General features: G+C 39.0%; 4 protein-coding genes across 5 annotated transcripts; 1 reads left to right on the top strand and 3 right to left on the bottom strand.

Annotated features, from left to right (window-relative positions):
• Positions 1-6,475: 6,475 nt before the first annotated feature.
• Positions 6,476-167,869, bottom strand: ADAMTSL3 (ADAMTS like 3). Its single transcript, XM_079317719.1, has 27 exons — positions 167,740-167,869; positions 166,543-166,634; positions 138,738-138,857; positions 94,674-94,801; positions 92,281-92,326; positions 84,558-84,794; positions 71,292-71,418; positions 63,601-63,675; positions 58,261-58,418; positions 57,180-57,291; positions 54,376-54,514; positions 52,784-52,834; positions 48,567-48,771; positions 47,688-47,835; positions 46,970-47,054; positions 40,350-40,636; positions 33,511-33,640; positions 32,275-32,467; positions 31,548-31,727; positions 30,625-30,778; positions 25,363-26,443; positions 23,241-23,368; positions 22,750-22,878; positions 11,939-12,121; positions 9,825-9,944; positions 8,860-9,053; positions 6,476-6,580 (listed from the first exon to the last, which is right to left on the bottom strand). Exons 2-27 carry the CDS (start codon positions 166,621-166,623, stop codon positions 6,494-6,496), a joined length of 4,578 nt encoding a protein of 1,525 aa, XP_079173845.1. The 5' UTR covers positions 166,624-166,634; positions 167,740-167,869; the 3' UTR covers positions 6,476-6,493.
• Positions 167,870-175,919: 8,050 nt separating this feature from the next.
• On the top strand, positions 175,920-190,287 carry LOC306807795 (lamin-B3-like). 2 transcript variants are annotated; one of them, XM_079317722.1, is made up of 12 exons: positions 175,920-176,441; positions 180,360-180,516; positions 181,228-181,353; positions 182,239-182,409; positions 183,318-183,443; positions 183,564-183,784; positions 184,454-184,679; positions 185,498-185,605; positions 186,452-186,568; positions 186,669-186,773; positions 186,906-186,976; positions 188,703-190,287. In XM_079317722.1, exons 1-11 carry the CDS (start codon positions 176,089-176,091, stop codon positions 186,945-186,947), a joined length of 1,752 nt encoding a protein of 583 aa, XP_079173848.1. In that variant the 5' UTR covers positions 175,920-176,088; the 3' UTR covers positions 186,948-186,976; positions 188,703-190,287. The 2 variants fall into 2 exon arrangements, with proteins under 2 accessions (XP_079173848.1, XP_079173849.1); XM_079317723.1 differs by lacking the exon at positions 186,906-186,976.
• Positions 190,288-190,963: 676 nt separating this feature from the next.
• On the bottom strand, positions 190,964-233,760 carry SH3GL3 (SH3 domain containing GRB2 like 3, endophilin A3). Its single transcript, XM_079317725.1, has 9 exons — positions 233,582-233,760; positions 205,400-205,468; positions 204,687-204,759; positions 204,056-204,199; positions 203,221-203,354; positions 201,710-201,868; positions 198,820-198,923; positions 197,477-197,604; positions 190,964-191,897 (listed from the first exon to the last, which is right to left on the bottom strand). Exons 1-9 carry the CDS (start codon positions 233,624-233,626, stop codon positions 191,692-191,694), a joined length of 1,062 nt encoding a protein of 353 aa, XP_079173851.1. The 5' UTR covers positions 233,627-233,760; the 3' UTR covers positions 190,964-191,691.
• A 36-nt stretch (positions 233,761-233,796) lies between these two features.
• On the bottom strand, positions 233,797-265,395 carry LOC306807977 (uncharacterized protein; the record flags this gene model as incomplete). The annotated part of the gene is made up of 9 exons (XM_079318054.1): positions 265,328-265,395; positions 258,460-258,532; positions 258,272-258,334; positions 257,406-257,476; positions 246,502-246,581; positions 238,298-238,334; positions 237,120-237,206; positions 234,921-234,982; positions 233,797-234,009 (listed from the first exon to the last, which is right to left on the bottom strand). Exons 1-9 carry the CDS (start codon positions 265,365-265,367, stop codon positions 233,797-233,799), a joined length of 726 nt encoding a protein of 241 aa, XP_079174180.1. The 5' UTR covers positions 265,368-265,395.
• Between the last annotated feature and the right edge of the window lie 22,963 nt (positions 265,396-288,358).

Here is a 288,358-nt window from a genome sequence, read left to right on the forward strand (position 1 = left end):
ACAATAAATATCTACAAAAGTATCTTACAAATGTTTAATTTAAAAAACTGCTTAAACAATCAAGACCCATTGCTGATGAAAAAGATAATGATCAGGAATATCCTCTCCTTGCAGTCAGCCTTGGACACAATAGTCCACCCTAAACTTTTTCTATACAGTAGTGCTACCCTAATTCCCAGTGATGCAAACCCTCTGTGCAGGATGCTGTGTCTGAACTGCCCCCACAGCACTCCCAGCTCTCTGCCCCTCACACAGGTCAGAGTGGAACACAAGAGCCAAGGCAAAGTGAGCATTCAATTTGAGCAGTAGTTTGAATCTACAAAAGAAAAAAAACATCTATTTTCTGCCTCCTGTGGGGTCCTCTCTGCCTAAAGCCCTAGTCAGACAATCTGCAATATGGAAGATAATTTACCCAGGAATATCATGGTAATAATTTATCAGCTTGCAAATAACTCAAATGGTTAATGGTCATGATAGAAAAATCATATTGATGGAAAAAATTCTCAAAATAGATTTCTTTCACAATTAATAATTCTTCCTTGGACATTTTTCCCCATTAATGGCACAAATTAGAATGGTTATTCAAGACAAGAAATCTGACAGCTATTTTTTGGCCAGTCATTGGCTCCTCATTTGACTTGATGTGCAAGAGAACAGTGTTCACAAGTGCTTGTTCACAGCTCTGACAAGGAAGCTTCTGTCTCATTAATATCAGTACAAAAGTATGATCATGCCAGAACTTTGATTGCACTTCAGAGACTGGAATTAGAATAGAAACAATAAAAAAATGACACCGTGTTGATTCAAAAGAGATCTATTGCAGCTTTGAAAACTGTACGAGGATCTGCAGTTTCTTCCTGCATACACAGAAATACAAGCAGGAAAAATTCAATGTACTCCTGTGTATCCATCTGAGAGCTAGTATCCATAAAGCACATCCTGTGAGATCAACCCTTAAGCTCAAGCTGTTTATGAAAATGAAGCTGCTGCCAAAAATTTACAGCTACAAGCCACAGCTTCTATAAATTTAAAAACAGTGCTAAATATGATGAAAAAAACCCAAATGAAAATCCTGGGAGTCAATAGTTGCTGCATTTCCCAATTTTTTAAAATAATTTTTGTGACTGTTCCTCATAAGTTAAGGAGAGTAACCACTATTTGCTGCTTTTAGTTAATTTTTTTTTCACTGATAAAATTATAAATTGTGGCCCGCAAAATTTTACAGATGATATGCCATGATATTATCTTGCTAATCCAGACATGTTTAAAAGTTCCATTGCAAAAAATGAAAAATGAAAGCTCCCAGAAACAATACCTTATCCAGCACATCAATCCACAATACTGTGTTTTCATTAGCCCCTTGTTGCCATTTAAGTGTTACAACTAATGTCTCATTTACAAGAATATACTTCAAGCAGGTTAATTTAATGAACCTCTCTTCTCATCTCTTCACTGCAGCATCATGAACTTGTCATAAAGGATTTATATTTCTTGACATGATTGACAACATCTTTGTTTGTAGGTGTCTATCAAGCATAACTTTAGTTGCTTTACAAATGTACAGTAGTGAGTTGTATCCTTGCATTTGCCTTCTGAAAAATATATTTAAACATTACAAGGCTTGATAATGAGCAAAAGAGAAATAGAAGAACTTGCCATGGTAAACAACTGATGGATTCCTGCTAGCTTTGTAATTATTTAGTGTACATTTCTGGCAGCAGTGGATTGAAAGCTAAACAAGGGCACAAGTAAGAGGTGTGATCTCACTGCATTCATTTACTCATTGTCTGTTTCAGAACACTACCCCACTTGGAGGCATTAACAGCTCGCTCAGAGACTTTTGAGTCACAACTGGCACAGTCATGTAGGGAAGTCTGCAAAAAACTTCCTAAATATCCTGTTTCTAAAAGTGCTTCTGAGGCTTTAATATCAAACTGGCCTACTTAGAGAAAAGAAACCCCAGGATTACGAAGTGCTCCTTGGAGAGGATAGTTTTACCTTTGATGTACAATCAAATGCTTGTAGAACCAATAGTGTACAACTGCGAGTCACTTTCTAATATAACTGCTACAAACTATTACTATGCTCATATTTAAATAAACATTTACATACTGCCACAGGATGTGACATTGCAGTGTTGCCAGGTCGCTGGTCTCTTCCTCCCTGTGCAGAACTGCTCAGCCACGGCTCTGTTGCTCTGCCTGTGCACACAGGACACTCTTCTGGACTGGAACCCACTGCCACAGCTCACACTGCAGGGCCTCCAGGGGCCAGTCCACCACTGCACATCACACACCTCTGAATCACAGTTCCTTCTGCCAGGAGGGCTGTGCAGGGAAATAAATGGCAGTCAAATGTTTGCTTTTGTGCTAAGCCTTATTGACACAACAGAACCCATCAGCCCCCACAGCCCTGCTCATGGCACAGCCAAGATTGTCTCTGTTTGTGTTTTGAATATCTCCAAAGACGGAGATGCCACAACTTTCTGGGTGAACTGTTCCATTTTTTCCTACATTTAAGTTGAATTCCCTGTATTTAATTTTGTGCTCACTCATCACCCCTTTTCACTCATGAGTTTCTTTAAACCAGTTTCTTAACTCTGGAATAGAAAAGTATTTTATCTTTAAGGAAACTTAACTGACCCTGAAACACTGCTGGATGCTGTGTGGTCTTCAGGCATAACCTCTCCTGGGTTCCTGAATTCATCCAGTGCCCACAAAGGGATGACTGTCTCTACCTCCTTTACTTTGTTTAACACAAAAGAATTTGCCCACTTGTACTGCAGTGAAATTCTGTACTTCTATTTGACCATCTAAAGAACCTAACTTGTAACTTGTTTACACTGTTTACCTCTTTTTTTCATCACAAGAAGAGTTTGTTACTGAAGATCCGTTCTGAAGCTGACAAATAAACTGCCTGTTCTGTGAACCTGCAGGGCGACCTGCACAGCGACCAGAACACTGAAAATTGACACAAAGGGTCAGAGGAGAGAAAAAGAAACAGCCAAGTTACTAAAAACAGAATTACCCTCCATGGGAGTTACCCAGCTGCACAGCCCAAGCCAGGATTTTTTGCACCTTGCCTTATTCAGCCCTGTCACACCTCAGTTTGGATATGGCCTGTCATCTTTTTGGTTCTGTCTGTGCAATTTTGCCAAGACACTGACTTTCCTGCCTGTTCCTAAAGCTAAATCCATTGTCTTCTCTTCTAATGCCACATCCCTACTGCTACAGAATTCTATCTGTAGCTCTGCCCACTACAAACTTGCCTTGCTAAAACCTGTACTGGGAATGCAGCAATAGCAATTCTAATTAATTACTTTGCACATTGAACAGTAAATACAAATCATATCAAGATCAACACAAGTTCTGCATGAAGGAAGAAACAGAAAATATAGAAAAACAGACTTCTGTGCATTCTGTGAATAGAACAACTTCAATGTGTTGTTGAAGCACATTCATTTATCTGTTTTGGGGACTTCACAAGTACAGCTATGCAAACTGTGTACTAATATGACTGCAATAAACTGGCTTGGAAAATCTTAATAGCTTAGCATATAAAATACAGTGAAACTAATACTCTGGTTTCAGGTCACATCTTCAACAAAAAAAAGTTGCTCAGAGAGCATGAAATGAAAAGACAAGATTTCTAATTGACTGGTCTGGAAAGTAATTACAGCCACAGAGCTCCTGCCTGGTGCAAGAGGAGAGATGTGCAGCCACAAGAGGACAGACGCTCGGGCAGCGGCAGGATGGCACTGTCCATGTTTGTGATGTAAGGAGATGCAGCCTGAGGCTGTTACTCACCTGTGCTTCGGGCTGTGCACAGGAGTGTCCTGTGCAGGGTTTCCTTGCCACAGGCCGGTCCCTGTGTGTGCAGGCTGCTGGCAGCAGGGCCAGGGCGCTGCCGTCGGCTCTGGCTTGGTGACACCACAGCAGCCGGCGGCGGAACCCGGAGCCACAGGGGACAGAGCACCCAGACCACGGCCCAGCTGCCCACCTGCAGGGACACACACACACATTACAGCAGCCCTGCTGGGACAGCCAGCAACTGCCAGCACAGCAAACGCAGAAGAACCCGTCCTGGCAAATTTTTGATGGGAGAATAGTTAGAATCAGTTTCTTCTCCACTTGAGCAAGGTCTAAACGTGGTGAACATGGCAGCACAGAGGTGACACTGCTTGTTACCAGAATCTGTGACTAGGTGAGCCCTACAGACCCTGCTGGATGTGACACTCCAGGAGGAAGGAGACTGTACTTTTCCATTACTTATAAAATGAATAATACTAATTTAGTTGGTACTAAAGTGACAGCTGCCATAACTCATCCAAATTTATTACATTAGGATCTCACCAGATAACAGCTCAAGCAGAACATGTTATATATTGATTAAAAGTTGCAAATATTTAATCTGTCTTGACAGCTAGGAACAATACTGGGGAGACAGCAGGTGGTAATACAATCAAGTTGACTTGCTCTTTGCATAAATCTAGGCTAAAAATATAAAATTAACTTTATGCGATATGTGAGAACAGGAAAAAATTTCTATTTTCTTCTGCAATTATTTGATTTTCTTACACTCAAACAGCTTATATCCATTCAAGGAAGATTAATCTTTTACAGTCTGTACCCTTGTCTTTTTCTCCCTTTTAAAGCTGAAGTACTTTTGCAAACATTTGGTGCAGTGCATGCACAGCAAAGCCCAAGTTAAGTAGATACTCAAGGCCCTATATTTGCTTGGCTGTACCTCTTCACTGTGACAGAGAGCAGGGACTAAACACAAGCAAAATCCTTTGAATAATTAAGGGCCCATGGCCACTGACCATGCATCTAAAGCCTTTATAATATGGATGCTTTCTAAAGAGGTGACTTGAGATGAGAAGATTGTGCAGAAATCTGTGAGTGGGAAAATGGGAAGTCTGGATATTTTGCACTTCCCTCCCAGGTCACTAATCCCAGGGAAGGAGAGAGGTTAGAGACACCAAAAAACAGACACAGCTGTTTTCCAGGCATTTGGGATGCTCTTCCTGTGTAGAAAGCAAGGAATATTTCATAAAAGAAAACCAGTTTATATGTTAGCATACACATATGGCTCAAGGCAGAGTTAATTACGTTAGTATACACACATTTGCCTTCCATTGGTGATTACATAAAGCCAAATTAAAAGCAGAACAAATCTAAGCATATAAAAAGACAATTCAGTTCCCATTCTCTTTAGCCCTATGAAATAACCAATTTATCTATGTTGTGGACACTCCAGGGCCAGTGATAATCAGATTATTTAGTCATGCCCTGCAATCCACTGAAAGACATGACCTTGCTCAGAGGAGCCCCAGGACCTCCTGCACCCTCCTGTCATCTGATCCAAATGCTGGAGCTTAAGAGGAAAATCTGAAACTCAAGGTGTGTTTCAAACTATTAATTTGATTTCAGTATTTTTCTACTGGCAGAATGTTTGCTTTCTCTGGCCTGGCTGGAGTTCAGTATCACAATTTAGGATGATCTGGTTTTGGCTGCTAATAATGAAACATAAACAATTTCTCCTGATATACATCTGTTGCCAGGTTTTCTGCATTTAGAACAGAATTTAGAACATAATGGCAAGAGGCACTTTCACAATGTCAGCTAAGGTCTTAACACTTCCCTGCCAACATTTTCCAGTGAGGGACAGCTCCAAAGTGTGTGTATCCCTCACAGTCTTCCTGATAGTGATGGCCAATTCTTTAAAGCAACAAAAAGCTCTTGTGAGGGTCCTGTGAGGTTTTCTGTTGAAAACCTGGGGACACACCCTGCTGAGCTGGAATGCTCAGTGCAGCTCAGATAGTCTAGAGGCATGGTTTTAGCCTTTGGAATCAGATGTTGAGATACACTTGTCTGTGATGTAAATATTTTCAGCCCCGTGTTGACCCAGTGAGAAAACTGGCAGGGAAGGACAGTGAAGGAGCACTGTGGTGAGGGGAGAGATTGGAGAGAAAGGAGGCATTCCACAGAAAACATCTTACTCAGAGCTCTGCTGGCACAAAGGACAGCAGGTGAACACAGAGTTACTCTGGCCACTCTAAACACAACAGGTTTTCCCTCTGGGGAGGCACAGATTCCACAGAACTGCACATCCCAGAGTCCCAGAGAGATCTCCAGCTTAGCTTTGGAGGTGTGGTGTGGTGTGCTAGCAGCAGGACTTGCTGCAGCAGCATGAGACACAGGTGTTATTTACTCAGCTGAGTCAGGTGTTCCCTACTTGCTTGTGATCCATTTCCTCATCTCTCATGCTTTATGGCTCATGATGAATCAAACCCCACATTTCACACTCAGAGCATGAACACAGAAACGATTTCAGGAGGTGGTGAGTGTATTTTAATACAAAGAGCACATGGAAGTAGAGCAGAAGGGGGTTTACCTGGGAGGGCAGTCCTCTCTGTTGCAGGGCTGGTAAACAATCACTGGCTTTTGCAGCTCTCTGCATTGTGACTCATTCACTTTCTGTTTCTCTGAGTTCATGCACTGCAGGCTCCTGGAGCGGGTTCCTGAATGCCCACAGGTGGCAGAGCAAGGACTCCACTCAGCATATTCCCAGGTGTAATCTAAGAAATACAATTGGAAGCAGTGTGAGAGAGGTCCTGTACATTGGAACTGTGTCACATTTTGATTGATTTGGCTCTGTAGGCTGGATAGACACCACATCCTCTGTCAAAAAGCAAATATTTCAGCACTGTGAAAAGGGACCATGAGCCAAAGGAGAATTTAGCTCTACTCAGCTTCCCCTCAAGTTCAGCCCTTACCTATGGAGCCCTCTAGAAGGCAAATGAGATCAGCACATGAAGGGCAGAACCTGGCTCACAGTAGGAATTGATGAGCTTCCTTTAAAACTTTCATAACAGTTTTATACAATGAGCATTAAAAAGAGGAAATTGTAAATCAGGCTCTCTAGGTTTCCTGCTGTTCCACAGCTAGTTTGTCCTGAACAAAACTCATCTTACTCCAGACACCTCACATAATTTCAGGATTTAAGAAAATCCTGTCCTAAACTATGGAGAAGTATTTAATGTAAAAATAATTTGCCACTGAGGCATCTGGCAAGATGAAAAAGGAATTTGTTTTAAAGAGCGTTTTATATTAAAAACCGATCACCTCTAACAAGTACTACCTTTATATTTAGTCAAAATTCCACACTTACCCCTTCTTCCACAATTTTTTTTGACACTTGGTAAAAGATGAAGTACTATGCAATGTTGACAGATTTTTATGTGATCACAGAAGGAGTCAGGTTTTTCTATAATAACCAAGAATAATTGATAGCTACCAGCTGTGTCCACAGACTCACTCTTGCAGCACATAATGAATTCTTTAACTTATTGTTTTTCAATGTTTCCTTATTACTTCTGGATTTCTTAAAATAATACAAAAGGGCCTTTTTCAAAGTAGAAATAGTTAAATTTACTGACTGCAGCTATGATGGAGAGACTGTATTGTTTGTTTAACTAGGATGACACTGCTCAGAAGTGCCCTCAAAATGCCTACTGTGCAAAAACCACCAAGGGAGGTTTTACAGCCTCACAAATGCATGGGTATGGCAGTGATGAAACATTTACTGAAGTGTCAATCACAGTTAAAGCTCAGAACCAGAAAATTGAATCACCCCAAAACATTGCCCAACCTGACTTTAGAGGGGATTGGGCAACCAAAAGCCCAGTCCAGCTGAAGGCTGCAGGTGGACAGTTCAATAATTGGCAGAAATTCTAACTCTAATGGGATCTAGATTAGGACCTAGGGCTTGAACTAGTTTTTGAAAAATTCTATTAGGGTATTTTCTGATTTACATTTGATTTTTAAAAGTAAATGTTTTGATCATAGATTCATCTTATTGAGATTCCTTTGCAAATGTAACTTCCTCCATAATCTCAGGCACTCCAGAATCCTTTTCACTAATGAACAGTCACCAAGAACACTCTCATACAGAGCACAGAGGATCTGATCCTACTGCTTGAGTTCCTTGCAGATCAGTGATAAGCCAAATCAAACTGGTAGATGAAGAGATAAAACATACAGAAAAGCTTGCAGTGTCAACAGATGCTTGGTTTAAATCTGAGTTCCCAATTGTAATTGGGTTTTAAAAAAGAGAACGCAATTATTTTCTAAACACTTAAAATGTTTTAAATGTGACAAAATGTTTGCAGATACAGCTGACTGTCCTGCTGGTACAAGTGGAGGGTTCTTTTAAAATTCACCAATTTTGAAACTCAGTTGCACGTTTTATAACCTACTGATAGAAATGTGTGAGTGCATTGTGCTGGGGAACCCTACAAGACATTCTTGAGAATTTCACATGGAAATCTATGAGTGCAGTGTGCTCTAGCCCAGTGATGTGATTTATGGGGTCTGCAGTAATTAGTATGCACCACCATATTAATTGCAATGATGCTGAATACGAACAAATGCATTAAAAATATTTTATTATTATGAATATATTTTTAAAGATGACCTCAAAGTCAATTTTATTCCAGTTTGGTGGGCTATCATGGAGAAGTTTTTTGAAGGGGAAGTTGATAAAACCTGTCTGATTTAAAATTATTTGAGCAGAAAGACACATTCTCACAGCTTCTCAGATACACTGGGCATCAATAAGAACCCCCACATGGTATATGGATACACATTAATTACCATATCCAACTCTGAGTATGGGCATTGTCTGTTGAGTTAATTAAGACCATTCCCATATATGAAGCTAAACATCTATTTCTGAATTACTCTCAACACAGAAAAGAAGGTTAGTTATCAGGAAAGCCTTTACAGAGCGAAAGATATTTTAAAATTCAAGAATTTGTCATATAATTTTCAACAAACCTTCCTTCTTGACATTTACCCAAACTGACATTGGTTTTGCTCTAGCTGAGGTCCGGCACTGGAACTGTCCAGCAAAGTGACCAGAGCTGGTGTTCACCTCCAGGACACGACCCCCAAGCAGGGCTCGGTACTCCAGGGTCTGAGCCTCCTCCACTGGATTGTCCCCAAAGAGCCACTGGACTGTATTTCTGTGGCTGGGCAGCACTGGGCAGCCTAAAATAAACAGCATTTTAGCAGGTTTTCCTCAAGACATTGAAATGGTTGTGAACAAGTCTGTACAAGTGTGTGACTCTACATAAAGGACATCACCATTCTAAATAAAAACAATATGCATAAATCCACTGAAGTGCAAGGTATGGCCCAAAATCCTGCCTGCCCCTTGAAGGGTATGAGCTCTGTAAGCTGATGTGTACTTCACACTTCATCGCTTCCCTTTCAGTAAGTTGTTATAAATTTAACTTCTATAGGAACAAAGTGGAAGGGGGGAACAATGATTTAAATGGAATGAAAATTTCATCCCAGACTCTACAAATCTAGAGACAAAATAGGTCTCTAATTAAAGATCATCTATCTGTTTGGGAAGGGAGTCATAAATGCAATAAATGAAATTGCTGCATTTTCACTCCACAGGCAGGGATGGAAACAAAGACATTCATTTGGACAGGGAAAAGCACAAACATAGAGCCCAGCTGAATCCCTTCCATTTTTTCAAGCGAAGCTCAAAGAGCAATTATATGGCTTTAGTGTCAGAGTAGTTCACCTCACAATGTCATAAGGAAAGCTATTTTTTGAAAAGCTGAATAAAAAATATGATCTTAATCTAAGGCCTCCTCACTGGTAATTGAGAGCTGAGCTACAATTAAGAAATTCAGGTGGTCACAAACCTGGACTCTTGGGAATTGCAGTCACTTTTTTCACAGGCCCCCCTCTATTTTAATAAAATAAATAAACAATATTAATGAAAAAGCAGAAAAGATGACACACCTATTCTTAGTGGATCACCAGGTACCACACTGACATTTGTACCAATCCCAGATGCCATCAGGACACGCTTTCTTCTGCTTCCCTTCAATAATTGACTGCTATTCTCTGTAAGCCTTTGTTCTGTAACACAGTGCATAAGACCTCTGAGCAAGAATTAAATCATGATGTCAAAATATCCAGCATGCTACTTATGAAGAAGAAAGATAACAGCAGTTTGGAATTCTTTAGGATCAACTTTATTTATGCAGTTAAATTATCTAAGAAATAAACTACATGTGTACAGGGAAAAAAATTATTTATGTTTATGGAAGTTTCTGAATTAATCAATAAATCAATAAATTTATTGAATTTATTAGAAAAATAAGCCTGCATCAGTATAAAAAAAAGACTTAGAGAATGTATTTCCTGTTTTTCTTAACACCATTATTTAGTATTTTATTGCATCTAGAAATTGTAAGAAAAATAATTCTCTCAGTGGAATCTGGCCAATTCCTCTGTTCCATTAGATGGCTTTATGACAAAGTGTTATCATAGAAAAAAAGAAGAACATCTTTTAAAATCTCATTATGCATAGAGAGAACATAATGAATGCAAAGTCAAATGCCCATCACTATAGCAACTCCTCCTTTCTATCATATGCCAGCAGAATAACTGCCAAAAACGTGGGCAATCTGTCAGTAACACACAGCTCTTACCACTTAGTCAACATTTCTGTTTTAATGAATGTACATAACATCTATGACTCTCCTTCCAGAAGGGTTTAAATCTTTTGCTATGTTCTAACTTCTCTGGGTCATTTTACATTGGCTCAACATTTTTCCTCAGTGTGCAAATTCTGTACAAACCCTCCTGCCTGTCTGTAAACACCAGGACAAAAAAAGTCTCCAAAAAAACACAGTGAGGCCATTTCCACAGGCAAAGGACTGGTTGGCTTGTCAGCCCTTAGGGAGTTTTATTGGAAAGGCTGCACAGACTTTGTGCAGACTTTGGGCTGGACTGCCCCTGATGAGGCAGCAAGTCCTGCAGCCAAGCCAAAAATCTGATGGGATGCTTCAGACAACACTGAGCCATGCAGTCTGCAGGTTCTGACAGCAGAAGTCCTCCCATTTCACTGCAGTCTTGCACAGCCAACAACTTGCAGAATTTGGCCCTCTCCTATCCACTCCAGATTTATTTAAACAAATGTCACATGACCAGGAATAGAAACGAAATTTACACTCTTGTGAATAATCTTCCAGTCATGTCATCATAATAATATTCCTCTCTGGAACATCCAAAGTCTTGATGTATCCAGGAAAACTGAAACCAGGAGGGCAGCTTCAGCCTGCACTCATCCTCACCCAGAGGCTCCTGTTATGTCCTCAGAACATCCCCTTGGCCAACAGACCCAACCATCACAACCTGTCCTGGGTGTGAGCCCAAGAAAGGGATCTATCTCTGCAGCAGCACTGGGGGGCTGTGCTGCACTTTGCACAGCACAGGGGTGGGACAGCTCATCTCCAGAGCAAATGATCCATTGACTGCAGTGATGTGCAGGGCATGGTTGCATTATACAGAATTACAGTACTCATCTACTTACAATAGAGGTATTTACATTGAGATTTTTCTTTACATTTTCTATTCTGAGAGCTCATAATCAGTTTTTTTTTTTATTTTCCCCTCCCCTACATTTCATTGACCTCTATATTTAAAAAACAAAACAAAGCACCAAACTCCAAACCCCAAAACCAGCCTTTGCTTTCACTTTCTTGTGTTTCCCTGAAGATTTTCTGAATACTCAAGCCTGCCCCTGTGTCTCTAGTGAGAAGCACTGGGCCCACTGTAACATGACAGTGGATTTAATTCCTAATGTGTCAGGTGCTTTAAGGGTTGATTATTTGTTGCCTGGAAGCAAGAAGATGAAACAATCTTGAAGTCACAAGTCAAAGCATCTGTACCTGGATCCACATTACAGGAAATACAAAAAAGTGACAGATCCAAAGGAGTCTGATGCAATCAAAAATTTCAAATTTACAGTGCAGTGTTAAATATGCCCCCGATTATTTTATGGTTAAGCCTTGGTTATAAATTGGCTGACTTTTGTTATCAGTAAGGAATTCTCATTGAGCACTCACCAGTTATGTGGAGAACAGATGCAGCCTCAGCTTTTCCGAGAGCATTAGTTGCTCTGCAAGTGTATGTTCCTGCATCTCCATAGGAAACATTCCTCAGAAATAAAGAGCCATTCAAAACCAAGAAAGAATTGATTTGTAAAACATCTTTCTTCTTCAGCCATGTCACATTTGGTTTGGGAATGCCTGTAAATGAAAATGAATACATTTATTGTGAGAGATAAGCCATAGGGTTTGTATTGTTAACGCTACCATAGTGTGCAAGAATCCTGAGTTCCTTTGTCATTTCACAGAGTGTGAAAACCTCATAACAACATTTCAGCAAAACAAGCAGTTTTCACACTCACAAGAAAACCTCTCAGTTGTGAGCCCTATTAATAATTCAGCATCCCACTAAGAGTAAAGATCAAAGATTAAGTACTGCAAGCCCAGCTCAAAGACAGTTTTACAGACTGCTGCCAGCCCTACAATAGCAATGTGCTCACTTATCACTGAAAGATGTGACACCACTAAACCCAGCCAGGACCAGCTGATGGAAAGATCTGCACAGAACTTTTTCATTCAACCTGTCTCCCACAAGAAAGGAAGGTCAGAAGGGAGGAAGGAAGATTAAATTTGATATCAAAAATTATGAAAAAAGAAATGGGGCAACAATATTTCTCTTGAAGAAAAGAAAAAAATTAGCAAATACATGTGGCTAATTTATGATAAAAGACTTGTGACAACTCCTCCAAGTAGCAGATGTGATCTGTACAGAGGGTGAAGGGAAAGGAGCAGAAAGAGCTATTAATAATGAAAAGAGGGGTTCTCTTGTTAAGCAATCTCAGTTACTGTGGTACAGAAGCCAAAGGTCTTCATTCCTGCTATAGTGCTTGAACTCTGAGAGCCTCAGCTCTTGCAGATAACTTGTCATTTTCAATTTTTATCAATAAATTACTTTGAATGCTTATTTTTAGTGAAATTATTTTTCCACTGGCAAACTACTTCAACTGTTTTATTTTCCTCAAACACTTGCCTTCAAAAAGAGATTTTGCAAGTTGGCAAATCAGACACCTCATTGATGTGCTCTTGTTGAGCTGCTGCAGCAGAAATGCTCTTTCCAAGTTCCAAAATCCTGGGCAAGTCACTGGGTAAGTTGGTGTATGTGGCACACACAAAGGTGTAGGGATGGGAGAAGTTACAGATGAAAAAATCTTTCACCTGAACCTTTTTTTTCACTAAATAAATTGGTCAGTGCTCACTGAAGGCTCCTCAGCAGGTTGTGCTGCAGGAGCTGACCCCAATGTGGGACATTTGGAAGCTGCAGCCATGCTGAATGCTAATTCAGCCTCCTCTGCTCACAGATCATTGTGCAGTATTACTTTACACATGATGTCTTCATGATGTGGAATGGCCTTTAGGAACAACTTTAACATTTCAATCACTGGCTTAGCACTTCCAATGCACACCTCAAGTTTTTCCTTTGCTGTAATAGGAACCAGACATATTTTTTGGAACCTGCTATTTCACAGAAGGAAAAAGCTCCCCCCACCATTTTGTCTAGAAAGGCATGAGGAGAAACTCTCTGCATAATCACAGATTTTATTCTAGACAATTTAGCAGCTGTTCCCTGCTTTTAAACTCATATAGAATTGTGTTTTACTGAATAAAGCTGCATAAAACAAGATCTGCAGACTGCACAGCAGCCCAAAAACCAGGTTGTTGAAGTTTCTAGAAGAAGCTTTATGCCACTTTGAAAAAAAACAGCTGGAATTAGGATGAGGTCTTGGTTTAAGGGTCTTTTTTCCATTTTACCCAGATTTCTGGCTAAAGTGTGTAATTCTCAGACATTTTTCCTATACAGTGTACTTTCCACAGCCTTTCAGGCAGATATACTTACTCTGCAGATGGGCTGAGAGGTGGTGTGAGGGTCTGAGCTGTTTCACTCTAAGGGCCTGAGGTTTGCAGCCAGACTACCCTCACTGGCACCAAAACCCAGCAGGCCAACCAGAGCCAAAAAGAAGCCAGAAGCAGCACAGCTGAGATGGGACTGAAGTGAAAAGGTTTAAAGTCAAATTCCACAAAACACAAAAATGCTCAGAATGGTTCAAATTTAAACTTTTAACCTGAGCCTCTATCAAACATCAGCCTAATATCACCTCATGATAGTCCTCCCTCTGCTCTCATGACAGCTTTTAGAAATGGAGCTCATTCTCGGGATTTAACTAAAGTCAAATATTTTTTCTTTCAAAGGGTTTATATCCTAGTGCTATCCCAGAAAAACTGCTATGTCTCTATTCTTCTATGTGTGCCTCATTCAGAGACACACAGAGCCTTTTAAAATGTGAACTGGAGTTCAGTTTGCAGAAGACATCTGCAGAATAGCTTTGCCACTCGTTTTAAGTTCAAAACTGGGTATCTGTCACACACCTTAAACTCAAGTTATAGCAAATGATTCCTCTTTCTTTCTCCAAAGAGCTGTATTTGTTCCTCTTTAGGGAAAACAAGTGAGTAATACCACACACACAAGTAAATCAGACCATTACTCAAGTGAATAATGTGAGCAGACAAACATAAATTGTAGGTCTGAGGAGAAGTGCAGACAGAGCCCTGCACCCCAGGCCAGCAGCCAGTCCAGCTGTCATGCCCCAGGAATCCACCCAAGCCACCTTAGGGGTGCTGGCAGTCAGAGATAAAGAGCTTGTGAGGAGGATCCATGGAAAACAAAAAAAAACCAGTTAAATAGATGACATCCAAACCACCACAATGCTTTACACCGCACTGCACACTGCTGTGCTCCAGCAGCTGCTGCCACATGGACACCCTCAGGGTGCACCCAGAAAGGGGAGCTCTTTGAGCTCAAAACAGCATAATCACATAATCACAGCACCCTGCACTGTATTTTACCCTAAACTATCAAGGAGTAAGATTTTTATCTAGGAGTTAATTATTGTTATATGAACTGTGTGCTGAGCCCCTCTGAGCTGGCCTCTTCACAACCATTTTAAGGACCCTTCAAGATTTTGCATCCCATGGTTCCATTTATTTCCTAGCCTGTGTTTTAACCAATGGAAACCAATTCACTGTCTGAGAGAGACTGGGAAATATTGGACTATGTGCTTAAGGACAACTGGTATTTGTAATTAAGCTCCTTCACTGACCTCTTCACTGGCTTTTGGTTAGGTTGCCTTTAACAGTATTTAGGCAAATGCTCAGACTGAGTCCTGAGCTAAGGAAAAAAAAAAAAAAAGATTGCTTTAGAGAAGAATTCAGGGACCTATTACAGACTGGAAGAGAGGAGGACTCTGAACCCTCTGCAGCCAGGACACAGCTCTGTGCCAAAAATCAGGGGTCTCTAACCCTGCCTTTTAGGGAAACCCAAATCTGGAGGGCAAAAATGTGCTATAAAGCTTTCAGAGTTGGGCATCCAAAGAGACACAGTAGAGAAACCACTCAGAAAAAAGGCTGATATCTCCTAATAGACACCCTAGAAATAGATTAAAGAAATAAAGCTGGAGAAAAAGACATCCCTATGCAGTTCCTTCTCATTCTTGGGCAAAGCAGCACATGCAATCAAGCTCTTCTGGACAGCTTCACTTTATCTGTATGTTCATATGGCCAGTGAAAAACCCTTTTCTGCTGTGCATCTCATGAGAGACAGAGTTCCTGTTTATATTTTCATTTCTGGAATTCCTATCAGGAGAAACTCTTACTGTTAGAGGACACTTATAGTTTTAGGGTGTGCAGTTAGTTTTTTGCTTAGAAGTACCTTGCTTAAGACTCCATCTCCTGATCCATCACAACCCCAGCATGCACATTTCCCTTGTGCAGAGATTCAGTGCTGCTTCTTTAGAAATTAGTCTCCTTATTTACTGTTTCTGAGATAAGATTTCCCCTCCCTACTGGTTTGCAGCACTGCATAGAGCTGAGTCTCTTCTAGGAGCTCCTGGGAGAGAGCAGGCAAAGCACACAATTCCCACATTCCTCTTGTGACAAGGCTCTTCCAGTTGCACTGTGAATGAAAAGCACCAATTTTCCTACACAGAAACTGCCAGACAGAGTTCAAGCATACTATCAAAATCAAGAAAATGTTCAATTTTTTTTTCTAGGCAAATAGTTAAGGTCTAAAACCTCTGTTTTACCCTTTAGAACTCATATAAATAAAAACCCCAGAGTTTCAAGCAGTTTTCTCATCCAAGTAGAAATGAACCCAAGCAAAAATAAACCAAAACCAAGTTGTTGCTTTATTTTTTCTTCTCTTCCCTTGAAGAAGCTGAAATTACTCTTAAGATTTGGGGCATATTTGTAGGACTTCATGGAGGATTTTGTCCTGTGCACAAGGTTGAATTTTACTGCAGATGCTTGACTCTCACTTACTTAAGGGTTGATTTACACAGGGACTTTAAATGAACAAAAATACTTCTCACACTGTCTTCAGGAGCCTTTTTTCATTACAGAATTGTAGCAAGAACACTTACAAGCTGAATAATTCCTGGTTAGATCCCCAGTATGAAAAGAGGAGGGAGAAGAGGGAAGAGATGGTCTGTAGCTGAGGATGAGATCAAAGATTCAAACCCCCCCAGGCTCAGAATCCCCCAGTGCAGTAAAGATCCCAGTGATTCAAATGAGAGATCTATCACTGGATCCAGAGAGTAGCAGAATCAGACAATTCTATCCTACAGCTCCAAGTCAGGAAATCACTTAGGCATGAGACTAAATCCATCCCTATCAGGGAATACAATTAAACACATACTTAAAATTCAGAATGGCTGTAATTGTCCTTCATGAACAAAGATGCATTCCTGAACTCAGACCTTCTTAGTCTTAGAAAAACCTTGAAAATGCAAATCTTACTCTTGCAACGGATCTAAATCCTCTTAAAAAGTTCTTCTATAGACCTAAGTGGCTATAAAACTTTAAAATTAGTTTAATCTATTTTTCTGACCTCAAACACAGGTTATTTTCCACTAGCACTGGAGCAGCTCTACAATACTCAATGTTCCATGAAAAAAGTCATTTTCCACCATGAGTGGCCCTGGGACAGCAAATGTTATGGAAAAAAACTCTAGCTCCGGATGGGACTGCAAAACACGTGTTTAAAAAAAGAGAAAAAAAGGAATCTGCACTATAGGGTGCCCTTAAAATATTCAGTGTTCAAAAACAAATTTCCTCCAACTTTGAAAGCCCTGTGAAATATTACACACCATAAAAACCTTGGCCTACTAACTACTTGCTCTCAAACACTGGATATGTCTTCAGAAATTTTCCCCCCAGCTACGTAGAATCTCATAAAGTATTCTGAATTTCCCATTCAAGAGCAAGGCAGAACTGTGCTGGCACAAGGCACATTTTGCTGCACTTCACTAGAGCTTTACCTTATTTCAGAGGCTAAATTTGCATGTCAGCTTTCAGAGGAAACAATTCTGGGTCAGCTATGTACACGCAATGAATGTGTGATTATTATTTACCCTGCACCCACTGACACCTCCAGTGCATTGAGCATAACCTACAAAGCACTGGTACACCTTGGTATTTTCTCCAGCAGAATTCTCAAACTGCCTTTATATTCATCTGAATTATGCTTGGGCAATCAACTCCTAGTGACCCCTAAAAAGCCTAAACCTGCTGCTACTGCAATTAGCTGTGTGAATTACCTGTGTGAATCTTGCCAGCTTCACCAGTGTAAACCAGCATGAGACATTCTGGCACTCTGTGTGACCTGCCCTCTGACACTGCTCCTGCTCTGAATCTTTCCTGCTTACTACCAGCCATGCAGCAGCCCCTCTTCCTAGGTGGTAGCAGCATCTGGCAGGATTTAGGAATTCTTACCAACATCTGGTGACCTCCTTAGACAGGTTCCCAAAGCATAGATCCCTTCCCACCCCACTCTCGCTCCGGCTCTGTCGGGTTCTGTTTAGCTCTCTGGCTGTCAAAGAGAACTTAATCTTTTTTCCAGCTGTAGAAGTTTAAGGCTAATATTTTTCAAAATCAGGCATTTAAAATAAGGCAACTATATTTAGCAACTAATGACTGCTAGAGTGAATTCTGCATTCAACCCCCAACAAAGACTGGGTTGGTGTGCATTTGGGCATTTCCACAATCCAGCATTGTCAGCAGAGACTGCTTCACCCAGCTGGTGCAATTATACTTTCACTTTACTGAAAAATAGTGCTGCATCACCAGGGACCCCACTGTACCATCAGACATTTATCATCATAAAGTACATACATACACATGGACTTCCTCAAAATAGAATTTTATCAGAAATCAAAGCACTATACAAGAATTGCTACCCTTAGACCTGTAGTCCATTTAACTCTGCACTTTCTGTCCTACAATGGGCACCTGGGGATCTGTAGGCAGAGTACAAATCTCATGGTATTTATTGAATAGCCCTTCCTCAGCATACCTTCCTACCTTCCAGGACCAGAAGTAGCCTTTAGATCATGCCTGTTTCCTCTACTGCTCTTCTCTCTACCTCTTCCAGCTCTACTATATCATTTTTGAGATGAGATCAGCATGTTGCAAACAGGATTCACCACAGCTTTAAAGAATGGCCAATTTATATTTCCTATTATTTCATCCATTCCTCTGCTATTAGTTTTGATTTGGACAGGACCCAGCAAATGTGCTGATGTTCTGTGGAGTTGAGAACCATCACTGTATAGACCTTTCTCTGACTGTCAGTCCTTCAGGGACAGCATTTGTCTGCCTTTAAGGTTCTTTGGTCTATATGTATATTTATTATGCAAATATCAACTTGGAACATCCTTTCAGCTCAGCTAGCTTTTACATGTTACTTGGATCATCATCCTGCTGTAACTCTTCAAAGGGAGGTCTAGACACATTAGTCTTTATAAATCTTCATTTTCACAGTTTCAGTCAAATAACTAATCACATTCCTTTCAAGAACTTTTATAAAAATGTTGAGCATCACAAATCTCAGAAGAGCCTTTGGGGCACCCTACTCTCTCTTCACTGTAAATTTAACCACTTGTTCCTCTCAGTCATTTAATCAGGTGCTAACCACTGAGGCAAACTCTTCCTTTACATAATTAAGAATTTGTTAAATTTTGCGTAGGCAATTTCTCAACAGCTTTTTTGCAAACTGAACTAGGAAGTATTTGAAAGTTTACCTTACTCTAACATAATCCATTTTAACCCTTCCTGAATTAGGAATTTAAAGGAAATTTCTTTTCAAATTAGCAAAACTGAGAGAGAGAAAAAAAAAAAATCAGCCCTGTAAAAATGTCAATTTATGGATTTCTCCCCCATCTTGCCCAGGGCTCTATCTGCCTCAAAAATTAGTGGAAGGCTCAGGAATATGTTTTTATAGAGACCTAGTAGGTCTCAATGTCCCAAAAGACACCCAACATGTGTTTGGATGAAGGTTTCTTTGGACTATGCAGCCAATCTTGCCCTGACCCTCAGCAATACTGCCCTTCAGTTCTGGCAAAGTGTATCAGCTACAGACCCCAGGCACACCCTTCAGTTCACTTATTTCCAAAGGGATTCAGTTTTCAGGTTCCAAGAGTGTTAAAAGACACAAAGCAAAGCACAATTAAGCTTTTGAACATCTTTCAGTTCTTTCTGCTTAAACCTGACCCAAACAAGAACTCTAATGAAGGTGCACTTACTGCAAAGAGCATAAGAGCATAAGATTTCCCTTCTATTATACTGATTATAAATACTGTCATTCCTTCATCATAAAATACATCTGTACACACTCCTTTAAACTTCTGAAATCTGCTATTTACATCTTTTAGAACATACAAAAAAAAAAAAAGAAATGAAGAGGCAAAATACTATGTATTAAACGTCTATATTTCTTCACTGATGTCTTCTAAAGGGGTTAAGCATAGAAGACAAAGAACAGCATCACAGTTACATTTGGAATAGTGTGGGTAAATGAAGCAACAGATGGAAAAATCAAAATCTTGATTTTTCTGGATCTGTTTCAAGTTCCAACACTGACAGCAAGTACTTGGTCCACCTTTGTGAAAATCCTGTGCAAAAAGATATAACAGGCTTTGTGTATTTCTCACAATATTTTATCAGTATGTTATTATTAGAGAGCCAAAATGTATTCATAGGAATGCAGAATTTGGATGAAGGTGCAGATTCTACTTTTCAAGGCCTTTTTGCCAAGATATTTCAGAGCTGCAGAGAGAAGTGTAAACAGCCTCAGCTTAGTGTGTGTCACTTCCCTGCTCCCACCAGCAAGTGGCAGACAACGCCCATTTTATTCACATTTCCACTTTTCCCCCTACTCTGCTTCAACTTAGAACTTTCAAAGTTTTTACAATAAATGGAGTCTGACAGCTTTAGTTTATTTTAGCAATAATCACAAGGCGGTTTTTTTCTGCAAATACAATAAATGTTATCCAAGAGCAATTTGGAGCAATCAGTATTGATATTTATACCATGTGTGTTGATTGAACAGCTCTTGGCTGTAAGAATGGAATATGAATCCATCCAGAATGTATGAATATCTTCTAACGTATGCTCGTGTGGGAACTGTAAAAGGGAGTTCATTATAATTAGTGGAAAATAGTCTTGTTATAAACCAAAAAGAGAAAAGAAAGAGATACCATCAGTTTGTACAGTTCAGCTAATTTTTCTTATTCTGTTCTTTGATGCCCTTCTGTTTACTAGGATACTCTGGTCTTCAACAAGTCAAAAGGCTTTTTTCAATCTCAATATGATTTTTGGAGTGAGAGAAAGGCTTTCAAAAGGATAAAAGAACCAAATTAGCAACAATGAAAAAGCAAAAACGTGTACCCAAAAGGCCAGCACTGCACAAAACGTTAAACTTCACATCTTCAATAGGTCAGTTTCTTTGCAGAAGAAACTATGGATTGAACAACTTCTAAAAACATCTTTTAGGTTATTTGTTTTACAGAAAAATACTCTGAGTTCACTGCAGCCAAGAAATTTAAAAGTAATTTAAGAATTCTACTGCTGACATGGCACTAATACTCTTCACACACACGGACACTTTATTCTTTAGGTGGTTCTTTTTGTGGAGAACTGTTCTGGGGGCTAGCAGGAGCCCCAAAGACCAGATGTGACACCAGTGAGAAATCTGCATGAGTAATGTCTGTGTAGAAGAATCCTGAATAAGCTCCTGGCAGACCACAGTGAACACAAAGACCCATCCAGAGATGTTTCACTCAGTGAAATCACAGGGCAAACACATCCTCTGCAGAGCAGCCAGGAGCAAGGGCAGTGAGGAAGAGGTGCTGCAGGTCATGCCAAGGTCTCCCTGACTCTACAAGAAGGGTCCTCTTATCATTACATTTTCAGGTCTGATCATTCACATCATCTTTTATCAACATTCACAATGAAGTTCTCATCCTCCTAAACTGCAAATGGACATATTTTTGGGTCCCACCTAGCAGACAAATGTATCAGCATAGGGTGCTATTAAATTCAATCTTCTGAAGTCAGTGGTTTATTACTTTCCATTAAAGAAAGGAGAACAGGAAAACTCTGCTTACATCATTGCAAAAGTTTTTCTGCTTCTAGACTTAGTGACATTTTAAGACATGCAAGCTCTATTTTATTCACAAACAGTAATACTTACTTCCTTGGCAATGACAGGAAATAAAGCAATTAGATAAATCATTTTCTAAGTCAACACTGGTGTCTCAGCATAACTAGAGTTTGGCTCACCAATATATACAATTCTAAAGCATTTGGAAATCTACAGTCCCATGTGAAAATATTAATTTATATTTAAATTGCTAACTGCTTACCCATCCTAACCATATTAATATTAACAGTGTGACATGAACTCTCTGCTGAATTTGAGATGTAGGTCAGTTATACATGGAGTTGCCAAACTATAGCTGGAAAATATTACTTCATCAAAGAATTAGCCTTGGTACAATGGTGAATAGCAGAGCCACATGTCCTAATACATGTCAGCCTGGCGCCACTATTGTATGCAGAGCTATTTGCATATATATATTTCTATCACTACCCTGGTTCAGTATCAACACCCTCTGATATGCATTTCCCAGCACATAAATGTGAGCAGCAAACTCTGAGGCTGCTCTGAGGTTGTTCTTTGCACTCACTTGCAACGTTCGTGGTTATTTGCACTTTCACACATCATCTTCACAAAAGGCTGAGCTCAGCTTTTAAATGTCTGACAGAATATTGCTGCTGTGACTGAAATCTTACATTTTAAACTTCACAGATAGCAATGGTAAGATTAAAAAGAAAATAGCTACCTTTCCAGCAAAGGGTTATAAAACAAAAATGAAGCAGTGAACTGCTTAATGTATGTTAATTTTGATTAAAATTATTCCTCCTCCACAGATGTTGAGCTAGAAAATATCTGTATTCTCTCATAGCTAGGAACTTTTCTTTGTTTCCTCCCTGCAGCTGCAGACTGATGGAACTAAAAGGTGAGTTCACTTCACCATCAGGTTTAAAGTTCTATTAGGCTGTGGCTGCATATTTCATTTTCAGTTTTAACAATAGTCTAGACAGATGTGCATCTCCAACAGGGTTAAGGAAATTCTTTGATGAGCAAGTCAGCTGGCCATGCTCACTATTGCAGCAAGATAGCCCCACACTCTGGTGGGCTTTAAGCCCTAGATCACTTCTTGGAAAGGAAGCTCATTTAAAGGAAACCCTGAACATACAGATGTACATGGCAATTGAAGTGACAGGCAGAAAATAAATAGGAGCGGTGTGGGAGATATGCCTAATAAAACAAGACTAATGATCAATGATTTTCTGCCTTCACTGGTAATTTATTTCAAGATATAAGGTAAATTTCTGACTCTTACATTACAAGCACCATCAGTGCAGTTCTTACTTACCTTTCACAGGACATTCAATCAAAACATTTGCTCCAGATCTTGTCATGATTGTACCTCCAACAACTGCTGAGAAACTGCTGGCTTCCAGATTTGTCATATTTAACACAGAGGACAAGATGACAGGCACCTCTTTGAAATGAAAGGGATAGTAAGTTTTAAAAGCTTTATTTAACTTCTAAACATAGATCTTGTGTTTAAATTCATCATGTTTGGAACAGAATTCAGTCCGCAAAGCAGCAGCCAGAAAAGACAGGTGGGACAGACACAGGCAGACTGAATTCACACCTGTTGTGGTTTTAGAGCAGCAAGACCATCTTACTGGTGCCTATTAAATCAAGCAGAGTTTCATGGGTTGCCAATAAAATAAACTATTTCACATTGCAGTGGGCATGGGTGTTTATATACATATATATATTTGTCCACACATATGTGTATGCATATGTGTGTGTGTGTGTGTATAAGAGCCTGATTTTGTGGAATGCCACTCCTACCTGCATGCAACAGCAGTGATGTTTCCATATCAAAACCAGAGTCATTAACAACCAGGCATCCATAGGTACCAAGCTCCTTTTGAGTGGGATTCCGGATCTGCACTTTTCCAGCGGTGTCCAGGATCACCCTGCACAACAACCAAGGAAATACAAGGGTTACTACCTGGGACAAACCCAGCTGAATCCCCTTGAAGTTACAGATCCAGCAGCAAAGCTCCTTTTTAGGAGTCTGCAGTCCCAGCTCTGCCTCCTCTCTGGTGGCAGAAGGGAGCACTCAGGGATACACAGGGAGAATTGCTCAGATCTCCTACAGGGCTGTGTCCTACTTGCAGCCCTTTGAAGGACAGTGCATTTGCTACCACAAACCAGGATCCCCTGGGAACCAAAGTGTGAATAAATCAGAATACCACAATTAAAAGTATTAGGCTTGGCAAGAAATTGATCTCTCCAGAGCAAGCTTGGTTTTCAGCAGGATTGGGGAATTCACAAATCTATGGCCTGATCTGACTTTCAAATTACTCTGAGGTTGGGGTTGTTGGAGCTAAAATCTTCCACCAAAACCTCACAGGTGTCTTGAATACCTTGCCTGCCCTCTGAGGGGCAAAGTATTAGAGAGTCAGCATCACAGGCTGGGAAAGAGGAAGAAAATAACTTTTCTCCTCTGTTACCTTTATCAGCACTAAGTTACATGACTTGCCATTACACTCAGCACATCCCAAAAACTTACAGCTGGTGTTTTCCCACACTGAGTACAGTTACATAATCGTTTAAGTAAAAAATAATATTAAAAGTAATTGTGTCCCAGCAAAAAAAGCCACCTCATGCATGGCTCAAGCACATTGTTCTTTACAAACCTGACAGATAAAGACCATTTGCCTCCTCACATTCTTTCAGATGCAATGCTATTAACATCACTGTTGGGTCTACACACATATATGCAGATTTGTGTATAGGAAACATTACTGGGAAAAAATTAGGAAATAAACCTGCTTTGCTAATACATGCCTGTAGTGCAAGAATACCAGTCTGGGCTAAAATTAGGAAGAAAACATACTCCTGAATAAACAAAACACCATCATGTCCACAAAAATCAAAGTATCACTTGCTACAAATTAATGGAAAATTATGCGCATTTCACAAAATAAACATAACTGGTGGGAGCTACATGGTTCCAAAAACATTTGCACTTTTTAAAATGGCTTAGTTTGGGTGTCTTTGCTTTAATTGATAGCCCTGCAGAAGTATATTTTTCTTGGCAGTGCATTTAATCAGTTAAATATGTTGAGAAATATCCAAAAGCGCCTTTATCATTTCAGAACCGGTTTTTTCATTACTCAAGAGCTAGCTATAATTCCAAGAGGCTCACACACAAAGTTAATGTTAATATTACCAGTGAGCTTCTAATTTATCAGCACTGAAGTAGTGTTTGCTCAGTCTTGAGCAAATATCTGATTGTAACAGCTTGCTATACTCATTTGTCAGCTCTCAAATGTGATGGTAATACAGGTTCTCTATTATTCTGAATTTCACTGTCCTCAACAGAAATATTTTGAAGTATTGAAAAGCTTCCATAAAAGCTCGTATTTTTCTTTTTCAATTGAAGTTATGCAGCTGCAGTAATACCTAAATAGTGTGTTGAAAAATGGTGAGGGTACTAGTGATATTTTCCCTTTATAAAATGAGTAAGGGCTAAGACTTCTTTTCATCTATACCATGGCAGATGTTTTTAATGTGTTCCCAATGTATTTAGTATCTGAATGAATCCAATAGTGTCTCTAATTTGAGGGTAAATCTGCTCTTTTTCTGACACAGCTGAAATGATTAAAGCAGATGAAAAAATAAAGCCAGGACATCCAAAACACTTCACCTTATAAAAACAGTGAATCCTCCCATGCAGTATCCTGGAAATGGCCAAACACTTGGATGTCAGTAAAGCCAAACAACGTGACAGACACTTGAAAGAATAAAAATAAATTACTCAACTAAAAAGATGGAAGGCCCAGTGGCCATGCTTATCTCATTTTTACAACTGCATGTTCTAGTATTGCACAGCAGGGTGGATTTTTCCGTCGATAGCGACATAATAAGTCATTCAAAAGTAAAAGAGAAGCTATTCACTTACTTCGCAGAGGCTTTTAATGTCTCGCCATCCTTTGTCCAAGTATATTTCACTTCACTAATACCAGCTGTTTCACACAGTAGATTGACAGCACGAGTATTCTTGGTCAGAAAAACTGTATTTCCAATTCGTACAGTTACTGTTTTGTTGAAGGAAACTTGAGGAATTTCCTTTTGCCTCATAATAACTGGAACCTTCTGGTCAAACATCAACTTATCAACCGTTTTTGTGCTGAAGCGTTCAGATTCGTTTGGCGACTTGCCTGTGAGTTTCGAGGCAACTTTCTCATCCTGGGCCCCCTTCCATTTTTCAGCAGTTGGTCGTGGAGGCCTGGACAATTCAGCAATCAGCTGGTAGATGAGCTGGGACGCCAAGTCATCGCTGAGCTCGCCAGTGTCAATGAGCTGGCTCATGTTCCCGAGGAGCTCCTCGAAGCGCGCCGTGTCCATGCTGAGGGCGCCCTGCAGAGCCGCAGCCTCCAGCCGCCTGCTCCTGAACTCCCGGGAGCTGAACTCTGCTGCTGAATTGCTCCCAAGGCTCCCAAGGTTCCGCAGGAACGGCTGGTCGTTTACTTGCCTGTCGCCCAGGTACAGCTCGTTCTTCTTGCTCCACATCTGCCACATTGTGCTCATCTTGTGCCACTTGGCGCCAAGGCTGTTGGCCTCGTTGTGCTCGGGGCCGCCGCTCTGGCCGTGCTGCTCTGGGAGGGCCGGGGGCTCGATGAGCCTGTTGTCGGTGCCGATGAGCTTGAGCACAAAGGTCTCGTGCGCGGAGCCCGCGATGCAGCGGTACGCCCCGATATCCGCGGCTTCCAGGCAGTGGATCTTCAGCGAGCCTGACTTGGTGATGCCCAGCCTTTTGGAGTTTTGTAAGCGCTGCCCATCTTTCTCCCAGCGGATAAGGGACTTCTGGAACCTTCGCACGGGGCACTTGATTACCACGGATGTTTTTGGGAGTAGGTAGGCTCGGCTTCCGATGGTAAAATTAATGCGTTTCTCTGGCCTTGTCTGAATATAAACTCGGTGAATGCTGACAATCTGAGGTCCGTGGGCAGGGAACTTTGCTGGAAGCTTGGGCTTGATGTCTGTAAGAAAACAATGTGTTGAAAAGCATCTAGTCGTTGGCAGTCATGCTTAGAAAATTTGCCTTTCACAGAATGCTTGAAAGAGCTTTTCATGACTTTGTTCAAGTCAGGCTGCAACGCACAGAGCTTTTATCCTAGTCACAAAAATGCAGAAATATGAACAACATGAAACCATAACATTCCCTTGCTTCGGCCAAGAATTCTATTGCTTCTTCCCCAAATCTCACAACAATAAAAGGATACAGGCAACGTATACCTATGTGAAGGATGCAGATAGTGCACACATATATGAAAGGATATATACACGTATTATATATTACTTCATATACACGTTCCTATTACGGTTATATTTCCTACTGTAGCCTCAGAAAGGCTAGGCATGATGGAAATGAAAAAACTGAATTAAAAAAATGTGAACACATTATCACTTTCCCCACATTTAAGCACTGTTAAGTGCAGAATGACCTAAATAAAACAAAATCTATCCAAAATGTAAGGCTCCCCTCGACTCTTATTTAAAATGTTGGCCGGCTGTGCTGGTTGCCTGAGTCAAGCCAAACTGATAGCAGCGCAGGAGGTGAAAGAAACAGTCAGTGAAGACACAGTACATGCAACAGGCAAAGCCACCCTGTAATTATAGGCTGAGGGTAATTCATTAGGGTTGAAAGATGAGTTGCTGACAGCCTTGTGCCAAGAAAGTGGGAGGGAAGGGAGAAATAAGGCAGAATTTTGAGAGGCTGAATATAACAATCAGATGAATTGACAAAAGCAGGGAGTAACAGCATAAAGCTTTGTGCAGGCTGGGTATACAGACACTGGGTATCATGGCTCCTCCCGCACACAACTGCAGGCACCTGGATGTGGAAGGTTTCCAGGGAGCTGGCTGGATGAACACCAGGGGCAGGCTCTCCCAGCAGGGCTGGGGAGGCACAGGGGCTGCAGTGTGTTGGATGCTCTGTGCTCTCACTGCTGGCAGCGCCGTGCCCGCTTTGATCAGAGCTCACCTGGCTGAGAGCAGCGTGGAGCAAAGCGCTGCAGCGGCGAGGGCAGCACCCCCAGCCCTCCAGCAGGGCAGATCAGCAGGGGAAGAGCCAGGAAACGATGATGTTGGGGCTAGAAAACAGGCCAGCTGCGTTCGGTGACCCAGCATCTTGGGATGTGACACAGAGAAAACTCAGAGCCCGCAGAAGGAGCTGATGAGTCAGGAAATGGACACACAGATCACAACACTTCTCAGCTCTTCTGACTGAAATCAGCCCTGCTTTTCCACTTGGGAGGTACTTAAAGGAAAGGACAACTGCACTGATGGCACACAAATGATACCCAAAAAGCTCTGTATACATGTGCTACAAGTATGTTGTGAAGAAATAGGTGAAAAGCTAAATGCTTCAAGCATTCAATAAGTGTGTACACTATAGGAACTACACCCTGGAGTGCGTTCTTATGCTTATAAAACAAAATGGTTATTTTCAATGTTTTGGGTAATGAGTTCAGACCTGTGGGGATATCACGGTTTCATAATTACACAGCTTTTAAATTGGGATTTGTTATCCAGATACAAGGTTCCCTCAGCCATTTCACATGGTACAACAATTCAATTGTTTTAGGCACTCAGTTTACTAAAATTATTAAAGTAGCGTCCTGTTTTTAATCAGTTATCGAGCCCCAAATATTCATTTTCAGGGAAGGGTTCCAGTATTAAATCTTCCATTTCCAAAATCCAGCTTACAGACACAGTAAGTATAACTTTAAACACACAAATTAAAATACTTTAGGCTGTGGTCTGTTTACACTAGCTATTCCAACTTAGAATTAAACCCAGTGCATACTTATAAATATGTTAACAAGTCTCATCCATTTCATTTCTTTAAAAAAGACCACTAACTCTCATTAGCAGCTCAACACTAAAGGGTGTGTGCATTTTTACTGGTGACTGGTGAGCAGGGCTGAGAGTGAAACAAAGTTCAGAGGTGTGGATGGCAGGCTATATAAATACATAAGGTCATATGAATGTATGAGGCCATGTAAATATGCATTCTCTAGATCCTTACTGTCATTCAATCTTGCAGCTGCTGAGGTAATGGACTGTTTGGGAGAGTAAAGGAAAATCTCTGGGAATATGTGCTGGAGCCATTGGACCTCATTATCACCTGATACAAATCCATCTGCATCTGTGACCTGTAATGGTCCTGAACAGCTTCAGCTGGGTTTCAGATCCTGGTGACCTCAGGGCTAGACTGGTGTTATTTCCTATTTCTCAGAGCCCGGAGTCAGGAATGTTTCTACTTAATAAGCACTACTAAGTCAGAAAACAGCTACGATTACCAGTCTCAGGGCAAAAGACTAAAATGACTCAGCATTGTCATGAGACAGTAAAAATTATACTCATCTGAGCCACAGAAGCATCACTTTGAGGAGGGAGATTTAGAAACTGCTCTCCCCAACAGCACTCACACCACGCTGCTCCTCACCCACCCACATCACTCTGTGCCTACAGCCACGCTCTGTTCCTGCCTTCTGCTCAGTGCCCCTTCAAGGCAGCCTCAGCCCAGGGCTGCAGGAGGAGGAGATGCCTCCTGCATGTTCCTGGGAATCCAAAGCCTGCTGCTGTCCCAGCCCTGGCTCCTTCTGCAAGACTAGACAGGAGCTGCAGGTATGGACCAGCCTCACACCTTCCCCATCCTCCTGCTGCAGGGTGAAGAACCACCAGGCAGATCTGAGCTGCAAAGGCTGCCCTGCTCCAGGGGGTGTGGAAATGGAGGGAGAGCACAGTGATTCTCTTTAGGACTTTGGTCTGCACCCATTCTGGCTGATGTTGTCCCCTCTCAGCCCCGTGTGCTGCTCTCTAGGCACTGTGCTGGAAGCTGACATGGTAACATTAATATCAGTCTGAGCTAAGCAATTCACAAACCAGCCCCACTGCCATTCAACTATCCACAATTAATTAAATTCAGATAGATATGCAACTCAAAATATTTTATTAAACCTTATGCCAAGGACATTCCTGAAAGTCCACAGGGCTTTATTTAAGTGGAGTTTTGAACCTCAGGATTTTGGCATGTTAATCTGAAATGCAGGCCAGGAAAAGAAGTTTCATATTATGTATGAATCAGTAATTATTCTATTTCTTATTTTGTTTTGTGAATAATTTTCAAAGCAAAGCTTCAAAATGTATAAAGTAGCTATTTCTTCACAACACCTTGAGTTGGGTCAAAACATGTCTATATCTGACCTGTGATCACAGCCAGGCCATTGATGAAGGCTTTTTGTTTTCCCCCAGCTCAAAACTAAAAGCTCTTTCTTTTTTTTCCCCCCTGTCTTCTCAGCACCCTGCTCCCCAAACCTGCAAACCAATAATCTCCTTTATGAAGGAAGGGGAGCACAGGTTCAGACATAAGGAACTTGCGTTTAGATCTGCCTATCCTTAATAATGTAATTGAACATATTCTGTATCAGAGAGGTTTTTCCATTGCTGTTAAACTCATAATTAGTGCAACTTCCATCAGTATCATAACCCAATTGTGCCCAAAATGTACAATTTCTGTAGACAAACCTTCTGAAAAGATTCTTATATAGACAGTAATAAAACATTAGATTTTTTTAAGAATGTCTGTACTGTCACCACTCCTGTGCAGCTAATGAGGCCAGGATTCTAATTTTTTCAAGGAAAGATAGAAATTATACTAAAATTATTACTGGCACAGAGTTTCAGGTTTTGAATTCCACCACGTTAAGCAAAATGTCCAGTGTAATACAAAGGTACAGTGAAAAGACAAGGCAGCAGAACTGGATTCTTATCTTTTCTAATGTCCTATGTAATTTATGTTAAATTTATGAATTTTTCTTCCCCCCCCCACCCCCACTTGGAATAGTGTAAATAATAAAGGACAAATCAGATCAAATTGTGCATAAGAGTGAGGGTGAGAGGTATATAACATATATATATTAACATAACATATATTCAAAAACTACTTCTTGAGATCATAACCTTTGTTTCTGAGTGGCAGAAATAAAAATGAAAACAATCCTGTTATTACTGGTATAGTAATTATGACACTCAGTTTGTGCCAAGTTATGTTGTGATAGTATAGGGAGATGAGTGAATTAATGTGCATACAGATTTCTCTTTATAAATAGATCATTCCAAATCAGCAAGGAACCAGATAAATTCACATACTTACTGTTGCAGGCATTCATCTGACAAGACCTTACAAGCAGTGCAGGAGACAGAGCACTGCACATTGATCCATTTAAAGTGACATATTGGCCCTTTGCTGTTAGGCTTTGGCAGGCAATTTTCCTTCTCTGGATCCCAACACCACAGCTTACTGAGCACTGTGAAAGGAAGGATGCAGTCAAGATAAACTTGGTGCTCCACACCACATATGCGAAATTTAAGCTAGTTTGTTTTGTGGCAGGTTTTTTTCAATTTTTTTTTTTTTTAATTCTGAGAGTGTACACACACACTACTTCATAGGAATCCTTGTGTTATCTAGTTGTTAGACTCTAATATCAGTAATTAAACTCTCTCCACTTTTCCAGGCAATAAGAATATAACACAGAGTTTTTCCAGCAAGAAAGTCACGAATTAAAATATTATGAGATTATTTATGCCCAGCCATGGGCAATACAGAGCACTGAGATCTTGTACCTGACAGAAACAATTCAGCAGAAACAATTCTAAACAATCTCTGGCAAGTCTCTCAGCCCTCTCTCTTAGATTGTATTGCATGAAACCGTAATTGCAGCTTCTAAATTCAATTTTTTAAATCATTTTGAATGGGGAGTGGTAGCAAGCTTGCATTAAACAGGAAAAGAGGAGGATGTATTCCAGAATAATGCAAATATTTGCTTTTAGGAAGCTGTACCATGAAACTATGGATAGCCAGACATGTCTGGCAGAAAGCATGGCATGTCCTTTGGTGATGAAGCACTGCCCAGGAGGGCTGGCTGCAGGCAGGGATGCACAGTTAAGTTCAGCACAAGCCTTGAGACAGCTTCAGCTGCCCTGGCAGCTCCAGACAGCTCATCTACCCAGGCAGAAATCTTTAGAGCTTCTGTTGCAGTGGAGGGTTTTGGTTCACCATTATTGAGGTTGGCTCACCTTGGACCATTCTCCAAAGACCAGCTGAGGAGGACAATCAACTTTTGCACATGCTTTACTAGTTGGAAATTTGGGTTCCTGGCAGGTGTCATCAGGGTGTTTCAGGAAACTTCCATCAGTCAGCAGCTGCTTGCAGGACACTGTGCGGGTCTGAATCCCTCCTCCACAGGTACGTGAACACTGAGGAGGAGAAGAATTAAATACATTTACACCTGCATGGGCAGCTGTGCTCTTGAAAAATGACATCTACTTTCAGTGAAAAATCAAGCAGCAGGAAAATTCATCTGTTAAATTATTTAGTATATTAGAGATGAGGAGAACTGGAGTTCAAGTGTCAAACATACCACCTGAACTCATGGAAGTAGTGGAAATCTTAGAAAAAAACATGCATCTTATGTATAAATTTATGTCCCTCACCAGTTAATTGAAAATAAAAAAAAAAGGAGGTTATTGTGTTTAGAGAGCATAGGGAGAGAAATGATTATGGAATAAAAGATATCCAACCTTCTGAAATGCTAACAAGGACTTCCACCTCATCCTGTGGAGGTGGACTCCCACTGGCACAGGATTCTAAAGCAGTGATTTTGGGTTAGTTTGCTCTATTGATGGAAGATGGGACACAAACAGAAGGTCCTGACCTTCCATGCTGGAGAGTTTCAAGTCCCTGGCCATTGGAACCCATTCAAACTCTTCCAACCCATTAAACTCTTCTGGGACTCAGCCATACCTGCTGCCATTCCTCAGCGTGCCAAGCAGGGGGACAATCAATCTGGTTACAGGCCTGTAGAGAATGAGGCTTTGGGTCCTGGCAGAGGAGGGCAGCAGCAGCAGAGTCCCCGGGCTGCTGGCAGGACACGGCCCTGCTCTGGATCCCCACCCCGCAGGTCGCCGAGCAGCGGCTCCAGGGGCCGCTCCGCCACCTGTCCCAAAAACAGCCAAGAGCTCACCTCAGCAACCCACCCTGACTGGGCAAGGAACAGCCTTATCCAGACAGAGCCCAGCAAAGAGCACAGCTACTGATCAATGGCTGAAACACCCCTCTGGTTCGGCTGGAGCACAAAATAGAAATTGGATTTATTGCAGGTAATAAGCAAATGCAGAATTTATTAACAATAAAGTAAAAAAGGGTCATTTTCAGACAAATTTAACTCCAGTATTTACCTTTAGAGTGCTCTTCTTTAAAACACCCAGTTGGCAACCTGCTGATGTTTACATTGATATATGTAAATATGTAAATAGACCTTTCTTATATTTACAAAACTTCCTTTAAATGTGTATATATTTTCTCTATAACATCCTGTTCCTGTTAAGTGCTTCCCTACATTTAGCAAGAGCAGGTTTCTGCAAACACATAGAAACAATTTGCAAAGGATCTGGGATGTCAGAGATCAGAAATGGGTAAATAAGTCAGCACACATCAAAATTTCACATACGGCCCTTTCAAGTGATCAAATGACCTAGAGGTTTTCTTGAATTTAGACTGGGTTTGTTCTTTCCCCAAAATCTCCAAATAAACATAAGAACTAGGTGGGGCTACTAAAGAAGCATTAAATTAAGGTGCCTTTGAATAATAATTTCATATTTTTTTCATTCAGTAAAGATAAAAAGTAAATATCCTCATCTTTTTTTTTGTGTGTGTGTATGTGTGAAATATCCTTAAAATTTTCCTTCTACCACTAGGAGAGTTAAAGCTCTTTTTCCAGCTCTGGCATATATTCAACATGGAAGAGATTTATTTCAGAAAACGTCCCCTATTTCAGCAGTGAGATACGAAGAGTGGAAAAGGAGTGAACAAGACCAAAAAAACACCCTAATCCCAAAACCTTGTTGAAAACAGAAGTAGTGAAATTCCACCCCGAAAGCATGACCACAGCCCTGCAATGTGAACCCTTTTTGAGCAAGTCAGTGTTTATTTAAGCTCCATTAACCCTTCCTTTGCCAGCACTCCATGACTGCAGGGTACCTCGGGGGGCAGAGCCCCGTGCCGCAGGTCCGGCTCATCGGGGGTGGCCTCGTGGAGATGTCACACAGGGAGTCATTGACACCTTGTTTGGTGTCCACGTGCAGACACATGGCAATGGCTTCCTGGGTGCCTGCAATCGAAAGGAGAGCACCCATGAAACAGGGAAGATGGAACAGGAAAAAAGCACTCAATTAGACGGCAGGATTAAATGTAACATCTCAAGCAAAAAGGAATGCAGAGACAGTTTACATATTTAATACTCAGAAAATATTTGTGATTTATATCCTAATTTTACTTCTGTGATATTTACATTTATTTGATATTCTACCACCCCAAAAAGCAATAAAAAACGAGGTTTTTCTGTCAAGCTACCAGAGGTTGCATCTACTGGTTCTGCAATGATCCTAAACCAACTACTACCTCCATTTCCAAAATTGAGGTAAAAGTGATTCCTTCTCACTTACCTTGCCTTTATAAAGAGCTAAATATCTGCAAAAATTGTTATAAAAACTCAGAGAACTTGCAAAGCTACAGTCAGGAGAAACGTTCTATGTTTAGTCAGCCATTCTCAGTGGCCAAGAGATGCAATGGTTTTGCTGAAGGCAGCAAATCTGACCCAGCTTAGAGCTTTGCTCACTCGTTACCATTCTTGGCACCTTCTGATCTGCAGCTCATGCTACCTGGATCTCATTACTAAAGCATGGAAGATTACTAATGCTCAAATTTCTATGAGCAAAATGAAACGTAATATAAGTTTCCTTTAGAACAAGACAGCTTAGTGAATACACATTCTGTGAACTACTTCTATTTTAAACTTATGCAATTATCCAATTTTATATATCATATTTTTTATTATGAAAGCCTAGCTCAATTTCAAAGCTCACTCACATGCCCATAAAATACAAGATGGTTGTGATGTGCCTGGGGGACTCTGGGTATCTGGGATGTTCTATAAAAGCAATGCTAATGATCCAAATCCTATAGAACAAAAGAGCTGAAATCATAAAGTGTCTTTATTGCTTCCGGGTAAAAATGGCTTTTGAAGAGTTATAGTTTCATAGAATTTAAATTCCTTTCCCTCTTATCATCCACTGATCTTCAGTGATTCTGTAAGGACACTGCTGACCACCAGCCATTCTGATCCCAGTGGGCTGGAATACCTGACAACAAAGTTCCACCCCCAGGCCAGTATTTCTCTCTGTACACAAGCACTGCCATTTTTATTCCTAAACCAAAGATGTTCCCTCCACCTAGAAATAATTTTGATTCAGCCCAGTCTATCAGCCAGCCCAGGCCTCAGTCCCACTTGGGCCTGTCCTACTGCTTCAGACACCTCAGCAGGGGTAAACCAGTAGTGATTTTCACAATAACACAGCTTCTGATTTCTTTCAGGCTCTCTGGTACACCTCGAGATCCCCTCTGGGACTCATTTGCAGTTCAGAATGACCTTGTTATATAAATGTTTTGACTACATCTACAAAGTGATGAATTTTTATAGAACAAAAGATCTGACCTTAAATATGATTGACAACCTATTCAGTACTCTTGTATGAAAGTATTGATGATTCAGTTAATGTAGGGTATTGTGGGAAAACTATTTTACTACTCAGGCTAAGAATAAACATTTAACAACAAATGCAGATATGAAAATGCCTGTAAAAAATGCCAAAGATGACAAAACAATAAACATATTTTTTTGTTATTGAAGTAGGGGAATCAAGAGCTTTTTCCCCAGTTAATCCTCAAGTATTTGTTCAACAGGAGCAGCTTCCCTTTCCTCTTTACCTAGGAAAAGGAGATTTGACTGTCTGCAGGAGAGAAGGAAGCATTTAGAGTTGGGTTCTGACAGAAACAGATTTCCCTTACTTGATTACAAGTAATCAAGTCCATGCCAAGCATCCATTATAATCCACATTTTAGGTCATAATCTACCCTATGCTGCCGAGCTTTAGCCTCACTGATCTCCCTGTGTTGCTGTGAGAAAATTGTGCTCCAAGGTGATGCTTCTGCTCTGGAACAGTTTGCAAGATGTAGAATCATCTTAATATCTCAAACAAAGGAGGAGAATGAAATTAAATTCCCCTCAGACCATCTAAATTGGCAATAATGTCACAGGAACTTTTTATCTTTGTGTTATATAAACTGAATTGGCCAGCCAAATGAACAAAAGGCATGTCGTACCAGGTGATGGGGTTTGACTACAAATTGCCACCTGGAGTTCATTAAGTCATTCCTGCCTTGCAGCAGGACCTGCAGAGCTTTAATCACATTAAGAGAAGAAAATGTTGATATGTGGTGTGTTTTTCATTTGACTGAAGTACAGAGCACAAACTGCATTAGCAATTCTTCCCCACGGGGGCCTCAATGAAAGAAAACTTGCACCCTGTTTTGATGCTGTAAGTACAAAATGGACACTAAAGAGTTGTTAAAAACCTACCACGAAGTTCCTTCCTGTTCCTTCATTCTCAGTTCAAGAACTTGATTCAATAAATAACTGCACTTAATTGATGTTATATTTGCTTGAACTTAACTGTCAAAATGTCTTTACAATTAAGCAGATTTCTCACCCCAAACTACAATTTTCCATTAGCTGGGAACTTCAATCACTGATAAACTTATTCTATGTCGATTGGAAACTGGAAAAATCTATTATTCAAACAAGCAAAGTTTTATATCCACGACTTTCTTGGCTTATAATATAAACATAGTAGATAATTTAACTAAAACATTATGTATGCAGCAGGGAGCATTAAGTATTTTTACAGTAATCTGATGCACTATTGTAGTAATTACCCTACTATTCAGTGAAATAGAATATTTTCTATTTTAACCCAGCATTCAAACCACATACATTTACATTCTTTTACAATCTTTTCTGTGCAATGAAATACACAGTGCTTGAAGCTGTGTTAAAAGATCAAAATGCTTGAATTAAGCCCAGAATTTCTGTTCCTGCATTTTTAAAGTACAAAGAAAATGGGGGTGGAAAGCTGCTGTGCAAACACTAAGAAGGTGGCCCTATCCTCTATAGCTGGAAGAGGAAGGACATTTATTTACATCAGATAATCTCAGTTTGGTGGCTTCTTAAAAATATTAACTATAAGCTGAAAATAACTCAGAAGAAATGCCAAATTCTACATATCCTTGAGCCTCTCTGTGCATCTATTTTATACTTCTTTAAGAGAGTAAACAACATCTGCAGCTGATGAAACAAATTATACAAGTGGCCAGTTATCAAGGTGATTCCAACACAAGCTGAGAGAAAATTCTCTCAGCTTTATATGTGAGTCTCTGAACAGTCATTGTTTTTCTTAGAGTCCTTAAATTTGGCTAAAATCCATTAATATTCTAGCAATCTCAGGTTTCTCATAAATAAAATGGTAAACTTTTAGCCCCTATGGTCCAGACAAAAGGCTGAAAACACAACTTGACTGCACTCTGAAGTTACCAAAGCCACAGAGGCTATAGAGGAAATAACAGGAAGTGCATATGTTATTTATTGATTTGTCTCATTATTTTTAGGCCAATGTAATGATTTTAGGTGGCCCAAATAAGCATTTTTGAAGCATATGGAGTAATGAGAATTATAATAATAATAATAGTCAACCACCAAAATCTGCCTCTTGCATCTAAAGGTATATTTAAACAAGAAAATGTTCCGTGATTTTCAAAATGAAAAACATCCCTTTAAAGTAATGTCGAGTTAACAGATTGACAACACTAAAGAAAAACTATAGATTACAACAAAAACATTTCTCTTCAGGCATATTCTTTATTCTCATAATTCCCTACTGATGATATTATGTAAATCAAACTCACATCTGGGACTCTCACATCCTGACCAAAGTTCTTCAGATTTAAAAGAAAACAAAAACAAAAATGAAGAAACCCAAAAAAACATTCAGGGAAAATGAAGGCAAATTTTGAGATCCCCAAGCACACAGCTGGCTTATTTTCAGTTTGGGATTTCTTCAGGCACTGAATAAAAACCCAGATCTTTAGATTTCAGATTGGTTGCAGAGCTTCCTACGGGTATTAGAGGTGATGTCTGCCTATGACTAACAGGCCTCAACAACTTTTATTTACACTCATGGAAAGATTGATGAAGGAAGCATTAATTATGCTAAGAGGCATAAAACAACTTGGCTGCTCTCAAAACCTCAGCTTGTTTGGCTCTTCAGATGCTGTGTGAGAAGCCACAGAGGTTTGGTGCAGAAAGCACACAAGTGACCCCAGACTGGTGTGACTGTCGCTCTAGAACTGGAAAGATGATGTTTGATAACACCTTGCAAATCACTCTCTGTAAGGCTAATACCCCAAAAACCCAATGTTTCCATCTGCATTTCTTCATCTGCTTTGCAGAGGGACCAGAGGAGACTGAATTACAAGTCTAGTCTGTGTGAGGATTAAAAAAAAGGTGCAAGTGACAAGCTCTGAGAGAGAGATTCAGACTTTGCTCAAACAGTGGCTATAAAAGCTTCCAGCCTGCTTAGACCCTGCAGAATTTTCCCTCATTCAAAGAGTTAAGCACCAAGAAATGGGGGTAGGGAGTTCCGTGGATACAGAAATCCACAGGAATTTGTTTTAATAGCCACTGCTAGATGCATACATACTAGAGAAAAAGTACCTAATATAATTTACATTACACTGGGTTATTCCAAACTCAGACAACATTTATTTCTTGTAACGAAAGAGTTCATCTAATTGAAATGAGATTTGAACATAAAACTTAGCAGAAAGGGATCAACTCCTTTGAACTACACAATGGAAAAATAGTAGACAGTGAGATCATTAGCTAGTACATTGCAGTGAGTTGGAAACAGAAGAGATGTCTGGTTCCCTTAAAACTATTTATCGGCAGGTAATTTTTGGTCTGTTTGAAAGCCTTTGCCAAGGCAGCCAGAAGACCAGAGCTGATAGAAAGGAAAAATCACCTAACTAGCACAGCAACATGGGGGCTTCTGAAGCTGCTCATTGATAAAATACCCTGACAACTTCCCACATTTCCCAGGAGCATCATGTAAGGAAAATGTCTAGACACAGTACCAGTGATACCACAGAAGTCTTAAAAACACAAACAGATATTGTCTTTCAAATTACTTCAAGTGAGTCATTTCTACTGCACAGCAAACAATTTGTTAGATTACTATGAACACCTATAGGACAATTCTGGGTCAGGGAACCTCACAAATTCATGAAAGGGTCAGAAGTCAACAACAGAATTCCTACGCGGCTCCCTTAGGAGCAAAATTAAGCTGAACACAAGATTCTGCTCATCAGTCAATTTGAAGTTCCTTCCAATGAAACTGCTGTATTCAGTGCAGGCTCCTTAAATTACCAGCAGCCTGCACACCAAGTGCAAGTTTTTATGGGGATGCTTTTGCAAGGGCAAACTCACCCTTGAAGATGCAGAATGCAAACAGGCACATATGCAAGAACAGAAAACTACTAAAGACTATTTCAGCCAACATATCTGACAATATCCTCAAAATTCAAAAACCTTGGAGTTTTAGAACACTTCTGGCAAAGACATTGGCTAAAAAGCAGTAAAGAGGATTTAAGATAGCAAGAAAATGGTTCCACGTTACAAAAATCAGTTGAGATACCAGAACTACAAATTTAGAATTGATGGTTTACTTCTGCTTTACAGTACAATTTCCTTATTTCTAAAACATTTCTCTTATTAAAATATGAAACAGAGACAACTCAGCCACAATAGCTGTCACTACCATCTCATGGTTATACAAACATACTTGGACTACAATCATCTCTCCTCCCTGGCCAGTGGTGATGCCCACTGCAGGTAGTGCAGGGAATGGGATGTTCCAGCTTTGGAGATCACATTGTTATTCCTGTGGATCAACCCTCTCAGTAAGCAGCACTGTTAAATGATAAAGGAGGCACCATCAGTCACTTACCATGCTGCTGATCCCAGTCTGGGGCATCCCTCCCAGCTTCTGTCCTCCAGCTTTGAGCTGGTGAATAGCACAAAGGAGGCTGCTGTCTGGGAGCTCTATCTTGCTCCCCACTTCCAATTGTTCCTGTTTCCCCTTTTCCTACATTTTTTATTTCTTCTATGGGTACAACTGTCTTCACTTCCCACTGATGTCAGCAGTCCTGTCATATATAGGTGTGTTCACAATTCCACTGCCTCCACTTAACACTTCATAACTCACTTGTGTTCAGTCCCAAAGTACAGTAAGTAGTAGCAACACCAGCAGCCTTGTCTGGTAACATGTACTTACTACGACAGGGAGATTCGATTACATCCAGGAAGGAATGTGCCTAACTACTTGCAGACAGATGTATGGCACAGAGCTCCCATGCAGTGACACAGTGCACCCAAACCAGCTCCTGTTTGATCTGCACGCTGGCCAGGCTGGAAACAACTTTAATTACAGCTCTGTATTCCTACTGCTCTGCAGAAAATGGCAGCATTTTGAAGAAAAGGAATAAAAATGGGCATTTTTACTCTGAAACCATATACTTTGGGTTCCTAGCAAAAGGTAGATCATCTAAACATTTTCACCACTGTTGTATCAAACATGCTGGTACTACAGAAAGCCTGGTAGCTGACACTCCTACAGCAGCAAGACTTCCTGCAACAAGTTGCTGCATCAACTTCCTGCACCTTACTTAACCCAGTAAGTGTTTGCTGAAGGAAAGAAGGTAGTTTGAAATACTCTATCAATAACCAAAAATATGTTAAAGCTCACAGCAGCAGGTTTTCCTACGTATCAATATAGTTACTTTAGGATAACACTAACAGCAGATGCAACAATGCCAAACAATGCCAAATTCTTACAACTCAGGATAAATTAAGAAAAAATAAAAGGTACCTCCAAGACATGTGGCTGAACACGGAGTGAACCCAACATATTCCCAGTCATAAATCACACTGCCCTCTTCAGCATGAGGAAATGCTGGCGTGTAGGGGACAGGATCACTGTCACAGGACACCTGGTGACAGACTCGTTCTGTTGGTGGCTTCACATCCTCACATTCCTCCTCGGGCAGCTCCAGCTCTGTCTGAGTGAAGGCGAGCAGAATCCGGCACCTGACGTCGCGCACCTGGGTGCCACTGCCACACGTGGCACTGCACGGGGACCAGGGCTCAGGAACAAACCTGCAGAGCAGCACAGCACTGTCACTGCTCCTGGCTGACTGTGTCTGTGGGTGCACAGCTAAAACACAGCCAACACATCAATGGGTGTTTATACACACAGCAGACAGTACATGATACTGATGCTTAAATAGAACGCATAATCCAGCATCTTGATTCTCTCACTTGACTCTCTCATGCCAGACCATTTGCCAAAATTCACACAAGATGTAGGAAAAGAGGAGAAAGAATCACGAGGAACAGGGAAAGCTATGTCCTTTTCTGAGGAAAAAGGAAAACACCTAAATCATTTCTCAGTCTCCTCCAGTGGGAAAAAAAGGACAAACTCCAGGAAGATGTATCTATACAATATAAAATAGCTCCCCAGGTACACACGCCTGGGCATATGCCAAAAGTGTATTTGCAGTCTGCTTAAACCTAAGAAGTCCTCACCCTATGTCATACTAATATAATCAGCAACCAGAGGGAAGAGAAGCCCTTTTCAAAAGGAGCCATATCCAGTGCACAGCACTGCAGGCTGCTCTTCAGGTTCAATCTTGCAAGCAGCCTTTCATCTTCAATAAAGACCTCTAACCAGTCCACAGTCCATCATTTTTATTAGAACGCATTTATGCTTCTGATGATCTACAGTAAAATCTTGGTTTACAGGTCATGAATTTGTTATAATATTCTCTGACTTTGAGGGTCATATTAATATCTGATAGTAATTTTCAAAATGGCACTAGAGCCAAGGGGTTGAATTTCTTAATAAAGCCATCCTGGGTGGCTCTGGGGTGTACTTTATAAGAAATCAAATACAGAACTTCCTAGAACTTTTTTCCACCATGAAAAGGTTGCAGTTGCTCCTAATTATGAGTCCAAATGTAGCTGATGATCAAAACACCAGCGGGAGATATAGGAAGGTAATTTGACCAATGTTAAAAATGTATTTGAAAAGAAAGATCCAAATTGGGATTCAAAGATTTGGCCTTATCTTGGATAAAGAATTATCTTTCTCTTACTGCAGGAAATCTGCCCTTACAAACATAAGAACAGTTGTGTAAGACAAAAATCAGTATTTTCACTGTGCATACAGAGTAAGCACAGAAAAAATGTCAACAGTGTGGTTTGATTCTGTGCACAGTTTATCATGCCAATAATATCTTGCCAGTACACACAGAGGAAGAATCAAATGGAAGAAAGAAGAACAGATGGCTGGATAACCTGTAAGGATACTCTAAGTCAGTCCTTGGGATAGTCACCCAGCCTGTGATTGGCACAGATCCCAAGAGACTTTTCCCTGTGGAAAAGACTATTCCCATTTCCAACAGTGGTTAAAAGATTAACTGGTTATTTTTTAAGGAGACGTTAATGAAATAGCTTTCGAGCTCTGCTACAAAGATAAATACATCCAAGCCCATCAAAGTTTTCTTGAACTGTCTCAGAATTTTTGTTAGAGCTCACTGGTCCTCACCAGCCTTCAGGAAAAGACAACTATCCCCAGCTCCTCCTGAACACCCAGAACTCCCAGTGCTCATCCCTTCCCAAGTCTGAGCACCTTCCAAAATGGCCAGATTGCTTTTTATTGGCAGGATACTATCAAAACACTGGATAGCTGTGTCCTACAGTGATCAAATCTGAGCAAATGCCAGGTTAGGAACAACCTAACAGCTCACTGAGCCCGATGGCACAGCTGGTGGGGATCAGTGTCCAGATGCTTCTGACACAAATTCCAATGGCTATTCTGTGGGAAAGGCTGCAAAGGAAGGCTTTCTCTTACCCCAACAGATAGAATCAGCTTAATCCTGGAACATCAGGTCTCACAGTTCTTTTCAAAGTCAGCCATGCAAACTACCTAGGGTGGCAAAATCACCATCATCCAATGAAATGCTTAAGCATGAGCCTAACTTAAGCACATTAGCTGTACTTTGAAGTCAACAGGATGACAATGTGTTCAGAGGGAAGCTTGTGCTTAAGTGCTTTATTGGATCAAGGCCAGTGTGCATAGGCTTAACAGAATGATTACTTTCTTTTCCTTCTGTGTAAAAAAAAAAAAAAAAAAAAAGGTCCATTTATATGTATGTACCTAATTGGAAAAATAAAATTGATGGACATTTATAGTTGAAAATAGTTGGTTGGTCTTCTAACCATACCTAAGTTTATAGTCTGAAAGTAATAACTTCTTTTGGTAAAAGCATGACAGCAGCATACCAGAAATTACTGTTAGTTTTGTGTACTGTTAGTTGAGTGCATTTAAACATTCAAAAATATAATGTATTTCAAAAACATTCTTTTGAAATCCTGTATAAATTAAAGGAAATTTTGAACCATGGCAATAATTTCACTCAGCAATCAACTGATTTATAAAGAAACTCAGAAAATTCTAAGCATTTTATTCCTTGACTTACAGCAAGCATATATTAGAATTGAGGTTTTTGTGTTGAATATTAGTGTTTGGTATTTTTTCAGTGAAGTGCAAGATAAAAAATGAACACACAACATACATTTTATTGTACCTTGGCATTTGCTAAACTAGTCATGTGACTATTTACCTATTGAAATCCTAAACTATAAAACTTCTCCAAGGATGATCATATTCAAGTCATGCTAAGTACCTTCAACAGATTCCAGTGGAGACTGCTAATATGAAAACAGAGCAAGGAATTGGCTGAACACTGAGAAAGCTGATTTTTTATCTAAATTTTGAGTTGAGGCAGATGGTCCTTTTATTACTTTTACTTTATCTGTAAAACCAAAGCCTGTGATAGATCATTAAAGCAAACTCCATCAGTCTCAGATACAGGTACAACTTTTCATAATCAGCTTTTTTACCCAATCATTCTTCCCAATGCTACATTGAACTAAATTGCTCCTATTCATCTGAGCAGGTATCAATAATGAAGACACTACAGATGTAGCAGAGGGCATGTCCATTCTGCAGTGTTATCAGTCTAGCTCTAATGAAAATGTGCATTCACCTGGCACATGCTGCAAAAGCCAAGTGTAGGATGACCTGGGAAATGAAGCAGTGACCTAAAATAATGATGATAAAACTGGGACAGAGCAGTTCAACTCAACCAAATCAAATCTGAACTGAAAACTCAGTGCAGCCCTCTGCAGCTTACTAAAGACTTGGAAAACATGGTGTCTCTTAATTTTTTATTTTCCCTCATGACCTCATAGTTGTTGCTTTCATTTAAGAAAGGAAATGCCTAAATAACAAAATATAAAAGGCTTCTTTAGCCATATTTCCAGTCCAGTCCTAATGGACCAAGGGTCCTGGATAAAAGTTTAAAGAAGAATCTAAAATGCTGGCTGTTTCTGAGCAGAACTTCCATGGTGCTGGCACCCTACCCCTCCCTGCAGCACCACCCTTGCCTGCTCTGAACAGCCACACTGCTGCTTTTATCAGCCTCTAGAGTAAAGTGCTGGACAAAATCACCAGCCCATCTTCAGAGGAGCTGTGAGAAATGGGTAATTCTCTATCACCAAAGGCAAAGTGGGGACATGTCTGTGAAAATGACTCCAATGCAATAAGAAGGAACATTTATAAGAAACACTGCATTTTACATCACTTTTTAGCTCATATTGCTGAAAAAATATATCAGTTTTTGAAAGCATTTCAGTTTTTCCCTAAGCAATGACAGAGAAAGGCAGCTGAGGTGTCTATTTCTTTAACTTACAAGTAATAAAAAGGATGCAAAAACTTGCTGGAGCTTCTCTGTGAATCCCACTGTAACTAAGAAGGCTCGAGGGAAGAACATTTAAAATAATGATTGGTATCAACTGTCATCACATTCCACAACTAAAAACTAAAAAGGTCAGACCTACATTTTTCTTGGCCTCTCTTTAAGGACAGTCATTTTTTATTTTGCTAATAAGAAAAAAAAGAAGCTTTTGAACATTCCCCCTCTATGTAAATTCAGGACACCAGCCGTGGTAGACCACAGAGGCAGAAGTATTTATCTTCCACAAGCTACTTTTGGCATATCCATCACTTGTGGGTTCTAAAACACAGCTGCATTTATTCTCTTATTCATTATCAACTAAAATATCACACAAAAGCATAGAGAGAAAGTTGTCATAAAAGGATGGACTAGAATTTGAGACTTCATATTGTGGTTTAAGTTTGGATGACAACAGAATAACTAGAATTAAAAGTGATGGCATTTTACCAAGCAAATAATAAGTCTCCTGCTAGGCAGAGGTAGGGTATGAGTTATCACTGTGCCATGTCTAAATTACAGAAAACAAAGTTAAACAGACCTGAAACAGAGGGAAATCTTGTTATGATTTATTTTGGGAGAAGGAATGATTTATTGCCATAGTTTCTCTTTAAATCTTAATCCCTGACCCAAAAAATCTGACTCTAGCTGGAAAGGACCAGAGCAGTTTGGGAAAGAGTTTTAAAGTACTGATGGAGAAATTCTCTGGTTGCAAACCATTATTTCCAGCACGACCAACAGATAATCTGCAAAAAGGAATGAAGTCAGGCATCAGTTATTTCTCATTTCTCCTTACCTGCCAGCTTCCTTAGAAGACTAAAGAGCAAGCAGTTGGCAGGAGAAGACAGTAAAATGAAACTAATGTGGAATCTGGCTCCAGTGTTAGAGCTGGGTCCCAGGAGAGCTGGGCAGGCACAGACCCACAGAGCCTCAGCACAGAGGGGTGGCAGGAAGAGTCAGCAAAAGGTGGCTGCAGAAACCTTTCAGACTCAGGGGAAGATGCCTCTGGAAATAGTGAAGGAAAGCCTAAGGACAGGATGAGGCTCATGAATGAAAGATGAAAAGTGTCTAAGTCTCCAGAGTAAGTGGAGAAGGAAAAGGCTCCAGTGGAATATATGGGTCACAGCTAGGAAGGATGAATAACTGCTGCCACTGTCAGGACAAGGCACAAGGCAGCCCTTGACAAAGTTTCTGGCTCAGCTCTGTTACATTCTACATATCCTCTGAACCAGCAATGCTCTGTCCCTGCCAGTCCTCCCTGATTGTTCTGTCAGGCTGATGCTGAAGGATCCTAAAAACCCAGAAACTGCATTAGCTCATAGTTGCCACAGCAGGATTTAGTAATGCTAGAGATAATTTTCTTTATGGCTTCATGCTGAATCCTCTCTAGAAGTGACCTCATATACCTTCATTCTGCTATCCTGACACTTAAAAGGCACATTTGATTGCATCATTCCCCTTTGACAATCACACTTTATTTTTATATCTTTGCTACTACCCTGCCTGAATTCAGGGCCACCGATTTGGAGAGTGAAATAACCACTCACAGTAGGTTGACACTTGACTCGAGAGACTAGAGCAGCAAAAAGTTTAAAGTACAGTCACCATAACTATATAAACACCTGTTTGGCAAGGGGTTTCTTCTGTGAGTCATTGCAGGTGTAAAGATTTTATTACTCTTGGTCACACCTGTTGCTGCATGTGTGCCAAAAATCAGGAATAGCTTGATGGAAGAAGAAAAATAAGCATAAGATACACTCCTCTATCAGAGCAATATAAATCCAAAGTAACTTCATTAAGCTCATCTAAATTATTTCAAACTGACATTACTGCAAAAAAGCACAGAATTCAGCAAAGCACAATCAAATACTTATTGTGCCATATACAAAGTTAATACTTGTTAGAAATGTAAATACTTTAATGTCCATATATTATATATATTGTTCATATAAATATGTGTGTGCATGAAGTGTACACAGGGGGTATAAGGAATTGTGTGGATGCATACAAGGGTCCTAACATTCAAGGGTGAGGAGCAAGTGTAGCTGGATTTAAGTTATGCTTTCATCCCCAGGACTTGCAAGGCTTAACCTCATCAGTTTTTAAGAGGACTCACAAAATCCAGATGTTATTTCACACATATACACACGTCAAATAGCACAACTTACCCCCACAGATGCAGCTAAGCACAGAGATCAGCAGGTTTTTCTCACTTTATGCATTGGTCTCACCCCCCAAGGAAATCCTGGCAGCCCTACAAAGTACCTCTTAAGTTTTAATACCACCACTACATTCTTGAGGTAACAGCTATGACCAGGATAAAACTAAAGTTATTTAATTTATTTCTGCTGAAGAATCTCTACATGCATTAATTAAGGCTTAATTAGGCGAAATCAAGGTCTCTCTGAACTCCTGAATGATATAGGGGCACTGTAATAGTGTAGCTCTGTGTCATCCAGAACAGGAGCTCCAGAAGCAAAGTTATTAAGATGTATAATTAGGAACAGCTCACCACAGGACTCATCTCCCATGGAGGGCCAACTGTCAAAGCAAAGTGCACAGCAACAATCATTCCAGAGATCTGCAGAACACACTAGAAATGTTTCTTCACTGCAAAAGGCAGAGTACTTACGTTGGCTCTTCTGAGACTGTAATGGTCTCTTCCATTTCATGGGCCTGTTTAAACCATGGCAATTTTGCTTCCACAGGACTTTTTTCTGGTAGAGGAAAAAAACTCAAAACATTCAGTAATTTCTCCAAAATCAAAGCAATATGTAGATGTTAGCATCAGCCACCTCAGAACTTCATAGTTTACATTGCTTATTGATCTAATGCTCTTGCAGATACACAAGATAATAAAATTTACTAGAAAACCCCATCATGCTGTTTGAGCTCCATTCTTTATTTTAAACATGCAGAAATCAAGAAGGAAAAGGAAAGTAGGTCGAGTATAACTTAATGAGCTGCTGAGTCACACTGAGAATGTTGACACATTTAATAAAAGTAAACAAGAAGATCCCAGGTGATACATATGGACGTTCATTCCCATTTCAGGTATTATTGAACAACTCCTCCCTGTGTTAAGCTCATTAATTCTGGTTTTCCCAATTTGACCAGACTGTACAGATTTAGTTGGCACGTTCACCTCACGACAGTCTAGCCACATTATCAGCAAAAATATCAGCAGGGCACTTTTCCTAGCGCCGATAATTAAAGCCCTTGTTGCTGCCAAAACTGAAAAAAAACCCCATAAATTCCACCTGGCATTTCTGAAAGCGGCTACCAGGGGCTTTAAATTCCCCGAACAAAAACGCAAAACAACACCAGCGCCCAGACGAACCCGCAGGTACCTTTTGGCTTGTAGCAGGGCACGGGCACGACGCACTCCTCCTTGATGTGCAGCTTGAGCTGCGGGTTGCAGCCGCCGACGTGCTGGCCGCGGTGGTCGATGCACAGCACGACGCGGTAGCGCAGCCCCCGGCCGCAGGTGACGGTGCACTGCGGGGACAGCACAGCCTGGCCCCTGCTCTGACCCGCACCCCACACAGCTCCCACACACACGCAGCGGGGAAAGGGGGATGCTGGAAAAATAAGGCTAAGTTTGGGGAGTGAGAGGGATTTCTCGGGGTTCTGGGAGGTTTATCTGATTGGCAGCAGTCAAAGTGGATGAGCACTGGGGATGCGTGCTCACAGGGGTGATTTCAGTCCAAGGAGCTGCATTTTCTGCACTCGTGTGTCACTGATGTCATCTGGGTGAGCTAAGGAATTACAGGAGTGCTGATCTGTCTGACTGTATCAGATAACTACAGCCAGAAGTTGGCTTATGCTATTGTTACTATAATGAAAGGTAAGAATGCTGGAAAATCACCCTTGCAGACTTGCCAGCCCCTGAGACAGACGTGCTTTTAACTATTACAGCCAGTGAAATACTACATTTTTCAAGAACTGAGACATAAATGACCTGACTGCAAAGTGGCCTGACCTCTATCTCTAACTTCTCTGTGCAAAGCAGGAATTCAACAGACACAAGGAATTCTAGGTGCATTTTTCTCCACACAGACAGACACATTAACGTTTTGATTATCAGGCAAACCAGCTTAGAGCAAACTTTTCCCAATACTATGCATTATCTTCCAGGGCTATACTTTTCTAATAAATACATGGTAACACAGGACCAGAGGCTTTCTTTATAAAACAAGACAGAAGATCCAAATTAATTCTCAACTTACTTGAGACCATTCCATTGCCACCCATTTTGGACAATCAAACAGATTGCAGGTCTGAATGACTTTGGGCTTTGGGGCATACATGCATTTCCATTCCTCCACTTGCAGTATCTCTCCATGAATGGTCTCCTCAACACACACAAAACTTCTCCTCTGAATACCACCTCCACAGGAAACTGAACATGCAGTCCACGGGTTATGTTCCCACCTGGAAAAAAAAAAAACCTCATAAGGTTCTTATTCCACTAACCTTATACCACTAAACAAAAATCTACTTTAGTGTCAATTAAAGCTCACTGGTAGTTGGGCTGCTGGATTCTTACCACATACAAATACATTGACTGACAGACCTACCGTGCATTGTTCAAGGCTTAAATTAATGTGCAAAACCAGAAGTAGAACCTCAAATGTAAGTATATCTCAGAACATAACTGAAACTCTTATTATCATACATAAGTTAGAAACTGTGAATATAATGAATTTGATTACTGGAATGAATTTACTTTCAAATAGACTGAATCATCTAAATTAAGTATTTTTGACAATTAATTTAGATGATCACATAGACATTTACTACTATTCTCAGAGACCAAGAAGCCCCTGTATTTAAGATCCTAGGAAGTCTGAAAGACAAAGACAAACCTGCCTGCCCTGACTGAGGATGTCATTACTTACAGGCTCATCACTGCTCACATGATTCAGACTACTCTTAAAAATCAGTTCCTGCAGGAATTTTTATGGGATTTCTAATACTTTGTGTCAACCCAGCCATTTCATACCAAACTGCCTCCATCCATAAGGACTGTGATGAAATTAAATTGTGGCAGGTACCATTTGGCTGGTCATGACTGCAAGAGTTTTCCACCCTCATTAAAATGCCATTGAACAACCTTGTATTCACACTTTCCAGTTTGCTTCAAGCAAAAGGCAGCTGCTCATCCATCTCAGCTGCTTTGGCTAACTCAGCTGATTGCTCCTGCAGCAGGGCAATGCTAAGAATAAGGATAATTTAGGATTGAGAAAAGCCTGTGAATCAGCAGAGCTCTGGGGTAGTAGCCTCCAACAGAGAGATAATGAACAATCTGCTGGGAAGAAATATCTTCAAAATGGACATCTATTCAGAGTCATAGACCTAACTACAATAAAGATGGATAACACTGCACCATCTGAAGTGAGAATGGCATGGAGGTTTTTAGGCTACAAACTCAGTTTCATTTACCTCTGAGCATGAATACACATTAAAAAAACCCTAACTTCAATAATGTCCTGCTCCTGTCACATTCAGAGATAACAAGCTTCTATCAAAGCATTTGTCTGTAAATTCCAATGATCCCCACATAATATCACTCTTGCTTTCTTTCCATCACCTTCCTGAATCAAAGCCAAGCCCCTGGAAATGACTGAGTCCTGCAGTACATCCTAAGGTTCATCAATGTCTTGCTAGTTAAACCTTATCTCTATTACTGCAGAGGCTCAGAAAGGATCATGAAATAATTATATCTGTTCTGAACAATGGCCTCAGCAAGCACTACAATATCCCACCAAAATCATTTAATCAAGGGTAATCAACTTGGCTATCATAAAGGAAGTCATAATATCAGACTCAATGAAGCAAAGGCCAACAAATCAAAGGTAAATTTAAGCAATCTACTTTTTATGATGCATCAGGTAAATCAAGGACACTTCCTATTTTAAGGAATTCATTAAGCTGCCTACAAAAACATATTAATCATGCTTAAGCTCAACAGAAAAATGAGTATGAAACACAGAACAAGCCATGGGATGTTAACCACAGAGTTTATACTCAAAAGCATTCTGAATAAAGCTGAAATACTGATATTATATCACAATAACAAAACACAGCTGAAGATCAAGACTTATACTCCTCTTTGACTTATATGAACGGCTTGTGTTAACTAATTTTCTTTTAAAAGGTCAGGAACTAAAGAGCAATTAACTATTTAATGAATTAGCAGCTCATGGATTTATATATGTAAGGCTCAGTGTGCTGTATGTAATATAAGGCTTGCAAGTGTTTATAGCATGAAGTTTTATAGTTGTTTTTCTTTATCTCATCAGTCTCAAACACACTCCAGATCCTGTACTCCCACAAGCATTTTCAAGATGGAGTGAGGTCCATGGCTACTGGGGAAAAGGGGGGTCTTGGGCAAGCAGTCAAGGAGATACTTTCCAGAACCCACAGCTGTCAAGGGATCCTCAACAGTCCAACAAGTCTGAAATAAATGGAGGCATTCCAAAAGCTTTAAAAGAAAATTTTCATCCTGGGAAATTTTTCTATTTATTTCAAAAGAATTCTCCATCTGTAAAAATATTTCAGTGGGGCATTTACAACTCGAGCCACAGGAGAACTCTTTCAAGATCTTGTGGTGTGCACCACGACTTTCCCACAACTTCCTCGTGTGGATGGGAAGCAGTGGCCAAGAGCACAGAGAGCAGGGCAGCCTGCACATGGCCCTCAGGTGATGTAGGAGGTGTGATGCAGGGCTGCTGCTCGAGGTGAAGGAGTCTGTGCAGCCTTGCCCCAGCACATATCCACTGCTTTGGTTTTCTGCCTGCTTTGCAAGAGCAGTCCTGGGTGAGCACGCAAGGAACAGGTAAGGAAAGAAAAGAAAGCAGAGCCAGCACAGGGTATTGCATTCCAGCTCCTTGCCAGGCAGCAGCACAGACAAATCCTGCTGCACTGAAGCAACACTTGCATCCACACTGGACCAGAGTCGTCATCTGATGCAGGCAAAAAACTTTCAGCTGATGTTCTTTCAGCAATTCCTGCAAGGAAAGGTGTTTCTATACCTTTGTGGCTTTTCCTTACAAGCCCTCTCAGTGCAACAGAGCCCATTTCCTCTCTCCTTCCTGCTGGCCCCAGCTCTGAGCCCTGCTTGGCTGCCTATTTTACAGTCCCTACTCTGAAGCATCACCCAGGAAGACCATGATACTTTCTGACAGAGCACACCGAGGTGCTGAAATGAGCTGGGCCTCTGTCTGTAGCTCTTAGTGTTTGAAATAAGAGAACCTGCCCACAGCTTTATCACAGACATAATCTATCTCACCACAGTGTCATGCAAACGTGCTGAGCACAGTAAAGCACAGAAAGGGGGATTAAATTTCTCTTCCAAGTGGTCTCCAAGCCCAAGTTGTTCAGAAGATGAAATACTCCTGTAAATACATTAAGCTGAGTTCCAGGAGAGATCCCAAGTACAAAGGCATTGGCAGAAGAAATGGAAAGGGAGAGACACGGAATATAATTAGAGAACTCCCTAGGATAAAACTGTAGAGGAAAAAATCCCCATTTATGCATGAAAGCCAAAGTACAGGACAGCAGATCCACAAGGACAAATTGCTACAGAAATAAACTATGACATTTATATCAGCTGTAATCAGTAGCTCCACTAAGCTGTGCAAGTCTATGATTTCATTCTCATTACTTCATATCTTCACTTCTTTAGAAAAATACACATTATTCATTATATGACATAATAAAACAGAGGTTCCACTCAGATAAATATGCAACTAACTCATCAACTATAATTCTTTACATTAAAAGCAAATGGGACTCAATACTGTTTAATCCTAGAATTCTTCATAAAACATCTAAGCATTCCTGAGAAGTTTTAAATCCTTGTAATTGATCCAGGTGTTAAAAATAAAAAAAGAAAAAAGCAATAAACTGTTCTCTGATGACCTAATTTAAGGAAACAGATATTCCAACATTTGGTATCTTGAAAGTGACATGTCATCTTTGATGTCAATAAATAGACTGCAGATCTAAAGAGGAGAAGGATCAGACCTCTCAAGAGAAGAAGAATTTCCAGAATCCTGTACACAGTGAGATATGTTCTGTAAAATCTCATGCACTGTCAAAAGAAAAACCTTTCAAGACAAGAATTCATACATGCAGTTTTAAGATGATGCTCTTCTCAGCACTACAGCCAGAGAAGGCTGAGGGGGACAACTGTTTATTTTAAAGACTTCACATTGGTATTTTCAAGAAGAGGATATTAACCTCTGGCTGTTAAGTTAATCATCCAGAGCACACTAAAATAAATCACAAGCTTTAGAGATGTTTACAGGACTGTTGTAAACTTACCCTCCTGTATAGAAAAAAAAAATCAAAATATATTCCATTATCTTAGTACTAAAATAGTGTATTTGCAGGGGAAATGTGCTAAAGCTGACACATATGCTATCCTGATTATACATACCTAGGAAGTGGCTGGAAGTGATCATAGGGCATGATTTCTTTAAATCCATCACTGTAAAAAAAATAAATATTGCATCATTATTTCTCATACCCAAGACTGTACATCAAGTACATACTTTTATGTGATCATGCTTGAGGTAAGCAATTCCCAATGTGAAATGCAGGAACATTACTTCATTACACATGAGCCTTATGGCAAACCTTATGACTTGTATAATCTTACCTTTACTGCATGGATAAGGAACTATTCACTATACAACTTCTCTCTTTCATTCCACCATAAAATATTAAATGAGCAAGCCTCCAGCAGAGAAATTTATTATCAGTGACCTTTTATGTCTGTCTTACTTCATTAACAAAAAAATATTCACATACTTCCATGTGTAACAAAGACTGCTGAGGGACATGAGTGTCAGTGAAATAAATGCATCACAGGATTTATCCTAGGTAGGTCCTGAATTCTGCTTAGGAGCCTTCTAGAGCTGTTTATTTGAACTGCATAGCACAGAGCAGGCATGAAGCCTTCCAAAGCTAGGAAATATGGTATTATATCCAGTAGTACTTTCCTTTTCCTGGCTGTATAAACTAAATTTGCAAGGTAAAATATAATTACACCCTTTCTTTCCCCTAATTTTCCCATTCCAGCTTTGGAACATTTGGCACCCATTGCCATCAAGCCTCACTGAGGTCTTTCTGCTTCATGCAGTGATCAACTCTCCAGGAAAAACTCTTGAAAGTCTGCACATCTATAACTGTTAGAGGTCACTATCAACAATTATGTCCAACAGGAATGAAAGGAAATGGACAGTTTAGCTATAGGAAATGAAATCCATTGAGAGTGTTTCCTTTTCTTGCACATAACTCTAGCTCAGCCAGCTGGCATATTAATGTGAGGTTCTGGGACTTGATACTGTGATGTTATTTTAAGATTCTTTAGCACAGCCAGGAAACCTCACCAGACAATCCAAAAGTTAGTTTGAAATACTGTAGTGCAATTCAATACAATTTATGTGTACTATAGCCTTTACAATTTGGCACTAATATCCTGTGGCATTTGTACCACAAGGATATTTACTTTGAATGATTTTTTTTTTAATGCCTAGTTTTAAAAAACCCAAACAAATAGATCCAAGCTTTAATTATTAAGTTGTCAACACTACAGTACCAATAAAGAATCAAACTTTTATGACAGGCAAATAAATAAGCCAAGTTAAACCATGTGCAAAACTTGCACGACGAGAACTTCTGTCTGGCTGTTGAGATGTTCTGAGTGGCAGCATCAATAAATCCAAAAGTAAGCAAACCCTCTGTCCTCCTCACACAGCCTCACAAGATCCTCATACTAGTGCTGTACTACTCAGCAGTAGAAAAGCAGAATTACACCTTGAACAAACTGATATTTACAATATCTCTGTATAAGCAAAATCTTCTTTTCTAAGTGCCACACATCTACTGGCAGAAGTATCAGCCTTTAACAAATGCAATAACCAACCAAGATTAAATAGCCTTAAAGATAAAAAGAATTGAAATTAAATAAATACAATTTCTTCTTCCTTAGTCTGTGTCACACACAAATTTATTTGCCATACAGACCTGGAAGGGCAGGGATCCATGTTGCACTCTTTCAGCTTGGGCTTTGGTTTCTTGTTTTCTGGATGATAATGACAGTAGTGGTCAGGAACAACACGCTTCAGACGAATGTCCACACATTCAGCTGAATTCAGCTGATAACCTAGAGCAGAAGCAAAGTTAAATTTTGTAATGGAAATAAAATAAAATAAAACAGCCTTATCTCCCATGAAATTAATTTTCTGTCTTACTTTTTTTGGTTTTTCCTTTTAAACAAGGAAACACTGAGCAGGAAATGCACCACCAGACCTTTATTTAAGGCAATTCAGCATAGCAAATATATTAACCTGTGTTAATACTAGATGAGCTTCCAGCTCTTCATTCTACTAACATTTTAAGAGTAAAAGTACACATTTTGCTTGTGCTGCAGGAATATTTGTACTGCACCAGCTTACCTTTTACAAGGCAAAACTATGAAGCCATATGGTTCTAGTACATGCTCCACAACTTATAACTGCCCTCCTCCAAGGAGGAGTTACCAGTATGTTGGAGAGCTATATTACACAATCATTCATGCTAAAAGAAATAAATACTTGAGACAGAAAGCCAGAGGAATTGAAGATGAGATCCAAAAACATTGCTAAGGAACTGTAGAAAACCAAGAAATAGGTTCAAGAACATTCCAAGCTGAAGAGCCAACAAAAGAAGACTTGAACTAACTACTCAGTGAAAAAAAAATACGTGTGGAGACTGGTTGAAGAAGGGATCTGAGTTTTACAAACCACTAGCTTATTTTTTGGCTAAGAAAAAAAGACCATTCAAAAAAGCTTACTTGGACTTAAACTGAAGAGAGGAGGAAGATGTTCTGGTATGCACAAAGAAAAAAAGTTTTCGACCACAAGAATTAAAATCAAACCAAGTCACCAAACTAACAGCACAAGTGCCAGTGTCTACTGCAAATGCTAAGTATCATGTATCATGGCTTCAGCTGTGTGTCTCTTGGCTGGTCCTAAGTGTCATCATCCATGAGAGTGATAACCATAAAGAACTAAGCAGTTCCAGTGCTCACAGCATCTATGTTTCAGTTCTTGTAAGTACTGAAAGGACCAAGAAGAAATGTTACTCACAAACAAGAGAAATCATTTTTGAGCGCTCTTGCTCATTCAAGCCTGACTGTGTTCTCTGAGAAATGCCCCTTCCAACACATGGAGATTACAGAATCAAAGACAGAAGCAGCATCCCAGTGAGGAATGGCAATGCAGTAATTCCAAATCTCTGTTGTGAGGAACTTTTTCTTTTACTGCCAGTACCAGATGCCAAACAGACAATCTGGATACTAAATCCACTTTAAGATAACAGGTTAAAGCCAGGCAGCTGGAATACAACTTCCCTGCACACTCAGTAACATTTCTTATGTTCTTAACACTACTACTGTCATGACTGAGCAGCTCAGTTTTCTTGCTTTTCAGTTCCTGTCCTCCCTGAGGACAGCCAAGCCCCTCTGATAAAGGTACCAGTTTTATATTAAAGGCAAGCAGCCACAAAGCAGGGCTTTGAACACCCTGGATGGTTTCAAAGAGATTGACATGTAGCTATAATTTTCAAACCATAACAGAAGTCTGAATAAGGCTGGAATTGAGCCAATACCTTTGAAGGTAAATATGTCCCTTGAGCTATCCAGTGTTTACATGCAGTCCTCAAAAGCAAATGTGATGCTTTATACTTCTCCCCTTGTCAGACAAGTTAAGGGAAAAAATTATAAACGCAGTGTGATGGAATCATCAGAGGATATCCATTGCCACTCACAGCTCCAGCAAGGATCACACTTCATGAGGCCAAGGATCTCATAAGATACAGTAGTTTCCTGTGGGACTGCATATCATCCACATGGATTGTCTGCATTTCAGATTACAGGGAGGTGCAAGTGCCAGAACGGATGGTCCTTCAAAAGATCCCCAGACTCTGCTTGTACTTTAAACATCTCTCACTCTCTTTATTCATGTCCCAAGTAACTATTTGAACCATATTTGCACTCTCCAGAAAATCCCTCTGTCGGTATCACCAGCATCCTGGTCTGTTTTCCAGGTGACCTGGGAAATGCTAGCTGAAGGGAAACTGCTATCTGCAGTGTCAAGCACTCCTCCTACCATGAGCTCACACTTATTTTGCAGAACCAGACAGGACAAGCAGTGGGCTGGGCTGGATGAGCTGCAGCAGAGTGAAGCTACACTTGATTAGCTGCAGTGCTTAAAGCAGCACTAGATGCTGCAGTACCACATCTGCAGCTGTGGCCACCATCAGGACTGAATGTCTAAGATCAGACAGCCAAAGGTACTGATAGCAGATGTTCTTTAAATTCTATTTACTTACTCTGATTTCTGTAAAGCTAAATTTCTCAACTAAATATTCTAGAACTCTCCCTCATGTATACTACTGAGGCCAGAAATAATTTCTCATCTCTTAATTATTCTTATTTTAAAATCTCATCGTGTTTCTTTGCTTACTTTCCCCAAATATCAATTATGAGTTTAAATTTTCCATTTTGAATATTGTATTTTTGCTTCTTAGTCAATGTACTTACTCAAATGAACATCTGTTATGGAAAAACATGACTACCAGTAACAACATGTAAAAATCTCTGTGCTGATACCACAGATACCAACTTAACCAACCTGCTTAGCTGCTACTCTGTCATTTATTTTGCTGAGAAATTACCAGTGTGCAGAGAAACACAAACATCTAATCACTAAAAATGCAGAACAAGTGTTGTAAATCAGCTCTTTTAAATCTTGAGCTGTTACCACTCCTGAAGAATTGACATTACTTACCTCCTCCACACGTCACTGTGCAGGGGAAGAACTCTGTTTGTCTCCACTGATGACTGATGGGTTGATAGAAGAAGAACTGGACCACACTCTCTTTTGATCCAGAGTACCTGGTCTGAAGAAATTTCCATTACAACACTCTGTGCTCAACTGCTCATGCCATTTCAAAACAGAGTTCATATATAATAGCAGTGCAGAGTGAGATGATAACAGACACAAAATGTTTAGAAAGTCTAGACTAGCCATTAAATTTAAGTTCCAAATAGTAAAATATTTGAATGTTGCTTTGTTTTTCAAAATATTAAAGGTATTAATGGGACCATTTGATTATCTATCCTCAAATACCAAAGCCATTTACTGTATTTTTTTGGTTTATCGCTTTGTTAGCAAAAATTTTTAAATTTGCTGCAGAAAGAAGTCTATAAGTGATCCAAGCACACTGATTCATAGCCAGGTAAGTCTAGCTGCACATGATACTGGAGATGCAAAAGGAAAACTACTGAAACTCTCTTTCTACAATGTGACAGGTAAAGCCCGGCAGTTTGATAATACTGAAACATCTGTCACTTCCAATGGACAACTGTGAGTGTCTTTCTTTGGCAGTCAAATATTGAGATGTTTCCACTTACAAATAGCTTGATGTGTGATGGAAGCCACTGGTATGTGTTCTGGACAGAAAAGGAATTTAAAAGAATTAGAAATGGCCAGTGGCTGGATTAGCAATGTCTGAGGGAGATCATAGGGTGCTGCTGGAAGCAGTGCTCAGGTTCAGTAGGTGGCAGTCTGCAATTGGATTAGCTCAATCCACTGCACAGGGTCAGCTGTTATTTTTCCAGCAGTATTTAAAACAAAAATCCTGGCCATTTTTACCATTAAAGATCCTGTGGTACTCCACAGGAAAGACATTAATCGTGTAACATTTTAATTTGTTTGGATTTTCTCAGCATAAAAGATCTCTGGACTGTAATTAGGATTTCTTGCTAGCTAAAAGATTTTGTTGTATTGCTACAAGCTGGTGGACAGCCACCACTGTGTTGCATGTACTTGCAATAAATTTGTAGGTTTGTACATTCACACACCCCACCTTGATAATGAAATCTGCTCCAAGAGGCCCCTGGATCTTTATGATTTCCCTGTCTGTACTCTTCTGAAATTCAACAGTTGTATTTTCAATGACAAATGTTCCAGGAGCATTGAAGCTGTGCTCTCCCTTTTCTCCTTGTAGTGTTTTTGACTCTATAACTAAAAAAGAAAAATACAATTAGTAAACTTAAACGAGTTTTTGTTTTCAAGAAAATCAGAAAGCAATGTTTACAACTTTGCCTTGCAAGTACCAGCTGCATATGTGCAGTTAAACACACACATAGAGAATCTGTGAGAAAATTAACTGCTTCAGATTAAAGGCTGATAGTTAATTGCAAGACAAGTCAACACAAGAATACTGTCTGAGCACACTTTTCTTTCATACCAGAAGCACTTCTGAGACAGTTTTTCCTTCACCAAGTGCTCTGTAACACTTGATACAAGTAATAGCTTGAGCAGGAAAAGCTGAAAGAAATTCAAAACTGATAGAATCAATAGAGAGAAAAATACCTCATACTTCCATTCACCTCAAAAGCCAAGCAATCTGAGCAATCAGTCTCCAGAGAAACCTGAACAGTGCCAAGCCCACCTGACTCTCACCTCAATACCTGCATCACTGCACCAAAATCATTAACTCAGCTTTGAGTATTCCCCATGTGAGGAAAAAGCAGGGCCAGGGGTTGGGCAGCTGCAGCTGGGGGGGATGGCCCCTTCCCAGAACAGGTGGTGATGAAAACCCTTTCTGAATTGTTCTCTATTCCTTGGAAACAGATTAAACTAACAGCCCACAGCCTCCAGAAGACAGATGAAGCATTTTAAGATTAAATCACTTCCAGCAAACTGACTGAACTGTAAGTGGACAAAGCTAAAGGAAGATATTCATAACGAAGGCAGAATTTTGGGCTCTGTGCAATACAGCAGAGAGGCACAGCAAGATGCTCTGGTCTGGTTACAATCTACCAGAGCACTGCATGAGAAAAGCATGAATCTCAGATGAGCTCAGGGCAAGCTAAAAGGAATCTTTTGATGAGCTATAAATACCCCCTTTCTCCCGCTACCTTGCCTTTTTTGGTACTTTAAACAAAGTTACCTTAGCCAGGGTAGAGCATTTAGGTTAAAAGCATCTGGTTTTACCTGCACTGAAAACATACTCTGAATGCTGCAATCCATCATTAACTGTTTTCTTCCCACATATTTTTTTTTAACAAACATGCATTCTGGAGCACCCCAACAAGGAGAATAAAGAAATTATAGAATGAATTAAATTTCTTGAAAACATACCACCATTATCCCAAGCTTCTAAGCATTAGGTTCCACTGTGCTCACAGGTATAACAAAGATCACATACATGGCTGGGAGGAAGTTTCAGGAAGGATTTGTTTCTAGGAAATTACTTTATGTTAATCACAGGGCATGAATCTAGTGGTGAATAAAATGTACTTTGTCAAAGAGAAAACATAAGTCTCTGGGAATCAATGTGCCCCACTGTCCAACACATTTCCATTAGGAACAAATAGATATAAATTAATCCCAGAAATAAACCAAACATTTAGATGATTACTACACATTTCTGTTTGTCACTTTTATGGAAGTGCCCTTTTCTGATTGCATTACAAAATAATTTAAAATATATGGAGTTCAGAATTCTTGGATTAAGCTTCTGCAAGCCTTGGTCCCAAACTTACTGCTTAAATCACACACCTACTGCTTGATCACAAACTCTGCTTTAAAGAAAGTAATAATGCATGGTGCCTGTTGTTGTCTCATTTTTAAAAATAAGTGTAAAATTAAATCTAAAGTCCTTCCAGCTCTAAATGAATTCACTAAATCCTCAGGAGTATAAGACTCCTTTGAAACTAGTATTTAAGATTACAAGGCAAGGCATCCAGCTGGTGAAAAAAGATGATGAAAATGTTTATTTGGTGACCTCAGCTGCATTTCTGAACAGTCTATTTATTAATTTTCTTAATAAAAATATTTTTTGTGTTTTTCAAAGCAGAAACCAGGAATATTGTTCAGCAACTAACAAGCCAGCAGCTCCCTGAGAGCTGACATACATTTGAGTTACACTAGATGTGGATGCAGATCATGTGTTTATTTGCAAGGTCCAGCTATGAGCCATGGCCTGTATCTTGAGGTCACACCACTGAAGCTCAGAACAGCTGCTCAGATTTTTCCTGTGTCACACAGGGACATGAGGAGCTATTCCACAGCACAGTGGATAACCTCTGATGCAATACATTCCTGCTCAGTAGTATCTAGTGCTTGTCATCACAGGTTTCTAAAACAGAGCAACACCAAGCATTTGGTGCATTTAACACATACATAACACAACATAACATAATGATGCTTATTGGGGAGAAATTCCTCCCTTAAAAACTGTTCATTTACTGATTCCAGAGAAGTGACTGAGAATAAAGGTTTGATCAACTGGTTTCATGACAAGGTTAAGAAAATAATTCACCAAATATTATTTGTTCTGCAGAGTCTTGTTATACTAAAAACCTGGGAAGATTGACTTCAGGAGTAAGCCTCCCCATCCTTAATCAATTCCTTGAGACTCCAGATGTGAGGAGTCACACAGACAGGGAATTCTCTAGAGTGCTCACCTGTTTCTGTGCCTAACAGGACAATCACCAGTGCCAAAGACCTATAACTACCCGTGTTTAGTTACTTTTCCCCTAAACAAAAATGGCAAATGCCTTGCCCAGCTGTGCACAGAAGCCCCATGGCTGAAGCTCCCCATTCTCTTGGTGGCAGGAAGGAGCAGGGCAGTGTGGCACAGGAAACCCACTGCAGATGGAAGAGTTCCCAGGGAAACTGCTCCTGCTCCCAGTGCCATAAAGAGCAAGTATGGAGCTGCCCAAAAGCTGCTTCTTTTCTGTGACTCATTTGTAGGTAGCACAATACAAAACTTTCTTCTCAAAATGCAAGCAACAAGCAGCACTGTGCTCCTCTGAGCATCTGCCAAAGGCAGAGCAGGGCACAAAGCCACAGCTAAATGCTGTCACCTGATGCAAATCACCGTGAAAAGAGAAAAAACTGACAAAAAGAAAAACAGTTTGGATCCTTTCAGTAACGTTTAACCTCCCCAAGTTCACGAACTCAGTTATCTAGCATTAGCCACTTGTAAAAATATTAGCTTCTGGTTTTCCTGTTTCTTCTGCTGAAGGATTAATTTCAGGGAACTTTCAGTCTTTCTTTTGATTCTAATGCTCTTAAAACAACTACTAGAAAAGCCATAATACATTCCAAATCAAAAACAAAACCAACACAATGAAACATTTTATTCAGACCCATTTTTGTGCTAATGACTTGGTTATTTCCACCAAATCTTTCACCAAACCCAAGTAGGCAGAAGAACAGTAACCCAAAGTAACACCTTGGCTCTCTGATGAATCTGTTGCCCGTCTTAAAGTGCCCAGAGCACACACAAACTACTTTTTCTAACCAGCTACAAAGAAACGCAGTCCTTTCTCAAACACTAACTGCTGGTTGCAAAACAATGCTCAGAGCATTTCTTTCAAATCTGTTATGTGCTACATCTCCAACCACATTTCCATTTTTGATTAGTCCAGCAGCTGTGCTTTCCTGGAACAAGACCAGATCATAAACCCAGGATGAAGCACCACTGAGCACAAGATAAAGGGAAAAGTGCCAGACACTCCATAGTGCTCTTTAAGTTTTTGCTGTTGCTGCTGACTCTACTTGAAGGACAAATATATACTGGTAACAGGAGGCAGTATAAAATTTTAACAGTAAGGAGTCCCTGCTTCACCTGTTAAACTCAACTCCTTGCAAGACAGGAAAAACATCTCTGACAAATTGAACCCGCAATAATAGGTAAATATTTTTAGAATTCTGGCTTTATTATACCAGCACACCCACACTGAAGTTGATGAAGTTGCAGACAAAGGATCATTTGGTATCTTCTGTAATGACAAACACCCACAAATACATGGGATGTGGGAAGGTGGAGAAGCACCTCTGGAGCATCAGCTCTTGGAGCCCTGGCTATCAAGCCAGAAGTGAGTGTCACCTCTCTCCCCACAGCAGCTCTCAGTTGTTTTTCACCTCTGCAATTTTAATTTTAGGTAAAAAATATCTAAATCCTCGCAGATTTGCAAGCAGATGTGCTGGTGGAAGTGGTTAAAGGCACATTTCACAATTCTCATCCAGCTAGAAGAACTAACAAAGGTGATGCCAAGCCACAGCTTCTCCACAGAGCCACCCTGGGTAGGGAGCCAGGAGCACTCTGTACTCAGTTACTGAGCTGCTGCTGCATTCCTCAGGAGCTTTCCAGAAATCCCCCAAGAGCCACTCACTCTAGTACTTTTTCCTCATACAAAGCTGAAACAACAACTTCCTTCTGCAGAACTACTTAAGAAAGTCCAAGAGTCCTGACCTGAATGGTCAGGATCACTCCTTCACACATCCCCTGCAACAGTTTTAAAGGAATATTATTTATTTCAATATAAGTTCAGCCTTGTACTTTTTTCATATAAGCAGTATATCTAGAAGTTATTGTCACTCTGGAGCTGTTCTGATGAGGGAGTTTTATTTCAGTTTTTTCTTTGAAAGGATGTAACAATATATTTCTGAAAGCAAAACTGATGAGCAAAAATAAAGTGCATTTTTTACTTCTATTTACATATCTCAGAGCTGAAGTTCTTTTTGTTTCTATGATCCAGGCTACATCTATCACTTCTACAAATAGAAAATGGTTCAAAGCTAAATGAATAGTTTATTTCATTGCTTGGTGAGGCAGCACCACTTACAATTGAAGCCATTAATTTTCTAAGCAAACTAGGCCTATGGATAAAGAAATTGCCATAAATACTGCCATATAAGAAAATATTGGAAAACAACTGTATTACAGAATAGCAAACTGTTTCTCATTGGTGGTATGTAATGACTAAAAGAATTACAAGGAAACAGGACTTCTGTAGTTGTTCACCCTACTTCATTTGTACCTTGATCACTTGTTCAGGCTTCAACAGAAATCTGGTGCTGAGCTAGGCAAGTTGTTGATTCCACACAAAATCCTCTGCAAGTATTTTTTTTGCATGTTGTTTAGAAGTGTACTGTATTTGAGATGCCTAATACTGGTTTAAATGGAAGTAATAGAAACCACCACTATGTATTCTATTTCCTTTTACCAAGTAAACCTTTCAGTGTTCTCTAGGACTGTCTCCAGGCTGGATATTAATAATGGGAGGAGGAATCAAGGTATCGAGGTCATGATCTTACCCATATTTTCCAAAGTTTGGATGAGTTCAGATACAAGGTTCTGTTTTTATCTTCTGCCTATGTATAAATAGATAAAACAGCTCAGTCATACCAAGGTGTGCTGGTCCTTTCAGGGTAATTCTCACACTGCGACTCCCATGTGGTACAGCAATCACAGTTTCTTCCCCTAGGAAAATTAAACAACTGTTTTAGAAGTTATCTTTCATCAGGGAGTTTGTACATCACATAATTAGACTGAGAACCGTCAAATGTGTCAAAGAAAATATTTCACAGCTTTCACAATTTTTCTATTAGAAATACTATGTTATTTTATTACATACAGTGTACTGAGTCTGTTTGCTATGTTATGCAACTACTAAGACCTACAAATGGACTTGTAAATCTTGCTTTCTCTTGGAAAATAATTTGTTATTAACAATAACAACTGAAATGTCAGTAGTGTATTAGGGACATATTTACACTATGTTGTCCTAGTTTTATTTTCTAATCACTGAATTGATATAAGGAATCTGCTAAGTAGTCCTTCCCCCTTACAAAAATCTGCAGCTGTTCAGTCTCATTTTGCCCACACCTCATTTCCTGCTGCAGGTCACAACTTTAATAAGTGGCAGGACTTACAGGAAATAAATCATCTACTTAACACTAACCCTTAACCAATTACAGACCAGTTAAGAGCAAATATATAATAGCTATAAGGTACATGTTATAATGGTGTCTGCATCTAACTTACCATATAAGATCATTTCTTCCAGTAAGAGGCTCAATTTAAAGTGAACTATAAACCAAACCAGCCCCCAACAGGACATGTCAATACAAAACAGCTTTTGGCTGCCTGAAAGGCCTCTTCATATATAAATGTGCAACACACTTACTTCAGGGCATTTTACAAAGGCAGAAAGTTATTACTTCTCATTTCAAATGTAGGAAATCTGTGATTTGCCCCAGCAAACTGAGTTACCATTCAAAACAACAGACTAGAGACCCTCACACCAACAAAAGCAGTGCCCTGAGAAAAGGGTATCCACAGGAATTTCCACAAAATGAAGAGAGAAGCACCCAAGGAGCTGTCACCCATTTCCATCATGGCCCAAGTGACACACTGGGCCCAGAATAACCCATAAAATATTTAGAGGAAAAATAGTTGAGTTTAGTTTTAACTAAAAAATAGTTGAAAAATGTTTCTTTCCACTTTAAACCAGACCCCTTTATAGTAGATGCTAAATTATCAGCTTCTGGTTTACATCTCCTTAGCATAAGTATGATTTCCTGCCAAATGTTCAGAATACTTCAAGCAAATAGTGCAATTATTTTTTCTGAAATAAACACCTTCTTATGTTACAGTTTTTATATCGTCAATTTCTAGGAAGGACATTTAAATATAACAATTTATTTTGGATGTAATAAAATATGAGCTTTATTAATTTCATTCTTGTGTATTCCACCAGAGCAAAAAATACTACAGTAAAACAATAACACAACTAAGGAGTCCTGGAAAAAACATTAACTACTGAACCACTTAATATCTTTTTTTTGCATCTTGGTTTTTCATCAGAGGAATTGCTAAAGATAGCCAGGAGGTAGTGGGTGTGTATATCTTTAAAGTAAGGAAATAACTACTGAATTCACATGTGCTCGACAGTATTTGAGAGAAAACAGGTTTGAGGGGCCCATCTGTCCTTGCTTGGTGGGGAGCTGAATCCCATCCTGATAACAACCAACAGCCAGCCACAGCACAAAAGCTCAGATAAAAGTCAGATTGTGACCAGCTCAGGAGGAGCTGCTGCTCTGAATGGAACCAAGGGCTCAGGGACACAGCCCAGGCTGCAGATGTGCACAGATGTGCAGGGCTGCTCCTCTGCAGAACCACCAGGGCCCTGCTGTGCTTCCTGCACCTCCCCAGGCAGCCCCTGCAGATCCCTTCCAGGATGCCTCACATTCCTTCAGCAGTACTACAGACATTCCACCTCACCAAAGTGCTCTCTGATATGGCCCAAAGGTCTCACGGGGGTGGTAAATTTGGTGTTTCTCTGCAGCAGAGACAATATTACCACAAAGTGTTTTATTTGCATTAGAGATGACTAAGCTCAGCACCACAGCAGCAGTCAAACTCTGCAGCCCACAGACCTGTCAAGAAGTCTGACAGCAGATTTTTGTAACCTGACTGAGATAATTATGACCTAGGGCAGTTTTTCCTTGAGATGAAGTAAACTATAGGAAAAAATAAATGTGAGATTTTTGGACTTCTGAACAGAGATGAGGGTTTGGAAGAAATGGGACAGAACTGACCATTAGGGACTCCTCTTCCTCCTCCTCCTCCTAGGAACAGCTTTGAAACAATAGTTATGGTTGTCCAGGTCTGGCTCCAAAGCTATATATTCCAAAGGTCTCCAGTTCTCAGCTGAATGTAATTAATATTCTTACAGAAACATAAAGCTCTGTAAACCCATTTAAAATGGTTATGCTGTACATTTCCCATTAAATCAGTAGGGTCTACACTGCTAAAAGCAGTGAACTCTTATTAAAACATAAGGGGAAATTACTGACCTGAAATCCATACTGAGAATTTTCAATTACCTTTTTTTTTTCTCTTTACAGTATTTCTTTGGAAGTTAATTGCTGACCTTTGTCTAAAGCTGAAAACAAATTAGCCCAAAATCATCTGGAACATGCAGAAACACTAGACTCTAACATGTGAGCCCACATTAAGGCTCACCTGAGCCTTAAAAAACTGGGAAATAGGTGAGATACAGTCTCTCTGTTCAAACAGTGCTTTAGGACAGGGATTCCCAGCAGCAGTGAGTCATCTCCCTCCACTCTCACCCAGACTCTCTCAGCAAATGTGTGCACACTACACACAGCACTTGCTGATTAAGCTCCTGCATTGCTTTTACTTTAGATGGCAAGGTTTGATCCTGTTTCCATGGTGTTAATGTGGATTTAGATTTTGGATCTCAATGAGAGCAAGATCAGACTCCCTGCTATGGTAAGACTGGGAGCTAATCCCCAGGATCAAAATAAAGGAGCCACATTCCTAAACTCAATCCAATTCAGCAGGTTTTATTTATTTTTCCATGTGGGCCATGGTGGACCCATTTACTGTTTTACATATGGGCCAGTTGGGATTTTTCCCCCTCTCCTCTTATAGCAGGCCAGAGGGTTTATTTCAGGTCTATAAAAAGTGTTTCTTTCTCTGTATTTGCTCAGAACTTATTTGCTGATTCCCTGGTTCTGATCGAAGATCTTTGTGCTCTCCAAGTACAAACAATAATCCAGGACACAGGATCTAAAAATCTCAAAACATTTGCAATCTTATCCCTCATCTACCCTGGCATCAGGCATAAATTCACAAGGCACTGCTGCTGGGCTCTGTGCTGACCTGCCTAATGAAAGCAAAGCCAAATACATCAACTGGAGAAAACCTAAAAACATGCAATAAACAGCCCCTCAAAAAAATGGTCCTTAAGGAAATGCAGTGCAAAATAATGAAATAGCCAATGTTCTTACACAGAAATTTCTTCAGGACAAAAAGGACCATGAAAGTATAGAAGGAGGCTTCATACCATCTATAACAGCCCCAAGTAAACCAGCCTAAGTAAAGGGATGTCTAGACTGAAACAGCTGGTGCTGAAGTGCCAGCATCCACACTATAAAATTGCAGGTGCCTTGTTGGGACTAATTCTAGTCTGATCCCATGGACTGGATATCCTGTAGCTGCTGGAGAACATCAGCTGCTTTTCTGGGACACATCTTCTGGTTTAGCTTCATCCAAAAAATTTGAATTTATGCTCTCCAAGACCACTCTATGATGTGAACTTATGAACAATACACTAGGGCCATGATAAAATTTGCTACAAACAACATGCTCCTTATCCATACTGAAACACTAATGCACTGGCATTCTATCCCTCCCCACACACAGTCTTCCTGCCAAACTAGTCCCAATTCCCTTTTCTGGCTCTACATATAGTTAATTTTTCCCCTTCCTCTCCAAGTGTTTTTTACTCCATCTCCCACCCAGATTCCTTATCTAATCTCAGTCTTCTTTTCCTCTTTTCCTGGACTCAGTGTGTCTGTACAGCCAGTCCTACATTCTCCACCCACCTTCTCACATCTGCCTTTCCTTCACTGCATGAACAAACAGTAAATTTTTCTGTTCAGCTCATCTTTCCCTCTCCTCATGTGATCTCATCACTCCCTGCCATAAGTCTGCAGTTCAGGAGATTAGAAGTTCTCCACAAAATCTCTTCTGAATGCCTAAATGTGAGGTAGGAGGCATCACAGAGCTCATCCAATGGCACCTGCTCCATGCTGCAGTAAAGCAGAAACCAAGAGCAGCCTCAAGAAAAAAATTCTTATTTCTGGAAGAGCAACACCTTAATGCATTTTAAGGAGGCTGCACACATGCAATCTGTTTGCAGTCAGGGCTTGTAACAAGATAGAGAGCACTTAAAAGGATAAGTTCTCAGAAATTTCAGCTGTTAACATCCAAGAAGATTCCACAGAAACTGAAGGAAAAGGTTGGGGTTTTTTTGTAAAGGTTGTAGTAAAATATGTGTTGATGTTCACAGACATTGCAAAAGACTTATCCATGACCAGAAGATCATTGCCTGCCAAATTTCAAATCCCTGATCTGTGATCAAGTCCAACAATGGGGGGATGTTAAGACATATTAAAGAAAAGGTTTCAAGAATGTTTTGACAGTGGGAAACAACATGTTTTTCTCCTCTGTGTCCTTGGAAGGTGCTGAGCTGTTTTGCCTGAATTTTCTCCAAAACACATAGCACCTGGCATGAGAAGTTTCTGACACAACTGTCTAATTTTGGCAAATAGCCCTTCATATAAAATGAAGTATCAGGCAACCTTGCTAGTTCCATGGATATTGATCTCAAAGAGGAAAAAAAACACATGAGGCAGGAAGTTGTCACAAAGTTGAGCTGGCTGATGGCACAGAAGAGGGAGCTGTGCCAAAGGCCTCTGTTTAGATAAATGACCAAAGTGAAATCAGGTTTTTGGTTAAGCATGCTTGGGATGATGACATACATCATGTGAGAAGAAGTGACCAATGGTATATTAGACAAGTGCCATAGGAAATAAAGCACATTGCTGCATGGCAAAAGGCAATTCAAACAGTTAGAAAACCATCACCAGTGAAAGATTTCATAAGGAGCTCTTTAGCAAAAAATTAAGAAAGGCAGAACTTGCAAGTATCTTACAGTTTGGGAATCAAGTAAAACCAGGTTGGGACAAGTCCATGCCTTCAACTTCACACCCCCCCTCCATTGAACCAGCATATTTTCTTGCATGTTGGTATCAGAACCAGAACGATTTCCTACCAATTCTTGCCAACAATGGTGCAGAAAGGAGATATGAGGGCCCAATCCTACAATTTTTCCATGTGCACAAAGTGCAGTAGAGTTAATGGGAGTTCCATGCATTTAATACTAGAAATTTCAGGCCCATGATATATCATTTCCCAGTGGGATGGTACATTTTACAACCTATTACACTTTTTGTTTGAATATCATTAGTCAAACCTTTAATCATTTTACCAGAATGTTAGAATCTGGCTTGCTGACAGAACTTTAACTTACTTTGTCTTTCAAAGGCAATTAAGTGTTAGTGGAAAAAAATAAACTTTTGAAATAACTGCTCATTTCATATTTGCAAAACAGTAAGCTCTCTTTCACTGCTGTTTAACTTTCTGATCAAAGACATTAATTTCATGTAAAAACATAAAAAAAAGATAATAAAAAAAACCTAGTCTTTCATGAGAAATCATTTGCTATCAATGCCTAAATTTCTTTGCTTTAAAATAAGGACTATGATAACCAAGCACTTTTATTTTCCCTTATGCCTCTTTTTTATACTCAAATCTTTGGCTCTTGCATTCCTTCCAGTTCTTTAATTTGCTTCACTGAACAGTAAAATTTACATCCTGCTCACAGCCTTAAGCTCCCTCTTAAATATATGTCTGTCATGTGTCGATATTTTCTCAACACTAGTTCTGAAAGCTTCCAAATGAGTCTTTGGAAGATAATGTGCCTCCCTTCACTGATATTTTACCACAAAGAAAGGATGGCTTTATTTCCACATCTCATTCACACACAGGATGATTATATGGAACTCACTAGACAGTGTTGAACAACTTGACCCAAAAAAATATTTTGGCACCATCACAATAACCAAGAAAAATATCAAGTTCTGAATTTAGTAGCATGTGTACTGTTTTGCTTATGCCCATGGTAATTCATTCATATCATCCAGCCTACTGCAGTGCAAAATAAACCCAAAACTTGGCAAAACTGACATTTTTCTTCAGAATAGTCTTTCTTGGTCTTTGATTTTAAAGGACTCTTAAAGAGACACTGAATTATGGCAGAGGAAACAATGAACCTTGGGCATTCTTCATAACCTCCAAGGAGATAAGTGATGTCTGCTGTAGTCAGCTTTTACCTGAGCCAGAATTCCACGAGCAAAATTAATATTTTCAGTCACAAAATGGCACTTTGAAAATCAGAACCCTCCTACCACTTTGTCTTTACTGTACTTCCACCCTAAGCAGCAATTAAATGGGAAACTTTTTATTTCACTTATCATGAACTGTCCAACCCAAGAAGTTTATTTGGGCTGCCTTAGAACTAGCTATGGTGTGCCCAGGAACCATCCTTCTCCAATAAGACTTTAGCATGATTTAATACACAAAGCTCTTTCAAAATCAGGGCACAAGTGAAATACAACAGTATTAAAACATAGACAGCTGTTAAAGGCAGGTGCATCATCCATGAAAAACAAAAGCTGGTTGCATTTGAGCTTTGAGCACTGACTTTAAGAGCACTCACTCTTCTATCTGTGACTTTGCAGGAAGGTAATGAACCCTAAAGGCCCCATCTCCACGTGACAAATGCTTGTGGTTGAGTTCAGAAAAACAAAAAAAATATGTGAGGCAACTATTCATATGATAAACACATGGGACATATGCTGTGAGATTCCAGGGAGCATCATCTGTGAGGGTGGAGAGCACCAGTGTCAGAGGGGAGTCTTTGCATGGAAAACCTTGCCTGCATATCAAAACAGCCAGGCTCTTCAGACTCCAGTAGAGGGTGTAATTCCAATACCCTTCCTCTTTTTATATTTGATATTTTCAATGTTACTGAGACCTACAGAGTTACTCCCAGTAAGATGTTAATTATTTTGAGAAAGAATGGTGAACTTTGAGCCAAACACACAAAGAAGTGATGGAAGTATTAGTCCCTTTGCCTTTGTGCTTTTTGTACCATACAAGTAGTAACTTGTCCCTGAAGTCCAACTGTCTTCCAACACCAAAAAAATAAAAAAAAAAAGAAAAAAGAAAGAAACTACCCCCCCAAAAAAAATCAAAGTTAATTTGAAAACCAGGTACTTCCAAGCACAGGCCACTATTTTCATAAAACCATCTACAAGATGTTTCCATGATTTAAAAACATTGCTGCAGCATCACATATACTCCAACATGAGGACACCCTCTAAAATAAGATGTGCATCTTGATGCTTATTCCTGATAGAATGAAATGAGTAGCTCTATAAAAAATATGCATATCTCAAATTCTTTCCTAGCTATACCTAATGTGTGGTATCCCTCACGGAATTTCAATAGTCTAATCTAGCACAGACTTTAGAGTAAGTAGCTTTGTAAAACTGCAGACAAGTACATGGTTAAAAGGTCACTGCAATATGCATGCCAATAATACACAAGCAGAAAACACAGTCATGGATAAATTACCATAGGATCAATTTGCAACCTACTTTTTTCTGGTGAGACATGTGCCTTAGCTTGTCCCCTCACAAGCCTGCACGTTGAGCCATCTCCTGCACAGACTCCACAGTTGTCTTCCTTGGCATTGCTCCCAAGTTGTCGATCACAGCCTACTGCCTGCCAACATCAACACCACAGTCACAAGGAGGGCAAAGCTGTAGTAGACATGCTCAGGTTTCTGGAATTTTATTTATTATGTTATCCTTTTGATTTTATGAGTTGGCCTCATTCTATCAAAGCGTATCTTGCCATTTAGGATTTTAAAAGCATGCTGTCATTTCCATGATTTTAATGATGAACCACAACAACTGATATATCAAGTTATTCAAGCATAGGAAATACATGAATCCATTTCCCACTACTTATGTGAATGAATACCATTGAGCATTATTCTTTCCAACACAAGGCATAACTATGTTATTTACAATTTGGTTTTCATCACCTGTTTAATTATGTCTGAGAAAGGATAAATGCAATTAAACAATCCAAGTTAAAAATTTAAAGGGCACTCAGCCTTCAGCTTCACAGTCAGGGAGTTCAGGGCAGTGCTAACATTCTGGTGTCTTGGCCATTCAGAATTTAACTGGCACTTATGTAAATTATTTGTCATTTACATCAATGTCAGTAACATACACATTTGCTAACCAGCTTTTAAAAACTTGGACAATTCACTTCTCACCTTTTGATTTTTTCTGGTTCATGAATATAAGAACCATTCTATAAAACTTTCCAATAATTATTAAAAAAATACGCAAACTTAAACACTGCCAAAAATTCAAAATGCAACTTTAGAAAAAAAAACAAAAAAAAAACAACCAAACTGTCAACTGAAAATCCTCAAAATTATAATGAAAACATTTTTCCAGGTTTTTCTTCTTCTGCATATCAGTCAACTCCCCAAGAAAGATGGGGGTGATAATGGAAAGACAAAGAATAGACAAAATTGACTAAAAGCACCTTCGTGATGAATGGAAGATAAATATTCAGCCTCACCTATCTTACTTTTCACCATTTCATAGAAGAATTTTTTAGGGAGTACTAAACGCTGAACAATGTGGTCAAAAGTTGATCTCCAGCTTCAAGTTTTCTTAAGTCAGCCTACATGCCTCTTACACTCACATATCCCTGAGAAGGGCAGCTAATTTGTCATGGGTGTATATATTTAACAAAAATCCAAACTGACAAATGGATAGAAAACTCTCTGGAAAGCCGCAGTTAAAAGCAGTGCTAGAATTCTGAAAGTGGCCAGCACACGCCTCTTCCATGTAAAAATGCTTGGAAGGGGCAGGCTCAGCTGCCAAGATCCACTGCAGGTGTGCTGTGCCAAAAGTGATACAGGATCCCCTTGGAGAGCTGGGGGTGCAGTCCACACCAAAGAGGCAGGGCTGGGTCCTGAGCTGACACACAAATCACACACACCCACTGCCAAACACGGAGAAATGCAATCTCAACCTTTCCCATGTCTGTGGAAAAGAAAGCAAAGCAGCCCCACCTCCCACTGCTGCCCCTTCCCCTTATTTTCCCAGTTCCCTACAGCCTGAATTCCCTGTGGAGGAGTGCATTAATGGGGACAGCTCACACTGCTCCAGCTGAGAGACCTGCAGTGAGGGCATCTCCTTCCTAAGGACCTCAGATTTACCAGAGAAACATTTAGCAGCAGGAAATTATTTTATTCCTGCAATTGAACAGGATCTTAATTCTATGTAGGCCAGCAAGGAATTAATTTTAAAAATAAATAAAGCATTTAACACTAACAGTAAATCATTTCAGTTCTAACAAAAACTTAGTTGTAAAAATAAAGCAAATTTACACATGTGTAAACTCAGACCATCTAACAACAGGTGTTTATTTACCACACAGAAGGCATGTGAAAGCACAGTACTGTAATTTAGGCATGGATTACAGATTAAAGTATTTGTATTTGTATTTCTCTTTAGCATTAGCTCTGGGCTCATTACTGACATCTCGAAAAACGTAAAAAGAAAAAGTTTGTAAATAAATGAGTATAAACATGTCTACCTTCACACTTCATAAGAATTTAACATTGAGAAATGAATGAAAACACCATCTAAGGAACAGAAACTGACTGGGTCACTCTGTGAATCATCTCAGCAGATGAAATTTCATGGGATGTAATAATACAGACTTGACACATTTGCCTCAGCATTGACAACATTCAGTTCCAGCTCCACAAGAGACTTTCTTTTCTGACCTTTGAAAACTCCTGTGCTTTTCCATTCCAGCCCATGGAAAGGGTCTGACTGCAGATCCCCAGCTGACAGAGGGGTTGCATGAATTGATCTCCTAAAGTTTGTGAAGCAGATGTTGCAGTGATGGAGACCACACCAGTGGTTGAGAGAGTCTATATTTCTCTTTGGAAGACTTTTACAGTAGTTATTGCTCTCCACTGATTCTCCTGCCCTTGTTCACATAAAGGTACTGCTAGAACATGGAGGTAAGTTGTATCACTGCAAGTGTAATCTCTTAAATACATCTCTCATACTGTAACCTCCTTTTCCAAATATTAAAAACTGTTTATTCACTCATCAATTAATTTCAAAGGCAAAAATAAGCTGCACATTGTGACACCCTGTGTGTTTTTCTTAGTTTAAGCTCTTGCAGATTTTAGCTACAGATGCTGCAAGTCTTTAGTGGGAGAAGGGCACAGAGCAAGCAGAGCAAGAGCAGCCCATTAGGGCCCAACATGACAATAACAAACATCCAGACTGGGCTCTCACACACAGCCCCTGTGAAAACAAACCCTCATTGGGTGTAACACAAATTACCCAACTGTGCAAACAAAAGGCATTATTGTGTCCTACACGGAATGTAAGAAAAGATAATCAGCACAGCAGCATACTTTAGAGGACTGTTTCATATAGCATTATTGCTTATTTTTTAATAATACACAAATGGCACAGAAATAAAACAGGAGTGCTAGCTGCAAGGGACGTGGATGTGGGAAAAGCTTTACAGCTCCCCTGACAAAGGTGGTGTGCTCAGCTAGATGCAGTCACCCTCTGCAGATTTCCTTCCCAGGTTATGTTTACATCAGCTGTTACAAATATGAATATCAAGCAAGGATATCTGGGAATACAATTTAGACAACAACTCAAATTATAATAACAATTTTGACTTGAAGTGAGCACAGAATCACAGATTTTGTCTAATGTGAAGCACCCAAAAATTCCACCGGTTTTTAAATGAAAAGCTGCAAATTTAGAGTTAATTCAAGAAAGAATCTTAGTGAGGGAACACTGGGATGGGATATATTTCAAACCTCCGAGTTTAGAGCCAGCCTTTTTTATCTGTTTGTAAACCCTTGATCAGGTATTTCAGGTGAGCTGAACAACCAGAATCTCACTGAAGAAGAGGAAGCTCTAAGATATAGCCTTGGAAACTGGGTCTCAAAAACATATGGCATTTTGACACCAAATATTATGAATTTCATGTATTCATATTTTAGACAATGACTACTGGAGGAAAATAAATGTTTGATGAAACATTTTGAAGGCAGGAAATTTGGTTATTTGCAAATAAAGCTGCAACAAGGACAAGAAAATGATAAATGGCAAGTGTTCCTCTGCTCACACACCACCTCAGCCAGCCAAACAGGCTGATGATTTTCACAATTAAGGCATTTTGTGGGATTAATTTACCCCACATTGCTTGCTGTTTACAGAGCAAAGGGATCAGCTATAAATATTACAGGCAGACTGGGAAAACATCTGCAGGCTTTTAGGGCATAGTCAGAAATAATATTAGATGATTTTAACATAGGCTGAATAAATGAAACAAGTGATAACACAAACTGTGTAATGGAAAGATTGGGACCCAGTGAATTTAAGAAATTTGTAATCATAAATATCATTATGCAAAAAAAAAAAAAAAGGATACAGGTATTGTAATGACCAGGTTGTAATTGAGCTCCTCAGACAGCAGGGAGAACATGTAACAAAACAAACAGCAAGTAGAAATTTAATATAAAAAGAGTAATGAGGAAATGAGCACTTTGTGAATTTATAAAATTGTCTGTGATGGGGCATCAATGAATTGGGATATGGCAGGATTATTTTCAGAAACAAGTCTCCAATCTATTACTGGTTTTGGACAGAACCTGAATATGTTACTTGTCTGTTCTTACACATTAAAAAAAAAAAAAAAAAAAAAGAAATATGAAAAAGAATTCTCTAGTTTATACAATTATATATAGTTTTCTTACAAGCAGCTCAGACAGAAAGCATCTGGTTAAGCAGTGAACAAAACCACATATCTGCTTCAACAAACCTTAGCACAGCAGTGCTGTTGTGAAAGACATCCTGAGGGGTGTTAAATACTTTGTGGCATGCTTAGAATAGTTCATGTAGGTTCAGAAATGCTAAGGAAAAGCAAAAGGTCAGGATATATACAGTAATATATATGAAAGAGAAGGATGAAATCACTGCTGATATGTTAAAAGTGACTATGGAACATTACAAATATTTTTGCAAATAAGAATCCAGAAATCTCTCAGAAGCTCATGAAAAGCTCTTTCTTTAGGTCATATTCAATTAGTAGTGTTTCAGACAGGGAACTGGACTTCAACAAAGAAATTAATGTAGCATGTTAATTTTGATTTGTGAAGGTCCAAGAATAATCTGTTAAATTCAAGGAGCTTCCTCTGTTAAAATATTTATAATTAAGCATGATAAGGAAATTAACAGGATTGCAAGGTGACAGAATTTTAACTAAAATTCCAATATGGTAAAAAAGCATCATAGTTAAAAAAAAGGCAAATCCCACCCACACCCACCCTCCCTCCTTTCAGAGACTTCTCTTAATAAATAAAAGTACAAACATGGACTAGAATTGTGAGTGCAGAGTCTGATACAGGATCAAGTTTTAAAATGTCAGCATTTGTTGGTTAGAGCACTGCCTGAGCCCTCCTGAGCTGTGGCATTGCCTCAGCTGGCCACTCACCTCCAGCTGCAGGCACTCCCAAAACAGGCACAGCACCACTCTTTTGTAGAACTCATTCTACAGCAGGCAGTTGTCAGTTATAAAAATATTACATTTCAATTATTCAAAAAGCTTTCTGGAATGCCAATGACTCAAGGTTATGTACTTTAAATAAATAAGTTGAAGATACACCTCCACATTACAAAATAAAAATATTTATTTCAGACGTAAGTAAAACCAGACACCTCTGCAAAACGAGCATCATGTGCTAAGTGTATTACTGTTAAAAGCAAGAAATCATATACAGCAATATAGATAATTATAAATAATATTTCACTTTCAAAGTGAGCTTTCCCTCTTCTAGGGTCCTCTGGAGCCAAAGATCGAGGTACGGCCAGAAAACACAAATATTCTGAGTTCTCCTAACAGAAGCAGCCACAAAAGAATAAATCACTGCTATTTTTATTTGTGACAGATACATAAATTCTATGAAACATTAAAATGAAGCTGCACTAGTGCCATTATTTTTCTATCTACCGTGTCTTAGACTAAGCTCTTTAGCAGACAGGCCATTTAAACATTCAGCAATGTATTTGTTAAATACTAAATCATTTTCTACTTTGACTGATGTATTTATTATTGATACAGACTCATTTATCAGTGATTCCATTAAAATTATTAGGTAAGCTGTTTTGCAGTGTTCTGTGTTTACTTGGGGGACTGGCAGCTCAGTGTCACAGGGAGTAATTCCCTTTATTAATGTGATTTGGTTTAACAAAATGAAAACAGAAGATCAATTCAGCAATATCTCAATATGGCATAATTACCATCCTTCTACAGCTGCTGAGCAATCCCCCCAGCTGTCAGGAAAGCCCAGCTGAAAGGACTCTGGGTACATTTCTATTTGTGTGCTTCCCTTTGCCTGCCTGTTTCAAAGGATGCACAAAATGTGTGCTCCAGGAACAACCTGCAAGTGGAATCCCAACAGAAACATACAGATGGCATTTAGTGAAATTCAGCTGTAGAAAATCATTTATGGGGAAGTGCCCAGTGTGCTTAAAATGTCAAAGAAGTTCTGTATTTCTTCTGAGCAAGGAACTGCACAGCAGAATGCACAAATGGGGATGGTACTTGCACCTCTCACAAGAATGTGATAGAGTTACTGCACAGGAGATCCTTCCCCTCAAGGGCTGAACAGTCTGTAATTATCCAGTACATGTTGTCCAGTGGTTTTTGCTTTAAAATTGGCCAGCAGCAGATCTGTTGGAACTGTACCTCAATGAGGGAATCCTGTGCTGGCTGGAGCACTGATCTGCAAAGGCTTTGTGTTCCAGGTGCAAGAGCCTTTAAAACTTGTCAAGGTTTGTGAAATATAGTGTGAAAGTAAACTACTGCACCAAACACAACCAATGAAGTGATCTGACTGCCTAGCCACAAGGATAGCAGTATTTGGACTGCTATAAACCAAATTATTTATTTCAGGCTTGTAAGAGATGAAAACTAAGATAAAAATGAAATAAGAACATCAACATACTTCCAGAGGTTATCAGCATTGCCCGAAATACAAGATAACCTCCAAATTGCCTCTGACAAAAATGCCTTTTCCATGTTTTGTGACCTAGGAAAGGACATGTTTTATTTCAGCATTTACTAGTTAAGGAAGCAAGCAGTGAAAAACCCTTACATGCTCCAAAAGATAAATCTCTATTGCAGTTTATTAGAATCACTCAATAGGAAAATTAAAATCCTCAGGGTATTGCTCAGAGAAAAGGGATTTCTAGTTCCAAAAACAGAGACACTCACAAAATCCAAAACTCAGAGAAATTAAGGTTGTGTTTCATTGCACAGTTGCATGTGCTATCACAGTACAGAGATCTCACTGCATCAGTGTCAGCTGTTTGCTGCATTTTCTCCTGCTCTACTTGTATTAGCACAGAATCCAGCACAGGCAGATGGCAGGACTGACTGTATCCACACAACAAATAACTAATTTTAAATATGTCTATGGGAATTCATGGTAATAAAAACATGAATTATAAAAACTGCCATGTGAAAATCCTGCTCTCCCTTAGTCAATATTTTCCATGTCTCTTTGCCCTGCTGTAAAACCTTGCTGTCATTCAAAGCCCATCTATTCACAGGCTTTGCAATCTCTGCTCACATCCTTCACTTTGTGATAGCTTCAGCTTGCACTTTATTCCTACACGGATAAAATATGTCCCCAGAGAGAAGATAAAGAAAAAAGCTCCCACTGTCTCTTTCCCATGCTCATCATCCACAAGTAATTGATTCTGACAAGCAGAGGGAGAGATACCAGAACATCCCTCCAATTAAGCAAGTTACTTCTTTTTTTTTTTTTTTTTTTTTTTTTTTTTTTTTTTTTTTTTTTTTTATTTACTTTTAAAAGTAGTATGGAATCCTAGCTTTCAAGCACCACTCTCAAACCCTAGTCTATTCTCACTGAGGATTTATCTTGGTCTCAGTCATGATTTTCTTCTCACATGGTCCTGTCTCACAACTCTTCAGTTATGTCTGAGCTAACAAAGGCCTGATTGTGGCACGGGTTCTCACATCTCTGGAATCAAACCAGCCCAGGACAGTACCCAGACAAGCTGACACAGGCTTCAGCATGGGCTAATTAACAGAATAAAGCCCCTCCAGGGGCCTTGTGAACGTACTCAGGACCAGCAGTGAACTTCCCAGCCCATCTCCACCCAGTTCCTCAGCTGCAATCCTGCCAAGATGAATGGGCAGCAGCCGTGCTGGGAGGACCAAAACCTCTGTCTGAGGATTTTCAGTTCCTCACAGGTAAGAAATCAGGCAGTAAAGGCAAAGAGTGTCAAAATGCAAAGCTGAGGATGGAGGTGTAAAATAAGTCAGAATGATGGGCACAAGGAGACGTCCACGATGTTCAAATTCCCGAGCCATCCATACAGAGGAAAAGAATGTAAAGCAATAAAAAAATCCCCAGAAAATAAAAAAACACAGTGCATAAAATTCACTACATACTAAAGGGCTCCTAAAAAGACTTTCCACATATTTCTGCTGACATTTTATATCTGAAGGCAAGAGGCTAAAGAGTGTTCCACAACTCTGTAAATCCACTTCCATCAAATAAAACAAAGTGTTTCCAAAACCTTTAACTCTTACTACAGGATCTGTCACATGCTAGAGGAGCTGAGAGATTATAGGACCACCCAGCAGGAGCAAGTACCCTTTCCCACATGGTCTCCATTTAAAAAAAACACACATTCACTCAACCAGAGGATAGGACACAAACTCCCAGTGAGCTTCTTGTTTGTGAGAACACTTTCAAAAAAGAAATCAGTATATGAAATCAAACTACTTTGCTCCTTTTCCAGCTGAGTTCAGCCAAATCTGCCTTGCTTGGTAAAGTTAGCACTGGGGGATTTGTAGGTTAGTAAGGCTCTACTTCAAGATGACACCCAAATCATGAGTTTTTCTGCTATCACTGCTCGCATGATTTAGGTCCTTGTTAGGCTGGGAAGTAAAGTCACATTTGCACTCAGCTCACTAAAACAAAACAAAACTTGTCAGAGAGAATCACTTATGACCAAAGAAGTGTAGATAAGAAACTGGAGATCAGAAAAAACCCACTACTCATCTGACAAGAAAGGATAAACTTCCACAGTAAGAAATCCCTATAGAGAGCATTCTCCATAAGAAACAGTAGGAGAGAGAATAAGATAAGACCTGAAAAGAAACACCATTTTCTAGCAGCAGTGAGAATCTGCAAAATACAAACAAGTGATCCCAAAAGACCTTTTCAGTCTCTGAGAGTCTCCCAGTATTGCCTGCAGTCTGAGAGCATCCTGTTATTACTATTCATTTATAAAAACCCACCACTGAGTTGCCAACAATGCCACTGCAAGGGAGCTGCCACACCAGGGTGGGCAGTGGCATTCCAATGGGGGCAAGTGCAGCCCTGGAAGGGCAAGGGCAGCTCATGATCTGCTGGTCTGGGCAGTTCCAAGAGCTTCCACAGATGAGAAACCAGCCCCTGAGGGTGACACTGACAGGTCATGTGGGATGTGGCAGCCCCTGCTTAGCTCAGCCCCAGCCTCCAGTGGGACTTCTGGAGAGCCACCAACATCTCCCAGCTGAGCTGCAGCTGGAGCTCCCCACTCCCAGTTTTATGGCCCCTGTCACACATGTGCAGTCACATGAAGTTTTTCATGTGTAGCTCTGAGAGGCAGAAAGTTTGGTTGGATGTCCCTGAGTAGCTGCCAGTGTTTCTGGGCAGGGTCCAGCCTGCCAGCTCTGCTGCAGTAACATGTAGACAGAGGACAGGCATCTACACAGGGGTTCCTTCATGCTCCAAAATCCACTTTACTCTGTGCATTTGCTGATTAGTGGCACCCAGGAAAGAATGCCAGGTTTAGTATTAACAGCTGGCTTGACACAGAGCTACCTCAAAATCAAATCTTCCTATGAATCACTCAAAGGCTAAAAAGAAGAAAAAGGCAATACATTCATTTCTTTCTAATTTTTAAATATATTAAAAAAACCCCAAAACCAATAGTAAGTATTAATTTTGGGGGAAAATGTGCTTTTTTAACAGCTATTCAAGAATTAACTACTCAGAGGAACATGTGTTAGAAACATGTCTGCAGTAACACAGAAGGAAACCTTCCTAAGTCTCTGCACACCAAATCTCCTGTGCATCTTGGGCAGTCCTTGAACACATCTACAGGCAAAAAAATGTGTCTGCAGGAACCAAAAGAGAAAGCACACAAAACAAGCAGTTTGAAAAAGCAACTCTCAGGATAAAATGAGTCAAGATTCAGAAGAAATTAATAATCTGCTATACTTTTAAAGTTTAAAACACAAACAAAGCTTATAAAAAAAAAGAAGTGCAAGAGTTTTCCAAGAGCTCACAGAAACTGTTTTTAATGAAAACTCTGACAGCTATTTACATCCAGCATGAGAGTGCTGGGTGGTGAGTGATGCCCACTGGCCATATGATGGCATGTGACAGAAGAGAACTCTCGTGGCAAAAGTTGATGGTGCTCCACTTGACATGTGGGATGTGTTCTGATGTCAGCTAAATTTATGCCATATGCTACAAAGCACAGTGTAGTGTCTGCCTTTTTTGGAACACAAACAACTTGCTGACACCAAATGGAAAGTTCACTGCAGGATTTACATCATCCTTGACCTAATTGTGACAGCCTAGGACAGAACTACTCAGGCTGCTCCTTAGGACTCCAGATTTTTTGGGTGATGCGTGTATTTGTAGTCCAAACATATTACTCCATATTAGGAAAATTATCACTGTAACCATTTCAGGTGCTGGCACAAGTAACACCCCATTCTGCATTCTGGTAGGAAAAACGCAGGTCTGCACAAATTAAAAACAAAACCCAAGGAGAGGCAGGGCCCCAATGCAGGCAGAGTAACTGGGTAAATGTTGCCCACATATGTGTCTGACATGCAGATGTTTTTAAATGTCTCCACCCACATCCAGATGGGCACAGCAGGAACACATTATATGAAAAAATGTTTTGGGAGTTATGCAGAGACTAGAAAAAAGATCAGAAGTGTGAAAATCCTGGCAGTGAAGTTTTGACCTGTCCCCATTTAACACAACAGCCCCAGATAAGTGGGTTGGTAACAGAAGCAGGGCAGTAGCAAACTAAAACATGATCAACTGGTTTGACTGAGTTAAGCTTCAAGCAACCCCAAAATATCTTAGTGACTTTCCCAATAAACTTTTCCCTGCTCCACCATCTTTAGATTTCACCTCCTGTAAAGCCTCACATCTCCTGTTCAGAGTGCAGCTTTGTCATCTCTCAACTTTTTTTTGATAGAGCTTATTTAGCTTGATTTGCATGATAAGGGAAGGGCAAAGATCAGAACTGAAGCTGGAGAATAAGAATGCACCATCAGTGTAAATTCATATGCTGCCAAGGTGGGAGCTTGGACAAGAGGCAGAATTAGTGATGTAGCCCCAACTTAGCAGGAACCAGAACAGATGAATGTGAAATCACCTTGGGAAGGAGGGGAAGCTGAGTCAACTCTGAGACAATAAACAAGAAAAACCAACACCAGTCTCCTTTATAGCAAGTCTTTGGTGCTCCCAGGCATGGAAGTTAAGATACCCCATCAGCAGTGTGATGTGCTTTTAGAGGAGTTAGCTGGTAAAACACTGCCAAGTAATTTGCTGGCTGTGCCAATTACATGTCAGAACCCACCAGACAGATCTTAGAGTAACAACTGTGGAGAATCACCACTGTGCTGTCTCTCTCAAGAGCAAACAACCATATTTTTCTGGGAAAGATTAGGCTTCAATTTGTGTCCTTTTCCTGTTCAAGCAGGAGTTGCACAAAGCTCTGTGCTCGTTTCTGAGGAAGATCCCCACCTCCCACAGCCCCTTCCACTCTACCCCCAAAAGAGTTAGCAAAGAGGAAAAGGTTATTTAAATGAATCTTCTTTTAATTTAATTGGATTCTACTTCAAATTTTTTACCTCAATAAAATTATCCAACACTAAATTAGCAAATAGATAACCTAAAAAGAAAAAAAAAATTCAATTTGTGCAAAAATACCTCAGGAATAGCCAGTGACTTCAAGAAAATAAAGTGAAAATAGTTAACTCTTTATGAGTTTCAGAAATAAATATTTAAAATTGAATAAATTACAGCACAGGACACATTCTAAACAGGTTTGTTTCAGGCTTTTTTCCTGAAGATGTTACCTCACACCAAAAACTATTTTTGTGAAATTTGAAAAAATAATGAAAAAGTTAAAAATGGGAGACAGAGAGGAGAAATTGATTCTCATCAACAGTCTAAGAGTTCCAGTTTCTGCTTCTGGAATGATTAATTTCTTATCCACCACTTCATTTATTCTAAAAACGGATTATTTACATTTCCAAGCATTTTATATCCTATATACATGTGAATACTACAAAATGCTGAGAAGAAACATTGAAAGCAGCTTTTTTAAATATACCTCCCAAATGCTCTTCACGAAATTGGATCCACTCTGGGCAAAGAGAATTTTATGCCATGAATGAAAGATGGAAGAAGGAGTTTGAAGTCACTGTGGGAGCCATTGGCACCCCCACAGCACCCTGAGCACAAGCCCCTGAAAAGCCCAGAGCTGCCCCAGATCCAGCCTGACACTCAGGCAGCAAAGAATGCTGTAAAAGCAGCTCCTAGAAAAGGCTGGGCAGTCCTCCTGGATAAAAGTCTTTTTATTAGGATAGGAAGCATCACTAAGAACATGGCACAAGAAATATATTATTTGGCAGGTGCTTCCAAGTTTCTAGAGGTATATCCTATTTCAAATAGGGGGAACAAGCACTGCTGGATCCCACAGTGGAGCTCTATTGACAAATGAAGTCTCCCAGTGAGGAATTCTTGTGTTCCAGAGCAGCAGATGCACCGTGTGTTGACACGACTGGCATCGGAGCTGCAGCACACACAGAAGTCACATAAAACCCACAGCAAGGTCCAGATCATGCTATAATCCATGCACCAGTCTTCTGCCAAATGTGTCAAATTTTCCTCTATAATAGAGCTATTTTTCTCACTGGGCCATATCCTGCATTTTTGAGTCCCACACATTTCAGACATTTAACAGAGCAACAACCACTTGCAGAGAAAGAAAACTAATTGCAATACCATGTCCATTCTCTAGAAACTGCTCTGTTCATGAAACAAGTTTGCAATATTGCTTTGTTGACGAGACATAGGCAAGGCTAGCAAGCCTCAAATATGCTTTTACACTAACTGTATAAAGTCAATAGCATAACTAATAAATAATAAATATACCTAGTAATGTATATTGCCATTTAAAGATTCAGACAATCAGTTCATGCAACCACAACATTTAGTCACTCACCCATAAGAGAAGACTGACTATATACTCACACCTCCCATTATGGGCTGGATCCCATAAAATGTTCAATTTTCTCCTTGACAGAGATTATATGAGACTCAGAAAATGAATAAAATTAAATGGAAGGCTCTGCAATTTCATCACATCCTCACAGATATACTAAATTTTGAAAAGCTATAGCTACAGTAACTAGGTTCATTAATTTTTACATGTGTAAATAGAAGAGTGAATGAATTTTATTGACCTTTTACCTATTTAGATAAAAATCCATGGCTAAGGCAGTCAGGAAGCTCTGTGCCTTCCTGAAATGGCAAATTATCTACAATCCATTTGACAGCACTGGCAGATACATCTACACTGATAAATAGAATAAAAAATAAATCCCAAAGCACCCACTCAAGAGCAAAGTGCCTCCCAGCCAAGGCCCCATTTGGATTCCCCCTGTGAACATACCTGGCAAATTCCACTGATGCACATATCCAAGGATTCAGAATTGCAGCGAGTGCCATCGAGCACCTTGGGGGCAAGCTCCACCACCAAGTTCTTCCCCAGAGCTTGGCATTTCAGGGCACAAGGTGCAGTGGGATCATTGTACACAGGGATCCACTCGTAAAAGTGTCCCTGGTATTTGACATCGTTGTAGGCAGAACATTGCTGTGCTCTAAAGTCACCAACATCAGAAGGGCAGTCCTGGAAACAAACCAAAAGATACTGTTTTTAAACTAGGGAATAATTTACATGTACAGTAAAGTTATCTGATGAATAACACAGAAATTCTTCAGACAGATCAAGAACTGATCTGCTTTGACAAATAAGCCACACTATAAAGTTTTACTGTGCATATTAAAAATGTTGCTTAATCCACTGCTTGGAGTGCAAGTACAGAATATCATCCCTATTCCAGCAATAACAGAACTGTTGAGAGGGTAATTCAATATGAGTGAATAATTAAAAATCCTAATTTTTTTATACCAGATAGCACAGTTAAAGTCTGTATAATAAGAATACAGTAAGAATTAACTTCTAAAGGAATCTATATACTTTAATTGACTACAAGGTGGTGTCTGATATTCAATATTTTTCTTTTCAGTAGCTTTTCCCACTAAAGGATTTATTAGGCCTCTACTCCCATTCATCAGTTCATATGTCAGAGTAATGAAAGAGGTATTAATGCTCCATATAAATAAATAAAAACAAAATTTGTCAAGTAACTGCTCAGTATTGTTTGAAAGGAGCACAAGATTTAGTAGGAAACACTAGAACAAAGCACCTTCACCTCATGGAAGCAGTAAGGCTTATTTTGTTGGAATAAAATAAACTTGAAATTGGTACAATTGACCATGTATTTCCAGTTCTAATGAGACAATTCCCTACCTCCTCCCACACAGTGTCTCAGCATACTCAGCTGAAAGACCAAATAAACTGCTTGAAATAAAACGTTCTAAAATATTTTTTTCTACATAAAGCATTGCACCCAAACAATGATGTTAATATTAAACTATGGTGACAGGAATGGAGATGAATACAGATTGATTTGAAAATAACTTTGGTAAAGTACTGGCAAAGGAGTTACTGTGTCAAACAATTCCTCACTGCAGACTTCATCTGAAAGTATGTCCAGTGTCAAAGCGTCCATAAGCCAGACTGAAAGGATATTCTTCCAAGAATTCCAACTGCACATATAAGCCAGATGTGAGGCTGATTTGTACAAAGTTTTGTTTTCATTGGATGGAAGACTGAAGGATTGTGATGTGTCAGGCAAACTCATGGAACTTATTGCTAAGTATTAGTTAACAATACTGATCCCAAGTACACCTTCAACCTTATCAGTGAACTGAGCCTTTCCTGAACAAAGCTGACAAAATAGTGAGTGCATTATACAGGACTGGAGGGTAAAATATACAGGAGAAAGTTTTGAATTTCAGTCCAATGCCCCCAACAATGTTGCACTCAGTCTGAGGTTATTTTTCACCGTGGCAAACAGCAGCCTAGAACTGTCTCTAAATTGGCTGTAATCTACATAAAATACCTCCTGAAAATCAGCATTCTATCTGCTGACCAGCACATGGAGTTTTTGCAGCAAGCACTGAACAAGTCACTGAACTTTCCCAGCAAAACTTTTCAGCTCTGTCTAATGCTACACCTTACAGTGACTATAAGTCAGAATGATACTAACAGATTTTGTGTTATTTTTAATCTGGGATAATGCTAGTTTAAGCCATATATTTTGAAGCTATATAGTGATGGAATAAGACACAGGGAGAATTTTACCTCTACAAAATCCCTCAAGTGAGAACTTCTACAAACATCAAGTAAATACTGTGAGAAGCCACACATATTTACTGCAGTGTCACTCCCCAGAAATTCACCCAGTTTGCACTGGTGTAAATGAGAGCAGAATTTTGGCTCTGACTTATCTGTCACCTCTCATTTTCCACAATAGGAAGTCTAAAAAGCAGAGAGGACTTCAGAGTTCATATGGATACCATATGGTTCCCTTCCACTGATACAAACAGAAGAGCAAGCAAGGATCAAAAATAGTAAATGGACATTCGATTCAGGTAAAGTTAGAAGCAGTATTTGGGAGCAGTGTTACCCAGCCATGCACAGCCACATTTTCATCTCAAAGAATTAAAGAGCAATCTGCAAAGCAGGCAGGGGGATGTCCTTCAGCTGGGGTCTGACAGGCTGTTGCAGCCCATTATCGCCAGGTGCTGATGCGATGCCAAGACACAAACACCACAAAGTCAGCATGTCAAACCCATGGTTACTGTATGTTTCTCATTGATTCAACACAATGCAGCTCCTTCCTTCCACTTGCCTCCTGGCTGCTTCAGAGCAAATGAATTCTCATCTCCCTATTCTCTTTTGGCATCTTCAAAGAGCCCAAAGTGATTCTGGCAGCTCGACTCACATGCCAGCTCCACCTGCTTTATGTTTGAGCTCTGTTCTAAAGCAGGAGCATAAAAAGAGCATCACAGAGAGGTATCAAAGAGATGAAATTATGATCATTTGCATTATATCAGAGTTTGGATGGCAACCAAGTCCAGATCCCAGTCTTTCAGGGTACAATAAATATTTGTGTAAAGAAAGGAGTTTAAAGAGAAAGACACTAAGAACAGAATGAATGCAATCAAGACAACAAGAGGACTTGTAAACATCAGTTTAATTCCATTAGAGTGGGTTGTAAAAGTGCAAGGGAATTTAAAGGAACAGAAAGGAAAAGGCAGGGCAAAGATGTGAATGGTAGGCAAGGGTGAACCATGCTCAGGAAGTGGGCAAGGTCATAATATCAGACAATGACAGGGGGGACCCAGCCCTTATCCTGTTTATGTGTCTCTGGTTTCAATCTATTTCAGACATCACTTCATTCCACCATTCCCTCTTTCCTCTCAATATTTCACATTTTTTTCTTACTTGTTAAATTTCTTTGCTACTAATTTCAGGATTTCTCCAGTTTCTTAATTTCAGCAACAGCTTTTGTCTCACACTCAATCCACTGAACCTTGGCCAGGCCATTTTCAGGTTCATACACTGCATAAGCAGCTGAAGACATATCTGTAAGGTCTAATACATGAGAATGTTGGCAAAAATAATCACACCCAGACCTTGCAGTGGAATGAAATGCATTTATGACATGACTTATGAACATATTAGACAGATCTGAAAAAGATGCTTTAGACATGACTACCATGACAATTAAAAACACACACACATATATATATATATATATATATATATATATATATATATATATATATATATATATATATTCCCCTTTTTTTTTTTTATTTTTGGTGACAGATGATTAAAAACTACTGCATCCAAGGGCTGGCTTCTTATGAAATGTATCTTTGAGTTTTGGCAATGAGCACCCTCAGCCTTTGAAAACAAAGTTGACCTGGGAAATCTGTATCTTTGTAGGCAATGTTCATGTACAAAATATGAAGGTTGCATCAGACCCCGTGCCTCTTGCCAACAATTACTCCACTGAAAAAAGCACAAAAGAGAAGGCAAGAAAATTCCCAGTAAAAATGATGACACCAAAGAAAGTCTAGTCCTTTGTCTAGTTTTATTCTTTGAATCTCATTTTGTTGAAACCCAGCCAAAACTGATGAAGTCATTGTTTTGTTTTCTTTTTGAAATTAGGTTCAGGTTCTATGTACTTCCTACACAATTTTCAGGCCACTCCTAAGTAGAATCAAGATACCTGAGCTGAAAACCACCCCAGCCAAGGGAGCCTTATGGGGCATCAGCATTATAAGCTAAATAAATGAACATATTAGAGAGAAACCATGTAACTCAATGTGAAATACTATAGTCTAAAGGAGACACAGCACAGCCAAAATTTTCTGAATGGGATAAATTAGCTGGTTAAGTGGATGCTGGACAATTATAGATTAATGTTTTGAACAAGTGTGAGCATTATCTGCATATAATAAAAGTTTACAATGGAATTAAACATGGGGCTATCTTTTACAAAATAGTGTTTTTTCTGACTGTAGAAGAATCACTCTGGCAAAAACATAAGTGACTTTTTGGCACACAAGAATGTGAAATTTATGGGAAAATGGCCCAAATAACTTGTTCAGTGAATAGGACCCTAAAGGATTAACTTAAACACTTCCACATAGTGCACATCATAGCATTAGAATGTAACACCACATACAAAAATTGAAATTTTAGAAAAGGGGGGCAAGAAAGACAGAAAATCTCATTGAACAACATACAATGGATAGTTTATTTCTCTAAAGTCTCTCTACAGAAGGCTGAAAGCACACATGCAGTTTTAGGAAATCAAGCACCTGGCATCTCAGTTATGATAGAAAGATAAGGAGGCTCTACATACACCTTAATCTTTGCAATTATTTTGTTGCTAAGATCTTGAATTGTTTTTTTAATTAAAATATCACTAATATTATTCTGGAGCTATGCTTGAGTTCAATGAACTTACTACTATTCCATTACAAATCCACATGAAACCAATTTGCTGGTAAAATGATTCTTGTTCTTTTCATTAGAATGACACACATATTAAGTTGTGCTTCATTTGTACTCCCCAATATAGATGTTAGTGGTGTAATGTATCATGTAGCAAAATTACATTTGCAGACAGCTTTACACTGTGTATTTATACCAAATGTCTCATGTGGTTACCAGTAATACCTATTAATATGGAAAGAAGCTAGTATAAACTCTTAATTTTCAAACTACAATTTTACTCCTAAAGTGAGAAGCCTTGATTAGAAATACTGCTTTTGGGAAAATTATATAATTTGAAACTAAACTGGCCTAGTAGTCTCAGATTTACATTAGGTGTAAGGTCCTGTTTCAAGGTTAACTCAGATCTAATATGGGGTTTCAATTCAGGGATGCCAATTTCAGAGATCAACTGTATTAACAGTGGAAATCTCATTAAATATATTTTTCTCAGGAGTTCTTCATTATCTGACCCATAATCTAGGAAAAACCATTCCTGAGAGATTCTGACTGTATCTGAACTGAAGTGGAAACCTGATCCTTTTCAGACATGCCCCAAAAGCAGAACTGTAAAGGCAGTTTCCTGTCTGGAAATTAACATTTGAATCATCAGGAATTCAAACAGATTCACATACAAGGCGCCTGCCACTTATCACTTTTAAGTAAGTCCTAAAGTTAAAAAACAGGCTCCAGTGACTTCAGTTCAACTCTCTGGGAGCACAGAGAGGATATGAGAATCATCTTAATTTTCTCTATGATGAAGAATAAAGTGCCTTCATTTCCATCAGATTTCTATAAATGTAAGAATGGACAGTGTCCACAGCTGCCCTTAGATCCACCAAAAGCACAGAGACCTGTGCATGAGAGCAAAAACATGTCCAGGCTGATCTGACCATCCTCCCTTCTGTGCACTGGGCAGTTCCCAGCCTGGTGCAGGAGGAACAAGGTGAGGTGACTTTCACTGAGATGCTCTCTCTGTACTCCTGCAGGAAGCTGCAGTGCCCAAGACCAGTCACCAGAAGTGTGTTGATACAGAAATACAGACAGACATTTAGGTAAGCAGTGGAGCACTCAGGGACAAACAGTTTGTTCATTACTTACATCCTGACTGGCTGTGACTTATCAAGATATCACACAGCTTTTAAACATCAGGGTGTTTTTGAGGGTAGCATTTTTATTTATGCTCAGGCCATCATGCACCAAGCTGCTGGGCCTTCTTCTGAAAGGGCAAGGGGCAGGGCTTGTCTCCAGAACCTGATTTCTGCATGCAAGGGGACTGATTCATTTATCACTTCCACTTGCTTCTGCCAGCAGGAACTTGGGCTGTGAGCTGCTGTGAGGGGAAATCCATCCAACACTGAGGAGTGTAGAGCAACTCAAGGTGTGAGCAAGCCTTGCTCTCAAGGAGGGCAGGAGCCAGCTGGCACAGCTGACACTGTAGATGTGGCAAACTGAAAAGCAGGAATGGCCACTTCTCCTAGGAGATGCACTGATCCAATGTATTTACTGGGCACCACCTTCCATGTTGGGTGTCCTAAGGAGAACATGTCACACTGCCCAGCTGCCTGCTGCTGGCAAAAATCATGGGATTGGTAATGACTGACTATCACCTGAGCTTACACACCTCCGGGTGTAATTCAACCCAAAGGAAATTCAGGCCTCACCTTTTAGGAGTATCATTAATTACCTATCTGCCTGCTGTCTTTTCTGGAATAGGACATAAGACTGTCACATTGTACTGTAAGGTAAGCCAAGTAAGGGGGTGAGTGCAGACCATAAACCGTCCTGCATGACTGTTTGCACACACATGTTGGATCCCAAAAACCTGGGGTTTTTGAGCTTTCTGTGCTTTCTGCCACTGGCCCCCTGGAGAACACTGCTTTTGACCTGAAGCCTTGAAGAAGGCTTTAAAATTTGAGTGATGGAGTTAAAATCATGGGTGTGTAGTTAAATGAAAGCATGTGCTTTCACATGGTAAAGGTTTTAAATCTGAGGTTTTTATAATATAGTAATAGGTGTGGGACAAGATGGAGGATCTTGGGTAGTATCTGTTTCAGTGTTCATCTTCCTTCTCCTTCATGGTTTCAGGTGGTTGTTTCTGGTTGCACAGTAAGTACCACACTGAGGGTCATGGGAATTTAGTTACTGGGTCAAAAGTATAAATAATATAGGTGTTATTTCTCTACTGGACTGCTTAGCTTTAAGAGACCTTGCAGCTAGCTAGATCAGTCTCCATTTTGCTCATGTCTAGCTGGTGGCTAGAAATGCTGCTGAATATCTGTACTTTCGATAAAATTTAATAAACAACCAAGCCCAAACACAAGAAAATCCATTTCATTCATGTATTTTTTTAATCCTGGCTCTAAGTGAAAGCAGAAGAGACTCCAGAAAAAACACTAATTAAGTAGTACAAATGCACCCACCACTATTATACACACATTATGTAGACCAGAGGTACCACAATGCCTGAGCTGCTCACCTTGGACAGCCTAGACTCAGGCTGAAGGGCAGCAGTTGTTTAAACAGCACAAAGCATGACTAAAGTCAGTGGAACAGGAGTAATGAAGTTTGCTGTATGTGAATGGTTTTCATAAAATGTGTCTATAAAAATGAAATGCAATTGCATCACAGTAACAGCAACTGTATGGTCACAACTCCAGCTTCACCCTCACTCATGGAAATCACCTGTGCCAGTGCACCTAAAAGTGCATGTTCTTGCACACAGACACAAAGATCTGGGTTTAGGCAAATAGGGAATAGAAGGAGTAATTATCCCATTTAAGATCTGAAAGGGACCAGGCACCTCTCTGCTCACATGAAGAGTCACCAGATCACTAATGATCACAAATGATCCAGAGCTCAGTTTAATGCTTCATCTACAAGACAGCACCCCCAGGAAAAACACTTGCTAGCTTAAGATGAGAATTGAACTGTTAATCCTCCAAAATGTGTAACTCTCCTAATAAGTGATATAAAATATTCTGAATCACAATTGGCACTATAATTTCAGAAGAAAATGTCCATTTGGGAAGTCTAAATTTGAGACCTCATGGTGTCATGCAGACTGAAATGCTTAAAAATGGTAATAATGATGGAAAGAAAATTATGCACCATAAGGTTTTAAATAAGAAGCAGCATTTCTTAAACTTTAACACATTTTTTGAATGAGTAAAACAGGATTAAAGGCCAGACTCACATTACTACTGCAGGTTTTGTATCGAATATTCCGACCTTCACAGTTCCTAAAAAAAAAGTAAAAATGGTTACACTGTGTAAGAGCAAAACACAACCTTGCCTGTTTTACAGCTAGTTATTCTCTCGAAAATTAGACTTTTATAGCTACTGCCCTACCATAATCTGGACTCAAAATGCAAGGTTTAAATACAAAGGGGATCTGGGAATTCAAGTCTTTACACTGCTGTCTCTTTCAGCAGAGAACGTGTGACTTTCCCTGTAAGCCCAATTTACTGCAAACCTTATGAAAACCACATTTATTTTGTGAAAAAGACATCTCTAAGCCTTATCTATTCTGATTGCAACCAAGTTATTTGTAATAAACAGGATGTGACCTAGAGGAGATGGTCAGAATACCTGATTCATAATCTTAAATTAAACAGAATTCTTGTGGAGTGCATGCAAATGTGCCCAATGCATGTGAATCCTGACATCCTCAGTCTGTTGTTAGTAGCTGAAATAACAGGCATGTAATAGAGTCATGGTTATTTATTGTGGTCTCATAAATCTGGGGAGGTTGGGTTTCACACTTTTTTTAAAGATATACCCTGCCAAACTCCTCAATAACAAACCAGCACTTTTGCACAGTGTAAAAGATATGTTAAAAATGGCAATATAAAGACTTTGAAAACTTAAAACATATTTCAAATGACTGGAGAGGAAATTATAATTAGTGATTTTTCTAAAATCAGAAATAGTGTTTTGGAATAATCCCTTCATACCAAAAAGATGTGCCTTATATTAAAGAATGCATGAACATATATCTGATATCTTACATCTCTTGGATTAAATTTTCTTCTTCTTGCATGAAAATTGACGACAATTTTTTTTTTTTTATAATGTGTGAGAAGAACTGAAAAATAGCATTTGAAAAGGAAAAAAAAAGGATGCCTGAAGCAAGAATTCAGTTCAGGTGAAGGTACAACTGTTAAAGCTCAAGGTATTACAAGTCTCAAATTTCCAATCTTTTGCAAAACTTACTGCATCACAACATGCAAATTAAAAATGTTTATGATATACACAAATGTTAAAACTTTGTTTCACAACTACATTACTACAAAAATCAAACACAGAAAAAACCTTTTAAACTATGCATTTGTCAAGGTATGGAAAACACATGTTTTTCATGGGGGAACACATTAAAAATATTAATAAAACCACAGTGGAATTTATACTGCTACAGTTTATTGAGCTTGTTTCACAGTCTCTAACAATTTGGTAGAGTATCAAGCCTTCTTTCTGGAACTATTACTTTTCTCCAATATGTTTGTGCATTTTTCACTAAAAGAAGCAGGCAGTACTTTAATCAATCATCTTTAGCTCTGCATTTCAGACAATTTGCCCTTGAGCAGCACATCACACTCCAAGCCTTCTTAAAAAAAAAAAAAGTCACTTCCTGGCATTTAACTTAAAAAATCTCAACTAAATAAAAATGTAAACACAATCATGAGTTTAAAAAAATTTAAGATTATTTAATTTTAAGAATAATTCAAGTAAAACAATAATTATGGATGCCAGCACAGATGCCTCAAAGCTGGCTGGGATCTCTTCTTGCCTGACTAGAAGCCTAGTGCATTACTGCTGCTTTAAGCCCTGTACCAAGCCCTACATTAGTCCAGTTTTACTACTGAGGTAAAAGGCTTTCCCTGCAAGTGCTCTTCTCTTCCAGCCACATTAAGACTGATCCATGAAAGCATATGGCTACCAGCACCACTGCACAGAATGAACTGGCAGGGAAGAATCAGAGAACAAGATCTCTGAGATCACTGAGTCCAGCCTGTGACCCAGCACCAGCATGTCCATTTAGACATGGCACTGAGTGCCAGGTTCAGTCTGAAATTCCAGGGACTGCACCACCTTCCTGCAGAGCCCATTCCAGTGTCTAATCACCTTTCTGTGAAGAAATTCCTCCTAACATCTAACCTGAATCTCCCTTGGGGCAATTTGAACTACTGTGGCCTCTTGTCCTGTCCTTTCCTAGCAGAAACCAGCATTTGATACACCCATATGGGCAGCAGGCACTTGAACATTATGTCAAGTCATGTCCAAGTGAAGGCTAATTTGTACACAGGTACTCACCATTTGGTTTGTATTAGAGTGAAAGGGACTCCCCTCTCTATCTGGCCACACTAAACAAATAATTCCTGCTATTCCACAATTGTATTTCATAACATGTTAAAGTTCAGAGTTAAAGCCTAAGTTAATTGTCTATTACAAACATGTATTACAAGCAGTATTTTGTAAGACTTGATCTATCTTACACAGCCCTTGGTCTCAGAGACAGAAGCAACCAGAAGAGGATTGGAAATGTGCCAGAGCTGCAGAAGAACCCCCACACATCAGGATGTGCCTTACCTGCCATTTAAGCATCTCCTCAGGGAGTAGGAGGCTCCCCCTCCACAGGTCCGTGAGCAATCACTCCAGGCCCCCCAGGCATCCCAGGAATCATCCTTATCTTCATCTGAGCGGGCACTTCTGGAGTTCTAAAGGAAAAAAATGGAAGATAGAAAGGAGGGAATTTTTTTTTTAAAATATGTTTTACTGTTTGGCATTAATAGTACCAATTATATTATTTTGCTGCTTATTTACCATGTTTCATATTTACTTGTTTTAATACATAGCAATTATATGGGGAAAAAGCAGAGTCTTTGGAGATCCAGTGTTATGATGTGCTGCCTCCTGCCAGAGAACTGCTATGCCTAAATATGCTGTTGTTCCCAGCTCCTCTATGCCCAACATGCTGTGTAGGAACTCAACAGTCTCATCATGGCATCATGTTCAAACACGTGATGGGTCTGTCACAATGAAGCTAAGATTTTTAGAATTCTATTTACACCCAGCTTAAAATTAAAAATTCAATTTCTCAAACCACCATGGTGAGAGTTTGCACATAAAAATACCACTAGCATAAAGTAATAGCTTTTGGCATCATTATGAAAGTCAGACTGTCAATAAAAGTGAGGCAGTGAGTTATTTTCCTCAGGTGGCAGAGAATATTGACCAACATTTACTCTGCCCCAAAAGAATCACAACTAAGAAAACATGAAAATTTAGTTCAAGTTTTAATAAAACAACTATTTTCAGCCATTTTTTTTATTCTTGTTGACTTCAGTGGTCAACTTGTCAAAAAAAAAAAAAGCCAATTGTTTATTAGAGGATAAGAATCTCTGTTTGAACACTGAATTGCAGAAGTTGATCTAAAAACATCAGTGGCTTCTTAACTTTCTTGCTCTTATAAATTCACAAATTTTACAAGTGCTTACTTAAAAGCAGTCTTAGGCCAATCTACCATTCCAAAAATGATAGAGCCCAGCTCTGCCAAGATCCCTGAGGAATTTTCACACTAATGTTGGGTTTATTTTATATCAAAAGCCAAGTCTGAAATGTCTGACATTGGAAATGGAACCAACTGCCTTCAGCCTTGACAAAAAAAGCTCAGAACTTCCCAACAAGTCACTCAGCACATGAAAATAAATCAAGATGAACAAGAGTCACTCTTTCAAATTTATGGGTGCAAAATTAGTTTGCTCTTTGCAAGCCCAAAGCAAATGTTTGGGTTTTAGCATGTTGAGAAATTACTAAACTTGTGATATTAAAAAAGCAACACATGCCACTGTTTTTTAGAATAGCTAGTTTCTTTTGACAAAGCAGTGACAATGCCTAAAATAATCCTAACTTCATCATTGTATTAAAACCAGCCACATGATATTAACAGACAGAATGCCATCTAAATCCCTAAACAAAGTCCAGTTGTTCACTTCCCAAACTGCTTTGATAACAGTCATTGTTCTGAACTGTATCTAATTAAAAAGCTGTAAATACTATGACGATCAAAGCAGAACTTCATGCCAACAAAGCCTTCTTTAGAGTCATTGACTAATTCAGTGCCCACAGTGTTGATTTAAGCTCCAGCTAGTTCAAGCTCTTTGTCCCATGGGAAAGAGTTAAAAGTAGCTTGCATTGACTTAGTAATTTACTACCAAAATAATATTGATTTACTAGCTGTCTGGTTTCATAAACTCTACACATTACATTTGTCTTCACCATGGTACTAAATTGAAGTAAAATAAAGAAAAGATCACCAACATCATGATTTACACCAACAAAGCCTTGGAAACTCATTTAGGAATTAAATTGAGAGCTAATTGCAATTGGACACAGAAGGATATTACTGTACACCAGGACTGCATTCCCAGCTTGCTTGATTTCAGTGTTTCATGTCTCTATTGTCTTCAGTCATAATTTTAACATGGATCAGCAGTGAAACACTGGACCAGATTAGAACAGTTTTTCTCTAGTGCTTTAATTTTGCAGCAGATGAAGTGCAACACATATTGTGCATATTCATTGTGGAAGTATTTATGTACCAGCACAAAAGTAAACATGTGCATGGACATACACATGTGCACCCATGATGTTACATGATGAAACTGCAAGTACTATAGTGAATCCAGATAAAATAACTTAAACCAGCCATAAACACCACCAAGAGGGTTTGCTGCTCTTTACATGGAACTGGATGGGAAAACACATCACTGGAAGGAGTTGTACCACATGTGAACACAGAGTTAGATGCAAACATTGCACTCAGAGCAATAGCTAAGAACCCATACAAAGTTTCTGCAGAAATCCAGTGTGTATGATAAAGGCAAACTCAAAATATTTTATCCTAATCTAACTAATTTTGAAAGCAAAAAAGTCACAACACTAAACATAGACCTGGGCAATGATTACTTGAATCAAGGGATAAGGGAAAATAAACTCTTGAGTTTTGAAGCACTTGGTGATGCAGACAGAGCTCAAAGACTGAGATGACCATTTGCCAAGGCTCTCTCAAGGTCTGAGGCACAGCAATGTGCAATCTGAGTTCTGTGCTGACAACCCTTAGCTGACAGAGACAGTGCTGTCCACAGAGAATTTTATTGGAGTGTGGCACTGGTGAATTTGAATAGAAGGGAAAGTGTTGGTGCCAGTTTCCTTTCTTCCATCCAGGGCTCTGTTTTTGCTTCTGTCACATATGGGCACATACTGTACCACCATGTTCTGCAAATCATTGGTGTGCACGTGTTCTCAGGCCATACTCACCTTGAAATGTACTGTTCAAGTAACTGAGCATAGCAGAAGTGGGCACTGAGGTAAAATAAATGAGATCCAGATGTTAACAGGGCTGATCACTACTCCAAAACACGGGGATTTTTACTGTCACTTGTAGCACCCAGTAAATAACAACAGCTTCATTGACACACATTACAAAAATCACACAGTGCTGTCAGATGGAGAAAAAAAGATTATTTGGCCAAACTTTTGTTTGGCTGTTATGAAGGATGACATAATTGTCTTGAATTTGGTCATGCAGACTTCAAAGGAGAAGTGGTGCCAGAGAACGAAGGTCAGTTTATGCAGTTTTATTATTGTTCAGACATCTATTACATAAGGCTTGGATATATAAATGTTTAGCATTCAGTGTAACAAAGATTCAGGTTCTCAGCAGAAATGCCCTGATACCTTAAATGTTTGTTTTACAGAGTTTTTAGCGTGCAATTTTTTCTTTAAACACAAACACAAGGCAAGTCCATAGCGTTTGACACGAGTTAGGGCAGCAGTATGTGCAGTGGCAGAAATGCAGAGAGACCTGGCACACAGATTCTTCTGCCAGAGCCCCCAGGTCCCTCTGCCATGCACACATCAACACAAATCCTGCCCTGTGGCAGCCCCTAAGCCCCTTCCCAGGGCAGGGTGCCCAGCTCTGTCAGGTTCCAGAAGAGATTCAGTGCAAACTCTGGGCAGCAGATGCAGCAGTGCCACACAGATCATGCCTGGAGCTGGATGGATCCACGGAAATACTCTAATCAAACAGGTTAAAGTGATGTGGCTCAGAAAATAAGTCTTTGTCATTTCAAATAAGGACTTGGATATGGAGGAATATTTACCAATATATGTGCTATTATGCCAATGTCACTGCAGCTCTCTGGGTGGCTGTGCTTTTTTTTTCTTCACAGATGCTCACCAAAGTGGTTTGTTTTAATACACTAAGGCTTGCCAGATTCTAAAAGAAAATCATGGAAAGGAACTGGCACAGTTATATCATATTGGTATTTAATAATGCATTTTGTACAATTAAATACAGAATTTAGGTTCTTCAGATTAAACTCATTCAAGGGAAGGAACCTGTTGAAGAGTATGAACACCACTTCTGTACCACTGACGGCATAAATTAAGCAATACCCAAAGCTCAGTGCTGGCCCTTTTCCCAGGAGTGAATTTCATCCTTAATGGTGTTTTGAACAGAGATGAAGCATTTCCTTTTCATTGCTTCTTCCCACTCTCACAACCCATAAATAGTATTAGCACTGTCCTGACTTTCAGAGCCTTCCAAAGCACGAGGTTACTTTGCTCTTCACTAATCTTCATGTGCAGCACTGCTCTGTGCCGTTTGCTTCTCCTCATACCTACAACAGCTCCAAATAGAGGTAGGACAAGGAATTATGGCACTGAAGGGAAAATATCCTGCCTGAGTAGCTCTGTGATGCATTTCCCAGATTCTTGTTTCCAGACACTACTCTTGGTGGAAGAGGTATCAAATTGCACTGATTGCTGCATCCATGAGCAGGAAAGAGCAAGTATTTACCTGCAGATGATCACTGGATGTGCTATTCAGCCTCAGAACTGTATCCTCCACTTTTAACTCTGGCTGTTATGTCTAGAGCTACACTAGAAATTTTTTTCACTGCTAAGGTCACATACAAAAATTATTTACACCTCTATTTTGTATTATAAGTGAGGTGTAGAATGCAGATTACAGATCTAGGAAAAACTATTTCACTTGTGGCAGTGACTAAATAGAACAGTCAAAACATATTTCCAGACAAATAAGAATTATTAATAAAAGATCTTGCATTACCTGGTTTTAGCTTTAAAACTCCTCTTGTTTCCTTAAAACAGATTTCAAGACATTTCCTGATATAATGCTGCTATTGGTGAGTGCATTATATGTTACCTAATTGTGCACTGTATATGTCATTGAGTTCAATAAATCTTTTACTTCTATGTACCAAAGTAAATTATGTATTACTCTGCATGTTAAAAAGAACATATCTGGAATTTTAAAATCCTGGAGAAAAAACAATGCATCATTATTTTATACTGATAAAAAACACCTGGAAGTAAATGCAGCTATTTTAAGCAGATGTTTAGAATTAATTAGTTTTTAAATTGTTAACATTATTTCAATTGCATTACCTATTCCTTGCACTTGGCCTCAGCACTGCAAACTCACTGAAAAATGGAACCTGTGCCCCACAATAACAAGAACATTTCAGAAACAAGTGGTAAAGCTCAGGAACAAGGTGAATCACCAGCAAGGAATCAGCCAAAAGGCAAATGATGGACTTTCTGAGCCACATGAAAAAATACATCTGGGGGCTCAGATGGATTTTAGACCTCTAAGTGTTGAATTCTGCAATTTATTTTCATTCTAAATAAGTTTTGAATAAATTCAAATGTTGGAGAATAAAGCATGCACAAGTGTCATACATAGGAAATATTTACAGCATAATTCATTTTCATACTAAACTGCAGGCAAATCTCAGCATGTTTTTCACTATTATACTGCATCCAGATTTTTCCATTGTCAGAGTGTTGCAAAATTTCATATTGACAGCACAGGCCTGCTCTGCAGGAGTTGTCAGGACAGAGTTGGAGGTTTTGGCAGGTGGAGAAGGGATACTCGAGGCTTTTGGCATCCAGGAAGGGATGAAATGTTGCTTGGCTGTTTGGCACCTATGAGCTAGTTGAGGCTTTTGGCACTGAAAAGAGTCTGTAACCCCTCCCTCCCTCTTTGTGAGCAGTACAGAGGGAACATGGAATCTGTGGGCATGGAGAAGGAGCTGTGGATCCCTCCCATACCAGCCCAAGCAGAAAGTACCTGCATTAGCACACCTGACACCTACAGCTCCTTCTGCACCTAACTGCTCAGGACAGCACCTACACGCTCCTGCCAGAAGGAATCAGCACTGAAGTACTTAAAGTATAAGTAAGTTGCTATTTCTCAATTTCTGAGTTAATTACATCGCTCAGATGGGTTCACAACAACTCCACACAAATTCTATTTTACTCACTGCTGACAGGTTTGATGACCTACACCAGAGTCCCAGGTACATTTTAATTCCATTGCTGACTTTGACAAGAGAAGCACCTTCTTCTGGCCTCTATGAACAACAACAAACTGTTATATTTTCTGGGATGATATTCCATAAATTCCTATTTTGACAGAAAAATGTCTAGGAAGGGAGAAACTCTTTTTAAAGTTTTTTTTGTTTTTTTTTTAAAGTTTTTTTTTTTTTAAACCCTGATAAGCACATCCTGCAAATCTAGACTGGTGCAGCACATCACTGGCAACACACCTGAAAAGCTAGACTTAGTTGTCCAGTTTTACCTTCATGTTTGCCCAACCAAGCCATATAAGCCCTGTATCTGCTTATCTGCAGTGGTGAATATGGTCCCACATTCACCAGCATATATGTCTATTAGAACATACAGAACATAGAAAATAAAAACTAATAGATACTCTCCTGAGAACAGGGAGGAAAGGCTGTTCACTAACTTTGCTGATTGCCAGGGAGGCAGACCAAGTCTCTAATCAGCTTTCAGGTCTAACCATCCAGGACAGCTGCCAAGGATGAAAAATATTAAAAACTTGTCCCTGAGTTTCCAGTATTCAGTTGCCTTCCAAGATTTAAAAGTACATGTGACTACGTAGATGGAAACATAGAAAATCTGAACTCTCAATACATATCCATTCCTCTGAATCTGCCCCATCTGAAATGGAAACTACACTGAGAAGTGTTTAGCATCACTCCAATTCCCTCCATTTCTAAATGGTCTGGAGAATTAGAACTTGAAGATTTGCACATGTAGCTGGCAAACAGCTCAAAAGCCACAGACCCTGGAAAACACACAGAGGTTCTGAAAGGAAACATAACCAATAAACCAATATTAATTGTAGCAAACTCTGCCCACTTTCTCAGTAGTCACCCTGAGGCAAACATTTGGCAGGGCTTGGAAGAGAGATAAAGGCAGAATTTTAAAATGGGCAAAAAAGAAGGAATGGGGGTGCTTTGAAAAGTTTATTAGAAACATATTATTTTTTTAATCATTGATTATAATAATATTCCGAATGAAGAACTTTAAAGTTATCCTAGTATGTAATAACATAATTTACAAATTATCAATTAGAAAACCTTCTGCACAATATGGCATTTAAGCACACAGCCTTTGCATGTAGTTGTGTAAAGAAAACTTGGCACAGACATAAGGAGGGCATTTTCACAATACAAATACAGGAAGTCTTTAAACTTTTTCTTTACATCTTTGTAAGGTTATGCATTATGTCCATTTTATGGATGAGAATCTGACCTCAGGAAGAAGGATGAAGGGCTTTGTGAGAGTAGCAGAGCTGAGAATTTTATCTCAGTGCCTCAAGGCAAATTTTCATATGCTTTTTAGAGCTCTTCCACCTCCTGTTTTGCATCTCTAACATTGACCTTTAAATATGGGTATCTACAGTAGGTACAAGGTGTGATGAGGAAGACAACATTCAAGATATTTTGCTATGTTAATTATCTCTGGGTCTACTCATATATTTGCATTAACACTAGTCCATATATTTCCTGGAGTTCATAAAATAGTAATAATGCATGAAAGCTTTACTGAATGCATATTCAAAATTTGCACCTGGATACAGTGGATTTTTCCACCTTCACACAGCACACCACATGTTCCCCATCCAGCACAAACAGTGTGGCAGGTCAGCCAGAGTCCAACATGCACAATGCCTCAGGTGCATAATAGAAATAGAGATTCCAATTTCTGGGAAATATATCTGGCATTATTTTTTTCAATTAACTTATTAAATGTATTTGCAAACATCCAAATGAAGGTTCTTTTAAATGCTTTACCATGCAATTTTTACAACTGGTCTCATTTCAGTGCATGCAGTGGAAAAACAAGAGTAACATGGATGAAAGGATGGGCAATATGTCTGTGAAAGGAGAGGACCATCAGCTTTCAAAGATCACACAGGAGAACATTGGTGCCACTGTCAAATATGCAAAATTTTCCCTGTTTAGGCCTATTTTTCAGGGTTTTTTTTTCCATATTCTGATGTCATATGAAATTACAATCCTACTTCTGTGATTACTTATTTTTCAATGCTTTTAAATGTTTTCCATGTAAAAAACCAGTACAAACAAAAAGAAATCCATTTCTCTTGAGGGTCAGGTAACTATCATAGGTTCATCTCCTTTTGATAAAATTCCTGTGCTGGTTTAGGACTCCTCATGTCCTTCTTGATGTGTTCATTTGATGTGACCCACTTGACAGTATTTGAGGAAGTCATTCCAGGCTAAGAGAGCTATGACAGGAATGTTAGCACCTTCTGAACCTCTAGATTAAAACCAACAAGGCAGCAAACTTCCAGTTTACTGTGGGAGAAAAGTGCCAGGGGAGACATGGGGGGATTGTTTCCCAGCCTACAGGTGAGCTGTGAGAACCACAACCACCATGGAAATCTCTCCTGCTGATTTGTGGTGGTCCAGGTGGCATTTGCCCAAATTTCCACTGCAAACTCCAAAGTATGAGAAAAGCTGTTCTGCTGCCATGAATGCTCCCAGTCTCAGTGCATTCCCACCATACAACAGACTGACAAAATGGCACCACTTGCTCACACAACCTCATTAATTAGTGTATTGTGCTGAACTTGTTGAAGGGTTGATTTTCCAAGACTCTTGTATACAAAATTTACAGACAGGTAATGGAAAAGTAAATCAAGAGGGACAGTGAGCATTTAAAATCACTTATGGTGCATACTATTTCCCTAACAGTTTACAACATCATGAGCAAGCTTTATTCCATCACAGTGACACATGAGGTATGTGATTTAAAGCAATACCCTAAAAACCATCACTTACAAATACACAAGTCATTGACCCATATGTGCACTGTGCCTTCATACACATGCTTTTGAAAGAAAAGTCATGTTTTCACTATTTGGTTACAAAATTATTTTCCTTTTTTTTTTTAAGAAAATGTTTACAGAATTTACAATGAAAAACCCACTGAAACCAATCCTTTTTCTTAGAAAAAAATACTGCACCTCTAACTTTTATAAGAGCCCCAACATATATATTTTAAAAATTTGTTTAAAATAATTTTCCTGACTTGAGACACTGCCTGCCAAGTTCCTGCTAGAAGCAAAATTTTATGGCTAACTGCCAAGCCTATGAATAAAGGGAGTTTATAGGGGAAATACTGACAGAAGAATAAACTGTAGCAAGAGCAGCCAGTATAGGAAAGTCTTTCTTGTGCATTTTGTCTATCCATAATCTGCAATATTCATAACCCTGGATATTAGGATATTGCACTCCTGCCTACCTCAATTTCATATCAGGATTATCCATAGTGCCAGACCAATGATTTGATTATAGGTATTTATACCCTATCACTGAGATGAGGCATCCAAACTCCTCATTTGTGAACAAGTGATTCTACTCATGTCTCCTGCCTCACCCTGCTATTTAATACTACATGTAGCACTTTTAATGGTAATATTTCTATAAACTTAATGCAAAACAGATCACAGACCATAAGCAGATACAGCCTGGCAACAGAACAAATGTCAAAAGGAAAAATATTAAATCCATATTGTTAGATGACAGCAATTATATTAATCCTAATTTCTATTTCTATAAATGGATACAAATTCATAAATTTTGAAAGGATTTTATGTAATTATTTTAATGTATTTGTTAGCCCTGATTTTTAAGGCAGATATCACTTTTTGAAGAGGCATTTTAAATTAATACATTGAAGGAGAAAATTTACTAATCCTATAACTGAAAAGCAGTCTGATTGATATTCAGCCCAAAGTAACTCTCAATTCTTAACTTGTCAGCCTGATCATGGTGCCTCTCTACTGTGGCATAAATCAAATTTAACCTGGTAAGTTTTCTTCTCAGAGAAAGCAGTTCTTGCTCCTTTAACAATGAGCTGATTTTTGGCTGATATTAAGCAATGGTATAACTGATCCAAAATCAAAATATAATTTCAGTGTTTCTTTTCATTACTCATCTTAACTTAGAGACAAATTTAGTATTTAAGTTTGCCCAGCTCCACTGGCTCCAGCTGATTTCCTGCCCTTGAAGAAGAGTTTCATTCATTGTTTGGAAGGGGTTGCTTTACCCAAGGGCATCCTGACCTGCAGATGTTGGGAACCCTCTTTGGTGGGTCAAATGGGTCCTTAAGCTGCTTCTGCTCCACCAGAGGTGGAACTTTTGTTTGATCTCTGGTTATTCACAGCCAAAGCTTGTACCAGTTCTGACATCTCAAGCTTCCTCCAGCTATGCTCCCTCACAAGCAGCAAAACACACAAACTTGTAAGAAGAGTTTGGTGGTTTTTTGTTGTTGTTTTTTTTTCCTTTTCTTTTTTTTTTAGGTAATTAAAAGGAAAATCCAGAAAACCAACCAACCAATCAAAAAAAATTCCAAACATTAAAATCTCCTGCCTATATCTCATCTTGCAGAGTATTTCAATGTGCAGAAGTTCTGAGGGCAGCTTTTGGATATAACTTATGTACAGGTTTAAAAAAGACTACTGCTGAGGAAAAAAAGGTCAGTGAGCAGAGAACAGTTTCCCAGAAATGTGTTTTATGTGGGATTAAAAATGTAATATTCTCTTGTCATTCCTTTCCACTTTAAGTCAAATAAAATATAATCCACTGAAACTCATTTGATATCTGGTGAATAGTTTTCCTTTTATTGATTTTCTAGCTTCCAGCTTGGGGAGAAAAAAACTTGTCTAGGGAACAGTTACAATGGCAGCACAGGTCTAGATCCAATTCCCAAAGAAGCAAGAGAAACAGAAAAAGCCACTGACTTCAAATAAAGGAAGATGAGGGCTTAATTACACATGTGGGGTAAAGACATATATTTCCCCATTTGGAAAAATGTTAGCACAACTTGCTTTTTCTTCTGTGTCCAAGTTCCTGACTTTTAATTCTCCAAAGACACAATTATCCAATGAATAGCAGTCACGGGAGAAAAAGACAATTCCATCTATCTTGAGTTTGACTCTGATTTTGTTCCAGATCTCTACTACTGTGTATGTTTCACCACAGTATCTTTAGCACTCGGCACAGGGCAGCAGGCCTGGATATGGAATATTAGCATGACTCTTTCCATATCTGCTCAGTGCCAGTGTTTCCTATTATCAGTCCAATACTTTATGGTTATTGTATTAGCTTCCCAGCAGTACCTTCTCAAGTTCTGTAGCCTGAAACCTCCATTAACAGATGCTAAATACAATAGTTGTTTTTCCCTTTTAGATCTTGTGAAAGCCCATAAAAATGAGTGGTCAGTTTGTCCAATTTTCTGAAGAAATTTTCCAAGATTTGAATGGGCAACATATAAAACCACTAAAAATACTCTTGGCAGCTCATTCATTTGGATTATGTTCCTTCTGCCAAGCCAACTAATGAATAGCTTATTCCAAGATAGGACTTCCGCATGAATTTTTTGTAGTAAAGGTAAGAATATCTATTTATAAAATTCCCTGGTTGCTTGTATTTGAAGGGTTTGAAGAAGGGAGGAGTTTGGTGGGATTTTGTGGGTTCTGGGTTTTATTATTAGCATTTGGACTTAAGGAAAATTTGTGGAAATTAACAATTTTGTTTTTAATTCTGTTATATGCTCTGGTAAATGAAAGACAAAACTATCACTGTCAGGCACTTAGTGAATCAAGGTTGATATAAAAGCCATTGTATTTGACGGAAAATGTGTCACTCACTTTGTTGGGTTTTGTATAAGACCTAAAAGAACCCCTGAATTCCATGTCAGATACAGCCAAACTATAGACATGGATGTGATTTCTTATACATATGGGCAGATAAAGATCAAAGAAGAGGGGAAAAAATCTCCTGCATACTTTTCCCAACTTCATTTCTTTTACCAGTCTCCCCTGGCTATAAAGTATTTGTTTAGGGTCTAGAATTATGCTTCTTCAAATGCCCTCAAAAAAGATCCACTTAAGAATACATTTTTACACATACATCTTAAATAGTGGGGTTTTTTCAACATCTTTAGCATAGCAAAGTTCCTTTTTTTTGGCATGAAAGAGAAAGATATCTTTTATGTCTTTTCCCATATTCCATACACAAATTTATTTTGAAAGTCTGAAACAACTTCCTGCTTGGTTGCACACATTTTTTTCCACTGAAATATATAAAGCTAAATTAATTAAGTGAAGCTTTCCAGTGAGCTAGGAGATCAATGAGCTGTGCAGTCCACAACACACAGTTAACAGATTTTATACGAGTTTATCCACTGTCAAATTTCAAACACTTCTGAATGTTCCACATTTTATGGCATTACTTATTTCTGTTCTTAAAATAGATCCTCAAAAGAGGCCTTTTTTCCTTAAGAAAAGATCTTACTCACCATTTATCAGTCAACTCAAGACCACAGCATAATTAGTTTATCATATTTATCTCGCTGAGCACAAAGGCAGATCAGCACTCATATTTTTTTCCTCACTGATGCACCCACATCTATACATTCCATAGTTTTTCCATGCACATCATTCAACTCTATTAACAATTATCTGAGTACTCAGATTGAGAACTTATGAGATTTCAACTCAGAGGCTGAACAATAAAGAACAAGCTTCTCAGCCTTTGTAGAGATGACACTTAGCTAATTGTAAAAGAATAAATTTGGCTTGTGTTCTCATTCTCCTTTCCCCTTTGTATGTTCAAAGCCACAGCAGCAGCTAGATAAGAATAACAAACAATAAGGGAAGTCTACTGTAACAATAAGGAAATGCTGGATTTGGAACGCTTTGAGATCCTGGTCAACAAATAGATTTAAAAACAAGCAAGACAAATATGCACCAGGATATTTCACCTTGGAATTGATCCTGCCTGGAAGCCCAGTATAGACCACAGTGTCTTCCAGAGCCATTCCCCCTTTGATCTGTACCAGATACTGCAGTGGGGGACAGGGGCTGAGGTAGAGCTGCTCTGAAGAAGCAGTCAGGATTCAGAACATAAAAATAACAAAAGGCCCCCACTTTTCTAATCCCTAGGTCTTGCAACATCTCATATCTGGCTCAGAGACAAGGTCCATCACTCAGCTATCTGTTCTTTCCAAGATGTGTGTCCTGGTTTAGGCCTGCCAGAGGGAGGCTTCTTCCAAAGCACGTTATCTCACAATATATTTCTCACTTTAACCAGCATCCTTCAAATCATCTAACTACTGTTTTGTTCTACTCTTTTATCACAAATCAATTTTGTGTTTCTTATTTAATATAAAAGCAGCCTGGATGAATCAACTCTTCTGCCTTCTGGAGGCTGGCTATATATACCTATTCCCAGAAGGTCTGTCTGGAAACAGATATATTACACACCAAAAAACTACTTCTCTTTTGAGGCTTTTAAGCTTGCTGATGAACAGTTCCTGCCCAATTTAGATCATTAACTTAACTCCCAAATCCTCATTTGCACTATAAATACCACCTATTGTACCAATATATTTTCCCACTCTCTTGGCCACCATGGATTAACAGTTTTCTTTAGAAACTACTCATGAAACACTGGGAAACATCATTAACACAGGCAACAGCTGCTACATCCACATTCATCTTCATTGGCTTCACCTCAGCCCTCAGCAGTTCCACATGGCCATGTAGAAGGTCTTGGGCTGCATTTTGTGTGATACTGGAGAGCTACAAAAGTCCCAGGAGAAGCAGAGAGAGTGAAGAGGGGTAACAACCTACCACTCACCTGTTTTCTGAATCTGAACTGTTTGAGGGGCCAGTCCCTTCCCTGTTCTTCTGACACCTCTTGTTACAGCAGGTCACTGACCTTTCTGAAACTGCCTTACAGAGGATCTGACCTTAAGTTAGGCTTTGTATTTGTGGTGCACACAATCATAAATCCACAGCAAAGACATCTGCCTCAGCCTCAGCACTGCTTTCCTGAACATTCTGGGGCACCAGGTAAATCTGGGTTAGTCCCACTGCTTTTATTTTACCTCACTCAAACATTTTATTGCTTTTGACACCTGGGTCTCCTGCCTTTTAGGCATCCCTACTTCTAGAGGGACAGTTTAATACCATCTATACATATTGGTCTGGGTCTTACAGTTACACAATCAGAATTCATATTAGATGCCAATAGAGGGTTTTAAAAACATAACTATGAAAACATGAGAAGGATTTTAAATCTACTTTGTGTAATTTGGCTGAAGTTATCATGTTGCAAGGGGATCTATTCATAGGCAATCCTATGGGGTTTTTTTCGCCTAGTTCTCACTAGGGAATGTTTTGGAAGAAAAGTATAAAAAGACATTGTTTCCTTATTATATAATACTCCTGACTTATGCCAAGAATATTCTCATCATAAGCATGTTCATAATCTCAAAGACTGAGCTATTGCATTACTTGTGTCTATACAAATAATAGGCTTCTAAAAATATGATTCCTTGACAGTTTTTGAAAGGTGACTTACATATGATTAAAAAGCTGTGTGCTTGTGTTTGCATTTCTGATTTGTAAATCCCATCCAGTAATTAAAAGCAGATCTCAAGTGTGTCTGCATACACACAAAGTGAATACAAATCTAAGTCAGAGATGCATTGAGAGAAAATACAAAAATCCAATTTTGCTGGCATAAAACTGTTTAGACACTACCAACAATTTTCCCAAGAGAAAGTTCCTCAGCTAACAGTAAATGTTTTTAAAGGAAATCTCTTCTATAACTATAAAACACTAATAAAGGGATTGACAAAGAAAAGAGCAATGAAATGTAGCATCACACCTACCACCTTTTGATACAATGCATGAACATAACACCTGAAGCAGCTAATAAATTCTCTGTTGGAAAAAACAGGAATAAAGCACTGATTTGCTGTTTGAGAAGAAAGATGGCCTGATCATGTACTCTGACCTTTTATAACACCAGTAATAGAATTTACTCTTCCTGCTTTACTGAGCAACACAACTCAAATATGTTATTTCTTTCCAATTTTTCAAATGGAGAGAAAGAAGCACATCCTGAGTTGGACTTAAGGGATATTTTTCAATTGCATAGCTAACAATTTTTATTATATCCCCAAATCCTATTTCAGAACCCAAGTTCTTGACTAAAATCAAATCTCCCAGTACAGAAAACTTGCATTTTTGCATTTACAGTTATGAACTCATTCAAACCTGCTCCTTACAAACAAGTTTGCAATAAAGCAATAAAATACTTAACTGACACAGATGTCAGTAAAACATCTCAGTCTGTCAGTACAAACCCTTTATACAAAATAAGAGAGCTGAAAATTTACCTACCCATACAACAGAAAAGTGCTAAAAAAATAGTAAGGAAAAAAAATTACTTTCCTGATGTTACCATACTTAATTCAAATGTTGTCCTTGTGCACTGTGCAGAATAGGAGGCTCCCACAGTCTGATGGAGCCTGGCAAAGAGCAGATTCCTTAACAAGACTCGTGACTCAGGAAAATTGGATAGGATATGTAGACAGTTAATAATACTTCTGGAAGAATGTATGGCAGCTTTAGAGAATAGTATTGTGTGCATTATTTTGCCTCTTTAAAGGAACAATCTTTAACTGGAAGAAAACGTGCAAAGCTTGAGGGTCAGTCACCCACCTCCAGTTATGGCTGGGTGCCCAAGGTACAGAGTTTACAAAATGTTTATGCTCTACCTATTCTCCTGTTTTAGCAAGACCCTGGAGTAGGGGCACTTTATAACAGAGTAAACCTCTGCCTCCACCATGCTCCCGGCTGAGTTTGACAAAGAACTAAAAGATAGTAAAAGTTAGACTGCTTCTCCAAAACTATTTTTCCATCCCTTGCAATGCAAGAATCTTGCATGAAGAGAGCATTTCGGATTTCACTCTTGCTGCAGTAACTGCTCCCTCATTCAGCTCCTGGGTCTAGCTGAGACACTGGGAAGCATCTCCAGGAACGGAGCAGAGAGTTCTGTGCTATGATCACACCACGGTGCTCTGGTAGCCCACCTGTGTCAGACAGAGCCAAAATCCCCACTCAACACTGACTGCAAACCCAGCTTGTCATAATGTTAGTCTCCCAAGTGAGAAAAAGAATTGTATTTAAAAAACATGGTCCTCTCTGCCAAGCAATCCCTTTAACTGGCCCAGTTACTTTGCATAAATCCCAGCAATGCTAGGGGAAAAACTCTAAAGACGACTACGCCCTTCAGTAATTCAAAACCACAGAGCAAAGATATCCTGCTGTAACGTACATGGTATTCCAGGATTATAATTTTTGCTTTGAGCCACCTTTCAACGTAGACCAAATGGAAGCAGAGCTCATTCCTGAGTGCTACGAAGCCAGTTTTGTGTCTCTCACAATTATGTTTGAAACCATAATGACAGATTACAGGAAATGAACATATGGACAGGGTGATTTATAAACACTTTTAAACAATGTAACTTTTATCAGTTCTGCTACATCAATCACCCATCTAGGAACAATTATTTTTTTGTATAAGATACTCTCAAGAGTGGTCAGGACAGGATTTGCTGACAGCCTATCTTAAAAACAGAATTATAAATTGCCTTCCCTTTCTGTGCCAAGGTAATGGGTCCATACAGATAAGGGAAATCATGTGCTTCTCACAAACAGAAGAGCATAAGCAGAAAACCAAGAAAACCTTGCTCTGCACACCAACAGAGAAGAGGTCCTGTCAAATATACTTGATGCCACACTGGTACCAGGTGTGACTGGGAGGCTTAATGGTAATTATAAAACTGTTTAACCTTTGCAGAGCATTTGATCTGGTAGGCATAGCTTTAAAACCAAGATTTACATAATCAATGTATATGTTTACGTACAATATATGTATATCAATCATATGATAAATGAATTTAAATGAGTGGCAGATTTCAAGTAACTCTCATCAAGGGATCAACAAAGGGAACTGGAAGTAGGTACATTTACTAATTAATAAATGAAAACAGCTGAGGCGAGCACTCAGCAAGAAGAAGAAAATAATTACTACTGCACTGTGGTTGTTATACTTGTATAAGTTTTTGAAAAGCTGAAGGTCCAAGAAGTAATGATAAAAGTGGCTTAAGGCCTGAGACAATGTCTTACCTATGGACCTTTAAGAGCAGACAGAACACAGGATTGCAGCATGGCAAATACCTTCCCATAAGCAAATCACAGATCCTAGAAGTTCATTTATATCTATGAATTGTAGGATAGTATAACAAATCAGCCATTGGAAGCAGAAATTGGACAAATTCAAATGAGACACTGAGCACACAATTCTCACAAAAAGCACAAAGAACTGCTTGGCTTGAGGCAAAGGTAAACTGGATTAATTTATATACATAAGGCCACAATCATCACGTACATTTCCTTTCGACTCTTGTGACTATCTTAATAATATGGGAAACCAAGTCTAATCTAACATTTTATTATGGGTGTTCCTGAGAGCTAGAAAGAACCACTGAAGAAACCAAAACTGCAGGAAGGAATCTTAATCCACAAATTTTTAACACAAAGATCACTGCAACTGGAACCATACAGCAACAATAGGCCCCCAACACAGCAAAATCTGCAAGTTAATGGTTTACAGCCTTAAGGTTTCTTTCTAGAGGACAGGAGTAACCAGAGGATGGATCTACCAAACTAACTGGCATAAAGCAAAATATTTTAGAGGAAAGGAGGAGAATGTCAAAAAAAATCAAGACCAAAACCAATAAAACCACAGGAAAAGAATAAGCATCTACAATGCAATATATAGATGGCTTTAAGCTCCCAAATCAAAACCCATATCTCCTGATTTTAGGAATCTGAAATGGTTCTCCACTTTTGAATATCAAGTCCTATATGCTATATAAGCAGAAACTTAAGAAAACAGAAACAAAAAATACTTGTATGTACACACACACACACACACATATATATATATATATATATATATATATATATATATATATATATATATATATATAATCTACCTTGGCCATAAAACAAGAAAACCCCATAATCTTAGTCTGGATCATGTCAGAATTTCAGAAGTGAAAAAATATATTCAAAGAAAATAATTTGGAAGTTTATGTCGCTTACTCTAATCCCTGTCACTAGCAACTTCTCATCAGGGAAACTACCGGCCCAATTAATTTATAGGAAAAAAAAAAAAAAAGAAGTGTAGAACAAAATGATGCATGTTCCTTGGCTAGCAAGGAGACAGCAGTATTTTAACAGAGCAGCAGAGGGCATCGAAGCATAGTAAAGCTCAAACATCCTGGAAGGGGAAGCTGCCTTTAGGTGCAGCATGGACAAGGGTTAGGGGAGAAGATTCAGGATCCAGGCACCTACTCTGATGCCTGATGAGGAGCAGCTACAAGTGTCTGGATAAATAAATTCTTGACTCGGTTTCCCAAACAATAAGTGAGATTATGTGCAACTAATCCTGACCCCACACAAGGCAGGTTTTTGCTTCAAAAGTTAATGTGGATGCAACACCCACCTAAGTAAAGAGGCAGCTAGAGATAGTCCAGTTAATAACTGAGAGAAAATGCTAATTAGACACTAAATAATATCACTGCAATATACCTCTTACAACTAACACAGACTGTCCATGCTGCACAAGGCAAAACCAACTGTACTTCAAATCAGACTTTGAGTTTTACCACTTCAAGTAGTCAAATCACAAGGTCTCACATATCAGGGCATGAAAGCCAAGTGTGTAATACTTCCTCTGGAGAGCTGCCCAGGGTAGGATGGCCTCATTGCTCTTCTCTTTTGCCTTCAGACATGTGCCAGCAACATCCTCTGCCTGTTCCAAGATGACCACCAGCTAAAGGGAAATATTTAACTGCAGCTCAAATGGTCAATAAGACTATAGCCAGAGAGGAAATCTGAAGAAAGCTGTCATAAGTAACCTAGTTGGAGATTCAAAGTTTGGTTATAAAATTTAAACAGTAAGCTTCTTGTCTTCATTTTTTCTCTCCAAATGCTATCACACAGGAAAATCAAAATGCAAGAGCAGCTTGCAGTTGGCCAGTGCTTTTCCATATTAAACCTATACACACACACACACACAAAAAGACTAAAATATGACAATCTGTTTTAGCAGGGAAGTGGCTAATAACCTACACAAAAAAGGGCGAGGAGGAAGACAGATGTTTCTTATTTTCTTTAAACTGTTTTCAACCTTCTTTTTTATGTGCCTTTTTGTTAAAAAAAAAAAAAAAGAAAAAAAGAAAGGCATTTCTATTTCTATTTCTATAACATACAGCAACCTCCCACAGAGATGGGAATCCCACAGGAAATTTCTATCAGTTATCTGCTACCTAGATTTCTGTTCCATGAACTTGATTTACTTTGGATTAATTTGCATTTTTTGAAAATGAATTATTCTGACATTCATTTTTCAGCACTCCAATCATGGACTGCTACCACCACAGCAAGCACACACAGCCCCAGAGCAGAGCTGTTGGGCTGTGAAGGCTCTTAGAAGAGTTTATACAGTGATACAATACCAGTTCACCCATAAATGAGGGTTGGCACACAAGCAGTTGTCACTAACTTTGCTGTGAGGTCTCACCAGAATGGCAGGAAAATAAGCAGACAGTAGAAACCCTTTTACAAGCCCTGTCTGTTCTGGTTTTCAGCCTTAACTCATGCTGCTGGGTCAGGAGAAGACCCTATCCTAGCCCAAAAAAGGAGATTGCTCAAACAACATCCTCAAAGGATAGCTGTGTCTGCTCTCCATCACCCACATCTCCCTCTGCAGTAGTAATGAGGTGAGAGAGATTTGCAGCCTCTCAGACCAGAGAGCTTCCCCTGTCTGGAGCCTTCAGCAAGCAGCACACCTTGGGGCAAACTGGTGAAGAATAAAGCACCACGACTTGGGAGATGGTGAAAACAACGAGGGCTTTCTGCATGTGTGAGGTAGGGGCTGTAATACCCCAGTGACACTTTGCCTGGGAAGGGCTCAGTGGGGAAAGCCTCTAACAATCCTTCCTGTGCTTGTGCAGTGAGCCACAGATCAGGGACTGCCTTGTGGAGTTAGTTTGCTGCATACTCTCTCCATTTGACAGGGGTAAACCACTCCAAAAGCTATTTGCCTTCTGGCTCTGCATGCACACAGCATCTATTAGCTTAGTCAGCTGAACATCAGCTGAACTTCTGAGTCAATTACCAAGGTTGCTACTGATCTTTCCTCATTTGGAGGATAAATTGTACAAGCATGGTATTCCATTTTCAATGAAAAATCAGTTGTACCATTGCCTACAAAGTCTCCTCCTAGTCATCAAAATAAGCAAGAACAAAATCTAATCACCTTTCCATTTTATAAAGACCACCACTGCTCTTCAAAGCGTATGTTGGGACTGAATATTTTTAAAATATATGTACAAAACTGGTTAATTTCAAATTCTCACCTATAAGAGTTTATCTAAATTTAAAAAAAAGCATTCTTATTCAAGAAATGCCTCTTACAAAGACCAGGGACTCCTATCTTTCATGGAGGAATAAAGCTCACGGACTTCTGAAAAGCCAACTGTTTTATTTCAGCAACAATGACTCCAAGTTTAATCAGGTGAAAAGACCTATTTCAAAAAGTTGCCTGGCTTTATTCTAATTACACACAAAAATTGCTGTATGTAAGTGGAACAATCTGGTTTTGAGCCATTTATGGTAACCCATCAGCAAAAGCCTCAGCTGAATGCAAATCATCCACAAGACAGAACACCAGAAGTGGAGATACGAGATTAAAATAACAAACTGGGTTATTTCACTTTTGTGCTGTCAAATAATGCTTCTTCCAGAAGCTTGTTTAAAAGCTGTGCCCTTAAAAATTGCTCTGGGTTATATTCCTGATGATTTTTGGCACCAAACCCAATGTTTCTCCACATTAACTTATTAACAATGAATAGAAGTAAATCACCAAGTTAAGGGAAAAAGTACTTACTATGTATTTTGAACGTTTAGAAACCATGTTGATTCCTTCCTTTGGCTTCTCTCCAGAGAAATTTACTGGGGTAGCTGAATTGATTTACTACCTGCAGGAGATTTTAAGGTAGGTCCAACTTGGACACAAACATGAAAGGTTATCTTGGTCTCATTGCAAGAACTGTACTTGAAGAGGAATGTACAAAGGTGCTCTTGGCACAGGGAAGAAAGGCTTGAAGAAACTCCAGGAGAGGGAAGACTATCAGTCCTGGCACAAGGACAAAGCAACTCTTCTGGCCTTTTCTGCTTTCAGAGCAGAAGGAGCATCTTTTACAGCACCAGGCTCCTCCTGTTCATTCTGCACTGCACCACACCTTTGCTAGGAAATGTGGGACAACTCCAGAGTCATTCTCATCATTAACTGCATCTGGTATGGGGGAACTGAGAAGGAAATCAGGGGTTTTATATAAAAATTATCTTCCACTGTGAGTGGTGACAAAATGGAAAAGAGCACAGATGTTTAAAATAGCAAGGAAGAGCAGCTCTCTACTCTGTACAGAAGAGACAGAGGAGTCAGAGTGTGTCAAGCAAGGCAGTGAGTGTTACAGCCTGCAGGAACAACAAAGGACCCAGGAAAATGAGAATATTGCCAGGCTGAGACTCCCAAAAGCCTAAACGTGTACCAGAAAGTCCCTACAAGTTTCACAACCGATTCCAATGACAACAACATTTATTTCTTAAAAGGAAAAAAATGAGAAACAGCTGTGCCTGGACATCAGAAGCAGGTGTGATGCATCACTTCAGACAGAAAAGAATGAAAAACCTGATGGTGAAAGTTATATAACTTGCAAAAAAACCCAAAAAACAACACGTCAACCAAAAAAAAAAACTATGAAGAGTACAGAATATTTCATTTCAACTCTATTAAGCACATTTTATTTTTCCCCTTCAACTTGCACATCTGATTCTTAACTTTTAATTAAATAGCAAAAGAAATAAACTTTCCATTCTTCTTTTAAATGCACATTTTAGTGAAATTTATGTTAGCATATCTCAGTTACAGCTTCCATAACTTCTTTATTACTAGAGTTAATTAAAATTAACTTTTATAAGGAGGGTAACTTAATAAAAAGAACCAGTGAGATAAAAATGTAATTGAAATAAGAGCCCTGAGATGGCCAACAGCACAAATTACAAAAACACAAGAATGCTGAGCTAAATTTGGTAAGTTGAACTTCAAGGTGACAGAGCAAACAAAGAACCCACAGTGTCCACAATTTGGCTATGAAAAGCAGTACAAGAGGCATTACAAATCTTTCCCTCTAACCTATTGAATTACATGTTTGTCATTCCTAATTAGTTTTGTCATTGAATATACACATGGAGAAAAGATTTATTAAAGAAAAATAACCTTACGTACACACTGGATCATTTATTCTAATTAAACAGCATTCCAGACAGAAATACAGTTTCAGCTACAGCCCATTTCATCAATTAGAAGATGAAAACAGTCCAGATGAAAGGAAGAACAGAAATATAGGCTCAATTCTACAATAAGAGCAATGTGGGGGTCACTGGCAGGAACAGGGGTTTCCTGAGCACAGCAGTGATGCAGTTTACTCCAGCTATTCCAGCAGCTACCAGTGGGTCACTGGGGGTGTTTGCAGGAAAGATGTGGTGCACAGATATTCCACTCATGCAGTTTGTGCCCCAGCCTGGGGACACAGCTAGGAACAGCTAGCAGGAAGAGCCACTTAACTGGGAATAAATTTATGTGAACTAAGGCTCCCCCCTCCAGTATCCTCAGTATTTTGTGGTCTTCTGAAAATACCATCATTTACTAACATGAAAACAACTACAACAACATTCACCGTTCTTCAGGCACATTTGTTTTAGAAGAGAAACATGAAATCTGATCTCTGGTCTCAAAAACAAAAATTAAGGTTTCCTGCATTTCACTTTTAAGAATTTCCTGACCTTATTCAAATCATAAACATCCCTGACTGGGATGAAGTATTGTTCCACCACGTCAGAGAGTGATAAGACAGCAGCATTGAACAGGATCTCCTCTGGCACTGAGCAGGGAGAATGATTTCTGCTCAGACTACTGAAGAGCTGTCTCTCTAATGGGCAGCATGACAGCACCAGAAACAGTCCATGTGCAGGAAGGCACTTGGAGAGTTAGAATAATAAGCATGCCTTAGCAACACTGATTCTTCCATCACTGCCACTCAGCTATAATAAAATACTTCTCAATGTCCACCAGCAGCTCCAGCTCCTGCACAGCCTGACAGCAGGTCCTTCCAGGAGGTACTACTGTAAAGCACACCAGAGCCAAATTATTACTTCACACTAGTTCACTCCACCTTAAATTAGCAGGATCATTTCTTTAATGAAAGTTTTCTTGGCTTGTCTTGCACTTCGGAGAAAATGAATACAGTAAGCTGGTTAATACACAGCATGGTTTAAACACTGGTGCATGTTACAACTTCCAGGCTGTAGTGACAGCTCTGTCCACAGAGCATCTACCAGAAGTATCCACCCAAATTAAAGGGCTATGTTTTCATTTTGCAGTAATAGCAGCTTTGTAATATTATGGCTCAATACAGTCATCCCTGTGCAAAGAGCCTAAACAGTTCTGGATGCAGCAAACCCCACAGATCTCCTCAGCCATTGTGTGGCTGCCTAAACACCCTGCAATATACCATTAATTCCACCACTTCCCCTCTGTAGTACAAGTCAGGTTATTCCAAACATAAAATAATATATTGTGTTATAAACTTGGAAAACAATTAATAGTATATAATCCTTCGAATTTGAAAGGTTTTTGCTTGGGTTTAATTGTATCTGTGGTAAGCATTCACTACAAAAACCTGCACAAGTTTCAAAAAATGACATAATATGTTGACACAAGACTCATTAAAATTAAGTTGATAGAAATCAACACCTACAACTGGTGAAAAGGCATTTTTAAATTTAGCAGAAATCAGACAGCAAGAGAAAAAAATGCAACCAGCCTCATTGGTAAGCCCAGGGTCAATGCAGAGCACTGTTATCAGGGCAAACAAAAATTCAGAAAGGAGAAAGTGGGTATATATTTGGAGAAGCTGATAAGTTAGTGAGTACAACTAAAAGGCCATCTTTCCCACCACATTAAAAGCTCTTTAAAGGTTTTAAAGACTGGACTGAAGTTGACGATCACAGAAACAGAAGAGGTGTGGTTTTTTTCCTGGTACAGCATTAGGTGTGCACAGGTTTTGTTGCCCTGATGAAGTCAGTTTCACACGTGTTAAGGCAGGAGATGCCAAGGCAGAAGAGTCAAAGTGCACAGTAACAAAATAGCAAGTGAAAAGATATGAATGCTGACTGCAGATAGCTTTGTGCCTCTACTTGCCTCTTTACTTCATTGTTTTTTCCAATTCTGCACAAAATTTTTGAGTTTTCCCCCAGAAAATACTATGTGAATGGTGCTCCTCAAGCCACAGTGCAGTACTCCCAGATTTCTAACCTACATCTCACAGGTAAGCCCTCCATGCCTCCAGCACAGAAATAAATTACATTTTTCACTGTGCTTTAAATATTACTGCACATAATTATTTGCACTATGCTTTGCACAGATGTGATAAGCCAGATGTGACTTGTAATCACACACAGACAGTTCAAGGGTATAAATGTTACTCTAGCAGATGTTTACAAAGCCACACCCATTTTAAGGGAGCGGCACTGACATTCTGAGATGGCCAAATAGGAACACTGAACTTCTCTGCAACTCCTTCAGCAACTATCTCCATTTTCAGGTCAATGGGATTGCCAAAACTAATGGACTCTCCAACTCCCAAAGGTCTCTGCCTAAGGGGAACCATAAATCCACTACAAAAGAAGGCACTACAATATTAATGATCTGGCCTGTCTCCTCCTATTTCCTTGCTTGGGCTCTTACTGTGTTCCCCAAGAAACACTTACAGAGGCTGAAGTCATTTCAGCCACAGAAGAGCACTGCAAGGATGCTCAGTTTGGTTCAGCCTCAACTTCTGCAGCATAATGTCTAAGCACAGTATAAGCACTATTTGGCAAAACCCAGTCACACAGATTTTGAACTTGGAACATTAGAAAGAGTTTATGATATTAAATTCAGAAAGCAAGCCCAAGGAGCAATGAAACAGTAAATTGGGATGGTGCATATTTTCCTGTTATATGTGAAACTATTTGCTTTTGCCATAAAAGGGACTTTGCATATAGCTCATAAGGAACTTGCATACAGCCCTACTCTGCAATGTGCTCCAGCCAATAGCCCATTCCCTGCAATCAGAGATGAGTCAAAGGAGAAACGCTGTCCAGAACCACGTGCCAACAGACGACTGATTATACATCGGTCCCACAGGCTGCTCTGCAGCCAATTTAAAAACCAGCAGCATCAGAGCCAGCCAAAGCAGCAAACCAGTGCCAAGTCAGTGCTATAATTGTTTGTGCCATTAGGCATAAAGAATGCCATCGCTTCCTAATCTTATAGAGAAAAATGTAGCATGGGAATGATGACAATTACTGCATGATAAATTATTCTAAAAACCCTATGCTCTCGTTACATCACTGATCACACATGAGAGAGGAGTTTTATTTTAAAATTCCCCTCCTCCCACCCAAGAAGTGAATTATGATGTCATGGATGAAGCTCTTTAACAAAAAAAAATGGTTTTCAGGAATGGTTCTGCTTTGTTTTCTCCTATGAAGCCACATAACATCGCATATAAAAATAAAGCAGGAATGAAACATGAGCACATTTCATCTCTGCATTTGGAGAAGGCATTCAGCCCTGCCTAGTGCCAGGCCTCCTAACAGAGATACTCCACTAAGCCAGGGCAGAACAGCAGTGAAAGACCCTTACTCCATGCAGTAAAAATACTCCAGAATTTTCCACACTATGCACAGAATCACCTGATGGGAGAAGCTCTTTTGCCTTCTTTCTGCTCTGTTGTTACATGTACCCATTTTGGGTGCACTGGTCTGTAATCCCTATGCCCAGTGGGAATCTTGTCAGAGTAAGGGTGTGCCTATTAGTGCATGTGCTCTGTGAAGTGAACCAAAAGTGTTACTACATTTTTATATGTCTGTGAGTCTAAGACACAAGCTATAAACTCTTCTCCAAAGGGAAAGATAAGATGAGAAAATTTTGATGCCATAAACTGAAGTCAATTATGTTACCTCACCCTTCACCATAAACAAGGAAAACATAAAAAGAGCAAAGGGTCCTAAAGAATCTTGGCAAATTCAAGTTTCAAACAGAATATTCATTTAATGTGTATTTCTTTTAACTTAGTCTACAAACTCTAAGGTGACATAAAACATTTAGTATTGATTCTTCTTTTTAGCATCTAAGGGGATAGAAATCACTATCTCATTCTCCTCCACTTCTTCCAGGGAGGTACAGTATCTCTACTCACTTTGAACCAATAATTCTGGAATAAAAAACCCTAATCCCTATCACTGTGAGTCATCCCATCCCACATTTTTCAGCAGTTAGGTGCAATACATGGTTTGGATTTTTTCCCTGTCAGTCTGTTCCACTGTCCCTTTGAAAGATACCACAAAACCTACTCATTTTTTAAAGATTACATCTTGATTCATTTCCCTGCAATGGATTTTTATAGGTGTACTAGCACCACAGTTCTCCACGCTCCATAGTCAATGGACTTTGGAAGAAAAACAGTTTTGTCTTTCTTCTTATATTGCAGGAAACCCTATCACACTTCTGAATCAAAATATATAGATCTGTATCCTACAATCTTCAATATGAGCTCCCACTAATTTCAATGGCTTTTTTTGTTCTCTCATGAGCAGCAACACCCAGACTTCAGGCTGAGAACCCCATTATCAGTCCCTAGTCCTGCTGCTGGAGCACTGTTCCTGCCCTACAGGAAGAGGTGCCACATACAGTGCATTTCCATCCTGCTTGTACTCATCTTTATTTCAGCACCTACTTAAGCAGAAATGTACATAAAAGCATTCTGTTTGCAAGGGGCAAGAACTCAACCTCTTCTTGGACCAAGTGGGGGAAATTGCATACAATTTTAACTATTCCAAAAAACAGAGTCCCCAGCACTCATTCCCTCTTTTTAAAGTCTTTGGTAACATCCTGTGCCATACAGGGGAATCATGACAAAATTAGAAATTTGCTGAAATATTTTGCTGTCTCTGGAAATACCAGAACCAATTCAACAATACTTGCTGTTAGTGTGTCAACATTGCAATTTAAAGTACTTTCACAATCAACCAAAGGTGATTTTCCAGAGGTTACTATCAAGGATTTTACTTCAGTGTTCAGCTGTTTCTTACAAAGGTAGAAAAATAGCAACTATCTCAGATGTTATTTGTGGGGCTTTGATACCCATATATGCCATGTACTTATGCAAATTTCATGCATCTACTCAAGCTGATAGGATCACCCAGTGAAACCTACTCAAGGCAGTAAACACAGAGATTATTCCCTAACCTTCAAGACATTTTTCAAAGCAAAAAGCAATGGACAGCTCTCCACTAAAACCCCCAGGTCCTTAAGATGCAAAATTCAGTGCAGCCCACAGCAGCTGATCTCAGTTGATGCCTACTGCAATCTCCCTCTGCAAACCCTTGAACACAGAATTTAGAACTCAAATGCCAGGAAACAAATATGTCAGCCAGAAGCCTCCCATGGACTCTATATCCATGCAGGGTACAGCCATGCACAGGGCTGTGTGCACCTGAAAACCACTGCAATCCCACTGACAAGTGAAAACCAAGCAGCAAAAGAACATCCAGAAATGCACAATGATCATGGAAGTCCCAAAGGCTGCAAAATTCTTTAACTATGGAATTTCTGTGCCTATACATATTACTTCCCCCATCATTAAAAGTGCCACATTGGGGTCCTACAGCTCTTTCACACAAACTTTTATGTTCTTATTCACATATTCAAACCAATTATTCAGTCCTTTGGTCTAAAAGGAAAATAATTTTCTTTTAAATTCTGAAAGCATTACATCATATTGCTTATCTAAATTCCTTTATAAATTCAAACATCAGTCCTGTCACAATCACAACATTTATATTTAAGGCTCTTTTCAGTCATAGCTTGTTCATTTTGTTATTTCAGTAGTGTTGTCCCAGTGAAAACTGACTTCACTCACTCAGTTCTCCATGAACAAAAGTTAACTATTAAAGTTTGTACGATAAGAAAGCTGGTTTATAAATCAAACTGAAGCCCATTAGTGAGTGGCTTTAAACAAACACATGAACAACTATTGCCTTGAAGTCAAGTCTTATTTTCCAGTGAAGCCAGACTATCTCCAGGTAATAGATTTAAAAATAAATAAGAGATAAAAGAAATGTGTTGTTTAAAAAGGAATCACGAACAATTATGTACTGTCCTCTTCATAACACTGCATTAAAAAAGCCCAAAATCTTACCCAATAATCCCATGTATGAAATAAAGGCCTGCTACTCATGAGAACATAGTAGCAACAAAAGATAGCCCCATTTAATTTTGCCATGAACTGGTAATCCAGCAAGAAAGGAAGGTAGCTCCAAAAAGCCACCTACAGATCAGTCAATGGGTTACATTTCTAGATGTGCCTTAAAAAAGGGTTTTTTCAAAAAGCAGCACAAAAACATTTGTCACTGAAACTGCTGCAAATCCCTAAAAACACATGTACATATACACTGCCTCTGGCCTTCCATCAAGGACTCCTAACACAAGCCTGAAATGAACTCAGCACCCAAAAATAGACTGGCATCAAGTCCTTTCAGTTGTACCTGTACACCTTGGCTACCACACCATACCTTGGCAGGAGGGGTGTGTTTAATGCCATATCTGTTTCTAACTGACATCTAGTACCAATTTGATATATTTCATTAGAATTTTCAAACAAATACATATGAAGCTTTTAAAATATCAGTTTCAGAAAAGTTGAAGACTTCCCAAGTCCATTACCCTGCCATTTAGAAACCACAGCACTTCCAGATTTATAATAAGCAATACACACTGATGTTTTTACTCTCATTATATAGCCTACTAAAAATCTTAAAATAATACCAAAATAAAAAATATATAGAAACCAGTTCCATTGGTTTGATTTTTGTTTAATGGGGCATACACCTCTTGAAGTCATGAAAGGGCAGTGTTCAGAGAATGGTTTAAGTATTCTGTAATAATGTAAGAGATTTATTAACTTTGTGAAGCACCACCCAGCCCAGGATCCTACAGCACTTTACTGTGTCTAATTACACAGAGTAAATAGGGATTGACAGATCCTCCCCTACCCTGAAGTCCTGCAAGGCTAAAGCATGCAGAAAATAGTTAACAGTTGTCTGGGTCTAAATTTGGAAAGCTTAGCATTTATCACATAACACAGGAGCCAACCCTCCAAGTTTTGCATCACTGAGATGGGTCATGGTGAATACATGAGGGAAACTAAAGTGTTAGTAAGAGGCCAGACCCAAAAAGGATCTCAGCAGTGAGACACTGAGAGCCAGAGAAGTCACCCAGACCCAAACAGCAAAGGGGCACCCAGCTAATTTGCTCAGTCCACCACCTATGAAAGTCCTGGGCATTTATCTGAAAACACACAGAGGATGTCTCAAACCTACTCCTTCTTCAGGCCACAGATAAAAAGTAGTCATAACAGCTGGCCAATTTTGAAGCCATCCATTTTATGGCTGGCAAACTCTTATCTCAATTCAGCCTTAACAGTGATTTCTGCTCAAATGTGAGCAACCACAGAGTATCCTCAAATGACCTTATCTACAAAGTGAAGACTTCTAAGCAGAGGAGCTCTGCTACTTGTGCCAAGTGGATCATCCCATTTTCTTCTGAAGGTAAATCTTGCACATGTCTGTAAGTTTCTGAGTTAGTTAATAAATGATACAAAGATATAGATATTTCCAGTTAAAAGAAGTATAAGTGCTAACAACTATAAAGTTACATTAAAGCATTAAGAATAGCAAAAATTGTTTATTTTCATATGATTCTCTGCTTGGCAGAAATGTGGAATACCAAAATCACTCCCGTAACTAGTCAGAATTACACGAGAGCCACTCACTGGCAATACATCTAAGATAAACAAAAGTCTTTTGCTTCTTTGCTTCTGTGATATCTTTTCTTAGTAATAACTAAGATTAGTTATTACTTTAGGCCAAAATACTGCCAGGTAAAGTAGAGGGAACAACTCAGGCACAGGACATACCTGCCTGGAAATTCTGAATTAATGCCTAATGCTGTCGCCCTCCCAGTGTTATCAAGGACCTCTTCCACCTCAGAAAATCTGTTCAAAATTTGTCTCCAAAGAACGAATAAAAAGGCTTTTTCTAGGAGAAAAAGTTATTGCCCATGCTCCAGCAAGTTCAACTCTGCAAAAATATTTGAACAGTTTTAATCACTCTTCACAAAAAGTCAGATTCAGCTGAACACAGGTCAGCTTTAATAATGTCTCATGGCTATGAGCTGTCACCCTCCTGCCTGAAACCTGGCCATTAACTGAACCTCTGAAAGACAAAAAAAAAAGCTTGGAGACCCTCTGGATAAAAACCCTAGGCCTAAGGGAAACATGAAAATCAGTACAGTACTTGGGGGCAGAAGATTTAATGTACGTAGCTTACACCTGATATAAACCTTTCATGGCACTAAGCACATCCTTCAAAAAGTGAAAAGTGTAAAATAGAGTCTAATTGAACTGAAAATCAGCATCCAGCCTCAGAGGCAGAATTGAGTCAACTCAACCCTCAGCTTTTCCAGACTTCTGAGGGCACAATCCTGTAATTACTGCACATATCAGAGTTGCAGCACAACAGCCTTCAAACTGTGAGTATAAAACACCCCATCTTTATGTAAAGAAAGGGAAAACTGTTTCATGATTTAAATGAGACTCATTAATCTCACCAGAAGAATTTCCACAGTGACATCCCAAGGCTTTTGCTTTCGGTAGTTTGGGACCAAATCCTTAGACAGAAAACACAAGGCCAGACAAAACAACAGAGATGGACAAAAGGAGGGAGTGGGTAGATCTGCATAATACCATGCTTGATGAAAACTGGAATTAAATTTTAATAAATTATATGTATTCTCAGTATCTTCTCCTTTTTATTGCTCATCCATTTTTGTATCCTGTATGTAACCTTTCATGAGTAAAATAAGCATTTTTCTGATTCACAATGACCTTTCAACATGGTTGTCAAAAATTTATCAATCAGGATGTTCAGAAACTGAGTTTTATTAACATTTCCTATCCCATACAGGGAATAAGACAAAGCAATTGATACCTTCACTTGTCACACAAAAAATGAATGGCTTCAAGCAATTTTCATTTAAGAAATTATATCCTCTGGACAATACTTAAAACAGCAGGAACCATCCTAGTGTAAGCATATAAACCTATAAAGTTACAGAGCTATTGCCAAACCAACTTGAACAGTATATGGATGCATTTGCATTCCAGCTCACTGGCAAAAAATAGCTGGAAATTTTTTTCATCTATGCATGTCATCCATGAAATGCTGGGTTAATGGAAGGAATTTTATTTCAAACAGAGAGGTTAATAACTATAAGAATTGCTAAGAAAAATGATTGTAACAAGGAAAAAAAAGCCAAATGAGCAATGCACAAATACTTCATCAACTAACACAGGTTAGGGATGTCTCTGAATCTACTACAATTTCATATGTTGCTTTAATAAATATTTATTAGAGCACACAAATTAACATTTGTTGCAAAAACTAGTAAAACATTGGACATACCATTTCTGACTGCCAATGTGTTCATGACCATCATGGCATGTATTTCCCACAACTGCTGCTCCACAAAATGCAGTTCAGGAATGGAGCTCCTGAGGCTCCAAATACAGACTTGTGACAGCATCACATTTCTATAAATGATTGTGTAGCCTAATGAAGGACATCAGTTTGTTGCTCCTCCCAAATCTGTTAAATTCTTAAGAAAGAAACTGTTCATTCCCCATTTAAGCTGAGAAGCTTTCTCCACTATTTTCTGAATGCTTTTCTTTTTCTGTACTAGACCTCAGAAGTAAGCTAAAATTGAGTTTTTCATTATCCTGTTTCCAATTATTTGCTCCAAAAAGAAATATTTTCCTGATGGCCCCTAGGTGCATGACCATGCACTTCATCTTACTACTCCCACCTCCCAGGTCATGCAGTTATTATTGTATTATTTTCATACTCATCTCTGTTGACAGTTCCTCCCAATTTTATCTTATCTTTACTTATATGAAGTATAATGAGCCCAATGTTTTTTTTTTTTGGTCACTAATGACACTCTAGTCCCAGGGCTGCAAACAGAGCTCACCTCCAGCTCATTTTCAGATCTCTTTACCCTGCTCAGGGCTGCTCTAAGCAGGTGGCTCTGTCCTGATCTCTGCCTGCAACTTTGTTGGGCTTGTCTAGCAACACATTCAATTACAGTTTGCAGATTAGATGACCAAAGATTAACTAAACACTAAATAGAAAAAAAATCCAAGCCTTCTGAGACATAAATCTTGCAAATATGGTTCTATAGAGCACAAGTCCAGATTCCTGGATAGTTTATTATTCTGTAAAATCTTCACTGTAAAAGACTGCATATACTAGAAATTTGCAAAGGTAGCAGCTTAAGTTATTTCTAGTCAGCTCATAAAAATCTGTCTTTAGCACTTTTTTCCTAAGAAGAAAGAAAGAAACCCAGACATACTCTAAGCTTAGTGAAAAGATAAGACTCTGGATATAATACCAATATGACTTCACCTTTTATTTTTTAAGAGTTCGAAACAATACTGGATGAAAGTTTATATGTAAGCGTAAGGGATCTGCCAAAATGAAAGTGAAAACCCAGCAAATTATATTTCAGACACCTTGACATATTATGCACCATATATGCTGTCAGCTTCACTGTCCTTTCCTTTGCTGTAGGCCGAGTGCTTGAATACCAATCTTATTAAACTACAACTCTGAATTTATCCACTATATATAACATTCCAGATGTCGTACCAGCTGGGAACAGGCCCTTAGGCCATCTTTGGTTGATCTCTTAGTTGCTTTCCAGCTTTTGCCAGGCATTCATCCAAAAATATGAAGGAAAGTGCTAAAAACAGATGTCAGAGTTAATGTTTTTTCTTTTTTTTCTTCATGGTAGGAAATACAGAAAACTTGCTCCCTACACCTATTCAATGAAATATGAATGTTGTCAGAAAACCATAAGTTAATTTTAAATTAAATCACAATCTAGCAGAGTTAATTTTTACACTGTTTTTCTGACAATAGGCCAGCCTCCATCAGTCTGTTCTTTGAAAATATTATGTGGTCATTTGGATTTATTCATTAAGCTGGAAAATCTTCTGATGTCGTCAATCTGCAAAAATGGTTTTGAGTCCCTCATTTAAGAAAAATAATGGTTAAAATGTAAACTAGATTGATTGCAATTCATGGTAAGCTTTATGACAAGGCTGGAGTAATGGGAGTTATTAAGTCAGTACACATCTGAGCTATAAAAGGGGAAGACCTGTTGGCCCCATCATATTACAACAAATTATTTCAACTTCCACTCACTGCAATATGAGCAGGAGATGTTCAGATCCTCCCAGGAGGTGCTGTGTCTCTCTGGGGTCCTTACAGGAGTTTGGAATTTCAAAGATCAGGGCTGGAGACGAGGTCCTGATCCTGCTGACACTTGGGAACATGTTCCCCTTTACTTACAGAGCAGCTCTGACGTACACGGGAGTCCTCACAAGAATTCAGTTATGTGTGTGCAGAAGTGCCTGGGCTGCAGACTCCAAGCTTTGTGCAAGAGGTAATCTATTTTATCTGCTCTAGACAGGGTTCCAAATCTTCTGTCCACACACACCAGAATATTAACAAACATATGCAGAAGCAATTCTCAGAAAGTCTTCGTGGTGCTGCCCGCAGAGCCTCCCCCAGCATGCAGGACTTTGGTCTCTCATACAGGAGATATTTCCAATAGATTACACCTTACAAGGATAATAATCTCCTTTGACACTCTAAAGATATCCCTTTTAAAATTAATTTTGGGGAAATATCCTTCATTTAAAGCAAGTCACTTAACTGCATCAAAAAAGGACTTTCTTAAGAAATATTTTCACCCTCCTTTTCTTTGCCTCACATTCATTAGAATGCAGAGCTGAAAGTATGAGAAAAACAGACCATCCTATAGCCTCAATATTGAAGAAGCAGGAGAAGAATGAACATTAACTGGCAAGTTCACTGTAAAAATTTTTTCAAATGGAATAAAAAGGGCAGGACAAGTTTAAAACTTAGCCCTAGTATTTTAATAAGAGACTTAGGATATAATTTTGATTCATACATTAGAATGCAATATTTCCCTGAATAGCTACCACTGGAGCCAGCACTCAAAGGTGGTAAAATTTCATGGGTTATAGCCTGATATTTGAACATATTTTATGTCATCTATTAATAATATCAAAAAACATTCAAGCCAATGCACTATATTTCTTTTAAGCAAAGTTGATACATTCCAAGTCATCTTTTCATAAACAGTAAAAAAAAAAAACAACATATTTTGCCATATGCTGTGTTGATGCTATAAGACATTATGTGAGCTGTCTGAAAGACCACAGTTTGTTCAGATTTATACCTTCTACAATCATATTACTTAGACAAAGGAAGATCACTGACCTATTTGTTACACGTATCAACACATATGGGTATATATATATGAGGCTGGAATTATGCTGGTGCAGCATCTATCCCATTTTCCAGTAGTTCTGATCAAACAGTCTGTAGTATTTCTTTTGGGGTACTTGAATGCAAGCTGAAATCAATAGCAAATCTCTTTCTGCAGTAAAAAAAATGAAGGGCTGATCCAAAGTCTATTGAAATTATGATTTTTGGACCTAAGCCTAAATAATCAGGTAAAGAGAACATATCTTGTATTTACAATTGCAACCATCTCCCAAGGGCTATTTTAAAAACTACAAAAACATCCCACATCATACAGCAGCCAATTACTACTAATTTTTCTCACCCATGTGCAAATATTCCAGTCTGCTTCACTAACCTGTAAATCAGTTAAAGGTTTGGTGCCATTTTATAAGTCCTTTTTCTTTTATGCAACATAAAAATGTTAAATGAATAAAGGCTTATGCCATCAAAGCACAAAAATATCCTATGGCATTATAAGACAAACAAACAAAAAATTTACTACCAATGAGATAATTTTATAAAGCTAGATTACATAGGCTCAAGTGGAAAGAGGTCAGGTTTTATAGTCTTAAGAGTATTAAAAAAAATCCAGATTATTTCCAGTTCTCAGACTCTGATTGCCTTTCCTTCCAGACCAAGAACCAGCATCAGTTGCCTGTCTGTAGGAAAGTGGGAGGAAAAAACAGATAATAAAAAGGAAGGTTTGATTTACCAATCACCAAAAAATGTGGAACCTACAATTTGTGTCAAATGCATTACAGTACAAGGCTAAGGTTCAAATCCAGCTTTACTCTTTACCAAAGACCATGCTAGCACTCAACCTACCACTGAGTACCTTCAACTATTGCCTCAAATCACATGCAGGCATTTATTTCTGTAAACACTTTCAGACATGCAAAAAAATTCATTGACCTTCACAGGACATGCTGGAAGTAGCACTCAAAGTTTCAGTATTTTCTTGGAGGAAATGGTTTAAAGGGATTAGTAAATAGCAATAGGTTATGGTCCAGACAGTAAATTGCTCTATAAGAAACAAGAATGAAGGAAAAAAATTCAGAGCTTCCATAACATAAAAAAATGAGCAAGAAATTCCATATATTTTTATTTTAATACAAACTCTCAGTTCTGTTTCTGAAAGTTATGAACACCCTCTGTACCCTAAGCCTCTAAGCCAAGGCTCAGCAAAAGTGCTGGTGGGAAGCTACACCTGACACACCCAGCAGCAGGGAGTTTCACATTAGGGGAATTAAATTGCCTTGGATCCTACAGTACCACAACCTGCAGCACATTCTTAGCTCTGAAAATGGGCAATACAGTTGTCAGCAGTGATCCTGTCAATGAACCTACATTTACTATTTTTCCTGCTATTGCTAAAATTGATAATTAATGTATGTCATTTTCTCCCATGTAAGCAAACAGCATTTGAAGTTTAACAGTAGAAATAAGTTAGGCTTAATTGGCAATGCTGACAGTTATTTTGAAAGAGTACAGAGCAATTGGAATTGGTAAAGAGATTGTTCTTTAGTTGTCCTAACTAAACTGAATTGTTCATTATGAACAACTGAACTAGCTGTTCATTGTGCAAGCATTAATGAGATCAAGAACCCTTTTAACTATTGACAAAAAGAAAGCCAAAAGATACAGATTTTCAGAAGAAGATTTTTCACTTCATCTTCTATAGGAGTGGCATACAAATTGGAAGAAATCTAGGTTCAAGTATGTAAAAGGGTGATTGTGATATTCAGTCTCTCCTATAAATTATTTCCCTGCACTGGACAAGCCTAAAAGGATGACTCTCAAGGATATGAGGGATATTATCCACATGCTCAACAAAATAAATTTAAATTACCCACTGCCTTACAAAACAATGTAATTCTATCAGAAACACCTTAACACGGGATGAATCATTTTCTCAAGCAAGCATTTTCCTAATTATTCTAGGGACATAATAAACTGAAATTTCTTTCATTTCTTTACTAAAACTTTCCATGTTAAAAGTAAAAAGCTGCTCTAAACTCTCACAGGGATTTAAATGTTATCTGTGACAGAAATGACACAGAAAGAAAAAAAATCCATATTGATCACATTCATCCTTCATGAAAAATTCAGCACTACAATTTCATCTTCTCATTTGTACAAAATTTAATAGGAGCTTAAACAGCTCAAGAAGTTCAAAAAATTTAGCCGAATTATCAAAAACCCAAATACAATCTGCTCTTTCCTTGTTTAAGACCAGAGGAAAAAAAAACAGTTTCAAAATGTTTGTGCTGTATAAGCAAAGGATTAATGCACCATTAGGCTTTATCAGCCTAAAACATCCTCTCATCCATGTATATCTGAAGAATGACTTTCCAGTTCCAAGCACTGCATTTCCCACAGTACTTGAAATACATCTTTTTGATTTAGAAGCACTTCTCCACTGTATCTCAATGAACTCTTATTGATAGATGATAGCAGCACTACGTCAGGACTGTGTAAGCACAGGATTATTTCTGTTACCTCCAGACCTTTCAGTCTTAATTTAGAAGGGTGAACCTAAGCCTTTATCATTGTCAAAATTCTTGGATAAGAACATGTGCCAACTTCTGGAGGTTCAGTAGGGGCATGAGGAGGTCAGTGGGAAATTCACATTGCATTGTATCAATCTCTCATGATTTAATCATTGGGCTCCTCTAAAGAATATCAAATGAGCACCTAGTCTGTATAATGTTCATTCATTTCATCAAGTGTCTTGTCAATAGTCTACTGGAGCAGAAATTGGTTAAAGAATTTGTAAGCATGCTTCTGTCTGCTCCCTGGAGAATAAAGGAAAAAAATAACAAAAAAAAAGAGGCTTTTAATCTATTGCTAGAATCTGAGAAACGTATTTGGGAAAACTTAGAATTGTAAACATTAGGAGATGAAACACTGAATGGGAGTTTAAAATTTTCCATATTTTATGAAAAATTTGCATGGTAAAATGCTAGAAAAGCAAGGTACTTGGTATTAAATTGGGTTTTTCTAGCTAGCTCAACCTCAAACTGAATAAAAATTTTGTGGCCCCAAAAGTATGTTCTAAGAAAAAAGGAAGAAAACCTGCATAGCCTTTTATCATCCACTGGAGCAGCCTCAATATCACTCCATCACCCAGGGGAACAAGAATATGAGAAACAACTAAAAGTTTTGGTCCATTCTCCTTTCTTCCTTGAGAAGACATTTTGGGGGGTGACCTTGCAAATGAGGGGTCACTTCTGCTACCTGGGAATCCTGTGGCAGCTGCTGGGTCAGTATCATCACAGCCACAGAAGGACTGCAGACCCAGGCCAGGGAGTTTCACCACAGAATTTGGTGGAATAGGATTACAGCCTCATAGAACGTATTTGATCCAAATTGAAATGATATAAAATGTGCTTTCTGCAGCAACTGTGCTATTACAGATTCCCTGTGAAGGCTGTTATACTGCACAGGGTGAACACCTACTGGCTTCTGTAAGTATGATTTACACACAGAGACCTTTGGCAGGGCTGGGACTGAGGCTGCAATAGAAAACAAGAAATTCTGTAATTCTTAGTGCACAAAGAAACATGGACTGCAAACAGCAGTTCCACTATTTTCTCTGAACAACAAAACCCTGAACTAAAAATGGTAGTTAGTGCTTTAAAAAGTGCCAGCTCCCCACTCAGTTTGCCAATAAACAAAGGTATTTAAAACCAGTTTTCAGTTCACTAAGCAACCTCTCACACACAAGCAGTGATATAATTACTCGTGCATATGCTGCTCACACACTTCCAGCCTGCAATTAGCCTAAACAAAGTATTGTTTGAACAGGATCATGCCTGACTTATGCAGTACCAGTCTCTCTAAGAGTAGTTGTGCCTGAAATTGTAAGTGGTTTTCATTTTCTCTTAATCCTTGCCTCCTTTTCTTCCTTTCCACTCCAAATCAGAAACACATTTCACTTGATTATGGAGCTAACTTCCTTACCAAAAAAAAAAAAAAAAAAAAAGGGAAAAAAGCAACCAAAAATACACCCTTTAGAAATAGAGACCAAAATTAAACCTGTGAAGAAAAAAAAAAAAAAAAAGGATGTAATTAAAATTATTAGGGAACACCTAACATCACCTTCAGTTAAATTTTTAGAGAAACACCAAATAATGCTTTTTATCTTCACAGAGCCTTACAAATACATGGCTATAAACTCCTCTTAAATATGATTTAAAACTTGGTATGGACATCTGTAGGATTAGTATGGAGCACCACAAACCTGACCCAATAATTTGTTACTTACACAAGATGCCCCAGCTAAGAGAATGGAACAATTTCCAGGGCTCAAATCAGAGAAATCAGTGTTATTCTAATTTCAGCAGACTGACTGGGTGAGGACTGCAAGGCCAGTCCTCTACATAGCAGAAAAGGAGTATTTCCAACACAGTGCTGAAATTCCCACAGCCACGTATTAGTGGCTGCAGTTCTGGTGCTTGGATAAAATTAAGTTTATCAGGTCATTCTCCAAATACACAAATGAAACCACCAAGTGTTCCACAGTGGAATGTTTTCATTGTAGAAGAATGCCTGAAATAGTTTGTGGCCACTTGAAAACAGTTTGTTTATTCAAAAAACTAATCTCTAAATGAAGAGCTAGACATTGAGAATCAAGATGTTAAATCTTTTTAATAGTTCTGGATGCTTTTTCAGGGTATCAGCAAAAATAGCTTGTCAGAGAATAACACAAGTTTCAGACTCCTTCTCAAATCGAGAGAACTGAAGCTTTATGTGCATGGGTCACAAGTGAGTCACTAACTATAAATCTTCCTCCCTTCCCTGTCTTCACTGATATGTTAATATGCAGTAATGTCCCTTACATGACTCATCTCCAAGCCTGAAAACGTGTGGCTCCATTTCTCTGGTGATTTAGATGCAAACTACCCAGCAGAGGAATAAAAAGGCTCAGACCCAAAGCCAGGCTGCAACCCAGGTACCATCCAGAGGAGGAGGATGGAAATCAGCAGCAGGTGGAATGAGGAAAGAGCTGAAAGAAACTGAGGAAAAGTGGATGTGAGCCCAGCAGGACCCATAAGACAACTTCAGTCCACACAAGTTTCCTTGGTGTAACATGAAAAATGTACAGTACAAACACAAACAGGTATTGCTGCCAGACTGCAAATAAAAAGGTGGAGTAATAGGTTCCATCAGTTTATTTCAACATTAAGTTTTTAGGTAATTCAGATCCTGGGCTCCATTGCATTTTTTTAAAATTAACACTTAAAATGCCATGCTCCTTTTTCTCCTGAAAAAGCCGAAGCCAAGACAGACTATTTCTATTTGTGGAAGACAAGGCTCAAATGAGAATATGTATTTTCCCAATTTTGGCATTCACTTTATAACAAGGCACTTTTCTAGCAAACCCAAAGAAAGAATTAAATTAGTTATTAAAGTAGTTATTAAATGAACTGTAGCAGCTGCAGCCTGGGTATTACAACTTGCACATCTAGTTGAAAACAGACTGACCAATTTTCTACCTTACCTTGCACAGTTAAACACTCACAAGTCTGATAGTGCAGATTTTCATTACTATTTGTTTAGAAACAATAGATTTCTTTGCCAAGATTTGACTACTTAGAGCCATATATCTAATTCCAGAATCAGGCTATCCTTATTGTGAGTTTAAACTAGTAAACATCAAAAAATTTAGAAGAAGCAAGGTCAACTAGAAAGCCAACTGGTCAAGCAAACATTTTCTCACTTGAAAGATAAGCTTATTTTCCTTTTTCTTTCCTTTTCTTTACCCACACCCCAAGAGAACTCTCAGCCAGCCAGCCAATCAAAGTGGAAATGTACTTCAAACACATTCAGCCCAACCAAGTTTTCACTGCTGTCCTTCTTGGTGGTCCGTCATATGGAATGGTTTTAATACTTGGAAGCAATACCTTAAGTGTCAGAAAACAAGAACATTTTATTTCTGCAAGAAAGCTTTCCAGTACTACTAGTATTTTGGAAAAGAAAAAAATTCCTTGTAGTAGATTAAGAGGTGAAAAGCCAAAAGAAATCAGAAAGAATACTAGGAAACTATTCCTTATGGCAAGGTTCAACATGTATCTCAAAGTTGGGAAAGAGCAATTACTTGTATATTTCATAATTTCATTTACTTTCATGTATTTCTTCAGTTATTTAATTATCTTCATGAATGGTATGAGGGGGCATAATTTTTTTAAATCTTAAATTTCCAACAGCAATTGAAATCTTTGGCTATGCATCAAAATCTGGTACCAAGGTAGGTTTAAACTGCATTGACTAAGTAGAACTTCAGAAATGTAGGATGCAAATCACATTACAATACATCACTTGGTGAACAATACAGAAGCCTTTAGAAAATGTCAATTTAAACATTTCTACATTTCTGTCCTTAGGGATCCCTCAGAAGTATTTGCTTTGAATCACTGTTTTTCCCTGAAGACACAGCAATAAATGTGTCAAAACTGTAATGTCCCACTCTATGCAGATATCACCCCAGTGAATCAGTATTTAATCAGATCTTTAAAGGCATTTTCCTCTGTAGTCATAGAAGTGGTAAAAAATATATTCTCTGAATTTTTAAAATATCTAGCCAAGGAATTTTATCTGCATGTAATTCTTAAATACACACAGAGCAACAAAATATGCAAAGAGGTTAGTGCAGTCCTGTACAAAAATGAGAGCACAATCCTGCCAGATTAAACCAGAACAAAATGTACTATCTTGCATGTACAACATGAATCCATGTGTAATTCTGCTGGGCCAGAGCAGAGTACAATGTGTTCCTATTAATATTTACTCATCTTTCATTTCAAACTGTAAGCTTGTCATTTCAGATAGCAAATACTTTTGAATATTTAAGTAACAGCTAGTTCTATTTTACTGAGATTACTTACTAACAAAGGAATGAATGATTCTGATTAAACTGGCTCCCTGCTTGAAAAATATCACACACAACAGCCAAAGAAAACCCCTTTGAAACATTCCTGTGTTTGGAGGATGTAAGGAAACTAATCTTGGATCATGACAATGATGATGCTGCTATATAAAAATATTATCCATCTATCCCAGGAAATTTTACTGGCCTGGATAAAAGGAACAGTGCAAGGGGGGAAAGGGCACATTTGGGAAGATGGGGATAGATGGTTTTCCTGCAAGTGTCTCAGGACTGGTTAGCCAAATGAACAGAGGCTGTGTGCCACCCTCCTCTACCTCCATCCCACAGTCTCAGGAACCTCTCTCCCCTTTTATCTGTTCTGTTCCCTTCCACAGACACGGGAGGAGGAATCACCCCACAGCAGAGCAGAGCAGACTGACCTCGTTTTACTGCAGTCAAGTGCACAAGGTTATTTCAGTTTTCAGGTGTAATTTGGCATGTACAGGAACACCAGCACTCTGTAGGGATCCCAGAGGACAATTCTGGACATCAGGGAGAAGGAGGGAATGCATTTCCTAAAGGCCAGCAGCCTTTCACAGTAGGACAAAATAGAAAATGAACTGCTAAAACTAAATTAAGGAATTAAGGTGTGTGAGAAGATGCTGCTGCACTGCTGAGTCCATTTCTGTGTTGGATTGATTAAAATGGGCTTTTAATGTATATTTATTCCTCTCTTTTTATTCACCTGTGTATTCTTATCACATTTATCATATATCAAACATATCCATCCCAGTTTATAAAAATTCAGATGATTACCCAATAAAGAATTTTCACTCTCTGGTTTTAAGACTTCCATCCATTCATACCAGTAAATGTCAAAAGAAAAACTTGAATGAAACACAGAAAACAAAGATCTAGTTTTCTGACCCAGTTGGACCATGATACAATTGAGTTTTGTATTAACATTTCAGCAAGAGTATAATTATAACTGTATATTATTACAAAACTATGATTTCCTAGAAAATCAAGGAAAATATTTCTATTCACCAAAAAATCCTGGTTTACTTGCAGGAAGGTAAAGCTAGAGATATAGATCAGTTCCCATCTGCATTCAATGTATTCATAACTTTTAATAAATAATGCTTAGGAATGGAATTTTCTTTCAAAAGAAACTACTGCTAATATAGTTGCTTTTACTTTCAACATTTTGATGTTTCAGCACCACTTTCAGTTCCAGGAATTCAAACTTAATTTCATACTGCTAAGTGTCTGGGAAGAGCAGGCTTCAAAACTAAATCACATTTATGAAAGAACAGAAGCTGGCCATATCCTAGATCCAATTCAGATCTCAATGGAATTAATGGAAAACTTTCCAGCAAATGGAATTCTTTCCATCAAATGGAATTGGGCTTGGAACTGACTTCTTTATACAGCTATGCTGGTATTTGAGGGTTTTTCAAGGGGATTCATTTTGTTTGTTTTTTAATCAGCTATATTATTCACATAGTCCAAACAGTCTAGTCAAAGAATCAGACTAAGCCTCTGTTATATTTGATTTATCATCTTCTCAAAAACGTGCTTCTCTAAATGGAAACTATTTTGATCAAAGTGTATAACCTTTATAGTGTTTTTCAACTACTGTCATTAAATGCAGCCTGAGTTGCAGCTGCATTTTACTGTCCTAAAAGTTATTGCTTTCCCAGGTGTTTGGTCCAAGGAAGGTCTTATCCAAGAACCTTTTCTGTTGATAATCAAGACCCTCTAGGGAAGCAAAAGTATGAATTACTGTAAACATTTAATCTAAATTCATATAGCTCACAGTAGCTCAGCATGCTTTCTATTGTAGCTTTTCTGCATCCTTTTGTCTAAAAGCATTTTCAGTTTAAAGCTGAAATATACTCACCTTCTCTCTTTTAGTTCTCTCTTTTAGGATAGTGATGAGAAAACTGTTTTCTTCAAGTAGCTCCTGCAAGGAGCCCACCTTTCAAAATAAAACTGCCCATCACTGACAGAACCACACCTTGTGATGCAGGGAAAGTTTGGCTCTTCTCTCACTTCTACAGGGAGTGTTTCCCAACAAATTCCCTCCTTTTGCATTAAGAACTGTACTGTAAGTGTCTATGAATGCAATTCAGACAGTTTTGATGTGAAATTCAACTGACTCCTGGAACACATTGTGTTATGAGTAAATTTCCACAGCACGCCACACATTTCCTAGGTTTACTTCAGATCTTTTGCCAAGATTAACAGCATTTCTTTCATGTTGCTTTCTTTACATTTATATCTATATTCCATGTTTAACATAATGTTTCTATGGGTCTGGAGAAAGCATTAAAATTTTTTAACTTTAAAAAAATTGTTTCTTTCTAAACAGTGTTCCATCCACTATTTCACTTCCCATTTGTTTCTTCATAATTTGCCCAACCTTCCCTTACAAAAACTGCATTAACTAATACAATATTCTGACTTTTCACAAGCTGGAAAATGCAAAATCTGCCTAACAGTGATTTTCCCATTAAATAAAACAAATTGGTTTAAGTCAAACAATTCTCAGAAAGGACAATCACTTTGAATTCTACATATTTTGCAGATGTCACTATGAACATCTATTAACATGTTAGTAAAACTGCTGCTTTTGTCTCCATTACATCCTATTAATATTTTCCAAAAGTAGTTTTACTTATTATTTATGCAACTAAGTGCCTTAATTTGGATTTTGCATAGTGTGTTATCATTCAACTTGCTATAAATTTGACGTGCCTTCAAAATATAACACAGACTCTCTATCTTGATCTGTTTCACAGTAAAATTTGTCTCAGAGCTACATGAATGAATCAATCTCAATAATTTTCACACATGGCACACTGACCTGGTCATCATAACGGTAGGTGAGGAACTGTTCCCCCGTGGTGTCCTCAAGAAAACTCCCCTGTGGAGAAAGTGCAAACTCAGGCAAGAAGTATGCACCTTGGGACTGCTCTGCTCCTGTCTGCAAGAAATTCAGAAAGGTCATGTTACACCTACTACAAACACAAGTAATTGTTTTAAAAATAATGCATATAATAATAAAATCTAGACATGAACTTCTGGAGGAAAAAAAAACCAAGTGTTGTGTTTTAAGGCATTTCTGTGTGGGTATTTTGCTGTGATGGAGACATGCTAAATACCTACAGATTTCAAACCAAAACAAGATGCCTTAATAGCAGAATAATCTACTAAACCAAAGGAGACAATCTCTGGTTTATCAAACATCAATTCACAAAGACATTAAAAAAAAAGCAATATTACACTTTCTGTTTCTTTCTGCACTTCACTAGAGAAGAGCCTACTGCAGGTAATAGACTTTTGGTTAAACACAACATATTTATTTTGACAGAAAGTAAGAATCATAGACTAACTCAGCTTAGAAGGTATCATGTAATCCAGTAGGGTAACCTGTGAAGCCATGACACCATGAATTACTTTCTTTTCTTGCAGGAAGATATTACTGCAAAGAAGAAATGGGGAGTGGGAATGACTGGAGTGAACACAGGCAGTGCTGTGTATTAGTTCAGGATGCTATTCACAGCTGGGCAAGAGCATTTGAGAGCACACTGGGAAAGAAAAAAGGGCTCATTTCAAGCACAGAGGAGTTACTTCTGTCAGAAACATAGCTGGTACCTCCAGCTGGGGCTGTCTGACACCTGGGCCCTGATTAGAGAAACAGCTTTTGCTTAGAGGATCTGTGCCTGGTCAGCAGTCACCACACACCTGAAGTGTGCTCAACACACCCTGCACATGCTGGGCCAACACCATCTCACTGCACTGGAGCTCTCAAGCAACCCAAATATGTAGCAAATGTTCTGCACAGACTCTTCTGCCCTTATTCCCTCTGCCCTGAGAAGACAACTGGTTTGCATACGAGAGAAAAAGAGCAATCTTTTGAATGCAAAATATTGAGTCCAGCTATGTAGTGAGGCCAGGGCAAGGAGATGAACGTTGCCTTCAAAAAGGTTGAAACCTTTCAGGGAAGAAAAAAAGGCCTGAAATGTGCAAGTTACTGCTGGACGTTTACCAATGAATAAAGTTAATAAATAGGAGTGTAATTAAACTGTATATTTTGACATTTACACAGCAATTTCACATGAAAGCAGGCAGTTGCCATCACCCAGTTTCTAAACTCTTGGCTAGAACTGTACCAAATGTGAGTGCCAGCTAACTAGAGATTTCTAAAGTAATTGACATAATTTAAAGCAGTTTGTGGTGGAAAAGGAAGGTAAGACCTACTGCACTTTCTCTCTTGCAGTAAGCAAGAAGCTCACAACTTATCTCATAAAAAGCAGATGTCATGTCATTTGCAGGATGGTCTGGAGAAGTTAACAGTGCTTTTGCTTACTCTGTTGAGAGCTGTCAGCTTCTCAGACTGCAAACCCCATCAGTCATGACAGCATCAGATTAACATACTTGGTTTAAATCAAGCAGTCTTCATATAAACGAGAAATAGCTTGCAAAGGACATGTCTAGACTAGGGTAAAGGTCATATTTCAGCATGCAAGACTGAACAAGATTGTAAAGAGGATTTTTTCATCAGGCCTACATAAGAGTAATTCACATTTACACTGTATTATCATTACATTTCTATAAAACTTATTGCAGCAGAAATCTCACTTTTACACTTCAGCCAACTGACCTTATTTATGCATAATTAAGCAATAAAATATGGAGAACAAAACTACACTTGGTAACAACAGTTCCCCCATAAGGCCACCAGAAGAGGTCCCCAGCTCTGCTTCCTGCTGAACCTGAGCTGGCTGCAGCTGATGAGAGCCTTGATCTGAGCCTAACCCAGACATGGAAGGGGCTGACATAATCTGGCACCTTTCCCCACTGGTTTCACTGGGCTATCCATTGATCCTGTGTGAGGGAATATGGCAGTGATGTAATCCTATGATTTCAGCACAGGGCTAATGGATAAGAGATATGCATTCTAAATCTCTAGTGGCCTGGGTTAGAGTACTTATCATTTCTACCTCAGTTTTGCCAGGTGTAAAACTATTACAGCACCTACTGACCTATCTTAATGGTGTGTTGTTTAGTTTACATTTGTAGAATACTTTGGAAAAAGAATCCTGTTAAGTACTAGTGATTTATAACAATATTTTTGGAAGATTTGCCTAACTTGCAGTCAGAAGACAACCAAAACTATCCCACCATACTTCTTAGCTAATTGTATTTATCACACTGTTGCCTAATTTCTCATAAATTTGTCAGTAGGATATGTAGCAATAACCTTGCTTGCATTTCTCATCTTTGTAATTTAAATATTTAAAATACAAAGTCTTTGGACATTAATCAGTGTTTGCTTTGAATATATAAAACATGCTAATATTTGAAGCTGAAATAGCAATTTGATAAAAATAAGAAGAGAAACTAGGGGTTTCTAACACACATTCCATTTTCTTGTGACAAGCTAATGAGCAGCTAAGCACTTGAGGAGCAGAGGAATGTTTGCTAGATTCAGGCAAGCAAAACCTGGCTTCCAAGCATGGAAAAATTCAGTGTAAAATGTGGATACTTTATAAGGTTACTCAGGAGGTTACAATGGAAACTGATTGTCAGCTGCAGCAATAGGTACTGCTACCTGTCTGGTGTAAGTCAAGTAAGAAAGAATACAGCCAAGCAATTAATTTAAAAAATAAAAAACAAACACTAAGAGCACACTATCAATTGTCATGACAAACTGATGTTGAAACCAATTAATTACATCTGATAAACAACCCAAACTCAGAAGTTAATTTTTAAAAAAACAAATCTTCAAATGTTCAGAGAACTCTTTCAGTATCCACTAACCAAAGCAGCAGAAAAACATTTTTGCCCTCTAGATGCAGGCACCTTCAAATAAGCTGCATGTTCCTCATGCACTTTCATTCATACATTGCACTGAACATAAAATATAATGTTTCCATTTAGTCCATTTTATTCCCCATTGAGGAATCCACCAATGCTCCTTATGAGGATTTTATATTTCTATGGGCACTTTGGCTTAAACATAATTCAAATTTCAACAGTCTGTGGGTTTATAGTATATTTGAGATTATCTGAATGACTTAGCTAATCTGATATAAATTCATGTTTTAAAGACTATGAGTGCAGGTTTTAGAAAACAATTACATTCATGCTAGCATTTTAGGTCTGTTTAATGGCCAGTTTAATCTCAATAGATTTAAATTAAATGTGTCAAATTACAAGTACACTTAAGATTTAAAGCAGACATTTTAAACCAGCTTTTGAGATCTTAAGCATATGAAGACAGTAGAAGGTGATAACATAGCCAAAGCAGATATAATACTAATCACTACATAAAATTCATTGACATTAATATATCATGGAGGAAGAAAGTATATATTACCTACTGACAAAAAAGAAAATGTAAAAGCTGGAAATAGATCAGCGTTTGAAAATCTTTCTAGTCGATTAGGACATGTAATTTATCAGTCAGAAACTGAAAAAATAAAGTCTTCCATGCTGCATCTTTCTACCTATGTGATCAAGGAGAACTAACAGAAGTGGCAAGTGTGAAATGGCACTGGGCTTATTCAAGCTTTATGCTGGAGCACAGCTTTGATCTCAGGCTGTGATTGCTTCCTCTCTCACCACTCCCCACCTGAGTGCTGAAAGACCAAATTATTCTTCCACTTTCAATTGCACAGGACACAAAGAATTGCCTGTATCCCAGCCTCTGGTTTTAGATCTCCTTCCACCAAGAGCTGCACATTGTTTTGGCTGCTGCCCAGTTTCAGTGCTCTGTAGAATACTGAGTAGAAGCATCTGCTCGAGTTGCTGGATTTGAGGATTTGATTTTATTTTATTATAGAGAGTAAGAGGAATGGTCACTGTGTGCTTCCCAGCCAATATTACCATTAGCTAGAAGCAAGGCTGGGAAGGACTGACCTCCCACACACAGCTGAGCATCTCCCAGTGACTGAGCACAGTAGGTGCTGCTGGGGCTCAACTTCTGGTTCATTTGACCCACAATGAATCCCACTGGCACATTCTGAAACCACCACACAATGCAAAGTACTTTAACTGCTCTTTTTTTTTCCATAATACCCAGGATTCATGTTAACTATTGCCATCCAGCTTACTTAAAATTATCAAATCGCTAAACTGCAGAGTTTTCCATTACTAAAATTTATAAATATAAATCACTGGTCATTCCTTTCAAATTAGAGAGTAACAATTTCATCCAAGGATTTAAACTGCTATTGTAATTTCAGATAAATTTTTAAATCTGATTTAGTCTACAGTTCTTGGAGATAATTTTATACTAAAGCCAATATAAAGCTCAACCAAACCTTGTCATTGATCGCATGCTACTATTTTCCTTAATCACAGTCACCAGGAGATATGAAAGTTATTGTTCCATATTTATATATAGAAAGCAGCAGCTTTAGAAAGAGAGCTTTCTACTAAATCTCAGCTGTGAAAGTCAAGAAGAGGAGAAAACCGATGCAATGTCTCAAAGAAATTACTTGAACATATTTAGAAATCAAACATTAATATTTCAGGTACAGAGGAATTTTTAATTTTAGAGTTTCTTGGCACCACATACAGAGAAAAGTAAGAACTTTGCTGTTATGTACACTTAAGACATATAAATATGATCTAGATTTAATTCAGCCATTCCCTAACCAAGCCTGTGTCTTTGCTAAAATTGGGAGCATAATGAGAGCAAACTAGAGTAATGCAGTGGAAAGCTTCAGAATGATCTATTCCAAATGCTGAAAATTACAAATACCGTGTTCTTCCTGAAACTGCCTCAATATCTTAATTTTAAAAAGAAACACAGACAAAAGATAAAAGGTTCAATCAACAAAAGCTTTACAGTTATGCACAACTTGCACTACCCTGCCCAAAGTAAATTCTATAAAGAAAAGACAAATACAGTGAAGGCAGTTTGCTTTCCATAGTTTTGTGGCTCTTTTATTAGTTCTTGTTGGAAGCGGAAAATGGGCAGTGTTCATTTCCAAAACTGTTGTTTTAGGGGAAAAAAAAAAATGAGAAAAGCAAAATGAGAAAAACTATGTGCTTTCTTAATGACTTGTAAATACATGTTTGTCAGATTAATATGCACAGCAAGTCCAATCTTATACCAAAATGTGTGTATTCCCATTTAATTCAAGTTAAATATCTGTCTCCTGAGCTGCTGCAGCATTTGATTTATGCCCCAGGGAAGTAATATACCAGCTAAGTAGCAGTTCAGTATAATGGATTTTCAAGGACTCCAACACAAAAATGTTAGATAGAGCACAGCACTCCAGCTTCATCACAACATGAAAGAGTGAATTTGCAGATAAACAATGTCATATCAACAGTTCAGAACTTTGGCTATCTCCAGAGCAAGCAATCCTGATGAATAAATATCTAGTAAGAGTCAGATTAGCTTCTGTCATGGCCAAGATCTACAGAAACAGCTTCCTAATGCTAGACACTCTGAAACATTTAAAGACCCTGCAAGTGAACCGAGTTTCCACAGAAGCTGCCAGCAGCTCAGCATTTCTGCAGACCAGGCCAATTATTTAATTATTAATATTAAACTAAGAGGCCAGCATTTCAAATCAGAATTAAAGTATAAATGTCATTTCTCCTAGAAAAATGAAAGAAGACTTGGCTGAAGTCAAGCACTTCTTCATAGAAGAATCCTGAAAGAAAACTTGGCTGTCAGATTTCATCAGGGAAGTCACAACTGAGACAATGAGACAATCTGAGACACTGAGTCAAAAGCTCTGCTGGGGACTGAACTAAAGTGGGACACTCAAGGATTGTTCTTCCATGTTGCACACTCTGTATTAGTTAAAACAGACTTAAGACATGTCTGATTTAAGCCCAAATCTAATTACTTTTCCTCTCATCTCTCATTCTAGGCCTGCTTGAATGTGAAGGAATAAAACAAGCTTGGAAAAATGTACCTCTGAGTTGAAAATACATACAAAGATAAGAAAAGACAATTCTTATATATTTTGGATAAGCCACCGTTTTTCCAACACAGTAAAATACTGCCAGCAAGCAACTTAGAAACTGATAGTTGAGCTATTGTTTGAAGTGTCTATCACTGAAAACTGAATCTAAGCTGTAACTATAATCATATTCACAGCTGCAGGAAAGCAACTGCCTCCATCATCTGTGCTGCTCAAACCATCCTGCGCCCGCTGGAGCACTCGGAGTCGTTCCAGTGCCTGGAATGTGCCGAAGATCACGTCACAGAACAAAAGTGCTCAGCCTAAACCTTTCCTCAGGCTCTCAGTCTGTGCAGCCATAAGCCAACACTGAAACAGGAAGAACAATGGAGATCATTTAGTTTTTAAATTAAGATCCCATCCTTCAGTCTTTTGAAAAGGGCATCTCTACCACCATTTTTCTTGATTAAGTGTAAATACATTTTCTTTGGCATAGATTGGGCTGCAGACTGAGATCAACACACTTTGAAATCTTTTTCTGCACCCTCTAAAATTTATACTAGTGATTAAGCTTTTGGATATTTATCAACAATTACTTATGTTTTCTCTTGCTATTGTCTGGCTAAAAGATTAAACATTTCACTGAAAGGCTCCAGCAGTATTTAGTCAAAACTTCATTTACTTTCAAAAACCAGTTTAAATATCCACTTTGCTTCATATTTCTAAAATGAATATGAATACTGAAGTTTTCTTTCTTCCAGTGTATCTTCTTCTAAACTCTATTAGGCAAACTGTGCCTTCTTTCCAAAGAATTGACCAGATGTGCTTAAAATGTGCTCTAAAAAGAGCAACACCAGCAGATTGAAGCTGCTCCCAGAGGTATCAGTGGCAAAGTTCCCAGGGACCTCCCCACAGAACCAGGGCCCAAATCCAGCAGCAGCAGGACAGCATCCCTTGCAATGTGACACTGGTGGGTCTGTGAGCAACACTGCTCACTCTGTTCTCTCTAGATTTGGATAAATAAGAGCCAAGGGGAAAAATTCAGCACCCAGACAAGACAACCCCAGAACAGTTCACTTCTAATTATTGTCAGAAAGTTAGTGACTGTGGATCAAATCTGCTTTCAAAATATGCAATAGTCAAATATTTCCCCAAGTCTTTAGCTTAGCCTTGGGGAATGGGGAAGGGGCAGAACAATGTTTAGATCCAAAACAATCTATATTGGTGAGTAAAGATTCTACCTGCATGTCCTTCAATGCTTGTGCATTAGAGTAGTTGGGGGATTTTTTCTTTGTTTTTTTTTAAGACTGAATCCCCTTTATCAACTCTCCTCTATGATGAAACAATGAAAGAAAGAAATATCTGGAAATGAGACAGAAAATATTATTTCACTTAAACCCCTTTTTAAAATCTTGCAAGACAGACATAAGGGACTGAAGTGTAAAAATATATTTTTATCACCTCTTTCACCATATGTTCCATTATTACAGACAAAGCCTCCTTTTTATTTCTTATTTAGTAACCTAATAATTGGTAAAATTCTTGTCATAAAGAAAGTCTTTTCAGTATTGCAGCATATTCTTGTGGAACTCTGCCTTTTATTCATTGACAGTTTCTAAAGGTTCTCATGATCTCCACAGGAAAAAATACATTACTAAAGTACTATGAGTATTCTTAGCAAAGAAACTGGGATAATTTTTAACATTATTTTAAAGTTTTGTGTTGCAGTTTAACCTGTCAGGCACCACACAGACATTCCCTCACTCACCCTCACAGCCGGACAGGGGAAAGAATCAGAAAAAGGTAAAACTCTTGGCCTAACAGAAAGAGAGTTTAACAGGACAAAAAAAGAAAATAAAAAAATAATGATGATAAAAGAATGTACAAAACAAGTGATGCCCAGTGCAATTGTTCTGTATTTGCTGACTGATGCACAGCCAGTCCCTGAGCATCAGCCACCCACCCCTGGCCAACTTTCCAGAGTTTTATTGTTTAATGTGCTCCCATCCAGCATGGGACATCCCTCTGGCCACTTGGAGTCACCTGCCCTGGCTGTGCCTCCTCCCAGTCTCTTGAGCACCCCCAGCCTCCTGTCTGGCAGGACAGAATAAGAAAATGGAAAGTCATCAATTTAGTGAAAGCACTGCTCAGCAGCAACCAAAACACCATTGTTGTCATCCTGAACCCAAAATACAGCACTACACCAGCTACCAGGTAGAAAATTGACTCCATGCAGCCAAATCCAGGATTTTTTGTTAGTGTCCTTTATCATGAGCACCATGTGGTGCTCATGAGCATCAGTGGTGAACGATTTTTTTTTTTTTTTTTGTTAAACTGACAAGCTGCTTGTCTACAACCATGACTGTGGGTATAGTTACATACTGGAGGAAACTGGAGGCATAATCTTTGAGGAAGTGCAGATTTCTTCACAAAAGGCAAGAAAGAAGCATAGTTTAAGGGTATGTAGGATCACTGTCAGAGGCAGCTGGATTATAGAACTCAACAAATCAACTCATGCACTGAATGAAGAGTCACATTGCTTAAGGAACAAAGGAAAGAACAAAATGAAATGAGGAAGGATATAGATTCATTCCTTTAATGGGTGGAAGAAGCATCCACCATGAAGGGCCAAGACACCCCAGTAGCTTTGGCAGGCCATGCATTAACACAGACCTCAGGATTTCTCAGTAACACCACAAAAAAAATGATGAAAAGAGGCATCACAAGAAGAACAATAGGTTATAGGAAACTAATCCTTTCCTAGTCAGATAAACAGCACCCTGTTGGCTTACAAGAACAACATCACCTTTTTCTAATAAATTACTTCCTCCTCATTGCTTTTCCCAGTATCCAGACTGGATAACTACCCTAATGTTGAAGAAAGGATATAAGAAAGGTGTGAGTGCTCCTAGGTAACCAAAAGTTGCAGTTAAACAAAAATCATCCTAAAAGCTAACATTAAGCAAAAATTCTGGGCAGGTGAAACTTCATGGCACTATTTTGTTAATGATTCTGTAGAGCACCTGTAAAATGTCTCTTTGTTTTCACCTGGCCACAGTGACATGCCCACACTGATGTGACAGCAGCATTCAGGATTTAAGGAAAAACATCTTCCACTACATACAAACAACTTTTATTCATGCAGGTCTCAACACTCCAAGGAACACAAAAGGGGTGGTAGCAATTTGTATATTTATATGTGAGCAAAATGGGATTTAGGACACCCTGGGGTACTGCCAAAGTATGTTAGCCACCATCAGATAAACAGGATAAGGGTGAGGGAATGCAGAGCTTCACTCAATACTTGGTTCCTACACAGTATACTATACAGAACTAAAAAATACACTCAGTTCCTATATACTCCAGTATTATTGTACTATTCATCAAGACATATTGTGTGACTCAAAGTTGTCAATATCTTAATTTACAATGGCTGCTCTCAGGAGAGTCTGGGACTTCTGACTCAGATTTTCCCAGTTCTTTTTAATTTAAATTATAACCTTAATGTTATTAATGTTATGTTATGTTAGTATGATTATTTATATTTAATTTCCTTTTGAGTTTTTTTCTTTAATAGTGATATAATTTGAACTGACACAGTAACACGCTTTTCATATACTTCAGTTGAAATTGTGCCTAAGGGCAGTGAAATTCTCATCCATAAGCTGTGTGAAGAAAAAAACTCTGGCACTCAGAAGCCAAACACCTGCTAGAACTAGTGGCTGATCCAGATTTTTAAGAGAATTCCTGTTGCATAATGAAAACACAAAGAAGGGAAATGTGTGGGGTGATGGAATGGTATTAAAACCACGGCACTTAGGGGGAAAAAAAAAGAATCCTAAACCACTATACACTGCAGAGCTAAATGCTGAAGATTTTGACATTAAAGTTGTTCATGAGTGCAATTAAAACCAGATACTTTTGTCATGTGAGGAAACCTGAACAGTGATATCATATATTGCAGGGCACTGCCATGTATTTCATTGCTAATGACAGTTTTCTCCCTGCTCTCAATCTCTGTCCATCTGCTTCTGATTCAGGTGGTAGGGAAAAACTGGCAAGGTTTCAGCCCCCAGAAAAGGCTGCCCTAGCACTAGTCATCTTTCTTCATTGCATGCTGTTTATACAGTGTTGTCATCAGCAATGTGATGTTTATCATGAACTAAACAGGTAGATGAAATTGATTGAATAGTTCTGCTACTGTAAAGGACTACAGATTCTCATAATAGAAATTGTCCTGAAAATAGGCAAACTCTCAGCCACCAAGAGCTGGAATGATTTCTCAGCACAACTCTTTTTTAAGATCAAATAGCACAAAATTCAAGTAGGAGAACCTGAAGGGCATGCAACTAAGCATCTTTGACAGATCAGGAAGATAGAAAGCTTCTGATAATATCTACCATCAAAAAGCTTCTCAAGGACTGAAGAATCCTGTAAGTGCCAAGAGAGCTTGGGCTAACTCTGCTCTTCGTTCACCTTTCTCAGCAGAGCACCAAGAGCTCCTGCTACCATCTTCTCAACATTTCTTTCAAGAGGGGTGTATCCTAAAATTCTGCTTACAAAGATAGACCACCCTGAATAAGAGCCTTAACAATCCAAGACGTTCTCCTCCCTGTTACCTCTAGCTGAAGAATCCTCTCTCACCTGGAAGAAACCAGACTGCAGAGAAATGCCCCAGCCAGATGTTCACTCCCAGGCTCACTTAGGATTTCCAACAGCTCAGCACACAAATGTATTTAACATATGGTGAGGAAAATGTGATTTTTCCACTGTTAGTTTTCCACTGCTTCTGATAATTTTAATGATATTAACTCAGTTCTTTGTCTAGTCTTCTTTCTCCACTGCAAAAAGGCCCTTTGCAGGGTTTATGGACTGAGCAGCCTTGCACATTGAGTTGGTCAGGCACATTTTCACAATAAGGAAGCATTTAAATGGTCATGGTTCTGCTGTAGGAATGTTGGTTTAAGGCTATTAATAAGGCACATGAGGTGAATGCCTTTCAGCCAAGCACCCTCCACGTGTGCACACCTGTTTCAGCATGATTTTTAAAAGAAATTCCCAAAAGAAACTGTTCATAGCACGCAGTTTCTAAGTCTCAAACACACTTCTGCAAATACTCTAAAGGTTTTAAGCTTTTTGTGCTGTACTGGTGTCAGGAATTCTGATACACCAGCCATGATGCAAAGCATGCTACTCCATAGCAAACCATTTTTCCCTGAGAAATTACTTTTGTTTTATCATTCATCTGCCACTTTGAGATTAGTGATGGTGACTTCCAGTATCATTATTCCCACCAGATGTGCTACTACTGAAATGGTTTCCCAGACTGAGGCCCACTGTTCAAACACTGCAACTCATTTCTCCAAGCACTCTAATTTAGCTACACTTAAATCTCAGTTTAACTATTCCTTCAGTCCATTGATGCCAGTCTTGGTATTTATGGTCCATCCATTTTTCAGCTTCCCCTCACTTTCTGCAAGGGAGAAAGGGTGATTATTCAAGTATATTTCATCTTTCTCTCTTGCCAGTGAAAGCATCTCAAGCAGGGCAAAGTTTTAACTGTGTGTTGTACCAAGCTAGACACACTATGCAGCATTAAAAATTAAATGCTAACTAGAAAAAGGTTCAATAACTGAACAAAACCCAAATAATGCAACTGTGTAAGAGGACATACCATTAATCTGAAGACTGTTCCCTTCCTGGTCACAACTCATTTACCAGCATTAACTGACAGCATTTCACATGTACACTCACTAATAAGCCACTACTTAGATTACTCTGCTTTAGCAGCAAACCCCAGAGCAATTAAAAGCTCACATGACAGGCACTGCAGGCATCTGTTCACTGACAACTGTAAAGACTAATGGTCATTAGTTTAATGACTCATTTTTGTTCTTCTATACAATGTGTACAGTAATGCTGCAGGACTGATACAGTGAAGGGGAAAGGGCTCTTACTGAGGTGAGAAAAGATAAACACAGGCCCTGCTGCTGGAAAGAATGAAATAAATCCTCTGAATGAACCAGAATTGCTGAAATGTTAAAAGACACAGCTGAGCAAGTCAGACATAAAATGAAAATAGAAACTGCTAATTCAGAGTAGGGTGCCTGGTCTAATCAGGATAGTTTCAACACTACAACTTTATCACCCATCTTCCCTGTCCAAAGGAATTTTATTAAGCAATTTTAGAATGATCCAGGTGATTACAGAAGGGCATTCAATGGACAAATAGAGGATAAAAAATGGACAGCATTTAGGAACACCAAATTCAAAGGCAACACATTGTCTAGAGCTTTGGAATTTGAAAATGTATGACGCCCTATTAAATGCTCTGCATTTTCTTTAATTATTTTAAGCACCAAGCATATTCCTTTCGTCACTGATCTCATTACATAGTAAATTTAGTCTTCGAATGGTCAATATTTCAAATGCAAAAAGTAAGAACTGGAAGGAACAAGGAAAGATGGGCCCTGTGATTGTATTCCTACTCAGTCATCTTGTATTCTCATTCGAGCAGCTGAGTGAATTGCTTCCCTCTGTGTGCACTGCTCTGGGAACTTGGCCCCCACATCCCCAGTTTGTGATTTGCCAATACATACCACCTGCACTCCGAGGAGCGGAAGACCTTCCTGTGCAGGAATATCTTCCCATCCTGTGTGGGTGTACAGAAGCAGATGTGTGTGTACAATGGATAGTTCCCAGGACAGATGAACTGAGACATGTCATAAGTCATGCACTGCCTTCCAATTATGATTATCTTTCTACAGGAAATTTAAAAGAATAATTTTAGTCCAGAATATCACTCTGGAGTTTATGATGGCATAGCAGATGGACTGAAGGGTAAATGGTGATTTTCCTCTCTTTACCTGCAGTTTGAAGGAGCTAACTGGAGGAAGTGACAACTTTTCAGCAGGTATCAAGTTATGACATTTCTCTGAACCTACCAGCAGCTGAAACTTAGAGATCCACAACTGAATCTGAAGCACAGACTGTAGTCAAGCTACTGAAAAACCCTCCTGGTTGAAGAGTAAAGGCTGTGGAGGGACTGACTCTTATTGCTGCTGCTGGTACAATCAAATCTCTTAACACATTTGCCTGGCATGCAAAATGAGCAATCAGCTCTGAGTGCCATAGAGATCCTTCACAGGGAGACTCATTCAGCCTCTCCTGCTCCAGCCAAGTGGAAAACACCACTATTTTGCTCAGAAGTAGGATGAGTACTAAGGAAAAACTTCTCAAAAGCAGCTTTTATATACTGAATTCTAAAAGAGTACACATCTTGGGTTTTCCCCTTGACCTTGGCTTTTGAAAAACTGTCATGCCTCTTCTAAGACATGGGATATTCTGCTCACTACTTTTAAAACCAGCAAGGGCCAGAGGAAATGTGGAGTCCCCAATACATGCCCCATGTCTAACCAGTGGTGCAAGATCATCTCTTGTATATCTAGCAGCTGCTCTTTTACCACTACCATTTGCACTTCAGGTTAAACAGAATTCTTGACAGCATAGTTTAATTTTAAAGATTTACAGAGGGCCACTATTCCTACAGAATATTTTTCAACCCTTCCTGAGCACTTTTGGAAGGATCTGTGGCAATAACCTCCCCTGAATTTTCTTATCCACAGTCAGCTCTTAGTTTGCCAGTACAAGCTAAAGTGAGCTCGGAGGCCAACCCTAACAGCTCAGTATCTAAAGCTTCAGCATGGTTCCAGATTCTCATATGTTTGTCTTTAGCATTCTAAGACTTTTCAAAATACAGACAGAATCCAAGAACAATGGACTGTGCAAAGGGAGGGAAATAAATTCATCGGCCCTTTTATTTAATTGCAGAAGATTCCTTTTGCCCTATACATCTATAACTTCTCAGACTTAAAGACAGCCACGACACCAGAAATTACTGAAGCTGGAACCTTCACAATCTGGTGAACTTGAAGTGGTGTGAAATACTGTGATCTTATTGATTCAGCTGATCCATCCTCATCCTGCATAATTATACATTTCTTCACATTCTCCACTGCTTTGCAAATTGAAAACAATAAGAGTCTCACTGTTAAACAAGGCTGGAGTTACCTATGGCAGTATTCCTATTTTCATTTGCACATTTTATAGGCCTGGTTTCCTCTGCACCCTACACAGAGTAAAATGCTATTACAAGAAACCTAAACAGCAACCATTTTAAATAACAAGATCCAAATATCAGTCTTAGCCTATGTATTTCTCTGCAAGATTGGCTGTACTTGGAATTATCAGTCCAGAACATCTCTATTTCAGAGCCCAGTTCTTTTGGCCAAGATAGATGTTCTTTTATCATGATTATAGTGAAAAAAAGCCAACTTGCTGGCCTGACTCAGGCTGTAATTATTCTGTGTCTTTATACAACCTTTTTATAGTTCCTGGTGGGAAGGCTGAAGGAAATCCTACACATCACACAAAGTCTAAAATTTTTTGCCCTCTTGCAGAAAACCCATTCAAAAATGACTGAATGAGACTTATCCCTTCCCTATATGATTTTTCTTTCTTAGAGTTAATGCAGTGATTTCCCACATTTTGTTACTTCAGCTTTAATAATAAAGATACTGACTGCAAATTATTCTATTAAAAGACACAAACAATTAAAAAAAACTCCAAAAAACTATTACCTACTTATATAAAACCCTCAAAGAAGCAACTACACACTTTAAAAGAGAGTGTGGGGCAATAATTAAATCTCCAATTCAAAAGTTCTAGTCCAAGATTTAAGATGGTCTCTAAATCTCAAAATAGTCCAAAACTCTTCACTTCTGCCATTTACAAGCACAATATCATTCCAAATTACCTCAAAGTCACAAGAATGCAAGCCAGTATCTATTCTAAATCTGTACCAATACTTCCTGGGAGGCTGGGGGCCAAAGGCATGTAGGAAAGGGAGGGTCTTCTTCAGAGTTTTTTAAGATGTAATTTTTATACCTTGTAAAGAAATCTAGTAACATAACAGGAAACCTTGTGCTTAAATTCTAAAAATCTACTGTGAGTGGACAAATGGAGAATCAGGGCACCCCACTTAAACAAATAATCCACCTACTGCTACTAATTATATTTTTCTCTTCTCATGTAGATGAAAAACAGCCAATTTGTAGTATTTTCAGAATAATATTCAAGGAACAGAGGAAGTTATATGTACAGCACATTTTAAACAAAGTCAAAATACAGAAACCAAATTCTACTTCAGCTGAGTAAAGTTTTAAAGAAATTAAAGTTAATAGAATAAACCCTCCTCTGTAAATCTCTTCTTATAATTTCCTTTAGTTAAAGATAACAGCATATTGGATTTAAGTCCATACATAACATATCAAATGCATTTTTTTTACAGAGGATCTATTCATAGGAACTTGTATTTGCAACATATGCAGCAAATTATGCTATTAAACACTTAATTCCAATAAAGTTTAAATTTCACCCTAACAATAAAGCTTGTACAGTTCTTGCTCTACTTGAAATCAGATTCTAGAAATAAACAATAAAAGTCATAGGTAGGTATCATGACAATTAATAATTGAACATTTGAGATATATTGGAAATACAGCTGGTTATGTGGAAATGTTCTGATGAAATATTAAGACTAATCACTAAATTTTTTGCAGTCAGCAAATTAAAAAATTAGAGTCAACATTACGAAGATGTAGGAAAATGTCAGCTAGGTGAGAGCCTTACAATTCAGTTCACTTGCCTCTGAAAAACACAAGCTCTCATATGCCCTTCAGAGCAGCCAGCACTGAGCCCACTGCGAGCCCCAGAGCCTTGGGGAAGAGCTGAGGACATCAGCAACCAAAATGCAGAGGGAAAAGCCCCTTGTGCAGCACAGATCCTCTGGTACTGACAGCCCACAGAAGCTGCACTGCTCTCCAAAAAGAGCAATAGACACAGATGAGCTCCACCAGCATTTTAAACACTGAACAGAACAAGTATCAATGAAGAGAACTGGACAAATTTCAACAGAAATACCTGCACAGAGTAAAGCAAGATCTATTAGAATCAAGAATGTCTCCAGAAATCTAAATTTTATTTCTACTCAGGTGCTTATTTCCAACCTATCTGGTGTTAATTATGCAGCTCTGTACAGGATTTTTTTCTAAGCTACCTTATAAAAAGAGTCAATTCCAACACAAAACCATGCAAGCAGGCCCCTATTTTACAAAAGTATTGTGCCACTGTGAGCCCCAGAACAGGTATTCAGCTAGATAAACCCATCACCCTTCAATATGAAGCATCATTCCTCATTTTTCTCAACCTATATTCTTATTCAGCTCTGCAAAGAGCTCTGATTGTGTCTAATTTCTCACCTAAAAATAATGCTGGGTTAAATCATTGCTTTATGCAGCAGCACTGTAACTTACATGTAGGGAAAAGTCCATCAGCAACCTGCAGCTTTTTAACACTTAATTCAGACTAAAATTCAGCTAATCTCAGCTTGCCTGAGACTTTGTCAGTGCAATCACATATGCTACATATGCAGGTATTTCCATTGAGCATACACATAGAAAGTTTAAAAGAAAGTTTAAAATTTCAGCAGTGAATTGAGACATTGCACACCTGAAGCAGAAAGTTGCATTTTTCTATGTTGGTAAATGCTACTCGTGACAAAATGTGCTAACTTTGCTCTGCAGGCAAAGGAACAGACTCTTTGACAGGTACTAGATACTTTTGATTTCACCTAAAGATGCAATGTAATTTCTCAGAATACAGATATCCAACTCTTTCAAATCCACCTATCTCAGACACTGAAAAAATAATTGGGTCCTTCATTACAAGAACAGGTTAATGGAACTGGACCTGTCTCCTATCAGCTGCAGAATCCCATTATTAAAGTCAGTAAATTGCTTCAGCAACATGGAATAACTTCATGAAGGTGTTCAGAGCAGTCTGATTTTGGGAAGAGCTGGGGAAGAACTAGCAGGTGCAAGGATGTTGCACTTAGAAAACTCTCTCAGGAGACTGGATAGAGTTGATGACATGGGAAACTTGGGTTGCCAACTTTCTACATAGTATATAACTCTGGGAAAATTAATTGGATTATGAAGGTCAAAGAGAGAGGCCAGCCCATTATTGAAAGATAATCTGATTGCATTTTGCCAATTTTATCTGAATGATTACTCTCCAGCTGAAGAGCTAGTGCCACTTTTTCATTTCATTGCTGTTAGTCTTCTTCCCTTCTCAGCTCACTTCTTTCACAGACCCATCTGGAACTAAGAAATCACATTAGTGGAAATTTCCCACAACCAAAGAGTTGGTTTTGTGCAGCCAGCTAAACTTTCTCCACACTTAGTACAGCTTTTCTTGAGAGAAGATCATCCAAGCTCAGCATCCTTGCTCTCCGAGTAAGCCGTTCTTGAACAGAATAAGACAATGTTGAGTGGTAACAGTGGAATCTAAAGGTTGGATTTGCCTATTCTGACCCAGACATGCACATTACTAGTTAACATTTGCATAATTCATTCACATCATGTGCCAGAAGGATCTTACTCCATGAGTTAAATTTTATTCATAGCTCAGGTCTACATTCAAAATAAGACTGGGCTAATATGGAAGCAAAGGCTTATAAAAATTGAAAACTCCCTTTGAAACACATGATTTCCAGTAAGTGCAGCTAGCAAAATGCAAAACACGGTCAACATTCCTACACCATGATGTCAATTTTCATATGCACAGACAAATGCTGCTACATGTAGAAAACAGTTCTGTCTTCCTCACTGGTGGTGTACTCGTGTGTCCCTCTTCTCACCCTCAAACTGCATCATGCAGTGGAGAATGCAATCCCTTAAAAGGTTCAGAGACATCTTCTGAAGATAATAATTCTGGCAAAAAGCCACATTGATATAAAAAAAAAAAATGAGTTTCCACGTTTTGCTTCAGTTCTCCTGAAAAACAATGCACATGCTCTAAGGACCATTTTTGATGTTTCCCTCTACAGCAGTTCAGAGGAATCCCTGCCAATAGGGATGGACCATAACACCTGATAAAATGGTCCATAAAGTGACACACAATAAAAAAGTGACATGTAAAAATGCAAATCACTTCGACTTTTGCAAGGTTTATAAGCAACAGGAAAATTATCTTTATTATCTCTGCCTTTTTTTTTTTTTTTTTCCCAGAGAGACAACTACAGCCATTTTTCAAGAAAACAACTGTACACAACATTCTAAATGCCATCTGTCCTTAGCAGTTATATGATGAAGAAATTGACTGATTCACACCACACAACAGGGAATATGATAGCCAGCTAGTTAGCACTAATACAATTCAGCCTTAGTTTGCTTCCTATGGGCAGGTCTTACTCCAGAAAACTCCCACTGATGTCTCAGGCAGAGTGCCTGCAGACTTCACTTGCTACTCGAGTGCAGGATGCTGTACTGTTGAAGTAGAAAGCCTGAATTTTACAAAATAAGGTCTCACTTGTGACACAGCAACCTCATGAAGGATCTTTTTCAGAACTGAGATCTTGAAGTGCCTGGAATACAGGAGCCCTCATATCATCACTGATTTCAAGTGACCTTTTGGCAGACAAGGAATGAGGAGACACTCAACAGCACAGTTAATGAAGACTAGGTATTTTCTTTAGTGTTCTCAAAGACTGGTTTTAACATTTGAAATAGTGAAAAGAAAGTTTGCAATTCCTGCATTCCCCCATTTCTAAATAGTGGCATCTATGTGACACATTACAGATGGCTCACAGAGGTCTAAATCCAGCAAGAAAAATAAGCAATTGCAAACAAATGCATCATTGATGTCTGCTAAGGACATAATTCAAGCAAGTTCAAAAGATTAGAACAAAACCCACATGTTTTGTTATTCCAACTAAGGCCCTTCTCAAGATGGTTATCTACAGGAAGAAATTTTCTCCAAGAAAAGCTTAATGTTCCAGGAACACCTCTTGTTTCCCTTGGAGAAACCATGCAAGTTGGGTTTTTTTAATTAAAATATTGATTTTTATTTATGAGTTAAACAAAACTTTCCCTTTCATTGTCACATTGCATAAGGGAAAAGCTTTAAAAGGTTGGGTGTTAAGAACAGGTGATGCTAACAGGATATTGGAAAGGCCCATGAGACTTACAACATTAAGTAAAATGTATTTGCCCACTGATCTAATTGCTTACTAATTTTCAAATCTATTCCCACCAGATAACTAATGGCATTTTAAGCCCAGCTCCTGGCATTAAAAATACATTTATAGCTCCCTCCTAGCAGAAGATAAACAGCTGCATGGTAAAACCCCACATGTTAAGATAGCATTCTGGAGGTTTTCTTTATAGTTTTAATCAACTTATTGTGCTCCAAATTCAACTGAAAGAGGGAGGAAAAAGAAAGGGAATAGTGTTTGGGTGTGCAGCTTCAAACTGAGGGGAAGGCAAATGCAGGGAAAATGTCTGGAATATTTGTGTTTTACAGAAGGACTAATCACATAATGAAAGAGGAACTTAAGCCAAGCCATATTTAGTAAAATATCAGAAGCTGTGTCTCTACTTATCTTCCTCAAGAAAATACTAGTGTTTGTTTAAAAACAAGAAGCTATTCCAGCAATTAAGCCTGAATTTCATTGCATACTTGAAAAATCATTCTAAAGTTCTATCACTTGAAAATGCATCAGAAACATCCTAAAAATGTTTGCATGAAAAAATTAACAATATGAAAATGAAAAAATATTCCTGGCAGACACAAAGAAGCTCAGAGTGTAGGCACCCATTCAGGTTTACAGCAAGTTCTCATGTCCAGGACAATCATACAGATAGTCCTGGATAGTAGAGCATGTATTTCTTTGTTAATTTTTAAATGATGATTCATAAGTGACAGCACATCTAGAACTGGTTCTAGTCTAATGGTGCTCAAGTGTAGCCCCAAGGAACACCAAAATGATCTAAGAAGTGATTCAGACCAAGGAACCATTCAGTCTATCAGCTTCCAACAGCAGCCAATAACTGGACACCCAAAAAGCATGTCCAGAGCAAAAATGCTTCAGTACTTTCATAGACTCATCTTCCCAGCCTGCTAGGTTTTATCCATTTAGTACTATGAAGTGGATCTTCCCAGTACTCATCCTGTCTCTCCTAAAATCCATGTAACTTTCTACTCCAGAAGTTTGGGAAGGAGTGCCAGATATCATCACCATTAATGGAAGAAACCCACATTTCATTGTTTTCCATCTCCCTCCTGGCAGTTTTATTCAAAGGCACTCAGTTCTTACCCTGAAAAAAGTTACCAGCTGATTACTGCCTAACTTCACCCCATTGATAAAGGGATCTGAAGTGTATCCAGTGCATCAGCACAGACAAACTAGGAACTCACACAGTGATAGGATGATAGTTTTTGATTAGTCTTACACCTCCCTTTCATAATTTCCTAACATTCAATTGGCACTGTTAACTGCTGTAACCTGAGAATCACCAGTCTAGAGGAAACATGTAATTTGTTAGTCATATAAAGCACCTTATATTCATATAAATAAAGTTATAAAATCAGGGGACAAAAAACAGAGCCTGTTCAGGCAGTCTTATCAGTTAGTGGCTTTAGCAAAATCCCCTACATAGCATACAGGGCACACAGCCCATCTCTGCAGGGTTAGATGCATTCTCTGTCCTGCTTTCAACACAAGTGTTGATGAGATCAGCTGAAAGAACTCTTATATTATAATATGCTGCATGTACCTGGCAGTTTACAACTAGGATATTACCTAGCAAGCAGAAAATACTCAAGACACTATTGGGTTTTTCAGCCAACATCCATGTTACTCAACCAGGGAACAGTTTAAAAGTATTTGAAGACTCAAGAAAACAAAACACCAAATGAGTAATAAGACCTTTAAATCATCTAATAAGAGAAGACTCTCAGGAGAGGAAGACAAATCATATATCAGCATATTTCATTTGCTATACATCCACAGAGAGCACTGAGCTTATTCAGCCTTCTGCTTCCACACCACTGCTACATCACAAGAGGCTGCAGTAGTCAGAAAGAAATGTCCATCAGAAGAGGCAAATCTGGATTTATCAGAACCAGTACCCATCCCTTGGTGTTTCTCCATGCAAGTAGATAGCCTGGAACAGCCACATATATAAGCAGGGAAATTGCAACAAAAACAGGGGGCTGGAGTTATTTAATTTCTTGTTGAATCAGCCAGCTGGGAATAAAGCCAGTTCCTGCAATCTTCTCTGAGCTTCAGCAAGGTGCAGGCCAGGAAACACTTATTGCCAGAGACTGAGGAAACACAATCCTTCACTCTTCACATCCTATAGAGATGCAGGTGTGTCCTTGTCACCTTCATTGGTTCTACAAGGCAGATCAGGCCACTAAAATTCTCCTCCACATCTTGATTTACCATACAGTGAGCCTCTATAGGTCCTTTCACTTACACTGTAAATATTGCCCTGTTTTGCTTGCATGCATTAACAGGAGATTGCATCCTATAAATTTTAGGCAGCTTCAATTCTTGGCAAAGCACCTGATGACAGAAAAACCACGATTACATAAACATAGAAATATATGATTCTACATATAAACAAATATTCCACTTATTTAATGCTACAATTCAGCCTCATTAACCAGTTGGGACCTCCCACCAGGACACCAATGACAACTGTTAGCATACAGCAACAATCTAGTAACTGCAATCATAAATGCAATTCTATTATTGTTTCACAATCTTGTTGAGCAAACTTGCATTCACTGTGTTTCCAGTGCATCCAGAAGCATGACAAACTGACAATTCTTGGAAACCACATTTCTCAAAACAGACTGAAAATGTTGTTCCCATTTTGCCTCCATAATGATGTTAAATCTAATAAATACAAAATTAGAAACAGGACTAACATTGTTGCTAAATACTTTATGTAATCTGGTGTCTGGAAGGGATTTATTAGGCCAAGTTCTCAAAAACTGCCCTCCCTTTATAAACACATGACACTTGTACTGGCACTTCTCAAATTCTCAAATACTATCAAATATGCACTTGAGTACTAGAATCTACACACCAGAAACCTATTATTTCAAAAGAATATTTAGGGTGAAAGTTTTGGTTTAATCAGATAAATACAATGAAAAATACTTAGCCAGAGTTTTTAGAAGTGCCTAAGGCACCTAAGGCCTGGCTTCCATTAGGTTAATTGAAATTCACCTTGTTTAGAAAAATCCATCTAAGCACTTACCAATGCAATTGAGTACTTAACAGTGTTTGTGTTTAACATTTCAGGTCTTACTGAAAGTCATCAAAACAAAGACTCCACAAACCCTTCTGAAAATATTGCGTATCTGCATCAATTAATCACTCTTGTGTGGCTGTCATCATCCAAAAAGGAGTTCTCAGAACTGTCCTGCTTCCTAGAACTTGGAGTGAGGGCATTTTGAAAATCTGACCCTTAAATGCAAGAGCATTTGACAGGCTGAATTCTTCAGCTAATATCAAGTTTTCCCCTTACAGGAAAGAAAATTACGTGCATGATTTCAAAACCTAAAGGAGTTATTGTCTATCACTGACAATAAAGTGAGTGCACAGAGCATATCAGAGCTGCAGTGCTGCTCCTATGTGGGTCTGACTAGTCTCTCTGGAGCTGCCATGGCTATATCCTATGTCCTTTCTGGAATGCTGTGCTCACTATCAAACTGTACTTCAAAAATAAACCCATTCTTTCACCGTGCACAAACTGTCCCTGTTTTGCAGAGATTTTGCCTAGTAAGAATTACTCTGGAATTGTTCAAGTGTGACTGTGTTGGACTGTTCACAGCCACAGAATTATCAGTATTATTAACTGTATGAAACTGCAATAGCACACAGATTTGACTGAAGCACATTTGCACACTATGATAACTTATACCTGAGATCTCTTGCACAGACTTACAATACCAACAACTATAGAGGCATATTATGAATCTGCTTCCACTATCACTAAATTCACTTCACTACTTGATTTCAAGCCATACTGGAGCTCCTGGGGATTCATGTGAGCATGGATAAATGTTTAAAGAAAAGCTGCAAGCCCAAAAACTGAACATAAAGACAAATATGTGGACCTACAGGTTACAGAAGTAATAGCAAATAAAAAGGATTCAAATTTTAAAATGCATGTTCTTTTGAAGCAAAATGCATTATTTTGGATGGCAGTACAATCAGTCATGTACATTTTCTGTGATCCAAAGGTAGGAAGGGAATTTGGTGCACTGTACAAAACTGTCACCTCAGTGCTGTTTATGCCCCAGTTTGGAAAGGAATAGGAAGGATGCAGCTGCACCAAGCTGACATGAATGAGTAATTATCAGTGACTAGGTATTCAAATGTCTTCTAAACCAAAGATCATCCTAGAGCCATTCCTTCCTTTCTTGACTACTCTTTCAAGAGAATTAGAAGCCACTGGCAGTTTTTTGAAATTATTCCTACTCCCAAGGCTTCTCTAAACATACCAGACTCTTGAATATCTGGTTTTGGAAACAAAAATTTGAAGCTCTACACACAACTGATCTGAGAATTTCTGTCCAACTTTCAGTGTAGCTTCATGAGAAATTATCATAACAAATACCTTAAATAGTAAAGGGGTGCCTTCGTTGATGATATCTGTACTCTTGGTCTTCTCCCATAGCTTTAATTTTTTATGACACATTTTAAAAAGTAAGTATTCATACCTAGTTTGTGTCTCAAGTCACAAGACACATGCATCAACTTTTCAGGCAATTCCACTATTGGATTGTAAACTGGGGGCAACAGCAGTTCAGATTCTATGAGCACTGGCTGAGCAATCACTATCAGTCATAAATTTAAAGCATGTACAGAAACTTAAACATAAGTTTTCTGGTAATGCAGTCACTGAGTTGCAACCTTGTCAATAGCAATGAATATTTTAAGTCAGAATACTTGTACAGAGTCTCAGATGTGTTATTTGTCTTTAGAAGCAGCAACTCAATCTTCACACTAAGAATAAAACCACAGGCCTTTTGAGGCTGATGGCAAAACTCCAGATGGGTGCAGAATTGGCACCTGCCTACAAAACCAGAAAACTGCTTCAGATTTAACTCGGGACTTGCCAATCTCACCCTGGTATTTCTGATCAAGGTCACTGGAGACTTAACAATGGCATATAGTTCATAATCTATTTTCTGGACATCAGTGTGCAATACATTTAGTGACTGTAAAACAATAACCCCAAGGTTTTCCATGAAGATGGTCTCCAAGTCCACTATGTCATATAATGGACATCAGATTTTTGGCCTTGCAAAGCTCAGCATTAAAGACATTTACTATGTTGGTAGTTTTTGGCAGATTGGTTATGGCAGAATCATTTTGAAGACAATAATGTTTTCAGTATGTATATCCTCCATTTCCAAAATATCACAGATAGTTAGAAAAGACCATAATGCAGGCAGGGATTGCAGGAACATAAATCATGGAAGCAACCAACAGTTTATTGAATGAATTTATGACCTATGAAACTTTCCCTTCCATAGAAATCAAGACCTAATGCTTCTTAAATATCCAGACATGGTGTCTTTGCTGCTACTCCCTCTGCACACATTACCAACCCCATGGTCTTTGGAGGCAGAATGTACTGACTTGTAGAGGGTTTAATTTGGACTATAGGAACCTAAGAAAATATCAGCTTATTCCTGATTTGAAAACAACATACCAGAGAATAAATCTAAAATGAATCCATGTGTTAAATTCTTGATATACATTTGCCCATACAAATCTGCTAGCCATCATTTCTTCCTGCCAGTAATCCATTAGTAAGACTATAAAGATATACAGTCCCACATACATATCATAACAAATATAACAGCATCTAGCTGAATGTTGTAATAAAATATCATCACAAGGTTAAGGAAGAGTTGGTTACCAGGCTGAACATCCTGCCTTTTCAATTACCAATATGAAGCAATGTGTACTCAAGAGATCACTTCAAAACAGCAGAACTGGGCTTGGACACTTCTACTTTGTTAGCTTAACCATCTCCTAAAATCTGTAGAATTAATAGCTCTCCTGCTACAATGTAAAGAAAAATTAGGAGCCTTTTAAACAACATTTAGCAATAAATTCAAAGCTAGGGATGTCATTAACATTCCCAAATAGACATAATCTGTAGAATACAGTAACTTCTATGGATAGTTATTATTTGAATCTTTAGAAACAATGAGTTATTCCATGTTGCTGCTACCACCATTTGATAGACAAGTATCTTGCTTGTTTTCAAAAAAAAACATACATATGTAATCTGCTTGTATTACCACTGGCTTTAGACTAATGCAGTTCCATTAATTTCATTTATATTGGCACATACAAGAAAAGGTCAGCTATGTACTTGCAAAAGAACATGGCCAAGCCTTACCCATAAGTGATCTCTTCCTGAGTGATTAATGTCACTGCTCTTGGTCACAGAACAGATTTAGCAATCAGGCAGCTCAACAATACTCAGGGGGTAAACTATTCCCTGGGTATCCTTAGAAATCTAATTTACCTATTACTATAGCATCTAATTTGCCATTGGCAAAATAACTTTGTCAAATTTGAGACACAGCACATCTGCAAGGGCAGAGATAATTTTGGAGCCCAGCTAAACACCACTCTGGAGAATCAGAAGGGACTCCTATAACCAAAGTTAAGTTCCATTGCTTCTCAGGAACAGCTACCTCTTTTTCACAACTTCTCATGTTCAAGTTTTCTTTGCATTACATTCATACCACATTCCCACCACATTCTTTTTAAATGGTCATTTTTTTATTCTGTACCTGCCTCAAGAAGGATGAAATTAATCAATTGCACATAAGTGACATGACATAGACTTGTGACCCTGCCCAGCATCCAATTGTTTCTAATTGATTAGCTCCAGACACAAGCTCTTTAATAGCCAAAAACAACAGAAGTGGAAGTTATGGTACAATGTAGGGTAAAATGACTGTGTGTGGTCCATTTAGTGTGGCCCCAAGCAACCAATTAAAGAATTAATGGTTATGGGATACCAAAAATGTTATGTTAAATAATATAAAATATCTTTAATGTGCCTAAAATTGTGATAAAACACCTAAAACTTAGGAGCAAAAAGGCCTCCTACAAGATTGGGGTTAAGTGCTAATGACTCAAATATGCCAAACAGATTACAGTATTTTAAAGGACAATCAAGACCATAAAATTTGACCTGGATTGAAGTGTTCCTAAAGCTACTCACAATAGCCAATTGATTACTACAATGTGTTTGGGTTGTTTTTATTATAAAGAGACAAGTGAAGCTATGCCAAACCATTCGTGGAGAAGAGGAAACTATGCCACTACTGGTTCCAGCTCTGCAATAAGAAAAACATGAAAGAAAAAAATACAAGAAAAATACTTTAAAGGCAAAAAATGGTCCCTTCGTAACCAAAAGGCACCAAAACAAAATTAACATTTCCCTTCTCTGAGCTTCTATTCTCATCTTGAACAGAACTATTAAGGGAACTTCATGAACTATTTTCTGAGTGTTTTATAAGGCAGGTTATCACAGCATCACTCAACTGCTTGCACACAAAATTACAAGCACAGAAAATCTGTAACATTTTTGTCCTTGCATAAGAAACATGTAGGCAAAAAGCAGATCCCACTGTGACTCTATCTGCTCAGGCATGCACTGTGTTTTACTGCACAATTAATACAGATGTAAACTTTAATGGCGAGTTCTTTACTCAAGTAACCAGTGTACTGGTTAGCTGCAACCATAATCCACAGAAAGGAGGTGTTCATCACCTGCCAAAGCACTCACAGCACTCAGCAGTGCTGAAGTGCATTGAAGCCCCATTCCCACTGCCTTGAATCTCAAAGTCCACCATAAACCATCACATCTTACTGAACTGCCTAATACACTCTCCTCAGTTCTTCATACCCCTTTTTGATATTACTTTTGCCTGCTGTATTGTTCTTCAATTCAAATTTCTTCAAGAGATATGTTGATGTACTGCCCAGCACATCAGGCTCCACTTCTCAGCATTGCAATAGTACAAACAGTACACAGTAACACTGATTTTATTTAAAGACTTCACTTTTTTAATGAAAACTACTACAACACTTAAAAGAAAGATTCCTATTTGAAAAAATAAATCTGTTTATTTAGTCATCTTTTTCTAAGGATTTATTGGATTTAAGACTGAAGAATCCTTGAAATATTTTGTGCTGTGGGAAAATCAGGATCAAGAATGACATACTGTAACAACATCTCCACAGCATGCCAGCACACCATATTTCTTGAAATACCTCTTGGAACAGATTAGGCTCGTGTGTCAGGCAATAGATCAGATGGCAGCGATGGTTTTCCCTCCATGGTTCCTGTACTCATTGAACATTTGGACCAAAAGCTTTTTTGGGCACCTTCCCTGCCTTCCTACTTCCACATGCTTTAGATGTTTCTACCCAGGTATTTCTATAACCCTTGTCACTTACAGCACCTTAACATTTATCAGGTGCTTAAACTCCCAGGGGGAAAGAGCAGCTGTGCTGCCTGGAAAGACCCATGGCATCACACATCTGGCAAGATCTCCCTTTGGTAAAGTCAGGTACAATATATTGAGCAAGGGAGAGAATATTCATTTCCCACATAGATGTCTTTGAAAGCTTGGTGAAAGGAAAACTTTCTCATTGGGAGATTTTTAATTACAGAGCAGCTCCTTCAGCAGTTTTCTGTTTTAATACAGGAATGCAAAGTGAGCAGCAAGATCACCTGATACAGGACCAGGAATCACAACAGTAACAAGCTCATTACCTACCTGTAGATGAGCACAGAGAGCAAAAGTAAGCCAAGTGATCTCCCAGGACAGCCCAGTGGCTTTAGGGCTGGCCATCCTCATGCCTTGGGGCTCTGCAGAGAGAAATTGTTTCAAGTTACAAACACAATCAAGTGGGCTCCGCCAGCATTTCAATGACTAAAGCAAGCGGGGCGGCCGCTGGAAGCGGCGCAATGCAAAGAGCGGAGCGCTGCGCTGGCCAGAGCAGCGGCGCACGCCATGAGCACAGCCTGCAGGGTGAGGCGGCTCCAGCTCGGGCACCGACAACCACACAGAGCTCGGGCACGCCGGCAATAGCGGACAAGCTTGATTATCTCCTGAATGCAGGAGAATTTATTCAAATTGGGAATCCCTCCCATCTTGATCTCTAGAAGGTGAAATCCAAGGAGCATAAAATTCCTGATGTACTTTCCAGCACTCAAAGATGAAAGCCCAGCCTTGTGATTCCAGCAGTCATTTGCACTGCCTTGAAAGCCCAGAGACTAAACAATCAGGCTTCAATCAGTTTAGGGAAAAAAACATCCGTCAATTTAGTGATCAAAATTACAAGGCCAGCATGGGCTTGTCAATTTCAAATTGCCAAAAACCCCTTCATGCAATAATACTACTAATTCTGTTAATTCCTTGTGTCAACACACCTTATAGCCTTAGACTATGCACTTCCAGAGTGATCTCAAAACAGTGCAAGTTTTAAGCACCCCCACACATACACACAAACAGCCCCCCCTCCCCTCAGCCACCACTCCTCAAGTTTGCCAAGTCCCACAGTGAACGCAAAGTTTTTCAAATAAAGTACTCCTTTTTAAAAAGAAGGCATCCCAAAGGAAAGCAGTCTATCCAAAAAGTTCTTGCACCTGTTCAACTGAACATAATTAAGATTCCTTTAAGAAAGAAGCGTTGTATATTTCCTCCCTCCAAAAACATCCTAAAATTCCCCTACTGCCCAAATCATTAGCACTCCTGGATGCTTTTGTCGTTCGAAAGTATCAACTATGACAATAAAAGAAGGAAGACTTATTTTCCCCGCGTGTCCAGGCACGCCGAGAGCCCCAAGTGGCCGAGCACAGCAGGCTCCGGTGCTCCCCAGGTGCCGGTGCCCGGGCTCCCCGCGGCCGAGGGATCCGGCTCGGGGCAGAGGCTCGGGGCTGCCCTGCCCTGCTCCCTGCCGAGCTCACCCACCTGGTGCGGCCGCCGGGGAGCGCGCAGCGGGGCCGGGAGGGCGGCGGGGAGCGGGCCGGGCACCGGCGGCGCACGGGAGAGCCTCGCCTGTCACGGCACCGGGGATGCAGCATCCTGCCCCGCCAGCGGCGGCCCCTCCCTCACGCCAGGCTCCAGCCCACCGCCGCGCCTCAGCCAAGGTCCTACAGGCTGCTGGCAGCGGGCCGCCCCCGCCCGCCCGCCGCAGCCCGGCCCCGGCCGGAGGCGCCTCCACCTGCGGCGCTGGGCCCGGCTCGGCCCGGCCCGGCCCCCGCTCCGCGCTCGCTCGGCGCCCCCCGCGCAGCCGCTGCCTCCCCGGCCAGCGAGAGCGGGCGGGCGGCCAAGCGGGCCCGTCCCCCCCGGCCCGGCTGCGGAGGCACTGGCGACGCTCCGATGTCGGGGGCCGAGACCCCGGCAGCCCGGGTCCAAGTGCTTCGTCTTCCCCCGAGGGGCAAAAGCTACCGTGAAGTCAGCCCCCGAATCTGATGCAAAGCAGCTTCCAAAACCACAACCATCCTGTGTCTCATCTGCAAGTAACTCACTATACAGCTGCAAATCTGCTCGCACACCGAGTAGGTCTTTAATCATGCTGCCCTCTACAATATTTTTAGGTTTCCTACTGTAAATCTGGCGAAAATGTCTCGTACGACAGCTTTGCTCTCGTTCCCCCTCTGAGCTTCGAGGCGCTAAACAGGAACGCCAAAATCCTCTACCTTTGCACTTCGGCTTCCAGGGATGTTCCAGGCTTTCGTCGAGTCCGCTAAGAGCAGCACGTAGAGAAAGGGCTCTGATCCCTGCCACTGAAGTTAAAAATATGCTCCAGTGAACTAAACATAACCGATGAAGAGTTTGTTCAAATATGTTGCACTGGAAACTTTTCCAATCTGTTTAGGTTTCTCACCAGCACGGGAAGGCGCCTCCTCCATGGCTAGGAGCAGAGTGCCCTCTGCTGAGAGCAGCCAGCAGAGCCGGGGCCGGCAGCAGCGAAGGCACCGCGGACACACAGCGCTGCCTCCTCCGTGCCACCGAACCCACAGGCTGCTCTGCCGGACACCTGGGGCAAGCTCTTCTTCCCGGTCTGAACAGGCTGTGGAACAGCAAAGAGTGCTAAGCACTCGGTCTTCTATTTTTTCTAATATTGCTCAGCTGAAAGTGTATCAGCTTCCTAGAAAGGCTTTGCATCCATTTCAGTTGCCGCAGTTACTTAAACAGTCCTTTCACTATGACATCAGTTATTATTAATTATTATCTTCAATTATCTGAAATTATTATCTTCCAAAATTATATACCCATGCAGGTAGCATATACTTCAGACTTGATCACAGGTGATTTTAAATCCACAATTTGGTCATAGATATCTAATGTAGAAAATACATATTCCTCTGCCAAAACGATAGAGATGAAGCTGACCCTCAAGACCTGCCATCTTCTTAGGAATGCACCCAGCTGACACCACCCTTATTTAGAATATCTCTTCTCTTGTACTAGAAAGGAGCTGCTGTTTACATGTAAACCATAGGTCTGGTTATGTTACATTGAAACCATCCTTTTTGAAAGTAAGATGAGCACTCAGAAAATAACAATATTTGGAGTATAAAAATAGCCCTAACCTACTACTAGAAACTACAGCGGGTTTTGAACAGCACTTTCCTATGTGAAATCAGGGCATTTTCCTATGTGAATCTCATTTTCATGAAATGCTGACTTGTGTTCTCATTTATTCAATTTATTTTCTTCACCTTAGCCTCACTACACATTCCTGCCACTTTACTCTTTTCTCTCCAAACTTCCAGTGAGAATCTAGTATTTTGACTCCTGTTGGAGGTCTTCATAACCTCTTCTGCTGAGCCAAGCAAAAACTGAATGAAACTCAGGTGTCCAGGCAAGATGTGATTGAAAACAAGCACTTCAAAATTCAGAGCACCTGCAGCTCCATAGCAGGCTCCTTAACATGCACCCTGAAGTTAAAAGGGCCATAAACTGAAACATTCTGGTTGCCTAATTTTCATACCTGGAGAAGTTTGTCAGCAATTCTGCAAAAACAAATTAATCACATGAGTTTAAAATAAAACATCATTCTCTAAGGAAATATTTGACTCACTTTTTGCTTACCATGTCTTGTCTGTACAGATTACAAACTCTTCAAGGCAGAACTTCTGTTCTTTGCTGATTACATTGTTTTCACATCCCTGGTCCAGTGTCAAATGCATTAGGTATTCTCTTAGTAGCAGTTTTTTCCACATAGCCTGTTAATTCCCACTCATGCCACATTAGCCCAGCAGAGTCAGTATAAGATTTTTGAATTTCAAACTATAGCAATGCTTTTAACACTCAGTTCAGTTGTATTTGTCTTTGCTTTTAGCAAGGCTTTTTTATTTCACATGTGCTTTGTTTTTGCTGGGCTCTAAAATATACATAATTTAAATTACATGGAAAATGACAATTCTAAAGTCTTTACTTTTCATAAAATTGTGAAATATGGACATTTGCACTTATCATTTCATTCAACACATCATGGCAATGCCATCCATCTGTACAGCTGGCATGGGCTCTCATGAGGAAAAGGGTTGGAAATACAATGGTTTTATCCTTTGTTTTACACAAACTTAAGACCATGTGCCTTCACCATGTGTGTAACATAACCATGAAATATTCTGCAATTTCTTGATTTATGATCAATTGCAACAGAAAATGCTAAACTTACACTTAACTGTGCAGGAAGAAGCAGCAGAGAAAAAAGATTCTGCAAGTTATAGCTGCCAAAGGGCCAAATGGAAAAAAATTAAATCTCTGGTCTGGCAAACAAAAAACCTCTGTTAAATCACATGATAACACCAAATCTCACTCTTTCAACATTAATAGAAAATGTTCATATTTAAAAGAGAAGCTCAACCCTTCTCTATTTATAGTTATCCTGAAATGGAGGTAGACATACCTCTTCAACAGATTCCACTTATATATAATTATTTCCCCAAACCAAGTTCAGCTACACAAATCTGATGATCAGGGTCCATTCTTACATCACAACAAAAGTCTTTACTACTCAAGAGAAAATATGTTTGGCTAAACTACAAATTTAAAATCATTGAAACAGTGCAGAACAACATTTGGCTCATAAATCAGCATTCTGAATAACAAATAGGAAAATTGGAAGTATCCTGCAGAGGCCCCATGCAGAAATTACATTTTGGTTCAACATCTCAAAGTTATCAGTAACAGAGCTGCACCTGATTGATTAATAAAAGCAAAATGTTAAATTTCCTGTAAGTAGACTAATGAGAACCCTGACACAGTCTATTCAGTTCTTTGGCCCTGCACTGTATGCACACAGGGTGCTTGTTTACTCTGAAATAACAAGCCCTCCAGGGCAGAGGGCAATCACACACTGTCATCCACCAAAAGTATGTTATACCCTGTCCAGAGTAAAGCTTCTATTAGTATAAAGGTGCAAAGTTCAGCCACAGCACCCTGTCTTTCATTTCCTGGAGTTATGGAACCCATTGCATTCCATGTAGATCCTTGCCCAGGGCTTTGGAAATAGCTCCATCACTATAGTAAGTAGGAAAAAAAAAAAAAAAAATCTTGAGGCTTTCAGAAAGAAAAACTACTTATGTATAGACCTAAACATTATAAAAGAAAATTACCATCTTCCTCTCAGTTTGTGTTCAAATGACTCTAGAATTACCAAAACAATATATTCAAATGGTCATTGTGTCAAGTATTTGAATAAATATTTGTCCTTTCTTGTCTTCCAAATTCCCTTTAGTGCTTAAGCAAAACAATTTGTGGCTCATTTGCATATTTATGATCCCATACAGTAAAAGCAAAACAAGCACACCTTCAAATGGCACAAACTTATTTCTTATTCTAGTTCACAGTTCACAGTCTTAGCTAAAATATTAGAATAAACATTTTGAGATAAACTTATAATACACTAAAATTATCATTTTGTGGATTTGCAAAATATATTTTAGAAATTATTTAGGTGACTGTGTTGGGTGTAATTAGAAAATATGAATGTGTATTGATAAAGGTTGAATGCAGCTATAGCAAAATCAAAAATTCATTGCAGAGATAAAATAGTTTATCTACACATAGCTATGTATTACCAGATATTCTTTCTGACTTGCAAAATAACATATCCCAACTGAGCCTATGGATATAGCATATTGAATTCCTGAACTTCCATTTTCTTCTCATGCACAGTGACCTGTTTTCCTCATTCTGTGATGGCCCTCACTTCTGTGGTTGTGAAAAACAAAACGTTATTGAGTGCTATGTGGAAGAGGCAGTATTTGGTGAATAAACAGGGGCTCTGAGAAAATCAATTATATTGCAAGTCATGAGCAACAGACAAAGGTCAGCAGGACCTGCCCTCACTGTAATGGCTCAGTGGGGAAGGAAAAGAGCCAAGTAGGTGGCCTGTGTGTCACAAGATGACTTGGGCATGTCACTGTGTGAGCATCCACCATGATGCACACCAGTACGGAAATGGAAGAGAGCATAAGCAAGGAGCTAATAGGGAGAAGGAATAAAAACAAAATACAAGGTTGGAAGAAACACATGACACATCATTGGGATGAATACTAGTGACATGCAGAGTGAGGTTGTAAAAAGAAAAGATGAATGCACACTGCACTATGCACTTTCACACAGCAAGCCAGGTGCTGGGCACAGCAGTACCAGACCAGACTATGCAGAGCAACAGATTCTGTGTTTGTAGCTGAAAGCAGAGTTTGGTCACTGGGACCTGGAAACCAAGATAGCCTAAGCAAGGAATTTGCCCACTGATCACCTACAAAAGGCTGTTATCAGATGTGTTTTCTACATTCTGTATTCTACCAAACAAAATCTATTATTTGCTTTTGCTATTAGTAAGGCCACAAATAAATTACATATTTTCCCTGTTACGAACTATAGAAGGCTGTTGTTCCATAGCAGACAAAAGCCACTCTAAGCCAACTGATTTGTGCTGCTTAATTTAACCAGGCAAATAAAGGCATAGGCTGGAGTAGGGGAGGATCACTTGTGCAGCAATGTGTTCTGCAAAGGCCTTTCCCATCTCTGTGTACCACCACTAATAATATAGAAACTGCCCTTTAACCTTTCTGGTGGGTGATCTCTAATTTTCTCATAGAAACGTACCTACTCTGGTAGCAACCATTATCAGACCAACAGGACTCAGTTTGTCCTCATTAGCTCTGGTCAGGTGTGAGTCACTAGCAGCTCTCTGCAAAGAGACTGCTTAGAAAGGATTCATTGATGCATTCCAATGCCTCAGAGTAATATCATTTAAAACACTATTACTGCTATATGGAGTAACTCCTTAAGTTGTTACACTGTCCAGCATATCTTGATTTAGGAAAAGACCTCATGACTTATGGAGCAGAATAACGTACAGAGAAAACCACCTAAATACCACACAATTTTCTGGTTTTTTTATGCTAATTCTGCATCTAAGCCTATATTTGTCAGCACAATATTGTTACAATAGGCAAACTTGATTGCTTACTATGTACAGCCTCAACTGCATTTAGCCCTTAAAAAGTAGATGCAAATTTAAGCATTTTGCATAGATCATAAAAAAATTAATTCTAAAAAGATATATTAGTATCAAGAAACTTCACCTTACCAAAATACAGCACAGTTGTAGCTCTAATAAACTCCTCCAAGGAGTGGTGAGATCCAGCTGCTTCCCAAGGGACTGGGAGCCCAGTCAGGCTGTAGGACAGGAGCCACACAGGCTGTGACCCTGTCCCATTGCTCCTAGGTGAGATACACAGGGGGCTAGAGTGGACAGCCAGGGGTGCAGGGAGCCCTGGCCAAGTTCAGTAATCAGGCTGGTACAAACCAAGCCAGAAAAATCATCTATGGGTCACTACAGCCCACAAAGCTCAGCCTAAATCACAAGGGAGCATAAAGGGAGGGGGAAGGAGAGGGTTGAGGGCCAGGCCAGAGCTTAAATGAAGCTCCAGCAGCCCTGGGCACAGCGTGGAGGAGCCTCAGCTGAGCTGGTCAAGGTCATACCAGCTGTTAGTGCCCTGGAAGCCCTGAGAACATTTTGGGACCAGTACGGACACATTGCTTACAGCTGGCTGGAATTTGAAGATATCTATGGAAAAGAACAACAAAAAGTTTACTTAACTTTTTTCCTGCTTTTTGTTGTATTAATTAGTTTATTGCTGTATTCTTTTTTTTTTACCTAATTTCACCAACTCAAGATCAACGGCTCCTTAAGATACTTGAAAAAAATCCAAGTTTTTTTTTCCAACTGTGTGGCTAATACTTCTAAATCTCCCATATCTATATTTTACTGTAAAAGGACTATTTGTGGAATAATTTTTACTGTAATTTAGTCTGGGGTATGTTCCTTTTCCCACATTTTCCCCCTTATCTCTTAATCTTGGAATATTCCTAATATCTTTAAACTTAAAACAGTAGGAAAGGGTGTCACAGGCTTATCTCTGCAGGAATTCCTCAGCTATATTTGTGGTCTGAGCAGTACAGACTATCAAAGAAGAAGTCAGAAAAAAAACAGTCATGAAGAAAAGAATCAGCAACAGACTTCCATTATGCTTTTGTTAAGTTGCCTCCTTCTGTTCTCACACAGGGAGAGAAGGTAAAGAATACAAAAGATAAAACTAGCTTGGACTATTTTTGAACTAGTTCTTTCAGCTGTTTTTGTTTGCATTATTACAAAGCCTTGGCAGACAAGAAAAAATATTCTTAGAATAGCAGATTTCTTGCTTTGTCCTGCATCTGTTCCAAAACCATACAATGTATTTGAACAGCTGGCCTGTAACAGGCAATGATCAAGTATGGCAATGACACACGATCACAGAGTTCTTTGTAGAGGACTGAGGTTTCAAAGCTGAAATAAACCCTCAGATGTACACATCTTGGTCTTCCAGGTACACTTTCAGATTTAAACCATGCTTTTTATTTTTCTTGAATTGAGCTTTCTATTGGCAATGAAGGACAAACAAGTACTCATTATATCAAAATAAAACGCTGGAACAGCTCTACAGGAAAGAATTTCCTGGTGGTGTTTCTCGGATGAGAACCACAGGAACTTGGTCTGGGTCTATGTCACTTCCATGCTGTATATAGCTTCAAAATCTTGCAATTATGTTTAGGGTTTTTATAAAAATGTGTAAAGATGCTCAGGAAAAAAAAAAATCTTTGTTGTGGATTTGCACCTTTGTTTGTATCCTTGTCAACTCTGTAACTTTGTATCCAGAAGTATGAATTACTTAATTCTAGACACACCAGCTACGCTCTTGGGACAAATTATGTTGTTCTCCAGTGTTACCTTCCTCTCCACCTATAAAGAGGAGCTTGAATTTATGTCTAGAATCTTCACAAAAATCTATCATTACATCTAAAGAACTCTAAGAGGATGCCAAGATGATTTTCCTGTGTAGGAAATAGCAGCTTAAGCTAAGATCTTAATTGACATTTCTTGTAACTGCTACAACAAACACTATAATTTACAGTTATAGTAATGTTCAGAGATTTTTTATGCTCATACTGAATGAGTTTCCTACAGCATCTGCTTTCAAAAATGGAAGTAAAAAAGGGCAAATTAATTTGCTGGTGCAAAAAGCTGACAATTGTCACTGTTCACATCACTACTAAAGAAGTGCTGAAGCAACCTTCTCACTAAACGCTGACTTTTATTAAATGTAATTAGTATAAGGCTTCACAGACTTCTTCACACATTTGTCTTCATGCAGGGTCTGTTTCTACCTCTGTTATTCCTTTGGCTCACGCATCAGTTTTTAACTAGAACACTATAGAAGTGGGATGGCTGACAGTAAAGCTAAAAACGCCCACAAAGAGCGGAATAAAACCGGTTATTTTCATCAGCTGAACAATTTGCAAAAAATCCCAGACACAACAGGCAGAGCACTGACGCAGCAGCGTACTGGAGTGTGAGCATCACTGCAGCTGTCATGCATCTTCCCAAAGCTGGGATTTTGGTTTCGCCCCGACCCATTTCACCGGTCTGTGAGAACGCAGGGCTGCGGTAGGTTTTTCTTTCCCCGCCCTCTCCGGGCAGCACCATTGGACTGATAAGACGCAGCAAGGCACATATGAAAGATAAAGCAGAAAAAAAAAATAAATAAAATAAATTTTTAAAAAATTAAAAAGTGTTATCTCTAGTGCTCGGCCGGGCCGGGGCGGCGGCGGGGCGCAGCCCGAGCCCTTTAAGCTGCCACCCTCGGCCGGGCCGGCGGCAGCTGCAGGCTATTTATACCGGGGCGGCGGCGGGCGCTGGGTGTCCTGCGCGGGGCGGTCCCGGCGGCGGGGCCCGCAGCGGAGGCTGCCATGGCCACGGCGCTGCCCCCCACGCCGGCCGGCGGGAGCCGCGCCGCCGAGTCCCCGCTGAGCCCGGCGCGGCTGAGCCGGCTGCAGGAGAAGGAGGAGCTGCGGCAGCTCAATGACCGCCTGGCCGCCTACATCGAGCGGGTGCGGGCGCTGGAGGCCGACAAGTCGGCGCTGCAGCAGCGGCTGAGCGAGCACCAGGCGGGCAGCGACCGGGAGCTGGGCTGCCTGCGGCTCCGCTACGAGGCGGAGCTGGCCGACGCCCGCCGGGCGCTGGACGACATCGCCATCGAGCGGGCCACGCTGCAGGTGGAGCTGGGCAAGATTGGCGAGGAGCACCGGCAACTGCACATCAGGTCGGTGCTCCGGCCCCGAGCAGGCCTCCCTGCCCGGGGACATCCCGGGGAGCCGCCTCTTCGGGGCGCCTGCAGGGTGCGGGGAAGGGGATGCTCCTGCTAGGAGCCCGTGGATTGTGGGAGGAGTGCGCGGTGATGTTTCGTGTCCAGGAGATGTCTGGATGCCTGCTCCGAAGGTGTGCCGGGGCGACGCTACTGGGTACCCCCGGTGCTGTGGGGTCACATCAGCACCTGCCCGAGATGGGCTTGGAGCTCCTGCAGAACGTGCGGTGCCAGGCGCCCTTCTGGGCTGTGAACGCATGGCTGCATGGGTTTGGCACCACGCCTGTGTTTACAAACGCTCAAGATGCTGGCAAGTATCTAGAAAGTCATGGAGCAGTGGAAGGAGTGGTATGGAGGCAGAGTGCATCTTTTTTGTTTAGCTGAGACTTTGCCCAGAGGGGAATGCAGAGAGGAGATAGTTCTGGGAGCAGTATGGCTTACCTGGTCCAGGTTGGTACTGCTCAGAAGCTTCCCTAGTTGCTGTTAAGTCTGAGATGAGCTGCCTGCTGTTCTGGCTTGACTTTCTTGTAAGCTGTGTACCCTGGGGCTGGAATCACCATCCTGTCTGGGCTCACCAAGCCTGAACAGAGGTAATGTAAGTGCTGTCCCATCCTCTAGAAGGAAGAAGAGGTGTGTGAACAAGTGTCCAATCCCAATAAGCTTCCTCCATAAAAATACACAGCCTGCTAGCACTGCTAGTTACTGCAATGCCCCATAGTACTCCTATATCAGTTACAGACTTGTAATAATTTGGATGTCCACAGGCCCCTTACATCTTGCTATAAACCTGTATCAGAGCAATTTTAGGCACCAGCTTCTTCTTTTAATGCCTGGAGGAAGTATTGTCCCTTCATAGATGCAGTAGGATTCAAGTAGCTGCTCTAGCTGGGAATAAAACATGTTTTTACTGTAAGCTTCCATTTGCAGCTGCATGTTATTGGGCTTGTCTCTGTCCTGCTGGGCTTTGGCTCACAGATCTGCTTCATAAATATAACCAGCCACTTGAGTGGACATTAAGGAGCAGGGGTAATGCCTGTTCTAAGATTTTTCTGCTGCACTTTGTGTTTGTATAACTCTGGCTTTGTTTGTAAAGCTTTAGACTGGCAGATATGCAATCCTCTAGACTGTTGGGTTGAGTTTTTGCCTTTACAGTAAGTAGGTCTTAGAAGTGGTTAAATTTACAGCCCATGGGAAATGATTTGTGGTACATATTGGTTTCTGAAAGGACTAGACTGAAGTCCTAATATTAAATGTGTGTTGTATCTGGGCTGCCTAACTGCAAATGTCTCAGATGACTTGGAACAAACTTTGAGGGTATCGTGTCCTTAGATATATACACCCTTTAAATAACCTGGTGGCTGTTTAACTCTTATAGAATGAAATGTCACCAGATAGTTTCCCAACAGCATTAACTGTTGGCTCTTATTAATCACTGATTAAGAGACTCAAGGTTTTTGATGACAATAAACTGGTTGCATTTAGTTTTTTCTTACTACTTAAACAATGGTGACTGGAAGCAGGCCAAAGATGTCTGGGGAGGAGGAGCTGTAGATAAGCATATTGGTTGAATTCAGAGCCTCAGAAAGGTCAAAGCAACTGCAGTAGCACAGCAGAGAAAGACAAGACCACACTTTTTGCACCAGGAGTGTGGATGTGCATTTTGCTCCTGTATGTGCCAAACACAGTGTAACAGCTGAGGTTGTAAGAATGAATTCTGTACATGCTGCTGACATCCTCTGGTCTTGACAAACTGGAGTCTGTTTCAAAAATACCTGAGATCTTTTGGTAAAATTATTTAAATTCTCCAGATCAAGCGTATGTGACATCCTGATGTACAAGGAATGTGATTGGCAGTGCCTCAAAGTTTTTGCTTGTAATTGATAGTCTGTAGGCCACTCAGCTCTGGAGTGGTTGGTGTATGGAATGTTGCAGAGTCCTATAACTGTCACTGCTTGCTGCATAGGGGTGTAAAGTGGTGTTCTGAACCCCAAATTAGATTTAAAAGGGTAGTAAATGCTCATCAACATCAGACTTGTTAAATTGTTGTTCTTAAAGATGAAATGTCTCACTCCAGGCTCCTTTGAAAGTAGTATTTTTCAGGAAAGAATCCAGGAAACCTGAGCCTGACTGTCAGATGCTTACATTGGAAAGTGAACTATTAAAGCAGATAATAATGGAATTTCCCTTTTGCACACACTTTGATTGCAGACTGAAATTTATATTATTATAGGATGAAATAGTCAATATTACATAGTATTATTGACATACTTAATATCATATCTAATACAGGAAGTGGTAGTGGTAGCAGATACCCCAAAAGGAAGGTGAATAATTAATACCTAGAAAAGAAAGAAACCTTAAATACTAAAACTACAGCACATTATCTTGTTTTTCACTGATAGTAGAGCTATATTTCTCCTAGAGTCTGAGTAAAGAGTAAATAACTTCTACCACAATACAGTCAACAAATGCCTCTGAAGAGCAGAGCTGGAAAAGGCCTTGAGTGAGCCCCTGATGCTCCAGGCCTGTGCTGGAACCAGCCATACCTGCATCCCTTCCTGCAGGTTTTGTGTAACCCTTATTTTAAATTCCAGATGATGGAGATTCCAGAATATCCCCCCAGGCAGTGTTTCAGTGGTGAACTGTCAGCTTCCTCTCCCTAACATCTAACCCACATATTCCTCCCGCAATTTAAGCCCAGAGCTTCCTGTCTTTTCCACAATAGATACGGAAAACAGATTCCCTAACTCTGTGCAGCAGTCCTCCACGTATTTAAAAATTGTTCTGTCTCTTGTCACTTTTCCCTTCTCTAGACTAAACAACCCTTAGTATTTTCCAATCTTTCCTTGCAGTTCAAGCTTCCTAAAGTTGATCAATCCTGCAGAATTAATTTGGACTCTTGCCAACTGATCTCAGTTATCCTGCAAAATTCATTGTAAGAGTTGACACAACTTTGCCATTTGGCAGAACTGGTATTGCCAAAATAAATTGAGGTGTTCCTTTGCTCTTCCTAATCTCAGATATGAGTTTTGACCAGGGACTCTGACTCTGGTTAGGGGGCAGGCACCTGCAAGGATTTTAAAAGTTGGAGCAGTCTGGGAAATTATCTCAGTATTCTTCCTCGACAGGAACTCGTGGGCCCTTCTCACGCTTCACTGTGATGCCAAGTGGCAACTGAGCAGTGTTTGCCATCCGGGTGGTACCTGGGTGTTGGTCTGGAGATGGTCTGTTCTCTGCAAGCAGAGCTCCCCTCACCCTGCGCCTCACGGTGTGAGGGCTGGAGGGAGCCCCGAGCCCCGGCGGGGCGGGTGCCCGAGGGGCCGCGGGAGGCCGAGCCCCGGCGGGGCGGGTGCCCGAGGGGCCGCGGGAGGCCGAGCCCCGGCGGGGCGGGTGCCCGGGCTGGCCGGTGCCCGCCGGGGACAAAGCTCCCTGTGTGCTGTGGGCAGGGGCGGCGGCGCCGCCGGCAGCCTCAGCCGCGCTCCGCCCGCCCTGAGGGATTGTCCGGCCCCGGGCTGCCCTCACGGCCCGGCCCCTCACGGAGCGGGGTCCGCAGCCCGGGGCCGCCTTTGCTGCGGGGTGTCCCTGAGGGATTGTCCCTCCCCGGCCTGTGCCGTCCCTTCCCTCTCCCGCTGGAAATGCCGTGGAAAATAGCTGGCTTCCGCATAGGCTGGAACGAGCTGGAAAATGGGTCAGGAATCTCTCTGGTGTAACAAATTATGTTTGTCGGAGGGCCCCGTCTGGTTTGTTTTGTGCTCTCACCGTGAGCCTGACAAACCTCTCCTGTGTTTAACCACAGACCTCTCTGAAGGGAAACACATTGAGAACAAACTCTCCCTCACAAGCTGCACTTACCAGTCTAAAAACTTTCCCTTGTAGGAATTCCAAAAAAGAAAGCGATTTAAACCTGGCCCAGGCTCGTGTGAGAGACCTTGATGCCCAGCTAAATGCGAAGGAAGCTGATTTAGCAACAGCCCTGAATGAGAACCGGACTCTAGAGAATGAACTCCGTGAATTAAAGGATCAAGTACTCAGTGTAAGACTTGCTATTGAAATCTACACCTTCCTTTTGCTCCTGCAGTTTTTGCTTGATTTTCCTCCATTAGTTATTGATATTTAAAAGCCTGGTAACTATGACAGTGATAGGTAGACAAAAAGAATTCTTCAACTTTGCTGCCAGTAAATACCACTAATGGTGATTTCCTTAAACCTTCCACCTGTTGTAGGTACCTTTGACCTATGGATGTCATGTTTCTTGCTCTAAAGTCAAAGCAAGATGAAATATACCATAGCCCTTGTAGCATTCTCTAACACATCGGGGAAGTGTGTAATACTGGAAGTGTACACCAGTTTGTCAATATAGGCTGTATTTGGAGGATTAAGTGTCAAAGAACTATATTAGAAGTTAGGAAGAAGTTGGAATAATTACAGTTGTAAAAGGGAGGGTTATATATGGATAGTACAATTGATTCATGAGAAATCTTTGAGGAGTCAAATTTACCTGGTGGGATTAAGAAGTGTTCTATATTTGCCTTATGGGAAATCTGGTCTGCATAACAATTAAATAGGATTCTATCTGTTGCTGATATTTGGACCCCACTGACATAAGAACTTTCACAGAGTAACTCGCTTCACCCAATGTGTTTTGATTGCTGTGGTATTGAAGTTGAATGACCTGTAACAAATTGGCTACCTAATTTTAAAAAAATACCTTAATTTTGATAACCCTGTTGTCTGTCTTTTCCAGCTGAATCTGTCACTGGAAGATACTAAAAAGCATCTTCACAGTGAAATGTTGAGGAGGGTGGACCTAGAAAACCATATGAAAACTTTGCAGGAAGAAATGACGTTCCAGAAGCGCCTTCATGAAGACGTATGTGTTAGCTTATTAACAAGGCATCTTTTTAGGTGTCCATGATCCCTGGATGCACTTAAAGCCCATCTTAACATTGCTTTTATCTCTAAAAAGGTAACTAGCAACCTATGGCAGCCCATCAGTTCATAACAGCCACCTAACTTGGAAGGCTCATGAAAGTACACAACCTCATGTTAACCGGGACAGTACCAATAGCTGTCTGCGATATGAGAAATTTCTTAGGCTGCTCTTCTAAAGATAACTGAAATCCCAATATATTACTTTGTGTAAGTGATAGTGCATATATTAGTTACTGTCAAATGATTCCAGATGTTTACTTGAAGCCTAAAGTAAGTGAAGCAACTTGTGTTCCCATCTTCCTCAAAACTTCTCAGGTGTCTGGTAACCTTTGTGAGAGAAGTCAGTACATACAACTAAATGAATAGTTTAAATATGAATGTAAGCCAGCTTCCTTCTCATTGGTAGGAATCTCAAAGTGAATGGTTTGATAGAGAATTATGATTTTTTTCTAACCAGCTGCTATTACTTTTTGAGTAAAATAAGAATAGGTGAAGTAACAGTCCTTAAAGCAACTGAACTGTATATGCATGTGTTCTAAGTTAAAAACCAGAATCTATATAGTTCTAAGAATTAGTCTTACAAATTAAATATTTACTACATCTATTAGTTTAAACAGTGTTGGCAGTGAGGTGGAAAAACAACAGTGAGGCACCAAGGTGGATGTACCACACTTAATGGATGAATAAGATACTCACAGAGATGAATTACAGTGTACTCAATGATAAGTCTGCTTCAACAGGGATGGACTTGTGAAGCTGCTACACTAAATCCAATTTCAAGCTATATTTGCTTGTTTATTCTCTGAGAAATTTCTTCTCCTAGGAGCTCAAGGAGACAAAAAGAATCCATGAGAGCCGGATAGCAGAAGTAGAATCTGGACGTCAAAGAGAATTTGAGAGTAAGCTCTCAGATGCTCTGCAGGGGCTCAGAAAACAGCACGAAGAACAAATTCAAGGTTACAAAGAGGAGATGGAGCGAACATTCAATGCAAAGGTGAGTTTGTAAAAGATGACAGTAAAACAAATCTGAAGTTCTCTGCACCTTGACATAACTAAGGGCACACAGCTATAGACAGCTGAAGGATGGAGCCCCTGCATTCACTGCAGAGCTTCTTGGCATAAGTTGTTAGGGAATTTCAAAGCCATGTCCAATTTGACAGTAGGATTTTTGCAAACATTTTATCCCAAAAAAACTGGTTCAAGCATAAATACAGGGAGTGATTAGGAGAAGTTGATCATATCTCTGACTTCTGACAGATTCAGTACCAAGGTGTGTTATGTTTGTATTAAGCAATTTCAGTCTTGAATAAAACTTAACTTTTCCCACACACCAACTTGCATGTCAACTCTGGGGCTTCCTTTAAATGCCTGTGTTTCTGTTGCCACTGAAAATTCTCTAAGTGTTTCTTGAAGGAGTGCTTTATGCTTTCTTGGGACATCTCAAGATTGAGGTATTTGTAAAGGAGTTCACTACTGCTTGTAAAGATGCAGGAACTCTTTAATAATAGATGTTTTGGGGAAGAGTGATAATAGTTTGATTTGTACACCCAATATCCGGCAGCATTATGTTTTGCCAAGCAAACATATTCTTCATTGGTCTTCTGGAGAATCAATTTACTTAATAGGCATACAAAGTCCTCATACATTATGAACTGCAATATCCTAATCCAGAAATTTTCACTGCCTGATTATTGCTGACTTTTTCTGACATAAATGTCCAACTTGTGTAAACCTCCCTAGAAAGCAATACAGAACTTTCTGACCTAGACTTCATTGGTATCTGCACACTCCAGTAAAAGATAACTATTTCCAGGTGTAACAGGTGAAAATTATTTGGTTTTCCTTCCTTATTTATAATACATGCTAATGTGCAACTCAGGACTAACAGTGAGTTATCCACAGGTGGAGAATGCCCAGCTAACTGCGGCAAGAAACAGTGAGTTTGCCAATGCTGCTCGGGAGGAGCTGATGGAAACACAGAAGAGAGTTGGTACCCTGGTATCTCAAGTTAATCAATATCAAAGCCAGGTTCTGTCTTTATTTGTATAACCTTATAATTATTTTAATTTATTCTCAATTCAAAATATTGGCCACTTCTCTCTAATTTTCACTTATAGTTTGATTTTCTTCCCCTCCCCTTAATTTTAGAATGTTGCTTTGGAGAGCAGAATAAAGGAGCTACAGAATTTGCTGGATTATGATCGTGATCTCCATCGAAGGCATATGGCTGAAAAGGATGAAGAAATGGCACAAGCTCAGAAGCAGGCACAAGCACAGCTGGAAGAGTATGCACATCTCTTAGATGTGAAACTGGCTCTGGACTTGGAAATAAATGCCTACAGAAAGATGTTGGAAGGAGAGGAACAGAGGTAGGCTATGACAAGATCTTATTGTGAGAACTTGCTTCATTCAAGACCTCTACACTAACTCTTTATCCTTCAGAATGTGGGGGGACAAGAAAAAAACATTAATATAGTAATTAATTACTGAAGCATCATCTTCTGTAAACAGTATTTCTATCCCACATCTACCACGTGGTATAGTAAGATGCAGTAAATTCATAAATCCAGCTGATAAAATTCAAAGTAAAATTGAACATTCCTCAACTCTCTCCAAGTTTTGTACTACATCTTACAGATAAAGAGCATTCAAGTGCCATGAATGAAGCTGGGAACTTGGATCAACCCCTGTCTATGCAGACATCACATCTCACATGCATGATGAGAACATGAACTCTCAATACATGCTAGAACTTAAAATGAATTTCACTAAAGACTGTGTCTATTAAGAGTTTAAAGGAATATTTAGTACAGTTGTGAATCTTATCAACATAAGCTTGCTCTGAACTCTGGGGCTGGGGCTGTCTTCTAAACTTACAAACTACTTAGCTACTCTTGGCAATAAAAGTAAAATTTTGTATTTGAGGCCCCGTGGAAAGCTTGGATATAGGAAGCTGTTAGGCTTGATGTAGTGGGAAGGTAGGCATGAGAAGAAACAAAGCACATCAGATACTCAGGTGAATGTTATCTTTCTTCTAGGCTAAAGCTGTCACCCAGTCCATCTTCACACAGCACAGCAACTCAAGCAGCAAGTCAGGGCCGAAGATTCCTGCATGGGAAGAAAAGAAAAATCAAAGAAACCAAAAAGAGGGAGCACAGTGCTGCATTTAAGACTGTTCAGCATGTTTCAGCTTCTGGAAATATATCTATTGAAGAGATTGATGCAGATGGGAAATTTGTCAGGCTTAAAAACCACTCTGATGAGGTATTTCCATTTTCAAGTGTGCATTGCAATGTATGACTGCTCAGGGATGGCTTTAGCTTAGTGACAGACTAGAGACTGACCTTGTGGTACTGCAGCTGCTCTGTTCCCAGGGCTGTCTGGGAGGTGCCTTTGGTGGAGGTGCAGGGGGTTTTATTATGCAGAAATTGAACACCTTCAGCTGTTTGTCATCAGGTTCAGGCTAGCACGACCAGAAGTACTACTTACCCCTGATGAACTAAATAGGGTGCTCTAGTAAATTGGATAACAATGGCTTCACATTATTTGAAAATACTTAGAACAGGTAAAAGGTTGAATAGAGTCGGTGATATCTAATCTATGCAGAAGGTTTATCTGGCCAATTAGCTAATTCTTCCACTAGTTGAATTGGCAAATCCAGAACTATTGGAATTCATCATCAGGACTTCAAAACATACAGCTTGTAGTATAGCCATTTCAAACTGAAATGCAGAATGACCCATGAAGTTTGAAGGTGTTTATATATATATATGGAGAGAGGGAGGGAGGTAGGTGGCCATGACAAACTTCACTTACCAGAATCTCCCTGGTAAAGAGTATCATCACCCTCCTGTTATTGAAAGGTAAGAATAGGTATGGTTTAACTTGTCTAAGATTAATCCTAAAATATAGGGAGGAAACATAGGGAGCTTTAATGGAAATGTGGCTGCTTCCTCAAAATTGTCTGAGACTTGTATGCTATGTGAGTAGGATTAAAACTGGCCCATGAGTCTGGAAAGAATCTTGTGTTTGAATTATATGGTGTTGGTCTGCAATGCTGAGAGACATTCCTTGTCCCACAGGATCAACCTCTGCATGGCTGGGTGTTGAGACGACGTATTGGAAGTGTGGCAGATGTTAATTACAAGTTTCCTTCACGCTTCACTCTTCAGGCAGGCCAAGAAGTTACAGTAGGTATTGGGTTTGCAAATCTTCCTCAGAGCTCTGTTCTTATGTTAGATGTCAGTAGAGATTCCTGTAATATGGAAAACTAAATAGATACTCTAAGTGTCTAAAGAACTAAAGCTTTTATTTTATGTGGAGATAAATATGGGGAAAATCTGTCAAACAACTTGATCTAGAATGCTAATTACATTTCCTTTAAAGCCTGGATTGAACTTGGATCATCCCAGACTGGTGTGTGCTCCAATTGTAAACAGAATCATTGTATTTTATTTTTTTCTTGGGGTCTCCCATACTCCTGTGACTTGATAAAAGTTGTGCAGAGAACTCACACTCTTGTTAAAATCTTCAGCCTGCTCCAGGTCAGCAATGCTGAGCTCATGATTTGTAGCACAAAGTGAAATACTAGCTCTAAAATCATACTCTAAGTATATGTAGTGGGTAATCAAAGATCTGAACTCTACACTTGCTACTCCAAATTGTGGAGGAGTTTGTCCAGCAGATCTGAGTGACTCCAGGTGAGAGGCTGTTGCACACACAAGTTGCTGCCCTGAGCATGTCTGTGACTATGGCTTGGCTGTGATTCAAACACTCTGTATGGCCAAGCAGGGCTACCTCTACAGTGGACAGAAGCTGTTAACAGCCTTTTCTGCACTGTTCTAGAGTCTTTAGCTAGGAAAACTTTACCACCATTCTTGGTAGTCCTGAAAAGAACTTGCCAGGGATTACAGTGGTTCAGTTTCTCCTACTGGATGTCTTTGATATTAAAATGCTAAATAATTATATATGTTAGACTGAATTGCAATTAACAGCAGAAGAAAATTCTTCAGAAGCTCACTGTAAATCTGTTGCAGATCTGGGGTGCAGCTGCTGGTGTAAGCCCAGGTCCTAGTGATCTGGTCTGGAAATCTCAGAAGTCTTGGGGAACTGGGGATAATATTGGTGTTACACTCATCGCAGATGATGGTCAGGTAAGTAAGTGAAATAATAAAACACTTCTGCTGTCCTAATGCTAACCTTGTTTGTGCTTAATTCCTGAGGGGTCTTGGTGGCAATTCAATTGTATTCTAGGAACTCGCAGAGAGGAAGATAATACTTCTACCCAGAGGAGAAGAAAGTGACCAAGATGATGATTATGAAGAAATAACTGGAAGTGAAGCAGAGTTTGCATCTCAGGTAAGCTGCCTGAAGTTTAAATATATGCTGTCAGCAGAGTTGTTCAATGGCCATTTCTTCTCCTTACTAAATGAAAATATTGCTTCCAAGTACTCTTCACATCCCACAACTAAATGTTTTTCTTGATGTCAGACCAAAAGAAGAAGAAAAAAGAAATGTTGTTTGGTTTCATGATAGTGGTTCCTGTGAGCATCTTTAAGCAGGTGAGATGGTGAGAATCATGCTTGTCACCTCATAGAAAACTTGCTTCATCAGTAGTGCTGCAGTCTCTTGTCCCACATAGGATGTAGCTTGCATGGCTTGGCATCAGAAATGCAACTGAAGTTTTGCTTATTCTGAGTATGATCAAACAGTAGCATTAATTATTTGATATCTTATTTATGACACACTAAAAATACAACCTTTAATGTCCATTTCGTCTAAATATCTGACTCTGTTATCCCAAGAACAGCATGCAAATACTGTGGGATGAAGTGACTTGACACTCCAGTGTCCCTGGCTTGCTTTTAAGATGATTTCAGTCTGAACTTAGTCCAATATACTTGCAAACTCTTGGCTACAAACTTGCATAGTGTAATATCCTGTGCAAGACAATCCTGTCTGTTCACATGGCTTTCCACTGACCGTCTAAACCAACTAATATGAGGGCTTTAAGTTGGTCCTAACCAAACAACTGTAGACTGTACTTGACTCAAATTGATTTGTGTCTTGGCCTGAAAGTACTATGGTACAAAGCCTGAGAGCAAGGGGATGCTTAGCTAAAAACTCTCTCCTTCCTGCTGACAAATATTCAGCTACCACAGCTCTTCCTAAAACTGATCCTACGCAGTTACAAGGAGTCGCATTTTACTGCACTAGGTTAAAGCTCCTGCTACCATTTCCTAGATATTTTCATACTATACCTGTCTGAACACTAACTTAGAAGTACCTTAGTACTGTCTTTCTGAAAAAAAAAGTACTTGTACAGGCAATTACTGCCTACTGGTTTTTTTTTTTTGTTGTTGTTTTGGTTTGGCTTTTTTTTTTGTCCTTTCAAACAGAAAATCTGGGTAAATATTTGTTACTACAGTACTATGTGGCTTAAAGAACGTTTGTTTATCAGACTCCTGACTTGCATGCACATTCTTGTAATATTTTCAGTCTCACTGAAGGATGATGGGACCCTGTTAAATAGGCTATTGAGGTCTGTAATGCTGTTCTGCCCTTTGGGCTCTTAGTGACACAAGCTTCTTTTCATACTCAGAGTAGGGTCTCTCCTCATGGGTGGCTTCTTTTTATTTTAAAAGGCATTTTTTGAGTTCACTTTTATGACTCGTTTAATAATCAGTGATGGAAAGGAAAAGTAACTTTTTTCCTTACACTTCTAATCTATTTTATCAGCAACTATACAACACAGTTGTGTGTCATTTATGGTAAGAATCAATTCTAATACTTCCAATCCAGTTTTAATGCCATTCCTGTTTGCTGAATTCCTATCAAACTTCTGACATTAGTACCTATATGCTTCTGCTGCCTTGGTAGCACTGAAATGGCTGCATAGTAAACAGAAGTTAACTTGTTGCACGCAGTAAAATAATGGGAAGGATGCATGCTGTGCTTTAAAAGGAGGCAGCATTTCCATGTTTTGCTTCTGCTTTTACCATCCTAAAGAGGGCAGCACGGATCTGCATGCCACTTAGGCCCTGATGCTTGGCAAGTGAGGTACTGATGGGCAGTTTGACAGCCTCCATTAATGCACAGGCTCATGTATTGCATGGACTTAGACTTGTGTAGTACAGTTCATGTACTGCCTCTTGAAAATCTGCTTTGCTTTATTAATAAGTAACTAAATCTATGAAGTGCTAAAAACCCTACCTGCCTATATGAGGATCAAGTAGGTAACCAGCAATTGTTTGTACATATGCTAATTTTCATGTTTTCTCTCTGCAGCAAAATGAAGATCCCAGCTGTTCTGTCATGTAATGTAGACAATCATCTGAAAACACTTCTCAGTCCCAGGTGTCATAGATTGTGTTATCTTCTGTAATATCTGGACTTTGGGATTCACATATTCCAGCTGATGTCTTTGTGAGAAGCATTGTCCATGACATGATGGAATTTCCTGTCTTCTGATACTGGACCCTGGCCTTGGATTCACTGATACAAAGAGCAGAATACAAGCTCTGTGGGAAGTTATTTTTACTTTTACACAAGGATCTGGTTTCTGTGATCTGCTGGAACAGAGAAGGGTACAGAGTTTACAAAGCTTCTAAACATGTGCCCTAGAAAGATGTTAAATACTTGACAATATGAGGCTGCCTCAGCTTTCTCAATATTCTGATATGGTGTTCTCCAAAGGTAATTTCTCTTTCCAGCCTGAGTGGGAAATATGGGACTGATCACACCCTTGAACCTTGAGCAGGTCTGAAGTAGAACATGTCCTGAAGAGTGATGAGTGTCTAAAATGTTTCCCTCAGATCCTGATGCAGAAATACATGAAAGTGGTCTGGATCACTTCCTATAGTGAAGCATTTTAGAATTAAAAGCAAGTTGTAAAAAATATTCCTGCCTGTTATTAAATGTACTGTTTCTATAGTCTAGCACCTGGAAGTCCCTGTTTCAGTGTTGTATATTCCTAGATACAGTGTATCACAGCAGAGCTGTGCCTGCCTTAACTTGGAAAAGTGTATCCTGGAAATGTGAAAAAGCATCTCATTCTGACAGAGTAGGCACTGTGACCAGTGCTGCTGGCACTGTTTAATTGCTCCCAGCAGCTACCTAAGGGGCTAGAGAGAAAAGTAAGCTAAGTCAAAAATCAAAACTAGAAAGCCCCAACTGTATTGAAAAACACATCAAACTTGCTGCTCTTGAGCCCTTATGTGCTAGATCTCCATGCAGGCTGCAGCTCTGTGTGTCCATTGGGACAGCTGGGGGAAAACTGGTTATGTGCAGTGTGCAGCTCCCTGTCACTCTGTAGCTCAGTGCTCCATGGCAAACCTGTCCTGTAACCCTCAGGAGGGGGCAGTCAGCCTCGGGGGCACTGCAGTCACTGTCTTGCCACCAAACTGCTGCCCTGGGGGGAAAGGAAGGGCTTTGAGCCACATGAAGTAAACTTCCACCTGAGAGCAGGAGGGGAGGGGAGCAGCTGATCCTGCAGATTTCTCTCAATGCTGGAATAGTGTTTTGACTGTCTTTTAACTTGCCAAAGTGTTCAGTTCCAAATTCAAGACCTGCTTTGTGTTAGGATGCAGGTGTTAAGGTGAGGTTTTCCTTATGCTAGCTTAAACTCTTACATTATTTAAAAATTCAGATTTTGAGACATCAAGAGTAGGTGCTAGTTTAAGACTTGGATTGTAGCAGATCCAAATTCTTGTTCCACCTCAAACAATAGAAAGAGTTGCTGCTCTAACTTTGCTGTATTTATCTTCATTTCTTAAAACTTTTTTAACTATTAAAGATATTTTTCATGTATATAAAAGCACTCTTGGATTTAAATATTTGCAGATTAAATAATAAAGGTCTATCTGTTCAATGATCTCTGAGTGGTTTGAAGTAAGAGAACTGGTGATTTTAGGGACTGTAGAGTGAAGAAACCTTCAGCAGTGCACTTTGCTTGCCTGTTATTTATCACTTACTTCAACTAGAGCTGAACTACTAAGAGCTTAAGAAGAATCTTCAGTAGACAGCTTGCCCATAAAGAATTCAGCTCACTTGTCATAAATTTCTCTTGTATGGAGAGAATTGGTAAAAGACTCCATGTTCCTCCAGGGCTGCTCACTTTGGTCACTACTACATTGCTAAGCAAAGCAGGAGATAGAATCACTTTGTTTTTCTGTTTATTATCTTCATTTAGGCAAGTACTTCTGATGCCAAAATTTTTCTTAATTTTGAGGTTTTTCTGGTATATTTCTAGTTATTGTGTGTCCTTCCATCACCACCTAGTCTTTTCTTTCTCCTCCTTTCCATCCCTTTCAACTAAACATAAGAAAGAGAAATGTATTGACTTTTCATTGGTATGCTGTAGGCACACTGCTACTCACCCCTTTCTCTCACTGGAGTTCTATACACACCCTGTGGAACATAGGAGCAGTTGGTACTTAGTTCCAAGGAATTTCTCTCTTTCCTTTCTACTAGAAAAAGATGTTAACATAAATGGTAAACAATCAATAGAGAAGTAGCAAGATTATTAAAACTGCAGGGCAGAGATGTCATAAAACTAATACTTTCTTTATTCATGCATTTTTTTAAATGTAGCATTGCTTTTGTCACTGAAAGCTGATTTATTCAGCAAAAGTGGCCTCCTGCTCAAGCAAGTGCCAGAACCATCAGTACAGAAGCAGCAACCACTGTTCTTATCCCACAGAAATATTTATTCAGTTTGGTCAGTAAATTATACCAATTTTTAATGCTGAGAACTTGTACTTAGTACAACATCATCTTAATATTGACAACACCCACTTTGCCTTTTGTCAACATACAATGCAAAAGATGAATTAACTTGTCCACAATAAATTACGGAGTGATAGATGAAAACAGCTCAATGACATCAGTAACTTAAGAACTGGTTACAGTTAGCTTCACTAACAGTAATTTTTAAAATGGTTTTCTATAGTAAAATCATTGCAGCCAAAGATAAAAAAATTCACATACAATAATAGCAAGGAAATGCATTTTTGGAGCAACAGTGAGCTACCAGTAAATACTCCATACAGTGATCTTCAAGGCACAAAGCAAAAAAACTGGGTATGGGTTTTTTTGCAGGTTGACAAATCAGGGAAGGTGAAATTTTTTTGAATATAAAATAAATACATTTTAAAAAGACGCATACAAAAGTCAGTAAGTCAGTCAAATAGCAAGGCTTTCACAGAATGCCACACTGACAGAACATTTGTGAATCCATTTCAGTCATGAAATCATGTTCACAGCTCGAATGACACAATCACTGAGGCAAGGGAACTATCACTTCAACATAATTAATGGGGAAGAAGCCAGACTCTCCATTTAACATCCCCTCATACCAATTCTCATCAATCTGATTGGTCAAAGTTATGATGTCCCCTTCCTTAAACCCAAGCTCGCCTTCATTTTCTGGCTCAAAGTCATAGAGAGCTTGGCAGCAAGGCTGATCCATGTGCACTGAAGAACCTGCCCCAGTGACAGAAAAAAACCACATTAATTGAGCTTCAAACATCCCACCAGCCACTAAGCACAAAACAAGGGGTCAAAAATGTCACCCTGCTGTCATATCAACAGCAACAGCTTTTCCATTGCTTTTATTCATTAACATCTGGTGCTTCTACATATAAAATACAAGATTAGTGATAATAAATTCAAAGCATAATTGTTCCTTAAGTTCAGATGCTAGTCCTGTTTCATTCCTAGTTGCCTTCCCTCTCAAAAGGATGTTTATCTCCAACTGAAGGTTTGAGTAATCAGTTGGCAAAACCCATGTGCTCTCTGTGGAGCAGCTGCCACAGGAATGGGAAGGGCAGGAGTTGAGGAAGCAGAAGAGTCAAGAGGGGAAATGACAAAGAATCCTTTAAACAAATGGCACTGCAGCACACTGATCCTGTGGGAATACCTCCCAGAGGGCAGGGGCTGCTGGTCTGTCCTGCAAACACAGCCCTGCAGCCTGAGGCAGACACCTGGATTTTCACACCACGTGTGCCTTGGCAGGAGTGAGGCTTCCACCCTCTCCTGAGCAGTGACAGTTCTGGGTTTCTGCTCCCTGAGCTCCTGTGCTCCAGTCCTTTATTTTACACATCCTCCATCTGAACTAAGGCAAAGGCTATGGTAGGAACAAAGGCACCTGTCAAATTATTTTAGGGATGAAAATAGTTATCTCATACAGAACCTGGCTGTTCTTGTGATTTGCATTGCTTGCCCTGAAAAGATCTTAATTCCAAATCACCCTTAAACATTAAAAAAAAGTTAACTTTGTAAATGCAATAAATACCTTTTTAAAGATATTTTCATGGAGGAGTGTTAATTAGCATGGATTGGCAGTACCAATATATATGTAATATTCATATTTATGAAAAATTAGAATATATTTTATTAGAATAATTATGTTCAAATTGTAAAGCTCAGCTCTGTGGTCAAGCCCATGGTTCAACTATAGTTCAGCCATAACAGATTTTTTAACAACACATGTAATGTATCCAAGTAAAAGTCTGGTAATTTGAAATGCATTTATAAATGAAGAATAGGAAAAAAGACTTAATGCTGCTGTCTTGCAAAGAGGAGTACTGCACCTTATAGCATGACACCTCTAAAAACACTAGCACTTAGATTATTCAGGCTGTCTTATTGGGAACATTGCAGTAATATTCAAACATTCCAGTCTTGACTCTCCCAGCTGCCATTTTTTACTGGGTAAATCTGCACACAATTAGTAATGCAATACAGATATAATAGCTAAAATGGCAAAAATGCATTTTAATCTGTTAATCATGGTAATGCATAGGAAGCTATTAAAAATTAACTGCTTGGGCATTTTCTAGATGAAGGAATTAGGAGGTCTCTAAAGGAAACCAGCTAAGAACCAGTGGTGATCACTCAGCAAGAACAGAGAGCTGAAAGCATCTTTTTAACTGACAATAATACAACTGGGGGAAATATCTGGTGTTAAAACTGGAAAGTAGAAATTGCTTTTGTGGGTATATTTTACCCTTGATAGCAACAGAAGAGAGCTTTTATTTACAACAATGGAAGAGAAGTGCCAACAGAGACTAAAGCAAACCTTCCCAGAGCAGCACTGTCACAATGCCAGACTCACCCTCCCCCTGTGGAATGCTCAGGGTAGTGACAAAGTCCTACAAGAACCAACTAAATTAGAGCTACTCTAATACACTGGTACAGGTGGAAGCTTGGTTGTCATATTTGCTGAAGGACTCAAGCAGAAAAAGAGATGATGAGCCAGTTGCCCAGCAAAAATGGACTTATCATGTTGAAAACCACAAGTGGACTTTAAATTGTGTTTAAAAATAGCTGAGTTATTTTCAGCCTTTGCCAAGGTAGAACAGGTACCAGCTCTCCAGAACTGTCAATAGCAGAAGGCAGCAATCACAATAACTGACAGAGTTCCTCGCCTGCACCAGCTGCTCCCATGGGGCTAATTTGTTGCTGCAAGCCAATTAATTTCTGACAGTGAGGTACCTGATCAGAGATGGATCACATTTGGTTCATTTTAAGCTCCAAAGAACTGCAAAGAAAAAGTCTGGAAAAGCTGCCTGGAAAGGTTTTTAAATAATGGCCACAGCCAGCACAACCGGTTTCACTCCAGGCTGTAGGATCAGTCAAAGTCTTCATTAGAGCCAGGCAGCTGCTGCTACTGTATAATCCAATGAGACAAAGCTCCCCTGACAAAGGGAAGGGGGCAGCACTGCCTGACAGCCTGCAACACACACTGCTTAACATCACAGAACTGCTGGCACCACTCCAGCCTTTTGCTGTCTACTCGCACAAATGTTGCAGGGGTTTCAGCTAAATATATTGCACTTTTCTATTTCTGCCAACATAGTTTATGTTAATTGCAACTCCATATGCATCTCCTTTATTTCTCTAGTTTAATTCCCTGTCATAGGCAAAAAACTGTTAGTAGCATTTCCAGACCACTTGGATCTGGACAGCACAGAATCAGGGTAAGCAAGAAGCTACCTGTGATTCCTGGTGTGTTACAGGATGAAACCAAAATGCCATTCAATGATGGTTTGGGTTTTTTGTTTGTTTTCCCCAAAGGAGGGTGTTACTGCATCTAGCCTGCCTTCTATACCATGCTGCATACATCAGGTAGCAACACAGCACTTTAATAATCACAAACTGGAAGCACTGGAAGCTTGCTAAGATAATTAATCCCAGTCTCCCTCATGGTTGAAGTGAGCAAACACTTAGATGTTTATGTTAAATTCCAACATGTGGCAACCAGATCCATACATTTCATATCATAGTCAAACCTGACAAACAAACTGAGTGAAAGGCATGATGTAATACAGCAATTAAAGAGTTCTAAAATGAGCCAGATGATGCTCACAGCTGCAGCTCATTAATGAGGATAACAATGAATTAGAGATTTTTTTTATCTGCATTTACTCAAAGCAGCCAAATAACTCGCAACAACATAAAAATGAAGTTTATGTGAATCTAGCCCTGCAAATGTGTGCGAGTCCTAAGTAGTAAATAATCCTCACATGTTAGACTATACACAGGAAAATACTATTTCTGCTCCAAGAAGCTGATAGCTGAAAAAAATATTGTGGAACATGGGAAAAGTCATTTCCATGCTCAGAACTCTACAATGGCAGTTGTGCTGAATGTTTCACATCTTGAACTGTCCTGCAGGTCTCCATGGGTTTGCTGAATACCAAAACACTACATACCCTGAGGGACAGGATCAGAGAAGTTAAAGATCTGTATTTTGCTAGTGTCAATATGGAAGCAGGGAAAATGAAGCATGGAAGTACTTGTTTGTGTAGGATAGGGAGGTCAGTTTCCTAAACAAAAAGAAGATGATTAGAATGCTATCTCCCCATCTCATGGAGAATTTAAGACATTTAGCAGTTTTGCTTAGAACTGCCTGGTTCTCATTTCTAAATCACAGATCATAAAAAAATGTCATCTGTTTCATGATTCTGATTTTAAAAAGGGACAGAAAGGTTTTCCCATTTATGAGAGGGCATATTGAGCCCACTGCAGTTCACAGAAACCCATATGGACAATGTTTGAGTAGGAATAGGAAAACAAAAGAGAATTAACAGAATTTTCAGTGATTTGTACCTGCTGGGGAGGTAAGCACAGCATCCATACCTTCAGGAGGAAAAATTCAGCATACATGGTCTTTCTAATGTTATTAGCAACACTTCAGTATGGCAGCAGTTATCACATATATCCTATTTGTCCTTTTCATCTCTTTTATGGAGGTTTTATTTAGTTTCCATTCTGACAGCACTAAGCAAGTGAAGTAGTGACAATCCCTCATTTAGTGATATGCAAATGGTACAACAGTCCATGGATGGAATGGAGTTAGTGAGTGGATGTATCTCACTCTTCCCTATTTTAGTGATCAGTTTTTCTCCAGATTTTACTGACTTTCAGCTCATTAAAAGTGAGATTTTCATTTAACTAAGTGGGCTGGAAGCAACCTGGAGAAGTCATCATCTGTCCTCTCCCAAAGGAAGGACTGATTATCCTTAAGGACATCTTGGAACAACTGCTGCATGGCAATGATAAACCACTGTAATGTGGTTTGACACACTAGTTTATATACAAATGCTGAATTTCAATCTCCTTTCTCCCCTGCACATGCAAAATAGGAAAAAAAATCCTATATAACTTGATCAGTAGTTGATAGGGCCAAGAAATTTTATGGTGTTTTTAAAATAAAGTTGCTGTGGTTTTGCTACCTTCATCCAGATGTGTTGTGAAAACACCAAGGAGGTTATTGAGCACTGCAAACACTTCCAGTGCTTTGGATGAAATGTGTCACAACTCTTAGGAACCACTGGTGTGACCTGAGAATGTGCAGAAGGGATTGTCTCCCTCCATCCCATAACTGACAGCAACACAAAAACTCAGATTCAGGCAGCACAAGGAGCTTCAAACAAATCAAGGAATCAGATCTTGCTGGGTGGATTTATGCTGCCAAACTGCTGCACCTCCCCTTCAGCATGGATTGTATAATGGCTGCCTCTTGTAGCACAGTGCAAGAAAATTAAAGAGGCATTAGAAGGAGCCTCAAGTTACAGCTCCAAGCTTTATTCTTTCACTTTTAGTTCTCTCATTTCTCTCACAACAACCTTTAAAAAAGAACAAAACTGCAGGGAAGAAGAAATTGGAGAGCTAAGAAAAAAACCCCCAACAAATCTTCAGGAAAAGATCCTAGATGCCATGCCAAGAACAGAAGGGAACCTTTGGCTTACTACTTCTCTATTTTCCTTACAAATAATGTTTATGGAAAAATCTCTGGCTTTTTCATTCTCTTTTCTTTGCATATAGTCATAAGGGTTTTGTTTGGGGTTTTTAGTTTGTTTGGGGGTTTTATTACTTTTTACTGGGCTCATCTCAGCATACAGTGTAGTCACTAAGACAACAGGGCAAAATAATTTTATTCATGAGATGAGGAAAAGCTATTTAAATGTGTAACATTACTAATTATTACTATTCACACAACTTTCAAAAGTCCTTTTGTTTGTGAAATCAGTGCCTTATCAAAGGAAAGGGTCCTAAGCCCCACTTAAGAGGTAGCTAAAGCACTTCATATTTTAGTGCATGACTAGGAGACAGTAAACTTAGAAGATAATAAAATCAGTAAGGGTGGGAGGAATCTCTCTGAATTTTACACAGCTAATATTTGAGATCCTGTACAGATCATTTATACCCTGAGAATGTGGAGAAAAATTAGCACCTGGAAATACTCCAGACTGGGATCAAACACACCCACTGTAGGCATCTGTCTTTGCAAGAAAATGAATGTTTTCTCCTTCTCTCTCCTCCCACCCTCAGTGGCAATTCAGAGACCTAAAAGGAGAACACCACACCTAAATTTCAGAGTGAGAACCTGCTGAGTGGAACCCTGCTTCACAGTGCTGTTCTGAAATCTGGGAAACAATCTGGAGTCAGATGCACAGGCACTGATGCCTAATGGATCCATTGTTCTCATGGCACAAGAAATACAACAATCTGGCAAAACATCTAGAGACCCATTAATTCTGTGGTGGCAGACTCACCTGATGATTTTATGGAAGAACTATAGGCAATCCCATTGTGCTGCTGATTATCACCAATTTCCAGAGTTGTAGTTATTACAGGCTTTGGCTTAAATTCACGCTTAGGCCGACTAGATGCTACATTTATTCTGTAACACAGAGAAAAGCAGCAAGGGATTTACTTAGAAAGAAAGAAGGAAGGAAGAAATACAGAACTTAAGTTCAGGTTAAGTGCTTTGCTGTTTGAAAGGTGGATTAAGAAAATCTTCTGCTGGACCTGGTTTTAGGCTTCTTTCGGTTGGTTTGTGTTTTGGTTTTATGGAATTGGGTTTCTTGGCTGGTTGGTTGGTTAGTTTTGGGGATTTTGTGGGGGGACTGTATTTTACTAAAAGCTGCTTAATTATCATGCAATACTTGAATTTCAACAAGTCTCTAATTTATTTAATACTTTGGTCCTGCTGACAAAGGCATAAAGCTTAACAGCCTGAGTTTAAGAAGTGATGAGCACCCTCAGCTGCCACTGAGTTCAGCACAAGTTGCAGGAATGAGCTCTGTGGAAAGCTCAACTGCAAATGACATATGGGGAAACACATCCAGGACAGAGGCCCAGGGACTGCATCTCACATATGGCCTTTTTATTAAGGAAAACAGGAAAAAAAACATTTAGCCAGCAAAACCATCTATTACCTCTTGCCCCAGCTGAGAGCTCCTTGTCTCCCAGGCCCCTCCAGCTGGGATGGCACAGGGTGTCTGCAGACACAGCTGCCCTCATGCCAATGCTCACCCTGGGTTGAAAGCCCCAAGCAATTCTCCTGGCTCTGCCTAACCACAGTGACACTCAGGTCTCTGGTTCTCTGAGTGACACATCAGTGACAGCAGCATTTCTCTCTTTTCTTAGGCTGACACAAAGTACCTGGGCCTTTCACACATGTGTTACAGAACAGCTCTGTTCCTGGCCAGCTGGCTTGTTCCTTACTGTGCTGTAGAATTCTGTTACACCCCTTAATCTCAATAAAAACAGGCCAACTTCCAAGCAAATCCTCCAAAACACAACTCAGAGTATGCAAGTTGAAATAAACCTCTAAACAAAGGCAGGCTGTCCCCACTAACCTCCACAGATGGGAGAGACTCTGCACACACTCAGAGCTCCCTGGGCAGATCCTGTGTTACATTAAAGTCTCCCAGCACAGCAAGAAGCTGCCAGGTGGCAGGGGTTTAAAGCCATGGAGCTCAGTCTGGCAAAAAGCACAGCAAATGTGCATCTGGGAGGTGGTGCTGCAAGATCTCTTGCTTCAATGACTTTCCAATGTTGTGAACCTCAGCTGCAAAAGAGGCTCAACATTTTCTGAGGGGTTCTGTCTTACCGGTTTTGCAGCTTGCTCTGCAGATCCTCCAAAATATCTGTGGATTGTTTATGGTAATCTAGTGCTGCTTCTACAAACACAGCCAACTGGCTTACTTGTTCTACCTGAAAAACAGAGAGGAAAATAGCTGTAAGGGCACTGCAGTATACTCAGCAGAAAGATAAACAAAAAGAACATTTAAAACAGACCTGGTATCTCAAAAGACAACAGTACCTTGTAGAGGTTATTGGAAAAGAGCACATGTGACTCTATCAAAGAAACTGCCAGCTGGAAACTGAACAAAACTGAGGTGTAACTTCTAGTTCACTAACTCAGGGCTGGGTCCTTGAGTCATTTCCTTCCACAATGTGCAAATCCCTTCTGCTTTCAACTTCCAAGCCAGCTGTCTGTCAACACCCAAGCCCAAAACATTTAATAGGACATGACCCCTTAGCAGGTGAAAGTGGAACTTTTCTGATCAATACTGGAAGAAATTATACTGTGACAGTTCTTAGGACTAAGACTCATTAGTGTTTATTATCAATGTTTACAAAGTGCAGTTCTGAAATGATCTGGACTCATCTCACTAGATGGCAGCATTTATAAACTGATAAATGAAACATGATTTATCTACTTGGATTTAAAACATATTAGCCAATCATTCAAACATATGAATGATGAGGAAAGGGAGAATGTAAAGAAGAAAAAAACCAAAATATTTTTATTCAGGAGGTAACAAATAATCTCATTCCCTTAACACAAGCTGAAAAGTTCAAGCTGTATGGGGTACGGAGCAGTAACAGATATTTGTCTTCTTCAAGACCCCAAGAAGTCTGACATATTTCCATTCCATCATGATGCCTTCAGACATTGGATCATAAGAAAATATCTGAGTAAACCCTCTACAAATGTTTTATGGACCCATGGCAGTTTTGTGTTATACTTTGTCTGCTTTTACTCAGTCAAAAAGATCATTAAAAATTCTGCCAAGACTCCAAGAGAGCCAAACACTGTCACATAGCATAAAGAAATGAAATGCACAGAACCAAACCAACAGCTGATACAAACCCATCACAGTCAGAAGAGAGTAATATAAACAGCTGAGGACAACACACAAAGTGCCTGGGGTTTGGATGTGTGGTCAGAGAAAATGGATAAAGGACAATCCAAACAAGACAACTAAGAACCGAGAGAAATATGAAGCTGTGGATTAGGAGGGAGAAAGAGACACTGGGAAAGAGCCAGAGAAACTTGAGGGACTAAAAGCTACTTAGGAAGATGAACCTGGGACTGGCTGTGTGGGAATGGCAGGAAGATGGATCTGATAAGAAGTGCATGCAACAGTGTCGATGTGGGAGGTCTGGAACTGGCTGTGCAAAAACCTGAGAAAGGTGGAGATCAGGACTGAGCCTGGGAAAGGCACCTGGCAAGATGGCTGGGAACCAGAGCTCTGAGAACTGAGACTTCAGGGCAAGAAGACCAAGAGAGGGAGACACTTGGGGAACTGGAAAAGATCAGAAGGATGTGATTGCAGTTAAGATCTCTGCAAACACAGTGAGACCATCTAGGGTTAGACAAAGCTGTAATGAGAAGTTTCAGGAGGACAGACAGACTGGGTCAGCATGAAAATAGAAGAGGAAGAGCACAGAGTTTTCTTTAAACAGAAACAACAGGAAATGGGTACAGAAAAAACTTCAGAGGAATATCCAGTTTACCCCCTCCCAAAGACAGAATTACTTACAATGCGTAACTCATCTATTTTCTAGTGGCTGAACTAAACTAATTGAATTCCTGCACTCTTTTATCCTCACTTTGATGCTCTGGCTAATGATAGACAGTACTTGAAACATTTCTGAGCTGTCCATGCAAGACAATTATAAAACACACATCCATTGCAGCCAGGCAACTAGTAGAGCCTACAGTGAACAGTGCTGAAATTGCTGGTAAGAGCATGTTCCAGCTTATGCTGCCCTCATTAACTTACACTGGTAAAACAACAAGGGGCTTAACTGCCTTACACTAACACTGCTGTAACAAATGTGCCCAACTAATAAAAAGCTCAGGAGCTACAGACTGGCTTATAACTGGGTGTGCATAGAGAGAGAAGTTGCTTGCAGTTAAATATTCCACTTCACAGCTCTTCACTGCTGCATTTCTGCTCATAGAAGACAGCACACTTGTTACTTTGTGAGCATGTTTTCTGTGATCCTGCATCTACAGAAGAGAACCCTGGAAGAGGCTCAAACAGGTCCAGCTCTCTTTTCCTACAATTCCATGATTATGCAGGAGAAAGCATATCCTGCTATTCCTCTGTGTGTGGACAGAAGAGAGGATTATCCTGAATGGCTACAGCTGCTCCTTATTTAGACATAATTTCATGATGGACTTGGACTCTGAGCCAAAGTCCACATACCTGAGCCCAAGCCACAAACTCACTCTATGGACTTTGCAGAGCCAAAGAGTAATAGTAATGATTTTCCAAGGTAAAATCATTCAGACACTCCATATCAGCAGCAAAGTTTTGACTATAAGTGAGCTAAAACTCAGAAAGCTCAGAGGGTACATGCCCTTGTTTACATTTTCAGCAACAGGTCTTGACTATACCAATTTCCCAACCTTCACCCTTTCACTGACCAAACTGCATTTTACTATCAGCTAGTCCTACTTGAGACCTCTGTGGCCATCTTGTCTGTATCACTGTATCTCCAGAAGAATTTCCTGAGTTCTTGAGTTCTCCCATTCTCTGCTGTGCATTATGTTCTTCTCTAACAGGGGATATAAAAGTGGGAAGAGGCAGAGTTTCTGCTTTCAGACCTTACCTCCTGTGAAGGATGGGACTGGCTTTAACCAATCCCACACATTTGCCCCTCCAGGATGTACTGCAACAAAAAAAGATGCAGCACAGACTTACATCATTTTCTAAGAAATTGAACATGCTTCTTTCAGCCAGTTCCTTTGACTCTTCAAATTTTTCTACTGCTTGTTTAACTTCTTCATCTGGTATCTTTCCAAAACGCTTCTTTTTATAATCATAATCCAAGCGACGCCCTTCCAGTTTCTTCAAGTGATGCTAAAAGAGACAGAACATTTATGAGGAGGACCAAATGAGATATTCCCAAACAAACACATTGTGATCTAAGGAAATATCAGTGATAGATGCAAATATAGAGACTGAAAGAAATACAATGCTCAGAGACTTGTACAGTTTATCCCTTTGTAAGTGTAGGGTCACGTAAATGAATGAAATTTTAAATAAAGAGCCCTTTGGTAGCACTTGGGGTACTAAGACAGGCAGCCTTGATTTGCCTATCTTAGACATCCACCTTATGGACTTCCCTGAATGTGCAACTGTACAGATTCTCTGAGCTGTTGAGAGAAGCAGGATCCAACCTAAATATTTGTGTGTCACCATATTCTACATGTAATTCAATTTTACATATTGAATTATCTGCAATATGACAACTTAAAGGGTTATATTCCCATCCTAAAGCCAACAAATCTTGTATTCTTGCTGTCCTTGCTAGGTATCAACTTGACAATTCTATCTGATAAACTACACAAGCTTTTCTGTTGCCAAAAATCCTGGGACTGACAGACTCACAGAATGGACTCAAAGTGACAGTACAAAATACTCATTAAAGCTAACATCAAACAATTTCCTTTCATCAGTTCAGAAGAACACAACTGAAAACAGCTATGCTTCAAAGCAGACAGCTACAGACATTACTGCTACTTTTCACTATGCTTTCCACATTCATTTATGTATAAACAAGTAAAATAAATTTCATTTCTGCATTTCATCAGGGTTTTAACTTGCTATTACCCAAATCCATTGGAATCAACAGACTCAGACAAAGACTGCCTGGATTTCTTTGAATTGTCACATTGTAAACAAAAACACTGAAAAACTTAAGTTTAAAGGTTAAAAATGTGTTCCTTGATGTCCTGTACTTTTCCTATAGTGGCATATGGCACTTCAATATTTTATGACACTATTCAGATCATTCTGTGTTTGCCCTAAAAAGCCTTTTTAACAGTTATATTCATTCTCCATTATAAACAGCTTTAGGCTGACAGAGATGGTAAGATAGGATAATCACTAGCAGAAATCACAGCCCACTCATGTTCATAAGCCTTAATAAAAATGTTCATTAAAATAAAGCAGCAGAAAAACAAAGAATATAATTCTCTTCACTGTGCTTGTATTAACTGTACAAGCAATATAGCAAATTGAGTAAGTTAGACAAGCAAGAAATAGTCAGGCATTGATTTTAAGCAGATTTTGTCACTGTTCTGCTAGAGAGAAAATCTATTACAACAAAATGTATTTACTTTATTACTTGCAAGAAAAATATCTCAGGGAACTAGGGTTTGATTTGGCTCTGATTATTGCCAAGTGAAGTTCTACCCTAGAAAACTTACCCCAATCTCTTTTAAATCTTTGTCTTGCAGTAACTGTAGAGGATCAATAAAATTTTGTTTGACATTAATATCAAGAGAGTCCTTCACTTCTGCCATTTGTTTCATGCTCTCACCAGCATCCAGTAGTGCAAGGCCTGTGGTAAAGAATAGGCTCTTTTACCTCAAGATATATAAAAGCAGAAAATATGTCTTTTTAAAAAGCCATTTCAAAAAGGTATTTTTTGTATCTGCTGTAGTCTCTTGAAGAGCAAATTAGAAAATAATGCAAGTTATGCTTGTTCTCTATACAAAACTGGAATTAGAAAATTTTTCTTCTGAATTACATTTCAGGAGATTTTTTCCCCAACAGATATCAGAGGAAAAAAAGCTTTTCGCTTTTCTCCCTACTGTATATGCATAGGTCATTGCTAAAAAAAAAAAAAAAAAAAAAAAAAAAAAATCATTCAGTGTTACTGTTTATTTCTTCCTGCAAAAATTTTCCCCCTTAGTTTACTTCTCAACTTGAGTATAGCCATTTTTGTATAAAGGTTATAAGAAATAAACTGCATTTAAGAATCACCCTAAATTATTTAGGTTTGGCAATTTAGAAACTAAAATATTTAATAATAGGGATGATCACACAGCATCAGTAACAGTGTTATCAAACCCACCTGCAACAGAGGCGGACAAATGTGCAGGAGCATTCTGCTTCTGAGCTGTATCAATCAACCCCTGATTCCTGCACTTAACCTTCCCTCTTACCTGCTAGTGGTCAACTACACAGGTTATGTCAGTGAGTAACACTTTGCAAAGGACTTTATGCTGAAATATTGGCAGAGGAGATGCACCAACTCACCAAACATAGAATCATCGCCCAGCTCTCTGCCATACCGTATCATGCAGTCTCCCAGGAGTCCCTCTGTCTGGGGGTAGCCTGTGGTTTTAACTTGTCCTCTGATCTTTGACATAGTGTTCAGCATTCCCAGCTTGGCCCTGTATGCTAAGAGGGACACAGAAAAAGAATAAAAAATTTAACAAGTGATAAAACCATTTTAAAGTTAATCTATTAAAAGCAATAAATAATTTTCAAGCAAAATCACAAAGCTTGTCTCAGACTGATAATTTCTTTGTTGTTAGTACCTCATAGTCCAAAGTTCCATTCAACAATATGGGTCATATGAAACTAGATTTTATTCCCAACTGAAAAAGTGTCATTTCTCCAGGCAAATATTCACTGACACTCATATTCCTTTGCATAGTCCTGCTTGTGAGCTCCCAGATTAAAAATACTGCAGAAAGCAAACGCAGGATACAAGCACAGCCAAAGCCAACTTCCTCTCTCTCTCCCTCCTCTTGCTTAGAACTTTGCAGAACTCCACACAGAAATCTCACAATGATGACCCAATTAACTTTTATTTACCTAGATTTTATTTCCAAGTAATAAAACAATTTTCATCAAAATCCAACGCCTATTGTTCCTATCCTACCTGGATTTGGCTGAAGATACTCTGTGGATTTGGACAGAAGTTCTGTTACAGCTTTATTAGTAACATCAATTTTCTGAAAAAGAAATGTAAGTCTACTATGAACATTAAAGAATACACGGAAAGGCAAGGGCAGAAAGACAATTAAAAAAAAAACAAACCAGATAACAATTGTAAAAGGAGAAACTGGCAGTAGCACTGTTTACTTTGCAACACAACTCCTCAGTGGATAGCAAATATGACAATTTAATGTAAATTCTTGAATGTGGATTTAAACTAAAAAGTATAATCTTCTACCAGGAGAAAATCTAGCCCAAGTAGTCAGATTTGTATCATTAATTTTATCAGATGCAAAGGCTTTGTGATATTCAAAAAGCCTCTCTAACATTGCAGACTTCTCTAAACTCCCACACAGCCAGGAGAAGGTTCCTCCTGATGCTCTGCACCCTTGGAGGAATTTCTCTTCACTGCCAAGAGGTGTCAGTGGAACCTGATCCTCTGCTCAAACAGCCTTTGTGGATGTCTCTTCTCCCTTGGCTGAGCTGACAAGGCTCAAGGACAAATTTGCATTTATACTTTTATCTTTCTGTTTGGAAGCACACTATAGGGTTTCCTCCCCCAGGTAAAGCTACAATACCATTCAATCACTTGAAATATGAAATGCTTTTGATTCTGCAATAGCTTAATATTGAAAAACATAATGCGACTTTTCTTACCCTTTCCATCTCTTGAAATTCCTCATCTAACTTTGTTCCTTCTGCTCCACTTATTTTTTCACTGAATAACTGCAAAAAGATAAATTTAACAGACTTTAAAAGCTATTGTTATTTAATTACAGAATAAATATCTAAACAGTTACAGGAATTGACTCCAGATCAGAAAACAACCAGCATCTATTTGAGGCAGCTATGCAGGACAAAAGTTAAAGTCTTAGAAGTGAAGTACTCCCTTCAAGAGAGACAAGGATACCTGGTACAGATTTAGAACAAGCAAACATAAAAATGATTTCTCATGTTTGAAGAGCTTGACCTAGGCATGACCTACACTGCAGATTTCAGCACAGGGACCAGAGTCTGGCTGCAGGTAAATCCTCAGTAACCTTTTCAAGTGAGTCTCTGCACCTCTGAGTACCTTCTGGCCCCCTGTGCCAGTAGAGATGTAACTCCCATTCCTGCTGCTGGAGTTGTGTGCAATTCTGTGGAAGGAAGAGATTTGTGAAAAATGCTCCACTGTGACTCACCTGTGAGACTGAGCACCTTTATGATCAAAACAAGAATGCCAGCTGTTCTTCAAAAACCCAAAGCACCAATTTCAGATAGATTTCAGTAAACCTTCTGAAAAGGCTATAAAGTTAACCAACTTCTGTGTGAAAACTCCAGGCTGTCAGACATGACTGTGGTCCTTACTGAGTAAATCATGGCCAGGAATAAGCCAGCGAGCAGAACTCAGCCATCTGCTTCTTGCAGTGCATGGTACCTGCACTGTGACAACATGAAGAGAAAGCCAGATCCTCACCCACTGTGAAACAGCCTTTGAAAGCATCCCTCAACTACAACAGTGATTTAACACATATTCAGCATTACATTCCTTCAAAAATACCTAACATTTCTCTGTTTTAATTGGCTTTTATCACTGGAACTGTAACAGCGTGGTGTGAAATCCATGCCTAGCTCACTGACTGCTGCTGGTCCCCAAACCTGTCCCCAATAAAGCATTTTGTTTGTCCTCAGCACGTTCTAAAAGGGAATTCATCTCACTGAATTAGAAGGGCCTTGGGGACTTGCATAACCTGAAATTGGGTCAGGGCTCTCAGCAGTGCAGGGCTCCCTGCTCTGGGTCACTGCCTGCACGGCACAGGTGTGGGGAGGACACTGCCCTGCCAAAAACCAGCCAGGAGCTGATGAAGCAGAGCTGGGAGCTCAGCAGTGGCTGACCTTGCATCAATATCACCACTACCACACAGTCAGAGAACAGTTGTGCTTTAGGGAAAATATGAGTTCAAAGAGAGATGTACAGCTAATTATTTCTATTGGCTTTACAGCAGCACTCACAATCTTCATGCTTAATATGCCAAGCAGCACACATACTTGTCAGGATCATTTCTCTTGCAGAGCACTGACAGAATGAGCATAAAGACAGATAAAATAGATGGAGAAGCCCAAGTACCAGTGAGTTCCTGTGGGTTATCACCTTGCTGCTGTAAGACATGACAGCAGAGAAGTGACCTGAGGTCACACACTGAGCAGGACAGTGCCCTGGTCTCTGCAGGAATGTCTGAGCAGTCCTTGAGCAGACAAAGATACATGACAAGGCTGCATGAAAAGCAGGAATTTCTACCAGGAATTCTGCAGCTCCTCCACAATAACAGTTTCTCTCTCCTTTCTGTGCATTGTTAATTCCAAAAATAATCAATGCCATTTTCCACAGCCTCACACATATCTTTCCCCAGCAGACAAGGAAGAAATCTGGGGTTTCCCCAAAACCTTTCCAAAGGCTGAGTGCAGTGGGGGAATTACCCTTCTCAGGATTCAGTTGCAAAACCCACATTCATTCAGCAGCAGCCCATAGCAGTCCCATTATAGATAATTCATTTATATGCTGGTGAAAAACAAACCTAACAAAGTAAAGTGGTTGTCTGACTGTGAAAATGTAATCAATAATAAAATTCTAAATCTCTTTTACAGTGACTTGTGGATGCAGCTTCTCAGAGCCAGCCACGAGATCTGCAGACACTGATTCATACAGACTCTGAAGACAACCTAACTACCCACCTATACCTGGGGAAAAAAAGTACTGATCATAAGAAAAAAAAAATTGTTAACATGTTTTCCCAATTCTATGCTAACATTAAGGAGACTGCAATCTGTAGCCCAAGGACACGTTTCTTCAATGGTATTTACCCTGAGCTCTAATATCCTTTGAAAAATGACACTGCATAAAGAATGATTCTTTAGAGTCTCAGTAAAAATTGGTATAAAGTTCTAATGGTTATAATTAAATTTTACACCTCTATAGTTTATTTCATATTGGTGTAATTGGGAAGAGCTGTACTAGTCTCACATTTAGGAACAAAAAAGCTTTTGTTGTGATCATACTGAATTTAGGAGCTGTAAAACTAGCATCATCCTTCTCACAATTAAAAGTCACAGGATACCCAATTAATTATTGAAAATTAATGCACAAAAGAGAACAGCTGCTGAGTTTTAGTTCCCTGACTATTTGCTGAGCATCATTTACATGCTTTATATCAAGCTGTAAAATGCTTTGAACATAAATAGAGGATGCCCAGCTGAGGGGCTGTGTAGTTATATGGCAATATCTATCAGGCTTTACCTCATCAAAGACAAAACTGCTGCCACCACACAAGGCATGTACTCTGAGAGAGTTTGGAATTTCTTCCTTCACCTCCAAATTCAGAACCTAGACACCATGGATTCAGCACAATTTGACCAGACATGGCCACAATTCCTGTCTGTGAAAAAAAACCAGTTCCCACCAGGGGGGCCACCATCTCTTTACTATTCCACTGCAGGTCAGAAGCTTTTCATTAGTTCTGTTTCTGGTGAAGCTAACTAGCCTTCCTCTGATCAAAACCTACACTCAGAGAACAGCTCTGCAATAGGAAAGATTTCTTCCTCTCAGGTGTCTGTTCAACTCCCTCTATCACATTTATACTAGAGTTAGTGAGAAAAAAAAAAAAAAAGCAACAAAACTAAATTATGAACATGAAAATGCTTTCAAATCAGCCATTTGTATTATCACCTCTCATTTGAAGTTACACATGATAGCAAGTTACCTTCAATGGTAAAACTTGCATGCTGCATATAACTGAAGACCTTTTTGCCTGAAGAAACATTGGAGTTTGTACATAAATGCTCCTTGCTTGTTACTTCTTGCTAGATCCTGCTGTTCTTTTTTAAATTGAAAAATTAAATATGACGCTGTATTACAAACAATCTGAAAATCTCTGGTGGGCTTATGTAGAATTTTACATGAAGAAAAATGTGGAATAAAACAAATAGGCTTTGAAAGAACCCCCTCTAGATACTATGATTTCTATTTTAGTTCTGGATATCCAGCTACAATTCAAAATGCAACCTGCAATTTTATTACAGCTTTAAAAAACTAAATATTTATCTGCTAAGGCATTTATATTCCAAGAAATTATCTGAGAAAAATATTTTTCTATAAATCTAATATTGTATTTTTGTTATCATGATAGTTCTTTGTTAATCTTTTTTTCCAGATAATATAATTTTCTTCTAATGTGTTTTGTTATGATGAAGCACTGCCTCAACCCTGACAGTGTTCAAAACCTGGAGAAGGTCTTGAGTAATCTGGTCTAGGGGGAGGTATTCCTGTCCATTGCAGGGGGTTTTGGGACTGGATGATCTTTAAGGTCCATTCCAGCCCCTTAACACTCAGTGATTCCATGAACACAGCACATGAATTGTCCATACTTCAAAGCAAAACCTACAGCTCACCAAAACTCCAAACTAAAAACGTCTCAAGATCGAAAATAAAAATACTGAAAAATTAAGTTAAGAAGATTAAGATTCATCCCTATTGCACAGGAAGAGTATTTTTCCCCATTGTTACATGGATTATAACAAACACGCTTCAGAAAAATTCCATATATTACTAATGGTTTGTACATAATATCCACTGAATTACACTCATTTTTCATATTTCACTATAGAAGGTTATTGAATACAAGAAGCTGCCAAAAATATCCCAAATCAACAGAGAGCTGATAAAACTCTCAAAACAATTACCCTATTTTTTTTTAATATACCCACTGGGTATTTTATAATACAAGTCAATGGGATTTTTGCCAGCCAATACTTACACACATGCTCTGACCTTCTGTTTCACTTGTTCTGCCCTTCTTTTGCAACACTCACTAGCTAGGATTGAACCATCAGGGTTCTTTCGTTGTTATTTAGCTACTGTTGAAAGAAGTGGCTGGCCAGCAAAACTCTCTTGTACATACCTGGCCAGGAAATCAGCCTAAGCTATTTAAATTTTGACTGAAAGGTATCATATTCTATTAAAGGCTTAAGAGCTTTTAATGACTCTTTACAAAGTTACAGCATTTATTTTGTTCTGAAGGACTAGCTGCTGAAATTATCTGTTGAAACTTTAATGGGATAGAAAATTCCTACATTTGTCATAAATACGCACACTGTCAAACCCTTGAGGCAAAACCTAGATTTTTTTATTCTGACAAAAAAGCCAAGGCTATGAAAATATTTAAAATTTATTTCCCTCTCTCTTTAAAAAGGAAGCAAGCAATCAACTGGGAAAATGAACAGATTCATCCCAAAGTTAACACACAGAGAGCCAGGAAATAATGTAACTGTATGGCTACATTTCCCATAGAAACAGAACTGGGCCAAACTGCACAAATGTATTAAATATATCTTAAATACAGTACTTAGTACAAAATGCTACATTCCAGTATGGTTAACACATCATAGTTATGCTTCTCTTAATAAATCATTAAAAGTTCCAGCGATTTCCCTGCAGCCATGTAAGAGTTTGATTTGGTTTTATGCAATGTAACAATGCTAACAGCTTTCTCAAGGATCTTATTTAAGCCTGTAATAAACAAAGGGGAGAATAAGGTGGCTGGCAGGACAAAGTTGAATCTCCTTGCAGTGTTCAACATCCTGAGGGAAGGGAGAGATTTTCCTCTTTGTCTTCTTCCAGAATGTTCGATCAGATTAGAGACTAGATTAAAGATTTCAGCCTCTTTTCTAGATCACAAGCAGTTTAACCTCACATATCTGTAATTCCTTGTTTTGTGTTTCCAAGTTCTACTATAATACTATGCATATTACTTGCATTTCTTCTTTCCTGATTGCTGTATTTCATATAAATTACTAATTCCCACACTAAAAACAAACAAACAAAAAAAAGGTTACCACTAGTTCATGTACTGCAGACCACCAAGAACTTGACCTACAACACAGTTCAATGTTCTGTATCTTTAGTAAACCTTTAAAGGAATACACACTGACAGAGCCAGCTGCACAAAGCTTGCCATCATGATAAAAAAATATTCTTTAAAAGAAAGAATAAAATATTACTCTTTATTAACTAGGTGAATGGGCAGCTACTAGGCATCCCTGTGATTGACTTCTAGAGATTTTCTAAGAGTCTGGATGCTCAGAAGAAAAAGCAGCAACCCACACTGACCAACTAAACTAAGGTGCACATTTTCAAATACAGATCTAAACAAAAGACTAAAGTAACAGTACATGGCTCTTGGGTACAAAATCCTCTGCAAATGAAAATTAGTAATATATATTTTCTCCTAAAATACTGCTACAGCAATAAAGAAAAAAGCAAACTATTAAAGTGTACTGGTACTTGGACCTCTTCATTTAATTAAACTGACATAGCTCATTCTACCCTAATGCTTTGGAGAAAATACAAATCCCTCATTTTAGAGGTTAAGCACTCAACAACAGCAGGAACTCTGGAGTCACCTCAGTACGTTGTGTTTATAAAGAAAACAAAAATTCTCTTGCTCAGATGTACTTTAAAGAAAAAAAGATTTATTCTGTCCTCCAAAATAAATAGAGGGTCTACTACAAAGTGCAGATGTTTCAGTCACACAAATGCAGAGCACTCTGGCTCACCTCCAGCAAATCATTTAAGTTCATCCTCAGTAGGTGCTAAAGTGCTTTTCTGGATGAAGCCAGGAGTGCTCAGCACCTCACAGTGTCAAGCTCAGAGGGTCATCACCTTCACATGAAGCATTTTGTAACTTTTTCTTCCTCTAAACTTTCAGCTAACAGTGGCACAGATTTCCCCAAAGCATTTGGTAAAATGGTAGAAAAGATTCCTGACAGCAGCAGTGGGTAGTAGGGTTTTTTGGAAAAAATAATGAGGCAGCTGAATTGGGTCCTACTGCTATTTAATCAAAATTATGATGTGCAAGAAGCTGTGCCCTAGAAGTCACATACTTGTTATTGCTCCCATGGCTGCATAAGTGCTGTAAAATATCTCTGAATTTAACAATGTATGTACAGAGGTATTTAAGATAGTGCAGCTCTCTCTTTTGTTAATGGCTCATAGGTAATTATAAAACATAATAATGTTTTGGAAGTTATGAGACATGAACACATAAAAATTATAATCATATTGAAGATACAAAATTCAAGCAGCACCCTGTCAGTACCCATGGCAGAGTACACTTCTATAGAAATTCAGGGAAACAAAGAAGTGTTGCATAAAATTGGATGATTCGCCCATAATTCATTACCTACAACAAGCAGCTGAACCAGAACTTCAGAAAACTATATCCATGGCCAGAGGAATTCACATCCTGTTTCACTGAGAATGTCTATTCTCAGGTATTTAAAGTAGAAACATAAAGAACTATAGGACCTGCTTGTACTTCAATGACACCTCATGACGTGCTCACACTATCATCCTTCCTGAGGGATTTCTGATGGACCCAATAGCAAATCTTGTTGCAGCAGCCAACAAAATCAAAATACCAAAATATTACTATTTTCGTAAAATATTAAGGAATTTAAATATACGTAGAGAAATGTGTTATATTTAAACACACAGCAAGATAAATATTAAAATACTTTTAACATATTTTCTAATGCTAAAAATTTTATGCAACTTATGAAATTTAAAAACTGAGCCCCATCTCATTTTCCAGAGCCCAGTTTTTGGTACGCCAGGCCATCTAAAGGACACCAGGAATCTCAAGGGCCTGTTTCCCAAGAAGGAAAACATACTTTTTCTACCAAGAGATCTCTGAATCATACAAACAAAGCTAAAAAATGCATGAGAGTATTGCCAGAGTGTTTATATTCACGAAGAACATTCCTATCTCACTAATATTTATGAATCCACTGAGAAGTGTAACTTCTCAGGCAAACATAAGCAACAAGATCACAGATGATTATTTTTAGGAAGACAGATGAACTGAGCTACACACGGATATGCCAGCTAGAAAGGAATAGAAGAGAAAGGTGTTTGTAACCCTGCTGCCTGGAAAGGGGAATCCAAGGGTGTCCCCAGACACATCTTTCCCACATGGAGATGCTCTGAGCTGCCAGGGGAGCACGGGCTCAGCATTGAGCACTGTGGAAGGGACCGTGCAGATCTATGCCAAGCATTGTTATTCAATCTACTTTCTAACATGGAGCAAACTCCACAGCTGAGCATGACCCAAAGGGTAGAGAAGCCCAGCCAGGCAATCAGCTGAGAGCTCTAGAGACAATCCTGCAGCTGCCAGCACACACAGGAATGGACCCAGTCCATCAAAGCTGCCCATATGCTGCTGCAGAGAGCAGTGCCCACTGACAGCAGGGAACGGCAGCCTGCGGAATTAATGAACAGCCACAGCAGCACAGCTCTGGCAAAGGCTCAGAAGGCAAGGCAAGGACACTTAGCTCTGCTCAGAAAGGAGCTCCAACAGTGCAACCCATGCATTCTGGCATTGAGAAAGCCCTGACAAGACTGGTACATCTAGGAAGAGCAATGACAGCACTCCCCACTGTTGGAGGAGTTTCAGCAGCCAATCCACACACACACCTCACAATCCAAGACATCTCACAGCAAAAACCCCTCACCAACCCATCAGCCAGAGGTTCTGCTTTCCCACTGATGGTGTGAGACACTCATATCTATGCAGACAAGAATTTCTGCTGGTTTCAACTCTTTCACAAGCAGCTGAGCTGTACCATTTAGTGTGAACTCTCCTAACTTAGATCAACAGCTGAAGACACCTGGGTACATGTCAAAGTATTTAATCAACAGCTTTGCTTGGGAAACCCCATCAAGGAAAAGGAAAAAGGCACAGAGCCCAAGAACATGACAAATGAGGCTACTGGTTGAGGAATGTGTCTTTTCTTCAGGAAGGACTTACACAATCAAAAAAAAACAAACAAAAAACCAAAGAAGATGGAAGAAAATAGTTTAAAGCGTGCTCTTAGTCAAACAGCCTGATTTTACACAGTCTAAACAAAAGATTCTGTGAGATTGATGTGAGAGAATTATCACAACAGAAATTTTTCCAAAGAGAAGGGTGGCCATTTTAACCAAGCTAATGAGGGCTTTTACACAAAGATGTGCCACACAATGTCTGAGATGTGGGTGTCTGACCAGAGCTCCAAGTTCCCAGCATCACTGCAATTCTTTCTGCTGACAGGAACTCCAAGATGCATTAAATAGTTTTTGATTCCTGTTTTTTCAAGAAAAAGAAAGAAAACAAAAAGGAAACAGACCTGAATATATTGAAGGTCTTGAGAGACTGAAAAATTCTGTTAATGCACTTTAGAAACTCATAATCTCCCAAGAAAGCAGCAAAAGATATCATAATACCTTCTGGTCTTAGAATAGATCTATGATTGATTAACTGCAGGATCAAGTACCTGACATTAAACAACTAAGTCATCTGGAAAACCAGGCCAATATGCCAGACATAGTCCTGCATTTTATGCAAGTAAATAATAACATCTACTGAAAGATTTATTAATCAATTTGATATTTGATATGTCTGTTTTAAAAAAAAAATTAATCTCATTTCTTAGACAGCGATACTGAGAACTAACCATATATAATTCCTGTGTTCTTCCTTGTGTATTTCTTGTATACAATTTTTTGCCAGAACTAGGCACAATATTACATATGGTTTGGTTTGGATGGGGTTTTTTTATTAACTTAGTAACAGAAACATCAGACATTGAATTTAGCTCTGATATCGTCTAAAGTTGCTCTAAAAGTAAGTCTGTGCCAGAAAGAGAATTTTAAGTAGGGTCAGGAATGTTGGGCACTTGATATTCCTCAGTCAACATTCAAAATCCTGTACCCAGCTGATCTAGCCTGCACACAATCATGCAGCCTTTTAAATTAACCTCATTAACCAAATCCAGCCAAAGTATGTGTAAATATAGACTGTGTAATCTAGACTCACAAAGCAGTCTGCACATTGAGAAGGGAGCTGTCTCTTGCTCTAAGCAAGCATGCCCTTTGAAAGGTCTTAGCATATTTCAGAATATTTTATCCTCACGATGTGATGGACAGCTTCCCCCTTTCTGTGACACTCCAGGTCTCGAGTGTCTCATTAAAAGCAAGCCTGTGCTACTTGTGCTGCTTTTCCACATATCTGGAATCCAGACTTTCTGCTCCCAGCAAGAGTTCTTTTAGCCAGTTATAGCTTTGGATGCTGCAAGAAACGTAGAGAACAAATTCATACAGGCTGAAACCACACATACAAGCCCCTAATACAACATTAATGTTGGGGAGGAACCAAAAGACTAAATACCAGAATTTGGGTCAAACTGAGTTGTCCTTGGCCACACAGTAAACAATTGCTAACTCTGAAATGAGAATGCCAGAGTCCCAGATCTTCACTCTTTGCCCTGAAGAATGCAGTCTTAAATAAAATATTCTATCACTATTTCTGAGCAGGCAACCCAAGGGAGACTTATGTTTAAGGGCCACAAATTGTGAATTGCACAGTTTATTTATTATGGAAATACAATTTATTTATTATGAGAATGTAATTCCAGATTTTGTCACAAAAATTAAGAGATGAATGTACAATCTATGCAAGAGAGATTTTACTGTACCCAGTCTGTAGAAAAGCGTTTCTAATCTATTTTCCATGTTAAAATCAATATGACTAGATGGTTTCAAGTTTTCAAATTTTGAGTGATAACACTTAAATTCTGCTAAATGATGTGTCAAAGAACATTCTTTTCCATGCAGGTCAGAAGGCCCAAGGATTAACAATTTTTTTTTTTTTCTTCCACAGAAGTAATGAAAAACAAGAATAAAACAAAAAAAAAATAGGAAAAGAAGATACAAGCATAGTGGTATTAATGAAATAACTCAGTGGCTGAAATGCTATCTCCTGTTGAATTTTATATGATTTTTCTTCAAAATAATATAATTAATCAGCAGGTTTTATACACATGCACATGTGACTATACATACTCCCATATTCCCTCAAGTAAGCCAAGAGGTATTAGAGACCTGGATGCTTTTGAACACCCCACCAAGTGCTTATCTAAATCTCTAGGCATGTAAATACTTCTTAAGAGTCTAACCCAAGAGGCTCATCAGAGGAGTACACAGGACTCAATGCTGCCAAGACATGAGCTCTGTTTCATTTCAGATTCTAGTCATGAACAGCTGAGAGGAGCTAAACTACTACTACTGCATTACTATTACTTAATGTCTTCTTTTCAAGAAATATTTTGTCCTTGAGTTTCATCTGGCACAACAGAGCAAAGGCTCCTGTTATTTACATTCCAAAGTAATTGCTGGATAGGTTGTGGGTATTTTCTTCATCAAGCTATACATCCAAATCATAGAACCAACAGTATGCCTTAGGGCCCATGAAGTTTAGGGAAGCTTCTGTGTATGGTCCACACTTACCACAAAGAGAACACTACAGAAATTGCCAATATTTAAATTATTGCTTGGCTATGGAGTTACCTGTACATTTTGGACCCATCACTTCCTTGCAAACTACAGTGTACATGGCAATATCCACAGCAATGTGGCCTAATACATTTCAAACAGGATTAAGAATTCTGACAATTTGCAAATAATTTTTTCACAAAAATAAGCTAGATGTTTAAAAAGTACATTCAAAAGTTGAATACTCTAGAAAGAAGGCAGACTTGCACAACAAAGCTCAGATTGATGGCTCCTGGCTTGGCAGCACTCTGCCAGTGCAAATGAAAAGATAACTTTGCAAAGAAACACTGCATGGTTATTCGCAAAGCAATGGCAATCCTACCTACCCAAAATGCACACGTAATAATATTAAATTATACATAGAAGTTCAATTTCTACAGTAGTTTCACAGCATTCCTTTTTCTTTGACTAATGCACTGATTTCTTCCAGGAGTCCACTATATGCCTCCTTTTGTCACTTCTCAAATCCCAGTTCTCTGCACTTGTAAAATTAGCTCAAGCTGGCATTTCTCTCACCAGTGCCAGAGTTTGCAAAAATGAAGTTTTAACGGAAACCATGTCAGATATTACACTTTTTGAAAGGGCAGCATATTTAATGCTCCATAATAATTTAATTCCGAGTCCTATTGAAAACATTAGCACTTTAAATTCCTTTATTTCATTTGTAAACCTATTTGAATTTAGCTCTATTTTCAAAGAGGTTTTCTACAATTTCTTCTTCTAGCCTGAGGATCCCAGTTTCAGAGCCTCTGGTGAGAGGTGTCCTGAAGCTGCACCAACCATCACAATTCAGACACTGGAGAAGAGCTGCAGGAATGGAACATGCCCCTGGCAAGAAGGGGTGTAGCAATTCAGAGCATTCCCTAAGCAGCCACTACCAGCTGGGTTCCCAGGGTCCCAGTGACAATTTAAAGACTGCTGAAGCTCCTGTACTAGGCTGAAGTACAAACACTGTTTGCTTTCCTGGGACAGAGACAGCAAAACTGATGCTCCTCTGTCGCATCAAGGTTAAATCAATGCCACGGGTTTAAATACCAGGACAAAGTTTGGTGTGGTGCTCAAAAACTGAAACAAGAAGGAGAGAAGTGTAGAGCAAGGAAGTAATTTTGCCACTGCCAGTATTACCCCCAGCTCTGTGCCAGGGCAGTCAGCTCTGCTCAGGCACTCACCTCCTGTGCCAGGTTTTCCTGGCAGTGCCCTGGGTGTGCCCACCCCACCTTGCAGCACAGGAGTGCAGAGCTGCCACTCTAGCCCATCTCTTGAGTATTTCTACTAAGCTATGTAAGTTCTCTCTCACAGAGATGTTAAGCCAGCGTGCAATCTGAAAAATGTTGTTTTCTCCCCATTTACTCATCACTGGTACCTTAGAACGTTTCTTTTTCCATTTTAGTCTCTTTTCACTAGCATCGCTTCCATTAAATTTGTTTTTCTCTCAGTTGTTTCACCCCTCATTATCACCTACCTCTCTTTGCCTTAGGTTTCTTTCAGTTTCCATTTTTCTAACATACACTTCTCTCCACCTTTGCTGGATGTATGGCCTGTTCAAAACCTGAACAAATCTCACACGCACACACACTTTTTCCAGAAGAAGGTCTAATTTACAATGTTAGTTCCAATGCTCAGCCCAACTCAGAGGGACCAAGAATTGTCCAGCTGTTGGTCCATTTTTGTTGCATAGGTGTCCAAAAAAAAATTTTCCCACAGCTAGGAGCAGTGGCTTGACAAATTGTTCAGAAAAATTATACTAAGGCAGGAGATGAAACATTTTAGAATGACCAGTTACTTTGTGCATCTCTGGATGATAAAAAGTCATTCAACCTTCCATTCTAAATATTTTCCCTCACAAGCCAGCCCTTACTCCCCTTTTTCCAGCTAGTGTCTTTTCTGTTCCTATCAAGAGATGTATACACTTTTGTTCTCTTCAGTGCTCTGTTCAGGAGTCATTTATTGGTACACTCTCACGTTCTTTTATCAAAGTACAAGACTGGTTTATCTTGGTAATTTATAATTTCAACTCAAGGTTAAAATAAGAAAGAGTCCTAGGACAGAAATACTGTAGAGAACAGCCCAGAGAAGATCATGTACTTGCTGTTATTTTGAGAAAATAACAAAAGGAGTAGGAAGAAAACAGCCAGAAAGAGATAAAAACTATATTTTCTTTCAAGGAGGGTTGCAATAAACCTTCTCTTGAAAACTCCCTTTTTATCAGCTTTTCTTCCTGTCACATAGATATGCACTCTTTATGATTCCACATTTCATTAAATTTGACCTTCTGCCTTTAAAATGCAAAAGCACTTTCCCTCAGATGCCCGGAGATCCGAACTTAAGAACACAACAGATAAGCATCACCACTTGCACTGAGTGAACACTCGTCAAATGCTTATAAAGTACTGAGTGTCAGGCTCAGGAAATGCAATACACCTTGGTTCTAAACCACCTGCAGAATAAAGGCTTTTGATTAGAAATGTCACCTGGACAAAATACCATCAGCATGGTTTAAACCCTTCATTTTATAAATGAAGTAGATTTTGTAAATGGGACTTGAGTTACCTCCTGCCTTCAGACCTGTCAGCAGCAAACCACTTTCTGATATAAGGATTTCAGGTGATACCTACAGCTCTACCAGGTAATATTAAATACATGAGCTAGAAGCATACAGAATGTTTAATCTACTTATTGCAGAAAATATTTAAAGGAATATATTCCACCACTAATAAGCCCTTTCTCTTATAATGCGCACAGTATTTGCTGAGATAATTTTCTTTACGAAGTTTGTTGACAGAAAAATACTGGGCAATCAGTAATTACATGCAGGTAATTATGGCAGGACCCTCAACTATAGTTGTAAAATGTGCATTTTATTTCTTTCCCATAATAGAACAGCTTTCTCCACTTCCTAATTACATGCATTCCCTATTCTTTTAACCACTAGCACAGAGTTTAAACGTTAGCCATTGAACAATGTGAAAGGAAATGTGTTGTACTTTAAAGAAGAGCAGCTGTCACAAAGCAGATGCTTGATTCCAGCCACAGAGACTTAGAACAGAATCTCAACGGCAGTGGCCCAGTACTTGCTCCAGTAAAGAACAATTCAAATTCAATTCTTCCCCCTCTGCTCCCCCACTGTATCTTCACAAATGAGCTGGACCACCCAGTGATTAGTGGAACTTGTTACTAATTTACCCAGACAATCTGCTGCAGTAATATTACCCTGAAACTGGACTTTTACCTCTGGCTCCTACAGGCTCTTAAACCAGCTGAATTGGGGCACAGCCACTGCTTCTAGATCTGTAATTCTCAGACACATAGTGATTGTCTAAAGTCTTAATGCTTTAAACTTGAAATCCGTATTGAACTTGGCAGCCCTCCCAGGAAACTACACTGCCTTTCTAAGTGCACCCACTAACACTGTTTGACCACACCAGTGGGATGAAAAAGTAAGAAACACAGGCTCAACAAAGGCACTCCTAAACCACAGTGCTTTTACACTTGATGCCTTTGGTAGCTACTGAACTTCAGAGGCAGCAAAACCATTGAGAATTACCTTCCAGAAACTGTTGATCTCATGGCAAACTCAGTGTTTCAAATTACCTACATGCCACCTACTCCTCCTTGCCTATAACTAAAATTTGTGGCAAAATCCAGACACATTTCAACAACAAAAATCATATTGCTAAATAAAGCCTTCATCTCTATGCCATTGCATAAACCATGGAGCAACAGTAATTCTCTCATGCTTTCTCCAGACTCGTTCCAATTCTCTGCACAGAAAGATTTTCCCACTGCCCTTTGATAACTTCAAATGTGGTCCTACCAAGCAGCACTAAATTATCTTTCTTCTCATTGCAACTGTTCAGTCAAAACATAAACAACTGCTCTGAAGCAAGCCCAAATAAATACAGCTCTGAGGCCAGTATTTCTACATATGACAAAACACCCATTCCAGTTTGACAATTATACTTAGTGTTTAACCAAATCTAAAAAGGTATCAAAAAAGGAGAGTAACATACTGAACCCTGAGAAAATGGAGGCAAATGGCACCAATCAAACAGATCATCAGCATGAGATGGTAGATACACCAATGCAATGCTGTCTATGGGCTTAAATTAGAGGCATACAGATATTGAAGAAAACCAGTATCATGGACAAAGGACAGCCCTGTCCATATATGAATACAGTACAAGACTCTAGACTCTATAATGTGATTTTGCATTTCTATAGAGAGTGACTCATTTCGCACCAGGCAGTGACACGTCACACTATTACTGAGCACTTTAGTCCAACTTGTCTGCTACAGCTATTCTTTAGCACATGCATTTTACAACAATAACTACTTTGTACTGCAAAACCTTGAACTCTTCCTCACAAACCTCCACTGTTTCCTACAGAACTCAACAGTGATGCTTACACATGCATTTATAAATCTAGAAATGGCAACTCATCATTATTGTACACGTCTCTTAAGGGAAAATATCTTTGTAAGAATACATATGTAATAAACTAATCTATCCAAATTTTTGGACACAGACACATACTTGTTCTGCAAGCCTACTTTAAAAATGTAACAGTGTCAGCCTCAAGACTGTCCACTTTTCAGAAGAAAAGATACAGGTGCTTTTAATGAGAAAACCTGATACACTGAAGTAATTGATAAATAATTGATGTAAGAGTTCAAATAGCTATGAACAATGACATGCCTGAAACCATGAATCTCCACGCTGACAGAATCACACTTTTACTTCCATATTTCATTTTGCAAATCTAAAATATTGAAATATTGTTCCCTAATCTGTTTAAAATCTTGTTTGTGAAAGTAAGCATCTCCTAAAAAGAGAAATGTAAAGCCATCAAAGAGCCATAAAAGGATACCTGTAGTGACTACCCTTCCTCACTTTTTAATTTCACTGACTTCTCACTCAGTTCCAAACTTTCACTTAAAAAAAACCATTCTGAATTTCTTCAAAACATAAATTTTGGGGGTTTTTATTCTGAACTATGGTCTTCTATCTCATTTTATTGGCAGTTGCTTGTCCAGCAAATATATTGAGACAGAATGTGCATGAGCACTGCAGACAAGAGGAGGCAGTGGGTGCACCCACAGAGACAGCCCATCCTCCTCAGGGTGACCAGGACAAGCAGCACCTCAGTGCCTGTCTGAACCATTTTCTGCCTCCTTCAGCATCTTGTTTCAGGTACAACTGGGCAATATTTCATCCTGTCTCCTCTGCATGGAGAGGAGTTGGAGCTGTGAATGACAAGTTACACACAGGGTGCATTTCACTGGCTGTTACCACATTAACACTTCTTCCTCCCTCCACAGGCTCCAAGTGCAAAATTTCACTTGGCAGCAATAGCATTCTGATTTGGCCTTAAAACAATCCCCCTTTCTGAAGTTGTTCCCTGTGCTTGTAAGGAAGGTGTGGTTTCCTTTTGACATACTCACATATACCCACTGCAAAGATGAGAAAGAGTAACTGTACTATAACCCAAAATCCTTAAAATCAGAGAATTAAATAACCCCTTTACACACTTCCAAGTAATATGAGAACCTTTCATATTATCTTCTTACTCCTCACTCCTGTGTGATTTAAGATGTTTCTACACTGGATGTCTCTCATGACCATATTTTAAAATTGCTTTTACAGATGCTAATAAGTAATTGTCAAAGAAGTCCCTTTAAAAGTTCTGTTTTGCCCAGAATATTGAGAGAACAGGAGAAGTTCCACCACATTATTTAGTGATTAGCTTGTCTCTTGCTACCTTTAGTGTCACCCTAGCTTGTGTCTCTTTGGTACATCATTTGTCTCAGTAGCACTTACTCCAGCTGAGCAGAACTTCCTTCACCAGACAGTCCTCTCATTTGAAATAAAGGCACTCTTTCCTCCAGTTAAGAAATGTGTTCCCTCACTCCTTCAAAAGCATTCTCAGTCTTCAATGAAGTCTGGCTGAAGGCTCTCAGGTCTCACTGTGTAAGCCCTCACACAGCTTGAGCTGCTGCTTTCATCAGGAACATTGCTTCTACCTGCATCCAGGTTGATCTTAAATCATTTAATTGTCCTGTTTGGATTCCAGGCTTGCTGGATTACAGATAGATCTTTTTGCCCTCACACCATAATCACAACAGTCATCATTAACCCAGGGTGAGCTGGTAGCAGAGATTACTTGTGGGCTCATCATTCAGAACTTCAGTGAGACACAAATCCCCTACAAAGCAGAGTTTATTCTGCTCTCTGAACAAAACATTCTAATAATCATTAAGGTACTTTTCCACTGCTTAGCTTTCTCTAAATCCTTTACATCCCATCGAGACATTCCCTCCATTTCCCTTGCACTGGTAGTAGCAGCTGTGTGCTGTGAGCTTTCAGTGGGTTAATCCACCTGAAAGCTGCTCACACATTGGAGCTGGGCTGATTTTGAGATGGATGAGCTGCCTCTAACAGCTTAGTGTGTGTGATCACACAAACACCCAGAGCTGACTCAAGGAGGTGGACAGGACTTTGCCCTGAAGGCAGAGCAAGGCTACCACAGCCTAGATTTAGGGTGATGCAAGTTGCCATGGAATTTTATGCTGCACCTGATGGCATCCAGCTGCTAAAGCTGACTGCACAAACACTGTTCCTGCACATGCAGTGGAAAGGTGTGTGTACACAGGGCTCTGACTTCCTTAATGACCTCTCTGTCCTAAATCAGTATGCTTTACATTGCCTTGTCCATTCAACACTTCTTCATTTCTGCTCACTTCATATGACAGCTGCCATTGCCACCAGCCTAGTGAAAAATCTACACTCTGCCTTGTTCTAGAGAATGCTGGCATATTGTCAGTCATAGTTCTGGAAGAGAGCACTATTCTGATTCATAGCTCCTAAGAGGAATTGAATACACTTCATGTTCCCAGAACATTATGTGACCAGTTCCAGCACAATGCCCTGGAATTAAACTCAGAAACTGGATCCTTCACTCTTTTCTCAGGTTAAACTACCCTAGCTTATTCAGGAAGATGGCTCCCATAAAAGGTAACATTAAATACACCACTGATCATAGCACAGGCCTGGACTCAGGAGTGTCTAGCCAGCTTTCTGCATGTCAAGAGTCACAGATGTAAAGCTGTACAAGTATTTTACAACTTAGTGTAACCATAACCCAGCGTGGCACCCCATAGCTGGGTCCTGCATGAAGTCTGACTAGGTTAGAGTTGCTATAAAATAGCCAATTGCATCATTTCTCTGTGAGAATACTGCTGGTATTTCTTTTGTGCCACTTGAAAAAAACAAAAAACAAATCCACTTTGTCAAATAGAGTTCAAGCAACACAAATATCACAGCCTGCATATGAAGAACAAAAAATTAAAATTCTTAAAACATGTAAATATTTTTTTCTTCTTAAAACATGTAACTGCACTGTATAATTCATGACTACCCAATTGCCCTCCCACATTTCCACCACCAGAGATTTCTGCTTATTTTACAGCTTTACTGAAAATCCATTTAAATATGAATCAGCTGATCTTTGGTTTGGTTTGGTTTTTTTTTAAAGGCTGGATACATTGGGCCACCTTATTAGGACACCAAGCACTTACATATCTTCAGTGCCCACATGCACAATTAGAAAGATCACTTACAGCAGATGTCAGGGAGCCCTGTCAAAGAGCAGGAAAAAGTCATGGATAACCAAACTGGATTTCTGTAAAGCCAGAATTTACTCACATCACCTTTGCTGAAGCCACACCTATTCATTTACATTCAACACCAAAGCAGTTTAGTTGTGTCTTAGTAATTTTTTGGCATATAGTTTTAAGCACCAGTGCAGACTAACTACAGGAGAAATACCACATAGAAGATTTGGACATTTTTAACAGTAACTTACACCTTTAAGCTCAAAGCTTATGTATTTGGGCCAAATATTTTAACATTTTTCAAAGTTCAAGAGCTGCTAATACTAAAAGATTCATTTCAAATATTCAGGAGTATTAGTTTTAAGTGTTACTACACAAATACATATTTATTAAAAGTAAAAACTTCCTTGGCATCACCATAAAGTGACAGTTTTAGTGAATCCATTACCAATGAAAATGTGGTAAAGATCATTAACTGGAGAGCCCCAGGTGAGCTGTGTAAAGGAAGCAGAACAAGACTGTCAACAGAAGCTGTACACAGCCAGATACACAAACATTCAAAAATTGTAATTTTAAGTTGATTTGCTTTAGAATTAACTTCTCCTCACATTAGCATGCTATTGCTCATCACCATGTTTGCATGTTTATCAGCAAGTCTACTTTTTATGCATGAAAAGTGACAAATACTCTGTTTATTGCTCTTTCAGGAACTACTTTCCAGACAGTAATGCTTACAGAATCCCATTCCACATAATCAAGTTAGAAATTTGTCCTTTAATGTCATTAAACTGCTGCTTACATGTTTTAGCACCTAAGACAAGCTGTGTGGCTTTTAAATTACTATAAAATGGACTGAGAACTCCTTCACATACCCTTACTTTTTACTGCACATTATTTTGATTTAAATGGCATCATTTCTACTTATCTGAGCTGCCAGTCCTGTAGCTTCCTGTGCTTCTGGTACAGTGTGAAACACCCACATTCTTCTGCCACAGTCAGCCCCCAGTATTTGCTACTCAAGGCAATCCACCTGGTTCTGCTGTACATGGATTGCACACTTTCCCTTTGAATCAGCAAGCATATTGTCTGTGCTGCTTGAGAGGTTTCTTGCTTATTTCTTCTTTTTTTTTTTCTTTTTTTTTTTTTTTTCTGTTAAGGTATTTTAGTTCACAGTTCTCCCCCAAGTCTAAATTCACATCCAGCATCAGAGCACTGTGAAGCAGTGTGCTCCCAGTTCCTGGGTCTACTACAAATGCAACTGAATTTTTAATGCTCTTAAAAGTATCATTCCTCAAATACTTTGAAAAATCCATCCATGTGTTCCTAGCAGCACTGCAGACTTAGCTAGGGAACATGGAGGCCCTTGGAAACTACCCATGGGAGAACAAGAAAGAACTTAAGATACCTTACTCTTTACTAATGCAACTTGTGTTCATCATGAGTTGGAAAACCTAAATGGAACAAACAAGTCTCAAGCACTTGTATTAGAAAGTTTGCAATAATACACATCCCTTTCATTCACTTGATAGAAAACCTTCATGTATCACAGTGAAAAGTGAAGAAAAAACCACACAAGCATTGTTTCATCACTTTGTTCACCATGACTAGTTTGGAAAGGAAGTCACTGTACATTTCTGCCTTATTTTTGTAACTCCATTTCAAAACATGCCAGTGGTTTCAGGCAGCAAGACATTGTTACACACACCACAAATGCAACTGGGGATAACAGGGCTCCTCAGCTCCATTTCTTAGAAAGACACACTGTCCTGAATCTCCACAAGGCACAATTCTGTCTAGTAGTAAGAGCAGCACTGCAGAAATGCACCAGTGACTTCATCCATGGGGACAGAAAAGAACTTCCCTCAGCATGAACACAGAATTGACTTCCATTGTTATCAAATTAAACAAATGACACAGAAAACTGAAATAATTTCCAAGTATAATTTACACACAGAATACAGACCCCTGCAGAATTCCCCAGTGAGCTATAAAGCACTAGTGCAAATGAGGTCAAAAGGCTCTGCCCTCCCCTGGGGGGGCACATGGCTTTGCTGCAAAAAATTCCTACAAAAAAGGCAGTACATCCATCAGTAGCAAAACAAGCCAAGACCCATGAAACAGAAACCTTTAACCACAGCTGAAGAGATCACTGAAGGGAAACTCTTAATCATCACACTCACAGTGAAAATGCCATGATTCTTGCATTCTCCATACAAAACAAAGCAGTAGATATGGCCCATTGAATCCTAAGTAGTTACTGCAATGTATAGGGAAAAAAAGCAAGTAGGGATTATTCAGAAGCCAAAGCCATAAAATGATAAACAGTTGATCTTTAAGGTAAGTAACAGTTGCTATGTTCCAATGCCTCAGGCAGTCATCCAAGCAGATCACACCAAACACAGAATTCATCCTAACATCTTTAAAAATATTATTTTCCTTGGAAAAAATTTCAGAAGAGCAGACTGGACATGCTGGTTGTGAACTGATGAAAGGTCTTTGATTACCAGTTTCCCCATTTAATGGGTCTCCTTTGCCCCTCACCCTGCACACATGCATTGTGACCCAGCTGCCAAGCTGGCAGGTGCTACATTCCCTGCAGGAAAGAAAGACAAAGCGTTCCCGTGTTTGTGCATTCTCTGACCACACAGATGGCACAGGCACCAATTTTCACTCTCCTGCTCTCTCAACAGGATTGCAAAAGGCAAAATCATAATTTTGAATCAAAACAATGACTTTCTGATTCCCAATTCAACATTTTGTTTATGGCACCAAACACATTTCACACACACTCATTCTCTGCTGAGGAGATACCATTACCCAAAAAATCTCAGTTTCTAAAAGATTGTTTGCCCATTCCAGAGGGGCATTAAATACAGTAAAGGTAATTGAAAATACCATGTTCAGCCATGCCAAACTTTCAATCAGTGAAATTACATCACATTTATAAGGAAACTTTAAGCCAAACTCATATCTACATTTTGCATTTATCAATGCATATGCAAAATAAAATTTAAAAATAATAAATAACTAAAAAAACCACAAATGTAATAGCTGGAAACTGCATCTATAGTCTGGAAGCACATAATCTGCTTTTGGTTCTGCCATTGACCAGCCAGCTCCTTATCCTTGAACTCATGTCACTTTCTAGTACCATGTTTATCAGCACCTGTAAGAAAAAGAATGCAAACATTAAGACTTACCAGCAGTTGCAACACACAAAGGAATAAATGAGCTGTTACTACCTAGGGCCACTAACACTGTTTTTTTCTATTTTATTTCTTTTTTGCTTGGTTAAGAAAAAAAAACTTTAAAATACCTTCTCTACTTTTTCACCTTAGGCCTATAACCTGACTGTGTAAGAACACAAACACTGCAATCATAGAAAACAGAATTTTAGAACCCTTTGATTTCCTTTGAGTCCTGGATTCATCCATTAAGTCATGCTCAGTTGTTAACCAGACTAATTTCACTGTAGTCATTACAGTTCATTAAACACAAGTACAGTATCAAAAATACACCCTAATTAGGGTAGTAAAGAAACAGAATTGATTCTCCTCAGAGGCTTGGCATTTTCCTTTGAATTCCAAGTATGTAGGGCCAACTTGTTTTAGTAGTTCACATGCACAGCTGCTGCTACCCGAGATGTTGCAGGAAATTAACTGGTATATTCTCCCATCAATGGATAAAACTCTTAGTAACTTTGATAACAGAAAAATGTACACAGTGAAAGGACACTGTGTCTCTAGAAAATCGAACTGAAGGTGTAACCTGGCATTTGAATAGCTCTTTTCTAAGTGGACTTGTGAAAAGCATTGTTAAAATCCACAGCTTCAACTCTTAACTTAGTCATAAAACTCCAGCAGTGCCTTCCTCTCCAGGAAAAGAAAAGAAACCAACAATGAGAATCCAGCACAATATAGAATTAGACTAAAATAAACTGAGGTGAAAGTGGCATTAACATAAACAGAAGCACTTTGTCCTTAAAAATATCATTTTAAGACCAAGTCTGGGGGTTTACATGTTTTTTTACAGAAGCTAGGAAAATGGGATGCACTTTATATTTGAATTACATGTGTGTTTACAGAAAGTGCAGTAACTTCAAGTAACCCCAAGTGCTGCTAAAGAAGATCTCAATGCAGTGCTGCTGCTGGGCTTCCCGTGGCTGTTTGTTTTTCAGCATTGCAGGATTCTCAGGAGCCTGCACTGCAATCTATTACCCAGCATGTACTGCAGTGACTCAGGCAACAGCAGGAGTTTGGGATGGAGTGCCAGCTCTCACTCGAACTCTCAGGATGCCTGTGCAAAACTCGACAGCAAAGCCAAGATGCTATAAAAGGAGATGAACTCAAGGAGAAAGTTCAGCTCCCATTCTATTATGCCACTCTCTATTATTTTTCAATGCCATTCAGACTTTCATATATAAATATTTTATGTGTAAAATATAAATAACTTCCTCCCAAATTGCAGCTGCATCTCTGCTAGGTTTCTGAGTGACTGCACTCTGATCTCTCTTGCAGGCTGTGGGAGCTGCATTGTTAAAGGCTGCAGAGCACATGACCTCTATCTTCTGCTAACTTGTACATATGCTAACTAAAGCACTCACAGTTTCTTTTTGCTACACTTTTGCCTTACTGCCAGGCTACCTCAGCAGCTGACAAATACAACTGTAGAAGTACAATTATTCACTTTAAAACTTATCAGACAAGAAGCTAAATTCTAGTATCCTTTTCACCACCGTCCTTCCTCCACAATTCTGTAAGATTTGAAGAAAAGTAAATCCAATTATCTAATAAAAACTAGGAACAAGACAGAAGTATTCTCTGCACTACTGTCATGGATTTATCATGCCAAATTCCCACTGGCTGTGAAAGGACAGTATCTCTAACAGACTGTATGAAAACAGCTTATAGTCCTAGGAAATAAATGTAGCTGGATGTAGGTAATAAAGTTTCCTTTCATGTCTCACTGTCAAGTTTAGGCTCTCTTTGTATAAAGTTTACCAAAGTACTTCCTTTTCCATCAAGCACTTGTGTAATTGAAGTTTTTTGTGTATTAACCCAATGTCAACATGGACTTCAGAAAAGGCTTAAACATTATGTCTAGGTTAGTATCTACAACATAACAGAAAAGAAAAATGGTCAAGAGAACAAAAACAAAAAAAAAATCACCAAGAAACACCACCACCACCACCACCCATTATAACCTAACAACAAAATCCAATCTATTCTGTTTTGGGAACAAGGTGCTCTTGATTCTGATCTGGTCTTCACTCCAGCAGATTGGATCAAAATGCCACATAAATCAATGGAGAAAAAGCTGAAATATGGGAGACAGGATGCAGCATTCCTGAAACGTTGGTATAACTGAAAACAAAAAATATTAAAAACCAGAAAAAGGCTAATTCAAAATTATTTTAAAAATTGCAGCACTTGAAAAGTCAAACGCCATTCAGGATACATAAGACATTGAAACACAGAGCATATTATTTATATATTTATTACACTAGGTTAGATCACCTTCAGAAAGAAAAAAAGTAGTAACACATTTTGGTTGTTTTGGTTAGAAAATCTGCTTCCCCTTAGGCTCTACCAATAGACAACAGAACCAGCTCCTGATTCAGTCTCTTGGAGCCTCTCTTCACTGACAACAGGAAAAGATTTAAGAACCCAGCCTGCAGAGGCTCCAGTAGCTGTTGATGACAACATTACAAGTAAGACATTCACAATAATGGTGAATATTGGCAGTTATGTTTTCTCAGAAAAGCATTACTTTCCATACTTCTGAGAAACTAAGCCTAAGAAATACAACATGAACAAGTTATTGAGAGTGAAACTGCTTCTATACACAGCCTACAGCTACAATTAATTAAAATATATATAAAGAAGTGTGGATTCAAACTCAACAGCAGATTTCCTATGCCAGTATCATGGCTGAGCTTTCAAAGCACCCTAAGGGAAGTTCTGAGCTCACCAGCTCCAAGCACTTTGAAAAATCACACATCTTTACACAGGGATCCTACACTGGCTGTGGTTTTAGAGCACAGCAGAAACTAGAAACACATCCAACACCTATGATGGTTTCTTATTCACTCTCTTCCTGCCTTTCTAAACTCTAGAAGTACTCCCAGTACACACCAGAAGATGCAGTCCTCCCAGCACCCAGGTTATCCCACATGCACAACCAGCACGGGAACAAGGCTGCAGCAGCAGCAGGCACAGATACACACACCTACATCAAAGGCTTTCAAACTGAAAACAGGAAAACAGATCAGATCTGGCACAGGCTGAGAGCAACAGGACACAAACTCCCATTGCAAACACAACTCCACAAAACTTAATTTTAAAATTTGTATTTGAAAATGTGTTTTTTAAAAAAGCTGAATTTCATGGGAGCTGCACATGAATTAATCAGTCCTGAGAAGCAGCCTGCCCTTGCTTATCAGTGAGTGAGAGGTGCTAAGACACATCACAGGTTCTCCTTGGTATTTCATGAGTTAAATGACTTATACTCAAGGAATCATCACTGACATTTAATGGAGAGAATGAAAGTGATCTTCATTGCAGTCCACTTTCAATTAAAGAACTTCAGTTTAAACTTATAACCTAAGTTTAAAGCATAGTAAAGAAAATTCTAATAAGATGGAGGGAGTTATCACTACATAACAGACACAGAAACTTTGAGATACACCCAAGCTTTTTGTCTATCCCTTCCATCACACCAGGGGAAGCAATCATTAGGGGACAGATAATGGAGTGGCACTGAAGCTTTATAGATTGGGATGTACAGAAAAACAGCTCAAACTCTACTCCCTCTGGGGTACAGACCTCACTGCAGTAATTTCAACAGAATCTGTAATGCAAGAGTTGTCTTCTGGGTCTCACTGCCTGACACTTTAGTGAAAACCAACAAACATGTAATTTTCAGTTGAAAAAAAAACCAAAACACTTGGGTAAAAATTCTAGGGGAAAACCATCTGAACAACTATTGTGAAATACTGGATTAAAAACAGACAGACCCATGATGACTTTTTACTACACCAACCAAGTTTGCAATAGCTCATCATGCCTGATTTTGGCAAGGGCATTAGTGACCATAAAAAGTTAGCTGCTGGACTTTCATAAAGCAAACACTCATTTACTTAAGAGTAACTTCAGCCAAACCAAGCTGACAAGCAGCAGACAAACATCCCAGAAACCTCAACTGCGTGTATAAAATCACAACTAATTTTTGTTTTCCTGAACTCCTGCACTTAGAATTAAAGCCGACACACAAAGGTGATCTCCACTAGTCAGAACAAAGGTTGTACATACAGAAAGAAATGCTTTTTACAAGAACAAAAATTAAATGCAGTTCTTTTGCAAAAAAAAAAGTTCAGTGGTTCAGTAAGAGTAAACAGAGTTTAGAATAACGCAATTTATTTAACTTAATTTTTATAACTATGAATCCATACTACTCTATATTTCAATTATAATTGTAATTTATTTCCATTCAACAGAAGTCTATTTTAGCATGCAAATAGTATACATATATCTTGTCATCCTTTTGGTATTTATTCACATTTCTGAATGAACTGCCAAATACAGACTGTCTTAATACACTTGCTTCAGCCTTCCCATGTTTTGTTCTTAGGTTGTGTCAGCTTTCAAATATTATTCCTTAATCACATGGCCTGACAGTAGTCCCATTCCCTCCAGTATTTCTCAGTGTCCTCTGGGACACTTGCCAGTTTTTGTCATCTGCCCCCATTCTCCTTTGGGAACACTAAAGGAATTAATTTCATTCTTTCCCCAAGCAAAGCCTGTCTCTGCTGTTAACAGCTACCACTGGCATCTTTCACCCACTCAGTACACAAAGGTCTGTGTCTCCTGAAGTGATCCCACAGTACTTGGAAATTTAACAAATCTTCTGTACAAAAACACCTCTCACACTCTGCATTTGCTTGCTTTAGCATTTTGTAGAAGAATTCTTCTAAAAGATAGAATCCCAATATTTCCATTTTCCATGTTCTACCTCATTGTTGTTAGTTCAACAACTTTATACATCTAGGAATGACTGTGTCTCTGTCTGTCAGAGATAAGCAGTTTCATTGTTTAGACATGGCTGTTTTGACCCACTATATGGATATGCTATTTCTTCTGTTATTTTTCCACTACTATTTTGCCCAGCATCTTATCTGAATTCTTACAGAATGAGCTCTTAAGAAGTTTCCTTATGCACCCAAAAAAAAAAATTCCAATATCTTATTCCTGAACTTTAATTTCCTAGTAAACATGTTTCCATAACAACAGACTTTTAAAATCAACTGATTTAAAACTTCTTATTCAGTTCTGCATTTGAAAATAAGATGAAGCTTTGCCTTTGACCCACCCTGAGAAAAATATGCATTGCAGTTCCTTACTGTATTGAATACTGGAAGTCATACCACAACTTTCCAAAAAATGCAGTCAAATTCTATATAATCTACAGCTTCTTTCTGCCATTACTACTACCTTTATCAGATCCCAGCCATCCTTTTGTTTGTTTGTTTGTTTACCTGACATCTGGGCAGGATTAAGTAACCTGCACTGTTACCAGTTGCTAGAAAAGAGGATTCTTGATGTGGTTACCTCCTGAACTTCCTCAGTTAAGTATCTTCTGCTTCCTGAGTTACAAGCTCACTACAGCAAAGGTTGCATCACTTATCAGCATATCAGATGCAAAGCAAGTCAAAATCTTTAATAAATTGTCCTTGGATTTGTTTATTCTACAGGTCCAGCCGTTTCTCAAAGGAACAGTGGAAGTTAACTAAAATATAGCAATTCACAACATTATTCAGGATCAGTACATTCCATGAAAGAACACACTATTGAAACATTAGATACAAATATTTAGCATCTCTGTATCCAAACAAAGTGCAGATTCTGCACTTGGGTTGCTGACAAGCTACATAGCTGAAGAAAGACCTAGAAAGATAACAGCCAAGCACTCAATGAACCTTTATTTTCTTCACAGTCACCGAGATAAGAGCAGCTGTTGGATTTCACTTGTATAGGTTACAGGCACTAATTTTGATATAGTACCACTATCATCAATGACAGCCAGCAGAAATACAGATCTCTTTGACTTGGAATGAGCAAGCAAAGCAGCTGAGACTTCCAAAAACCTTCAGTGGAAGAATCCCACTGCAGCCACACACTGAAGCCCCAACACCAATGCAGGGTTTGGCATGGCACCATCCTCCCGTGGAATTCAACCACTCTACCTGCTTGGCACAAAGGCATTTCTCTGTTAAAAGGAACCAGCTGAACTATTAAAGCTAAGCATATGCAAAAGGGAAAAGAGATGAAGGGGTCAGAATATGAAGATTCAGGCTAGAAAATATAGAGTACAGCATCTAGAAAAGGAGGGAAAACTCTAGAAACATCTGATACCCTCTACAGGACAAGTACACGGCATTCCAGGTAGGATAATATAGCAGCAGCTCGTGGAAGATCAAAACAATGAACTCTTTAGGGGAAATCTGGCACCATACAAGCTGTAGCTTTAAGAGATGCCTCAAAACACGAACCCATCACTAAACAATAAATGTTAATAACTAAAGAAAAGACCCGAAGCCCCAAGCAAAAGGATGGAACGGGCAACCTTCTCGTGTGAGGACAGCACAGGAAGCTGACAGGCAAAGCCACAAGCACAGGGCCCGGAGGCACCGCTGAAGGAAACACTCCCCGGAGGTGCCCGGGTGATGCTGCCACAGACGGAGGAGGGACCCGCCGCCCCGTGCGGCAGCGGGCGCGGGGCGAGCCGCCCGTGACAGCACAGCCCGCCGGGCCCGCCGCCGCCGCCCTACCTGGCTGGCTTTGTGGAACTGCTTCTTGAGCCCCGCCACCGACATGGTCCCGCCGCCGCTGCGCCGCGGCCGCCCGGGCCCAGGGCCGCCCGCGCCCGGCAGGTCCCCGCGCCCGGCCCGGCCTCGCGCTGCGCCGCCCGCGCGCCGCCGGCGGCATCGCCCTCCGCGCGCCCGGCCGCCGCCGCCCCATTGGCCGGCGCCCGGCCGCATGCAAATCACAGCGGCAGCGCCGCCCGCCCATTGGCCGCGCGCGGGAATATGCAAATGAGGGCGCTGCCACACGCCCACGCTGCGCTGTCGCATGGAGACAGCGGCGGCAGCCGGGCGGGGGCTGCGCTGGCCTGGCGGGGGCACGGCGCCGGCGGGGAGCGCCCGCAGGGCACCCACAGGGCACACACAGGGCACCCATAGGGCACACACAGAGCACCCTGCCTGCAGGGAGCACCCACAGGGCACACACAGGGCACACACAGAGCACCCTGCCTGCAGGGAGCACCCACAGAGCACCCACAGGGCACACACAGAGCACCCTGCCTGCGGGGAGCACCCACAGGGCACACACAGAGCACCCACAGGGAACCCATAGGGCACACACAGAGCACCCTGCCTGAAGGGAGCACCTACAGGGCACCCACAGGGCACACACGGAGCACCCACAGGGCATCCATAGGGCACACACAGAGCACCCACAGGGCACCCATAGGGCACCCACAGAGCACCCTGCCTGCAGGGAGCACCCACAGGGCACCCACAGAACACCCTGCCTGCGGGGAGCACAGCCCTGGCACCAAAAGGCCGGTCAGCTGCCTGGTTTCATCTGCCTTATTTCTAATAAGGCTGAAAATGTCTCATTATGGGTCTGTCTCTTTTCTTGTGGTCCAACGTAGCATCTCTGTCTGAGCTCATTAACCTCAGGTCTATTATTGTAGGTAGTAATTTAATTATAGCTCTTAAAACATGAAAGCTCTTGCAGCACACCTGGCTGCTGCTGTGCACCAGAAAAAATCCACTTGGTAGTGTGACTCCATACCTGCAGTGGTGCTGCTCAGGTTCCAAAGGGCACAGTCTCTCACTCAGAAGAGAAGACAGACTAGGAAGAGCTCTGCTGAAAGGATGTTTTAGTTATTTGGTTGGTTGTTATATGAGGAGTTTCTGGATTATATACTGAAATACGACTGTGTATCAGGACTCTGCTGATATAAATTAGAGATGTGGTTCTGCCTTCATGGTAGAGCAATTCCAAGCAACACTTAGATTCTGGGGAAGATAAGCTCTGTGATAATGCTGCTACATCCTGGCTGTAAGGATACTTGGGAGTTATGATTCAGCTGAAACTTACGCAGGGACCTGGGGAGCAGTTCAGAGATAAGCTTTGCTGGCTGTTACTCACTGTCATGCTCACTGCATTTTGATTGGGTTGGGAGAGAAAGACATTTTCAGAATGTGTTAGACTTAAAAGAAGAAAAAAATACAAGAACTTTCATACTGGTTGTCCCACTGTAATTTGGGAGAAAGGAATCACTGTTCCCGTTTCTTAGAAAAAAAATCATTATACCACTAAGAAACAAAGTGTAAAGACAAACACATTAATGAGTTAAGGATCTGGCTGTTACCTGACAAAGGACTCTCTGTAGAGAAGAGGCAGAAGAGAAAGCAAAGAGAAGAGCATCAGTCAACATTTGCTCTGTGAGACAAACTGTTGGGTGAAGTCCTTCAGCTTTTTGGAAATGTTTGATAGAAGCCTGCCATCACTATGTTATCAGGTGCCACTTATGTCTAGGGAAAGAGCATTTTTGGCCTCCTTACAAGTAAACATGATTAGACCACAAACCCCTGATTTCAGCAGTTGTTTCTCCTCCCTAATTGAAACTTGCAGCAAGATGTTAACTGTCAGAGCCAAATTAGTTATGGCTTAAGTTAGTGACACATTTGTAGACACCTCAGGTGAAGAAATACAGCCTAAACTAGGATATTGGAGCTCCATAAAAGGAATTAAAGCAAGCTCTTATTGTACTATGGAATTAGGGAGACAAGGCAGCTTTGGTTAATCTTCAGCTTTAGGAATGGTTGGACCAGAGCAAAGGAAGGAGTTTGAGATAAATTGCTGTGGAGGGGAATGAATGGATTATGGAGTTGCTCTGGCTGTTAGCTGTAAAATTGGATTAGATAAAGAACTTTAGTAAGGCTGTATGCCTACAACTTCTTGTTAAAAAAAAAATCCTGCTTGTAGCCTAAGGATAGCAGCCATGTTGTCTCTGCTGAAGTGGTACAAGAATTTGGAGTAGGAAATGCCCTGTGGAAGCTTCACTTCATAGCCTAATTGCTCAGTAATACAGACAAGGTAAAATCCTAATTAATGGCCAACTTGCATAGTCCAGGTGTGGATGACTTGGTGGAGGCACCCTGAAAGACACTGGTATTCAGTTCAGATAAAAGTAAAAGTTGTAGCTTGTAGCCAGCAATATGCAGTGGCTAAGGAATAAAGAAGGCTTTATAACCACAGTTATATCTCATGGAAAAAAAGGAATGTAATTTGCTGGGTTACAATCTTAAAGCTCTATGCGAAGTTAGTGATTTAGTCTATGAAATGAGAAATATTTCCAAAAACTGGGAAGTGATTCAGATAAATGCTGATATTATGCAAAAAAAGCTTCTGTTAAAGTTGTTAGAAGACAGGCTAGGGCCTAGTACTACAATGGCAGAGTGAAAAATGCTTCACAGAGGGGGCCTTCAGGGCAAAAGTTCTATATGTCTGGGTATTTAAACAATTACAGTTCCACTACTAAGGAAACATTAAAGTGCATGAGAGGAATTCATAATGGCCCCAACATGTTACTGAATCAGGTAAAATGGACAATGCAATTTGTACAACTGAGAACTCCTAACTCAGATCTAAGTAGTGGCTAGAAAATATGTACTGCCTACTTACATGGGAGAAGTGTGCTTGAAAATTCATCCTGTGAAATTCAAACATGATAATCTTGGATAAAAGGTTAAATTTATAATTCACTTGCATTTCAGTGTGGCTAATACTAGAGGAAAAACACTGTCATCAGAAACTCAATCTAAAGATATGGCAAATCGTCTCATAGGTGTTTGGTTTTCAATGAACAAATCATTTTACTTGCAACAGCTGAAATTGCAGTAGCAGCCACACAAATATTAAGTTTCCAGCAAAATGAAAACTAGAAGTATTTTTTAAATTATCTAGAGGCATCTTAGCATTTGAAATTACTTGGAATGTGAATCCAACTACATCCACATTCATTTGAATGTCTCTTAAAAATAATGAAATCTGTTGTTGAAATACAATCTCAGTCTTTGGTGGTTACTGCCATAAAAGAAAACATCAAAAAAGGAGGAAAGATGAATTTGCAATAAAATTCTATTGTATTTGATTCTGGGCCATGCTGAATACATTATTAAAGCACTTTAAAAAATATTTAGGCCTTAAGGAAAAGATAAATTACTGTGCACCATCTTATCATGCAATACATTTCTACAAAAGACATTAGACGGAGAGTTTGGATGTACTCACCTGATCCAGGACAAGAGCAACCACAAACTACAGTGAGCAAGACTCTCAGACATGATGTGATATCCATTAATGGTCTGAAAGGATTATCTGTATGTAATGACAGTGCAGATTACCTAGTTAGTTTTCATGTTAGTTGTCAAAACTGTGGTTGTAGTCTGTGTCTTTTGGTCACAGGAAAAGAAAATGCTTGAAAATTATTGTTTAGAAAACAAGCATTTGGAAAATATGATCCTCTAGGAAAATGATGCCATTTGAAAGAACAGTTGGCCAATAACCCACTCTACAAGAGCAAACTTGTAGAAAGCCTTCAAAATAAAGCAGGCTCAGATTCATCTAGTTTGACAATTCTAGAAAAAATGGGGATTACTAAACTCAATTGACACTGATTCTTAAATTTTGACCCAAGCAAATGAAATAATATAATAGTGTTCCAGTGTGAAACCCAAAGGACTAGAACACTTGGTGAAATTGGTCCAAAATGTCATCCATTTCATTGTTTTACAGATGTCACACAACAAACTTGGGAGCTGACACTGAAAGCAATGCCAACAGCAAATGGCCCCAATAACAAGAATGGAAGAAAATCCTTCTGCAAAGTATGCACAGGACAGTAAGCAGCCTTTCTATGCATTCAAATTAAAAAAAATATTTATAATTAAACAAAAAGAATTGATCATACAAGGATATGTTCATGTGCAGGAGCAGGCCAACACAATGTTTTTGTTTCTAGAACATAACCAAGCAATTCTGCGGATCAGCACATTCTGCACAGATCCACTGGCTCAGGTACTTCTGACAGGGCTTTGCACTGCAGTATACATTTCACAAGAAATCATGAGAAAAGGAAAAGAGCAGACAGTTTTCTCTCCACAGCCAGCACTGGCCAGCACTTGGAAAGCTCCTCATTCCAAAGGGACGCTGCTGGCAGTTGGAGCAGGAATATGTGACCCTGGGGCCAGCAGACACTCTGGCTAACCTACTGCAGTTGTTTAGGATGCTTATGTTTGCTCCCCAGATCTTCTAACTAAATGTAGCTAGTGAATTATTTTTGGCATATGTGACTGTTCTTCTCAAGCTGACTTTCCATATGTGTTGCTTTACCATTATCCAGATCTTTGCTTTTCTTGTCTCCTTCCTGTGTTTGTATTCCACATGCTTCTCCCTGATACTGTACATACCTGCTGTCCTCACTTTGCTAATTCTCTGGCTGTTGTTCTGCAAGTGTCAATAACAAAGCAAAAGTTTGTTAGGTCTTATGCCATTAAGTGATAAAGATGTTTCTAATTATATATTTCTTTTAAAAAGGTATATAAACAATTTAGGTGAGTTCAAAATCTAGACAGACAATTTTTTAAAGTTACATATGTTCGTACTATAAGTAGATGCTCTAATTTTAAAAACTCAACCTACATTTCAGCTCTGTCATTCTGAAAATTAGCAATCCTAATCTTGCAAATTATACCATGTAGATGGACTCCTGGACAGCTCCAACTTGGAGATATTGTAACTTTTAGGTGCCTGTGTTGTTCCTGATATTGCTAAAAAAGAAGAAGAGGTTTTGTAATTAACATGTACCTGGGCACTAAAGTGCTCTCAGACAATGCTAGACTGATCAACAAAAATTAGTTGTGTGTGTAGTTTGAAATAAAGATGTGACTGTCCAAAATTACTCCACAGTGGAGACAAACCTGGAAATACTGGAGTATCGCGAATCCAGGATACCCAGAGCATTTTTATTTCCTCCTCACTTGCAGTTTTAAACTTGATAAACAATTGGAAAAAATCTGTAAGATGTTTTCTTTTGGATGAGTCGATTGCCCTAAATGAAAACATTTCCATTTTGTGACCGAATCAGAAAAAACATCACTTAATCTCCTTGCTGTCAGTGCATCAGCGTTACTTGAGAGGAGCAGCTGGTCTGGGTCTGGATCCCCTGGGTCTGCATCCCCCAGCGCGGGTCCTGCTCCGGGCGGGAGCAGTCTGGGCACAGCCGCGGAACCGAGCTGGCTCCGGGGAGCTGCTGCGTGGAGATACAGCCAGGTAACACACACGCCAGGAAAGGCTGGGCTGGGAGAAAACAAACCTTTTTTCTACTGGAAAACACCAAAAAGAAATATGTGGCCACTTCTGAACTGAAATTTCTTAACCTCTTTTCTGGGGAAGAAAAACCAAGCTATAGTAAAAATCTATTTAATTTAAGAGAAAAACAAATGTTGATGGTATCATCAATAAGCACAGAAGGAATATCTCTATTTGAGGTGGTCTTTCTAAAGTAGCTGTGTTCCTTCTTATTATAAAGAAAGGCAAAATAAACTTTTGATGAGTCATTGTAGTAATGTGGAAAAATGTTACCCTGATTTAAACAGATTGCACCTGAGTTCTCTGTGCTGCTGGTTTGCAGGTGACAAAATAAAGGTTCTGATTTCCTGCATAGAGCTGCCTATGTTAATCAGAAAATGCTGAGACTCTCGTGGCTGAAAATGCCAGCACAAAATTTGAAGTTGGCATGTTGCTAGAAGAGTAGCAATAGCTCCAGAAAGGTGTGAAGGATATTCATAGAATGTTGAAATTACCATATCATGAACTACTGTATCATTCTGTTTCAAAGCAGAATGTTGTACCATGCTGATGTAAACTGGATGACATTTGCTGTCTGAAATACAATCTAGAATTTCATGTCACTGTTATTCAGGTACCAAACAAATGTTTAAGTAACATCTTAGTAAGACTTGATCTTCATAATGATATTTTTCAGTGGAAAAAGGCCACACTGAAGAATAGCACATACTGCCTTGCCTTGCTTAGAGAATGCAATGCATAAGCTTTTAAAACTTATTATTTATTCATCTTTATCAGAAAAAAAAGCAACCATCAAGATACCTGAGTAAAAATCTGCAAAGACACAGATTGCATGTAGTGAGAGGTGACAAATAGTAAAATGAAGTAAAAAATCCAGTGGTTTATATTCTCCAAGTGTAAGAAGATGCTTAATTCTATTTTAACTTGCTTTATATTGCAGAATGGAAAATTTTATCAACTCTTTGACAAAGAGTCCTTATGTAATACACAATGTGGGCATTTCAAAGAGTTTGCCTGACTTTTAAAACCTATTTGAATATCAGTAAGTATCTTATACCAAGCTTGTGAATATTCAGGCATACCTGAATTTAACAAAACTTTTACAACATAGATGTTGTTTTGCTTTCAGTGTAATTTAATAGGTCTTTTGGGATCTGCCGTGTTTGAACATGTGGGAAACATCACATGTTGTCTGTTGATCAATGAGGCAACAGGAAAGGCATGATGTGACACAGATGTTAAATATGGCAATACTCCATAGACCAACTGGATCACAACTGGGAATGATCAGACTTTGAAAAATCTGATTAAGATTCATTGACTGGATAAAATTCAGCTGGTTTTTTTTCCCCTTGGATTTCCTAACTGTTCTTATAACAGTGCTATAGTGGGTATTATTGTGGTCAATGAATTATTGCAAACTGGCTTATTTGGAGGAACAAAATGACCTAACTGAAGACAAGGACTTTTACTATCAAATACTTTACAGGAAGATGAATATAACTTGCCAGATCCCTGCTGTCTCATCATGAAGATTAATGGCTACTACTGGGTAACTCTGCCACTTCTCGTAAAACAAAGAATTTATAAAGCAAATTTATTGCATTAATTTAAGCCTCAGTTAATTGGCTAACTGCCACTTTAGTAAGAAACCTTTTGCTCTCTCATATGCAAAAGAGAAATCGTGTATAGAAATTCCTTTAACTGCTACCCAGGAATGCCACCTCCTGGCTGTGTATAGAAACACCCTTTGAGAGGGAGAGGGGAAAGAAGCAGCTTTCCTTCTGTAGTTTCCATAAAACCATTTCAATTAAATACATGTTAAAATGTGTGAAACACAGGCATGCCTTCTGTCAGACTTCTTATCTTGCTCGTTGAAATGTAAAGCTACGCAGATATTTACTTTTCTGAAGAAATTTGGTGGTTTAAAATAATAAATATACCTGACACTGACTTTCTATATGTAGAAACAACCTTAAAGCTGTCATATTTAAAGGTAGCAGCTGAATCAATATCAGGCATGAAAATCTGACCTTACTGAAGCTGACAGGACTTTTGCCACTGACTTTCAGCTTGTATATTTTGAAAGTTGCTCTTATGAACGGATTCAAATTGTCAGAAATTTTAAAGGAAACCAGACATATCTTCTGCAATTCAGTGGGCACAGGACCATAAAGTGTTCAAAGCAATGATGGTAAAGGTTTCCAGAGTCAGAGATCTCTTTTTTCCTACAATCAGACCAGATTAACTGTTGCTTTTGTTCCTTGAACTGGTCCAAAAATAGACCTGTTTGGTGTTGCTAGTACAGGAATATGTTCCTTGAAGCAATCATATTACATGCTGCAATGGACTCCAAATCAAAGAATTCTACCCTGGCTGCTAGGATGATATACAGACAGCAGGACAAACAAGCCAGGGAATTTCTCTCACCTGGAAAGCAAATAAGCATTTCTCCAGTGCTTGAAGAAGACTAGTTGGGCAGACAGCAAATGAAAGACCCTGCAGTTACAGATTAGTTTAACTCTACTGCATTTAGCTTCTGCCTTTTTTTTTTTTAACCTAAATATTGCAGCTGTGTGATCTCTTGCTGACTTAAATTCCCAAGTTCATAGGTAAAAGTAATTTCAGTGAGCCCAATCCTGCACTTAGATATTTCAGAGGGAAGTAGGTTCTTTTTGGTTCTGCCTAGGTTTCTTTACTGTGTCAAGTATAACAGGCAGAAATGGAAATGCAAGCTGCTAAATCACTTACCCTTAAGGGGACACTGGACTGCTTTTATATTGCCAAATCTGTGATTCTAATATTTTTAATGTTGTCAGGTGGGCAGCAATTTCAATAATTCAGTGGAACAGCACCCATTGAAAGAAGTTTAAAAATAGTGAATGCTGTTGTGTCTTAATAATGGATATCTGACATGTTTGATAAACATTTTTATTAGAATTAAAAACTTTCTATCTAAACACAGAAAATACAGAAGAATTTTATTCTTTTTCCTTTTTAAAGTTATATTAATTGCAATGAGTGTTGACAGGCTGTAGATGTGTGGTTCTAGAATAAGTAAAAATAACAGGAAGCTTTATCAATATTCTTACTCCCTTCTTTGGAAGAAGAAAATAAATGACAGAGATTAAATTGAGATTAAGCTGTGTCTCTGATGTTCCTACAGTGACATGCTTGTCTTACCTGATCTGTCATCTTGAAACTATGACCCAGGCAGTGGTACATGGAAAGCAGGTACCCACTTACTCAATCCATCTACACAAATGTCCACAGAGTTTGTTGTTTCTCTGCTGCCTTCTGAGAAAGCTGTAAGAAGCCATTTATAATTTTGACATGTATACTAAATTATGACATATATACTTAATATTTACGAATACAATAAGTAATGGAAAGCACATTTGTGAAACCTGTTGTTTTTTTTTTCTTTCAACTTTGACTTAAAGTATTACAGGGCTTCTAAGATTCTTAAAGTACCATGTTTTTCTTTAATGAGGGTGATTATGATCAGGGTGCCAAAGAAATGACAGCATGTGTTGGGTGACTTTGTGGGGATTTTAAGAGGAAGGCAGGGCTGAGGAGACAAGTGCTCAAGGGAAAAAGAGAAAAATATTCCAGCATGAAACTGTTCCAACAGTTTGCTCTAATATTAGTGATACTGTCTTCTATCTGTAGATGGCAGTGATCTCCCACTGCCTGCTTCAGGAGGAAAGGGGGAATGGTGGTGGCAAAACCCTAAAATCAAAAACCACTGTGCAAAACAGATGTGGGGAAGTCATAAGGTATGGGAAAGTGTATGCCTTATTGTATTTCATTTGTGTGATGAGCAGATGTGTCATGCCATTTAGAATCTATAAATTTCTGTACCAAAGGATTTTGATGACAAATTCCAGAATATCGTGTTTTGAAATTTATCTATGATTAAAACCCTTTGTTGGCTTTCTGGACTTCTTGTATGCACATCAGACAAATTTCATTCTTTTAAACATGTTTATTCAAATAATACCTGCTGTTTTCCTTCCAAACCCCTCTGGGTACTTAGCTGCCTCTATCGGTTGTTCAGCAGGTCTATTAACCATTTAATTTTTAGCTGGTTTTCACTTGACAATTGCATTAGTTTTCACTTTCATTCAAATAAAATGCAGTAAACAGTGTGTAAGTCTATCTGGATATACTTCAGTGAAGGGTGTGATGTGAAGCTCACTGAAAGCAGAGAGTTCTTATTAATTTCAATAGGCTTATGATCTTGCCTCACAAAATCTACCCTGCTTAGTGACTGGCAGAGAGAATCTTCAAAATACAACATAAAGTCCCTATTTTCAGTTGTGGATTGTTTTTATCTTAACAGTTCTGCCTGAAGAATTTCAAAACATAATACTTTTCATGAAGATCAGACTATAAAAACTACATTTTTAAGTTCAATTTCAAGTGTCATGTGGGCTTCTAGCATCAGATTTTAAATGGAATCTAGACACACAAATGCAGATGAGGTGCCTAATAGGATTTCAAACACCATCTAAATAGCATTTAAAAATTTGCTTCTGAAGTTTATAAATATCAAGGAGATTTTGGGTATTGTGGAGATGAAGATGCCTACAATGCATGTATATGCAAAGTGGACACTTAGAGAAGTACCTAAGCCAGTTATTTCTTAAGAGCCATTGTTTTTCATAGAAAGTGAATCACTGCAAGGAGGAAAAAAAACCCCAAAGTATTCATCTGCTTCTAAGGCAGCCCAGCCTTGTGTAAATGGAATGAGCATTAGATATCTTAGAGTGACTTTGAGGCATTCCTCAGCAAATCATGAGCAGCTCTCTGTTTCAGGTCCTATTTAACTCTAAGCCCTTCCATTCCTTGCTGCTGAAAGAGGTTTTGCAATATCAGCTCACCTAATCTGCAGCCACTGTTGTTTCACTGCAGTCGAGCAGAGGCTTGTCATTAGTATGACCAGTGGCAATTTTGACCTCTGGAGCAGAAAGCCAGCATAAATTACTGTGCATTGCCTAAATCCTTTTTGGAAAGCTTAACTGGGAGTTTTGTCCTTCTGCACAGGAATGTATCACCCCCAGGATGTTCTGGTGCAAAAAGGACACACACTCTCCATCCCAATGGCAGGCTTTCCACACTTTCCAGCAGCAAGATAAAACCATCTACACTGTATTAAAGCTTTCTATACATTTTCTCCTCTGAGTTTTGTCACCTCTTTATTGCCATGCCAAATGACTTTTTGTTTTCTTTACTGACCACACTCTTCAGTTCTTTGAAAAGCAGCAGCAGTTTTTGTAAGTGATCTGTCATATTGCTAAACCTGCAGTCCTAAAAATGAATGTTTTTTAATGAGTGAATGGTTAATCTTTATATTCCCTTGTCAAAAAAATAATCCACTAATCTTTTTCCAGTATGAAGCTTCATAACATGCACTCTCAAAAAAAAAAAAAAAAAAAAAAAAAAGAAAAAGAAAAAAAAAAAGAAGGGAAAGGCCAGCTAAGGAATTGTGTATGGCTTTATTGCCTATTATTTACAGATCCACACATGTCTGTATCCAGACTTGTCTTTTTCCTCACACCACTGGCAGGGCACAGTACAGAAAATTAATTTTCTTAACCTGCTTATATATTGTTCTCCCTCCAAAAAAGGCTATTATGAGATATTAAATAAAACCTAGGTTTAATATCTCCACTCATGCTTTAAATGCACACAGTAAGAGCCCTTCTTTGGGAGTTACTTTTGGTCCCTTCACAAAAATGTCAACATTGGAATTTTGCAGAAAACACACTTAGTAAGCTGTTGGCTCAGTTTGCTTTACATACACTTCCAAGATTATTTGCAGTTGAAACTCAAAGCGTGCAGGACTCAGTGTAACACTCCCATAGCTTCCAGTGACACTGCCTGACTTGCAGTGTTTCTGTCTATCCTTCCTCCCCTCTGCTTCTTCCCATTCTCATCCTTTTGCTCCCTCTCTTCATCTTTCTAATTCATTCCACATGCCCTTGAATATGTACCATGCAAGCTGCTGTTTTGCATTCAACATTTGTTTATCCTGGGACTTATCACAGTATCTGAGAATCTCATAACTTTCACAGATTTTTATCCTCTTGAAGCCTTTGTGAAACAAGGAAGTGTGTGTCAATTTACAGGTGGGGAGTGGTCACACTGCAGATTAAGTGAGGTGCTCAGAGCCCTGCTAGCCGTGGGAGCTCGATTCAAGTATTTCTTGGCTCCTGATCTGCTCTATAGATTGAACATTCCTGTCCAACTACATCTCCTGCAGTGCACCACAGTCTCTTTTCAAAGTGAGGACAGGCCATCACTCCAGCATTTTTGGCTTCTGGGAAATACGAATTGGCTGGGGAGGCTCTTCTTACATTAGAACAGGGACATGAGACACAAATTCAGAAATTTCAGAAAATCCCATTGCAACTTTTCAAAATCAAAATGAATAGATGGGTAAAAAAGAGAATGTGTGTGGGAATGGGTTCAAGTGTCTGACCTACATTTCCATTCCCCCAAAAGAAACCAAAGAGTCCTAAAAAAATAAAATAAAATTTAAAAAAACACACAATCAGGTACTTATGAACAGTTTATGATCTAAAAATGCTGGCTTCTGAAAAAAAATTCTGCAATGACCCTAGTTGTATCATAGAGTGAAAGAGAAGCACATTTCATTAGAGTTATCTTGTCCTTCTCATTTCAGAGTATCTGCTGTAGATGTAGCCAGCATGCTTTTTGCAATAAAATTCACCTACCTGTACATCCACACAGTAAGTCTCTTAAAGCTAGTTCTAAATTAATTTTTTTTTGAGTTTTCAAAACACAGGACTGTGTATCTATGTTTTACAACTCAAAGGGGAAGCTTCCAAAGCAGTGAAAGGAAGGCTCACATAAGGACTGAGGCTGGCAACATGTGAAATTTGGGTGCCAGGTTATTAAGTATTCTGATTTAGCCACGATGTGAAACTCCACAGTGAGCTCTACAAATAGCTTTGCTGATACTGAGGTAGTGACCTCTGAGGCTTTCATGTGACTGTGCTGCCAATGGGTTGTCTGGTCCACCGGGGTGCCACTTCCCTTTGATTTATCTTTGAGTCTGAGGAATATTTTTTTTTCTGTAGTAAGAAAATCCTATTTCAAATTCATTATTAGAGCTGGCCCCAGTGGATAAATCCTAGAAACTAGATATTTATTTTCCATGGATATATGCACTGACTTTAAAACAAGCCTCATGCAGATAGATGTCTGGTTTTCCTTATTAATTAAGGGAGTTGGGGAAGAGAAGAAAAAGGGGAATATATAATAGCTCACTTACCTGAGAAAAGCTGTGCATCTGGGTGTGATCTTTGTATAATGAAGAAAATATGCATCTAATCAATTGCACTCTCTTGGAACCTAAAAAGAATTGGTTTACAACAAACATTATCATACATACTTGGAGATAAAATAAACATTCTGATTACTTCTGCACTTTTCTGCAGACCAAATACAGTCACTATAAATGAAGTTTAAAAAAAAAAAAAAGAGAGAGAAAGGACAGAAATTACAGAAATTACAGAAATTGTGTAAAATTACTCTGGTAGAGATCCCATATCTCCTATTCTTGGGATTCAAACTGCTTTACCTAGTGAAAATGTTTCAAAACTGACATGCAGAAAGAGCCAGCATTCTGCTGCAAGCATAACTTCCACTGAACTGTGCAAAAATAAGGCAAAATACAATGTCAACATTAAAAAAGAAGGTTAAGTTACAGCTCTTGTAAATTTGATGGGTATTGCATAAGAAAGCCTTTTTTCAGTAAATCAGTTTAGTTCTTTTTCTGTTCAGTATTAAAAACATTGCAGCAAAATCAAAAGTTTTGAGAGCTCTCACAGGACTGTGAAAGTAGCATTTCCACAGGCTACAAAAGATATTTCAAATCTTACCAAAAATCTCATCAGGGGACTTAATCTGCCTGCTGAAATTTTGCACAAATTGTCTCTATTGCCTCTATGCCCAACTACCTAAAGTCACCCACAAAACTAGAGCTGTATTTCAGTCTGTGCCCAATGTTTTATGCAAGAGAGACAGTGAGGAGAGCAGCACCTCACAGCAATTGCAGCTGCTGACTGCAGAGTCAGATGCTGCACAAGGAGCTCAGTCCAGGCAGTTTCAAGAAGTCTGTTTCATGCTAAGCACTAACAAAAATAACCAGTATTAGCTGTTCATACTCTGAATATAACACAAAGGCTATTGCACCTTACTGGATTTTCCTCCAAAGCTTCCTCAAAAATAACATTTTGCACAAAGGAAATCATCAATGCAGTCGGTGTGCAAATGCTGGGAGTCTCCCACACTGAGCTAGGCTTGAGACAATTCCAGTCACTTTCACGATGGGGTTTTCCCTTATATTTTTACTTTCTTTCTCAACATTCTTGTTAATCTATTTTTTGCTTCATATTTTGAGATACATAATTACATGAAAGCATTTTACAGGAGTTCCAAAGCTTCCCGAGAAGTGACTGAGCTTTCTAACTCTTGGAGTAGGTGCACTTAATTGAAAAGTTCTCCCCTCGACATATTTTCTCTAAACAATGGAAAAAATATCTATGTTAAATAGAACCCCATCCAGGTATCTGTGTAAGCTTGAGAGAAGAATGCAAGGGAGTTATTTATAAAAGGATGAAAATATTATTTATTTAGTGCCAACTATATTCTTGGTTCTTATCTGTTCTTACAAGCAGCACTCTGTTCCTATATAGAAGAAGCAATTTGAAGCCACAGCATCTGAGCTACAGTATTTTGAAATAATGGCAATGAAAAGATGCCAGCAAAGTACCTTTTATGTGTGTGTTAAACTTAGCTTTGGTTGACAGCGTGCCCACTGCAAAACATACACAATACCTATAGGAATGATAAACAGAGCTCTCTCCAAAGATTTTATTCACTTCTGTTGTAACTTAGTTATTAATTTAGTGTCTAATTTAATCTATCAATTCCTTATCTATAAAAGGGATGCATCAGGACTTCTCTGAGTCTTGTCCAGGCACATTTCAGTGTCTTCTGAGAGGAGCTACGGGTGTTGCTCCACCCCTGCTACTCCACAGCCTTAGTCAAGACTGGGGGCCCAAACTGTAAGTGTTATATCCAATATAATACAAAACATTAATTTTATTATGGTACCTGCAGGCATTAAGACTTTAAACAAGGAATAAAAAAAATATTTTCCAGAAGGAAAGAGTTCTAGAAATGCTTTAAAATACCTTAGTAATATTTTCTGAAGCTCTAGACATATTTACTATGAGCACATCTCTATGTCTTGTAAGCTAACACCATCTTATTAACTTTTAATATATGAAAAATATGCACTATAGGAAATGTAACGTTACTAATGAGGTAAAGATCTCCCCCCTCACTGTTATTTCCTGTCCATCTCCGTGGTAAGTAACCATGTATCTTTGTATATGGACATGTCCAAGATAAGTGAAATAGCTGCTTACCCATCTCCAGTCCCAGGGGAGCTCGATTAGCCAGTAAAAAGGCAGAGGCCACATCAAACCAGCGCTCTACAGAACAAACCCAAAGAACTGCATTAAGATTCTGCCCTTGTAATACCAGCCAGTGAGATTTTCACACATGGGGAATACTGAATAGGACCTTCTAAAATTAAAAGATCCTGCAATCACATTTTGTCCCATCAACTAGTAGTTCCCAGTAAGATAAATACAGAGAAATCTGCTGTAAGAACAGAGAAATGCTCCCAGAAAATATCTCAGAGATTTAAATCACAGCAATATTCCCCTTGTTAAAAAAGCAGATGAAATATATTTGCTTGTTAAACATTATGCTTATAAAAGAAAACTTTTCTTTGCTGAGAATTGCACACAGATTTCAAGTACTTTTCTGCAAGCCAAATACAGAAATATTTTTTTCTGATATAAAACAAAACCCTTCTGCAACCTAATCAAAAGTTAGACTGCCAGATCCTAAATGATACTAAAAAAGGGTCACATTAAATTTCTAAGGGTCATTATTAAAAACATGTGGAATGTTCCCTCCAGTACCTTTGGAATTTAATTGCACACTGTCTGGACACTCAGGGTATTCCTCTTTGGCAAGGAACAAAACCTGCTGATGTTGGAGGCCACACTGAAAGCACACCCTTGCTTGCCTCTGCCCATCCTCTTGTTCCTGGCCCTCCCTACCACTCTGGCCAAACTCTAAAGACAATCAGCACAAGAAATAACATGATCATGGATTTTCTCAAAAGTAAGAAAACAAACTCAAGAAAAACCAGTTTAAGTGACTGGTTCAAATTTCAACAAAACCCACCCAAAGCAGCAAACCAGGCAGAGCAAACCAGGCTCTGAATCAAAGCCAGCTCATGTGAATTTCAGGTCAACCAATGGCTAATGGCAGCTCCACAGGGATTAGAAGCACTGCCTGCTACTAAACTGAGCAGCCCTGAACGTAAACTCACTCATCCACTGAAGTCATGTTCAACATCTACTGGACTGTGACCTAAACCAATACACAGAATTCCAGATAAACTGGTGAAAATTTGTCTGGCAAATGTATCCAGTAGATTATGATTTAAAGGGGTTATTCAGCTCTCCCTAATACCTCCTACTGTTTCAACTTTTGAGGAGAAGCTGATTCAATACAAAACTCGTAGCACTTCCATGAGCTTTAGATTTCCTGACCTCCAGTGATTGGGAGGTTTATTGCAGTTTCCCTGGAAGTCTAAAAACTCCTTTTTTTTTTTAATGGCACATTGAGCATTTTGTCACTAAGTGAAGTGCAGTGCTGTCTATGCTGAAATTTAGTTTCCAAAATTGAAATAACATTGGCTAAGTGCCACGAATATCAGGGGATGTCTATCCATGCAGTGTTACAGCATTCTTGCTCTGATTTACTGATACTTAGTTTCCTAAGATTAGCCTGTTGGAACTATCTAGAGGGGTATGGAGTTTACCTGCTCATAATTTATTTAAAAATCATTCCAATCTTTTTTTTATGAACCAATTAGCTTCTACTGATTTCCTTCCAATTTACAGTGAAATATCTTATGCTGTTGTTATTGTGCTTATTTCAGTTGGCTAAATGTCCTTTAAATACAGTTCTTATGCTGCAGGATGATGGCCTGAAATAAGTTCTCAATAAGAAATTTATTCTAAAATTCCCTTGAAAAGTTTAGTAAAAGGACCATGAGAAATCAATTAGGGCCATGCTGACAAATTAGGATTTATTATTATTGTCTCACCTTTGCTTTGAAACAAACAGAATGAATATGCAACCAAACAGATGAAAATACCATCCATAAGGAGAGCAATTTTTAAATGGTAGAACTAGTACCAATGTACAGATTTTCTGTGAAATCATATTTCTGAGCTTAAGGAAACTCACTGGGATCTGGGTCACTGGGTTAGAAAGAACTATGTTTGCAAAAGAAAGATTATTGTCTTTCTGATTTAGTGTGTTAAACAACTAGGGAAAGTTGATTTCAACCACATACTGATATTATAGAGCATGGAATTATGCACACTGCAGCTAAAAAAAAAAGTTAAATTCTTAACAAATACACGCCCTACTTATTCTGCTTATGTATTACACAGTGGGAATTCTACAAGGACATAATATACTAAATTTATTTACCTAGGCTCTGCAAGAACACTACATAGAAACAATAAATTTTAAAAGTAGAAATCAAGTTTGCTTTTAATCTCCCTTTATGTTTCTTATTTAAAAAAAAAAAAAAAAAAAGAGGAAAAATTTGAAGATTTAAAAAATTAATGTAATGATATCTTAGAGAAAAATTAGCTTGCTATAAAAGACTCAGTTAAACTTTAAAATATACAGTTAAAAGTCCTGAAATATTTTATGGTTCACCACCAAACATAAAACAACAACACAGAAAAACAACAGCAAACACACTCTGCTGCCTTAACAACCAAATCTGTTAGTGTAAAACAAACCCATGAGTGCTACACTGGATTAATAGACATGAAAATCATCAAGTCCCCTCTTCTAGGCAAGAATCCCTTTTAGCTCCACGCTAAAATCCATTGCAAAGAAATTTATACTGCCATAAGAAATTTCAGATGGCATAAGAGTAATATTGCAGGGACATTTGAAACAGTCTGGAATGGAAATTTATTCCCAGTCATACTGGGTATTCCTACTGCATGAATGGCTTTGACTTTTATTATCCTGTATTTGGATTATGTTTTACCTTGCAAGTCTCTATGATTTCACAGTGTTTGATTACAAGAATTCATAAGTGTTAAGGATATTCAACTCATTGTAGCTGGGGAATATGATCCATATTTTACCCATGAAAGCAGTGAGATACAGACTGGTTAAAGGGATTTGACCTAAAAAATTCTTCAGAAATGGGTACTGAACATCTCTCTCAGGCTCCACAGCTGTGCCTTAGCCAAATGCTTTGCCCCTACCTGGTGATCAAACCACACCTCACTGACAGGATGTTACAGAACTCTTTTGTCCAGAGTTTCACCCTAAATATTAATGAAATAACAGGTAAAATTCTCACTTTTTGAGTCTTCAGAGACAATTTTGCAAGACATCTTGCTTCAAAATTCCTTTCACCGATATTTAAACTTTTTTTATCTTTTCCCTAGAGTGGAAGACAATCCTACTTCAGTATGAATTGCTACACAGGAGAAAAGCAATAATTTATCTTTCTCTCTGCATGAAGTCACCTCTGCTTGTATATTCAGATACAACTGCTATATCCTTACAGGCCTAAATAAAACTACTGATGCATTTCAAACAAACTGGTAAAATTATTTTAATGTTGCTTGTAGAGACACGAAAATCAGATGCACAGGTAGTTCTGCTCACTACAGGCTGCAGATGGGATTATGTTTTAAAGCACTCTGTGATTACAAAAAAATACTTACAAAGATTTCAGCTCTCACTAGATCAAGTCTGTGACCAAGAGGGTGGAACTGAAGGTATTCAACTTCTGCAAAGCTGCAGGGACACAATCCCTAATGAACAATCATGTTCACCTTGGGCAGCTGGGAATTTTGTAGTAGCCCTCACCAGGGCTAGCCTTGTTTTTTTTGGTAAGGTCCCCAAAACCTTACATATTTTGATATAAATCCAGTCCCTTCTGCACATGTGATTTCTGAATCAGCCCCTCAAAGAACACTGCACTGGCAGTAGGTACTGTGCACAGAATAGTCTTTATTCTCTGCCATATGCCCCATGTGGTATTTTAAAAAATGACTGATTGCTGCATGATTGTTCTGTTTTCCCCTGTAGCTCTTGGGCTATATATCTTCAGGTGTGTTAAGGTACCATGGTACAATGCCAGACTAAAATTTGCCTTAAACAAACTCCCAATAGCTCTGATATCACTTTTAATTTATATTATAATTTCTAAATTCTAGTTGTTCCCTTGTGACTTTTTTTTTTTTTTTCCACAAGTGCATCTGGAGCTGAGAAGCAATTCTGTGCAAGATGCAACCATGTGTATTAAATGACACCCTTCTGTGGGACTTGTGTCTCAGTGCAATCTGACCTCCTTCACCAGAGTGCCCAGTTGAGTCCCACGGTTCTGGACAGTTCTTACTGTTTTACCTAAAGCAAAAAATTCCTGGGAGTGTCCACAATTCTGAATCGGCATCTGCTCTTTTCCTGTTGTTTCTTCTTTGAAAATACAAACAGAATGTTAATTACCTTGCCCTGATTTTATCCTGCTGCTCAGTTTGTTTCCTTTTAACTTCTGAATCTATTACCACCTGCCAATTTGTCTAATCCTCTATTCTGGCAGATGTAAGGTTTTAGCTGAGATTACTGCAATGATCCTGAAGGAAAATGAGCTATATTCCACTAGGTCAACAAGACTCAGAAAGACAAATCTGTTAGAAACATTACTTCATCATTTGCAAAAATTGGAAACCACATACAGAAATTTATTTCATAATTTTGTTCATGGATGCATTCAGAGAAGCTTGATGATCTCTCACATGAAAATAAGTCACAAGATTTGTGCCTCCAATAATTTCAGTGTCCTTTTAATTTTTGTCATGTTTTGTTCTTAAATGAATAATAAAACAAAACTTTAAATAATTTGGAGATTCTTCCCTAGTTCTCAGCATACACAGAAGAAGAAAGCTGAATCAGCGTTTTCACACGTGCTTAACTCCATAATTATGTGCTGTGCTAAATTAGAGAGCTGTGCTCAGGTTTCATATTACAAGGATTACTTTAATTCTATTCAGGAAAAAAGGAATATTTTACACTATATTTTAATAAATAATTAATATTAACCTGCATCTATTAAATAAAGGTTCAAACTTGCACAGTGCCTTAAGCTCCCACTGGATGGTGTTTATCAACTTGCAAAATCAGGACCTGGTACAATGGTATTTGGAGAGCACTTCTGTTTCATACTGTGCCAGTTCAATATTGCTAACTACAGGTGTTTAAAAAGCATAAAGGGGTCCATCAAATATCAAAAGATTAGCTTTATGCTTGCCAGATCTTTAAAAAATAAATAAATAAATGTTGGGCTCTGCTCATTTGCCTCCTGGTTTTTGATACTCCAGGGTTCAGCTGGCTCATGTTTTCATGTTTTATCTCTAACCATAAAGGCAAGAACTCTTTTTTGATGGCAGCTAAAGTTTGCATCCACTCACTAGCCTGCAGGAGCAGACTTTAGGAAAACATCAAATATCATTAACGCTCATGGGAAAATCGTGAAAATGGGCTATGCTGGTTGATAACTTTACTAATTTACAAATTTTAGTAACAGACATTGCTGCTTTGAACTACTGATGTGAATTAGCCAGGTTCTACAACTTACTTAATAGTCTGTGTTCCTTGTGGCATTGAAATTACTGTGGCTTAAAAACCTACTCTACAACTGAACACAGCACTGCTTGCCATGTGAATCTGGAACAGATTTACTCCTAGAGCAGTGGGGGTTTTACATTTTATGTTGGAACAGAAACAGTATTTTAAGAGTAGATTGAGTATCTTTAGACTAGTTATTCCAATTGTTTCAGTAATGAAACTGCTGGTTTACCCTCGTTTTATAGTTCTTTCCCTTCAACAAGAAGCTCCACAAGGTACAATTTCATGCCATGGATTTTCATTGTTTGCTATTTGATAGATGAGACATAGTCTGAGGTGTTTTGTGAGCCATTTTCAGAATGTAACTGTAAACCCCTGTAAACTGTAAATCTACATCTTTTGGTCTGTCTTAACTATAGGAGCTACTGAAACAGGTGAAATAGTGTGGATTAGTTGGAGGAATAAATAATTGATTAGACAAGAACTAATACACACTTTGGCTGTATTACTGATGTATCACAACATTGTCCCAGTAATGAATGTCTCCAAGGAATTAAGAGCTCAATTTGAAGGCTTGTTCCCCTGTCATTTTTGCACCTGGCTGGGTTAATTGCCTCAAGAACTGAAAACAAATATAAAGATCTAAAAGTTTTGGACCCATTTTTTACCCTGTGTGCTGTGAGAAGAGTAACTGAGTTCTTTCATAAACTGATTTAGGGCTTTAACTGGCTGTTGGGTGACACAGAAAATACAAAATCTCATTCTATGCCTCATACCTTACAACCTATGAATTCATCAGTTCGAACGAGTCTGCCATTCATCACAGAACAAAATTAGCTGAGAATGAGGGGGGAAATATTTTTCTCATTATCTTTTAAAAATCTCTTGTGTTGCTAAGTAGGTATAGTAAGTAGAGAAGAATTACACATAAACCCACCTAATTTAAACATGGTGCTTTTATAAATTGAACTAATACTAACAAAAAGCATTTTAAATTATGAGTTAATTAAATGTCTACATATTCTCTTTACCATTGCATTCATTTTTGCCCAATTTTAGGATTAACAAACTGCCATGCTAAAAATTACAATTGAGGTATCAAATCACTATTTATGTACCTCATACTGTGACAGTGCTTTGTGAAGCAGTCTCAGCACATATTCTTCTATTGATAAGTGTAGCATATTTGTTTCTAATGGTCTATTATTAATATTAACAGCTGAATATGCAGAAAAATATGCACACACCTAATAATATGCAAATATTTAATATTTTAAATAATAATTATTCTAAGTATCAGTGGCTGAAAACCCTGGTGCATTCAGTTCATGCAGAATTATTTCACTGAAGAATGAATAACCTTGCCTTCAGTTCACCTAATTGCCTCTGCTGGACTCCCTGGCTTTGCACCCAGACATCTTTAGCAAAATGTGCCATGGTCCATCACTGCAATCACATTGGAATTTCTGTTAATATTCAGCTTCTTTTGTTGCTTATTACATATTATCCATGCTAACACGATTATTACTAATTGTATATGAGTATTGTATTAGTAAGATTTATGTTTCCTTATACTTTAGAACACTTCTGTTTGCATGAAGTCAGCAGTAGTTTGGAATGAGCAGAATGCAAGTTTGAGCTTTTGCTTTAGTAAATGTTAATTATACAGGTATTTCCTGCACGAGGAATTACTCTCTCAGAAATACAGAGCTGTGTTTTGAGAGTCAGTATTTTTAAAAATTTGTTTTTTGCTTTCTTAAACGAAAAGCATTTTTTTGTCTTCAAAGTTTATTTATTGCTTTGGTTTTTTACCCCCTGAAGTACATTCCCAAGATTTTGATTTTCAATCTGGAGTCCCACTGGGTTTAGAATTTCCCTGAGAAGTGTCCTGGCCAAGGAAGGCTTGCAGAACTAGACACTTTTAAGCACAGAAATATTTTTAGTTGCAAATATTAAAAAAATGCATTCGCAGCTGTTCACACAGCAGTGATTGGAGTAGCTGAAGTACTGGAGAATGCTGATACCTTGATATGTTTTATGAGTGTAATGTAGCTGTGCTTCAGGCAGAAATTCTTCAGAAGAATGAGGAAAACACGAAGTGAAACTGTTTAAATTTTTTTTAAAGGATGTACTTTTTTGTTTTTAAAAGGGATAGAAATAAGAATGGAGTTCCTATACATATATACTGAAATGGAAATATATTTTCATTTGGGTACGCTGTGCAATTCTGCTTTTATTAAAATTATCTCAAGTAAATGCCATAACATGAGAATTACGATACTAGCTTAGAATTGATTTTGTTTCTTTTTTTCATATGCTCATGATTATCAATTGTACACGCTGACAATTGTACACATCGAAAAAATGAATGTAAGAACACAGGCAAAAATAGATTTTCCACTCTTAGAGAATGTAATCTGCATGTCTACTTGCCCAATATCCTCTGCCACTTTTCCTTTGACCCATCTGAAAGGAGCACCTGCATTGCAGTATAAATGTGTTCTACCAAAACCCACCCAAGCCCAACAGCAACCTTGTTGTGCATCTGATCTGTGTCCCACCAAGCCCAGCAGCCCTTCCCTCAGAAAAAACAGTATTGACTACAGGGTTCTGAAGCCCAGCAATTGATTTCAGTCTGCAAAGACCTCCTGAACTGAAACTGGCAGCTTCCATGCAGTCTTAGACAAGCTGGTTTCAGACTTTAGAGATTTAAAAGACAACAGCTGGTTCAGAGAAATTTGTTAATGTTTGGCTACTTCACACAAAGAGAAGTCTCAAGTTTAATTTATTTTTACTTTTTTTTGTTTGATTTCTGCAATGCCTGCTTGGAAGAAATCATGGCTGCCAAGACTCAGCGCTGATACTAATTAATAACTTCCAATGCAGTATCCATCAAACACTGCAGTTAAAGAAAATCTTGTGGTTTATTTGCTTTTATTTCAGGAAGAGAACACATAAAATAACTGAACCGTGTAAATAAAATAAAATTATAAATTAAGATAAAATACCACCCTCTTTCTTCTTCTCTATAGCCTCATGCATTCCTTTCAAACATGAAATAACTTCTGAAGGAAGGATGGCTGTGGTGAAAATCAATATTTTTCCTCTAGCTGAGCCTACTTCAGAGAAAAGTCAGATCCTGCCTATGCCCTCTGCTTGCATCTAAAAATTTTAGGTTTCATTCCCTGTGGTAACTATCATAACTATACAGCTACTTCATACAGTATATATTGACTTTGTAAACTGTGGTTGTTCTCTGGTGCGGGGATCAGTATTCTGGACTGAGCATTCAAGTGTGGAAACAGGAAAAGTCTGACATGTTATTAGATGCGTCCTTACTCATGCTCTTTGTAAGACTTCCTACATATCCCTGGATAGAAAATCAATGGTTACGTATGAAGTATCTGTGGTTACCTATTGGAAAGCAGCAATGTGCTTCTCCAGCTTCTGAAAGAATCTTGGCTTTCTTATTTAGCAGTGAAGGACTGCAAAAGACAAAACCAAAGTTGACTAAAGAATATAATTGTCCTTGGTTTATTGTAAGATGCACCAAAAGACACAATGAGCAGGAAGTGAAGACCTAAATAGAAACAATCCCCTGCAAACTACAGCATGAAGCAGATCACAATCTACTGCTTCTGCAAAACAAGCAAAAGTTAATGAGGTAATATAACTAAAGCTTAAAGAAAAGTGACTATAGATGAGAAAAGAATTAGAGAGAAGAAAGGTATTTATAAACAAGATTATTAAGACTCAGAACTTAATATAAGCCATGTACAGTGTTTGCACTATTCTAAGTTTAAAAAAATAATTAAACAATATAATATTATTTCATCAGTTAGGAACAGGGCCTTGTATAATTATAAAATATGAGATTATTTCCTGCTCCAATGAGCTTTCTATCTAAGTGTCAGTCAAAAGAATCAGACAAAAAATGGTCAGTTGGGTTTGTTTAAAGTTCTTAAATCAAACTGCTCTTAGCATCTGCAGTTTATCATGCACCAGCACTGAGCTCACATAGAACTGCCACAGAGTTGGCAATTATTGCTTTGCAAGACAAGGTCTACTCCCTCACATTTCAGATGTAAAAACAAAGCAAAATATGTGCCCTTACGAGGCTGTAGTGTCTGGTTGAGGAATCACATCCCAATAAATATGAGAGGCCAGATTCTGCCCCTGGTTATGTGCCTTTGTCAGCCTACTGACAACATTAACTGCAAAATAATATAAAGTGACACAAGGATTAAGCCTTTTTACAGCTTAGAAAGCAGTGAGCTCACCTTAGAACATCCAGGTATTCTAGGCTTAAAGCACTTAGATCTTGCAGCTGTGAAATGTTCTTTCTGTAGAGGATACACATTACATAGCATGCAGGTGGCAGTCATATCCTATCACCATTGTAAAAGCAGTTTATTAAGCATACACGGTGTGACAGGGAAATGGAAGATAGCCAGGAATTTGATCTTACCTGGTGCTCTGTGCTGCAGCTTCACGGTCTCTTGCCATGCTCAGAAGTCCTGTGCTTTGTATTTGCTTCAGGCCTAGAGCGTCAAAGTGTATCAGTTCTTTTACAAAGCCACACAGCATCAGTATGACATGTGAAACTAGCCAGTTCTACAGCTCTTTACACTTCAAATGTTTTCATGATATTGAGCTTTACAAGAAGAAATGTCAACCCAGCCTGATCTTTAAGCCTTTCACCATTGAATCAACATATGTGTGTCACAGATATTTAACAGTAACTCTAGAGATGGATGAATGAGTTTGTGGAAAATCCTGACCCAGCTTGCATTTGCTCCAAAAGCCCTCCCAACCCTCTCTAAAGTTCCTGTCACATCAGTGGAGATCTTATTTCTTTGTTACTCCTTGCTAATTTCCTGGTCATCATGCTGCTTGCAGCTGATGTAGTAAAACCACATCCATCTTCATAACCAAACCCTTTAGCTGAGCCTACACAGCTTAATTATAAACCTTCACTTTGGTAAGGCAGATAAGAAAATACCTCCTGTAAGGAACAACAGACACCCTGCTGAAACAAGCAGCACATGCTAAGAGTGAAGAATGTGCCTAAATACTCTGCTGTATTTTTAATCTTATAACCACTCATTTTTTTTCACAGGAAGTAGATGAACTCTGTAAAGGAGGCAAGAAGAGCAGTCTGGTGTTTTGGGAAGCATGGGCCACCAGTGTATCTGCTGTCCCTTCTCTAGATTGTCTATTTTGGCATTCCATATCTTCCTTTTTCTGTTACTTTTTTTTCCACGTTGCTTTCCCCTTTATTTTCTGTTTCCTTCTTTTTGCTTGCAGACTCCAGATCTATAAGGGCTTTGTTTTGTCACTTTATCTTGTACAGAATTAATTTAGTGCTTATCCATTATTTTGTGTTACTCTGTTTTAAATATGTGAGTTCCACTGTCCAAGCAGGAGCAAATGACCTGTGTGGATGCTGGTGAGCCCCCTGTGCTCTGTGGCTGACAGGGCATAAAGCCTGTCACTCTTAATTCCCACCACAGGTGACCTTTCTGCCTGAGTTTTGAAGTTCAATCATGAGCTACATGGTATTTCCCAAGCTCTTTGCACATGTTTTAACAGAAGACTGTGTGTATGTGTATCCAGCCACGGGTCATTACACAAAGTGAAACCACCAGCTTGTGTGTCCTAGGCCACCAAAGAGCCACCAGCTGATAATGACTCTTGGTTATTACTAACGAGGGTCAAATTCATGCCACTGACCGAGAAGAAAAGGGCTTCTATCTCATTTCTAACATTCTGAGCTCTCCCGTCCCTCTGACCACTGCATTCAGGTCTTTAAGTTAAAAAAAAAAAAAAAAAAAGAAAAAGCAATCAGGAAATTAAACCAGGTATTTCAGTAAAATGTATGTGTGGTATATGACCACATTAAACACCATTCAGAGAGCAAAATTCCTCCACTTACAACCTGATAATGCATTCTCAGCATACAGATACCTTCTTCTACAAAACAGCTAAAAAACTATCAACTAGGAATGAGAATGATAATCATCTCCAGTCTGTTGAGTGAATAACAGACATTTGGAGGAATCCCTAAATACTTTTTTATTTGTCAGCCCCTAAAGTTTCTGAGTGAGTCACTCTAGTGTGCTCAGAAAAAAAAAAAGATTCACAGAAGCCTCTCAAGTGCATTTTAACAGAAGAAAAGGCATTACAAAGTCTTCATTAAGTCATACAAAGATAAACTGTAAAGTTTAAAAACATTTCTTTTTCTTAAATCCTAAGAAATTCATTAAGTGCATTTGCAAATATCAAAATAGGATCCCATTTTTCAAAAATGGGATTTTAAATTATTTTTCCCCATTTCAGGTTCTGTGCAATATTTTTGTTTTCTGTTTTGGGATTGTAAGCAACTTGTTGTAAAGTCTCAGAATAGTTAGACAGGAAGGACTCAAAGCTGCAGGATACCTTTAATGTGATAGTGATACAGCCAAGAAATTGCAAATGCATGCTTCAATTCAGTTAAACTGCTGATTGCCAGAACACATTTTAGGATTTAGTTCTAACAGATCTAGGAATTTGAGGTCTTTAAAGTCTAACTGATTTAAATAAATGTATACACTCAGCTTTTTCTTTCCTTAAGCTGATAAATAGTACAAAATCATGAACTCTAAGTTCTTTCCCACGTTATCTGTACTACCATATAAAATATTTCCAATGTAAATGTCCTAAAGTTGACAAGATACTCATTAAGTAGGAGAACTCATAGCCCCTAGCATAGTTGCTGTGCCACTCTTGTATTTTTTGAAATACTAAATCCTAAACTCAGGCTTGGCATGTAAGTAGAGAAATTAATTTTTAATATTTTGGTTTGCTATACATTTGGATCATTTGGTTTGTGAAGAGCACTATATTCAGCTATTTATTTGGGCTTTTTATATATTCCTTCTGTAGCAGGCTATTAGCCACCTTTAATGCAAAAAAGCATTGAAATATTGTGTCCAAATTAGCTCATTTGCCTGAAAGGGAGTGGGAGGGGAACAGTGATAGTAAGAAAACTCTTTGTGTGTGTTGTTCCAGGCATGATAGCAGCCCTGCCAAATCCAGGTGTTCAAAAACCAGAAGACAGTTCTCAAAACACAGAATTGGATCAAACATCACAAGATTAATATCTGTTTGTTTTTCTTTTGATTTACTTTATGGCTTCTGAGATTTAATTTTTAAATGAAAGTGGAGATTCTTACCTAACCACAGAATTTTGGAAGCTGTGAGTTAAAGAAGAAAATTATACTGAGAAATTCATCTGCTCCTGTTTTGCCCACCCTCTGTTGTTCAACATGTACACTAGAACTGCAAGAAGGGACTACACGAGCCCTTTCACCAGAGCTGCACACCCTGGACTCCCCAGCACACTGTGAACCTCTGGGCTGCCACTTAATGTGGCATCAAAGCTGCTTTCTGTTGAGGAAGTGATGCAAATGAAAAGTAATGGCCCAGTGAATTTGGTCCTGCAGGAATCCAGCAGCAGTAGCACACCATCCTGAATCTAGTGTGATTATTTGGATTATTATAATATAATAATAGATAATTAAAATATGTGTGATTGCTTGGGTTATTCAGAGATTTCATTGTCTTTCTTCTGAAAAGGACAGTCTGTGAACTCTGAGTCTAAATTTCATACATTTGAATGATTTTGTCTCTACATAAACTAAGCTGAAGGAATAGCTGTATGAAATCTCAGAGACTTCCCATAAGTTCAATATAAGCACCAACAAGTTTGTGATCTGCCTATGAGGATTCCACTGCACATCTCCACAATGTCAAAATTTTACCCTGGATGCTGGTGTAATTAGCCTTTAAAGACTGTTCCAGATTCAAAGTTACTTCCATGATGCAGAACGTGGAAGGAGAGGCAATGTGAATATGCTGACACAAGCAGGTCTCCTTGACCCCATTCCTGGGATAGCATTATTTACAGTGTTTAGGAAACTATCTGATCTCTGAATCTGTTTGTCTCCTTCAGTCTAGTGAGTACACACCTAAATAGTGCACTAGTCTAGTCTGGCACTCAGGAAAGCATTACTTTGTTCCTAACCTGATCATCCCAAGCTTATGCAACTGTGTTTTCTGTCTTTCCCACTAACTTTTGAACCTATTGGCCAATCTCAAATAAATTCGATAGAAGAGCAGCGATCTCAAAGATACTAAGTTCTGCCCAGCTACATGAAAACTGATGACTAGATAGATGACTGGCCTCATTAAGAGAAAAACTGCAACGTGAACTTAAAAGTTCTGTTTTGTCTGGCTCACCAGCTGGACAATCAACACACAAGCAGCCACAGGACATGCTGCCTCTTGCCCAGCTAGTAATTAGGTACAGCAGTGAGACCTCAGGATACTGTGCATGGACAACAAGAGAGGACAAGAAAGCACAGGTGGAATATTTGAGGTCCTGGATAGAAGAATCATAAGGTACATGAGAGGAAGCAGCTGATATTACTATCATGGAGCCTTACAGAGACATAAGATTGAAAGACAAAAGTGTAGGCGTTGTCTCCTGACAATATTGTTCATCACCACGAAGGTGTGCAGTTGGTGGCTATCAATAATGTGCAGCTCTTCTTTTTTGATCTTTAAGACAAGAATGTGTATCTGAGAATCAGATGTGTTAGATGTTCAGTCAGAAGTCTGTGCATCTATATCCAACTGCAGAAATCAAAGAGGGCATGAGTGAGAGCTAAGACAATATTTTCCACGAAACATTTATAGCCTAAACCAGAGATTTTCCATGGCGCACTTTAAGGCAAATCCAGCATTCATCGTGCTATATCAACCCTGCTACAAACTGTACCATTGCAAACATGTCACCAATAACAGGACTCAGGTTTAGAACACTTTCCAACTGCAAAATAGGGACTATCCACTGGCATTCATTGTGTTGGACATCATATACACAGGTGGCATAAGTTACCTTCTAGGTTAAACAGATGCTTGAAGCTACAGTACATCACCTATTCAGGTATTTTAAGAGAATCAAACAGAGTGTACCTGATGATCATAATGCCATAATGCTCAATGGTAATACAGATGTAAACACCATGGAACTTAACAGATCTTCAACAATATGTGACTATATTAACTTATTAAGGTATTTGTTGTATAACCTAAATACAGGGGTCACAAAGAGAAAAATTAATTCTCCTCCTCAACTATTCATTAAAGCACTGTGCATTTGCATATTACTCTTTACTCTCTGACAACTGTGGATATTCTTATCATGACCTCTAATTGTTAGTTTTCACTGTCCTGAACAGAACTGAGGAAATGCACTAAGATCACCAAGGGGAAGTTACATTTTCAGTTTTTACCCTTTCTCATCCAAATCTTCAATAAAATTCTTCCCAATAGAATAAGGAAAAATGTGGAACTGTATTCTTTTCTTTACCAAAAGATCCCAGGATGCAGATGAAGTACAGTATGAGGAGCAGAGCCATCTCCATCATAAAGGAAATGGTCATACATGGGGTTACTTCTGAAAATAGTTCTACTAATTTTGACTGGGGCACTCAAATACAAAACTGGGTACTGTAGTCTCTGAGTGATCTTGAAAAACATTTTTAATACACGTCATGCTTTTGTAGACCCATTACTACATGACTTAACAACAGGGATACTTTAAAAAGTTATCATCATACCATTTTCTCCATGTAAAAGGAAAGCAATGACTGTACAAATACTTCAGCATACAGTAAGAGAATAAAGGCAGGAGTTTTGATCTACATCTCTGACTCATGTTCATGAATTCATTAACCTCAGTGGACTCATTCACCTCTGTTTTCAGAGTAAAAACTATTCTCAGTGGAAGATTAGTCTGCAAATGGTAACATTTCCCCAAACTCGTGGCTGACAATAGCCATTTCATTGTCTGGTATATGTTAGAGGGCTGTTAGGGTTGCTGTGAATTCAATCCCTCTACCTATAACCATCAAAGGACTGATGCTCCAGCATCAACAGCCATGCACACCAGTGACACTGCTAGAAATGCTGTATAGGAAAAAATCTTATAGAAGAGAAATCGACATCTGGAGGTACCTACAAACTCTCTGTTCCTTTGTACCCCTGCAACAGCACGTTCTGCTCAGAGCACTTGAGCAGGAATTAGCCTCTGATTAATTTATCCATCTCAGTATTTTTACTGCGTTCATCAACAAGATAACTTGTTAAGAAGTGCTTAAGTGCTTATTCAGTTAAGCATTATTATTGCCTTCAGCATTTCTCATGGATCTTCCAGTGAATTTACAATTAACCAGTGCACACCTTGAATCCACAAAATCTTGGCATGTACCAATAGCAACAGGGACAGTTCAAAATCAACAACATTACACAAATATCGCTACAGTGTACAAAAATTTGTATTTTCCCAGAGCAGAACAAAAAGCATAACCTACTTGTTTCTTTTTATCTCCATTAAGTTATATCTACTGTACTTCCCTATAATAAAAATACTATCTGGTAACACTTTCCCTAATAAATAGCAGTGCCCTCAACAGTCTTTACTACTATAAATTCAATGCCTGTGATGAACTTAATAAAACTAATCATGCTGTAGTTTAAACACTGGTGGCATCAGTCACTTCAGAACTGGCTTGCAGCAAAAGCATCTCCTCAAAGTATGGAACACCACAACTCCCACTGAGCTCAGTAAGGCTGGCATGATTTTAAAACTTTTGTGTATGTGTAGGAGAGTCAGTCTATCCCACCCACAGCTTATATATTGTTTTCTTGAGAAAAGCTGAGTCACACAAAGAAATGCTTAAATTTGCAGGCTCTTTTCTAAACTACATGAAAGCAGATCATATTCTGACATATTTGCTCTTGGTGCTTCCTGATCCTTGACTGTTATTTTTGATACACAGCTGCAAATTTCATTTATTCAATTTCAGTGTTTTGGGTTTGCATTATTGAAATCTATTAGAAGTAATCACCTGCCTTTACCTTTCCTACATCTTGATCTTTTAGATTAGCAGCATGAAAGAGAAAATATTGACACAGAACTACTAATGCAAGTGATTTTTGTCATAAAGTGGATTTTTGGCAACAAGAGCCATCGATCTCTCTCTCTGCAGTGAATTCCTGTTGCTTTCTAGATTGTGACAATCAGGGCTTGTCAGGACTGTGCCATGTATAAAATATTTGGGCCAGTCTTTTGCCAGCTGGCAGTTCAAACCAACGCAGCTCATTGTGAAAATGCTTTGCCTGGATTTTAAAATCAGATCTAGGGTTAAACTAAAGATTGTAACTGTATGTCTTAAATCCATTCATTCCATCTGACCTGCAAGTACACATCTGCTGCATGTTAGCCTTACCCTGCTGTCTGACAGTGGCACACATTTGAATCCTCATCATTTTGATTAAAGACTTGGTTTTGTTAGGATGTCATGTACAGTATATCAAAGGAGATCAGTAACCAGTCTGAAAGTCAGATGACAAAGAAAACAATCAGCCCATGCACAGTTAAGCAGAGTTTCATGAAAAGAAGGCTTAACATAATGAGTCATGATTTGGAAAAGTGTTTGTAAGTGGTCTCAGTACTCTGAGCTCACAGTGGACAGTTTAGGATTTTAGAAACGGTTGCTAAGTACAGACAGTCACAAGAGGTGTGCTGTCATGGGCTCTGTACTGCTCTGAGTACAAATTGGTTATCTCATATCATCAAATTGTACAACATTTAGATTTAGGACAGGCAAAGCACAATATATTTCAAAACATTTGGTAATAATCTTTTTTTAAGTTTTGGAGATTTGTCCAGCTGTTCAGTAAATTAACGTAGAATAGAAAACCACCTTTCCTTTAATCAATGGATAATGAAGAGCATTTGTCTCTTTACTTGTAAGACTATCTAAAATACTCACTCTGTCTCTGTTTAGTAAAAATATTATTTTTTCCCTATCACATTAAAAAAAAACCCTGCTGGTCAGCCTTCCTGACTGATTTCTGGTTTAAATATCTTAACCTATTATGTTTCTTATTTGTGTTTATTAGTGTATATATAAATGCATCTGTGCCTGTGTTTCAAGATCATTATTAATCACAGTGATGGCAGGGAAAAAAAGAAAACTTCTAAGCCCTCTGGAAGAGCAATAGTGTTCCAGTAAGTTCAAGGTCTGCTAGGATTAAGGTTTGGCTGATCTGAGCCACCTGTTCTTCAAGTGAATACAAAAAGATGTGCGTGTAGTTCCTGAAGAAGAGAGCAAGGATTAGCTGGTCTTAGGAAAAGACAAATCCAGATATTTGCTGAGCAGAAATGGTCAGTGTTAGCTGCCAATTCTACCAAAACAAAGTTTAGGGTCTGCTGTTTGTAACACTTTCTTTGATGGTTACCTCTCCACATGTCTTTATGTGGTATGCAAAAGGTAACAATTATCTATGTAAGCTCTTTATACACATTTTTTTTTTCTCAGTGTATACAGGATAATTGGTTAGAAGTCTTTCAGCTAACTTTAAAACTTTATTATTGAATGAACAATTTTTTTTAAAAAACAGAAATCAGTTTTTTTAAATGATTCACCAGTCCTTTTGTTTACATCACTCCAGGATTTCACAAGTGAGTAATTCATAATCACTTGAGCTGTCCACTGAAGGATCAGGCTTCCATCCAGTGTACATATGGCACTTGTGCCTTCAGGCTTAGGGTTTTAAAGCCTGCAAAGAAATGCAGTCAGGCATAACGTGGACTACCTGTGACCGAGAAACATGTGCTCATTAAAGAACACCTCTGCAGGAGAGCAGCAGCACAGGGGCTGGGAAAGCTGCAGCAGGGTGCATTTCCTTGGAGCACTGTGTTAAATGCATTTGGAAGGCAAAAGAGCAAGAGTAGAAAGATATTACAGGAACACTCCTACAAACTGGAAAATGTCGATCTTGAACATATGATCAATGTATTTCCCAGGTTTCCTTTTAAAATCATCTGTGTTCTTTTAATGCACTTAAAGGCATTCTGGGTTGTATCTTCTGCACTGACGCCACCAGAAAATTTTCCGTGGTATGCTAGTATTTGTGCATGATCTTCAGCAGGAAGCTCTCCTTTGGTCTCCTAAGCCATGTGCTATTTATTATAGAGCTAGGATAGGAGCTGATATTTTCCAAGCAATTATGTGAATGGGGACCACGAGCTCTTTTGACTTTCAGTAAAACTCACCTGAAACATTTAAATATTTTGAAAATTTCAGCAACTGAGTTTTGAACAAACTTTTAAATGAGCACTAACATAATCCTGTACTTAATCTTCATGAAATAAATATTTTACTTATTTTTGATACTCAATCCCTCTATATTTTAGACAAGACTTAGCAAAGACAACTTTAACTTTCCAATTTGAGTTCACGAGGATTTGTAAACATTAATTTACTAAGACAGTAATAATTTCATTATGATTTCCCTGTAAGGACTTATTGAACATTTTCACAGTCATAAGAAAACGTGGACTGCTATACTGGTGAGACCACCATATCATAAGTGACTTTGACTTGTCTTCTGCATTTCACAGCCCTAAAAAACACTCAAGTATCTTATCAGACCAGAATCCACTGATTAATAGGATGACTGTTGTAACTTATTTTTCTGTTAGTGCTAATCATTCTCTCTGTCTTCAGTCACTGGATTAAACTTTGGAAAAAGACAAATTGCTCTTATACAGCATAGCTTTCTTTACTGAACATTGCAAAAGAATTAAGGTGATCTTTATTGAAATGGACAGCATAAAAAAATTATAATACATTTTAGGCTCTTATTTACTGTACATTCATTAGTATTTTTCCCTTCCTACTCAAGTTTTTGTTTCTTCATTGTGACCACAATCAGATATCTGGTATACTCCTCCAACATACATTCTCCTCCAACATTGTTTTTTTCAGGATTTTCATTTCTCAGGCCATTTGACAGGTTTTGTAGAGAATATATTTTTACAGGCAAGATATTTTAAAATATCATTGAAATCTATTAAAGTGATTTTGCTGTACTTTTTTAGGACAATCTGCAGATGCAACATCAAATTTGTATTCAGTTTCAGTGATAAATATGTGCTCATATTCTTAAGCTATCTTATAAGCTACCTTCTTTATATCCACGTAAGAACAAGTAGTACCATGGCCGTACATGTTACATCAAAAGCTTTCCCTCAAAAAGCAGCACAGAGGAGTTCCATTTAAAGAATAAGGGGATGAATCAAGCCTCCCTCATTATTTCTGGGAGTTCTGTCACATCTATTTCCATTAAAGGAACACTAGAACATGAAAATGAGCCTATGAACCACATCAAGAGTCTCTCCTGCCCTGTATCCTGCCTTGTACACAAATGGATGCCTAGGGAAGAGTAGCAATGACACAAACTCCAGAACAAAACACAGTCTCAATGCTACTGATGTACTGCATCAAATCTTTGCTCAGTTCCTTTCTCAGTGAGCATTACCATTTCCATTTAATCTTATATTTTCTTCCAGTTTCTACAGTTTCACAGCTTTTCACTTTAGCAAACTGTAAATTGCTTTAGGAAATTTAGTTCCTACAGCAACAAAAGTGCATCTTTATCATTAGCAAAACAGACCGATGCTGGCAGAAACCAAGAACTTTGCAAACACAAAATTAACTCCACAGCATTTTGAGATAATATGCATCTATAAAATTCAGTTTACCAGTTTTCTCTCTTTTGTCTCACTTAGGAAAAAAACAGGCATTTCAGTAGCAAGTTTATGGAAGCCCTGTTTCAACAAGAGGCTTTCAAAGGTACATGCTCGTTCTCGCACCTGGTGCTCAGCCAGCAGATGGGGCTATTAAAGTCACAGGAATTAACCAGAGAAACACTGTAATTTGCAAAATTAATGAAAGTCTCTGAGTACTAAAGGTCAGAATAAAGTATACTTTACAGCTTAGAAGAGATCCCAATGCAGTCAATGGTGGAATAATTTACTGTATTTTTTTCCAATATGTCCATGTGCTGGAGAGTGAACCAAAGGCACTGCACATTTTAATTTTTTTTGTATGGGTGGAATTTTATTGCATGTGATGAAGCCTACTTATATCAATGTGACACTTTTCAGGCAAGATCTTAAAAAAAAAAAAAAAAAACAAAAAACCACCAAAATGTGTCATAAATGCACACCAAGTACTAAATCAGCATAATTTCAGTGTTTTGAATTGCCATGGGAATAGTTGAGTTCCATCAAGTTAAGTCTTGCAGAGGTAGCAGTCATGCTTCTCTTTTCCTAATGGTGCTACCATCACTCCCTTCCCTGTTGACTATTGTTCAGGTATAATTATAATGTGCCTGCAGAAATCCCATTAAATGTCTAGCTTTTGTTTGTAAATTATATGTATCGTAAGGTTTATGAACTGATTTGCCTGTTAAAAATTCACAGAAGAATTCCAAGTCAAGAGCCTTACAGTATTATTTTTCAGTAAATGAAAATAGCATGTCAGTATTTTAAAATGGAGATTTGGGCTCTTTTCTTCAGCTCAACTGAACCTGCCTTTCAAATATTACAAAAGAAAAATGGGCATTGCCCAAAGGCTGTCTGTTTGCAAGCAGCACAGCCAGTGAGCAGTTTATTTATTAAGGGCACAGCAAACATGTCATTCAGCTGTATGCTTTGCCCAAATCTAAACACAAGGATGCTCTTGTGAATCTTAAATCCTTGAATTGTTCCTCATCCTATCATAATATATTGCTAGAGTACACTTTTTAATCAAAATTGATTTGGAAATTGACATAAAGCAGAAAGAAGTTTCTTGTTTAAAAATAAAATTTCATCGGCTCAGAGATCTGAACTCACATATGATGTTGAAGAAAAGCATTAAAAAGAAAGCAGCCAAAGAGAAATGAAGGGATGTATTTCATAAAGTATGAGGTCACCCTGCTGTCTCAGCAATCTTGTCTGTCTCTTTTTATCACTGTACTTAGGTATTACTTTTCCACATATTTTATGTCTGGAAGGTTAGGATGAATACTCGCTGAAGGATGTAGGGTCCACCAAACATTCAGACTGCCCAGCTGCACAGTAGTCAGCAGCTGAGATTTGTACTTTTATAAAATTTAAGCTATCAAAACTGTTACCTGATTTCTTAAAGGGCAAGGAATACACACGACAATTTTAAACCCTGCTTCTAATGTCTCTCCCTCACATGAGTTTCAAAACATTTTGCTTTTATACATCAATTAGTCTTTGTATATTGAGATGGAGAATTGCATCCAATAAATCTGGAATTAGAATGTTATTAGACATAAGACCAAACCCTGGCTTTTCTGTAGTGTTCTAAATTTTACCTCACTCTAGAGCTGAGGAACATGGAAATGCTAGCACTGGTACATCAAAGCATTGGAAAAATTTAATCAACGGCACCTTCAAGCTATTATGCATATCAAGTGGCAAGATAAAATCATGAATAACAAAGTTCTGCAAAGTGGTTGCACAAACAGTGTTGAAGCAATCTTATAAAAGCGTATTTCTGCTGGACTGGACATGTCCTTTGCATGGAGGACACCAAGCTCCCAAAGGAAAACAAGTGTAGTAAACTTTTAATGTGTGAAAGATCAAGAAACCAACTCAGTGAGAAGCAAAAAGATGCCCTGGAAAAAAAGAACATTTAACCTCACCAATTGTGACACAGGTAGCAACACATGGGGCAAACAAAACATGTTGGCGAGAGCCACTAACATCTGCTGCAGAAAGCTTGGAAGAAAGACACACAAGCCAAGAGGAGAATAGGGTAACTGGCAAGCAGAGAGAGTGTGAGAGTGGGAGCACGTGCAGGGAAACTGCAGAAAGAGCCAGGAAAAACGATCCCAACGTACGGAAGCTGATGTCACACAAACTCGTGCTTCTCTCGTCTTCAGAACAACAGGCACCAACCGACGATGACAAATTCTCATCTGGACCTTCATGCCAGCCCTTAATCTGTGGTGCAGCAGCTAATGTTATTCTTGGAGCTAGGCAGAGTCTTGCCTAAACAGCAGTAACCTAAAAGAGTGTGCTCACTTCAGCTCCATTAAAAAATGTGGGTGGGGTGAAATACATGGGAAAGAAGCAATCATGAAAGTGATCCACAAGGAAGTTCATTTCGTGCTCCTAAAACGGTTTGGCAATAAGCAATTGGGGATTTTTTGATCAGGGAAAGGTCCTTGTACTAAAAAAATAAAGAGACAGACCATTTATTACAATAGATTTGAGAGAGAAAGGGTTCTAAGGCATTCATTTTTATAAAAGAAATCATCTAATTTTTGTATTTTCTCCTTTTCCCCTGGCAATGTCTGCTCCAATTCTTTGTTACTGAGTTAAGGAGACTCTTACTTTCACAGGAGACATGAAAGAAGGACATTAAGATCACGTCACATCTGTGAACATGTTGCCATGTCAACAGGCAGTACTTTGTGGCTTAATTATTGATTGACTCATGTTCCTTTAGGACATAACACAAGCAATAACAGCACACTGAGCAGCTTTTCTAACTTAGATACCTCTTTATGCCATCTAAGAGGTGTGGCACTTCCAACCGAGGCATGGGTAAGGTCCATATTAGAGCTTTAGCATAAAAGACCCTACCACAGCCATCTTTCATAAAGATTATGGTGGTCTCAAACACACATAATGTCATAATTGCATTAATGACATCGATAAAGAATTGGGATTACAGCCTTTGTCATTTAGATAAAAATCCTTAGCATGCACAACTCCAGCTAAACAAGAGGTTTTATAGGTAAAGCATGGATTGGTTCCTACAATCAGTCATTTGACAAATCAGATACAGCAACCAGAACAAGTTATTTCCAGGCATAAACTGTGAAGTAAGAGAAGGTAAAAATTACAGTGCATTATGCAATCCATGGCAGATATTCATGCACACATTGTTCTCCTGTAGTGGGTACAAGGTTGATTAGCCCACTTTCATTGACCATCAAACTACCTAAACTTACCTCATGTTTACCAAGATATAACAACAGCACATACCCTAATTATTAAGCATGCAGTATCAAATGCTACAAATTACCACCCTAACTTGCCGCATAGGAATTTGATCCTACAGCTGCATTCTAGTTGTGTCTATATGCACAAGGCAAGGGCCTATAAACAGGCAGAGAGGAGCATTGAGCAGTTCCAAGAACTCAGTAAAGTTTGAGGGAGATAAGAGAATGAGAAGAGAGATGAGACATTTTTAAGATGAAGTACTCAATCTGTTCCATTTCACAGCTGGGTAAATCAGTATTATCTATGGTGGAATATTATGAGGCCTCCTTTTGCAAGAGTAAATTCAGATCTTGTATTGGAAGCATAGTTAGGCAGGATTCCTAGGAATTAAAAAAAAAATCAGAAGGGTCTAGGTTTGTTTCAAAGAGGATATTTAAACTAGGAGAAAGACATATAGAAATGCAATTTCTAATCTAAAAAATATTATTTTTTATAGTATAGGTAGTCCCTTGAAAATTTCATCTACCACTTAAAATATTGAGCTTAGCATGCTGGGAAGTGGATGCACAAAAAGAGATGGGCAGCATCGTGGAATATCATTTTGATGTGTGTGGTCATGTTCACATCTTGCTAAGCTTATTATTTCAAACCCAAGTTGTAGACACAGTGGTGCTCACACTCCATTTGTCACCACTGTACCATTACATACATGCTGTGGGCCAAAATAAGTGCTCCTTTCTGCTTAGTTCTTTCTCTGTAACATATAGAAACAATTAAGATACAGCTTTTATTTAGAAAGCTATATTTGAATTAAGCACATTTTATTTAGGAATTTTGAACCATTTTTAAAGGTTTTTAAAATAAATCATGGAGAGAGAATTCTTCTAAGTATACTCTTTGAAATAATTTCTATATAAAATTGTATTTCTTACATAATATATGTAAGTTATGCTAAAAGACATTTTTACAATAAATTTTAAATTTCTTTTCTAATTAGACTGTATATTTCTTTGGAGATGCATTTCACATTTGTTGACCTGGTAATATTTGCTTTTCAGCATTTCACTGATTTTACTGAATTTGCTATTGTTTCCTGTGAAGTACCATCTCCCAGTCAGAAATTTCATCTCATGACTAAGACATTCACTTACCAGATCTACTGATTTTCCTCTGTGGTTCAGATAAAGTCTGTCCAAGTCTCAGAACACCCTCTGTGTAATCAGAAAAACAACACTTGCCTTCTGCTTTTGTTCCACAGTCTAGAAGGGGCTGGGACAAAAAATACAGTGGTCAGCATACTGGGATTACAAATTCTGTTATAGTTTCTTAGTGCAATAAATGAATAATAATGAGCCTTTTTTAGTTTCAGAAGAATACATCCATCCAAGCCATTTATGTAAATAAGTTAATTTGATACACAGAAGTTCTGCAACCTTACAAATACTACTTCCCCCCATTTGTAAAAATGACACTTCTAGCTCCTCATTGCTCTTGTTTAGAGCTACTTTTCAATTTAATGAGAAAACTTTTCTCTTGCCCCTTCACTCCCTTCTCTTTATGCACTAATCTCTTGGGTAAAACATTGTCAAATGATTACTGAAAATCTAAAAATATAATGTCCATGCTACACCCTATCTCAGCAGTGTTATCTTCAAAGAGTTCCAGAAGACTAGTGAAGCATGACTTCTTTTTTTCCTAAACCATGTGTATACAACTAATCAGGCTGAAGGATGCATTTACAAGATACTCCTACCCCTAATCTGTTAAAATTCTTTCAAATATCATTCCTACAGATGAAATTAGCCTAACTGATCTAATGCCACATGGTAAGAACTTTATTAAAAAAACCTCAAAGTGAAAGAAAGTAATGATAGAGAAAAGCATATAATTTGTGAGGGCTTGACATACACTGCTTGTGGAGCTGTAATAGTCAGAGGAGTCCTCATTACCTCAGAAAATGTTACCTGAGTTATCATGTCATGATGACTCAAAACGTCTTCTGTCTTTTTAACACTGGAGTTACAATGACTCCAGGCCACCTTTAAAAGAACCCTCTGCCTGCCTGGGCTGAGAGGAATCCCTAAGGAATCTCAATTGTTTTATATAAAGTGAACAAAGCAATATTTTAGAGTGCTCCATTTTGCTCCATTTGTTACAGAGATAGCCATTAGAAAGGAAAAGGGCTGTGGACCTGTTTCCCACAAAACTAATCAGCAGAGTCAGCAGCTAAATGCAAAATGCCTTCTGCTTCCTCTGGATTGATACACCATTGACATTACCCAAATCAAATTAATATCATTGAAAAGGATATATTCATACACCTTAATTAAAAGTACCATTCATTCATACTTTCATGTTATGCCACCTTTTTTCTTGCATTTTATGTGGCCCACTTTATGATGCAGTATTCCATCTGCCAACCACTGGATGACAAACCAAAAATTCGTGTTCCTGCAATTCCAGTTTTCCCATTGCCACTCACATTAATGGCTTCACAAAGTGAAGAATCTCTCAGCTGGCTCAAGACAGAGACTCTATAGCTGGCACAGCCTTCCTAATGAATGATAGCATAGCCTGACATGTTCACTCCTCAACAGAAGGACAAGAGGAAACAAGATGAACCAGAAGTGAAACAGAACCATATCATTTTCAGCACTATGATTAGATTGCTTATTTCTTTACAGCTGGACATGTATCCTTCTTATCTACTCATTGGGCTGAGCCAAAATGCCAAAAGCATAAAACATAGCTGTATGAGGTCACCGTGGCATTAGTCAATTTTTTTACTGAAGAAAAAGAAAGACATTCTGTTCATTCTATTGAATTTATATACTGACACATGATAAAAATTCAACCTCAACGAGAGATTCATGCAGGGAGACTCTTCAGTGGCTGAACAAAAATGTGCAGCTGGCACAGATCACATGATTTTTTTTCTCCAGTGGTTAGAACTGTGATTACTCTTAAACACATTTCCCAAAGATTCTAGAACACAAATAATTTACAGCTTTGCTTATCAAATGCTATAGCTAAAGTTTATAATCAAATTACAACACAGTAATTATTATATGACAAGGCTAACTGATTCCCAACAGAACTACCCCTACACCTTTTATCCTCCTGGTAAGTACAACTCTTCTTTTTTTTCTAAAGCAGTTCTAAACAAATTATGGACAAATTGCTTCTCCCATATGTAGTATGAAAAATCACACTATGATTGAGTGAAATCATCACAGTTGGAGAACAGGAAATAACCTGAGGGTGAAGGGAGTCAGAAAATTGTCTGTTCTGAGATCCAGAGGGTCTCTTTGGCTGCTGGGGTCTGCAGTGGCAGCATATGAATGAATTAAACACAAGAGTGAGAATAAAAGGCAATGCTCTTGAAGTTGAACAATACAAACTAAGAAAACCTCTGGCGTTAGGTTTTATATATCTATGTATTTTTACTTGAAAGTCACATTTAGTCATACTTAAAAGTTTAAAGACCCTGAAAAATAAAGAATACTTTATCCAGGATTGTATTTATTATTTAGTGATTTGAATCTCTACATGACTGAAAAAAGTTCCAAGTGATTACTGATGAAACTCTCTGTGAGTATAGCTTCTCACATTTCTTCCTCAGCCAATTATAAAAATGAAACATGAAGTTTGGTTATTTATTTGATATTGAGTGTTATATTAAGCATTCCACTAGGCCCAGCTGTTCTCTCAAATATTTTTAAATGGGCTTTCTTTGGTTTATCAATTTACTGATTTAGCAGTCAATTTGTTTACTTGTGCACGTCTCTAGGTGTAGGACCATGTTATATCAACAGCTGTAACTGTTGCCTGTGGGTATTTTCTTGGACAAAATGGATGACTCAATGCCTCTTCTCACAAGAATTCCAGGTGTAGTCACCTACTTCACTGTGTTTCTGTCTGGAATAGCAACCTCTCATGACATGCAGCATGAAAGAACAACTTTTATAATGCTTTTACTCTTTCTGACCATTCTTTCACATTCCAAATATTCATGGTGTCCTATGCCAGCTACTTCTGACTAAGAATGTCACTTAGGAAGTGATAACTTTTCAGGACTATAATTTACTTGCAGTTTTGCTTAGGAAAAAATTCCTCCTTCATCATTCTTCCAGCTCAGTAATCTAGACTGAACTTGGCACCTTCTCCAGCTGCCCTAGGAAAGGTATGGAGATGTCATCTTCCTCACAACGAATGAAAAATTGGAATTATGCCAGTAGGATGTCCCAATATACAGATTCTGGCAGTACAATCCAATATACTAAATCAAATACCTTAATGGGATCAACAATAAAAAGTCCTAGGTTTTGTTGGTTTGGTTGTTTTATTTTTTTTTCTTCTTTTCCAGAAATCCATTCTGAACAGTCAACAGTGAGCTATAGGGAAAAAAAAAAAACAAAAAACCAAAAAAACCAATTTGATAGAACTTTTCTGGAAACCTTTAAAGAAACAGTTTTCAAAACTGGTCTGGAACTCTGAGTGTCCTCTCCTAATCACTGCTAGCTAATGAAGCTTTTGAAAGTAGATCCATTGCCTTGCCTTCACTCTGTGTCTTTGTATTGATCTAGATCCCTTGAAAAATAGAAAGAACACACCTGGAGATTACAACTGTGTCTACACCTCAGGCAGAGCTCTCTACTGAGAGGATTGTGGTTGCTAACACACACCTCTCTATTCTAATATATGCAAAAGTAAACACAATGCAAAATAAAAAGAAATGCTCATAACATATTTGCATTCCCAAATATTCACATTGATTTTGGTGTACCAGCACCAGTATTCAACAAAACATTGGGGGAAAAAATGCAAGTAAGCATCTCAAACATCCCATTTTGATTTACTTTCTTGTGGACTAACATCTGTAGGTGGTCCCAGTGCTGAATTGAGACTCTCTGTTGTAGAGGCTAGCTCGTAACTCCAGGATTTAACACTGCACTGCACCGTGAAGGAAACTCTAGTTCATATTCCAGGCCTTTCACTAAATAGCATGGAAACTGTACACACTCATTCCAGGTATAAAATTAATCTCTTCCTAGTGCTCACTGGCCTATTAGCTTGGCAGCCTTTCAGCACTGTGCTTTTAGAGCATCGACACATTTCAAAGAGGAAAGTAATGTGTCTTTAAATTCCTGTTTATAGAATTGAAGACTCTTTGATTCTGCTTCAAAATCATGCTGATCATGACATAAAACAGGAAAGCTGTGTGTAAAATGAGTTGTCTGTAACATCTCTATTATTCACATGCATTTTAAACCTTCTGAATTTGAAAAGACCCATTTACATGAAGAAGCTTAGTGAACTTCAGTATTTCGGTAATTGTATGCTACACATTTACAAAAGATTCATTTAAGTGACTTTTTCTGTTTGTATTTCCCACATTTTTATTGCAAGACCAAACAAATAGCAGCAGTAATAAGTTCATGTGTAGCATTAAATCAATATGTTTTTCCCCCAAGCTGTTTCCTTTCTGAATAGTTAAAACAACACTTGGCATTAAAGGATTTCAGTATAGACATTATCCATATCAAAAACTTCATATTATGTTCTCAGATTGCCTGCTGTAATATGCTTCATTTATTTAATTATTTGAAAATTTTTGTCTGATTAATAAGTTGGCTCTGTAAGCAGTTTCTTGTGTGATTAACTGTGGACAGTTGGTTGACATTAGTTACTATTTCCACTAAGACTCAATGAGATTGCAAAGGGCATAAAGTGATTAAAGGATTCAAGTTCTATACATCATATAAGCATCTACTTATACTTGCTTGTTGCTGTAAGAAATCATATACAGCGGTAATAATAGAACAGTAACCACGCCTATTCAAACTGATCTTTCAGAACTGTGTCACAACCTTTTAGCCTGGGTAAAAGATACTAGTTATTTTGGCAAAAAAGGTGCTAAGGTATTTTTCCCCTATGTTTTGTGTATATTATACACAGAAATAGTTTGTGTATGTCACATAATTAATATGCCTTGGTCCCTTTCTTATACAGAATGATTCGTAGGATCCACACCTTTGAGTCACTATTTTAAAATGAGTTTATCTTCTTGGGAAGATAAGTCGAATTCAGACAACTATTCAATTCTTTGTTTCTGTCATCAGTAGTAGTTCTTAGGTGTGAAAGCTTCTAGAAAAAGAGACCAAAAAGGTTCATCTTCTAGTCACTCGCCCAAGTTTTACACAGCTGTAGCTTCACACATTGCTGTAGGATCATTTCCCCTTTCCACCCTGTTAGAAGTCCAATTCAGACTTTCCATCGAACTCTTGCTATGCTCTGAGGGGAAAGGCCAGCTCTGGACTTCTTGGCGCAGTCAAGGTCGCTGCTTCTCCCGGTGTCAGAGCAGTGGCCGCCGCAAGCCCGGAGCGCTGCCTCCCTCTGCGGCCTGGCTGCCTGAGCCTGGTGGGGCTCCTGAGCCTGCGGGACATCCCGAGCCTGGCGGGGCATCCCGAGCCTGCGGGACATCCCGAGCCTGGCGGGGCATCCCGAGCCTGGCGGGGCTCCCGGTGTTCCCTGAGCCTGGTGGGGCATCCCGAGCCTGGTGGGGCTCCCGGTGTTCCCTGAGCCTGGCGGAGCTCCCCGGGCCCGGCTGCTGCCCCTCAGCCGCGCTGTGGGGCGCGGGCGGCACCGAGGTCGCTGCAAAGCGCGTCCAGGTGCGACGGGGCGGAGCGGGGTCACAGCCGGCAAGTGACAGCCCAGCTGGGACAGCTCACCCGGGACAGCCCACCTGTGACTGCCCACCTGTGACCGACCCCCGGCCCGGGCCGCCTTAATAACCCAGGGGGCAGAGCTGCCCAGCCCCGGAGCACGGGGGTCGCCGCCGCCGGCTCGGGTCCCCTCGAACATGGAAGCTGTGAGTACCTTCCCGGCGGGCGGCTTCGCGACCTCGTGGTTGTGTGGTGCGGGGATGAGGGGCAGCGCTCCTGGGGCCGGGCTGGGGCTGGGGGCCTCCCGCTGCTGAGGGGCCGCGCCCGCGGCCTGCGCGCGTCCGCTGCCCGCACGTGGCAGCGCCGCGACGCCGCGGAGGCTCCGTGAGGCGGCGGGACCGAGCGGCCCCGGCCCGGGAGAGCGGCGCTACGGGCAGCTGCCCCTGCCCCAGCCCCAGGGAGGACAGGGCGGCTTTTGGCCTTTTTTTGACTTGTTTTTGTGTGTATGTGTTTTTGGTTTTTTTGTAACTGCCAGAGGGCGCGATGTTTTGCCCTTTCTATTAGCAAGCTTGGGCGTTGCGCATTTAGGTGATGGTTAATTGCTACCTTGTAAAGCTTTTGATAGCGCTCAGGGAAGTGTTTTTATGGTCATAACCTATTGAAATGTACATGTGTGCCTACAAGATCACTGCGAAATTGACAGCAGTATTGCAATATCATCTGAAGCCTCCTGGAAGACCCTCTCGTTTCATTTTACTTATTCTGCTATTAACGGCAAAGTCTCCAATTTAACTTTTAATTCTTGAACTTTCAATGAGTTACACAAACTCTATTTTTGTGTCATATGAGTTAAGGTTTTAAGGTCGATTTCCTCCTCCATTCAAACATACAATCTTGGGTTTTGGCTGTGCCTTTTGTTTTTCAACTACCAAGAGGATGGAGCACAGTAGAGTTGTTGAGAGCAAGCATTCTCATAATGCTTATTACTTACAGGTGACTTTTTCTCGTGTATAAAGATAGCTGCTAAAAGGCAGCTCTAAAGGATGTGCAAGAATGTGTTGATGCGTTTTTCTCCTTTATATCTTAATACATTTGGTCTTAGAACGTTCTCTACAATTTTTCTTGTGGCCAAATTGAGGGTAACGTGTTGCTCTCAAAAAAATGAGCTGCTTGTCTGTGAATGAGATTGTCTTAATTATACCATTTCATTTGATGTGTGTTTCCATTGGACAGTTCTTCAGTTGTATGTTTGCTTTGAAGGTCAGTTTTGAAACAGTTAGTGTTTTTTTAACATTTCAGGGATGTTGGATGTGTCTACTAAAAAAAGGGGGGGGGGGGAACCCCTCTGCTCTGCCTTCTTTTCTAGTCACATGTGAATAAAGGAGTGGATAAAAGATATTAAATCAGCTGTTGGTGCATATAATGGCTGTCATCATTCTAGGACACATGTCCTAATTTGTTATTTTTAAGCCGTTTGAATTAGGTAAAGAATGAAGGTATTAATTCCGGTTGGGATAGCAAACAAAAAATGCAAACATGCACAGGGTTTAATGATTTTAGGTAACAGAGCAGTCTGACAGCCATATGTGCAAACTTACACCTGGACCTATGACAGATAAATCACAAAACTCCATTGTTCAAAGTCAGAATGCCAAAGATGGCTTTGGAAGCCTTCAATTAAGGGGATCCTTAGGTGGGAAAGAAGACTGGATGTAAGTTTTGTGCATTTTGTGAATGCCAGAGACCATTCCAAATATGTGACCTTGCTAATGCATGAAGTTTTGTTTGAGGGAAGACAAAAGCAAAAGGTTGCTATACCAGGTTCTTAAGCTAGAAATGGTGTTTGCCTGGATAATCTTGAGTCTGTTACCTTCTTTATTATGGAATTAATTTAATTTTTTCTCATTGTGCCTTTCCAGGCACATGGTTTGCTCATCTCACAGAAAAGGATAATGCTGGCTTGCTGGGGATCTTTGGTTTGTCTTTTCTCCTCTGTAATGGGATAATCAGATAGTCATACTGTAGGACATAAAACTGAATTGTGGTGCACACATCCATGCAAGTCCTTTGGCATTTCTTAATAGGAACTTTCAGTTTTGCAACCTGTTTTTTGTTTGGTTTGTTTTTTCACTATGTATTTTGATGTTATTTTTCATGCAAGCAAAAAATTCAGTAAAACATAAAACCACACTCCTTGGCTGTGTGATAGGATTCAAAGGGCAGAGCCTGTTGAAGGAACATCACACATTGGATCTTCATTTCGCTGAGCTTATTTATTGGTAACAAAAACCAGACTACTAAAAGGATGACTGGGGAGAGAGCAGACTTCTGTTTTGTAAATGGATTTTGTAGCTGTTTGCTGACAACTTGTTTGAGAAATCTCTATTCCTGAGCTCTTTACCCTTTTGCATTGGCCCCCATCTGTTCTTGTCCTTCCTATCTCCCTTCAAATCTGTCACCTAAGTATGTTTCCTGTCCTCTGTTCCCCAGGGAGAACTTGCAGAAGGAATTTGATTTTTTTCTTCTTCTACACTGACTGAATGTTTTGAATATGTTGTGGAAAGGCATTCATTCTCCTCTCTGTGCTGGTACCTGTTGTTACACTGGCCAATTCCTTCATCTAGTGAAAATATTTTGATTAAAATTTATGTTCGGTCGTAGCATACCCTGCAGTCCAGAGCTTCTGCAGTCTCTACTCCTTTATAAATGTTCATGACTTAACCCTTGCTGTACCACTGTGGCAAGGAAGCATTTTTCCCACACAGAGAAGAGAGGAAAGAAGGTGCAGTGATGATTCAGAGGTATGAAGCACTGGCAGGACCTGCACATGAAACCCCTGATGTCTTACAAACAAGCTTTTCTAGGATCACAGAGGGAATTGGGCCAGGGGCTTGGATGCATGTGTTCAGCTTATATCTAACAAACTTTTAGTGTAAAGTGCTCAATTACATTTGCATTTCTTTCATTCTAGTCCAGAAAAATGTCTTGTCACTCAGAATATTGATTCTCACAGTTGGCCTTTTATTCATCTTGGTATGCATAGAAATTTTTTATATATACTCTGTGCCCATTTTTTAAGTACAAGCATATTTATAAATATATGTATCACTATTTTGGTATAGAATCCTTCGTAGATGATGATGTAATTTAATTTTTTTGGTCTATTGCACATTGCTTCATACTTCCAAAGTGAGTTCTTACACCATGACTGGAAACAAATGCTGCTTCCTAGTGAAAAGTAATGTATGATACATGAAGTGTCAGGCAATTCATCAGGAGTAAGGAGGAGATGGCCCTAAGGCAAACAGTTTGCTCTTTAGAATATAATGGTTGCTTAACCCTTTAACTCAGTGAGCATGTGTAGGAAGAACAAACTGGAGGGGAAAAATCCTTCTCAAGAAGAAATACTAATTCTCTGTCTTGAAATGCTCGTATATGAGAACAAACCCTCAGCCCATCAGTGCTGATATTTGTGAGCAATTTATTTAAATTATAAAAACTGCATTGGAATTTGTTTCTTGTGAACTGTGGATAGTTATTTCAGGTGTCTTTGATATTATTAGTGGTATGTTCCCCAAATGAAAAATAGTTGCAGGCATGTTAATGTCTTTCTGCCCAAGTCCAACCTTCATTACTGTATGTTTGTTTTCAGCAAGAGCTGCAATAACTGGGTTGCTTTCAGTGTGATTTCTTCCACAGATGGAAACCTAAAGTGTATTCTTTAAAGAAATACTGATGCTCAATTTGAATCTTAACCTACTGGAAAGCAAACTGGAAGTACTTTTAGGAAGTGCAATATTCATAAGTGCATTTGTTGATAGTGGAAGCATTACCTTATTTTTTACCGTTTCACTTTTTTATGAAAAGCCATACATAAACTGGAAATTTGAATATATTTTGCACAGGTGAAACAAATTAAATGGCCTAGATATCTGCTTTCAAATACACAAAATGAAGATGGTGAAGAAGAGAGGCCAGTCCATTTGTTTGCTGTTTATAGCAACAGATTTTTACCTGCAATAGTGTACAAATAATCTTTGATACATTTTGCATCTACTATCGTTATTATTTTGAGATAAAATTGATTTTACTTTTTTATGTTAAGTGGCATACATTTCTATTTGCTGATGGCTTTTTAGCTGCTGTTTAACTACCGGTAGGTCAGTATGTGCTTCTAGGAATCAGTATGTTTATTTTGTTGCATTTTTTCCTTTGGTATGCTATTTACAGAGCAAAAATGTTTTAAACAATGTTATTCTTTGCATGGCTGCTGTTTTTATTTTAAAATAGCTGGTTTAGACCCAGACTGAACAAAGTACTTAAACACATGTGCAACTTTAAGCCCGGGGACTATTCACAAACTTAGAAGTTGCATGCAAATTTATGTCCCTGGGGCCAGATCAGACCCAGAGAAAAAATTGTGGAGTTTGCTGTACAGCTTTTGGATTAGAAATCCTGTTGATTTAAGGCCTGAATAGTCTGTTTGGCTGAAGGGCAGTTAATGGATATTCTGATTCCAAGAGGGTAAAGCCGTGTCCTGGGTCTGAAGACATGAACATAAAACTGTTAAGAAGTTTTTACTGTGCAAATTTAAGTATGGGACCACAGCATGGTATGAAAAAAGGAATGTTGTCTGATGCTAACCCTTCTAATTCCTGTATTTAAGGAAATACAAGGATGAATTTGCTAATTTTCACTGATAGGCTTCTGAGCTTTAGTTAGTCAAAGTGTCTGGAAGAAGAATGCTTTGTATTTCTTCTGTCTCCCTCTTCTACCAAAAAAAAAAAAAAAAATTAAAAAAATAGAGCAATTACTTTATAAACGTTCAGCACAAAGCCCTCTGTTACTCCTGAAGGGGTTAATGCAGCAAAACTCTTGGAGACATCTGGCAGAAGCTGTGGGTGTTGGGTGTGGCAGATCCCAGGGCCGTACCAGTCTCTACAAGGGAGCTGTCATCCTCCTTGATTTATCCTTCCCTAATGTCACGGGGTATGGATGTTGAAACTGTGGCTAGAATGTGAAATACGAAAAACATGAAGATTATGATTTAGTGTCTGGGGAGGCTCATTGTTGGCCCCTGTTCACAAGTTGTAAGCATCGGAGGTAGCTTGACACAGGTTACAAAATCTGGTATGTAACACAAAAAAAAGGCAAGAGTATTTTGGCGTTTGGAACTCCTACATGTGTTAGTGCACAAAAACGAGTGATGGCAGCAATTAAATCAAAGACTGCGCTGATGATATATGACATTGGAAGCACATTGAAAGTGCTTGTAAATAACATTTAAATAAATGTGCTTTCTGGTCCTTCATTTGCAAAAAAAATATAACAGGAACAGTAGATGAAAAAATAAGGAATTAACTGTCTTCAATAAAGACAGTTTTGATAAATAACTGATAAATTAACAGAGCTCAAATATAAGAATATTGTGTTCATTGTTTGGCATCTTTTTGAATCTGACATCAATAAGAAGATAACTTTTAGTATAAATTTACATGCAATTTTTTCATAATGAAATTGATTTTGCTCTTTACTTTCTTCTATCCTGACATAGTTAAATATTCTATAATTACAATAGTTGGATCAAAGTGAGTACTGTGGATTTTTTTGTCAAAGTATCCCCATATAATAAATGTTAATTAACTGAAATGAGTTTATTGCATGGAATTTTTTTCTTGTTTCTCTTTTTTTAAAGCACAGTGATAAATAGGACTGTGCTTTCATAATGGTAGAATACAGATATCTTGGTCATAGAAGTAGTTAATACTTAAGTATCAACTTACAAGTGTCAACTAATCATATCTAGTGTGTAAAACATTTTCTGATACAGTGTGATGTATATAAAATCTCATGGGTGAAGTTCTGTTCCTTTGGACACAGATGTATTATTTGGTTGGATGATTGTTCCATTATTATTAATATAAGTAGTGTATTTTGAATTAAACAGCCCTCTACAACTCAGTTTCTAAAACAGCACTTTCTTGAAAAATATCTAAGACCTTAATATAATATCTATGCTTGACTAAGCTGTAATTTAGCTAGTTGATGCAGAAATTCATAATAAAAAAGTTCCAGATTGGGAAATGCATCTTGGTGGATTCAGGTATGAATTACCAAAGGAATAAAGGTATTTGTGCAAAAACGGTGCTAAATTTCTATAGACGAAAAATTAATTAGGTTTTTAAAATGCTATGTGTAACATATAAAACTATGTTGTTTAAAGCTATATTTATGGTTTTTACTGTTTGTGGGGATTTGTTTGTTGTTGTTGTAGTTTGGTTTTTTTTGGTCATCTGATTTCTTGAGTTAACAGTAATTTTAAATGACAGAAGTAGTGTTGTAGCTGTTAATGAGGTATTTTAAATTGACTGGATCTTTGCCAGAGACAGTTTCTCACACTGACAGCTGGGAAGTTGTTTTCATCATAATGCACCCAGATGTATGAGAAAAATGCTACAGATCAATTTATGCACTCAAGAATAGCTGTGAAACTACTGTTTTTAGATGTGCTTTATCAAATGCGTTAAGAAATTTGCGGGATTTTCTGATGTTTGGAGTAGGATTGTGTTTTGAAACATTGCTGATATTGTGTTCCCTAAGAAGTTCCACAGCTGGAATTGTATTGAGATTCCACATTAACCTGCTTCAAAGCAGGAAGTAGCTGCTTTTTACATTGGAGTCTGTTTTGGCATTGCTTTATATTAACTTTGCACAGATCTGGGTGATATAACTGATGCAATAGAAGCTGAGGGGCAGTGAAGACTTAGGTATCAAATATGTGTTACTCAGTGCTGCAGTCTGAATCTTGTTTAGATGACCAAGTCATTTTTTTCCCGTTATAGTATTTGGATCTTTATATAATCTTATTTTTGCCTTATGTTGTTGTGTAGTATCATCTGAGCTCATCAGCTGTAGCTGTCTGAAGTCTGGAACAGTGGAACATGGAGCCAGTAAGATTTGTTAGAACAATGTGCTGGTAGTAAAAAAAAAAAAAAAAACCAACTACAAAAAAAGTAGGATCACAGTATTGTAGGTATTCTCTCTCAAAATAATGTGTGTTTGGACTAGTCAGGACATCTGGAGAGAGTTTGAAGCCAGAGAAAATGGCTCAGCTGTACAAGGCTAAACGAAAGTTAAAAAGGCAGCTACATGGGTTCATTATATATGCATAAACCAAGAAATTAACAAAGTGATGAGCTGTAAGATCAGACAATGATGTGCTAATAAATGTCAGCCTACCCAGCATATCTCATAAACATGGTATGTTTATAAAAGCATGAAAATTGGCCACTTTCAGAAACAAAAGCCTTAGTTTTGGTATCCTGCTGTCTGCATGAAAGTAAAAGGTTTGAGAAACCCCATACCAGAAGAGTCTTTTTGCTTCCTTGGGTGTCTCTGCTGTTGTGTGTGAGTGGCACCACTGTGCATCAGACACAAGTTGTTACTCATGCCTTTGCATTATCAGTCATTTGCCCTTTTTAATGTCCAAAGAGAGTTCTTGGTAAATATAGGTCTAGGTTTCTAGCAGCCAGGCTTCTCTGCTGTTTTGCATCACACCTGCCTGCAGAAATGAGATCAGCTACTTTCCACTTATGGGTGCCTTCATTTAGAAGATATGTTGAAACAAGCTAAAAGTTGTCATAGAGAAAAGGATTTTTCCTAATAGGTACAGAAAGTCCATGGGCTCACAGTTTGAGAGGCCCTTTTAATTATAGGAAAGGATCTAGGCACCCACAGAAATTTAACATGTTGAAAGTTGGTTTCCCAAGTCTTTGGAGCTTTTCAAAATCACGTATTTCCAAAGTGAGTACACCACTTGAGGAAGTTTAATGCATTTATTAAGAGCTTAGTTTCAGATTATGAGGAATGCTTTTTTACATCATCTTTCACTGAGTTGTTTTTGTTTACTTAGTCTACTCACTACCTTATAAACTAGTAATGAAGCATCTACAGACCAAAAGTGAGGGTGTCTTAATTATTTTACCTATCTTCATACAAATAAGAAAACTTCAGGAGAATGACAGCTGGGAAGAGGTTTTTCATTTGCAAAAATACTGTACACATCTCTGAATCTTGCTTTACTTAGCAAAGCAGATTTATTTGTGCAAGGAAAGGTACAAATTTTTAGAACATGAGTTTTTTCTCATGCAAATCCCATTCAAGACCATGAGTATTTTTGCTGGCTGTGAATTAGGCTTTCGATCATCTGAAATGATGAGAAGAAATTAATCCTGTTTGGTTTATTCATCCTTTTTATAATGAGGCTGTTTGAATCACATGCTTAATTTGGAACATCCAGTTGTTTTTTTTTTTCATAATGATGCTAAAAACAACTTGTTTTGTTGTTGTTTAGAGTAGGTCTGTGGGAAAGTATACAGGAAAGTATAGTATATAGCCTACTTCAAGTCTAAACATGATTGTTAATGTATATACTGTGAAATGAAACATCTTCAAGATTTGAATCTTACCTGTCCAGCAGTTGCCACTTTACAATAATCTAAAATCCATAGACCTTCCTTGGGCCACTTGCTAATAATAATCCAGAATTTGCTATGGCTTTAAGATAAGCATTTAGGGGGTTTTATATTTTAAGATGCAACCTCACCATAACTGAGAATTCTACATTTTAAGGAATAACATTTCAAACAAAAACATTTTGAACTTAAGTGCAGGCTTTTGGGATCTTGTGGTGAGCCATGATGTTCATGACCACTGTGATAAATAAGATTCAGGTTGGAAACTACTTACTCAATCTGGAACTGTTCCTCCATTAAATCAGGGAAATTATTCCTTTGAGTAGCTGTTCAGCAGTGTGGATAAGAGATTCACAATCTGTCTGAAAAACCACATGCATATTTTCCAAGAGTGTTACACATTAGCTTCTGTTTGGTCAAGCAGTTGCTTTCTCTGTAGCTAAATCCTCCTCTGTTTAAAGGCCATATTCTTTGCTTTTTGTCTTAAATATTATATAGGAGTTCTGTCTGCTGTTAAAAAACTCTAGACCCAGATGTAGCTGTATTTCAATGAAGAGGGAAATGATCCTTGTGTATCTCTTTCCTCACTTGCCATGGAGGTGGGGGTGTGGGGGGGTAATGAATGAATTGCTTGTAGAGGAATTTGCAGTCCTTACATGAAGTGTGCCGCTACGGAAGTTTGAAGTTATTTACTTTAAAGATGAATAGTTCTTTAAGAGATGGGTTAAACATTCTGGCTAATATGCAAGACATTAAGTCTCTAAAGTCATTGTACATATCATTTGAAACAGCATAACCCCTCCCTCCATCTTAAGTTTATAGCAATAATAAGCCTTGCAGATGCTTTTCCTGGGAATTAAGGACCAGCTGGGGTAAACAGACCTCAAACTATCCTCTTAGCCAGTCATTAATCTTCAGGGAAAGCCTTTGCTTTGATCATTATTGCTAAAATATGCCTAGTGCAGCCTGGGCTTACATGCCAGTAAAAGCAAAGTATTATTTTGCCAAAACATGAATATTCTTTTGTTTGTCAAATAGCCCTATGTCTTGGACTCATTTTTGATGTGTGTAAACATGCTTGTGTGTATGTGTGTGCACACAAACAGACATGAGGGCATGAGTTTCCCAGTTAAATTATTCATTCTGCGTTTATAGCACTCTAAATTAAGTTGGGTGTCTGACTCAATGCTGTTGTATCGATCAGCTTTTCAGTTAACTTTGCTTTGTCTCAAAACTTGTGAAAAGTTTTGGATCAGGAATCTTTTGATTTTGAAAATTTGAAAGAATATTTTGGCCATTTTT

Source organism: Erithacus rubecula (assembly GCF_903797595.1).
Source record: "Erithacus rubecula genome assembly, chromosome: 14".
NCBI classification, from domain to species: domain Eukaryota; kingdom Metazoa; phylum Chordata; class Aves; order Passeriformes; family Muscicapidae; genus Erithacus; species Erithacus rubecula.

Excerpts from the sequence above, each read along its gene's own strand:
- ADAMTSL3 (XM_079317719.1), bottom strand. The coding sequence starts at position 166,623 with ATGAGGATGGCCAGCCCTAAAGCCACTGGGCTGTCCTGGGAGATCACT. Across the intron at positions 47,836-48,566 it reads TGGCAATGGAATGGTCTCAA|TGCACCGTCACCTGCGGCCG; the intron begins GTAAGTTGAGAA and ends CTGTCCCCGCAG. Across the intron at positions 9,945-11,938 it reads ATCTGTTCTCCACATAACTG|AACAAAGGCTTACAGAGAAT; the intron begins GTGAGTGCTCAA and ends ACTGTGTTACAG.
- SH3GL3 (XM_079317725.1), bottom strand. The coding sequence starts at position 233,626 with ATGTCGGTGGCGGGGCTCAAGAAGCAGTTCCACAAAGCCAGCCAG. Across the intron at positions 205,469-233,581 it reads AGTTCCACAAAGCCAGCCAG|TTATTCAGTGAAAAAATAAG; the intron begins GTAGGGCGGCGG and ends ATCTTTTTGCAG. Across the intron at positions 204,200-204,686 it reads GTATCTTCAGCCAAATCCAG|CATACAGGGCCAAGCTGGGA; the intron begins GTAGGATAGGAA and ends TGTCCCTCTTAG.
- LOC306807795 (XM_079317722.1), top strand. The coding sequence starts at position 176,089 with ATGGCCACGGCGCTGCCCCCCACGCCGGCCGGCGGGAGCCGCGCCGCC. Across the intron at positions 180,517-181,227 it reads TAAAGGATCAAGTACTCAGT|CTGAATCTGTCACTGGAAGA; the intron begins GTAAGACTTGCT and ends TGTCTTTTCCAG. Across the intron at positions 186,774-186,905 it reads AAGCAGAGTTTGCATCTCAG|ACCAAAAGAAGAAGAAAAAA; the intron begins GTAAGCTGCCTG and ends TCTTGATGTCAG.